At 40.9% G+C, this 288,358-nt stretch overlaps 2 protein-coding genes across 17 annotated transcripts; both read right to left on the bottom strand.

Moving 5' to 3' along the window:
* Positions 1-46,279: 46,279 nt before the first annotated feature.
* On the bottom strand, positions 46,280-93,086 carry AEBP2 (AE binding protein 2). 4 transcript variants are annotated; one of them, XM_050986267.1, is made up of 9 exons: positions 92,669-93,086; positions 70,837-71,044; positions 67,710-67,817; positions 60,121-60,307; positions 55,166-55,290; positions 52,367-52,434; positions 50,048-50,161; positions 48,413-48,439; positions 46,280-47,979 (listed from the first exon to the last, which is right to left on the bottom strand). In XM_050986267.1, the coding sequence occupies exons 1-9, from the start codon at positions 92,692-92,694 to the stop codon at positions 47,877-47,879; spliced, it is 966 nt and encodes a 321-aa protein (XP_050842224.1). In that variant the 5' UTR covers positions 92,695-93,086; the 3' UTR covers positions 46,280-47,876. The 4 variants fall into 4 exon arrangements, with proteins under 4 accessions (XP_050842224.1, XP_050842216.1, XP_050842221.1 ...); XM_050986259.1 differs by lacking the exon at positions 92,669-93,086 and adding an exon at positions 88,380-89,145 and having other exon boundaries at positions 46,282-47,979; XM_050986264.1 differs by lacking the exons at positions 46,280-47,979; positions 92,669-93,086 and adding exons at positions 49,724-49,790; positions 88,380-89,145 and having other exon boundaries at positions 48,325-48,439.
* A 14,142-nt stretch (positions 93,087-107,228) lies between these two features.
* PLEKHA5 (pleckstrin homology domain containing A5) lies at positions 107,229-269,751 on the bottom strand. Of its 13 annotated transcripts, XM_050970204.1 has the most exons (30): positions 269,617-269,751; positions 269,389-269,465; positions 266,519-266,576; positions 174,168-174,251; positions 173,103-173,223; positions 166,627-166,731; positions 163,363-163,435; positions 158,790-158,890; positions 157,368-157,483; positions 151,952-152,419; positions 145,442-145,904; positions 142,074-142,157; positions 139,355-139,474; positions 138,591-138,644; positions 134,471-134,551; positions 128,040-128,102; positions 127,390-127,470; positions 127,106-127,255; positions 125,603-125,704; positions 124,243-124,354; positions 123,961-124,007; positions 122,987-123,175; positions 122,354-122,471; positions 119,933-120,048; positions 118,169-118,378; positions 114,689-114,847; positions 113,202-113,323; positions 112,284-112,429; positions 111,097-111,181; positions 107,229-108,118 (listed from the first exon to the last, which is right to left on the bottom strand). In XM_050970204.1, the coding sequence occupies exons 1-30, from the start codon at positions 269,703-269,705 to the stop codon at positions 108,100-108,102; spliced, it is 3,813 nt and encodes a 1,270-aa protein (XP_050826161.1). In that variant the 5' UTR covers positions 269,706-269,751; the 3' UTR covers positions 107,229-108,099. The 13 variants fall into 13 exon arrangements, with proteins under 13 accessions (XP_050826161.1, XP_050826162.1, XP_050826153.1 ...); XM_050970205.1 differs by lacking the exon at positions 122,987-123,175; XM_050970196.1 differs by lacking the exons at positions 122,987-123,175; positions 134,471-134,551; positions 138,591-138,644 and having other exon boundaries at positions 111,077-111,181; positions 112,284-112,432.
* Positions 269,752-288,358: the final 18,607 nt, after the last annotated feature.

The following is a 288,358-nucleotide window of genomic DNA, read 5'->3' as shown; positions in this document are numbered from 1 at the left end:
CATTTAAAAACTCTGCATTGTACAGGGACAGGGGCAGAAACAGGCTTTTGAGAACTGACACTTCTGGGCAGAAATGTCAGTTGGTTGTGCTCCAAAAAATATTGTAACACTTAAATATCTGCCTTGAAATGACGCCTTGGGTTTAGCTTTGATATTTTTCAGGTTCTGTGCTGCTTTAGTGTGTGGGTCTGGATTCATATTATGGGATGGTGAGCTCTGTGCACAGAGCAGGGAGACAAAACAATTCCTGCTCCAGCTGGGCACCAAGGACAAATGATCCCAATCTCAGCCCAGGAGCACAAACCCCGTGGGCTGGAGAGAGAAAAACAAGCAGGGTGGGAGTGCCTGGGCTAAAGCTGGGCTGGGACAATGAACTGCAAGGTGGGAATGGAGCAGAGCTGATCCCAGGGAGAGACCCCGTGCCCGGCCGGGCATTTTGGGGCCATTTTGGGTCATCTTGGGTGAAGCCCTGGCTGGGCTCTGGTGCTGCCCAAGCTGGATCCATGGAGGAGATCCTTGGAATCAATCCCTGCTTTATTCTGGGACTCTGCCCAGCCTCTGTTCCAGGGCAGCCTTCTCAAGGCATCAGAAAGAGCTCGGTAAAGACAGAGAAGGTGACATTTTTAAAAGTTTACCTAAATGACACAGACCTATCATTGTCCAGCACAGTCTTTGGATAACTGAAAAATTTGCATTTTAAAAAAATTTTTTTTGCACAAAACCATATTTAGATCTGTCCTACATATTTAAATTAACTGCTGAGTTACTCCAGTAAGACAAGCTCAAAAGAAGAGTATCTAAAATACAGGCTGTAGACTCAGCCTTCCTTTCCTTCCTAATTTCTGCTGCCATTTGATTTCCTCAGTAGCCAGGCTTGTCAGGTACTTTCTCTCTGTTCCACATCTTGCCCATAAATTTATTTCATAGGCACATTTTTCTCTCCTGTGCTCAGTTTAACAAGAATCAAACACATTTTATCAAAAATGGATAAACTATAACCAAAAACAAGAGGCCAAAAAAATCCTCCCTTAATCTCTCATTGATTCTCAGCAATTTCATGTTCCAGAAATGAAAATTTCTGGAAAAAAAATTTTATTCATCCAGCACAAAGCACAACATTCCTCATCTGTGTATGTCTGTGAATCCACACATACTTTTATGAAAATTAAAGGCAGCCCCACCATCTCAACTAAGTAGAAAAAATGTTTCAGAAACTTAGAGATTCTTTTGCAAATAATTCTGGTCTCTGAATGAAAGCTTCTTTTTTTCACCCATATCTAGGTGTTAGTGGTTCCCATAACAACTTTTTGTCAGCTTTCCAGCAGGTCTTTGAATTGAAGTTTACATTTGTTATTATTCAAAGATCAGTTTTAGTATTTGATGAACCCTTAACAGAGGCTGTTTAAGAGCTGATTTTGACAAAACTGTCACATGCCTTCAGACAAAAGGAAAAACCAACCCAGCAATGACAACTGATGCAAACATACATTTGTTATCTTGCAGCCTCAGTAGGCTCATCAGAACACATCACTCAAACACAGTAAGGGGAGAAAAACTTGGAAGAAAATCTTCCAAGAGAGAGATGTGGCAACTTGAGCCACAGCAATTAAAATTAAAACTGCTGCAGTTTCCCTGGTTTGTAGTCAAAAGCCTGTGGATACCTTGGGTCTCCTCTTGGGCCACAAAATTCACTTTGATTCCCCAAGCTCACAAATGGCTGGCTCATGAAAGTACCTCAGCTTTCAATTCAATGGAGAACAAATATAAATACAGAAAAAGCTTCTGTGCAGGATTATGGAGCATTCAACATGGGCAAAGAATTCTGCAGCTTCACTCTTTATATGAGAGAACATTTTTTTTATTTTCTGCAGAAGGTGGTCGGGAGAAATGTGTTACCATAAGGCATCTTCAGCTTCCAAAAGTGATGGCTGGAAAAAGAGTCCTGCCATGTCAGAAAAGGGGAGATATTCCTGGAGGAAAAGTGCAAGCCAACACCTGAAATTCTCAGGAGAGGCCAAGCCTGATCCCTGTTCAGGTGCATCCCTTCTCATGACAGACAGGGGGGTATCCCAGAGAGCAGCTGAGCCTGGGGCTTGGGGGACAGGGTGGGTTCAGATTTTGGGGGGTTTTTTGGTTGGGTTTTTTTGTGTGGATTTTTTTGTCGTTGTTGTTTTGAAGTGGAACAATTGAAGTGATGTGCAATTCAGATTGGCTTGAATAAAAACATGACCCTGTAAAGCATTTAAAACTGGCAAGCAGGCTGGGGTGAGCATTCAGGCAGCACAGCTGGGTGCCTGAAAAGGGAGACTCCAATCAGCAGTGATTGCACATGGATAAATCCTGTGAAGATGGGGGGGGGGGGGGGGGAGGAAAGAATACTGGCAATTTTCTATCCTGCTTAGAACAGAGAAATAAAAACCTTGTGCAGACCTCAGGGAGAACAGTAACATTTAGAGATTCAAACTCGAAAAGGGAAAATATTTCCCCTTATGTTTGGTGCTAGACTTCTCTCAAGAAGCATTTGGACACATGAGCAGGAGAAAGGAATGAAAGCCCATTTGGGAAAGCCTCAGATTGTGCCCAACTGTGCACAGCTGTGACTCTGCACTCAGCTATGCACTGTCTCCCTCAGCCAAACCTCTTCTTCAAACTGAACATCAACACCAAGCAATACAAAGCCAGCCCCAAGTGGAGAGTTTCAAATTTTCTAAAACCCCAAATAACAGGAGTTTCAAACCCAAAATAACAGCAAGCATTGCCACAGGACAATCCCATTTGCTCTGTGTGCATTAGACACACAACTTGAGGCACACAGACAAAGGGCTCTGATCACACAAGAAGGACAAGACAGCAGCTCCTCCAGCCAGAACCATCCACACAGGTCTTAGAGGGCATTAAAAATGTGGTTAGCATTATTCAGTTTAATTTAATTGCTTTAATAACTTTAATTAATAACTTCAATTCCTGTCCCCTGGGAAGCAGAGAGGAAGAGAGCATTGTCCAGCTAATCCAGTGCCTCAGTGCATCAGAGTGTGTCCCTTCCTAGGGTCAGGGTCTGGGGGGAGATTTCATTGCCTGCCTGGAGCTGCCCTTAGGCTGTTTGCAGGAAAATCCTTACCTTTAGTGCCAGCAGGCTCAGGGAATGCAGGAGTTTCCTTCAATCCAAAGGCAGGACACAACTGCAGCAGCTCTGAGGGTCCTCCCTGCTGCCTTTGCCAGAGATGTTCTTCCATCTTTCTCTGGGAAAGATTTCCATCTTTATCAGAACCCACGATGTGCTGCTTCCTCTGTTGTCTCCACTGCCCTTGCAGCCAAGCCAAGGTTTTTCCCAAATCCTCAGAACACCTTGGTGCTGTTATTCACATTTGGGGGCCCAAGCAGAGGCCAAGTTTTGGTCATTTTTCAGTGCCTCACCAGGGAGTCAGACCATTTGGCTTTGTAAGCCAGGAGTAAAAGAGCTCAGTGAGCTATCCCAGCACCACAAGGGGGAAGGAAATTGAATTCAACTCCCTCAGCCATCATTTCTCCTGCTGAAAATATCCAAATCTAATTGCAGGCAGGTGGTGACATACTGCAGGGTTTGATTCTCTTCTCCTCTCAGGTGAGCATTGCACTGAGGTTTTGTGGCTTTCTCTGAGGGACACCAATTTTTTCTCCTTCTTTGGAGAAACTCACTGTCCAGCAAACAGCATCAAAGGAAGAGCCCCATCCTCTGCAGAGCTGCCTCTCAGTAAGATCCTGGCCAGGAATATTTGAAATAGTTCTGTAGCAAAGAAAAGGTCACTGTTGTAGATAATTGATTGCTGATTTTGGTGTCATTATACTGATTTTAAATGTCATGCAGTGAACCAGTAACTGGCTATTGAGTTCCCCTCTGCACTGTACACAGACATCAAGGGAATCTTGCTCCTTTCTCTAACAGGAAAAGGGATTTTTTGAGTCTGTTTCAGCTCTTTATCCAACATGACATATACATTGCATATAAATTATAAATCTTCTTTTATTTGCATGTATATACCATATTTTTATAAGTCAGATCTATCATATATTGCATTACATGAGGTGCTCAAAGGTGCTGGGATCTGGACAAGAAAATGATTAGAGACAGAAGCAGAGGATGGGTCTGTAGCAGGAGACACTTCAATTTGTAAGAGTTTTTGGGTTTCTACCTATGCCCAAGGTGCCATCTCTTGGCTTTTCTATTTATTCAGACTGGCAAAGCTATAAAACCCTGCTCCCATAAGCATCCCATCTTTGTGAGATGACAAAAACAAGGTTAAAAAATAAAAACATCAAACCTTCCCAAGCTGTCTCCTGAGAAACAAAACCCAGACTGCCCAGGGCAAGGAGTCAGCTTGGAGCATCTCAAAGAGCAGAGCTGCAGCAGTGCTGCAGGATGCACAGCTCCACAACTCTGAGCACTTCATTTTCCCTCAGACAGCAAACCTGAGCACAGAGGGGCAGCACTGAACCCCCCTGGAGAATTTAAAGCAGAGCAAGAGGTCACACTGCACCCCTGGGGGAGCAGAGCTCTGGGCAAACTCTTGAAGAGCTCTGACAAAAACAGGCAGAGAAGAAATGGGATATTGGGAAAGAAAGTCATCTGTCCAGTCACTGCAGCAATGCAGTCATAAAATGGAGGAAAACGTGTTTTCTGATAACTCTTGCATTTATACTCAGTCCTGTTGTCTGAAGTTATTTTTCAAAGTTAATTTCTATGCCTGGTTTTTTTCTGGGCCTTGAATGCCCACCAAAACTAAACCTAAGCCATCATTAATGGCATTGGTTTTTGTTGGACTCCCCAACACTCTGTCTTTAATGTGGGGAGCTGAATTTCACATAACCAATCCCAGCTGCTGCTCTCTCTCTGACAGCCCCAGTGATGGTGTCCAGCTGAGGTTATTCCAGCATTATCCCAACTGATTCTTCCTTTTGGTTTTGCAGATTTTGTTACCAGCACTGGTGCAAAGCCACCTGCCTCAGCTGGAGACCAAACACCCCTCACATCTATTTCAGTCACAGCTTTTCTCTACTCTGTGTGCATTGCCCCTCTAATGCCCTTTTCACTTCCCCCACCACCAGCATAAATTTCTCTATTTTTTGGGTAACTCACCCCCTTGATATTTGCATTCAGCCTTTTCCACTCTTTCACAGCAAAGGAGGGACATTCAAACAGCCCCTCCTGCCTGACCAGGGTGGCAAGAGCCCACTCCAAGCATTTCTGTGATCTGGCTTAGTAAAGTTATGGAAAAGTTTTGTTCTGTGCCTTATCCATGGGGAGGAAAAAAGAAAAAATCTCTTTTTAAAAGTAACAGAGCACAAAAAATGTGAGATTGATGGGATTGCTGTCTTGCATTTCTTCATTTGCCATCTCAGAACAGACAGTCCCAAATCTTCCAGTGACACCAAGGGGCCTTTGTGCCACCATGGCAGGGAAATAAATGTCAGATATTTGAAAGTCAGACATTGGCAGATCTTTGGAAGATGAAAAGAAGGCAGTGTTGGGTGAAAAGTGAAGGTGCAGGTTCACATTTCAAACGGTGGGACACTGCCACACTGGATTTTACTACAAAAACAACTTCTATAAACTATCCCAAGGAGAATTTTTGCTCTTTTCTGCAGCCAGGGGAGTAGTTCAGTCCCACATATCCACAGAAATTATCTGGGGGAGAGGAGATGCTTCCCCAAGAGCCAAAGAAGAGAAATTCTTCCCCAAAACATCTTTCAGCCCTGGCCCCTTGCCATGTGACCAGCACTAAATCACAGCTTTAAGCAGATTTGTAGGAACCATTTTTCTCAGAAAGTTTTAAGTTGTTCAGTCAAATACTTTCAGTTAAAAGACTTTTCCAAGTGAAGTTTAGGCTTTCCAATCGATGCTGGGGAGGAGTAGTAGAGAGAGAAGTGTAGACCTGCTACAGAAAAATACACATTGCATCCCAAGCTGGAAATCTCTCTTGATAACATGTTGTAGTTCAGGACCTTATTTTTGTTCACACTGTCTCAACTGGGCTCCTCAAACAGATTCTATCTAACTATGCAAAGATTTTGCAATTTTTGTTATGAAATCTGTCCAGGCAGACTGGGAACAAAAGAAAACTGATCTACAACTTCCAGCAGTTCCTTTCTGCAGTGGTTTCAAACCAAATTATTTATTCCATGGGCAAACCTGTTCAGTTATTTCAAAAAAGACATTTTTTTCACTTTACCTTCTGTAAAAGGCAATGACTTGCTATTAAAGCCAAAAGAAAAGGATTTGCAGATCAGTTTGTCCCACAGATGTTCAGCTGAAATCCAGGTGAGTTAAACTCACAAAGATTTTTAAAGCAAAGTGCTAAAGGCAGTCTACCCCAGTCCAGCCTAAGTTAATAATGTGTTTTTAATTAATTTACTCTTCCCTTTGCCTTAGTTCAAGGGTCCAAGCTAATCATCTACACAAAGGTGCTTATCACAAGGAGCATCCATAATTCCAGGTATTTGTGTTTTACAGCTGAGATCCTTGTAAGGATGGGCAGAAGGACAGGAAGCTACTTACACTGAAAATGTGAGTTTACAAAAGGGTTTTTGTTGTTTGGGAGGGGCAGGGCTGTTTGGGATTTTTTTTAGCTCATCCACATCTACTAAGCTGCTGTGGTATTTCAGAGTTAATATTTTCAACATTGGCTGACAAACTCCACAGAGGTCTTTGAGTCTTTAAACTCATTTTATAATTTAGAACATTAGAAATGTTTGCTCTCTACTTTTCAACAAAACCACTACATTTGATAAATATGGACCAAATACTTTCCTGTCACAAAACATCAACTAAACCTGAATATTCAGATTTTAAAGATGCAAGTCTTTAAGATGCAAATCTTTCATCCATTAAAAACAACCAACTTTAAAATAAAAATAAATTTGGTTGTGGAATATAAAACCTTTTCACAGAACTGTGTTTAAAGTTCCTCTAGAGAAAATATTTTCCCTACCTGCAATTTTGCTTTGATTTCACAAGGTTCCTGCAGCCATGTATTGAAGCATGCACAATTAACATATGGAAGGTCTCAGAACATATTACCACACATTCTAAATATAATCCCTCCTCGAGTATGATGTCACCTGAAACTAATTCAGGCCCCTCACAGCAAGCTTGCACTTTGAGCTCACACCAAACTGGCCATGGGTGTCCAATCTGTCCCCAGCTCCTGCCTCTCCTCTGTCCTGGACACATTCTGAAAAACACTTTTGCTGGGATTTTTCTCCTGAGAAGCTGAGAAGCCTCAGAGGAAAAGAAAAACAATGATTATCTGCTGCTGTGGGATGCAACAGGAACATCTGTGGTTGGTCTCATGTGGTTGTTTTTAATTAATGGCCAATCCCAGCCCAGCTGTCTCAGACTCTCTGGTCACTCACAAGATTTTATCATCATTCCTTTTTATTCCTTGCCAGCCTTCTGATGAAATCCTCTCTTCTATTCTTTTAGTGTAGTTCTAATATATCATTTCATTTTAATATAATATATATCAGAAAATACTAAATCAGCCTTCTGAAACATGGAGTCAGGATTCTCATCCCTTCAAACACCACCACACCTCCTCCAAAGGCTCAGGGGAGCCTCAGGGTCACCTCCTGTGCCACCCCTCTGCCCAGGGCACAGAGCCCAGGTGGCCCTGCCAGGTGACATTCCCCAGCCAGGGTTTGCTGTCCCCTGTGGGGTGGGGACAGTTCAGGCACAGCCCCCAAATCCAGCAGAGAAATGTCACCTCCTCCAGCTGACTCCTCTTCCTCCTCCTGTCTGTAACTCACAGTTCTGGGGTTTGGGAAGTTTTAGATCAGAGAGCAGGCTGGTTTGGGCCAGAACCCACAGCCTGAATGCTTGGCTTGCTCCTGACCACAGGCACAGATTACCTTGAGCAAAATCAGCCTGATGATTATGGCACCAAGCTCAGTTATTTCCTCTGCTACCAGTTCTGCTGGCAATAACAGCAGCTGCTGAGCACTTGACACTTTCAAAAAGCAATTGTCCTTATTAAGTAAATAAATATCAAGTGAGGAACTTATCTTTGGGGACTCTTTTTTTGTAAACCTTGGCCTTCCTCTGGCTGCTTTTGTTTTTCAAGCTAAATGAATTACAAGTATTATCCCACTGTTAATATCTACACCACTGGATGCCAGCATCAACAGATTCCATTGACAAGCTGAGCTTGGGCTTCCCCCCTCCCTCTATCCAATGTGCCAGTGCTTTAAAAATGTCCCCAGGAAATTGGAATTACCCACTCCAAATGGAGCTGCTGTAAACTTCCCTCTGTGTGGCAGATAATTAGTTCTGGGCATCTCCTCCGTCATGCCTGGGGGCATTTTCTGCACCTAAAATTCCAGAAGAAGTGTTTGTCAGTGCAGGATCTCAGCAAGAGCCATGCCAGGAGCAGTAACAAGGCTGCTGCCAGCCCCACAGCTCTCCTTCATTCAGAGCAATCCTGGGTGTTTTCAGCAGAGCTCTTTTCTCTGAACACATTTCTCTTCCCACAAATGAGGGCTTTGGAAAGCTCAGCCTTGATAAACAAAACCCAGACCCCCCTCTAAAAGCACATGGAAGAAATGTTAACCCATCTCTAAAGCTTTTCCCACTCATTCTCAAAAATATAAATGAACATGGTAGTTTTATTACAGCACCTGTTTTTTTTTTTTTTTAATTTCTTACCTCTTCCCATTGCAGCAGGCAGCAATAAATAGAGCACAAGAACAGCTTTTTGCTTCTTATGCATGGAAGGATATTAATTTTTAAAGCTTTTTTGCACAACCAGATAAGGCTTGACTTAAAATAAACTCAGTGTTATCCAGCCCAAGTTAACCCTCTTGTGATGGGGGCTATAGGAGCTCCATTATTTTATAACACCACAGCATCACTGAAAATAAACTGTACCATAACTTTCTGATGTTGCACTCAGACACTGCCAAGGTTTAAAAAAACCCCAGACACATATTTTATATCAGAAATTAAGATTCAGCTGTTTAGAGATGCCAGCAAAGGCACCTCCATAGCCACAGGGCTCCATCCTGTGAGGCACCATAGACACCAGGACACAGCTTTTATCCCACCCAGGTGACACTCTGAAGTTACACAGGAGAAAGTTTTGGAGCTAGAACACATAACTGTGATTTTACAGACAAAAAAATTCACATATGGATCACCAACTAAAAGTAGAAGCTTTAAACCTGGATGATTAGACACAACTATCTGTATCTGGACATTAATCCAAAACTTGGGAAAATCCAGCACCAGTTCTTCACCTAAAAATGAATCCAGGTGCCACTGGAAGAGATTCAGTGACTTTCTCAATGTGCCAGACTTTGTCTGGGGTTGAAAGAGGAATGCTGGCAATATTTTGTGCTTGTGACACGAGCACAAAGTCATTTCTGCTCCCTGCAGTGAGTTTATTAGGGGGTTTTGTGCTCAGACAAAGGTTCTTTAGCCTTTTACTAACAGCTCTTAAAACTCCTTTGCTTTGCTGTTCACAACTTCTATTCAGCATGAGTGGATGGAAAATAAACTGATTTACAATTGGAACTGTTGGCAGGAAGCAAATCTATATTTTATTGCTCTAATCCATTTTAGGCTGCACTGGAAGCAACCTAATCCACCTTTCACCTGCAAATCCCAACCTGGGGACTCCCACAGCAGCCAAGGATGCTTAGAAGAGGTGTTCTAACAAGGCAGGGGTTTTGTTGGAGCTGGTTGTTCCCCAGGAACAGACTTGTTAATGGAAAATGTGAAAAAACTCCTCCACTGCTCTGCATGGGGGTCATACATCTACAAGAGATCAAATGAAAAAAAAAAACCCAACCACACTCATGTCAGTTTAAAAAGCTAAATTTAAGATAAATTAAATCTGAAATGGGGGGAGAAAAATTCAAACAAAAAAGCCTTGAAATAGAAGATCAGGCAGAAGATACCACACTGAAGACAAGGCAAAAGCAGAACCACAGAGACAGAGGGAATCCTTCAGTACTAAGAAATTTTACTGAGTCTAAACATTGCCAATCTCTACAACAATTGAAGAAATAAAATAAATAAAAATAGGTGAAGAAGCCCAGAATGAAAATCAGGCCACACACTTTAAAAAGAATATCCAGATCAGTTATCTCCAGTAAATCATTTCTCATGTTATAGGGAGCCACAATGGAGAGCTAGCAGAGTGTTCTCATGGAATGCTGTCAGAACTGTTCTCCCAACAATGTTTATGACATGCAATTAGCCATGAAGTCAAGGAGACACTCAATCTATAGTCCCAAACCACAACACACTGTCTGGAACCAAATGTCAGATGGAGAGATTGGTGGGAGTCCGGGCTGGCTTTAAAGGCTCATCTTGGCAAGAGGGAAGCACAGAAGGAAGGCCCCTATTGTTCTGGTTTATTGAACTTTTTAGCACTGATGCTTGAAATGTCTCAGAAGAGACTCACAAGAATAGCAAGAGGAAAGGAAAAAGGGCCAGTTTGCTGCAGCTGAAGGGTTTTTCCATAAAAGGCAGAAAGAGGTGTAAGAGGATGGGTTGGTGCTGCCACCAAAGACATGAAAAGAAGTGACAAACATCTAAGCCAAAGGAGCAAAAAAATAAGGTAGAAGCTGAGGAATAGTTGTTTAAACTCGATATTAACTTTGGAAGGAAATCCTGCAGCTTGTTGAGGGACTTGGAGCTTGGCACAGGCAAGCTGGGATCAATTTCCACAGTTCCTGAGCCCACAGAAGGCTCCTGAACAAGCCTGAAACAGGACTCTGCTGCCCCAGCCTGCTCTGCAGCTGTCCAGGCACACAGTGCTCACTGGAAACCTTGGCACAGAGCTTTTCTGGGAGCCACAGAAGGGAACTGAAAACAGACGCTGAAATTCTTCTTTTCTCTTTTTTTTTTTTTTTAATAATATTTGTTACTTTGGATTCAGGTTCAGTGAGAAGAGCAACAAGCAGAAATCAAGTTTCAAGGAAACAGCCTGAACTGGGGAGAAAATACAACCCAGCTTCCAAAGAAACTATATCAACAACCTTTCTGTTTCATATATTTGGATGGATTTCACTGAGAGCTGGAGCAGAAAGGCATTCTTCAAAAGCCTTAACCCAATTCTCTCCAAATTTGGTCAAAAAAAGGTTCTTTAATTGAATCACATTCAAAGGGAAAAAAAAGGAAATAGAAAAAAAAAAACCCATAAACTCAATTACCACCAGCACACATTTCAAAGTCAGCTATCTAGGCTGCATGTTTAGTTTTTCATTTTGCAGCACAGTGGTATTTGCACCATCAAAGCCAGAATCAACAGTGGCGGTTGTTGGTTGGGTTTTCTCCTTCTCTTCCTCCCTCCCCTAAAAACGGGGTCTGGTCAAGGCTGTGCTGGTCCAAGCCTGCAGTCAGGCTGTGGCTCAGTCTGTGAGTCCATCCCCAAGGGTACAAGGAAGGGATGAGGGGCACTGGGGGAGCTGGAATTGCAAACTGAGCCCCAGAGAAGGCTGCAGGGAGCAGAGCAGGGGCTGTGCAGGGAGCTCCATGCCAGGGGCACAGGCAGGGCTGGCTCCTGCCCAGGGACAGGGACAGGGACAGGGACAGGGCAGGAAGGCTGTGCATCTCCCAGGGGCAGCAATCCATGGCACACATCCTGCTCAGCCCAGCAGGATCCTGTCACCACGGGATCAGGGCTCAGAGTGGGGCTGGGCTCTCTGATCCAGTCTCCTCTCTGGCTGACAGTGCTGCCCTTCAGGGGCTCCAAAGATGCAAGTCCCAGGCTCCTTTGATTTGCAAAGCTGTAAATGCTTGCTCTAATCTCAGCTTGTTTGAAAAATAAGCATATTTCCATCCCCAGTCTATCTTCTATCTTTCAAAATAATCTTGACAACACACACTGCCTGATAGAGTTGAAAGTGTCATAAATGTTTTTTTACAATCGAGTTATTTTCACAGTCAGGACAAACAACTCCTCAGAGCTGACCTCAGAGATCTCTCCCAAGTTTTTTAAAGGATCTCTGTTCAGTTCAGCTGTGAGGAATAGCTCTGCCCTGGCTGCCAGGGCCAACAGCAATTGCTCACAGCTGTAACAACTCCAGTGTGCAAGCAGTGTGAAAGCAAACCACTAATCCCAGGCCAGGGCTGTGGACTGAAAGCAGGGCATGGAGGGAACCTTGCAGGAGTCTCATTCCTCTGAAGAAAGTACTAATAACTTAACTGGGCCCACAGGAGCCAAAGAAAAGAAAGCTCTGGTCACAGCTCCTGCTGCTTCTCTGCTGTCTCCAAGTCACAGGCAAGCCCCCCACGCCCTGCAGCCAGCAGCACTCCTGCCTGGAGCAGTGCCAAGGACTCTGCCTGCTCCTGCTGAAAGGTGTGGATGCCACCAGGATGAAAAGAAAAACCACCTCTAACAAATAATCTCTTTTACCTCTGCAGCTTTTCTGCTAATCAGCACTCGAGCAGTGGCACTGCTGCTTGTCAGAGCCCCTGTCCTTCCCAGCCAGGACTGCCAGGGCAGCAAGGAGTGACAGGATTGTTTCTGGGGCTGATCATGAAAACACATTCACAGAGTGAAGCACGTGCAGAGGAACCCATAAAGAGAACAACTGGTGCTCCAATTTTCCACTTTTCAAAGATGAGCTTTAAAAATTGACCCTGCCCCAGACTGTGGACCTACCAAAACTCAGACAGTTTCTTGAATTAACCAGAAGATGAACTATTATTGCCTTTTCCTTGTTTCTGAATCTTCATGCCATTAACAGATTAGCAGATTTATGTGCAAATCAGGTTAATTTTTTCAAGTGCAAACCCACCTTGCTCTTACAGTGTAGCACAAAGAGCAGCCCTGACTTTCAGCACCAGCACACACACTGAGGGAACAGCTCATCTGTGAAAGGGTAAAAATCATGACAACAGCTAAAAAACCCCCTCAGGCAGGAATTTCTCTACAGGATGGGAGGTATGTTTTCCTCTGTGACATCTTGCATCTACTGCAGTTATAGGATTCTTCCAGAAAATTATTTTACTCACCCATCAAACCCCTTCCATTTACCTCTGCACACAAGGAGAGCAAAACTAATCCTCTGAATCAAGCTGCCCACCCACACCCCACCAGCACAGAGGATTTCACTCTGTGCCTTCAAGTAGCAAATCATTTGTTCCATAACCCAAACCCCACACTTGCACTGCTTACAGTAAATCAGTTTTTGATATTTATTTATTTGGTGATTACATTATCCCTGCGTGCTCTTACCTGCAGTGACAGTCTGCCAGAGCTCTTTTTGTTTGCAACCATTATTTTGTTTGCAATAGGGGAGAACTGAAGAGCTGCTCTAATAGAGAAAAGAACAATAAAAACAGCCTCTGTCCTAAAGATTTCCCAGGTCCAAGTAATTTGCCCAGTCCTCCCTTTGTGTTTATTTTTTGCCACTGATGAAACCCATTTATTTTACCCTTTTCAGATACTCAAATTTTTGTGTTTTCCACTATAGTTCCCTTTTTCTCTAGAAATGTATCTTTTGTGTATTGACCAGACAAGGTCCCTGTGTCCCCTTCCTTCAAAACTGTCAGAAATATATAAAATTAAGGTCTCTAAACCACTTACCTTAGCTCAGTAACTGGCAACAGCAATCAAGGCATGTCCTTCAGGAAGGATGGAAACCCTTAATCTCATCCCTTTTAAATCCATTAATGGTTTCAAATATTTCCCCAAATATTGCCCTCACTTCTGTGTTGGTAGAGAATGCCAGTCATGGCTGTATTTGCACTCTTGCATGGTGCTCTCAAGAAGGAGTGAGCAGGATGGGAGGGAGATTTTGCCAGGAGATGTAGTGGTGGGACATGGGGAATGGTTTAAACTGACAGGAAGCAGGTTTAGATTGGATATTAGGAAGAAATTCTTCCCTGTGAGGCCCTGGCACAGGTGCCCAGAGCAGCTGTGGCTGCCCCTGGATCCCTGGCAGTGCCCAGGGCCAGGTTGGACATTGGGGCATGGATCACCTGGGACACTGGGAGGTGTCCCTGCCATGGCAGGGGGATGGAACTGAATGATCTTCAAGGTCCTTTTCATCCCAAAGCATTCTGTCATTCTATGATTCATTCCATAATTCTGGAACAGTTCAGAGCTCCTATCAGACCTTCAGACCACCAACAACTCATTTACTATAACACGAGAGCCAAGAGACCAGGTACCAGATTTTCCCATTGTTCTGAAAGACAAGATTTGGTGAGGTGTGTGAAGCCACCAATTAGTTGGTAATTGCCAGCAGAGCAATATACCAGAGCTATCTGTCTCACAATGGAGAAATTCCAGCCTTACCTCGTCAGGATGCTCAGAATTCAGTATGAGCAGCAATTATGATGCACAAAAGAAAAGAAAGCCATCTCCCACACAGCACGTGGGGTCAGAACTCTTCTGTTTCAGGTGGCTCTGTTACAGGGAATCCTCAAAGATCCCTGATGACTCAGTCTTTAGGAGTGTTTGAAAAATTCCTGCCAATTAAAAGAAATGCAGAGGTACAGAGATATCTTGGGGCAGAACACACAGGGGACCCAGGCACAGTGAAGGGCTGTCCTCTCAGTCCTTGTTTATTAATTACTTGCATTTACAGGCCATTATCCACCTGCATGACTAATTAATCCATGGGGAAGGGAGAAGAAAACTCCACAGAGCAGCCAAGGAAAGGTTGAGGTTTCTGAGAGACACTCATGTGTGAGCAGGGCTCTGGGAGTGCTTCAGAGATCCTCAATTAGAAGGCTGTTCAGATGAGCACTGAGTCCCAGAAGGAGGTGAGCTGATGGGATTGGAAGTGCAAGGCAGGCACTTCACACCTCTCAGGGACACGAGGGTGAGGTGCAGGGACTGGGACTGACAGCATCACCCAAAAGGTGAAAGCACAAACAGCATCAAACTCTGGCAGTCCTGGGTGTGGCTGCAGTCCCTGGGCACCTTTGGAAGTATCAGGGATGAAAGACAAACCTCTGCACCTTGAGAGAGCCTCCATCAAAGGTCCAAGCACAGATGATGACTGACTTCCTCCTGTGAAGAGAATCTTAAAAAGAAACCAGAAAAAGAGAGAGAAAACAGCCAAAGGGCTTGCAGGATAAGCTGTGTGGATTTATCTGACCTTTATAAAAGCAAAGATCAATAGGCCTGAGAGAACTTCACAAAAATGAAGGTGGAATCTCCCTCAGATCTCAAGAACAGTAGAATGGGAAAACAGTGCAAAAAACTGTCCTAGTGCTGTCAGCAAAAGCTGCCACCTGTGGGAAGCCCCATCCCGAGCACAGGGTGCCTTTTGTGCTTCTGCCACCTTAAATCCGTGAGTGTCCCTGGCTGGTGACGTGTTTAGCACCACACTAAAATATGCTCCTTGTCACAAGTTTCCTGCTGTTCTGGTTTGCCTTCTGAGGGATCCTGACACAGAAGCCCTGCAGAACTTGCCTGAGAGCAGGTTGTGATGAGAAGGCATCTCACACACTGCTGACAAAACAGCCTCAGACAGATGTCCCCAGCTGTTCCACTGATCATCCCAGGAGTCCTGAGTGCCCGACTCGGGCTGGCACCACGAGAAGGCACTGCCTGTGCTGGAGTGCCAGCTGTGTTTAGTGTAACCCAGAGACAAACATGATTTGTTGGAGCTCAGGGAGTTCAGCAGCCTTCCAGGAGCTGCACAGGTAGATTTTCTAATAAAAACATTATCGCCTAATCGACCTCCAACATTTTTAAAGTGCAGGATGAGCACTCTGACACCAAATGCCTCAAGGATGTGTTTACCCCACAGAGAGCACCAAGGGTGGATCTGCCTGGTTCCCTCAAGCCCTGCAGTCAGGCACAGGAGCAAAAAAACATGTTAAAAAAAAGCTTTTGCAGGAGCTTGAAGTCTTCCCTCTGCTTTTCTTGGACATGGCCAAGGTCTATACAGGTGTATGCCAGATGGGCATGGCTGCACTGCTTGTGTTGACAAGCACAATATTTCCAGGAGTTTTCTTGTTTGTCTTGGACACCCTTCTAGAAAATGCCTAAGATTTCTGCCATGGACTTCGTTAAATTCTGGAAAATTTTAAGCTTCCCTGTAGCAGCCAGGAGAAGATGAGAACGTTGCAGCTGGGGCTGGATGTTGTTCTGCTGGGGCTGGAGGTTTTTCTCCATTCTGTCAGAGAGCTGGGGCTGGAGAAACAGAGCTGTGTGAGGGGGTTTAATGCACCCTCAGAGAGTGAAGAGCTGTTCTCTGCAGGCACTGGGCACAGCTGGCTGTGGGGCTGGCAGGGAGCAGTGAGAGGCGGTGGAAACTCAGCCAGGACCAGAAACACCATGAGCTGCATGAGGCAGCACACAGAAATTGAGATGAGCTCCTGTGCTGCTCTTGCTGCAACCTCTGGGCTCTTTTCTGCAAGCTGAGCTGCAGGGAGAGAAAATTCTGGCAAAAGGAAAGCCAAAAGGGTCAGGCTTGTGAACGTCTCCTCCATTCACAAGCAGGAGAGCCATAATTTTTTTGTGATGTGCTGGGACCACCAGCCTGAAGTCAATTCTCCCCAGTCCAAGAGCCCTTTTGTTCCAGTTCTGCTCTGCCTTGCTGGTTTATTTCTGGGCATCTCCAGACACACAAATGAAGTGCAAGGTATTAAATTCAGCATTCCTTATCCTTCTTGGTCCAGGTTTGGTGGCAGATCTCAGGAGTAACATCCAGTCCAGCCTTCACAGCTGGCTCTATTCCCCAGACACCTTGCACTAGTTTGGGAGTTCTTTGTGCCTCATATTCTGCCAAAAAAACATACACAAAAATAGATGTAGGGGCAAACAATCTGAATAAAAACTAAAACCCCAGAGCTCTGGAGCAGCATGGAGATTGATTTGCTCTAGAGGAAAGTGGCACAGGAAGGAAGGTGCTGTGTACCAGACCAGAGCTCCTTCCCTGCAGCAGGAGACAAGCCTGATCTTGCAGTGACCCTTCTGTCTCCTCCCATACCTGCCAGAAGCCACCCACATCTTTAACACACAATTTTTTAAGCTCCATTGTCCCAGATGAGCATCATTTGCCTGGCCTCATCACTGAGCTAAGGAGAGCCTTGCTGGCAGAAGTGAGGATCCTTAACCAGCAAACTGAAGTTATTTTAAAGGTTCTCTTCAGAATCCATCAAATTTCCTGGCAAAATGTCATCCTTGCCTCTCAGCAGGGCACTGAGAGTGTTCACAGCTGAGCAGCATTGTTCTATACATGAAACAGTTGGTTTATTGAAACCACAGAGAAAAAAGCTTCTACTTACACATTTAATCTTCAGTTCTCAGGATATCAGAGATGCCTGGAATAGAATTTAGCTCTCACTGTGGATATATTTTAAAAGACACACCAAGAATCTCTGTAAATGTAGATAACTGTGTGTTTGGCAACTTTAAAATTCAGTGTATCAGATAGCACTGTTCATAAAGAAGAATTCACCAAGTTTCTCCACACTGAGCCTTTGTTCTGGTGTCCCAGAGAACATTTCTGATTAGCACCTCTGGATGCCTTCTAGGTTCCTTGCTCTCTCTGGCATTATTTGGCCATTACTCAGTTACTTAAGACTTTAAAAGCAGCCACTCTTTCTCAACAGTTTTCCAACCTCTTCTCTTAAGCATTCCTTCCAACCTAAGGGGCTGCTGACAGCTGCTGAATCCCTGCATTTCTTAGAAATTTATTGTAGCAGTTTGCAGTTTTCAGATCTCCTCCTGCTCTTTTAAAAGTCCTAAAACTTTCAAATGCATTTATTAAAATGGAATCCTGACACTCAGTGATTCACTTTAAAGTGCAGATTTCCCAAAAACAAATCCTCAGCTGCCAAATCCAGCCCTGCCTTAGCCAGCCTCTGACGTTTTCATGAGGAGGTGACTGCCAAGATATGTAAATTGAGTCATTTTATTCTGTCTTTGTCTTCTAGAGTTCAGATTCTGATTTCCCACTAAATTCATTTGTAGGAAAAAAAAAAAAAAAAAGAAAAAATAGAGATGACCAACTCCCTTTTTGTTTAGATGGTTCCCTTGTGTTTACTTGTTCCTGACTGAGCTGTCCCATCAAAGACACTCACCAACCACATGCAATTATTGCAGTATCCCATTATCAAACCACCTCATGGCTCAGGGGATATCTGTGAGCTTCCTCATCACAAACTCACCAGCAATGCCATTCACTGGGGGTGAGAGAATGCATTTCATCTGGATGCTGGCAATGGAGCAGCTGTTGAAGCAGATAATCAGGAGTAGCCTCAGACCTCAGTGCTGTTTTCCTTGGCACATGACACTGCTCAGTGCTCCTCAGTGGACTGTGGTAGAAGATGCTAAAGAAAACCTGAGTGTACAACTGGCTTCCTCTCCTTCTGCTTGATGGCTGCTCTGGTGCCTGTGCAGGGATTCTCACAGGAGAAATCTGTGCAATTTATGCTCTGCCAGGCTGAAACTCTGGTCAATTCCTCTTTGGAAGTTTGTGCAATGCCACACGAGTATTTACCACAGCTCACTTTGGTACATTTTGGTAACATCTGTTTAACCACAGACCCCTCCTGGGCCTTGGCTTCTCTTCAGTCAGTGATTTTGTCACACATTTTGTCTTCAGATGCTTCTGTCCTTCACAGTTGCCTGGTCTTCAGGCACAGCCTTCTCACATGCACGAGTTCTGCTTCTCTTCTGCTCTTGGACTCTTCTCCTCTTCCTCTGTCATTGTCCTGGAGGAAAAACACACAGGCAGCACCACCTGAAGGCTTTGGACTCCTCCCCTGCATCCAGCCTTTCCTTGCCCCCCCCTTGGTGAACATTCCAGCTCCCACAGCCTCCACAGGGGGATTTTTCCAGAGGTGTGGCAGGAATACCACTGTCCCCAACGGCAGCAGCTTCACCTTCAGAGCTGCTTTGTCCTTGTGCTTCCTCCCAGCTCATCTTCCATCCTCACAGCCCTGTCCCTGCAACAGCACAGCCCACCTGAGACCCAGCCAGGGACTCTGCCCCACAGCAGCACCTCGTAACCACAGCTCAGAGGGGGTTTGGCAATCCTGATTTTATTGGGCAGGCACCCACAAGGCTCAGACAGCTCTCCTGAGGCACCTGAGCTCCAGGACAGCTCCTTGGAACCCACCTCCTTCCAAGAAAACTCAAATACTCCCATTCCTCTTGCAGGTTTTTCCTACTCTCCAAGAGGGGAGCATTTTTTCTCCCTCCTCTCTTCTCTTTCAGATCCATATTCCATCAAGGTTTTTCCCTTCTGTTAAGAAAAGAGATTTTTCTAATGCTATTTTCACTGAAGTTTACTGGGTAAAATTACTTACCCAGAGTCCCACAAATCATTTGGAAAGCTAAACATACTGATAAAATATGTACATTGAACATGAACATTGCCTACCTGCAAAACTTTGAGATACCTGCAAATAACCTGCTTGCACTGCCTTCTTGGGAAAAAAAGCAAAATATGCTGGTTTATCTTTAGAGCATCTTAATTTTATCCCTTGCAAGTCTCATGAAAAATTAACACATCTGGTATTTTCCTTGTTATCTTAGAATATCTGAATTTTCCAGGAGTTTTCAACTTAAAGTAGCTTGTGCAATATTCAGCCATGACTTAGTGCCTTCTCCAAAAGCTCTTTGAAAAAGCACAGCACATTGTCAGAGCCCAGAGGTGACATGGAAAGCTGAGCCCTGTGTTCAGAGATGTCTGGAGCACTCAGAGACAGCAGTTCTCACCCACCTGAGCAGCTCAGGCACGTTTGCACTGCTCCTGGGCTCAGCACCTGGTGCCAGACAGGAATTTCATCTGTGTCAAATTGCAATTGCTCCTTGCTGTGTGAATTCCATTGCAGTCACTGTGTGAATTCCATTGCAATCATTGCAATCACTGTGTGAATTCCATTGCAATCATTGCAATCCCTGTGTGAATTCCATTGCAATCATTGCAATCACTGCGTGAATTCCATTGCAGTCACTGTGTGAATTTCATTGCAATCATTGCAATCACAGTGTGAATTTCATTGCAATCACTGTGTGAATTCCATTGCAACCATTGCAATCACTGTGTGAATTTCATTGCAATCATTGCAATCCCTGTGTGAATTCCATTGCAATCATTGCAATCACTGTGTGAATTTCATTGCAATCATTGCAATCCCTGTGTGAATTCCATTGCAATCATTGCAATCCCTGTGTGAATTCCATTGCAATCATTGCAATCCCTGTGTGAATTTCATTGCAATCATTGCAATCACTGCGTGAATTTCATTGCAATCGTTGCAGTCACTGTGTGAATTCCATTGCAATCATTGCAATCACTGCGTGAATTTCATTGCAATCATTGCAATCACTGTGTGAATTTCATTGCAATCGTCGCAATCACTGTGTGAATTCCATTGCAATCATTGCAATCACTGCGTGAATTCCATTGCAATCATTGCAATCACTGTGTGAATTTCATTGCAGTCACTCTGCACTTTAACCTCTGTGGTGAGCTGAGAGATGCAGTTTCTGCTGAAAACTGGTTGTGGTTTGACAACAGCTGTCATTTCTGATGCCCTGGTTGTGTCTGGAAGGAGACATCCAGCTGAGAATCACCCAGGCCAACATCTGAGTCTCCTCCACTGGACCTGCAAGCAATGAGAGCCCTGTTGTTGATCTGAATAGCTTTCTGCTGAGAAATTGGGTAAGGCTGGGTCAGGGAGTGGCAGGACATTGGCAGAGGTGAGAGAAAACTGTTTTTCAAGGAATGATTGCTCCTGAGAGCACCAGCCCAGACCACCAGCAGAGCCCACATGACAAGGACAGCTGCCAGGCACAAGGATGCTGAACGAGCCTCTGGGATGAGGTCAGGCAGGGCAGAGCATGCAGGTCCATTCCTTGTTTTCCAAAGGGCTGTTGGGATCTCTAAAGCTTTCCAGACAACAGCCAAAAAATTCATTTTGCTAATCCTGCTGTCCTGCTCCCCAGCCCCATCATTCCTAAGGGTTTTTCAGGTCAGCTCCCACAGCCAAGGTATTTTTCTGTGGTGAAAGGATGGGCAGGACATCACACTTACCCCAGAACCTGTAGTTCTCCACACTCTGCAGCCCACAGCCCAAGAAAAGGAGCAGACACTGGGTCAGCACCAGGAGTCCTTCTGCCAGTGGGGTTCAGGGGGAAGAGAAGAGCAGAGGGAAACATTGCCCAGGTTCCTCTCCAGCAGGTTCATGTGGTGTTCCAACAGCCTGGTTAAAGCAGCTCCCACAGCCCACCCTGAGCTCCTCTTTGCTCTTCTGTGGCCCAGGAGACAGAATTCACAGCCTGTGAGTTATCACAGCCAGGGCTTGTCAGGGTTTTTGTGACACCTGGCCTGTCAGGTTGGACACACACTTTTTTCATTGTTTCTAATTTTCTCTGATCTTGGGCTGCCTGGAACTTTGGTTTTATTTTATTTTTATTTTTCTCTTGCTTATTACAGGATCATTCTGCTATGGAGCTGACTGGTGAGTGAGGTTTTTCCAGGCTCTACAGCACAGGGCTGTAAATTCTCAGTGCCCTTGCCACCCCTGTTGCTGCTCCAGCCTAACACCAGGAAGCCAAGTTGCACCAAAGCCATTCTGCTTTGCTCCTCTTTTCCTTGCTTTCACACCTGGCAGTGCTGAATTTCCCCTGCTCCTGCCTCACACCTGGATTTAGAGCCTTGGGGTGAATATTTACACTCCTTCAGAAAAAGCAGAAATGTGTATTTTTGTTTACTTTCACCCAAGAGTGCCCAGCCTCCTCTCTCACTGGGACACTGCCTTCTGTCCATTGCTTGTTCTGCATTCCCTTTTCCCCATTTGCCCACTGCCAACCTATTCCTGACCTGTGCATCATCACCACCCTCAGCTGAAAAAGAGAAAAGATTTGCTTGAATTCATTGAATTGGGAGCTGCACCAAAAATAACTGGATTGAAGAGCTGGCAGTGGAAGCAGCCCCTTAGCAGTGCCTAACAAGTGCTGCTGCTGCAAGATGTCTGTATTAATTGATTCAGGTTTGAGGAGAGCCAGGGAGCTCCATCCCACGTGCAGCAGAGGGGCAGCTCAGGTTTGAGGAATAAACCTGAAACAGTTTTATGGAAAAAGCCAGTTAAGAGATACAGCAAAAATTTACTGTCAAATCTCTGTCTGGGAAATAACCCCACCCCACATCCACGGTTTTGTCTCCATTTTTGCATTAAATGTCAAGCAAGGGGAGTAAAATTAAAGTAAAAATCGTCTCTCTGTACACTTTGTACTCACTTTTCCCTGCTGATACACTGAATTATGGGATGGGTGGGAGATGCTGTCTCTGCTTCACACACAGCTTGGTGAGCTGGTTTCCAGGGCAGCCCCTGCAGTGGGCTTGAAGATGCAAGAGTCAGGAACAGCTTTGGCTCATCACCTTCAGATGCTGCTTGCTCAACACCATCCTTTGCCACAAATTAAAACAAAAGCAGCCCATGGAAGATGCTGGGTGCTGACAAAGAGAGCAGAGGATGAAATCCCACTTCCACTCTGTGATTCCTCGATCATCAAGCCGGTCAGGGTTACACCTAATAAAGTACTTCAGGAAAAAGTCAAGCACTGTGATCCCATTTTTCCTGCTGCACAGCTCCCCAGTGCACATCCCTGTTTTCCAAGGGCAGGAGCAGGGTCCCTGGAGAAAGGTGGTTACTGATATGGGAAAGGAATCACTGGAAATTGTGATTTTCATATCTGCAGAGGCTCAGGGCTGGGGCAGAACCCTTCTGCTAGTGCCTCAAAGCAGGGGTGGGAAGAATCCAGCAAAAGAAAGCACATTGTAAGAGTTCACTCAGGAGCAAGATGAGATTCAAAAAGCTCCAGCACAACCCTGGAGGGCCACAAGCCACTCTAAATGAATTAAATTATTTAGAAAGGTCTTAAAAAAAAATCCCAAACTGTAATGACACATTTACAGGGAAGATATATCCTATAAAATCTGAAAGCAGAAAGACATAAATTTGGGGATGGGGACAATTATCCACTCGTAAATGTGGAAATAATAGCAGCCCTCTGTCCAGTGGGCAATAAAACACATTATGGAGCAAGGCAGCAAGAGGGACTTGTTTGACCAGGGGAGTGAAGGAGATGAATGAAAAGGTCACTAGGTATGAACAGAAACATCTGAGCACCCTGAGGCTTTCACAATTGGTTAACCAAACAGAGATGCTGGAAGAATGGATACTGGAGAAAACAAGGGCAGAGAAATGGAGAGAGAAAATACAGTGACTGAGTAATTCTCCTTAAACACAAAAGACCAGAGGCAGGGTAGTAAAATTAAAGTAAATATTAGTTTACTTAAAGTAAAGTAAAACAAGGCACATGTACTTACAAAATTGTCTCACACAAATTACAGGGAAGCTGGTTGGGTTGTTTTTTATGTAAAGATTTAACTCACATGCTCACTCCTTATGCAAAATAAAAAAAAGGTGTGCACAGAGGCAGGGGAAGGGGGTGTTGTACAGCTCTAAATCCCATAAAAACAGACATCAGTGCTGTGCTTCTCGTGGCTGGGCCAGCAGCAAACACATCTGAGGGAGCCAAGCCCCGTGCCTGGGCCCTGCACGTGTGCTGTGCTGGGGGAGATGTCATGTAGAGCACAGATAACTCCTCTGATGTGGCATTTGCTGGGGCAGCCAGGCAATGCTCTGTGCACAGCAAACCAAGGAACCGTGCAAAACCCACAGCTCGCTGCTCTCTGCTTCCCTGAGGCTGAATCAACTTTCTTTTTCTTTTTTAATGCAGTATTTAGCTCTTGGAGCCATTCATGTTTCTCCCTCTGTTGTTTTTCCCCAGCTGCTCTCCCATTTATGAATTTGTGCTGTATCTGAATGGTGGCTGCAATCCATTCATGCACTCTGCATTCATGGGGGTGCAGAAAAGACAGGCACATCCCTGGAGCCACAGCTCCAACAGAGGTGGCCTTGGCTCCCTGAAGGAGTGCAGAGCCAGCCTTCCAGCCCTGGCTCCCTCAGAGACAGCCTCCCACAAAAGCCTCCTGGCTGGGGCTGCCATCCTCTAACTCCTGGATTTGCAGGGAAATGCCTCAGCAAATGATGAAGGCAGGAATGATGGATCTGACTCCATGTGCTCAGAAGGCCAATATATCATATTTCATATCATATATCCTATATCATATATCATATTTCATATCATATATCCTATATCATATATCCTATATCATATATCCTATATCATATATCCTATATCATATATCCTATATCATATATCCTATATCATATATCCTATATCCTATTTCATATTTTATATCATATTTTATATCATATCATATCAATCATATCATATCATAGAATGCTATACTATACTAGAGAACACAGAAAGGATACAGACAGAATGCTAAAAGATAACAATGAAAACTTCTGACTCTCTCCAGAGCCCTGACCCAGCTTGGCCCTGGTTGGCCAAAGAGTGAAAACAACTCCCAGCAGAATGCACTGGAACAATCACCTGGGGGTGAACAATCTCCAAACACATTCCACATGAGCACAACAACGAGAAACAAATGAGTTAAGAATTGTTTTCCTTTTCTCTGAGGTCTCAGCTTCCCAGGAGAAAACTCCTGGGGGAAGGGATTTTTCCAGAGAGTGTGAATGGCACAGAACTCACCAAGGGAAGCACCATGGGCAGAATTCCCAGTCCCTGGCTGTGCCATGCCTGGCTTTGGGCAGGAAACTGAAGCTCCCTGAGTGGTACCTTTGTGCTGGCCATGCTGCACTGCCCCTGCTCCCTCCAGCTCTCTGCTAGACACAGCTTTCCAGCTCTCCTGCCAGGAGTAAAGGTTTGTGATGAGATGTTCTGGTTTTTTTTCCCTACAAACATTCTGTATTTCAATGACTTTAAGACTGAAATTGAGACTAAAAAAAAAAAAAAAAACCTCAATTTTTGGCTGGACAAATTTAAGATTTTATAACAGCATGGTGCTGCCTTTCAATTGCTTTTCTCATCATAGCAGACTCTTGTTTATGGTTTGAAGTGCATAGTCACAAAACAGAGTGGGGCAGGCAAACACCACTCTTGGATTTAGGAAGTTTTCCTGACTTGAATGCCACTTTGTTTCTTACTTAAATATGTACATACAGAGGCCTCTGGAGCTTTTTAAAGGATATTATCTACGGCCACACACATACAGAGATGCTTGAATACAATGTTTTTAAATGTTTGCTTACCAGGTGGTCTTATTTTCTCTCTGTCTCAAGAAACAAGGCAGATGTACATACAAAATTGTCTCACATAAATTATAGTGAAGTTGCTTGGGTTTTTTATGTAAGGAATTAGCTCACATGCTCGCTCCTTATGCAAAAAAAAAAAAAATAGGTGTGCACATATCAAAGATTTCCAAGATGAGCATCCTATAGGAAAACACTGCATCTGGGAAGCAGCAGAAAACAGAACAGACCAAACATCTGCTTGGTTTGTTCTTTTTTTTTTAAATTAGGATAATTTTCCAGTGCAGCAGCCATGCATTTACCTGGTTACTTTGACTCTCAGAACAAGAGCTCTGCACCTGCACAGTAACTCAGTGAATTCTCCCTTGCCAGCAGCTCCAAGCCCTGCTGGTGGCTGTTCCAGGACACAGGTTCTGTGAAATCCCATTTGAAATCAGGTGGGTCAGAGCAGGGAGAAGTCAGGGCTCTCTGCTCTCATCTGCAAGGGCACAGCCATTGTTCACAAGGGGCAGGTGAAATTTAGGTTGAAAACATGAATAATTTGTGTGCCAATAGGACTTCAGAGTTTTGCAGCAACACTGATGAAATGAAAAGCAATTGGGCTTTGCACAGGACAGACCCTCAAGCACAGACAGGCCTCTGCAGTAACAAAACCTTCCTGTCTCTAGAAGTTGGTTTGGTTTGCTCTCTTTCCTAACTGCTGACTGGAGGCCTTGACAACACAACAAACCTTGACTTCATTCTGAAGGTTCAGCATGTCAAATAACAATAACCAGAAAAACGAAATTGCTCAGAAGAAAAATCCCATTTCTGTTGTTTGGCACCAATTATTCACCATGTGAATTACTCTGGAAAGCCTTTAAGCTCAAAACCCAGAATGTTCATCAGTATCTGTGAAATTATTTCACAGGTAGCAATTATTTGTCTTGAGATAAAGTTGAACCAGTGGTTTCCTCCCCCAGTGAAGCCCAGAAACTTTTTTGTCCTGACATTCATGAGAAGTAACCTACACCTAAAATGGAATGAAAGACAGGAAAACAAAGCACACAACATGAGATTAGGGCATTGAGATCAGTGGGGACAGAAGAGGAAGAGCCTGCAGAATGAACTTGGATTGAAAACCCCAAAATTCTCATTAGGTGGAGAGGAACAGCTACTAAAACTGATTTAAGCATGGAACCCAACAGAAAGACACAACTTCTGTACCCACAGACAGAAAAACAGAAGGTTATGCACCATCCATGTTATGGCTCAGAAATAAGAACCCATCTCCTTTCTGGTGCCTTTAAAAGAAAATATTTAAAAAACAACACCTAAAGCTCCACTTCAAGAGATTTTTGCCAGCAGATCCAGATTCTTTGGGGAATTCTCTAGAATTCTCTAGAATTCTCAAGCAATTGAGATGTGGGGAAGTGCATGAACATAAAAGCTCCATCTGGGCAATATTTATCAAAGGAGGGGGATCCTCAGTTGCCCACACACTGTTGCACCCATTAATGTTCTGTTTACAACATGTAATATCAAATTATTCACAGATGTTTTAATAATTGGCTGACAAGCCTATATAACAAACTCTGTTTCTATAAACTTGCAGGATATGCTAGATCACCACTTTAACAGTTTTTTAAAGGAAAGCTGAACAGCAACTCTGATCTCTAATTTGCACAAACAAATCATAAAACTACTAAAAGGATTATAGTTTTAGACACCATGGTTTCAAATGGAATCCAAGACTGAACTCCAGGGTTTGGGTTTCTACTTCCCAAATGCTAAGAACTCATTTTTTCCCCATGTTGTCTGAAACAAGCAGATTTTTCCTGCCTTCAAACAAGGCTCAGAGGAGAAGAGATGGATTAAATGTTGACTGAAACACTTAAGGTCCTCCAGGAAGAAACACAAATGCCAGGTGCTGACCTAAGGTTCCAAAAGCCTGTAACCAGCACACAATAAAAGTGAAATATTTCAAAGTCTCCTACCCTTTGACAGATGTTGCAATCATGTTGTTTCATTTTTCTGGTTTCAACACTCACATTCTTGTCCTTTGGACATTCCTCATCTTAAGCTCATGCTTCTCTCTGCTGTTTGCAGCAGGTCTCCAAGGCAACCACGGGGTTGGGCAAATAGTTTCACTTTGTGCAAGATAATAGGTAATTCAAAACATCTACTTTTTCAAAGCAAACTGAAGTCATCTACACATCAAACACTGCAGCTGATGAAGAGTCCAAGAAAAACCAATCAACGTGGCCAGTTAGACAACAACAACTCAATCCCAAAGTGCTGCAGCTCCCATCAGCTCCCAGGGTCAGGGCTGACACTCAGGGGCGTGTAAGGCACAGCCTGCTGCCAAACATCCACCCACTGCAGGGCAGGGGGAGGAAAAGCCTGATGAACTGGGGGGTCATTGCCAGAGGATACACAGATGATGTGGGTGAAATTCATTTCAGCCCAAAGAGCCCTTCTGGCACCTACCAACCCAGCAGGTGCTGCTCACCCAGGCTCCAGGAGGGTCTGAGACAGAGGAAAACCACTCAGACAAAGCCCATGATGATGAACAGCCATCACCCCACTGCTCTGAAGGGGGGCCCTGCTTTCCCCTCAACTCAAATCAAAAAGCAAGGGCTTTATCCTGCTGAGACTGGGGCACTTGGCAAGCTCCCTAAGACACAGACATGCCCTGAGCTGGGCACACTGAGGTTAATTCCCCCACCTGAAAAAGGGATCTGCCTGCTGTCCTTTAGGATGCAGAGGAAATTGCACTGATCAAACTCCACTGCCTGCACTCCTGTCTGCCAGGAGAGGAGCAGCTCTGCTTCAACATTTCCTGTTATTCTGCAATTGCCAGGAGATCAGAAAGCAGAACTGGACCAAGGCTCTCAGGGACTTAACAAATGAACCCTTCAAGGGCTGATGTACTGCAGAGAGACCTGAAACAAGAGCACGGAGCTGGGCCAGGCTCAGCAGGAAGGCTGGGAGCAGGAATGTGCTGCCAGGGCTGTGACCCATCTGCTGGGGCAGCCCCTTGAGGACTGCAAAGGGTGCTGATGGCACCACCCAGCCCAGAGCATCCCTCAGACATTCCAGGGCTGGGACCCATCCACAGGGTTTGGATTTACAGTCCTGACAAAGCTTTGCTGACCACCTCCTCTGCTTTGTGGCTGTGACTGTGCAGCCAGCACTGCTGCCCTGAGCCCCTCTGCACAGACTGTGGGAAGGAAAGGGATGGTTTGTTAAAAAATAATAAAAAGTTCAAATTGATTGACATGTTTTGCTTGGACCAAGGGGGTGTTTGCTCAGCCTCACACCCTGCAGGCCCAGGTACCCCCACAGTTCTGCAGGCAGATTTTCCTCACTTGGCAGAGGAGCCTGGAGCACAGCCCCACAGCACAAATCCTCTCTGGAACAGAACTGCCCAAACCAGTGCCCCTTCAAAGCTTTGCACGTGCTCTTGGACAGCTCAGGACTCCATCCTGCAAGCTCCTCTCCCCCACTGGAACTGGCTTCCATCCCAGACCAAGCAGCATCAGGCCCATGACATTTTCTCCCCTCTCAGCATTTCCCTGCCTTCTGTGTACTCAGGTGTTACCAATTTCTAGCTCAGCTGGTGACTGTGCTGGAAGCTGAGACAGTGATCCCAGAAACATCTGAGAAACAGGATAACAGCAGCTTTGCAGGCCAGCTCCAACCATCTAAGTAAATCCTGTGGACCCCATAAAAGATGCTATTTTCTCTGAACTCCAGTAGTCTGAAATCAAAATACACGGTGCCCCAAGTGCTTGCAGAGTAAAGAAAGGTCACTCAGCTTGGCAGCAGTGACACTGAGAGCCCAGCCAGACAGATGTCACCACCAGTGTTTGTCCCTCACCTCGGGGGAGCCCAGAATCTGTGCAGAACTCTTGTCCATCACGTGGCAAACTCATGTCCTCCTCTGCCTCCTCCTCCCACCAAAGAGGCACCGAGGGTGCAGCCTGACTCTTCTCTCATTAAACTTCCCTGTGCTTGGAAGTGCAGGAGCAGGGGCAGGTTCTGGGTTCTGGCAGAAACTTCTGTTACCTTGTGGTAAATGGTGATGGTTTGAGAAGGGGCACAGAGCCCCCAGAGTCAGGGGAACCCTGCACAGTGAAGTGCAGGTGGAAGATGCAGTCGTGGATGGATTATCTGATCCAGCAGCATGGATTGCTTCATCCCACAGAGATGCTCAACACCTCATTGTACTCACCTGACACCAGCCCTTCCCAGGACACCAAGAGCACCACCCAAGTCTGATGGAGAGAGTTTCACACACCACCTTGAATGCTGAGTTCCCAAAATATTTGGGCAGTGAGAGCAGACAGGGTTTGAGAGGCTGCACAGCAGAACTGGCTGAGGAGCTGCACTTCAGCTGGGGCACACAGAACACCACAGAAGTGCTCAAGAGCTTGCACAAGCTTTCCAGTTGGTGTCCCATAAATCTGGAGCACATCAGGGCCACAAAAGCCAACCCCACTGTGGACATCAGCAGCGCTGAGGTGTCACATTCAGTGCCACAAGGAACAGCACCAGGTTGTGCTCACACCATTGCATTAAGGAGGCAGTTTGGGAGAGAAGAACCAGACCAAGTCCAAGCTCTACTGCTATTCCCAAGTCCTGAAGCCTGAAAAGCAGGTGGATTAATAAGACAAAACCAGATTGTCACAGTCACAGTGGGTAGCACTAATTTACATTACGGCTGTAATGGGAATAAACCATCTTTAGCTGGTTTTCTTCTGGTTCCCATTGTGCAGTTCCCTCAGAGCACAGAACAAACATCAGCTTATTGCAGATTCCTGGGGACACTTCCAAACCTTGGGCTAAGCAGGGTGGTTCCTTTTGCTCAGGTCTGGACAATTCCTGCAGACTCCTGGAGAGCCAAGGTCTGAGTGTGAATTATTTCCTCCTCACTCACTGGTTTTCCTTCAGGAAGGTATCAGGTGAATGAACAGAGAAGGAGCTGTGGCAGGTGAGAGAATTGTCTTCTCAACTCACACAGCACCTGAGTCACAAGCAGGTGAGAACAAAAATTCATCTCATTTAGTCTCCCACTGTAAAATGCTGCCAACCACCTGCTCCTGTAGCTGCAGAGAGACACTTTGCTATAACAATTTTGCTCTCTGATAAATTGTAGCTGTGTCATTGTGAAATATATGAATTTCCTGGAAGCTCAGAGTTAAAAAACATTCCTGAGGATATGTGACATGAAACCACCCCTGTATCTCCAGTCAGACAGACACATGTATGAATTTAAATAAATATGTTCAGTATGTATAGAAGCTCCTGCTGTGCAATCTCCCTCTGAAATGAAGGAAAACAGCCAGGTTTGAGGAAAACAACGTCAAAAAGCAGAGAGAAAGGAACCAGACTCCTCCAGAGCATGGGGAAACAGAGTAGTCAGGTACAAATTCTACATCCTCTTGCCCTGGGAAGGAGAACAGTCCTGCTCCCAAACCAGCTCTGGCATGGGCTCCTCACCCATCCCAACTGAGCACGCTGCCTTTGGGAAGGGGCAGCAGGCTGGGAGCAACAGGAGAGACAGAGAGGATGAGGAGCCACTCCTCCGTGGGGAAGGGAGAGGTAAAACCCTTTATTTCTTTTTACAGAAACATTTCAATCCTCCTGGGGGCAGCACCTGGCAGGGCTGTGAGCAGGGCCCCCAAGCCATTCCACAAGGGAAGCACCTCATCCATCCCACCACGGAGGCTCCCAGAGGTTCCCTCTGCTCCCAGAATTGTTCCTCCATCCTCTGCTGTCCTTAATCCTCCACAACCCTTCCCCTACAAGCCCAGATGTTATCAGGGGACGATTTTTGGTGACAAAGCTCAGGTGCCATGAAATGCCAGGCACTGCAGCATGACCCAGGTGGGTTTCAGCCCTTGTCACAGAAGGAGCAAAGTCTCCTACAGGATCTGCACTGCCTTTATGCAAATACCCTGCAGAGGAGAAAATGGCAATATTTAGGTGGGTGGTTGCTCCCCAGATGGCTTCTGCAGCCACAGTTGGAGTCATTATTCATTTGAGCTTCTTACAAATATTTTCCTTTTCTCCAGACACTGCAGCAGCACAAACAGGAACAGGTGAGCTTGGTTTTGGAGCAGGGAATGAACATTCAAACTTCTCTCTACCCTGGGAGATGGTACCTAATGAATGGAGTGCTTTGTTTGGGATCTCACTCTCTGTACCCCTGTTTCCCTGCAGAACTTGGAATTAAAAAACAAACAAACAAAACAAACAAAAACCCCCCAACCCCCAAAAAACAAACAAGATACAAAACAAAAAACAAACAACAAAACCAACCAAATAAAATTCATGAGAAGCTTGAGGAAGAAACAAAGAGCAGCAGAAGAGAAACTCAGACTCTCCAGCTTGTTGTCAAGACTGCTGGGGTCAAAAGGAAAGGTCTCAAATCCTGACCAGAAGCACAGGGAGACAAAAGCACTCCAAAGGAGGTCAGTATTCAGAAGACCACAGCCCAACACTGCTGCAGGAAGGGGGGTCCTGCCCACCTACACCAATTTCTACTTGAACAACTGTTTTTCTTGAAAAGCCTCTTTTGTGCATCTGAAGAATGGAATTATTGGCATGTCCTGTTAGAATGAAACAGAGGTATCATTGTCATGGAGATGCTTTTTAAAAAAATAATAATTCCTAGACTGAAAGAAAAACAACTGGAGTCACAGCTGGATCAAGAGCAACCAAAGCTCTTGGAGCTGCATCCACTATAGCTGGGGGTGAAGTGAAATTAACTTCCCATTCCACAGAGCCCTGGCAATCTCCTGGGAGCCACACTCACCTCCAAAGCTATAAATAAATCAATAAACAAATAAATAAATAAAAGCAGCAAGCCCAGACCTCCCACACCATCGTATTTGACAGAACAGTCCACACTTGGGTGGCCCAATTTGTAAACCAGCCTTATTTTTGGGACAGCAGAAAGCAGTAAATCATGCTCATGAAACCTGGAGATAGCTCCCAAAAAGACAGGAAAAAGAAACAGAGTGAAAAGAGGTGCAGTACTCAAGAAGGAAGGAGCTGAATGAAAGAAGACATTTAAATTTAAATTTGCTCTGGGCAAAGGGGCATAGCCCAGTGCATTTTGATTCTTTTTGGCACTTTACCTTCTATTTTTTGAAAGATCCAAGCCTACAATAATATTGGCCAGGACATTCTCCTGCTCCCCCACTTGAGAATCTCAATTACTGCAGATCTGCAAGTGCCAAACACCTGGCACACTCTGGGAAAGAGAGACATTTCCTGCTGACAGAGTTCCAAAAAGTGGCTGTGGCTGAGAGGAGTGCCACAGGCTGCAGGGATGCTGATCCTGCTCCTCAGGCTGCAGGCAGGGCTCATCACAGTGATTTCATCATCACCACTGGAACAAGGGCTTGCAGCCCTCCCTGGAACCACCCACACCTGCCACAGGACAGCCCAAAATCAGAGATTCCCAAGAAATGGAAGAACAAACACTGACACCCAGGGAACTCTGCCTGTGGTTCCATGCAATTCCCCAGCACACAGGCAGGTCCTAAACACTCAGTTCTCTGCTGATGTCCCACGTGTAACTGGTGATACATTTAAAAATCAATAAATCATCAGGAATGAAAATGGCACCACCCTTCTTTTGAGCCTGCTTACAGAGCTCCCTGGAGCACATTTCTCTCTGCAGGGCTAGAGGCTCACCTCCCACTGCCACAGCCAAAAACTGCAACATCACAGAACAAATCCTAACCCAGAGCACTGCAGGAGGTGGATTAAGTCACTCAGATAAAACAGGAACAACTGATTTAATGTTCAGACCTTGACTTGCAAATTCAGCTGGATTTATGAGAGCAGCCCTTAGGGTTACATGGAGCTCATCTCTCACATGAACTCACTGAGACTGAATGCCAATTACACCTTTCCTGCTCTGGAATAAACCCTGTCTGCTTGTCATTGCAATTGCTTTCAGCTGCTCCAACTCATCAGAGAGAGAACTCTGGAGGATTTCATTTCCATCTCCCCCAGGCACACAATCCTGTGGAGATCCTGCTGTCCCACAGGTGCTGGCCTGCCCTAAAGCCTCATTGCAGATTAGGTCTCAAGTGCCTATGAGAAAATCCTCTCCTCCACACAAATTCCCAAAAAAACCCCACCTGGTTACAAATAATAAAATTACATCCTTCAAAAGCTTACATAAAACATCACTAATGGAGCTGCACAGAAAAAAAAATATATAAAAATCAACTTCTGGTACTCCACCAGAAAAATAAGTACTTTCTCTCCAAGACATCACATCATGCCATCCTCTTAATTCAAAAACATTCATCTTGCTCCTTTTTACAGAACAATGGCTTCACACTTTGGAAAATAGAGAAATGGGGAAAACCATGGACTCTGAGCAGTGAGGATTGCACCTAGGCTGGGGCTGAGCAGTCTGACACACAACTGCAGCTTGGGGCTCTCTGAAAGCAGCTCAGCAGGCACAGGAGAGAGGAAAACTCCAGGAAATGAGGTTTTCATGGCAAGAGGATTCACAACAAATCAGGCAGCTGTGGACATCCAATGCTGAAAAAGCTGTGTTACACTGTTAGCTTTAATTTGATCATATTTAGGAACACACCTATTCCAACAGCACTCTGTAGTATGTAAGATGTCTACACTAAACTACAGTCTTAAAAAAAAACCCAAACCAAAAAATAAATTAAAAAATGCAAAAAACCCAATAAAAATTTTTAAAAAACAACAACAACAACAAAAAACCAACAAAAAAATTAAAAAACCCAAACAAACCCACATCTTCTTAATAAGAATTCATAAATAAGAATTATGAATAAATAAGAAATATGAAAAGTCAAACATAGAAAATTTGGTTTTCCTTTGTAGCACAGCTGACTCTCCTGCATTGTGTCATTTTCAACCTTTTTTTTTAAAATTTCTCATTGATTTTCTGAATTTGTCCCCACATCAAAGTGCTGAAAAGACACTGATAAGCACAGCACATATATTCTGTATTGATAATAGATATATGCTTAATATTGTATGTAAATAAATACAGAACAGCCTGTTCTCTATTCTATCAACCATATTCTATTACCCAGTGAGGCTAAAGAGACCCATACCTGTAACTGCTAGCAGTTTTAAGGATTTATGGCTGTATGGAAATCCCAGCAGTATACAGCACATCTGATATTCAGTAAAATAACACCTAATGTCACCTCACTGAGGGGATGATGAAACCCAGCTACCTGAAAACACTCTGCTCAGTTCAGCTCTTGATTTTAAAGAAGCTGATGTGACATCCAGCTACTCCAGTCTCACACTTTCCAGGCACTGTTCTGCACCAGCTCCTCATGTTTTGCCCACAGTAAAAGCAGCAGTTGGAGCTTGGTGCTTGCCACAAGGTGAGGTGACAAAATCCCAGCTGGATGCCTGAATTCCCTGCAGCAGGATTAAAGTGTTTGCACCTTCCAAACCTGTCAGGTACCTGCTGATTCCCCAGCTTCTGGGTCTCAGCCTGGGCCCTCCCAGAGGCTCCCCTGTCTGGGGAGACCCTCCTGGAGTGGTTCTGTGTCAGCAAAGACAGACACACTGGATCTTTTTGGTCTTCAGCTTCTTGTTCATTGTTATCTTATCTAAAGTTTTACACACTGTCCACACCAGGCTCAGCACCCTGGAAAAGCACCACAAAAATGCCCAACAATCTCTTGTTCCAAGGTCTCTTACAGCTAAACTCTCCAATTCAGAGCTGACACCTGGATTATTTTCCCTTTTAACCCAATAATGATCCCACAGAGCTGCAATGGGGACTTTCCTGCCCAATTACAAAATGCCACCCAAACCCATGGAGAAGGAGGAAGAAGAAGCATTGAAGAAGAAACCCAGGACAGCACCCTGTGCCCTCCATCCTCTAAAAATCCCAAACCCTCAATTTCTCACCCAGTGACACATCTACACTGCTCTCTATAATCTGTTTCACACTTCTGTGGGTTCCAGTCTATTCTAGAGTTTAGAAAATTTTCTCCATGGATGAGGGTCAGAGTCAGTGCTGCACCCCAGAGCAGACAGAGGAACATTCCCAGTTCCCTGGGTTCCCACACAAACCCACTCACCCTGTGCCTCCTTCTGAGAGCCTAGCCACAAAGAAAAGCTGTGTGCTGTGCTTTCAGAGCAATCAATAAGGCAGGAATCACCAGGAGGGAGGGACAGACATTTCTCACACAGCAGCATGCTGGAGTGCAGCTTCTCTTTTGCAGCCTGGCTTCAAACCTTATTTGACCTTGTGGTTTGTTGTACTACAGGCAGATGCAATTTCCAGTGCCTCATGTTTTATTGCTGCCTTACAAGCAGGAGCAGCCTGCTGGCCATTACTACATGTACTCTTACTCATGCATGAGAGCCTGCTGTCTCTCATTTCCACACACACTCCAGGCTAAGCCTAGTTAATCTATCACTATCTCAGGGCTGCAAAACAAAGCCTGAGCTGAAAAATAAAAAAACCTTACAGAACTTTTTCCTTTCACGTAATCATCTCAAAGGCAGCTGCCTGATAAAACAGGCGTAGCACAGTGAATACTTTGTTAATTTAGAAATTCTAGCCCAGCTAAGTCCAGCATCAGCCCCAGACATGCTGTACTCTCTGCTGCTAAAACAGGACTTCCCGATAACTTGTGTTTACTGAAGGACTTGCTTAATGCATCAGCCCCTGGGTTTCTCATGGAACCTTGCTAATAATAGTGAACAGGTCCAGAAGACTGGAGTCATTTGGGGTCGTTTATCTAGCAGCGTTAAACAGACCAGGAATGCAGCAAAAGCAGCAATCATGCCAGAACCCAGAGGTTCATGCAGAGGTAACTAAGAGTCCCCTGACGAGCAGGACAAACGAGGCATTAACAGCAGGACAAGTTGCCTTTCTAATGTGGTTTTTGGGCATGTTTCCTCCTCAGTGATGGTGAGGGGGAATTTCTCTAAGAGATTTCCTTGGCCTTTAAACCTTTACTGTTTCCTCCTTTAAATGTGTTCTTTTTACAAAAAATCTACACATCCAAACAAGACATCCAATATAGTTCGGTGTCATACATTAGAGCTACAGACTGACTTTACACTGAGAAAAACAGAGCCTGGCTGCATAACCAGCACAAAGGGATCTGTATCTTTATCCCAGCCACTTCCCAGTCTGGCATCATGTCCTTTCCCTTCTCAGATGTCCTTTTCCTCCTGGCTGAGGAAAAGCCCTGATGCCACTGCAGAAAATCAACGGCACATCGAATTACAGGAATACACAGGAATATCCACAGGAATTCACACCTTGCACCAGTGTAAGACCTTGGGAAAATTCACTCTTTTAGACCCAGATACATTGACAAAAGAAGTCCATCTTCAGGGACTACCTGTCCAACAGATTCACCCCAGAGCACCCAGATGATTACACATGAATTCCCTCAGGTAGGATTAGGTTAACCTGAACAGTAAAGACAGTTGCTCTCATGTACACAGCAGATAGACTTGGAAAAAACCCTAAGTTTCTCTAGTCACTTCTTGATAAAACTCATTTGAACAGTGAGCAAAAATACCCTTTCCTTTGTAGAAGACTTGAGATAAAATGGATTTTCTTTAATCAAATATTTTAGAAAATAGAGGGAGGAAATCTGTGTATGCTAATCAATAGAAATAAAAATTATCAAATGTAGACCACCAGAACAATATCCAAGTGAGGGTCTCAATTTACTTTTTACATAGATTTCTGAACTGTGCATCAACTCAAACCCCCACACCACGCTTCTGTAGCATTTCAACACCTGTTAAGTGTGTGTGGCTACTTTTCTGTAACATTTTTCAAAAGCAGCAGGGAGTCTGATTGTTATAGCGTAACACTTGTGCTGGCACAGAACAGAAGCTGGAAAACACACTTTGATATTCAGTGTTGATCAGCAGAAGTTTCAAGCAGTTTTGAAGGAGGTTGCAAGAAACATATTCTTTCACTCCTCCTTTCTGCCCGTTCTCAGTTGGTGATGGCAAATTCAGGACCAAATCCCATCAGCTTTGGAAAACGTGCTTAGGTGAGGTGTCCCTGTGTTTGCCAACACCAGGAAAAGGTACACACCGACTGCTGATGCCTCAGGTTTTAGCTTTTCTATGTTTCACATTCTGTGCTGCTTTAGTGTGTGGGTCTGGGCTCATATTATGGGATGGTGAGCTCTGTGCCCAGAGCAGGGAGACAAAACAATTCCTGCTCCAGCTGGGCACCAAGGACAAATGATCCCAATCTCAGCCCAGGAGCACAAACCCCGTGGGCTGGAGAGAGAAAAACAAGCAGGGTGGGAGTGCCTGGGCTAAAGCTGGGCTGGGACAATGAACTGCAAGGTGGGAATGGAGCAGAGCTGATCCCAGGGAGAGACCCCGTGCCCGGCCGGGCATTTTGGGGCCATTTTGGGTCATCTTGGGGGCAGCCCTGGCTGGGCTCTGGTGCTGCCCAAGGTGGATCCATGGAGGAGATCCTTGGAATAAATCCCTGCTTTATTCTGGAACTCTGTCTATTCTCTGTTCTAGGGCAGCCTGCACAAGGCATCAGTGCCAGGGAGTGCATTAAGCCCTGCAGTAACAGAACACAGGGCTTTGCCTCCAAAGCCCTGGTGCTCACTGGTGTCCTGGGAAGTTCCAGCACAGCTGGCCCCAGAGGGAGGGAGTCAGAGGAAGCACAGAGAACTGCAGCTGCAGGGCAAAAATGGAAAACTGGGGAGTAGATGTTGAATCATGACAACCCACACAGAAGAAATTGCTGGACACTAACAGAGGGTGCATGTGAAATGATTTTTCTGTTCTACCCCTGTAGGGGATACAATATAAACCATTTGTTGTTATTATATTGCAAATGTTCCATATTGCTAGAGTTTGGTACCTCCTTGATGTTTCTGTAGGCAGCTCCTCCAAGCACTGACTCTTCCATCTTGTCCCAGCAGCCAACTGACTCCAGCTCCCTCTCCACCCACCAATCCTCTCTTTTATATCACTCTTCTTATTGCCTACAGCTGTGGCCTGTTAAAGCCAGGCCTGTTCCTAAGCTCTAATAATGGGCTCAGCTGCAACTCCTTAGGGGTAAGAGTGCTCTCTATACCACCTTTAATTTCTTATATTGTATCCCCCTACATATCCCCACCCCGGATTTGTCCTGAAAAGCCTCCAGATAAGGAGGATGTTTAAGCACTGGAAATCTAACAGAGGTCAGAATAGAAGCAAACTGGCAATGCCACAGCACCTTTCATGCTTTTCCCCTGTGAACCATTTGTTCCTTTCCTGTCAAAAAAACCCCAAACCAACCAACCTAAAAAGCCCCAAACCAAACCCAAATCGGCTCAGCTTCTTTTGTGGTATGACCACAAAAAGCTCCCAAACTGAAGCCAACTGATTTTCAAAAGAGGAAAGAGGAAGAAAGTGCACACAAGAACAGAAGGATATGTTGACTTTTGGATTTATACTTTTAAAATACACAATCACTCAAAATGCACATCATCTGTCTCACTGACAGCTAAAACTTTGCCCCTTGTTATAAAAGAAACTGATGAAGTGCAGATGGCAGCTTGTGTATTGAGTTGGCTGCTTCATAAACTGTAATTATGGTGGATATGAAATGGTTCACCTCATCCATTTGGAATAAAAAATGGGATTATCACTTGGCAATTTTTTTTCTTTATAGGACTGCAAAATATCTTGCCTGTCGCTACTCTTTGGCATGGCTCGAGTATAACAATGAAATACAAAAGAATGCAGAGTTCAGATTATCTTTTATTTACAGAAGTGATAAATTAACCACTGGAAAGATAAAACCTGCCCAAGAAATCATTTCTCCTCACTGACCTCATGCTTAGGCACTGCTTGGAATGGAATCAGCTTTGGAAAAAGTTATCCATAATTGAAAACAAATGGTGACCATGCACAAAAAAGATAGAGCAATAACTGACTTGTAATTTCAAGAGTTTCCTAAGCTCCATGGAAGCCTGAACCTTCCCTAAATATACAGCCAGAACCTGGTGACATACTCACCACCACCTGCCAGATCACTGTCATGTGTACAGCATGACAACCAGTGGATTTGTTTGTGAAAAGAAATAACAGCAAAGACGTGCTCCTTTTAGCTGTGCAAACCACAAAACAACAGATCTCACTGTAAAGTTGACAGAAACACACAAAGGACCATGGAACACACATTGTTATGAATCAAATCACTCCTTACATGCGCTGACCTTTGGCTTTGTGGTACACAGGCAATCTGGGACTTTGTTACTCAGCATTTGTGAACTCACATTCAGGAGGCACTTCAGGGATCAACCTGAAATAGGACCCAAGTTATAGAATTCAAAAATTATGAGGTGATGCCACTGCTGCTGGGGGCAGAGAGGAAATCCACATGGAAAGTAAATGCACCTTCCACTTCGACAAAGATGCTGATTAGAAAGCTGTAGATAAAGAAAAAACAACTTGCACCACAGATTACAAACAAGACAATCTGATTTCTTCTGCAACTTCTGCTGAGCACCTTGCCAATACCAAAAAAACCCTCAAAACCACATGGATCACTTGAGAAAAACTTACTTTGCACAAATACAAAAAAAAAATTCTATCACTGCAAAAAATCCCCCAGAACATCTCAGTCCAGTTTTCAACTGTGACTCATTTACCCCTATCCCACGATTTCTAGATTTATAATCACCCCTTGCCTTTCACATGTCCCATTCTGGACAGCTACTGAGTTGAACAACAACAGGGAATTTCACTCAACAAATTCTTCTATAGATGAGAAGTTTGCCAACCCTCCCCACGAAGACCCCAACAAACAAATGTCCCCTCCCCATCAAACCAATAACTGGAGCTGCAGGCAGACAAAAGAGGCTGTGCAAAAAACCTTCCTCTTCCCACCTTCCCCTTGCAAGTCCTTGCAATAGTGAGAGTTATGTCTAGATTGAGGGGTTGCCTGTGTTTCACACTCATCTGCCATTAATCTCATGTATTTTTACCTTCATTGTTGTCCAGAAACTGGGAAGCATCACCCCACTGCACAGTGTACTGAGGTCTACCTGAAAGTGCAAAGAGCCCAAGAGTGACCAGGAGTGCATCAAAAACTTGGCAGTGACATTACTGGAATCCCTGGAAAGCCACAGAGGGTGGTGACAACCTGGCCACTTTCCAGGCAACTGCTCAATGACACAATGAGAGCACCAGCCAGAGGGTTTGGGATGAGAGAAGGCTCAGGGATGCAGTTCCTGGGTGAGATGTGGGGCACAGCTTATCCACTGCTGTGTCCTTCCTCTGGTAGCCATGCAAGACAGTTTTTGAGGTCAGCTTGAACTTCAGGCTTTAAGCAGAAGCAAGAGAGACACTGCACATCACAGAAACAGGGAATAGGGGCTGGAAAAGATCTCCAAGATCCAAGTGCCAACACAGAGGTGCCTTGTTCATCACTAAACCATGCCCCCAGTAATACATCCATGGTTTTGGAACACTTCCAGGGATGGTGGCTCACCCACTTCCCTGGGCATGCCAACAGCTCTGTGCTCACTGCATCAGCCTGCACCACTCATGCAGCAATGCAACAACTCCCTTCCTCACTGGGAACACAAGCACATCCCAGCAGCTCTCACTCACTGAAGGATAAAGGTTATGTAGGTCACTGCTACAAAACAGCAGATGCCATTAGAGACCTCAGACCAACCAAGAAACACAGCAGAAAGCAAACCAACTAACACCACTTTTTGGGAAAAGGTTTTTTTTTTTTTTAAGAGTTCTACAAATACTACTAGACAATTCTAAAGGCAACTGCAGCTGTGAGTTTTGGAAGCTTGCTTTAATCCTGCCTTGTACATGGTTACCCATCTTACAGGCAAAAAATTTATTTTCCTGTGAAAGGATTACTCAGACACAGAAGAAACCATGGTTCTGATTCCAGCAGCATTTTTCACAAAGTGGATAGTGATCTGAAAAGCTCTGCAATTTACAGGAACATAAAAGTTGTTTGGTTTGGGTCTGTTTGTTTTTAGCTCATGCTGAAATTGCCCAATGTTTCATTTCAGGAGGGAAAAAAACCCAACCAGCAATAATCCGATTACCTAAACAACTGTATTTGATATGCAACCTACTTGAACAAAAAATACAGAATTCCTGCCATGCCCCTTTAAGGAAAATAATCAGGCAGTGAAATGTGCAATCTTGGGCATCACTGGCAAAGAAAAAGTAATCAGAGAAGAAAGTGCCCAAGCACCATAATTACCCAGACAGGTTTTACAAAATGTGATAATGTTCAATCTTTTCAGTACTTGGGTAATAACAGAACTTCTTTCAAGAATTTTCAGTCTTGGGAGTCAGTTTTATTAAAAGAGAAGGCAGTTTCTCTTCTCCTCTGCAACATCTGAGAGACACAGACCAACCAGAAAAGCAGTGAGGAGAGCTGTAGTTAATTAACACATCCTGCATCAAGAAACCAAACTGCACCCAAGGAGGCTGGTTTAGAAAAGCCAAACACCTTCAGCAGCCTCAGCACCAAGGGATATATTAATTTCTGCACAGTTTAGTGTGGTAGGCTGCTGCCACCTCTTGGTTACAGACCACTGTGAAACTGGATTTGATCCTGAAACACAGACACAGTGGAAATGAACTGTGACGTGTGGGATCTGAGCACCTGGGAGAGCAGTGGGGTGGAACAGGAACATCATTTGTACTTGCTGTAAACTGCACAGTGTGTGGCTGCTTGTCTTGGTATTTACTTGATATTTACTGTCTTCGAGCTTAAGATATCTTTGAATCCTCTACTGCTGAAATCAGCTCCCACTGGAATGCATGTAATAGTTATTAAATGATGAAATACCTTCCAAGATTAACAAATATAAAAGCCAAGAAAAAAAAAAAAAAAGGGTACAAGGAGATAAATACATCAGTAACTACTGTGAGCAGTTTGTACAGCTTACAGTAATTACCCAGATGAGGCATCAGCCAAGGCAAGCTTTTGTTTGCATCTTTCCTCCACAACAATTCACTTTTGAACAACAACAAAAAAAATGCAGCTTATTTCAAGACAGAGGCCACATTTTATCCACAAACCAGCTCTCTGAAATTTTTATAACATACACACATTTATCTGCATCTGCCCATTTTAAAAGCTATCTGTAACTAGTTGATGAGATGTAAACCACACAAAACTACACCAGCATGGATTTCACCTGCAGAGCCTATGGGACACCTCCAGCAGCAAATCCTCACAGCTCATGAGCAAAGTCTGTCCCCACTCTGAGCTCTGACCACACGAATCTTCAGTCTCCACATCAATTGCAAACTCCCAACAACTGCAGAGGAACAGCTAGAATAAAACTACCAGATGAGCACAGGACCATTAGAAAACCTTCAGGTCTATCTTCAGATCTCTCTTAAGGCCACAGAACCCCACCAAATGTTCCTTGGCTGAGGCAGCACAGGTGTCTGGGCAGCGAGGACACAGAATCCATGCACGGCTGCACAGCACAATGAAAAGGCAGCAACACCACGTGATGGCTCTGAGGACAGAGGCAGAGGAAAAATTTTAATAAGTAATTACACATGAACTTGCTCACTGTCAGCAGAATGTCTCCTGACATCCTCTTCTGCTTTCCTACCTCCTCACTTGTATAAAAAGAAAGAATCCAGCTGCAGGCAACTGCTAATTAAATACTTGGGCTTTCAGCTACAGTTGCTGTATGCACACATCTGCTCTGCAATAAACAGTTTTAAGTGTAATTGACTTATTTTCCATGCTCTAGGAGAGAATATTTATGGCAAGAAGAAAGAACAAGCAAGCAGGGTCCAAGCCCCTGCCTCATTTTCACTAGGAAGTAAAAGCTGCAAAGTGTTTAAAATTGGAACTGTTTAAAATGCTTTTATTGCTTAGGGGCAGTCTTGAATCTCACATTCCAAGGCTTTGCTCCCAAAACAATACATTTACTAATTTTTTGGCCTTGGAATTATGTAAATCCAAACATATACTTCAGTGCCTAGACACGTTTAAGTGGCTCATGTTGAGCATTTTGGCTTAAAGGAATCACGAGCAACATCGTGTTCCATTCCCCCTGATTTCACAATCTGGGTTTCAGACAGGAGATGTGAACAGAGGTAGACAAGTCAAATATCCATAACAATGTCCTCCTAAAATCAACAAGGCATTGGTCAGACTCCATGTGTCTGTGCAAATCCCACCGAGCCACAGGAGCACAGACATGACATTTCATGGATGAAACAAACCAAAAAACACAGCCGGGCAATGACAGTGACAAAAAGGAGATCTCGGAGTCTGCATGGGGCATTCAATTTCTAGCCCTAGATCCTGGTTTTGGCTGGAATGGAGTTCATTTTCTTCCTAGCAGCTGGTACAGTGCTGTTTGGGATTTGGGATGACAAATGTGCTGGTATCACACTGATTTTTTACTTTTTGCTGAGCAGAGCTTACACTCAGTCAAGGACAGGTCAGCTCATGCTGTGGGGTGCCCACGACAGAACCAGGGCAGCTGACCCAACTGGCCACAGGGGCATTCCTTCATCATTTCACAAGGTCTCCAAGTTCATCTTCTTCTCCAAGTCTCACCCTCTGAGGCAGTCAGGAGCCCTTGATTAGTCAGAAGGGCTACTGACTGTCTCAAACCAGAGGCAGTTCTTCATAGTAAATCATTGTGGGGATCTCTCATCCTCCACTGAGGCTACACAAACAGGCAAAACAGCAAGGATATTAAAATCTGACAATTCTTTTGAACAGCATCCAGACAGGACTAAAATCTCCTGCACACAAGCCAAGCCAAGGGGATGTTATCAGCAATTATCTCTCATTTGGGAAGAAATAAACAGATTTATCATATTACTTAGTATTTGTTGCTTTACTGCTGAGGAGGATTTACTACACTTCAAAGGGCCAGTTTCAGAATTAGGAAAAACAAAGAATGTAGCATCAATCACAGCACAATAATCTTCACAAACAACTGCAGGACTTGAATTTATCCAGAACTGGCTGACAACCAACAGCCCACTTCTTGTTTGTAATCAGCACTGTTTCATTCATACTCTTAGAACTACACTTCCTTACTCCACTGTAAGTTAAATTATGACATCAGACACATCCTGATTTTAACTCTTCTCTAGGTAAGAGTTAGAGGTAAGTGCGTGGATGTATGTGGGAGAGAAGGGGAAATGAGCCTTAAATTTCCAGACTACAGTTCATTCCAGTCTAGAGCTGAGCACAGTAGCACGAATTCTCACAGCAGCATCTCCTTCTTCCCTTCTTCACCCAGGTCTGCAGCCAGGATAACACTGACTCCTGCCCTGGGTCACTCTATGGGGACAGCTCAGCACCAGCAGCCCTGGGAATAACAAGTAATTCCCAGTCCTGCCATCACCCCTGAGAGGGCAGCAAGCTGCTATACTGCAGAACTGGTACCTTTTTTTATGTCATTTCAGAAATTACAAATTAAATTCCTTTGAGGTTTTGTGTTGCTCACAGCAGTAGTGCAGGTGGTGCCCATCTCCCCCTCCCCCAAAACACAATACAGAATTTTTAATAAAAGTTGATTCTGCAAAGTTTTCCAGAATATTCTTTGCTTGGAATAAACAAACATCAATGGCTGAAAGAAGCCATACATTCAGCTGCTTTTTTAAAATGCCAACTTTCCTATTATAGGATTTTTTCTGTTGTACCTGTCATACATTATTACAAGAGGAATACTTAGGGTAGGTTCACTCACAAATTTAAAATGTCAAGGCAGAAAAGCATTAAGTGAGAGTAAACCATCAATTTCAGGCTGAAGTATTAAACAAGACCAGTCTTCTGCACTAATTAATTCATACATAGTACTGAAAAGCTGAAGGGTACAGAAATCAACCACTTGAATTTCGATTATTAAACACAATGCATGTTTGAACACAATTCACCTGTTTGTTCCAAATGAAGCTAGTCCAGAATTAATGTGCAATTCAATTTGAAATTCAATTTTATATCATTACTTCATGGACTACAGAGGAAAAATATAGTGCAACCTATTGCAACTTTGGCCAAAATCTGAAAGACCCACAGTAATTTGAGAAAATTCTATTCAAAGTAAGTGTAGGAAAAATACCAATTTGTTTCTGCTCTGTGTTTAATAAACTGATTATTAAGGTGCAAATAGAGTAAGATCTAGTATGAAACAATCAGCTGTGTGCTATGCCCAAATGCCAGCCAGTTTTCCCAGACAGGAATTTCCCTCCACTTAACAGGCAGAGCTGGTCTTCGAGCCCAAACCCAATCCCTCACTCAAAAATCCTCTTCTTCCATTTCAGAAATCTGTACAAGTCAAGCCAACTCATTCCAAAAGAATGGAGTTTGAACACAGATATTTGTGTGCACTGCAACTCCTGAAAATGTGACTTTCAAGGAGCTGACATTTCTCTACAAAGAAAATAAACACTCAGGCTGGGAGAGAATGCAATCTGTAAATGTCTGGAAAATGTTCTTGAGAAAGACAGGGAGAAACCTTTAAATGTTACATCCCAAAACAAAGCACATGGAATTACTTAAAAGGGGAGAGGCCAATTATTTCAGAAACACTTTTCAGGAGTAAGAATAAGATTATTTCCAGAAGAAAAACATGATCAGTGCCCCCCAGCACACAGTGGCAGTTCCACCTACCTGGTGTTCCAGCACAAGTGAAATCTACCCAGGGACACACAAAAACCTGCAGCAGAGCTTTAGAGAACACACTGGCATTTGGAACAAAACACCACCAAGTAATTCCAAAATTTGTAGAATGCAAATGACTTTCAAGCAGAAATAGTTTTAGCAATTCACTTCCATAACTACAAGGCAAACACCAGCCAAATGTCCACTTACCTTCTGACTATTATGGAAAGTTTAATTAGCTCTAGAGTATCCATTTCTCCACAGATGTTTGTTATTTAAACTGATTTTTCCTCCCAAAGCAGAAACTGCCATGAGAACACCAGGTAATATTTTCTCAAACCCAGGGGAAGTCACATTTTACATGAACACCACATTACTTGAATCCATCAATTCCCCCTTCTGTAAAGGTGTGTGTTACAACTTACAGAGAACACAGAATCATTTTTATATTTGTTTTTGAAAACTCCATTGAAATTGTACAATTTTCACGCTTATGAGGTTTGTTTGCTTTGTTTTATTAGAAAAAATACTCAGGCAAGGTCTACAATCATCTGTCAATTATAAATGACTTACAAGAAACTCATGAAGCAATAAAATTAAAAAAATACAAATACAAACTATATCTGAAACACTTCTATTTGGCAATTTTATAACAAATTAAAAAAAAAAAGAAACAAAGATTATGGATTACTTTATAGGTACAGAAAAAGCAGTAGGTGAAGTGCTCAAGCAAAAAAAAAAAAAAAAAAAAAACAAAACACTGCATTTCTTCCAAAAATAAAGTCACATCACTACAGATTTTATGAATAATACCCTTATTAAACAACCATTCCAGAACATCTTATATTAGTGGTGCTTTTAATCTGCACTTCATATCCTTGATAAGATTATTTTTTTGTGTATATAAGTAACATTTTTAACCCACTGGAGCTAAGCAAGACTCGTGTCAGTACCAATGCAGAACGCATTTGTATTACATTAGGATATGCTCACTTCTGCAACCAAAGGGTTACTTTAAGTCTTAATCTATTTAATAAAAATTTAGTGTAAAAACTGCTGGTTATTAGTTTCACTGTAGTAAATTCCTCCCCAATAAGGAGGACTAACTCTGCAGTTTGACTGCATATATCCATACAAATTTTACATATTAGTTCCTTCCGACAGCGAGGAAAAAACTAATTTTGTGTTCACTATTAGAAAGGAGTGCCATGAATTAATTATGGGTACTATTCATCCCTCTAAGATTTCTGGGAAGGATGTTCAATGTATTTTTGTTCTTACAACAGATACTAACAGTAGTATATAGTCCCTTAGGTATGTAAAAGAAGGTTTTTTTACTGTTAAGGAAGGTGCTTTTTTTAAACAATTCTTCTGGCAGCACTAGTGAATTACAATATCCTTCAATATTATTTCTACCGTAATATATACATTTTAACTTTCATGCCTCTAGAAAAACATCTACAGTACATTTCATAATATAAAAATATATTACAAATCTGCTGAAATATTTACAAGCAATGTCCTATTATCTATATGCAACATTTTTGTCTCCATACAAAGACTAACAGGTTAGACGCATCTCTATTTGTCAGTTAAAAAAAATCCACGGCTCCTTGCTTATTAAGCAAGAAAATGATTTTACTTTCCTTTTCAAAGCCAACTTTGGTGCATAAAGGATTGAATTTCTAGATTAATTTTTTTTTTAAAAAATACCATTTTCTTTACATCTAGAAAACATTAGGCCAAATAAAGTATACTTTACAAGTGAATGGGGATCCTAGAGGGTCAAAAAAGCAAAATAAATCACCAGTAACACTGACTGCTTACACTGAGGTTTCCCAAACCCCTCCACTGCTACAGATCACACCAAAGCAGACCTGATGAACACACTACACTACTCCTGCAAAGGGGTCAGACAGACTGCAACACTCTGAACATCCTGCCACCTTACTATATGTATTCAGAGTTGACTGGAAAAGACAAGCATTCCATCAACATTTGTTTCAACACCATAATCCAACATATTTTAGGGAGCTGCAAAAGGACACAAGATCACAAATGACGAATGATTACTATCCACCATACTCAAAGGGCAACAGGATCATCCCTTGGTAGCTGTTCTATTGTCTGGCATGTGTTAGGTTCAGTTAACACTGACAGGAAGCCCAATAGCTTGTTAACAGTTCTCCTGGGAATCGGGAGGAAATGGTGATGGTTACTTTTTCTTTTCATCAAATATAGACTACTGTATTCACTAAAGAAAAAAGCAGCTTAAAGAAGCAAGCATGCAAAGCCTTTTAGTTGTTCCACTAAGTTGCCAGAAGAGTGTTTGCTCAGTCTCCCACTGTACCATTCCATGAAAATGTGGATATACAGTAATATATTAATATATTCCACGGAAGCATCAACTTCATTCACAGAATGTTTACACTAAGCATAAATATTTCTCTTAAAAAAAAAAAAAAAAAAAGAAACCAAAAGGAAAAAAAAAAAAAAAAAAAAAAAAAAAAAAAAAAAGAAAAAAAAAAAAAGATGGGATTTGACTAATGTGCAACTTTATTTCTAAATCCATTGTCAGTGACTAAGACTGCAGGTGTCCCCACCACTTGCTTGGTTTTTACCTCTTCAACCTCTTCTGGGGCATTGTTCTGTAAAAGAAGATGGTACAGCTTTACATTAAGACCCTGTGATGTATACACTGGTCAGCTGAATGCACTATGAAATCATGACTACACAAAGTCTACTTTCATTTGGTTAAAACCAAGAGCCACTCCAGATGATCTCACTAAAGTGTACATCTCAGATAATTATTTCAAACTTTCTATTAAAGCAGGTATTTTAGCATGACACTGAATTTCCTTAACTACTCTTTCCTCTTGAAAAGAAGTTTTAGTTTTAAAGTTTGGTTTTTAAATTTACATCATTAAGCTCCCTCAGCTGCTCCCAAAAGCTCATTTCAATCACAGACTGATCCATACTGCTAAAAATGGAGCACAACATTACATGTGGGGACCTTAATTTTACGTGGGAGAGACAGAAAGGTCTGCTAATTTTTCTCCAAGGACTTAATCCAAAGATCATTCCATTTTTATTTTAAAAGGCTATTTTTTTCTTTTCAAGGCAAACTAATTTATCAAGCTCAGCAAAGGTAATCAATATAAAATTTTAACACCTCAATTAGATTCTAAAAGTCACTGTGTTGAGCAGTTTGAAAACACACAATCCAATCTCACCATAACATTTTTATGAGTTTACCATTAATAGCAATGATTCATAGGCTAAGGTAAGTACTTAAAACACCCTTCCAAAGATAGCAAATACAGTAGGATTGGTTTTCATATCATAAAGCAAGTTTTCATTAATTTGATTAGTGAAATACACTGAGTATTAAAGGTGAACTGAAAGGCTTATTGCACTGAAAGACCTGAGATTAGTGTTTGATTTACTCCTTGAGACTCTTGGTCACTGGATGTTAAGGAAGAAACATTGAAATACTGAACTTCTGTTGTGACAAATTTTCGTTCCAAAAGCAATTTTCATGGATTTTTAATATAAACACATATGGATCTATGGATGCTCAACATTTCAGAATGAATTAAGCATTTCAGATTACCTTTAAAAACTGTACACACAGAACTGTGGGTACTGACAATCATGGGAGAGCAGTAATAAAGGGGTGGGGGGGAGAATCAGGAAATTATTAGAAACCAGATGGATTAGAAGCCAATCTGAGGGCCTAAAAACAGAAATGTGAAAGTAGCTTAAAGACAAGTAAGATGAATTGTTCCCTTTTGTCCCCCTATAAAGAATCTTGTCATAAAAAATAACAGTACTTGAACACAAGTACAAGTTTCAAGGTAATACTGCATGTATTACAGCTGAATATAATATGGAAAGATAAATTTGGACTTTAAAAAAATTGGTATACAAACCAGTATGTGATCTTAACAGAAGTGATCTTTCAGGATTCCACTGTATGTACCTCCTTTACTAGAATTTCTGTACACCAAGCACAAAAAAGTAAAATACACTTGGTAAATACACACATTCCCCGTTTCTCAGTCACTAGAGTTTAGTTCAAGAAGTAATTCTGAAATAACTTAAGACCTCAGAACTTAACTCCTGGACGTGTACAGTGCCAAGGCTCCCTGATCTGGTGTATCATACATTAGCAATCCTGATTTTCCAACGTCAAAAAGTTAAGTGAGGCTTAAGATTACATTCAAGTAAAGAAAGTTGCAAAATGAAGATGTTACCTGTAAATGTTTGGGTCCAGAAGCAAGGCAGTATCTTTTGGTAGTTTTGATAAATGAACTACTTTAGTTTTTAACTGATGTCGTTCACTTTCATTTACCCACACATCAGGCAGACTATGAACAAATAAATAAAATAAAAATATTCAAAAAAGATCAACTGTTTTTCTCACCATAACATTATGTGGTAAACTAGTACAGATGAAGCAAATTTCACATTTCCCTGGTTAAAAAGCATCTACACCAGAGTGAGGAAAGGCAGCCAATCTTTACACATACTCTGAAGTTTTTTCAGTTTGAAAAGACACTGAAGAGAATTTAGATCATTCCAGAAGTATATTCCAAGTGTACAATGATACCGGCACTGCATTCTCCACTGTAACAATTTAATGTAAAAATGGGTAACAGAAAACACAACCAGACCTTTGAAAATAATTTATTTCACTGGCAGCAATTCTTTGATTCTGTTCAATTAAAGGACAGGATACACTGCAGGCACTGAGCTTTGAGTTACACTCATTTCCTTGCTCCAAGCTCAAAGGTTTCAAAGATAAAATGTTCCAACTTTGCTGAAGTTAATTGTTTGATTATCCTCTTTGAGTTTTTGGTGGGGTTTTAAAAATTTTCTGCATGTCCTAGAAGCCAGAGGTTAACTTCAGGTTGGGGGAGGAGTTTGTAATTAAGGTGTCTAAGTCTTTGAAATGGGTTTCAAATTGAGAAGCCCAATACTAAAAACTAATTTTAGTGGCTCTTTCTCTGCAAAGCCAAATTTCACAGACTTTTGAAAATTATTTCACTGAATCTGCATTTTGCAAAGATTTCACTTTGCGTGAAAGTTAGCTGCAACTCAAATTCAACTTTTTTGGGTAATTCAAAACATGAAATGAAACCCAGAACCTCTAACCCAGCAGGAAAAGGAGTTTCTCCAATTAAACCTTTCAGATGAAGGAGGAAGAAAAAATTAAAAACAACAGGGCAGTGGGGGAGGGAGAACAACTCAGCAGGCAATCCATTTATTCAGTAAGTCTCATGGATCTTGAAAGGTGGAAAAACATCATGGAAGTTTTTGAAATAAAGCCAAAAATCAGTTTTTGGACAACCAACATTGGGAATACATTTTCAGTGAGCAACATGCTCAAGATACAAAGAGCAAAAAAGAAAACTTTTCACATGCAGAGATTTGAAATATACAGAAAGACAACAAGTCAGTAAGCTGATTTTTTTGTTTTAAATAAATTCCTGCTCTTAATAAAAACCAAAACCAACAGAACAACCCCAACCCTCCCAGCCCACTAGAAGTTATTTCCCTCTTGGAGAGGAAACGACTTCAAGACTTGTATTTATTTTTCCTGACAAAACCTGAACCTTTTGGGCATCCTGGAGAAGCTGGGCAGTTTCTCAGGAGGACTCAGTGCAAAGTTCAATCACCACTGCCAGCTCCATGGGGAAGGCTGCTGAGCAGCTCAGGGGAGTGGGCAGGAACACTCTGAGCGCATTTCACTGACGTGTGAGTGCCCTGACAGGGGAACACAGACTGATGGTGTGTGCCAGGACACCTGGGCATCTCCTCTGCTTCCATGCAATCATCAAGATGAACTGAATACTGAGTCATTTAAAGCCACATCGTTCAGTGCCTGAAACACCCACTCTACCCAACCCATCTAACCCAATCAAGATGCAGCAAACAGCAATATACAACACGTTTTTCCTCTGACCTGACAAACCAAAACTAAATTCCATTGGGAATGTCTTAACATGACTGAACAAGCTCTCTCCAATGCAGAAATTCTAATACCAAATTCACCTGCATGAGCAAAAAATTCATTTGACTCTGAATTTAAAAAATAATTTCTCTTTTATTTATTTTTCATGTTCCCAGTGTTGCATACTTCTTAAAGCTTATCTTACAATAAAATTACCTGTCTTTATCTGTAAAATAATATCATCTGCATTCATTTTAATAAGAAAAATTTCAGAATGCTGTTAGATCTAATACTACCATCTGCCCTAAAAGGAATCCAAAACCTGCCTATTTTATAAGAATATTTTAGCTTCTGTCTCTCATGACGAATTGAAACTTGTAACAAAATGCATTAAAAATACAGATGGAAATTTAACTGAACTGGTATTAGAACCCAAAGACTTGAAAGCAAAAATCAATAAACTCATTGTTTAATAATTTCTAAACTTTTAAATTACTTTTTGAAAAGCATTTTAAAAATATTAACTTTAACACAAATACTCTAAGGCACAAAATAACAGTTCATTGATCCCACTGTGAATCCTTCCCCATCTAAAATGCATCACTAGCAATATACTCACATGTCCTCTGGTGTCCAATGAAGCAAGAGTTTTATTTTGCCAGAATCTTCTTTTCTTTTAGCTATTACCTGAAATAATTACAAAACCATAATTAAAACAAATTTACAGATTTTTTTTCCTCAAAAGTTGTTGTTCTTCATGTCCTACTAGACATTCATAGAAAGCAAGATATTATACTCCTTGAAAGTTGTGTGTCTGCAATAAATAAGAAGACTTAAAACTGTTTTGCAAAGAACTTAAGTCCATTTAGGTTTTTAAGTGAAAACCACAGTTCAGCCAGAAGATGTCCACTTAATCCAGTTTTATTTGGAAATATTCTTAATACACTCTCTACATTTCCTGCACTGTCCCAGAAACAAAATGGAAATTCCAAGCAAACGTGCATCAAAGTGGTCTCAAATCAGACACGGAGTTCTGCTGACCTCTTCTGGAAAAAGAAACCAATTTCACACTGTAAAATGTGTGCATTGCAGGCATCTCACTGGATTCATTTCCTGCCTTACAAGGTTTCAATGTATTAAAATGGAACTAGTTAAGATACATGTGGCCACTGACCTGAAATACCTGAAAAAGCTAAAGCCAGAGAACAGTTCAGTGTTTAAATGTTCTAGAGAATTAATTCAAGCCACTTCAAAAGTTGGAGGTGGCATGACAGGGTGACCTATAAGTTACATTTTTCAATCAGTGTAATATTGGTTCCTTAGTTTAAGTAGACATGCTTGGCATGTCTACTTAATTAGATTAAGTAGACAATTAATTAATTAATTAATTCAGAGAATTAAAATAGAAAGAATTTTACTCAATTAAAAAAAAAAAAGGAAGCAGAAAAAACCCATCATAATCAGGTCAAAGGTGTATTCTGTACAGCAAGCACATTTCTTCAGAAAGGTTTTATTAATAACTGCATTCCAAATCTCTCCATATCTACAAAGAAAAGGTTGTGTTACAAAAGTATACCTAACTGAAAGGATGTGCCTTCTGAGAGAACATGAAAGGTATCTACAGTGACTGCTCAGAAATTCCTCATACTAGAATATCTAGTATAATCTATTGTGCTGACATTATTCTTCTGCTGAGTAAAACAATAAAGCCACATCATTTATGTCTGTTTTCAGACAGCATGGCAACTTCATCTTCCTATTTTTCAAATTAATGTGTCTGTTAATTACACATTTTTTCTTCATCTGAGGGTGGACCACACAAACTTATTATGGCATTTAGTCAGTCACCATTCAGATCTCATGTCCTAATTCCTTTAAGAGATGCAAAATGAGTGTTTGCATCTGAGGTTAGCTCAGTGTAACACTCACAAAACAGCTCCTTGCCTACCTTTTCTTTTTAAAGCTGATTTTAGGCTAAGTCTCACCAACAAAGCTGATGTCCAGCACAAGCCAGCACCACAAAATACAGCAGCCAGGTGCAGCACGGGGCTGGAAGCCCAGAGCAGCTCTCCCACAACTGAGGTCTAAGCAATTCCAGATCTAATCAACCTCCCACCATCTCAAGTGACACATGCACAGATGAGCTACAAAGATTTTCACCACTTCCTTCAAGTTCATGGGAAGCAGTTCTAGAGCAGATTCCTCTCTCTAATTCCACCTCCTTATGAATTATTCCAACAGCCAGAGCTGTTCTTCCACAACTGAGCAGACTGCCTGCATCACCTTTCAGATTAAAGCAAGCTGTGAATTGGAGAATTTGCTTTTCTCACAGCACTGTAAAATCCATGTTGGCCAGGGAAACCAGGATGAGATTGAAATACAGTAACAGCTAAGCCACCTGTAATCTCCACTTGCAGCTGGTGCACAATGTACATAAAGTTCAGCAGAAATAATTTGGAAAAGATCTCCAATACAGGCCACAGGTATTTAGAACAATCATCACTCTTGCAGAACAAGGTGAAATAAGCTTCATGCATACAAAATCATCTTTTATTTATGGAAAGAGACTGGTAGTTCAAGAGTTTGAATCCCATACCAAGATTAAGCTGCAGCTGAAGACATGTCAGCCAGCGCTGCTTGTCTGGACAATTCTACCAATTTAAAACCATCCCTCCCCATTTTGTCCCATCTCTTACTTCTTTTCTTCAGCCAAGTATCCACTTTCACACGCCCTCATTTCCCAACATGCTTAAGAAAACCTGAGGTTATTCAACCTTTTTTAACTTCTGATCCTTCTACCCCAATTCAGTATTTTATCCCTGGTTTAAACTCTTCTAAATTAATACTGACGTCTTCCCTATCCAAACACAAGTTCTCCACTTGGTTCGTGCCTCCTTCCAGCAATTCCCCAATATTTTGGTGGTAAGTTTATTGAAATAAAAAATGGGGATGGGAAAAAATTAATTCAGGATTTTCTTTAAAATTGGAGGGGAAAAGGGAATAAACACATATTTCAGATCAGCATCTTTACATATTCAATTATACACCAAAAATACTGCTTGTGATAAATGCCCACTGTCACTCATGACCATGGAAATGCCATCTGAACTGTGTTCTTATTTAGAAGACAGAACCAATTTTCTTCTGCAACACAAAATTGCTGTTAGACATTCCCCAAATGGATCAGACAGGAAATGTTGCAATCCACTCAATCTGTGAGCCAGAACAACTACCACCAACACCTCTGAAAAGTGCATTTCCTAACAACAGTGGACAGCTCCACAATACCAAAGAGCCACTGTTGCTTATTTCTGATTAAATGTCTACAGGAAAAAGAGGAAAACAGAAATATTTCTTAAAGATTGGATTTTTTTAGACACACAGGTAAACAAATAGAATTCATCATATCAATACTTACAGTACTATGAAATACAACACTGTGGCCTTTTCCTAAACTTTCTATATGTGCTGAGAGGTTAAAGCAGATGGCTCGATGTCTTATAGCATCCAGTGTTTGTGCATCAAAGAAGTCATGAGGTCTTGCTGGAAAAAAGGAAAAGAGATCCTTAGTGTTCAACACACTGAAAGCATCCAGACACATTCAAGCATGTAAATAGGTCTGAAGTGTCATTAGTAAATCATTTATCCTTCTGGCAGCAGCACTACCTTGTCAGAGAACAGCAAACATCGTTTTTATTGAGAGGGAGAAATTATTCCTAGAGAAGCACAATTCAAGTTTGCTCAAAACACACTCCCTGTGGATGAAACAGCCATTTCCAAAACTGCAACCACATCCACTCATTTCAGTTTCAATAATGCTGAATAGTCAGGTGAAAAACTCCACACTATTACACATTTCTATGCACAAGTTGTCATTCCGTGTTCTTGGACTATTAGCGAACATTTCCTACCCAAGAAGCACATATTGCCTTCAATTTATAATGAGGAAAGCACAACTAAAACCCATCTGAGATTTTACAACCAGTATAAAAGCAGTAGGCATTACAAAAACCTTTTCCTTTTAGAAAAGGATTTTTATAGTTAAATGTTTCCTGAACAATAGATTATTGAATTTTGATTTAGGGTGTAAAAGCAAGTCCATCAATTCTACATTAAAAGTACTTACACTAAAAAATAATTGCTATTAAGAACATATTTGCATGGTATTAGAAATGTTTCACAGAAAAGTTTTAAGATATACCATATAAAACTATAACTACATTACATTAGCAGAAAAGTTGGATTGAAAATATTCACATTTTTAAGCCTTACTTGAGAGCAGCAATTTACTAAATAACACACTGAAATTAAAACTAAGAATAGGAACTGGTATTACATTATCAACTATGAATTACCCTGAAATCTGCACAAACAGTGATTCAAACTTTTGCTGTCTTCCTTTAAAACAGCTCCTATATTCCTGTATCCAGTACAAATTGGAGCTAGCACTTGCTGCACTCCTGGGGCTGACTGTTGCAAGCATTCATCTGCACATTCTGTTCTGTGCCTGCTCCATCCCAGCTGGACACTGCCAATTAGGCAAACATCTCCCTGCAATCAGTTCTCACTCTAAGTGGCAATGCAGGACCCCAGCTCGTGCTGCAGGTGCTCAGTGATGCAAGCATATAAATATTTGATAAATAAATCTGAGGGGAGAAAGGAGGGAGGTTGGAAAGAAGGAAAAAAAAAAAAACCAACAAATTTTTGCTTTCAGATTTATGCAACAAACTGCTCCAGGATTTACAGTGGAAAACATTCAGCAGACTGAGAAGAACAGACAGAATTTTTCAAAAGTGTGTGAATTATTTAAATTATTCTTAAGTTCTAGAATTTTCTATGCATCTTTACCCCAAAATGACTTGGAGGAAATGGATTTAAGCATCTTCCTTCGTGCTTATAATGCAAGTTCCAAGCACACCTCAGTTCCTTAAGTCAAATTACATCATCACATCAGTACCCCACCAAATGAAAACCAAGCCCTACAGAAGTAACAGAGCCTTACAGCAAATTTCATGAACAGAAAGCTTCTTTATCTCTTATCTCTGCTGTGAGCTTGATTATCATGCTTGTTAATAACTACAGTGTCATCTTTGCAATGAAAAAGCAGGTGACAACATTGTAGTCAAAGCACAGCAATACTGTGACCTATTTTAGAGGTGCACACTTGCCATATATCTGGTTCTAAAAGCCCCTCTGCATGAGTGAGAACATGAAAAAAGGCCACCCAGAAGAGAAGGCAACCCATGGACTCTAATCCTGAATTATTCTACATCGAAATTTCTAAGACAAATAAGATCTCCACAGCACCATGAATGTGACCAGTTAAAAGGGTACCACCAGTAAAACAAGCTTTTATAACAAAAGGCTGATTTTCAAACTTAGAAAAATAAAAACATAGGACCAAAGAAAAGTAAAACACTTTAAAAGGGCAAGATCTTAAAAAAAAAACAATTAAGTAAAAGTAGAAAATCTCTTTAAAAAGCATCAGTTAGAAGATTGCAGTCTCATCACATATAGCCACAGCAAAGTCTCCTTTTTCATGATACATTCTCTCACAAAAAGGTGTTACCTTTATCTATTAAGAGAGGAAGCAAATGTATAAATTTGCTGCACTTAAACTATTAAGAATTTATACAAGAGGGTGCTTCAGTAACAGCATGTATCAGCCCTTAATTGTCAATAAATATTTAGTAATCCACTTACATCTTTAAAAAAAGCCAGGGTCTAATAAAACTATGAGGTAGAAATAACATACTGACAACATTTTTTTTTTCAGAGACAAATTGTTTTGTGCTGAAAAACTGCCAGCTTTTGTCAAATTATTATCTGCAAGTGATTTAAACAGACTGTCCACTATTAAATGGCATTTTGTTTTACATCCATCTCATCAAGTCCTTGTAAGAGAAGAGAACTTGCAGAGAATCTGGTTCCATCTTTCCTTTTGGGCACTCAGAAATATCTAAATATAAATCCTTAGGTATTTAGCTTTATATACTCTAAACTGAAAATACTTAATGATGTTAATTGTGTTATTTTGGCTTCTTGAATAAGGGTTTTGCCTTCCCCCATGCTTCTTGTAAAGACAAGACACACAAACTTGCACACTTCATTCTTTAACTAAAACCAAGCTAAGAAACAAAGAGAAACAAGATTGTACCAGCCCTTTGTCACCTTCAGTTCACCAACAGCAATCCACACAAAGTTTGAAAGGAAAGCTGCCAATACTCAGCATTTTCAGAAAATGCCATCAACTTTGGATCCATTTCTGGGTCACACACCCTCTGGAGAAATACATTACAGTAGTCAGTTCCCAATTCAGTTAGAGATGATTTCTGCCCCAAGGCAAAAGTCTACAGCCAGCATTGCATTTGTCTCGAGAGGCAAGAAGATAAGAAATTGCTCAAGCAGCTGTCATTTTTCTTCCTGTGCAACACTTGATCAAGACAGCAGACCATTCAAATACTGCAGTCTGCTCTTTAACATTCCCACAATATTTATTATTTCCATTTTTTGCCATAAATTCATTCATAACTTCTGCAGCAAATTCTTATTACAACTAAAGCGTATTAACAGGTGATTTGAAGTTTTAATTATGAAGCTCTGATTTGAAATTTGTAAGTCAAATAATATGATGTTTATAAATTACTAATAAAATGCCTACCTGAAAAACTACTTCTGCATATAGTGGGGTAAAAATTAATTAAGATGCATCAAATCAGCCACCTAACAAAGTCAATATGGAGAATCAAGCTAACATGCAACTCAGGAACTCCTGAAAATGAGAATTTTCAAGTGACCAGTCTCAGATCTTTATATTTTGGGTGACAGTCAACAAATCATGATGATCCTTTAGGAATCTGCAATTATCTCAAGATGTCTCTCTCATTACATCTAAGATTCACAAAGATAGTGCAAGGTGAGCCCATAACCCTTCACTGATCAGCCTTCCCTTCTGCAACCTTCTCATTTACCCAGATTTCCACAGTGAAAGGGAAAGCTCTTTGAAAATCCCATTCTGAAAAGGACAGAAACAATTTTCCAATTTCTTTAAATGCTTTTAAGATGTGTTTCACAATACATTTTGCTCATATATATTTTAAGAATAATAAGAATTTTTAAGGAAACTTTTCAGAATTCCAGAGGATAATGTAACTTCCCAGGACATGCTTGTCTGCATGCAAGGCAGAAACATGACCACTGCTTCATAAATTTCCTTAAAACACAGGTGAGGTATTAAGAATAAATCACAATCATGGGCTAAAGAGTAATCACCTAAAACCACCAGTATGTGAATCCATTGCTGCAGTACCATTTGAATAACTGGAAACTGTATTTCTTCTCAGGGAGAGAAAGATGGATACAGTTACAGGTTCTGCTACAGAAGAGCTTTGGAGATAAAACTGTGGAATAAAACCTAAAAAAAGCTACCTTGTGCTACTTTCTAATACTGCAAGATGGATTTTGCCCCATCAGTAAAAACACATGTAGTTTTTTCTTCAGCTGTTGACATACCAGCAGAAAAAATGTCAAGGGGTTTTTTAATGTCTGTTCTAAAATGCAGGGGGCAGAGTAACACTTTAATATTAGCAAATGGTCAGTTTGGTACTGGAGAGCTGCATCCAAAGCAATTATAACCCAAAGTAAAATATTTCAACAGTTGCCTAATCCTTCCTAACTATTCCTGTAGATTAGAATCTCTGTAGAAATTTGATATTTTATTAGTCTAATGCTAGGACAACTCAGGAATCAAACTACCAGATCCAAATGGACTAGAAGAGGCGCTGGGTAAGTTGTGATTTCTTGCTAGAGGAAACAGTTCTCACTTTAAATGACAAATCACACCTCTCAGCACATTGGTTCATATAAAATTAATGAACATTAACTATGTGGAGATAGATTAAAAAAACATAGCAAGTCAATTCTGCCCAAAATTAGATCTTGGTTATGCTCATAAAACTGTCATTAACATAATGAAATGTTGTGCTCAAAAAAGAGTTTATATAACATGCATTTATCTCTAATTTATATGAATCTGCAATCTCTGTCTGAACTTCAGATCTCATTAGCATTAAACAGAACCCTTTCCAACAGTAATAGAGTCAGTAAACAAAAAGCAACTCTGAAATGAAAAGCTTCTTTCAATTGGCAACTCCAATTGTTGCTTACAGGAAACTGATCTTTCTTCCTTGACACACAGAGATTTACCCTGAAAAGGAACACAAACAGAATCTGGAATTGTTTTCTTCCCATCACAAGGAATGTGATGGGAAGAAACCCAACTCTACCAGATTGAAATCTGCAGAGAAACCACCAGAGTGAGGAGGAACTTTCACTCCAAGACAAACCTTTCCAGAACTGCTGTGAAACACTTACGTAGTGATCGCCGTCTCTTGTTCTTCAATTTTCTTCTTTTATTCATTCCAGCTTTAGATGGAGATTCCTCTTTGGCCTTTGGCTGGCTGGCAACTTTAGAAGAGTTCTGCTGGCTGAAGTGTGTGGGCACATGACGGGCAAGTCCTCCCTGAGATGCAAAGCTGGCATTGCACCCACCAACTACACACTAGTGACAAAAAAGAGAACAACTGCATCAGTGCCTGTGTGGCACAGGAGCTTCAGGAACTTCCAACACACTAAAGCAAAACCAAATTCTTAATGACCATGCACTTCTTAAAAAGAAAAAACAAAACATATTCTGAAATAGAATTGTTTGAAGTTTTTAACTCTCAATAATTATTTCGTGGTACAATACTTTCATGCCATTCTGTATTTTATATTGTATAGCATTAAAATAATCTCAAACAATGCACTGGCAAACTGTCCTCTTCATGGACCAACATTCCCGTGCCTTTCCAAACACTGTTACTGTTTCAACAGCTCTCCAATGCTCTCCATCTCTAACAGTAACGTCCTCCTTTCTTGTGACAAGGCAGAAGTAACAAATCCATCCTTACCCACAGGAAATTTGAAACAGCTTAAGGCTCTGTGTAAAAGCTGTAAAAAGTCAATGAACAGCTGCCTTACAGCTCTGTCTAAAACTTACTTCAGTAAAGCAGCAGTAACAATTATTTATACATTCATTTTGAGGTGCTGCTATCACTTCAGGAGCATTTAAGGTAGTTCTCATTTAAAGGAAATGTCCTCTCTCAACAGAAAAATAAGATCCAACAATAATCAAGTTGAAACATACAAACAATGACAGCAGCAACTAAGCTTGTACTGGCTACAATTATTGGTATTTTTATAAGTATCTGATTCATATTCACAATTATTTCACTTGCAAAAGAACTATTTAAATTATACCACTGGAGAGGGAAGCACAACCCTTTTCTATTGTGCTCTGAGCTTACATGGGTAATAGAAAAGTAATTTTAGAATATGCATTTCATCACTGGCTGCAATTAGTTGTGAATCCATATGATTGATTTTTCTTCTTGATTGGAAGACAAGAAAACAGCTTTAGAACTCCACATGTCCCACTTTTTGCCCCTAAATCCCAACTGTGTTGTTTTCTTACAGTGGTTGCAGAACTGAGAAGTCCAATTCTGCCTCAGACTTAGCAAGTGGTTTTCCATGATCAGCAGTAAAATACAGTGCCCACAAAGGGGCAAACTGCTTAATACTTGCTATAGGACTAAAAATATGTACACAGATTTCAAGACAGTAACAGGCAAAAAATGAAAGTTCTTCAATTTCTTTTTTTTTTTTTTTTTTTTTTTGTGAATTTGTTGTGGTTTTTTTTAAAGGGAAGAATTCTTAGAGGGAGCTAGAGGAATTTCACTAAGTACTGAACTAACTCAAATGTAAAATTCCCTGACGAAAAGCTTGAGGAACCTTCACACTGTATCTGTTCCTCCCTGTCTCCCCCACTAAAAAGCATCTTAAGAATTGTGAAGATTTCTACCAAAATCTCCCCTATGCCTTTTAACCTTGCCCTAAGATTTCCCATGTTCAAACAACAGCAATATTGTCTACTTAGAGTGGCTTCCAATGGAAGCAATCCCAGCACACCTGTGAGTCCAACACACTCTGGATGCTGATCTCACTACAACAACTCCAACACAACTTTCCTTACTTTACATTCAAACTGAACATTAAAATTTACACTTGCAGAATCATTGGGTGGTTTGGGTTGGAAGGGTCCTTTAAAAGTCATTCAGTTCCAAGACCCTGCTGTGGGTAAGGCCAGCATCCACTAAATTAGGCTGCTAAACCCCTCAAGCTGACCTTGAACCCAAACCACTTGTTTTTATGAAAGATGATTTAACTCACAATCAACAGATACCTCTACAATGCATGTGTGCATCAGTTTAAACATTTTCTGCTCTCCTTTTTTTTTTTGTCCTTGAAATACCTGTCTTGCCCATAAAAGCAGCTTTACAAAACTAAGCTAGAAAATCTAAATTTAGGATTAACTTTCACTAATGTGCTCCTGACTTCAGATTCCAGCTCTTTCTGATCATACAAACACTGTCAGGGGAAAAAAAAAAAAAAAAAGCTCAAAACCAGCCCATATATTGAAATTCAGTCACACTGAGAAACTGAAATTTTACTTTTACTAAAGCCTCCTAGAGGTCAAAAATAACCTAAAGCCTTGGTACAGTGCATGCATTACCATATTCCAAGTTAAATATGGTATCAAAAAGGCAATGCCTTTGGGAAAAAAGCACAAACTATGTGTCAGGCACTTCTCTAAAACTTTTCAAACCATAATTGTACTTCTTGTCAGGTGGGAAACATTGTTTTATGACAAACTGAGGTTGACTCATGATGTCATAACTTTTTTCTTGTCATGTACAGAGCAAACAATCCCAAATATTCTATATGGATTATCTACAGAAGCTATTGCTAACTTTTCTTGTTCTACTCAAGTTTTACTTTCAAAATCCCTAAACCAACATCCTTAGATCCTCAATATCTGCTCCTTGCAACCAGAAATTGTCTTTTTCCACAAAGTGTATTAATAGTCTACAGCCACAGTACAAAATATTTGCAAAAATTAACACATTCAGATTTTGTGTACTTTGAGACTACCTGATCATGTCTTCAAATAATCAACAGCTGATAAATCAAAGATGACAGAGAATGCCTTTGCAGTAGACAGGAAACAGTAGAAGAGGAGAATGAAAAAATCTTACCTGTTTGTTCTTTTTTTTTCTCTAAAATAATATATCCAGCAATCCGTTACTAATGGGTAAAGTCTCTTCTCTCCAAAGATAAAGGAGCAGTTCAGGCTGTCACTTCAGGATCTCTGGACGGTAAGTCACACCAAATCAGCTTCCCACCAGATAATTGTATAGCTCTAGAGGCCTTCTAATAAATCAAACTCAACTATTATGCACAACTTTGAACCAATCTTTTCATTTTTCCCCCAAAACCTAAACCTCAAAAATTTGCACTGAATTTGAAATACAACAGATTGGGTCCGGATTGGTGGATATGTTACTTCAAGAGAAAGGAAGTAAACATGTAAGAAGTTTAATTTCTCCAGTGTACCCATACCCACCATTATTAATGGGCAGTAATGACCAATGACTTTAACAAACAGGATATAAAAGTATCTAGCAATGCAGGTTTTTGTTCTAAATTCAAAAGAACCAAATCTCCTATTTGGGTTACTGAATGTGTAATTTTTTCTAGTAAATCTAACAGAAATAATCTGGATAAACTTTCTTGTTGTGTCAACATCTGAGTGTTTGGGCAGAGTGCCTTTACATTTTACATCTGCAATGCTCTAATGGACAGAAAATATTCTGTCAAGAGAGTAACAGACATGAATTGCCAATGAAGGCTGGAGCTGCTCACCTGTGTTTGCTACATTTCACCAAGCATTACTCTACTGAGAGCATGCAGTCACCCCTTCATGAATTCTGGAAGTTACAGGGAGTAACCAAACTTCATTTTTAATGCTACTTTCCTCCCCCATTTTAAGGGGAAGCCTGCAATGAACCTGTGCACTACCATTAGTTGTCACTAGAAACATTTACCCCACAGGAGCAAACCTTGCATGCCTGCTCCTGAACATGAAGAGCACATCCACTGGAACCCATGGGGGGAAGCATCTGCTAGCACTCCCACATGCATCCTTCGATCCATTTAGGTTGGGAGAGACCTTTGAGATCATCAACCCCACTCCTAATGCTACATGCAATTATTATTACTTTATTATTTTTACTTTATTTTTATTTTATGCAATCATTTTGCAAAAAGTCTCCCACTATTTTGTGCTCATCTACCATTTGTCCTTTCATTGTGCTCAACATCTAAGAGCTCATTTGATGTGTCTTCAAGTAACCTTCAGTGCCAAGTAACACTTGATGAATTTAATTTTGCCCCTGCACACCAGAAACCATGCTGGAAAATGCAGGATGTCACAACTCCTTTAACTATTCCAATACTTCTAACAGCCAAGTTTAGGACAGGGAAGATGGAATATCTTATTATTCACTTCTTTTCAAGTTGCCAAGGGCACTTTGTTGAAAGTAGGATGTTTTTGACTCAGCAGATTATTCTTTTACATCCTGTCTGTAAGGTCTGAGAGCCAAGCTGCTGAACCCTCAACAGGGCCAGCCCTGCCTGCTGATGATAATCCACAATATTCCACTGGTTTCTAAGAAGCTGCAGAATTGTGCAGTAAGAGATCTAAAAAAGAATAATGTTGAAGGCTTTCTCTCTCAACTCTGTCTGTAAAATCATACACAAAGATGAGCACACTAAATGTCTTTGGAGAGAATACCTATATTTAATGAATATCTACAATGGCAAAAAAAATGGAAAGGACTGGCTAAAATCAGACTGGGAAGGAAGTGACTCAGAGAGGAGCTGGATGTACACTACCAAGATAGTGCCCCACAGAAAAAAGGAGGTAGCATAACAACAGTCTCAAAAATAGGTATCCATAAGGAAATTTACCTTTTCTGTGACACAGGTACTGCTATATTCATGATGAGAGGGACAGACTAAGCCACACAACCAGGAAAAAAAAGGATAAACTCATGAAAATATGAACCATTTTGCTTTTGCAATTGACAAGTGGGTTCATTTCTGTGACAAATGAACTGCACAGTCACATGGCTGACAGGAATGAATGGAAAGGGCAGGTAAAACCCACAAACACCTTCCAAGAGGAAAGCAGAACAGCTCAGTTAGAGCTGAATGGAGCTTTTAGTCAAAGGACAACTCCATGTGTATCACAAAAAGAGAGAATTAAACCCAAAATGTACAACTACATAAAATGAGCCCATTAGCAAGCAAAAGAGGAGCTGGGCAGGGATAAATCCTTCTATGCAAAAGAGTTTTGTTTGAGACAGTCCTCAATGCTTTTCACTACATTTCTCTCTTCACTAGAAATGTATGAATATATCAATCTGTGATATACTTATTACTCTCTTCTGGTCACTGCTTGATCTATCTTTCCAAAAATAAGAATTCCAATTTTACAGTTGTCATGTTCCTAGCTAAGATTATTTGGTTTTCTTTTAAACATTCTAAATAGCATTTTTTCAGGCAACGGCACAGAGCTGTGCTATTTCCACTGCTGCTTCTTACAGCTTTCCTCAAAAATCCCAACATTATTTTTTAACTAAAACACTGAATGGCTTCTTTCTGCAAGTTTTCTAAAATGACAGATTCCTTCCTTTTATGTTAGGATTCAAGTATACATACCTCATGAGGCAACTAAAGTTTCATTTGCAATTTAGGTTTTGGGAGATATTTTGTCTGCAGTAATTATCAAGAACAGGTCTCTAAACCAACTCTGACTTCAAAAAAATCTGGCTTTCCCTGAAAGGTGAGCAATTAAGATTTATGAGACATGCTAAATGCACAAAATGGACACACTGGCTCCACTTTTGACTGGCTGCCACAAAACAATTAATAAAAGGCTGTTCTTGGACTGGTCAAGACTAATATCCAACACTTCAAGTGTTTTTTGTCTCAGAGAGTAGGTTTCTAAAGTTAGCATAAAAAAAAAAAAAAAGCAGCAGCAAATGAAGGAAGGGAGCCAGTTAATTAATAGATTGCCATCACAGACACTCACATACTTGGCTACCTCATGTGAGCCCTGAAGCTTATTTCAGCATAAATGACAGGGGAACAAAAGATGTTACAAAATTCTACTCAGACCACAATTATCCTCCATTCAAAGCTCCCAGGAACAGATTGAGAAATACAGGGAGAAAAAACAAACAGAGGGACTCCAGACAACAGTACAGAAAAATGCTGCAGTGACACACATTGAGCCAGGATGATTAACTACTGCAACCCTCCAGAGTTTTGTTCTCTCCCTCAGTAGGACCAGAAAGGACAGAAAATCAGATTGAACACAAGATGATTATTATCAAAAACAATTGTGGACAATTTTAGGGCTCTAGCTGTAACCAGCCAAAAAAACTAGGGTGTCACCTGCCTTTGCTAGGTAAGGCTGCCACTCAGAAGTACTACTGGTGCTCCTGAGCTGTGCCCACCTCTTCAACCCAATGTCTCTACAAATTACTTTCTTTGATCTAGACCAAATAAGAACACAGATTAAGCTATTAAAAGATTTTTATCCAAGAACAAAGCTTGCCATTATACTTTGAGGTAGACAAAATATTTCATTCCAAAATAGAGAAAACCTAAGCTACAAGTTTCCTCTGGAACTGGTGGTTGCTTTCTTTACTACTACTATTGCTACTACTACCACTATTATTATTATTAATAATAATCAGAGATTAGGATTTAAGATTGGATTAATTCCTGGAACAACAATATCTGCAAACTTGCAGGGATCTATGATTCTTATGCTATCCTTCCAAGAAACTCATTCCTTCAAAAATAGGGTATCTTAAAAGTCATTTTCCTGTGGGTACTTTGAGTCAGAAATTTTCAGTCTAAACTACACAGTTCAGTGTGGAAAAAAATCTGTTTGGTAAAAAAATCTTTTTCACATGCAATGCGAAAAAGATTCACTATTTTTACTCTCTTGGTTTTGAGTTTAATTTAGTTTTGTTTTCTGTCATAACTGTTATTAAAACCCATATAGAAAATGTAACTACAGAAAGAAACCCCTGTAACAGAAAAGTATTTTTAGTAATAAAGCTGCCTTAAAATAATTTTTTTTACAAAGTGGAAGATATTACCTGAGGAGAAAGAGAAGAGAGGAAAGACAGGGACTAAAACTTGGTGAGGTTAGGGGTGGGAGACAAGGAGGCATAAATTGCTACCTGAACTCAAAAAAACCCCAAATCCTATTTCATTTTCATATCCTACATGGAAGAACTTCAGTCTGAAGTAGTGTGGGTGGGACTTACCATCAAGTGATCCAGGATTGACAGCTATGAACTGCCCCAACTGTATCCATAAGAGGATGAAGCAACTCATTAATAACGGATTGGTGGATATGGGAATGAGAAACACTACTATACCTAGAATTGCAGGTACAGATTAAGGGGAGAAAGAAAGAGAAAGTTAGAAAATACTGTGCAGGAAATACAGTCAGGTCAATGGTCCTGCATTCCTGACTTCCTTATTCTGTTCAGAGAATGAACCATCAACAGTCACTGCCAGTGCTTCTACTGAGTTTAACAAAAGCAGCTCTCTCTCACTCAAGCAGGAATGGTCACCATCAGCCATGATCCAAAACTCAGTGTGGAAGTGTAAAGTGTGAGAGAAAATACCTCACTGGTACAGTGTAAGCAGCTCAACCTCAAATGCACAAAGCCCCTGAACTTCAGCACTATTGACTTTTACACTCCCTGCCATTCATAGATTAAAAGAAACAGGGACAGAGAAGCAATAAGAGTTTCTTCATCTGCTTTTGTAAAAGAACAGGACCTTTGGGCACTATTACTGCAAAGAAGAAAGTTCAGCTCACTTTTCTTCAGCTCAATCCAGTGATGGTATTTTTCAACTGACACATTGTATTAAGAAAAATAAAGAGAATTTTTCTAAAAATGAGAGATAATGTATGTTACAACGAGCCTTACCTTGAAAGGTTTGTCCCCACTGTGTGTCAGCATATGCCTCTGCAACCAACTTTGACTTGTTGAAGGTGTATTATATACTTTGCAACCTTTCCACAAGCAAACAAACACCTAATAGAGTAAAAATGTGGTAAGTTTACACAAGTCAGAGAGAATAGCAAAGAAAAAGCACATTAACAAAGAAGGCTGGTTTTACAACCTCTCACAACACTTCAAAGAATTCTGAACAACGACCATTTATTTTGAAACACACTTCTCATATCTCACCAAGGAAAACATAATTACAACCCCAAGTATTCAAGAAGAACAGGTCACTGGAAGAAAATACCAACAGACAGATGCTCCTGCAGATAAACACAATCAAGAGCAACAGGGTCTGCTGCACTTGTGTTTGCACTCAGTATCTGTATCCACCAGATATGAAGACAGAACATTTTTAAATGAAAAATTTGCATTTTCTAAGTAGTAGTTATAGAAATAAAATAATTTACTCTCATAAGCAATTAATTTTATTTCTTGAGCATGAAAAAGTAAAAACTTTTAATTGCAATGCAGTCTATATACTGGAGTTTTGTATTCTGGAATACCAGATACTTCTAGTTAGGGCCTTACATTCAATTCCTGATGAAGGAAGCTACCAATTCTCATAGGATTCAAAATCTATGGCTGTTTTGTGATTTCAGTGTACAGAACAATCACGTGCACAATAGTGCATTAAGGGGAGCAGAACTCACTCATGCTGCTTTTCTCTCTCCTCTCATTGTGTTTATCTGTAACTGAGGGAATAAAAAAGCTCAATGAACTTGCCTTTCATTAGAATTTCCTCAACAGGTCTGTGGGTGAAGGGAGGTAAAGCCCTAATTTGTCACAGCAAAAGAAAGTTCCCAGGAACAGCACTGTTCATAACACAGGTTTTCAGAAATGCAGGAAACTAATTGGATTTCAGTTTCTTGTTCTCTTTTGGAGAATAAAACCCCCTCAAACCTTCAAAAGATTTTATTTTCCAAATGAAAAAGCAGCCACAGGAGTTCTACGTTCTTGCTGTACAATAGATCCATAACCCAGCTTTAGTGAGACAAAGCTGGAAACCCCTCAGTGGCTGGGACTGATCCAGACCCACTGACACAAGGCCCAAGCCCCTGAACCTTTGGGGTCTGCCACTCCACAGTTTTTGAGATCCCCTCAAAGCCACAGAACTGGAATTTCTGAGTTTTCTGGCTCTGCAGCAGTTCATGAGCGTGCTGGCATTTCCAGCAGCACCTGCAGACTGCAGGGCACTGGCAAAGGTGTCACTGGAACCTACAGGTGGGGGAAATACAAGGACCTGGGTTTGCAGCCACAAGCCAGAAGTCTACACAAGGCTTCTTGGGAACCCCTGTCAAAAAGCTGAACTCAAAATATTTCTGAAATAACATTTTTCAAAAGCAAAACTGTTTTGCCAAAAAGCTTCCCAGGCTCTTCATGGATGTATCTGGTTTGGACTGGGGCCATGACCTCGGTGTTAGCTGCAAAAGTACATTTGACCATGCAAAGATGGTTATCCTATTCCTTTCCATTTTTAATAAGCAATTACTTAACCCCCATTTTTCTTCACATTTAGAGCCACTGCAGTTAAGTAAGGTCTGAAATGCCATCAAAAGCAGGAGACAATTTCCAACACGCTTGAACACCTCACCGGCAGGTGGCAGACAAATCCCTGAAACAAACCCACCAGGATAAATCCCCCTTCCACAGCCCTGCCTTGGAACTTCCCAAAACATTAACTCCACCAGGGGCATTCAAATGTGAACTCAATGCAACACTTATTAGACACCTTGTGCTTCCAACAACCTCCTCTTTCAAATAGACAAATACAGTCCAGTATTTTCTAAATAAAAATATCCACGAATCACGTCACATGAAATGTAAGTGACGAGAAAGAAAATACAGGAAAAAAACCCACCAAAATCTACAAAATCTTCCAGCCCCTTTTGAAGAAATGTAAAGGTTGGGATAACAAAGATCCAAACACACCTTATTCATTTATTTCATTGTTTCATGCAGGTGTCATGTAACCCCTTTACACACCTCTGGACAGAACTCAGAAATCATCTCATGGGTGGCTAAAAAGCCACTACACTGGATGGATGATTCTCCACAGATACTGGACTGAAAAAAGCCATCAAATATGAAGCTTAAAAGTTCAATCATGCCAAAAAATATTATCTAAATACAGCCAGAGTCACAGCTGTCTCGGTGACATATTTACATAATCAATTATTTAAAGTAATGCAAATTAGCATTTTATTTAAGTTTCTTATTCACTGAAGATAAAGTGCAACAGCCTAACATTTTCCTTCTGAAGAACTGACAGGGCAAAAAGTCAAAAGATAACAACTATTCTACTTTGAGAACTGATATTATCTCTCCCAGAAACTGAAGAGCTGCAACACACAGTGCCTAAAGCAGGCAGATTGCTTGTGCTGGATGTAAAGGTAGTTTACATGATATATTCTAGACATCAGAGGTAATTTGGGAGCTTGAAGATGGGAGGTAGTTAAGTACAAAGTTGAAATTAGTCTACTAGAAGATGTTTTTAAACATGAAAATTGAGACCAATTATCATTTGACCAGGGATTAGACTGGAATTTACATGTTTATATATGCAACTCAATTTAAAAAAAAAAATTAGATGCAATTATATAAAAGGCAAACTTGCCATCATTATTACACACAGAGCTGTTTTGTTAAGACTTTGTATATTTGAGTCAGTCTTACATCTCCCCTACTGTACAATCTGGATGGATTTTACCTGCAGTGAGACTCTTTTGGTTACAGTAATTAAGATGTGACTTCACCTGAGCTCACATGCAGGAACACGTACACCGAGTTTTAAGAAAATGAATTCCAAGTGTAAGCACTTCAAGACACACCAGCAGCTTCAGGATGTTGAGAAAACAACACACTATCAAAACCCTGGAAGTATCCAATAATTTATTGAAAAGAACTGACTACATTCTTAAAGTTAAGGCCACTAACTTTGCTGTCACAACCTAGAAAAAAGGAATTCTGAAACACAAAACTTGGTGCTGTCATTCAAGAGCAAAATACTGGCAAATGAGAAAGAAGAAAAGCCAAAGGTAACACCAACCCCTCCTCGCTGCCCATCCACGTGTATGGAGCGAATGTGATCGGCCAGGTCCGGGCTGGAGCTGAAGCAGGCGTGGCAGTGATCCCAGCAGCAGTTATAGGCAATGCTCTTGGCAGAGGAGGCAGCAACTCCCTGGCCATTCATCATCACTGGCGTGGAACGCCCACTGGAAATTGTGCTGTCTACATCCATGATAGTGCTGCTTATGCTGCAAGACAAAAAAACCCCAGAACTAAATCAAAGTTTGTATTTGTTGCATGTTAACAGAGTGATAGTGCTGCTTATGCTGCAAGACAAAAAAACCCCAAAACTAAATCAAAGTTTGTATTTGTTACATGTTAACAGAGTGATAGTGCTGCTTATGCTGCAAGATGAAAAAATAATCCCAAAACTAAATCAAAGTTTGCATTTGTTAGATGTTAACAGAGCAAATATAAACTGTAGCACTTTTGTACTGCCTACATCCATGATAGTGCTGCTTAAACTGCAAGACAAAACTGTGCTGTCTACATCCATGATAGTGCTGCTCATGTTGCAAGACAAAAAAAAAATCCCAAAACTAAATCAAAGTTTGTATCTGTTGGATGTTAACAGAGTGATAGTGCTGCTTATGCTGCAAGACAAAATTGTGCTGCCCATGTCCATGATAGTGCTGCTTATGTTGCAAGACAAAAAAAATAATCCCAAAACTAAATCAAAGTTTGTATTTGTTGCATGTTAACAGAGCAAATCCAAACTGTAGCTCTTTTGTTTCAGATATATTTAGACAGGTTGGAAAGCAAACCTTGCACAAATTTATTATTTATTGTGGTCCACTACTTTATTAATAAATGTACAGTTAGGAACCAGCTACTATTATCAACAGTGTAACTTCTTCTGGATACTGGGAACAAAAGGGAGGAGTGGAAAAGCTTGAATATATTGAGTCCAGCATCCCCTGCCAACACTAGAGCCTCAAAAAGAATACAGCACTTCGGTTCTACCCAGGGTTTAAGGCACTCCCACATGGCCCAGCACAGTGTCCCTCATGTGCATGGTCTAAACTGTTTGTTTTGGTTTTGCAGAACGTTTCCAGAGAAGCCAGAACCAGCAGAGGAAATCTGCGGCCAGCAGGGGTCACTTCCATCAGCCTTTCTGCTCTGTACCTCGCCAGATACAGACAGGCATCAAACAGACCAGAATAAACTTGCAGAGATCATGTTCTTTCCCTATATAAGCAACAAGTATGGAGATGGATGTTCCTCCTCACTAAATACCTACTGATAACACCTTTTTTTATCTTGGTTGTCTGCTCAGTTGCCATGAGGGCCTTTAAGTTTTTCTCTTCCACAAAGCCACAGCATCACACAAGAGCTCATTTTTGACAGAACCTCAGACCAGGTGGTCAAATTTGCTTCAATGGGAACGAGTGTGATCAGCCTGCCTGTGGTCCTGTCCAGTGGAGTTGCTAATGGGTGTGTTCAAAGGCTGGCATTTCTGCTACCTCTGAACAATTTTCTCAATGGCTGACTAAGCTTTTTCTGGGGAAGGGGGGAAGTTTCCCAACATCTCATCAGAATTTCCAGTGCTGCAACTTCTGTCTCTTGTCTCTCATCCTTGGCAGCTGCAGGGTTGAGATGACTCTGCCTCCTCCATTGTTTAACCTCCCTATCAGAACACAGAAAAACCCTGCCCTCCTCCTCCCAAAACTGAAGGAACACATGCACTCAAGCCTCTCCGTGCTCTGGATTTGCTTCAGCACCCCAACCACCTTGGAGAGCCTCCACCAGATCCTCCTAGTACAAGTGGGACATGTTAAACCATTCTGCTTTTAAGGCACAGGTGCTGTTCCTCATTTTTACCATCACTGTTTACATGCCCAGTATTTTTCTATTACACACTGAGATGAATGAAAGAAAAATCACCATTAGTCAAAATCTGGAGATCCCATTTTGCTCCTCTGCTGTAAGAGTCTCTACCAGTGATTTCTCACATTATCTGTATCTTTCTGTCACTACAATGCTAGCAGGTTTTTTTCTGTGACAGACTTTAAAATTATCACAGATATTTGCTTTATTTAGATTTCCCATTCTCACTCACCATGTAGATTCCACTGCTTTTATCAATAAAAGTGACTTGCCTTAGTCTAAATAACAGATTCCCTTTAGCAATGCTCCGAGTTATAAATTTTAGTTTTAACTAGTCTGAGTAATTTGGTTTCATGAACACTTATCTCAAGAGATACCAGCAACATAACTAATCCCAACCACAGAACCCTTAAAAATCATATTCCAGCTCCATCTGTTATTAAATCTGACCAACTATTTCAAGCCTTTGTCTTCCAAGTTAAAAAGAAAGTTTCAGATACCTTTTCAACACCTTTTGCTTTAATGAAGGTATATCAAATATGTAGTTCCTAAATGCTACACCAACACCACACGCCTTTCTTCCACCCCTCCCAATTTCAAACAAGGTCTAATTATTTAGAAGGCATAGCTCCTGTCCGTGGAAGTCATACAGGCTATTTGCTGCTACACAGAAAATTCCCATGTGTCCATTATTTTTACTTTCTTCCCTTTTCTACACCCTGAATACACAGAGCTTTCCATGATCCCTCCCCAGTAATCTTGATTCTTTTTATGGCATGCAACCTCCCAACCTGCCACTAGCAAGAAAAAAGTATTCCACTGGCCCTGAGCTAAAGCTCCCAGCCCCAAGAGCATTAAGAGCCACTAACTACAGGCACCGGAACAGCATTTTAGGATCCCTGTACAAAATTGTCAGAAGCTTTATCTCCAAAACCTGTTGCAAGTAATCCTCATTTTTCCACTGTGCCAGGCTCACAATAGATGCAATTATGGGACTGACATCTTCTCCTTCCTCAACTGACACCTAGGCCAAGAAACAATACCAAAACTAAAGCCTGTAAAACTGCACTGTGAAAGCAAAATTTACCCAGCGTAACAGAAAAATTGCATAATTAATTACAGTTAATTGTGCCACCACCTCAGCTCCCCCTCAGTTTAAGCTATCCAAATGCAGCTTTCTCAAAAGCACACTTGGAAGCAGGTTTGGACACAGAGAGTGGCACAGAGCCCAACCACTTCTGCCACAGACAGCGCTGTTACACGGATCAGTGCTCCCGACAGGAAGCTGCTCAGCCAAGGATGGCAAAGCACTGCACACACAGCACCCGTGCAACAGCTGCCTCACACCAGCTCAGCTCCATAAATAACCCTGCCTTTCCCACAGCTGAAAGGTACAAAAGGAAACTGCTTCCCAAACACTTTCAAGGAGGAGTTCAAGCTTCAAAGCTATTTCCAGTCTGTATGGGTTTCTACACCCACAGCCAGCATCAGGGCTGCTCTCACACACCCCACAAACACTACAAGCACATTTCTGACTGAGGGGATGTGTGGTGCTGCTGACCACAGGCAGAGTATGAAGGGTATTCAACAGCTCCCTGGGTTTACAGTCTGGTCTCAAGTGGGAAAGCAATGAGGAAACATAACCCTGAACAAGTTCTGTGAAAGCATTTTGGGGCAGGGGAGAAGTGCACCCTCACACAGGTGTGTGTGTGTGGTTTCTCCGTACCACAGGCATGAAATCCACTTAATTCCTCTAAGAAGAGATAAAAAAACCCTGAAAATTATCAACCAAAAGCATGACAGTTTAGTTCACATGGCCAGTGCAGTGCAACATTGACACAAAATCACAGGTCTCCAATTTTACAGCCTAAGGAATGCAAAGCTTAGGCTTTGTGGTTTTTTATTAGCTATCTACCTTCTTCTGGAGAAAAAACATGTAAAATTCAACTGATCCCAGCAAAAGCTATCATAAAGTGGGGTTATTAATGACATAAGAAACTAGTAACAAGCTAATTTAGCTATTACTGTTTAAATGTTTGCTGGGTTCAGGCTTAATAGCCTAAGTGTTTGCTAAGGGCTAACAGATTAACTCGGTATCAACATTTTGTATCAGAGGAACTGGAATAAAAAAAGGCTGCCCACAGCACTTAAGCCAAGTAGTAGAATATAGAATTTGGAAACTGAGAAAAAAGTGCTACACTGAACTATGATTCTATAAGCTATTCAAAATCCTGTCTAAAAATGGGAAAATATAGAACTCTAATCCAGTTGAGCAATAACAGCTTAATATTTAAGACAAACTGCCCTTCTTCCTTCTAGAAACTCACCGCCCTGGCACATTCCTTCTCTAGTAACAATCTGTGAAATAAAAATGTAACATACATTTTTTTTGGTTCCTCTTCCCTGCCTCCAGAACCAGTGTATTTCAGGTGATCAGGTGCCTGCCAGTACTAAAAAATCTAGAATTAGTTTCTGCCTCACTTAGCAAGTTCTGTGCCTCACTAAAGAAGTACAGACTGCAAAAAGAATCTGTGAAAGACCAGTGCCCAGCACAGCTCAAGCATGTGTAGTTTTCTCTGGTCTTTCTTACACTGAGAAAATATCAGGAAGCTTTTCAGAGAATAGTCTGAAGTGTATGTAACATCAAAGACACTGACTTGGGCGGTCTCTTGACCTGCCCATTTCGAGATGAAGCAGAAAGATAAGTTTTACAGTCAGAGCTGTGGCTGCTACTGAGTCTCTGAAGATTTAACTGCAACACTGTGTCTGTTAGAGCACGCCAATTCACCCACTTTTTTGTTTCTCAGAATTTCACAAAGGGCGTGAGGACAGGACACACAAGCAAATAAGATGTGGGCACAAACACGCAGCCCAAGATGGGCTTGGACTACAGAAAAAGTGTGTGCACCTTTCGTTCTATGACTGGGGCTTTTCAAGCCAATACAACTTTCTGTCTGCTTGGGATGATCTCACAGAGGGAGAGGTTCCTTTAAAAAGGGAAGATAGTAATGGAAATTACACCCTTCTGCTTTCTCACACCAAATCCATAAAGCCTACAAGTAGGAAGATAATAATGTGCATAAGAGGAGAAAACAAAGTAAGAAAAACACAGACATCTTGGTAATAGAACAGAGACACTGAAACAGATTTTTAGCTAAGTTAAAGCAAGTTTCTCTGCCTTTTGCTAAGTCCCTTTCTGTCAGGCAGGGGATCTGTTTGAAGCCTGCCTGCCACTATCAAAGCAGAATGACACGAGCAGAACTGAGGCGCTTGTGGCATTCCCCTCCTGCCAGTGACAGACAGGTCTGGGTTTGCTCCCAAGCTGTAGGCAGGCTCCAGCTCCATTGTAATGGATCTATAGACCATGGCCTGATGAAGAACATTAGACATTTGAGTTTCAGAGAGTTCAGCTCAGGGGTCATCCCAAACAATAGAGCATCAAAAACAGTCACTGCTGGAGAGAGCCTGCATACACAATAGCAGTTTTTAAGAAGCTCCATTCAAAAGGCTGACTAATTACTAAAATTTAGAACTGTTACAGCAAGCACAAGATGATCTTCGAGCTTATGTTGTCCCTATTTTCAACCTAATCGAGCACCTGAATCAACTTGATGTAAAAATCACAGGTCTAGAGGCAGGAACTGAATGCCTTTCTGAAACGCATTACTAAACCCACACCTCATTTCACCAAGTCTGCAAACACTGGCAGGGCCTGCCAAACGCAGCAAGGTAGAACTGAAAACACAGAATCTTCTCAGAGGGGTCAGACATTTTTCTCTCCTCCTACAAATTTTCCCTCTACCAAGAGATCAACAGCTTTGAAACAATACTGACATTTAAAATGTGTTCATTAAGCAAAACCATGCAAGTTTAAATAGAGGAATCATTACCTCAAAGGCATTGTTTCAGGTCTTATTTTTACCTGTACTTATTTTACCTGTGGCTAGAAATAATACCATCTTCATTATCAAGAAGATGAAGGTATTTTTAGCAGCACTTTCATGTTAAAAGGTTAGTGCTTACACAATTAAATGCATCTAGCTGGTTACTTCAGTTCAAACTCTATTTAAAACAATCCTGAAACAAAAAATAACACCTAAAAACTTGTAAGAAGCTGCTAGTAATCTTCACTTCACAGAAAACAAAAAGCATTTTTCAAGCACTTTAAATTCGGGATTATTCTGTTCCTTTAAGGATCTGAGCAAAATTAAGCCACTGTGGGAGTTTTGTAAAAGTGGATATTTTCTATAAAGAAAAAAACGAAATCCAAATTATTCACAATTTAAAATGTACAATTTTTAAACTACACATTATACACATGGGTCCTAATTTTTGTGTACATTTAAATGTGAATAAAAATATAATGAGACTATGATTTAATGTATTAAATAAAATGGTATACTGCCCATCACTGCTGACACACACATGGCTCTCCAAGGAGATTGTTTTTCTCACTACTGCAAGTAACTCCTTCTATTGAATTTAATGAATGAAATGCCCAAAATTTATTCTTTCCCTGATTTTATTAATCTTTCAGAACAACAGAGAGTAAGAGTTGAGAAGGAATATCACCAAAAAACCTGAAAGAACAGCAAAGTAATTTTAGTTTTAGTTTCCACCAAGTCCCATTAGCAACCATCCACTTGAAGCGAGAGCAGAGCCAGGCACTGAACACATGCACAAAAGCCCAATCAATTTGCTATTATACTTTTAATGTCTGCTAAACATACTCCCTGTAGACCTTAACTGAAGTAACCTTCCCTGAGGCGAAATGCAGCCCTAACAGATGGGCCTTACACCGCGGCCCCGAGGGTCAACGAGCCGATCAACAGGAGCTCATTTGGGGCACAGCACCTCCACCAGAGCCGCTCCCAGCGCCCACATGGTCCCTGCACCAGGTGACCAAAGGACCCAGCTGAATTCAGCTGACACCAAACGATCCTGACAGATTCTATACGGAAAAACCTCGTCTTGGAAAGCATCAAATTAAAAATGAACAGCAATTGCAGCGAGCACACACTGCAGAGTGGCTGAAAGCAACACTGCTGAGCAGCCCTCCAGCTGCACACTCCACTACTGCAAGTGTAGAGAACAGTTTCTTCTGAAATACACTGATAACCCAGCCATGAAACATCACACCAGCAGATTGCCTCCGAAACCAAATGCTACAAACCTCACTGGAAATAAGTAAACAGGTTAAGGATTAAAAACACAAACAAAAATAAATACCCTGCTAGTTTCTCTCTCTTTTACTAGTCAGTGAAATACTCTGTCATTTCCTCTTACAGCTGCAGCTACATTGGTTCAATCCACGAGGGAAGCTCAAGAAAGAAAACTGAACTGTTACAGTCAGATAAAACACCCTCCGAATAATGGGAACTGTGAATGCCAGTCAGTCCCATCTCACAGAAACTTCAAGGGTTAAAACCTAGAATAGAAATCAACAGAAAAGCTTTTACCACCTGCAAGGCTAAATCACAACTAGGTACTAATCCCAAAAGAAAACAAACAGCACCAACTGCAATCATTCAATTACAAACACCGAGTCAAAACAGAAACATTGAAAGAAAATAATAATGACATGCTTAGCGACATCCCCCAGCACCTCATTATTTTCATTTCACTAAGAAAAGTCAAGAGTGAAAACAAAAACTTCACAATTTTACCGACTACTCCTGTTACTTTCCAAGATAAGAGGTGGAAAATTGTGGTGTACAGCTCTGGCCAAAGGACAAGTTCCACAAAAACAGCAGCTTTTCAACACCACCAAATTCAAAGCAATTTGTGCTCACTACTTCCTAATGCAATCAAAGATCCAGTAAAGATAAATCCTCACAAAACCTCAAAATTATCTAATTATTAACCCTCAGCTCCCATCCTTGAGAGGAGGATTTTTCACCTGTCCCATTTTAAAATATCTCCATCAATTCCAAACAGAGGAGCCACAGGTACAACAAATTAAATTAGTAACATTAGATTTTTGACTCCTAAACAAAAGCAGAGGAAGAATAAATTCCTACGTTTTTGTAGTAAGATTTAATGTTTTGCTGACACTCAATGAGTATTAAGCAAATAATGCCAATGTCTTTGTGAGGCTACTGTCAGAACACCTGCACGGGGGTACCAGTACACAATAAAATGTTCATGGCAATTAGACACAGGTGGCCAAGGAGATTTCGGTTCATCTTTTGGCTGTATGTTCTCCAAATAATCATGCCAATTTAAAAGTAAGAATAAAACAGAGCTCCCAAAACATGAGCAATCACCATGAGCCAGCAACAGAGCAGGAAAGTTTGAGATTTGCCTTGTCCTTTTTTTTGTTGCTCTGCCCATCTTTGGCAAATTTGGTATTTTATGGTGCATCTAGATTGGTAACAGATAAATTCCTCCTACTAAATTTCAGTAATTTATCAATTTAATTCCCTAAACCAAACATTTATGTTTCACAAGCAGGAGTTTGTCTTACTTTAATGGATGTAGTTTGATTGTGGCATGAAAACACCATAATGCTTTAGAGCTCTTACAGTTCCTTTTCACTTAACAGCAGCCAGCCCAGAGAGAATCTTCAAAGGAGACAGAAAGCAACTCCAGCTACCTGCATATCTAAGGGGTTTTTCTGGCTGATTTTGCTGAGAAAACCATTTAAATTTAAACCTTTATATACAAAGTATCCAAAATAATTTCATGACTGATAATGATCATTTGCTCAGTTCAGGAAAACCTACCACCAATAACAGAAAAAATGGTGTATGTGGATAAACCACCATGGAAAAAAAGAAACAAACCAACAGAGCAAAGAGAGAATGCAGAGCACTAAATGGCTGCCAAAGAGAAAGATTACTCAGGTGGCAGCAAGAAATCAGAATACCTGGATCAAAAAAATAAACCAGGACTGCATGAAGTGAAAGTCCAGTGCTGTGTTTCCAAGGCAGAACCTTCTCTTGGCACATGACACCCACAAAGACCCCTGGCAGACAGACAGACAGACAGACAGACCTGACTCCACAGCTCTTCACAGGCAAAGCAGGGTGGGCAAAAATAAGCAAAAGCAACATTAGACAACATAAAGAAAAAAAGACCTTCACTTCCAGGGCTGCATGAGTGAAGAAAGCACCCACTCACCTGGAAGCACTTGTGCTTCTGAGCCACGTAAGCATTTTTCTGGAAATCAAACCTATCAAATCTGTGTTTTACACTGATTATGTTATTCTAACAAAAACTTCTCAAAATGAACAGGCTCAAAGAGTGCTCATAAATCAATCTTCAAAACAAGACTGCAAAATTCTTTATTAAATATAGGTATTGTTATATGACTACTGAGCAAGCAACACAGCAGAAAATAAAATAGTCAAGGGAAAGAAATCTATACAGCATGGCAAGTGGTAACACTCAAAACTTGTTTTTAAATTCTTTTTGAAGCAGCAGCTTATTCTAGAGTAAAGCTACGTCTAGATAAGGTATAAACACCTAGAAAAGGGAACACTGCAAACACTTCAGCCTGATAATATAAAACCAGGGAAGACAGGAAAGCTCTTAGAGAAATTGAAGGAACTTAAAATAACAAACATGCACAGGAAACAAAACAAGACTGAGAAAGTGTGTTATGATTCACCACCTCTAGAGCTGTTTCCACTCTCCTGGATCACTTAATTTGATTATTTAGATTGTTATTCCTAGAATATTTGAGCTCATAATACTTGCATAACACAAACCCAGGGCATCACAGGATTTGTAGCACACAGAGAAACTGGAAATACAAGGAGGAAATTTGGAATGCCAAAATATCCAAGGAGCAGTGCAAAAATAGAGCAAGTTAAACATATGTGCCTTGTGATATGACAGCACAAAGATGACATTCTTCAAAAGGATTACACAAATCAAGAAACTGTACTCGATTCTGCCTTAAAGATACAAATAAAACTGCCTTTCATTTCTGGGAACCATGTTATCTCCAAGTCGATAATCTCCCTGAAAAGTTAGAGAACAGCAACAAGTGGTTCACAATTTTCAGTCGTTACTGATAAAGGAGTGTGTTTAGTAGCACAGCTTAGGAGAAGCAGAGAAAAAGAGAAAAACACTCACTAAAGAACCACCAGAAATAATTTATTCTTTTAACAGCTTCCCACTTTAAGAACCACAATCACTATGAAGTTGTCTAATCAGCATTGGGAGATAACAGCCTTCAGGAGTGGTGTCAAGGAAATTTCATCTGCTGTAGGCATTACCCTTCCATTCTCCCAACCTCAGGATATCCCCTCTCACCCCAGAACACAGAAAACAAATGGAACATAAAATGACCAAAGAAAGATGCAAACTCATAGAGAAGATCTAAAAAGTTTCAGTTATCATCATGTTAAATTCAACTTAAAACAGAAAAAAATACACAGCTAGGATAGCGTTGTACAAAGTAGCAGCCTTGTCTATTTCTACCTCAGTGAATACTTGTTCCTTCAAGTGTTAACCATGCATCAAAAGCAAAGAAACCAGCAAAGTACAGCTCCACTAACTGGCTTCATTCATAACAAAAAGGTCATAAATGAAGGTTTGACTCCTGTTCTGTGGGACACTGAATTAACTTCTACTTGTACCAGCTGTCTAAGCTGTAACTTAGCATTCAAATCAACCTAAGGAAGTCTACTTACAGGCATGCCAAAAGGAATTTTATTTCAAAGGAAAAACAAATATTTATATTTCTTTGTTTGCACATATCAAAAATATTTTCTTTGCATTTTTAAGATTTTTTTTTTCATTTGGAACCTAAGTCATTACTACAGCACAATAAACTAAAATGCTCAAAATAAGGACTGTACTGCAATTTAACAGGGGAGCTAGTAGTTTATACAAAAGGCTACATGGAATGACATTAATAGTAAGTGGAAATTCTTTATGCTAGGTTCTTATTTAGGCATATTTAATAAATCATAATACCACTGTATGAGCCAACAATAAGTGTTTGACAAGTCTCAACTCAAACCACCAAGGTGCAGTTTTCTCCCTCTGACATTAAACAAGATGTTTGAATTACAGCATTCCTATATGGTGCACCAGGATGACAACAGGACTTTCAGAATCATAAATCTTTTGCTTTTCTCTATCAAATATCTTGGCATATACCTTAAGTAACCTCTATCAAATAAAGAAAGTATTCATTAAACATTAGCAACAGAAGTTCAGCAAAATTTATTTAAGAATGTAAATTCTAGTATAAAGAAGAAAATTAGATATGGGAAAAGAAATCCCAGGTCTTTCTTGCTTTACATTTTACCATTCTTAAGGGGGGAAAAAAAGTACTTCAGCATCTCGAAAGGCTTCAAAATTTTTCCCTGGTTCTTTGTTGGTTTTGAATGCTGCAAAACCACAATTGTAATCACTATCTCTGAGTATCACAAAACCAATGATAAGCAGCCAGCACAACATGGAATATTTGTATTTCATTTTCTAAAACAAATATTTTTTGAACAATCCCAGACAGAAAGCATACAGTTACAAAAAAGAATCAGTTACATGGATAGACAGCCAAAGAAATCTCTACCTCGGGAAATCTTACAAAATTTCCACTTTGTATTTCTGCAAGTCATGACATCGTAATTTTTTAACAGCAGCATGGAGAGTGGATAAAACTCACTGTTCATAAAAAGAAGTTCCTCACCCTCTTCTGCTCTGTCTCCTGCACAACTTCACTGGAGATTATATTCCCACCTGTCTCAGTGACTCCCTGCAATTACTTGGCTACTTTACAGCAGAGACCAATTTTTCACTTTCTTTGGGTTAAGTTCTCTTTTTTCCCCTCAGGCTATTAGACATATCTCATTCCCTCTCATCCCAGAAGTTTCCTGTGTGCATCTCACATTCTCCCCTTGCCAGAAAACCTCCATTCCTGTCTTGAAAGCTCCATCTGCTTTTCATCTCTCTGCTCTGCTGTGCACCACTTTCCCAGCCAACACCAGACTGCACTACAACCACCCAAGGCAAGGGGTTCTAGGTGGATTTCCACACTGCTGACTTCCACACCAGCTCCCTGTGCTGCTCATTCCCCCACGGTTCCTCTCCAGCTGGGCAGGGGTTTTAAAACCATATGTAAATATATGAAAGGCACTAAAAAGCTGTGGAAAGATCTGAGCACGAGTGGTATGGTAGAACATTTCCACTGCATCATCCAAGAGTTGGTGGTTTTATCTGTGACCAGCTCCAGCAATGTGATGTCACATCTCTGCCAAACAGCTGTTCAGGCTGCCTGTGACGCCCTGTTTAACTTCACTGGAAATGAAACGTGGAAAGCAAAAAAAAAAAAAAAGGGGAGAAAAAGGAAAAACCAAGACAGTTTTTTTCCATTACTGCCTAGGAAATTCCCTGAAAAAACCCATCTATTAAACCTTGTATTTGGAAGTTACCAGACTTGATGATGTCACAAAGCTAACACAAAATGCACACAGACCGGTGTGGACGTTCAAATCCTACATAAAAGCAAAACTAATTCTGTCTTACACTGAATAGGAAAATGTTTTTCTCAAATTCTATGAAGTATATTTACATCTTACTACAATAACTATAACAGCTCATTATACCAAGCTCTTTCATCTAGTTCACAAAAAGACCTCATGTTAACCACTCAATTATACCAACCAACAGCTTTAGTAATAAAGATACTCACCATACAAAATATCTGGGCTGTTTTGTCTACCCATCAAAAGCTATTTTCTCCCGTGCCAGAAAGGCCTGAACATAACCATTACAGAAACAAGGGGTTTATTTTGCAATTTGAAAGCAAATAACTACAGCAACAATAAATGCAGTTAGAAATACTGCAAATACCATTTTCAGCAGAATTTCTGAAACTCGGGTAAACTTCTGTATAGCTCACTGGGACATGGCAATATTACACACATGAAAACAAAAATTTAACGACTTAACCACCTTGCCATAAGTGCTAATGAATGATTCTTCACTTCCTGCATAGGAACAAGTGAGACTATGCAGCAAAGAGAGGCCTGAAGCACTTTTTAATCTGGTCACATGGATCCATGAAACACACCTATTAGTACCACATGTCCTCAGGATTGTATTTCAAATTTACTGTTCTGCCTTCAGAAATGTCACTCATACAACTGGCATGCCACTGCCAAATCAATCTTGAAAGTTCTTCACTTTTAAGATTTTAAAAGATAGACAAAATAAAGACTAGAATCAAAACCAGTATTTTTAAATCAGAACACATCTTAAAGGTTGACAAAGCCTTCATTTAACATGAGATTTAAAAAACCTCAGACTAGAGCCTGGAATTTTCATGTCTAAACCTCTTTTCTTTCAATCCATTAGTTCCACACTGTCATTTCACTCAGTAAAATGAAAAAACATCACAATCTGAAGCACAGAAAACTTTACTACCGAAAAACTTATCTGAAATGTGTTTTCCAAACTGCTCATCTATTAAATAGGAACAGAATAATAACATTCCTGGAAGTATTTTGCAAGTCTTATGTGGTTAAGAACACAAACTGTCATTGAGTATTATTGAGTACTCCTTGAGTCAGGGCTTCTCAATAAATGACTCGATGGTGAATAACAAAAAACATGAAAAGGTTATCCCCCTCCCAAAAAAAAAAAAACGGAAAAAGGAAAAAAAAAAAAAAGAAGAAGAAGAAAATAAAGCCTTAAAGTTTCATGTAAATTGCCTTTGAGATGGACATTATTTAGTGCTAAGCCTGGGGGAAAGATTACCTACAGAGGAGCAAAGACAACCTGTTACACTTGGCCGAGGAGCACACCGATCAGCACTCCCAGCTCAGCAGCAGAGCAGCTGATCCTGCAGCTTAATGCACCTTTTGCACGCTCCCTGCCCAGCCAGGAGGAGGAGGGAGCAAAGGATAAACTGCTAAGATGGGTAAAGATAATGTAAGAATAGTAAACCAGGGGTAACTTCTAGGACAAGACAAATTCACAAGGGTGAACAAAAAAGCTCTTCATACAGATTTAGTATTTGAATTTCTGCTCAACAACTTCAAACTGCAAGACCTACCACTGCTTTCAAAATCAAACAAAATCTGATGATGAAACTATTTCAGATTTAAATATATTTCCATAATAAGTGTTCCAGTAAACAATATTTAAATTATTTCAGTAAACTGCTTGTAAGAAAATATCATAATTCAGCAGTAACAACAGCAGGGAGCTGCAGATGCATCTCCACCACACTCAGCTCAGCTGGTTTATACCCATGCATTTGCTTAGGTCCAGCCTCAGTGTTTCTAGTTAACTGAAGCATTATTTTTGTTTTTTGAGTCCTGTCAAATGTTTCTCAGCATTGCAGCAAGACCAGCAGTGCCAGAGGACTCTGGAGGAACACATCCATCCTTTCAGCACAGGTCTCAAGTTGGGGAAAGCACAAGAAAATGAGCAGCATTCACGTGCTGATAATAGTCTTTGTTCCAACTGTAAATCCAGAGGATCACTAGGCTTGAATGCGGACTATTATTACTCAGCCAGCTGATCTGAGCTTGCTCACAAAAGTCACAGACAAACTCCTGCACAGCAGTGGGAACTTAGCACAATTCCCAGGGAAAAAATGAAACTACAACAGATCACGGAGATACCTGCAAGTCCCAGAGTTACTGCACTGAACTCTCCTGCTGAGCTGAAAATGCCACCTTGGTTATTTATCCCAGGTGTCAGTCTGGGCTTTGCTTTTTCCTTTCAGGGTTTTCTGGGAGGGAATGTTGTAGCAAAGTACAAAGTCTATCTGTGTGCATGGAAATGGAGGGTTAAAATTCACCTTAAATTTCAGGGCATCAGTAGTCACCTCTATATTTTTTTCTCGTGTTGTTTAAACACTGACCAATTTCCTACAAGTTATTTCTTTCTGTCAGCAGATACTCATAAAACACAATAAAATGTTAAAAACAAAAGCTGTTGAGCAGTAGCTCTATTTTGACCATATGCAAGATTTTCCTCTTCATCTGCTTCATTTGTATTTGACATCACTAAAGCAAAAATCAGAGATAACACAACGTGGAGAACGATAAAGAACATGCACAAGGAAATGGGAATTTGATCACTCACAGAATTCAGGCCCTCTTACCACACCCTTTAATTCATTCAAATTTTCTAAAGAGGAAGCAAGAAAAAAAATCCCAAGCCCAGGGGCATGATCTGAATGTTACCAAACCTGCTGACAGCAGGAGAGCCTTTACCCAGTACACTCTCCTACCAGCTTCCTGGGCTAAACCCAGGGTCTGAAAAGTCAAGCCTGTTAGTTCCATCTCTTCCCTTTTCTCTCCACTCCCTCCCCAGGGAATCTTACTTCACACCACACTGAGTGTGAAGTCAGACACCGAGTTCCTCAGGACTTGGGAGACACAGGGAGTCAGCAAAGGTCATGAAGTACTGTACAATAAACTACCCCATATAAAACAACACTTCATAGACAAAATACTGTTCTCTAATAGTCACAGAACTTAACATTTTAATTCAGAGGTGATCAAATCAACGAATTATTTATTCTTTCAGGATTTCAATATATTAAATCAAAACTGTTTCCAGCTCTTCCTTGGTATTTCACTATTCCAATTTACACACTCTAACTCTTCAGCACATCCCTACCTTTTGCAACACTGCTTGCCTGTGTGATCATCTGAAAGGCACAGGATTATGTTGTGGCTGCCTTCCAAGCAGCAGCAATCATTTGGATCACAATGTCAAGGCAGCAACTTGCTGGACTATATGTGACAAAAATAATAAAGCATTCTAACATGCTGCAGCAAAGAGTGCATACCAAACGAAATTTTCCAACTCCAGGGATAACAAATGGCACTCTTGGTAGCATTGCTCTTCTCCCACCAACTTAACAAACAGGCCTTGGAATTACAGCACAAAATGCACTCTCAACACCCCAAGTTTTCATCCTGGCAGGTCAAAAGAAAACTTTGCAAAGATTAAAAACAAGGCACAGTCCTCATTTAAACCACTAAACACAAAGAGTCCCACTCCTGGGGGTAAAGGGAAGGAGCAAGGAGACACACACGTGGATTTAACCACTTACAGCAAGAGGACCACGAGAACAATGACAGAGAAAGAAAGTAGCAACCAGCTCTGGAGGGCACAGGGCAAGGCACAATGACGCTACTTCCAGAAAACCCCTGCAAGTTATTTCTGTTATTCCCTCAGCCCCGACAGACACTTGGATAAGATCAGGATTAGATTCAGACTTTCACTCTTTGAGAAACAAGAAACTGTTATCTTAAAGATCCTGTATGTACCTGGTGCTTTTCCAGAAGTCTACTCCCATACTTAGTCAATTGCATGTAAAATCTCAGCCTTTGAAAAAAACGGAAAACAAACAAAACCTACAAACAAACCCAAACATCCACACCCCCTTTCCACTCGCATAAGTTTAGAAGAAAGAAAACGAGATTTCTAGGAGTCTCAAAAGTCTGATGGAAAGACCCAAATTTTTTCTGTCTTCTTAAGACTTTTAGGCCAATTACATGGTTTTGGGGAACTGACTCACGAGGGGTTTGCTGGGCTGGTTTTAATCTTCGAGGTTAGGTCTAGTCATGCCCCATTTTCATTCTGAAATATGGGTACTTGTACAGTTACGAAGATTTTGATCTAACATATATTCAAAGTACATTTCTGGACCAAACCACATAATTCTCCACACTTAACAGTGAAACTATCTTAAGAAAATACAAACAAAATTCTAATTGTTACTTAACTGTAACTCTAGCAGGGAAGTCAGATACTTTTTCTGCTGAACATATAGAAAAATCGTACGGGTTTCTTAAACTATTTGAAAGGACTAATTAGCAAGGGGCACACAGCACTTTCACACTGTTTTTACGTCCTTTTTCCATCCTATTTTCAGTTTTTGAAGTAAACTGTTGCATACAACATCCAGGAGAGCTACTACATAAGCCATGTTCTTTGAAATGCTCGACTCAGTAGGCTGAAACAGATCTGAATGGTCGAAATCAACCATGTGTGAGAATTCAGCTGTGCCTTTTCACCAGAACCGAGCTAGAATCTTGGTAAAATGAAATGTGTACCTTTAACATACAAAAGCTCAAGAACTCATCCTAACAGATTCTGAAATTCACAATTACAGAACTCATTCAAAGACGACTCTGAGCTTCACTTCACACCGTGCACGATTATTACTTATGCACACGTAATGCAGGAAAGGCTGGTCTCCTTTTTATTTCAGCTAACTCGGGGTTTTTTTTCCCCCCCTCATGTTTTAAGAGGCTTTCACTCGGTTTTCTCCGTCTAGAGCAGAGACCCTGTTGCGGGCGCAGGTAAAACCGCATCCAGAGATGCATTTCCCATCCCGAAGCTTCAGTACACCCCACCTGCGCTTCGCCGCAAGACACAGCCCTGAAGAACCCCGAAAGCACCATCTGAGAAAAATCCGCAGCTTCCGAGGAAAGAGGCCCCGGAGGAGGAGGCGGCAGCGCCCGGCGGGGCCGCTCGGGGCTCTCACGGATCGGCGGCGACGGCCGGGGAGCGCCCCCTCCTCCGCGGCCAGGGCCGGGCAGCCGGGGGCCCGAGGAGCAGGGGCGGGGGCCCGGCACAAGTTGGCCGGAGAAACCTGTGGCTGCCGTGACAGCCCCGCGGCCGGGAGCGGGGCGGCGCCCGGGCAGCAGGGGCTGCCGAGGCGGGGACGCGGCCGGGCAGGGCCCCCGGGACGCACCGGACACTGACCTGTCCTCCGAGTCCATGCGGCTCAGGGGCTCCCCGTCCGAGGACATCTCCAGGCTGCCCCGCCGGCCCCCCGACGTGGCGCTGCCGCAGCTGCTGCCGCCGCCCGTGCCGGGGCCGGTGCCGTATCCCTCGTCGCCGCCGCTGGACACGCTGCTGGAGCTGCTGCCGCCCCCGCCGCCGCCGCGGCCCGGCCCGTCCTCCTGGCTGCCCCGGGGGCCCTTGGGCTCCTCCTTGGCGTCGGCCTCGCTGCCGCCGCCGGGGCTCGGCGAGCGGGTCTCGTCGCTGCAGCAGCCGCTGCTCGTGCTGCTGCTGCTGCTGCCCACCAGGCTGCTCTCCTCCTCCTCGCCGCCCTCCTCCTCCTCTTCCTCCTCCTCATCCTCGTCCTCCCCGTCCCCGGCCTGGCTGGCGCTCTCCGGGCTCGGCTCCGACATGCTCTCCGCCTCGCCGTTCAGCAGCAGCAGCGGCTCCGGCTCCGCCGCGGCCGAGGACGAAGGCGGCGGCGGCGGCGGCGACAACGAGGAGGATCCAGCCCCACCGGCGGCCGCCACCTCCGCCGCCACCTCCGCCTCCTCCTCCTCCTCGGCGGGCGCCGCCTGCCCGGGAAGGGGCCGCTGGGGCTCCGCCATGTCGCTGCAGCGAGCGGCCGCCATGGCGCCTGCGAGTCGCTGCCGCGCGCGCGGGGCCTGCCGCGGGCGTGCGCACGGCGGGGGCGTGCGCGCGCGGCCCCGTGCGCGCCCGCGCGGCCGGTGCGCGCTGCCGCCGCCGCCGCCCGCGCGCGCCCCCCCCTCCTTCCTTCGCTCTCCTCGCGCACCCGCACCGCCGGGGAGGGGCGGGGCGGGGCCGGGCCCGGCTCGTGCCGCCGCCGCCGCACGCGCTACGGAGCGCGCCGGGGGACAAACAACGCGGGGAGGGCGGAGCGGCGGCGGCGGCAGCCACCGCCCCCGGCGCGAAGGGGCGGTGGCGGGCGAGCGACCGGATCCCGGCTGGAGTCTGCCGGGCATCCCATCGTGAATCCCTCAGGGATCCCGGCTGGAATCTCCCGGGAATCCCGGTTCGAATGCCCCGGGCATCCCGGCGCCTCGCTGGAATGGCGTGATTCCAGCCCGCGGCTCCATGGATAGCGGGGAATGCCGCGGGACGCGCCGGGAGCCCGGAACGAAGAGCTCCCGGTTCCCCCGCCTCGCTCCAAGACAAATCCCGGCTGCACCAGTGTCCCACAGCGGGGCAGGGACATTCCCGGCTGGCGCTGGTGAAGGAGCAGAGCCGGAGTAGGGTGGCCGCGGCGGAGGGCGGGGCAGGCAGGGCTCCGGTGGCACCGGGCACGGCAGGTCCCCTCAGGGCCATGGGGGCATCCCCTCACGGGCATTGCGGGCCCCCTCAGGGCCATGGGGGCATCCCCTCACGGGCATTGCGGGCCCCCTCAGGGCCATGGGAACATCCCCTCACGGTCACGGCGGGTCCTTGCCCCACGGGCACGGCGGTGGGAAAGGGGACAGGGAGAAGGGGACACGGAACGGGGGAAGCGAGGCTCCTCGGGGAGAGCTGAGGAGCCAGCCGGGCAGGAGTGCCGCAGCACGGCTCGGCCGAGGCAGGAAGGAGACGGGAAAAGGGTTCCAGCGCCGCTGGAAAAGGAGTGAAAAACACCACGCTGTGCAGGGAGGAGAGAAAATGAACCAGAGCAAACTGGCCTGAAACCTCTCTTGGCAGAGGAGAGGATTCCCGGCTCCTGGGGGAAAAGATCTGTGACCTAAGAGGACGGTGAAATATCACAGGATGGTTTGGATTGGAAGGAACCTTAAAGATAATCTCATTCCAAACCCCTGCCTTGGGCAGGGACACCTTCCACCAGACCAGGTAGCTCAGAGCCCCATCCAGCCTGGTCTTGGACACTTCCAGGGATCCAGGGGCAGCCACAGCTGCTCTGGGCACCCTGTGCCAGGGCATCACCACCCTCACAGGGAAGGATTTCTCCCTAATACCCAATCTAAACCTATGGATGTATAAAAGGGGAAAGGTGAAATCTCAGCAGGATGACTGTCAATCACATAGAAGCTTTCAGAGCAGAGTTTGAAAATTAAGGTCATTTAATGAGCATGAAAAATGGGATAAAGTTTACTATAAAGTACATAGGATGGAGACTTGCAGTAGAACAGAAAGGTAGAATCTGAATACAGAGATATAATCAGGTAGTTTGACAAATTATTGGAGAGATGAGAAGGGTAGTTGAAAGCTATTGAATCAAAGGTAAATAAACCAAAGGTAAAATGCTATTCTTTGTCCATTTTAAATATCCTTCATCTGTCAGTCTTTAGCCAATGCTTACAGGGCTTGCCACATTTAATGCAAAAATCATGAAGCCGTAGTAGCGAAGTTTAAAAACAAACACAGAACCACAGCTCAGTCCAGAAAAGCCTTGTGCCTTCTGCACATGAGGAAGAACATCACCAGCTCAAGTTACAGCAGGCATATCTGGCATGTCCACAGAGATCCTGGATTCCAGGAGAAGCTAACTGCGTAGGATTAAAATCTGGAGAAGGTGCTCCGAGGACCTGCATTTGCATAGCTGGTGATGGCTCCCAGCCCATCAACAGATGTAGCTGTGAGCAGCAACAAGAACAAGCTGCGGTGTAGCAGCCAAAATAGAGAGCCAGAGCGCTGAAACAGCAACAGGGGGTTGGGGACTCAACATTGGATTAGTCTTTGAAAACAAACCAATAACATATTTAGCCCGCAGAGGAGCATAAGCAAATTTTGGAAACCAACAGCAATGAAAAAGTGATGATAATTCCTCAGATTTCTAGATGCCAGCCTCAGCTAGAAAGTAGAAATACTAAGAATGCTTAAAAAGAAAAAAATCCAGAGGGGGGGAAAAAGACAAGTACAGCTGCAATGTTGCTTCTCATCTGTGCAAGATGTGCATTGCAGGTCTCCTAACTCCTCCGAAACAGTCACCAAACCCTGATTTTCTGTACCGTGTTCTGCCTTTCCTGCTGGTAACAGTGCGTGCTGTGCTTTGCTCCCCGCGGAGGAAGGCGTGGGGCTCCGGGTGCGTGTTGCAGTCACTGGTCTAATCAAGCACCAAGTGTGACGTTTCAAAAACACCCCAGCCTTTGATTCAGAAACGGCGGTAGCTGAAATAATTCCTATTATTCCTGGTCTCCACAACCCACTGATGCCCTCCTGCAGTTCTGTGCTGCAGCAAAGGACAGAATCAGGGAGGTATCGAGTCATGAGAAACCAAAAATACATGAAAAGCTTCGGTAAAAAACACCTTTCACAAACGATGAATATGAGATAAAGGGGAGAAAAGTCATCACAAAGAACTCTGTGTACCCCGATGTCAGTTGTCCTGATCGGCTCCGCTGTGTGCTCAAATGTCTTTTTTCCCCCAGGTCTCTCTGGGTTTCTCGAGGTGCTGTGCGCACGCAAAGGCTCCTTGTGTTTGGCACTGAAAGCGAGCAGGGTGATTCGACCTCCCACTTTCCGCTCTCCTAAGCAGGGCGGTAGAGACGCCAGCTCGTTAGGTAATCTGTGTATTCAGAGAGGGTCAGGGAAGGAAACCTCGGGACTTTTCTATTGCCTGATGGAAATCGCTTGGCATTTAAGCAAGCGCTCAGTACCAACGGGGTCACTGCTGCAGCAGAGGCAGGCATCAAAAAAAAGCTCCCTGGTAATCTCTCGGTGTCCTGCTCTCAGGTTTTCAAACACACGAAATTCCGCGTCCAGGCTCGGCCCTTGAATGCTGTAATAAAGTCCTAATCAAGTGCAAGCAGCAGTGATTATTGCTCGCTGAGCTTTCTCTGTACAAACCCACACAGCTTACCGAAGCTGGATTTCCTTTTTTCCCAAGGTTTTTTGACTTTTCAAACCTCTTGAAAGAGATCTGTCAGAGAACAGGTGATTCCACAACTTGCAAAAGCATCTAAATCATTTACATGTGAATGCTGTGATAAAAGCTCAAAGGAGGAGTTAGGAAATCCTTTCTTGTTAGGAAATCCTTTGGAGAAAAAACACATCGTTCACTTGGGTGGATGTTACTCCGTCCTTCACACAAAGGGTTTCTGATGGGCTTGGTATGATCACCTTACAACGATGATTTCAAGCTCAGACATTAGTGTTGAGGAATCAACAAAGCACAAAATAATAAAATACATTTTAAAAAGCTGGTAGATAAAGCAGGAGAAGCCTGCTCACAGGCAAAAGATTCCAAGCAGGACCATTAGTTCAAGAACAAACAACTTGAAGACACAGCAGAGCAGGGAGAAGAAATGAAGATTTTATTCTCTTACCTTAGGAACACCAGGGTGCAGGGCATTCACACTGACAGCAGGATCAGTAACAAGCACACTCCAGAGAAGTATTTCTTCTTTTCTTGATTCACAGCAATTTTGCTGTTTTGTGGGGTTTTCTTGAAGGACACTTGGGTGAGATCACCAGAAGATGTATGTAAGGCAAGTTTCTTCAGGTTTTTCCCCTAACTTTGATCAGCATGATACTACAATTTTATACAGTATACAAGCAAAACACTTCAATACAGCAAGAAAGGCCCATGAAGAGAGAAGAAAAATTAAATAGGCCTGAGGTACAGGAAAGGTGACATCCAATCTTCCCCTTGCTGGGACAGCAGGAGAGATTTTGTAAAGCCCAGCATCTGCTCCCTGAGCTCCCTTCTCCAACCCCTGCCTCCCCATGCACGTCTTAAGCAGTGCAGGAAATTCCTGCTGCCTGCACCTCATGACTCACCTTGCTCAGCATCCTGCCTACTCAGCAGCCTCTGGAAACTGCACCTTCCCTTCTTTCTGCCCCACCCTTCCCCATCCCAATTCGAGGGCTGGAGGAAGAGGCTGCCATCTGTCATTGCTTCAAGTGAGCAGCGCTGGGTTCTCACCCTTCCCTTCAGACCGGGCTGAAATTGCCTTGTGATGCATTGCAATTCTGACCCCACCCTCTCCTGCAGCACCCAGTTAATTCTCCCTTTAAACTCAGCTTCCATGCTCTTTTCTTTTTAAAGCTGCCTTTAATCTTTGTCTGTGCTGTCTACTTAGAAACCATGACTGAGAAACTACAAGCCACGCTTAGGCTGGGCCAACCAGAAGAAGGCTGCAGGGAATGCATGTTGGGAAAGGTTCCTCTTCCCTCCCCAGGAGTGTTGAGCCCTCTCTGGGATTGTCACTGACTTTGAAAAACATTTTGCAGCAAAATGAATTCTTGATACTGCTTGGGACCTTCTTCCTGCTCTGCTCTGCCCCTGCTTTGTGTCACATTGATCTGCTGCCTCTTCTCTGGTGCCAGCACAGCTGTCCCTGAAAATCCTGCCATGATCTAGACCAGGGAACTGCTTTTAGTGGTAACTAGGAGGGAAAAAAATTAAAATGGCATTCTGTTCCTGTTAGGTCATGAAGTTTCAGAAAACTCCAGACAGCTCAGTCAAATGTAACTCTCTGGAGATGGGGAAAAGAGGATCAAAAAAGTTAAAAACTTGCTAAGGTGACATGAAGAACCAGGGGTTACTTCAGGGATGGAAAACCCCATTCTGTCATTCTGGAGCTCATCCAAAAGCTCATCCTAACATTCATTCTATTTGCATTTGTGGTGAACTCCAGGCAGCCCAGTGGAGATGAGGGCATCTCTGCTTTAAGCCATCTGTAAACACCAACAGTGAGAGGAAGGCCATGTTCCATAGATATCCTGGTGTATTTGAAAGGATTCAGATACCTTACAAGTAGATAAAACCTCTAAAATGCACACTGATGCTCAATTTGTTGTCAAGTTATACTGAAGGAAAACAGGAAATGCAAAACAATAAGCCTGAAAATTTCTTGTAAATGAAAGGTTAAAAAGCTGTGAGTTCAAGGCATTAGGAGACCTTGTGATATGGTTCATGATGTGCTCTACAGGTTGCTGCAAAACCTGAAATATAAGCACAGAATTTCACGTAGGTACTATTCAGCTGTGATATCCTGTTAGTTATTATAGATACCACCGAGAATGAACTCGGAATTTGCTTCAGAAACAAAAGCTGCTCTCAGAACATTTGCACTGGTATAGCTGAATATTAATCCTGTCACTCCATGCCTCAGTTTTTGTGACTTCCAGGGACTTGCATAAGTACATGCTAAAGGTGCATTGTGCTTTTCTTTGAAACTATTGTGGAAGTTTTTCAAGTGGAAAATTTAAATAACTGATGCAATGTATCATATGAACAAGTGAAACAGTAATATATGTGGGACTGTACAAGCAAACAGAGCATCTTTTCTCTGTCATCAGTATTGTCAATATTTTTATTTATGACTAAAAAATCTACATAAATTATCAGAAATACTTTCTTTTCCTCCCAAAGTTTGCTAAATCTCCTTGTGTACATTTTCTTTTTGGCACAGTTTGCTCTTTTTCAGTAAAGGCAGCCAAAATTCTTAAGTCTCAGAAGAATCAACATCCTTAAATGCTCTAATTTAGATTCATTTTAGCCAGAGATAATTAAAATATTTGCTTCCAGATTACAGAGTCTTTACATGCTGTTAATTTGGGGAATTGGTTTTCTCAACATTCTTATGCAAAACAGAGCTGGATTCCAGCCTTAAATGAAGGTGTGTGCCTGAGCACATGTAGAAGGTTGTCACCAGGATGTTTATTTATTTTCTGCAGGTCACTTGCTGCAGAACCTCACAGTAAAACCAGGGGAGGCCATCCCAACTGAGGGGGCAATTCAAGCACATTAGGCAGTAAATCCCATTTTTCCCTAAAAATATGGATGTGAAGTCAGGAGCAGAGTCTTTTTTGTACACATGGAAATTCTTTTCAAAAACCATAAAAAGCAATCAAGATCTTGCATGTTGCAAAACCGGTGTGTAACCATTACAACCAAACAGAAATGCATAATTAATTGAATGCTAATTAAATACAAATCACAGCTTGGAAGGAGTACAAGTTTACAACAGCTTTTCCTTGTTCTAAGATTACTTTAAAACTCCCCTTCTTCAATTCGTAGTTGTAAGCAGAATATGGGTTTTCCATAGAAGAGTTTTAGGTTTCTTTAAATTATGTTCCATAAAATTTAAACAAAAATCCCCTTGAAGAAATCTAGTTATAAAATTTATGTGCTTTTTTTTTTTTTTCTTGACAGAATCTCCTATCCTTCCAAGATCAAACCCTTGTGAACCCATGTCCTTCCAAACAAAGTTCTCAGCTTCCCAGAACATGCTGTGGTGGGCCCAGCAAGGGGCCCTGAAGATAATTAAGGGAGTGGAGCATGTCAGATGAGGAGCAGCTGAGAGAGCTGGGACTGTTCAGCCCCAAAAAGTGAAGGCTCAGGGGGATCTTATCAAGGTATAAATATCTGAGAGGGGAAGTAAAGAAATGGAGCCAGACTTAGTGGTGTCTGGTAAGGGCAAGAGTCAATGGTCACAAACTGAGATGCAGAACATTAATCCTATTTAAATGTAAGAAGAAACTTTTTCACTTTCAAGCAGTGGGAAAGACTGCCCAGAGAGGTTGTGGCATTGCTGTTTGTGAAGTTATTCAAACCACATCTGGACATGGTCCTGAGCAGCCTGTTCCAGCTGTTGCTGCTTGGAGTGGGGGATTGGACTCTGTGATGTCCTGAGGTGCCTTCCATTTCTTGAGATATTAATCCCAAGTTACACAGAGACACAGGCTTTGCTAAATCTGCAAAGCCAGTATTTTTCTGGGTTCCCAAATATCACCATATACCCTGGCTTTGCCCCAGCCTGACGTGGGGATGAAATCATAATTGACACCACTCCTGCCTTGCAGCATGCTTTGTAAAGATGGGGAGGGAGTCCTGGTGGAGCCAGGACAGCTGAGTTGGGCTGTGTGACTGGGACTAAGCCCTGAGTCCCTGCAGGCAGGTCTGGATGCAGCCTGGATGGCTCCATTCAGAAATCCCAAACTGGCCAAATTTAGGGTCCTGCTACATCCCCTGAGATTAGAAATGACAAGCAAGTGAGATTACATGTTTTCCATGATTGCCAGATCTTGGCAGGCTAGAGACTTAAGGGAAAGAGGTTATGCTAGAGGGGCATTTATCACACACTCTGGCCAGCCTTGGGTAAGATACTGTCTTGGAGAAGGTGTCTAAGTCCAGGTTTCCCAAAACCTTAACAGCTGGACAATTCATCTTCTCTCCCCACTGCTCTGCTTATGCTACAAGGAAAATGCATGTAATGGGAAGTTTATCAAACAGCTGGATATGTACAGAATTAATTTATGTAAATAGAATTTATTATTTGGTAGGCCTGAACACAAGCAAACACGTGAATTTCAGAAAAGTTCCGAATTGCATCCAAAGATGTGAATTGCCATTATTAGGGCATTCACTGAACAGAGAAGTCATACTCAAATTAATCAAAACTAATTTAACAATTACAAAACCAGCAGGATGACTTCATTGTCGTTTGCCACTAATGACAAATGTTTATTACAGATAGTGTATTTGTCTTCTGAGCTATTAAAACCCTGTTTGCTATTCATAACTCCTCAAACCTTTCCTGTAAGATGAAGGATCCATCATGTTCATAGAAAATAAGCCAAGCTTGTAGAAGTACAGCACCCCTCCCTATTCTCAATCAATCAAATCTGAGAGAGAGAGAGGGAGACTGATGAGAACAACCTACTTTTCTGTGCGTGGCATTCACTGAATGTGAAAAGGGGTTTCAGCAGGACCGAGAAAGTAGCTGTTGTCATGACAGCACCGGGAAGCCCAGGGACTGAAAAGATCTTCATCAGCTCACTGCAGCAATGCTGTGCCAAAGGAACTGTGCTGCCTGTCTGCAGGCTGACAACAGAGCCAGGGGAATGCCTGCTTGTCAAACCTCCGTGGTTTTACTCTGCAAACTTCCCCACTCCTGGCCTCTGAAGCTTCAATAAAGTTGCAATCTGGCAAAAATGGTTCTCTCCTGCCCCCCTCCTTCTCGTTCCATATTCCCCATGCTTTCTGTTTTTCTCTCTGGTTTAACAAGGACAGCACCCAGTCTTCGTCCACTCCCTTTCTCCACAAAAATGCCATGCTGAAGGCAACAGGAGCCTGTAAAAAACCCCAAACACCAGCTCATTCCTCAGTCCAGCTCCATCGATGTCATGCCTGCCACTCCTGCATCCTCAGTGCAAGGGGCAGCGTGTCTGTGTGCTCTGCTGCTCGCCTGGCAGCTCTGCGGCAAGCGGCTGAAGATTTCTGTGGCAGGATCTGCTCCTTGGGGTCATACCCTTGGCAGGGGTGGAGTGTTACCTGCTCAGCTCTGGCCACTCCAAGTCAATGCATTGCCTTTCACACTGAGTTAGGCAGCCTGCTGTCTGTGCTCACTGTAATCACCACCAGCACCAGTTTTGGGACACCTGCCAGACTGTTCTATTCCCAGTGGAGTTTTATTTTACAGAAAAAACTAAAAATGGTTGCTGCATAGGTGAGATCCTCATAATTCAGACAAGGAAAGAGAAAGTAAGGTCTTTTTGGCTGTGCATAGATTGATTGGGTTCTGGTGTTCTTTATTTGAAGCAGTGGGAAATGAGAATATTTGGAAACTTGTGTTTTGGCCCCACTGGTTATCACTGATGGAATGAAAACTGAGATTGAGGGCTTTACACCCAATCCTGCAACAGCCACCTTTATTGCAAACAAAATGCTCAGAGATATGTGCTCTCAGGGGAATTTTACAGGCTTTGTCGGAAACTTTGGCATCTCTGGTATTGATTGCAAAATTTGCATTGACCTCAGTGGGGCCAGACTATCAAACTCAGCCTGAGCGCTGGGCAACTAAGGAGTTTGGAGGAACTCACAGCAAATCCTGATATCTTGATATCATTAATGGCTGCCAGGAGGTGGGGACTTGGCCCCTACTGCACAGGAGAGCCCAAGTTGCACTGTGTTCAGAATTTCACCCTCCATCAGTCAGCATTTCAATAGTTCAGAGGTTCACTCTCTCAGGAAGCCTGGAATACGTGGCAGAATTGGGAGAGGTAGATCCTAAATTAGCTCAGTGCACCGTGGATGCACTGCACATCCTGTAATAGGCAAAACAGTGATTCCCCTCTCCAGAACTCTATTCCCAGCTCAGCTGCTCCCAGATTTTCCAAACAGCTGACTGCATAGGGGTGGGAAAAGCATTGTAGCATGTTGTTCTGCAGAAATGTATGCATCTTGGTTAGGATATGCTTAAGAGAGTCTCGTTCCCAAGAGACTCTCTGAGGTGCAGTGGTTTGTCCTTGAACCCCTCCATGAAAGCTGCTGTTCAACCCACACATGGGTTTTCTCAGCAGGGACAGGCTTGACTTTTAGTGACATAATGCTTTTGAGTCTAGTCAGTCTTTTAAAACTGGGTTTTTTTTTCAGTCAAGGTGAACATCATGTGCTTCATGATTTTTGCCTACATGCAACCCAATTCAAGAAACAAATACTATCCTAACAAATATTACCCTAATTTCTAGGCAGATCAGTGCCCCAAAACAACCTCATATAATTCTGAAGTGCAGTATGAAAAGGGACTCTATATATTCTTGGCAAGCTGTTGCTATAGGGGCATACTGTCAGCAGCAGCTTGGCTTTACATTGCATTGAACTGGATAATTTATCAGAACCATCATCTTTGCAGTTGGATTTCTGTCTGGGTTTGGCAATGCTAAGCATTTGTTTCATCTTGGTGGAAAGGGAATTTGGCTATTTAAAACCTGGAAAATAAGGAGACTTTTCAGAGCAAGGTGGAAAAGAGCTGATTTTAAATGTGGTGAATCTTACAGTCCATGCCTACATAAAACTGGGCTCTCTTAAATTGAGGAAGCTATTTGATTTAGGTTGTGCTAGTGCATAAGAGGTACAACAAAGAGGGATGTATTATAAAGTGTAACTCAGGCACTGAAAGCATTAAGGTATCAGCTCTGCAGAGAGCCATGACCTACTTCTGCCTTGTTTCTTCCAAGGAAAATCCTTTGGCACCACTTCAGGCCATGGTTTCTGTTCTCCCTGCTATCTTGAGGACCTGATCTTACACAAAAGTGCCTCAGACACGTTGACATCCCAGTTTCTCAAGCCCAAGTTTCATGTAGAGAGGAAGCAAAGCAGCCAATTTAAAATGGGACTTTACAGAAAAAAAACCCCAAACATTCTCCTCACCATCCTCAATAAAACATAAATTAAGTGCTGGACCAATGTCCATGAACCACTTGTGTTTCAGATTTCTTGTAACAGTACATATTTTGAGGGTCTTTCGGATATTAATACAGTCAGATCTTGGGACTCTCTTATATTGCAGTAAGTGATCTCAGTCCACCACCTGCACTGCACTATGGTAACTCCTTCTGGCACAGGGCATGCATATTTCATTTCCATGACATGCAGCATTTTCTCATCAGCTGATGTTCTACAGCAAAACCTCAACAACTCAGTTTATATCACGCTTAACAAAGTATGACAAAATAAATGCTGGTTTAAAAGCCAGATAAATATTGAAACACGAAGCATTTGAAAGCTACTCCCCTCCTCCCTGATCTAATTACACTATTAATAAGCAACATGCAGAATTTCATCTGAGATGTAGGAACCACAAGAGATCAGATTCTCACACAAATTCTCTCCTGTATCATAATGGTTGCAGTGTGAGTGCGTTTAACTTTAAATCATGCAATGTGTGCACCTGAAACCAAACAGGCTGTTCCCATCTGGGCCCAGATCTGCTGCATCGACACTAATTCTGTTGCCCTGCTTATGTGCAAGTGCAGGTTAGGCCAAGAACACATTTTCTCTGTTTTGCAGTAATTTGTCTTGCAATTTCAGTGTAATTCCATTGTCCCCTTTTCATCTTTAATTGTGGCTGTGCATCATTAAACAGCATCACGATATTTAAAAGTCACTTGGTCTCTCCATTTGGTGAAGCACCCCCATTTTATGGGCAAAGGAAGGCTCTGAGATGTGGCTGCAACCTTGCAAAGAAACCTGTTTATGCAAAGTCCTGTGGAGAACTTTCGTTTAGGTTAAAGGATCAAGTCCTTAACATTTGAAAATGCACAATAAACACACAACACTGCATCATTGAGTAGCAAGGTTAATAAAAATACAGCCTGGCATTAACATTAAAAAAGCTCTAAATTTTTTCTTCACAGGTAATTAGTTCACACAATGAAATAATCTCCTTTCTTATCCTGGAAACACATGCATAAAACAGCTCAGATAACATCATTTACATACAGGCTGCTGCATCCGCATGTTAATGTCTGGCAGTGAAAAGTTCAGACAAGTTTGTAATCCCCGATTTCCTGCGCGTGCTCGGCACCCAGATTCCCAGGAGGAAGGGAGAGGGATGCTAAATATTCCTGAGCTGGCAGCTCAGCTGCAGCCTGCCACAGCTTGCACTTACGGAGTTTCTCAGAGCACGGGGGTTGAGAAATCTCCAGACACTCCTGGAGATTTTTTTTTTAACTCATCTTGGTATTTGTTCCTTTTGTCAGTCACTTCTGGCCATGGCCATCACCCTGAGCCTATTGTGCTGCCGCCGCTGGCTTTGTCCGCCTCGCTCCATCGCGTGGTACCGCACCGATCTGCATTCCCATTTAAAGCACTATCATGTCACCCATCAGCGATCGCTCGCTTTCATCCCCCAAAACTCCCACACAATGGCAACCACGCCGAGAGCACAAAGGGCCGGGCAGAGGGGGAAAGGGAGGGAAAGAAGCAGCAGCAGCAGCTGCAGCCGGGCTAACTTTGCTCTGCCGGGGTCCTTCTGGGTGAGCTCTTGAACTTGGGCTGATGGCATCCGTGCCCTTCATCTCCTGCTTCCCCTCTAGCACAGCCTCTGTGCCCAGGGCAGGCGCTGGAAGGAAGCTCGGGAGCTCCTGCAACCGGGCCAACAGGTAACGAGGGTGTTTTTGCAGCCGTGCCCTCGGCCAGCTGCAGGAGAAAGGGAGGGAAAGGCTCCTCCTGCAGGGACACTGATGGCCAGCAGCGATCAGCAGGATTGGTGTTTACAAAACACCCATCCAGCCTGCTGGGCAGCCCGGATCCACAATCTACAAAACAACAACAACCTCAACAACTCAGTTTATATCACAACTACAACCTCAACAACTCAGTTTATATCACGCTTAACAAAGTATGACAAAATAAATGCTTGTTTAAAAGCCAGATAAATATTGAAACACGAAGCATTTGAAAGCTACTCCCCTCCTCCCTGATCTAATTACACTATTAATAAGCAACATGCAGAATTTCATCTGAGATGTAGGAACCACAAGAGATCAGATTCTCACACAAATTCTCTCCTGTATCATAATGGTTGCAGTGTGAGTGCGTCTAACTTTAAATCATGCAATGTGTGCACATTGCAATCTGCAGCTCCTGCAGTTGTTGGAGGCAGCCATCCACTGAAGCGCACAGCAATCCCCTTGCTGCGTTCGGAGATGCAGGAACAGCACCCAAGGGTTTGGGAATCGAGGGACAATCCGCAGCGCTAAAGCTTTACGAGGATTCACTCCGAACATTGGCATCCCCTTAAGAGTTCGGAGCCACCAGCTGTAGAGATCTTAGAATTCACACACCGCCTCTGCTTAATTGCCTGAAAATGTTGTGAAAGTCAGGGATTCCGTCTGCAGGTGAAATAACTGCGCTGCTCCAGCCTGGGAACAGCCAGCCAGGGGAGGATGGATGGGAAGCACTCCTGTGAAACAGACTCGGCTCAAAGCAAGGCTTTAGAGCCCCACTTCTTACAAACATGACCCAGCTGTGCTCCTTGGGGTCCACAAGATTTTAATGAGGCAAAAATGATCAAAATGTCACGACCTCTGTTCTCCCTTGTCCTAAACTCTGGATGATGGAAATGAAGTGGAGCTTAGCTAGGTTATATTTAGCTGATCACACAGAATGGAATAGCTTTAAGATCATGAAATAAAAGTTTTAAAATAAAAACCTGTGAGGTCAGAGTAGTTATACCCCCAAATCAGCTTATATAAGCAAGTGTGGTTTTCCCAGGGTTGTAGTCCATGAATATTAACCAATTCCTCTTCACTAAGGCAATCTCCTAAACGGCTGAGGCTGGTTGGTTAATTTGTAGCTGCTACCTTGTAAATAGTGGCCAGGATTTCACACATTATCCAAGCACTTTGTCTTTATTAACAATATTTATTATTTGTAGGCACAATATACTAGAAGCAGTAGTTACAAAAAATTACGGGTCTGTTGGCACAGGCTAAGAAAACAGCCAGGAATGTTATTCAAAGGTGATTTTGGTTTCCAGGCAATTTCCCTGCTCACAAAATGACACCTCTAGCTAGACCTGACTCCTACAAGCTGGCTTCCTTGTAGTACCAGCATGTGCAAACTCTCTGAGACGTTCTCCAAGAAGCCAAAAACCAAACACAAAATAACATCAGGAAACATTAATCAGAAAGTTCAGCTGTCTTTTTTCCCCTCTGTCTAGATATGAGCACTTCAGTGTATAAAAAGAATAAACCCAACAGCCATTAACAGCTGTTTCCTAGACTGGTGGATGAGCATACCAAAAAAGAAAAAAAAAAAAAAAAAAAACCCATTTGTGTTTAAAGCTAAAACATCTGAAACAGCCTCCATGTTCTTGCTGACTTGGGAATTTACCAAAAGAAAGTTGCACAGTATGAAGCACTCAACTTACATGTGTAATCAAGTGTCAAGACTCACCAGAAATTCCCATTGTAAAGCGGTGATTTATGAGTTGAGTTGCTGAATTTTTGCAGTCTTTTCCCTCCCTCAATTGCTTTGAAATGTACTGTCAATTAATGACAATTTTCTCAAATAAATTATTAGGTATTTGTTTATGTATCTACTAATTATTTTATTTATAGTAAGGTGACCATTACTTAGGAAAAAGTTTAATAATAAAATAACGGAGATTTCAAGGAGGAAAATAAAGGAGATTTACATGCAAGTTTCTTGGGAATCTTGGGTGTCTCTCATTATGTGCTTTGAGTCAATCTTTCAGGATGATAAGCACCTGCAGATTTCCACCACTCCAAACAAGAAACTGATTGCCTGGGTTCAGCTGCTCCTGCAGGGACAGAGAGCTGGGGTGTGGATAAGGCAGTTTTTCTCCAGATAAGGAATGCAGAATATTTTACAAATTGGGCTGGAATGGATTTAAAGATGCAGAGGGGAGTCCAGTCACTTCACTGTGACACAGAGCAGGTAACAACAGATCAGGATGAGGCATTTTCCTCAAAGTTTTCATTGAGCAAAACTCGAGGCTGTAAGTAAATCTTCCTTGTTCTACAGATAAAGTTAAACATGCCAAGTCTGCTTTTTTTTTTTTTTCTTTTTTAAAACAGTTCTCATTTCACCTTCAAAAGAGCAAGAGAGTTTTTCCATTTTTAGTCTGAAATACTTTGAAGTATTCCCGTTCCACAGAACAGGGATCTGGATAGTATTTGACAAAAAGAAAAAAATTAATTCCTTATTTTCATTTTGGTTTCAGTAATAAAGAAGTTAATGATCCCACATCTGGTTTTGTCCAGATATACTCTACAGCAGCCCACTGGAAAGAGCACTGTTTGCTTCCAGCTTTACTTTTATCCCAAACAGAACCTAATCCAGCCTCAAGAAGTGTTCTTAGCACATCCCTAGCCAGACTGCCACACCAGGCAATGAGCAACCTCTGTGCTGATGTCGCTTACCCAGAGCTGCAATCAAGAGCTGCTCGCAGTTCCACCACAGCAGCCAGGTAATATTTAGACAGACCTTAAAAACATTTTCTTTGGCACACCACAGAATGAAGAAACACCACAAAAAAAGCACCAAAATCTTCATTCCACAAGTAATGTTTGAATGCTGACACATCTGGAACAGCTGGGTAACAAGTTGTGCATGTCAAGTTCAGAAAGCAGCTGCTTCCAGCCTTCATTTTGGATCAGGCATTTGCTTGCAGCCCCCAGTATATTCTGTTTTATTTTGTAGCAGCTTCTCAGTGTTCCCATATGGACCAGCCAAACAGCTCCTAGGATATACCAGCAAGCATTTAAAATGTTCTTTAGAAGAAATGAAGGCCAGATGTTGCTTTGTTATCTCCATGTGCATCCTTAAAAAAGTCAGATGAAGTTGTTTCAGATATATTACCAGTGCCAGGAACAGGCAATTTGTTTATTGGCCATTTAAATGTCAGCTTTCTAAAGGCCACAAAATAACATTTTAACTTAGGATTCAAACTGATAGAAGACCAAATATCTACCCTAGAATAACTTTAGAAAATAATTATAGCACAATCCAGGATCACAGGGACAGAATAGTACTGTGTAGAAAAGACATGATGAGCCATTTCTGAGATCTGAATGAGCACTACTTACGGTTTATTAGAAAAGGAAAAATAAAACCCCTCCACCTTATCCTTAAAATATAATGCAAAGTCTGAGGTAAGACTTATCCAACAGCACCACCGATTAAAGGTCTTCTATTCTGCTGCTTTGCTCACCCAGGGTACAACTTAATTCACAAGCCTAAGTCCTAGAGAATTTAATAACTAACTCTGTTCCTGACAGTGTAATTCATTAATGTTTTTCATGTATGCACTCCTGCTACATCCAGTGGATCCAATGGGGTGGATAAGAATTCTGTCACAGACTGTCCAGTTAATGTGATTTAGATTGAAAGGTGCAAGTTGTTTTTTTTTTTTTTTTAAATTTATCTCCTGAAATAGAACCTTATTGGATTCATTTTATGATGCATATTTCTGAGGAAATGTGAAGAACTTTTCCACCTCAGTGATAAGATAAACAAGGTTTGGGTTTCAGCTGCCTGGTGAGGTCTTTCCCTTTGAGCCAGTCCACAACATACAAAAACTGCCAAGACACCAACTGTAACTTTTTGAGTAATGTCACTTTATTAAGGGACTTTAAAGATTCACATTCTCTAGTAGCCTTGGAACAATGCAAATGGTGAACAAAAGACAAAAATAGATGTAATTGGTTCTGAAAAGCATGAACATCTGTAGAGAATGTGCTGCATTATTCCTAAGGACTCCTGCTTTTGAAAAAAAAGCACCTTCCATATATACAAGTGTCAGTGCAATAGCCAATAAAGCAATCAGTCAGAAATATAAAAATATCCTAGGTACAAACTTAAAATAGATGTTTGAAGGCTGACCATATCAGTATTCTGATATTTCTATATCTCAGGAGTACGATCACTGGATGAGTTATTCTGATGAGGTAAGAAACAGCAGATGCTCTGTGATAACACAAAGCCATACATTTATTATTCTTTTTTTCCATAAGACAAAAAAAATAGAGCACCCAATGAAACTCCAAGTCTTTGCAGCAAGTGCCCACAGGAAGTGAAATTATACTTTATGATCATTACTACATTCCTGCATCATTCACCTTTGCTGTCTTTGCCAACAGTTCTATCAGCAAAACTTGCCCAGCTCCATTATAAACTGCATGTTCCTTGCAGTTATACCAAACCAACAACTGCTTTAGACACAGGCAGCATCTATAAATGTCCAAAAATCACTTAGTCATTCTTTCCTTTATTGGTTGCAATTCTTTTCTTGGCAGCAGAAAGAGATTGCAAAACCTGACAGCAAACAGCTCTCTCGAGGAGGGTTAGGGAGAGAACAGGGTGTGTCCTGCCTGCTCTGCCTCAGGTGTTCCACTGAACACTTAAGCCTTGCTTGGTTGTGCAATAAAATCACATTTCTCTTCTTTGCTCTGTCTTGGGGATGGAAGGATGCACTAATTTGGGGTTGCTGTTCCAAAACATAGAGGGTGATGTAACTTTTCAGCTCGATGCTGCCTGCTTGCATCACCATTCATCTTTCCTTCAGCCACCTCTTCCCCTGTGACCCCTCCAGGCTCTGCTGCTGAATTCTGATCCCTGTTTTTTTTTACTTTTCAGAGAAAATGGCAGAGCAACAGGAAGCCAGAAAACACACTCTGTATCTCTGTGGCAAAGAGCACCAGGAAGAACTGGCAGCAGAGCTGGGAGTGCCAGAAGAATCCAACAAACACAAACTCCTTCTTGGGGAGAATGGTAAAGTCATTTCAAAGTGTGAGACAGAATCAGGCACTCCTCTATGGAAAAGCACAATGAATTCTACAGCTTCTAGAACAGCAATATTAACTGGATCAGGATATGATTTGTATGATTAAAAAAAAGCACAACAGGAGCTGGCAGCTGCCTTCCTGTGAAACTTGCCTTACCACTTATGGCACACACATGCACTGAAGCACACAGCAGTTGCCTGAACCTGCAAAAGATTCCTTAGCTTTACATCCTAAGACTCAAAAGCTTTCCCTGAAATATTTTTGTTTCTCTTAGTTCCTTTCTAACCCTCTTTTGTCTCGGGCAATTCAGGCAGCTGTGCGAGACGGAACAGCAGAGCTGGGAACATCTGTAGTGTGACAACACTTGACAGATTATTTCAGGTTTTCTTTCAGTTTCTGGAAGATGCTATGCAGATGCCAAAGCCTCCAGGAATCATCACACTTCTCTCCTTAACCCCAGTGAACCTGGCAATCAGCGTTTGCAAATATTGAATTCCTGCTCACCACACCCCACTAAGACAGGCTATTGCCTCCCGTGTAAACAGGCAGGGAATGGAGGAGCAGAATGACTAAGTGATTATTCCAGTACCACAACACAAGTCTGGGAGAGCCAGGAGCTGAACCTGTATTTCTTGCATCTCAGTCTCAGGTTGTCTGTTTTGTTCTGTGTTGCAGCCTTAATTCTTTCCTGAAGAGGAAGACTGGGATCTCTCAAGAGTCTGTCACTGCTACTCTGGTTGACAGGTGATGTTGCCAGTGGGGTAGGAATTGTTGCATTCCCCACATCAAAAGGTGGAACACAGTGTGACATCTGTTTGCTGGAAGAAATACTAACCATACAAGTCCTTAAGAACATCAACATTTATTTAATATGATATAAAAGAAATGGGATATGAACATTCGTATTTGAACAATAATAAGTGGCTTCTTATACTTACATCATATGTGCTCATTGTATAATATATACACAATGAACATAATTACATTTGTACACAAACTAAGTACTGGATTGAAAACCTGCTTATTGCTGTACACACCCCAACCCCACCAAGGAAAAGCCCAGTACCTCAAAATACCTACACTCCATTTTAGTCAAGAGAAAGGAACCACTAACATTAATGTCTATGTTGACAGAAGTGTGGCAGTAACTGCTGACATTGCAACCTGACCAAGAAATCATTACAGCAGAAACAGGACATCTCTTACTAAGCAATAATAAAAATGGCACATTTTAAATATATCTATATGTATATATATATTTAAAAATTTTACAAATAAATTGTTAAAACAATAAATTGTAATGTTGAAAAAGTGTAAAACAAGGTTTAGTGGTGATATGTAAAATTAACCGAGTTATGCATCTAAAAGAAGCAAAAAAAAGTAAACTTATATGATCCATCATTAAAAGAACATTAAATTCTGAAGAAGAGCAAATAAAGTTTTGACTGTAGGCTGCACATGAAGAAGAGCCTTTGTTTTATGTGCACAGAAATCGTAGCAGCAAGCTGGTATCAGGAGAACAATCTGAAGGTTGTTGAGTGTACACGTGGGCCATTTAAAGCTCTCTTGGAATAAACATTTTCCAGGAAGTGATAAAACGATGCTCTGTGGCCAAAAGCATCAGAACTATGAATTTCATAGATTTAAAATATACTGTACAATATCTTCTCATATTTTCATAGGTCAGGTCCATACATCTCAGGCATGAATTGTTTCAACAGAAGCCGTTAGTGCTGGAAGACAGACACAGATTGAGTTACTCTACTTTAGCAACAGAATATCATCCAAAGAACTCAGGGGATTAAACACAGCAAAGAACTCCTGACCTCAACCTAGCAAGGTAGGTGCAGAACATAATAAAACATCCTAGAAATCAGTTGTTTCCAAAATCTGTTTTCCTGATGAATAATACTGCTGTCAAGATATTTCAGCAGAAAGAAGCAAAGCCAAGATTTTTTTTTCCAAATTTACACTACTTTGAATGAAAGTCTGTTTACTCTGAGAGTTTTATCCTGTTACATACAGTAACAGTGACCTCCAAATGCTCTACACCTAAACCCAGCAATAACAGCAAAGATCCCAACTAGTCTAAGAAATGCAAGGCACATTTTGAAGAGGGATGCAGAATTACTGAGTTGCTACACCAGTGGTGTAGTTCAGATGCTCTACCCAGAGCTTGCTGTATTCTGGTAATTGCTGCAAGGACTTCTGTAAATAAATTTTAACAGTTCATTGGTAAAAATGTTCCTGAGCTTTGAACCCAGGTGCTGTATAAAATTTCATTATCCCCTCATTACTCAGTGCAAATGCAATGCTTAAAATCCAGCAGGGCTGGTGGTACACACAGAGGTTTGTCTCTGCAGAATAAGGGCTGTGACAAAAAAGGGACCTTGTGTTCAGGGGCTTCTCCTTAGTCCAACAATATCCTGTGCCACCAATTTCCTATGGCAAATTCCCCTGGCATCGTGCCAAGAGTATCATTTTTCCAATTGACTGTAAAAGCCAAATACAGGTATTACCTCTTCATTCCCTGAAATCCACTAGACATTTTCCAGATGTTGACAGAAAAATTTGGTTGCATACAACCCGGGCTGATCCTACAGCCTGGAAGTTCCCTTTGCCACTTAAGACTTCCTGAAAATGAGGGAAGCTGAACTGCTGTGTGTTAAAAGATGTGCCAGAATCCTTCAGCAAAGCATTGGAATACTGGAACCACAGCCCCAGGAGGTAGAGGGCAGTAAGCACTGGGCTCCATCCATCTCCTCTGCATGCTAAGCCCAGCTCAGGGCACAAATTTGTTTTGGAACTCCAAGGAAAAAACCAACAGAGGCATCAGGTGCAGCCCTGAGGAATGCAGGTGCAGCCAGCTGAGAGCTCTCCCCAGCTCAATCCACACACTGCACAGCCACAGGGATGTGGCTCAAGTTCTGGGATCCTCTCTCCATCAGGGACAGGGACTGACAAGAGCCATTGCAGATGGACCATTCTGTCAGAAAATTAAAGCAATTAAAGCAATTAAAGCCTCTTCAGGGGCTTTTGAGGGCAGAGGTATCTGCTTCACCTGCAGAACTGGCTGTGGGGATACACCTCACCAAGGGGGGGCCAAGCCTTTTCCTACTAATTCCTATTTTATTTAGCATAAATCCTGAAGGAAATGAATTTGCTGATCTGATCATCTGAGCTGAGAGCAGCTTAATGCAACTGGTGGCAGATTTCTGGTTGCTCCCCCTTCCTGGCAGGTGCCCTGTGCCTACAGACAGAACCCAGCAGGGCAGTCTCACTTTCATGGCTGACCCAAACCTCAGCTGATGGGGGCAATGTTTGTCCTACTTAAAAAGGAGATGCATCATAAATGTGTGTATATTTATACAGTATATATATTTACGAATATAAAAAATTATGTATAAATATATATAAAAATTTATAAATATATTTATATTTATACAGTGAACATGAAAAGCATAAACACAAATCAGTATTTCCAGAAAGAAAGCCTCACTCATTTTTTTTTTAAACAGTTCTGTAATAAACATTTTGAATAAAAGTACAAAAATTCAAACTAAATCTAATCATGGCAGACCACACCCATCAGGAAGGCAGGAGCAGTGTCAGGACTGAATGTGGCATTTTCTACTTTCTCCAAAGAAAAAATATTTTAATAATATTTTAATGATTTTTCTTTTTTTTTAAAGCAGTATAAATAGTTTCTTGCCCTTAGTTCATATTAGAAAGGTCTCTGTGATGACTAATACATCTAAATTTGCTAAAATAAAACCTTGGCAATTGAGACTGAGACAGGAAATTTTAAAAAATGCATTTTTAGATCTCCTCATGATAAACGACTGAAAATGTCTCAATTTTAAATTGTTCTTGATTTTAAAGCTTTCTTAAGTTACATTTAACATTGGCACTGAAGCAAAGCTCATTCTTTTAGCAGAGAGCTTATTTAAACAGACACTTCCTGACAACAAAGAAATGTGGATTGATTTACAGGCTGGTGAAGTGCTGAAGCATTCACACTGATATCCTGCTAAATTTGTTAAACACTTGCCCAAACAAACACACCCTTTGTATTTCCACTGCCATTCATTCAGTGGGTGCCACCACAGGTAGGAAATGTAAATCTAGCCCAACTCTTGCTTTCTAACTTGTTTTCTAGGAGCAATCACCCACTAGGGCAGGAAAGAGCAGCTGTGTAGAGCTTTCTCTATAGAAAGAAAGAAAAAAACGTTTTGTCATTGTTGTTTCTATGTCTCAAGCCATGAATTCTTCAGGCCTTTACCCATTCCCTCCTGGGCATCCCCAGCTCTGAGCTCTGGCTGCCCATTCTGCCATGGCTGGAGCATCAAGGCTCATCTGCAGCTGGGCAGTGAAGCTGCCTGAACTCCCTGGACTGGAGCAGCTCAGGCTGTCATTTCCAAGGCTGTTACCCTGCCAGCTGTGGAGAACACGCCTGAGAAACCAATCAGCCCTTGATAAACCAATGAACCCTTTCTCTTTGTAGCTGGACAGAGAATGCACTCCTTGCAAGCAAATCAATACACAAATTTATTTGTTTTCTGGCTCATTTCTGTCCAACACTGCAGGTAACCCTGTCTTGCTGAGTATCAGATGTTTCTCCCAAAAATACCAGCACAGAAATAACCTGGAGGAATATTAGGAAGAGGAGAGGTGGGAAAGCAAGCACCTACTTGTCTGTAACTATACACACATGAAATGGGATCCCTCTGTCAGCTGGGGCTGGCTGGATGGAGCTGGTGACAAGGACGATTCTGGTGAGGAAGGCAAACTTTTCACTGCCAGTCATACAGCAAAAGAAAGAAGAGTACAAGTTACAGAAGCCATAATAAAGGTCAGCTTGAGAAAGCACCATTTCAGGCCCTAGCAAATACAGGCAGAAACAAATGAAAGCTACACAAGGTTTAAAATCTGATCAGCACAAAAAGCACAGCTCTAAGGGAGAGCACAGCTCATCCTTAATCAGGCTTAGAAATAACAAGCAGAACAGCAAACACAGCAATGCTGATGTTTTATGTTGCCAAGAAAGAGAAGGGGGGGAAAAAAGTAAAACTGGAGTAGTTGGGATAGGCCCAGAGGCACCTCCATCTCCCAGCTCAGATGAAGGAAGCTTTCTCATTCTGCTGAGCAGCGCAAAATGCACAGACAAGTTCTGGTTTTGATTACCAAGTCACAGGAAGGATTGCTGACTGCACTACAAAGGTCCAGATCACCTTTTATATCCATAAGTTGAACCATTTGGCTCACTTAACCATTCCCATCAGCAAATCATGTCTTGAATTCTCTCTTCTCCCTTCCTCCTTCCCTACTCACTCCCTTTTTTCTCTTCTTTGCACCCAGTTTTGCTTTATTTCACTCTTCTCTTCTTGCAGAAGAGGCCACCACCACTCCCTGTACCAGGCAGGTGCTGTTTTCTCTTTTCTTCATCTTTCTTACTCCTCAAAACATGGCCAAACTGGGGTCTTTTACTTGTTAGTTTAAAATATTGGAAACTGTCAATAATTCCACAATTCTGGGCATATCCAAGGTCACTCAGCAGCATTTTTACTCAATGGTAAAAATCTACACACATCCAGGACTGAGATGAAAAAGGAAGGATTTGCTCCAACCAACAACTACAGCATGACTCAATTTCTGGCAACAGTTATTTAAATCCCTGAATAAGCAAATATAAAATCTATATTAAAACCTCAAAAATGGAGTTTCTGTAGGTGTCCACTGGGGAAACTATTTTTCTGTGCATTATAAAACTGTGCACTTCACTAGCTCAGCATTTTCAACTCACAAGGGCTCCAGAGCATCAAAAGACACAATGAAAATGAAATAAAATTTAACATATGTACTGGGTAAGTTGTGCTTCAGTCAAACTCTTTTCCATACCTGCTGCTGCCTGATTTCCTTTTGAAGACTGTGCTGCTAATTCAAATGAAGACACAATTCCTTCTTGTTCTTGAACACTGAGGATTTCACTTTCTTCTGAGCTGCTTTTGGGTTTGTGGTTTGCAACTGTGGTCACACTCTGCAAGCTGCTTTAAAAGAGCACAGCATTTAGAACCTGCTCTAACTAATTTCAGGTGTTAACCACTAAGTAGAGGAGCTATAATTTAATTTTCTCCTGTTAACAGAAAAAACAGTTGCAACTTGCAAGTCGGGGTAGCACAAATTAAGCAGGCATTTTGAAATCCTTCTACTTTGTGTAGTCACACTTTTTAAAAAGCACCTGGGATTTAATTCCCTTCCTTTCTGCACTCCTGCAGTTTCCTACTGCTGCAGGGTCCTGTGACAAGTTATGACCTAGTGAGAACTCCCTTAGGACCTGCAGGGCAAAGCCAGGAATTGTGAGGGAGAAATATCCAATATATCATATCCCTCTAATGCTGCAACCCTGCAAAGCAGTGAGGTAAAAAATGAAGCAGGAGATGGAGAATAAGATCTTGAGTTTGCTGCTGAATGAATCAGCAATAGAGAGCATGCTATGGGAGCCCTGCTGGAGGGCTCATATTAAACTGATACAAAGCTTGAGGTGACATTATTAAACACATCTTGGAGGCCAAGACAAGGATTATGAATGCATTCTGGTTATGACTGGGAAAATAAACATTGCTTCACCCTCCAAGTCATCAGCTCTGACTGAACCCCTGCAGCATCAAGCCCCTCACTAGATTTCCCTCTATATAAACCTCTCAAAGCCATATAAATAAACCTTTTCAGTATTTATGGCATTTGTTTGGTCCATTCAGCTAATAAATACAGCATGCAAGCTTAAAATAGCCTCTGAACATCTTGTTTGATTTTTACCTTATATCACCATCATGTGTTTCTTCCAATTTATTTTTCTTTTCTGCTTTCTCTTCATTACTCCCTTCTTTTGAGTCAGATACAACATGTGCATCTGATAAAAGATCATCAGTTTTTGACAGCTATAAAAAAATTGAAATCATGAAACAAAAAGCTGTAACACACACTAAGTGGCAGATAAGAAATACAGCACCAGGAAACAGTTTTATTAACAGACAAATTTTGCCATCATGTATACTTAGTAACTCAGAATTACATAACTTAAGAAATTTTTATCAATACCATGCAGGTTAATAGAGTTATCCTAAAACTTCTACCAGAGGCCAGGGGCAGGCTTTGCCTTAATAACTTCCAGAACTTCTCTGAACTCTTTGGATTGCAGCCTGCCTGTTTCTTCATGCTATCCCTCTCTTCATGATGCAAACAAAAATTCCAGATGCTGCAACATTTTGCTGATAAGACTGAATGCTGCTCTTAAGGTCTGATGACAATTTGAGTGCATTACATCATTTTCCTTTTGAAATATTTGCATATTTAACAAAGCAACAGTCTCTCAATAAGGAAGCGTTTCTAATGGATAACTTAGAAATTAGTTGTTTGATTTTATACCATTCTCCATCAGATATATATATATATATATATACACACACACACATATATATATATACACATATATATATATACATATACACACACACATATATAAATATAAAATAGGAAAACAAAAGGATTATTAAACAAAAGAATTATTAACTGAGGAATATGGATATAGAAAAAGGAAACAAACCTCTACACAATACTTAAAAAAAATTAAACTATAAAGAGGATATGATTATGTAGAAGCAACTCTGTAATCCATTTTTCACTCAGTCTGGTTTTGCTGAGTGTTGAGGGCACTTCAGTACCAGAAACACCCAGGTAATTCCCTGCCAAGTGTGTTTCAAACTATTGCAAGGCAGAAATCCAAGCAGTGAAAAACACCTACAAGTACAGGCACTGCCTAGTTCCACGTGCCATTTGTTGTGTCAGCTTTACTCTGCTCCCCATAAACCATCTGATGCACTACAGCCAACCAAACAAAAATTCAGGGACATTAATGGCTGTCAAAAATCCCACTGGGGCAGCCTAAGCAATGAATATGTCCATGATTATTATTTAAAGACCACATACAAGAAAATTCAATGTCTCAGCTACAGACAGATCCCACTGAATTTTGTGATTCTCTATAGAATATTGTATTTTCAACAGGAAGTCTTTATCTTCCAAGCAAAAGGAACTGGCTCACTCTCCCATCCTCTGGTGTGTGTGTCTCAAAATAGTTTGTTACTGCAAGCCAAGCTGATGAGCAGTTTAATAAGGAATAGTTCTGTACCTCTTTAGCAAAACTTGAATTATGTTCTTGAAGAGTTTAATAAGGAATAGTTCTGTATACTTTAGAAAAACTTGAATTATTTTCTTGAAGAGTTTAATAAGGAATAGGTCTGTACCTCTTTAGCAAAACTTGAATTATGTTCTGGATCTCCATCGTTTTTGAGTTGTGCTATTTCTTCTCCAGGACTTCCATTATTTTGTTTCAAATTATTTTCTCTACTGGAGCCCTCGAACTCCTTCATGTTGGCAGATCCTGTCTCATCCTTTTTGCGATTCTGAGGAATAGAATTGGTACATGGACACATTGTTACAAAAGTTATCACAGTTCTGAGCCTCCTGCTGCCCTCTGACTGATTAAAAAGGAAATACTTGGAAAAACTTTAGGCACAGATGGCAATAAGGGAAATGGAAATCATTAGGAACTCGAAATATTCTCATTTTTGTACCTTTCAAAACAGTTCAGCCTAACATTTGTCTGCAGGATTATTGTGCTTTCTGCCCCACCTTCCTCTCCAGCATTTCAATGTCACCCTTATGTTCTGAAATTTCATTCCTATTTAGCTCAGTCTCAAATCAGCTCAGCAGCATTCTTACTGGCACTCAGAAGCACTGCTCTTTTTATAAAATAGCTTTTTCTGGTTTAAGAACAAAAACCGATCAAAATCTGCTTTCAGCACAAAATTCCCAGTGCACCTGCATGCTCTTCCTCCAATTATCCTGGGTACCCTCCAAGCCTGTGGTGTGAACTGATTCAACAGAGGACAGCACAGTATCTGATCATGGCAGAGGATATTAATTATTTCTTTATAAAAATATTAATCCACTGTGCAGAGAATGAGCTGATACAAAAACTCTGAGGAAGGATGGCAGAGGTGACTCAGGACTGTGAGCTGATGCTGGCAGAGCTGGAGGGAGGCTCATCTGAGAGGAGCCAGGGAAGCAGTAAATCTGCAAGCTGAACTCCTGTGATCTAACACATGCACCCTGTTAGGAGGAAATTCCACCCAGGTCAGTTCATAAATCAGGGTCTGCTCTCCTGAATTAAAGCGTGCACCCCTTATCATCTGCTCGTCCCAGCAACACTTGTGAAGCAACTTCCTTCTGGATTATGGTAATCACTTCAAAACTACACTGCAGGCCATTTATAAAATCCTCTTCCCCCTCCAATTCTTAAATAACCAAACCCCAGTCAAACAGACTTCCAGCAGTCAATGCCATTGCATCATTTTTCTAAAAATCAATAGACATAAAAACAATGCTGTTAGAAATAAAAGCTATTACTCAGCATAATGCCTCATCCTGGGGCTTTTAGCCAAACAGCATTCTGGAAGAGTTCAAGTTATGGTAGAAAAAGTGACTTTGTAATGTGGACTGTTAGCTAAATATTCAATTCAGAGATCTTCTCACTTATTTTACACATTTCTTCTCATCCCCAGAGGTCTCATTTCAGAGAGGAGACTGAGGATCATGGTGCAATGAACAGAATTCCTCTGAATTCTGGCCCCACTCTGCTGCCCAGATGTGACACACAGGACTGCAGCTCCCTCCCCCTGAGGTATGGAATGACACCACAGGGAAGAGGCAAAGTCTAAACTTCTCTTTTCAGTAAAAAATACTGAAAGAAACATCTGCAAAGCTTTGCTTGGCACGACCTCTTCCAGAGAAAGGCAGTGTTAATCCCAGAAATATTTGCAGGAACTCCCTTCACTTGTAGCATTCCTGATGTCAGCCCAAATGCAGATGCTCTATTGCAAAGGCTAAACTGGAATTCAGAGTCTTCTGGGGATGCCAAAGCCTTGAAGAAAAAGTAACTTTTGTACAGCTCTGTAGCAGCTTAGCATGCTGAGAGAGGGAAAAAACCAAGCCAAAATGCAAAGCTGGAACATCTTTGGAAATACCTGATCTCCTGACATTGCAATATATTTAATCTGCTTTTGGAAAATCAGATGTTTAAATGCCTACAAAACAAAACAAAACAAAAAAAAGGCATTTCCATGCCAGCAGAAAAGCAAATAATAGTAATAAAAAAAAGGCCAGTAAACAGTGTGGTCTGAAGAAAAAAGTATTCTAGAAGATTAAAAACCCAAAGAAAACAAAAACCAACCAAAAATCACTTCCATTAAGCTACTGGAAAAGTAAACTAATTTAAAATATCTAGAAAGCAGTAGACTGCCTAATATCTGCTATCCTATATCTGAGTTTGTGGGTTTTATTTGATTGTTAGGGGGTTTTCTAGATATATATTCAAATAATAGTTCCTGGTTAATGACAAGTAGCTGTTTCTTCCTCTTCTCTCCATCTTTTACCCATGAATAAACTTTTTAGGCAAATAAACAAGTTTAAAAATGGTGAAAATAAAAGTGTGGGTTCTATTTTAATGCATTTATGGGCTCAAGCACCACAGCAGAAGAGCACCTCTTAGGAGCTCTGATCATAAATATCCATTCCTACCTAAAAATGGTGCAGATGTCTGAGTGTATCACAGGCAGAAAAAGCAGCACTGACTCCATTTCAACACCAATGGAGTCACAATTCCCCCTGATCTTGTTTGCAGTCCCAAACCTTGCAATTTCACCTTGTTTGCTGAATTTCACCAGAACAGCCCACCCTGTTCCCAAACACCATCAAATGGTTGTGGATTTCAGCTCTTTGCTTCCCAAAAAGGCAAAGAAGTGGCTTCCACCATCAGGTGTGAGCACAAAGGTTGTGCTTTGGAGTCTGTGAATCTACAATGAGTCTCAAGAAAAGAGAAATGCTGACTGAGAAATGCCATGGAATAGGGCAGAGATTGGTGAGAAATGGAGCTAGAAACGAGTTCCCAAGGATGGCCTTGCAAACCAGACTGGATACTTTGGAGAAACAGAACAGTGAAAGATGCAGTGTGGAGGGACCCACGAGGGGAATTTGAGATGATTGGCTTTAAGGCATTTACAGCATGGTGTGGCTAAAGCTGATAGACCAAGAAACATTTATAATGTCTTGGAATTAGGAAAGAGTTGGCTTCTAATTGTGATGGAATTAATTATAACATCTGTGTTGTCTCACCCTTCTCATGAGACTGAAAATGGAATAAAAGCTTTTACAAGGCCTCTCAGTTGTCCCATCTCTGGGTCAGAAAAAGGTATTTTTTGACAAACTGGTGTTCCCGTGTCAGGAACAGATAATTTGGCTGAACTGTCTGACCTGTGGGATAGCCCTGAGGTCATTCCTGTAAAGTGTTGCTCTTTGCCTCCCAAAAAGGCAAAGAAGTGGCTTCCAGCATTAGGGGTGAGCATGAAGGTTGTCCTTTTGAGTTTGTGACTCCAATGAGTCTCAAGAAATGAGACAAATGCTGGCTTAGAGATGCCATGGAATAGGGCAGAGATTGGTGAGAAATGGAGCTAGAAACAAGTTCCCAAGGATGGCCTTGCAAACCAGGCTGGATACTTTGGAGAAACAGAACATGAAAGATGCAGTGTGGAGGGACCCACGAGGGGAATTTGAGATTTGGCTTTAAGGCATTTACAGCATGGTGTGGCCAAAGCTGATAGACCAAGAAACACTTATAATGTCTTGTAAATTAGGAAACAGCTGGGTTTAGATCACCTCAGACCCACCTGGGCCAGTCTGAGTGGATTATCCCTGACATAGGACAAGCTCTGGGAGGGAGACTGCTCTGAAACTCCAATAATGTTGAGTCCTTTCCTCTTCTCTCTCAGACAAGCCTGTTGGTGCCTCTTTATTCTTTCCATCTGCTCCTCCACTGTCATTCGAGGCCTTGAGCCTTCTGCAAGGCACAGCTGCTCCACTGCACTCCTTGGTCTTTCCTTAAATGCAAGAAAAAAAAAAAATAATATATATTTTCCACCAAAAACTAAGATTTCACACTGGTAACTTACCAGAAGAGATCACCTAATGATTTACTAAAGAGGAGGAAAATAGTGGACAAATAATGTATGTGAAAAAAAACCAGTACAAAACCCAATTATCAATAAATGAACACTGAAATGCAAAATGAAAGGAAGGAATAATTTGCTCTTCTGAACAATAACATTACCATCACCAACAATAAACATCAGGAGAATGGGCAGGTGCTCTCTGAGCCACCCTCTCCAGCTGGAACAATTCACCAGGCATTATAAAACTGGCAAACACGAGATATTTGACTTAGAAATAAACATAATTGAAATTTAATGATCCAGGACATTTATACCAGTTGATTTAATAGTAATTTCTGCATTTTTATTTCAAGAAAAACTACAGCTGGGCATCATTTAACTGAGAGTGCAGGCTGCAACAAAGTGAATTTACTACCACTTAAAAATCTTTAATTCTAAGCATTGCATTTTTCCCAAAATAACACCCATTTACCTCATCTCTTCTTGAAATTCACTGCTTTTCAGGCAGATTTTTACTTTTTGTAACAGTGATTTTTAGTTCTTTTTTTCATTTTTCTTTTGGTAAAGATAATGAAAATAACTTCAACCTTTTGGCGTAACTACCAAATTTAAAAATGTATCATTTAATCCAGTATATAATCCTTCTATAACAGAGATATTTCTTTCTTTCCTTCCTTCTTTTTTTTTTTATTTTGTAAAGATAATGAAAATAACTTCAACTTTTGGCATAACTCCCAAACTTAAACATGTATAATTTAATCTAGTATATAATGCTCCTACAACAGTGATTTTTATTTCTTTCTTTCATTATTTTTTTTTTGTAAAGATAATGAAAAAAACTTCAACTTTTGGAGTAACTCCCAAACTTAAACATGTATAATTTAATCCAGTATATAATGCTTCTATAACAGAGATCTTCCTTTCCTTTCCTTTCCTTTCCTTTCCTTTCCTTTCCTTTCCTTTCCTTTCCTTCCTTTCCTTTCCTTTCCTTTCCTTTCCTTTCCTTTCCTTTCCTTTCCTTTCCTTTCCTTTCCTTTCCTTTCCTTTCCTTTCCTTTCCTTTCCTTTCCTTTCCTTTCCTTTCCTTTCCTTTCCTTCCTTTCCTTTCCTTTCCTTTCCTTTCCTTTCCTTTCCTTTCCTTTCCTTTCCTTCCTTTCCTTTCCTTTCCTTTCCTTTCCTTTCCTTTCCTTTCCTTTCCTTTCCTTTCCTTTCCTTTCCTTTCCTTTCCTTTCCTTTCCTTTCCTTTCCTTTCCTTTCCTTTCCTTCCTTTTTTTAAAGATAATGAAAATAACTTCAACTTTTGGAGTAACCCCCAAACTTAAACATGTATAATTTAATCGAGTATATAATGCTCCTGTAACAGTGATTTTTATTTCTTTCATTTTTCTTTTGGTAAAGATAATGAAAATAACTTCAGCCTTTTGGAGCAACTACCAAACTTAGAAATGAACACATCCAGCACTCCAAGATGATGTTCAAGTACCGTTCTTAGATCTATCTTCTTGTTCTTCCTCAGGGTGACATAGGATGCTATTGTTGAGGACTCTGGCGTTGGGGATTTGGTTCTGGGTGGTACAACTCCCACAGGGAAATGTGAGCCTGCAAAACAGCAAAGCAACATGCTGAGGGCTGTGCCAAACCCTGCCAGAAGTGGTGATCTGTCTCCTAGAAAAGGCACTCTGTCAGCCTTGGGAGCCCTTCTGCAGAGGGCAGATTCAAAGGGATGCAGAGATGGAAAGGGAGGAGGCAGCTCCTGGCTGGGCTCTGTGTGTGCACACCATGGTGATGTCTGTGTGTGAAGGAAACCACCCTGAGCCTGCTCAGCTGGGAGAGAAAACAGGAGCTGGGGATGTTCTGCTGTAGAGCAGCAGTTTGGGTCTCCTTTGGAGATAAAAAAGGATAAAGCACAGCAGAATTCCATTTTCTTATGTACCAGTGGGTCACTAATACTCCTCTGCTCTCATATTTGACACGTTCCCATTTCCCTTTAATTGCTGATGTCTGAAAAGAGAGGGAAGTGGCTGCCATGGGAAGTGTTCACTACTGCAACCACAGTGCACAACCACTAGAAAAACCTTTGCAAGTTTCCTCTGAAAATATTTATTTTTAGAACCACCCTCAATCAGAAACTACCATCATTGAGGTAGAACTTTAAACAGCAAGGTAGAAAAAACTCAGAGACCAGCTGCCTTTCAGTTTTTTTCCTCAACAGCTTAAAAACTTAAGACAGAATAGCAGAAAAATGTTTCCTGTGGTGGCTTCCAGACTCTAACAGAACTGAAACAATCAGAAATGGTCCCATTTCCCTACTGCACTGGGATTGCTATGGTGAGTGAATGCCCAGAACAAGAAATGTCTGTTAGAAAATTCATCTGCTCACATGATAAAGCACAGCTATGGCAAACCACACCCTGGAGGGAGTTCTGGAATATACACAGCCTCTCACTGCTTGCTGCCACTGCAGCTCTTCTGTTCCACACCTCTAAACATTATTTCCTCCAAGATAATAATTATTTATTATTATCTTGGAGGAATTTGCACTATTGCTTTCCCTGACTGAGAGCTGTTCTTCTACAAATGGACAGAATAAAATAATTTCTGTCTTTGAGACAAAGCAGATTAGGGTGCTTAAAAAGTGTTGGGTTTCTTTACATAGTGTAGATTTCTCACTTTGTCTTTATCATTACTTCACCTCTTGACATAAATTACTGTGAATAAACAGAAACATCACAGGTCAATGAAACCCAGGCATGCTGTCAGAAAGACAAGTTTCCCAATTTAGGTCATTGATGATTAGCAAATCTCAGGATAAATATTCCATTTTCTGCCACCAAATTAACAGCAATTTAATTATGTGCCTTAACACTGTAACTCAGCAAATACCCCAGAGAGTCTGAATTGACAAATTGTGTGCCAAGTGCAAGCTTAATTATATCACAGGGCCATTCACATAGTTTATACCCAAACTGTATGCTAACCTTAGTTTCAAAAACCTCTATGACCATTCTGATGAAACAATATCTTTGTATAATCATAAATCTTGGTGAAATCCTGTTACCATTGCATCAGCCTGCTCTGGAAATGCTCAAAGCACCAAAGGAGAAGGCAGTGATCCTGCTGCCACTGGCAACATCAATCCTTGGGGTAAAAAAATAAATAGCAAAGTTTAGGTAGTTTTCCTCAAAGCTCTCAATATGGTTTTTGGGAGGTGCTAAAGCTGAGCTTTTTCCTGAAGTCACCTTTAACCAACTATTCTGTGTGTTTTAACAAACAGAATTGAGAAGCACTTCCTGGTAAAAGACTCTACCGAGCAATTAGTGGCTTTTCTGGGAGCTAGATGAAGAGAAGAATCTAAAGCATTTAGCAACTGCAAAGACCTTTATTGTCTGTACACTCCAAGGTCACGATCATTATTCCTATTATATCAGGGGACAGAAGGCAATTCAACAATTACAAGATTAAAAAAAAAAAGAAAAAGACATTGTTTCCCTGCCTTATGAGAGCCTGAAAATTCTGTGGTGCTGCCTTTTTGGACGTTCCAGGGACACAACATCGGGAGCTTGATTCAAAAACTGAGTAATTGTTCAAGGGCAAGAACATAAAATGGGTAATTGTTCAAGGGAATGGTGTGTGGGGAATGTGAGTGATGTGATTAGACATGGTGTCAATAAGGATTTCAGGCTTGTTGCTGAGTGTAATGTTTGATTTTTCTGCGGTGTAATTGACTGAAATTTCTCTCGTCATATAATTGAATCATTATTTTATGGTGGAAGCTGTTCCATCAAACTGAGAAATGGACAGGCTGCAAAGGCACAAACCATCAGGCAGCTGCTACAGCACAGCTGAGCTCTGCACTCCTTGTGAGAAAGCTGAAAGGTTGCAAACACCGTGCCTGGGGACAAACCTTTAGCAGAAGATTCTGATTCTGAAACTGGTTCTGTTTTTTCTTCACCATTAGACTCATCCACTTCTGCTACTGTAGTTAACTCGGGTTCACTCTTATAAAGCCTATAATCAGGACCCTGAGGAACAGCAAGGGAGCAGGTAAATAAACAGGCACTTTGCCACAAGTATTTATGTCTTAAGACTCAAACCAATTCTTTTGTGGTGACTCTGCTCTCACTTGAAGACAGTGTTCCATCCTTCAAGTGGCATGGCAGAAGTGTTTTCTGGTAGCTAATTTGAGTAACAACATGTGCAGACAATCAGAAAAAATTGCCCTAAAAAGGCAGAGTTGTGGGGTTTTTTAATGATCTTCTGGAAACAAATTGGTATAAGCTTCAAAAGCTGAGCCCAGAGTTTTCTAAGGAACTAGTGAGGGGAAGAATCTAAATTTATGACATTTAAGTCTTAAGACATTTTCTATATGCACAGAACAGATGACAGGAGAATGTGAAGAGCAAATGATGCAGCTCTAAACAAAACCAAAGAAAAGTGAAACCATAAGACAGAAGTAGCCAGATGAGAGAACAAAAACGGTGGCTGTGCAAAGGAGGGAGGATGCTTCAAGAACAACGTGGCAGTTCAAGCCACTTACACAGTAAGATCCATTTCTCTGATATCCTTGAACTTGGTACATCTTCTTTTCTTCTGTCAGATGTACTGGGCCCCTGCTATAACAGAGCAAGGAGCTGCTATCACTGGGCAGAGGGGGGATTATGGGAGGATGCTCTGTAAAGTCATAGGACCGAGGGAGTGGAGGACGAGGTGGGACTACTTCCTCTTCCTAAAGATTGTAGAATAGTCACCTTATTTAGACATGAGCACCTGGTACAGTTATTTATCACTTAAAAAAGAAAAATATATCACCATGGCTACAGCAGCTATAGATTTTGCAGTTAAAGGGACAACGTCACATTGAACAAAAAGGGAAAAAATAAATGTAACACCTGCACGTTCTGTTGGACAGGCACAAACTCTCTAAATCGTGCTTTGAAAAATTAAATCCATTTTCTTTTGAAAGATTTTTACATAAATGAGACTTTTAGAAAGTTCTGTAAGCCAGATGGATTTATACTGCACACACTTTAGATAACCATGACAATGTCCCTTTAAAACTGTAACTTCCAGCCAGATTTTCAGAGGAACTGAACATTTGGGAGCTCCCACAGTCTCAGCTCTTCTTGTGGGTGCTCTGGCCATCTGAGAACCAGGCTCAAGATCTGAATAAACATATAAAGCAATGTATTTCTTCCCATGAAAAGTGTGGTGGGTAAAAAAACATATCCACAAATCAGGGTTTGTATTTCTATGTTAGGAGCCTAGGGAGAGGAAAAGGTAAGAAATGGAAAAGAGAAACACACCAGTGAGAATACAGAGACAGTACAAATGAGTTAGAATCACTAGTGGAGCTATCAGGCTATAAAACTAGTTCATAATATGGTGTTTTTACAGAAAAATACTGAATACATCCTTCAGACATCCTTAAAATAGTCACAGCAACACTTGTTTTTCTCATAGCCACATTACAACTTCCACAATGCTAAAATAGTAAATATGCTAAAACCATACCTCATTTTTATATTTAATAGAAGAAAATGTCCTTGATACCATGATGCCTGTTTGGGGGAAGGTGTGGGAAAAAAGAAAGAGAAAAATGGTTTTCAATAAACAGCTTTAAAATATGAACTCTAACCTGCTGCTATCAACCAAACACACCAAGCATCAACTTAAAGAAGTATTTGCTTTGTTTTTATTCTTAGCCATTGTGCCATTTGTTCAAACACACAAAAGCAATGATGAAGCTTTTATTTAAAACATTTATATGATCCAATTTCATTCCCTATTGCTCACCTGCCTCAGAAGAGCTTCTTTGCTGTTTATGTTTAAGTAAACCCTCCATGACATCCTGAATTCTCCAGAGTTCCTTCTGAATCTGAGCACGTTGTATCCCTGCTGATTCAGTCTGCCAGCAAATAAACAGCACATCACCAAACTTAAAAATGCATCATTGAACCCAGGATATAATGCTTCTGTAACATGATTTTTATTTCTTTCATTTTTTTTTAAAGATAATGAAAATAACTTCAATTTTTGGAGTAACTCCCCAACTTTAAAATGTATAATTGAATCCAGGATATAATGCTCCTATAACAGTGATTTTTATTTATTTCTCTTTTTTTTTTTTACTTTGTAAAGATAATGAAAAAAACTTCAACTTTTGGACTAACTACCAAACTTAAAAATGAACACGTTCAATGCTCAATACATTGCAAATGGAAAAAAAAAAGGGAAAACCTTTCTCTCTCTTTAGACTACACTGCAAATTCTTTCACAGTGAAGGAAAATAAAATGCAGTAATGAGAGACCCTCTTCCATAAAGCATTAAAATATTGTCTGGAACAAAAGATAAAAGACTGACTCATTTCATAATGCCTCAGTCAATTTGAGAGCAATCTGCTAACTCAAACTTCACTTCAAGAACAGAATTTCATCTGTGGTCTCCAAAGAAAATCCAGGCAGGCTTTGCACAGGAGAGCCCCAAGCAGCCAAGGAAAAGGAACCAAAACAGGTGGAGAGGAACCCAGTGCTTGAATATAAATGTATTTACATGCACACTGTGCACCAGTCAATGCAGATTTTCCAGATTTTGGGCTTCTTTGCAATCTCTTTTGTAGCTGCACAGAAAATGAACCCCTGGAGCAAAGATCCTGCAGTGCAGAGCACACCCATGTGCCCAGCCCAGGTATCTGTGCACACCTGCAGGTCCATCTCTCTGTGAGAATTCAGGAATTCAGCACCTGAGCACTAAAACCCACAGCAGAACCCTTGGTTTGTAAGGCCTGAAGCAACACCTACAGCATTTCCTGTAAAAACTCCTTCTGATAAAATGATTTAATTTTACAATATTCAGCAAAATGGAAGGATTTGTGTGCAGATGCATTATGACTGTCAGAGCAACTGAGGCCTGAAAAAGACCCCCTGTTTCAAACCTGCTCCCTGAAACAAATAAAAGAAGCTTCCAGACAAAGGAATATCAGTGTTAAAATGTGAAAAAAAAAAGAGGAAAACCTGAAGACTTCTTCAGAACTTACAAAAAGTAGAAAAAGAAATTAAAAGTTTGTGAGTTGGTTCACCTTTTTTTCATTTGTACAGTTTTAAAAGTCACAGAAAGCCCAAGTGAATTGAGTGGACTTTAGGATGTTTGGCACACCTGAATTTCTCCAAGCCGATCGAGCTGCTCCTGCATGTGGTTCCTTGTTACAGTTACATCATACTCCAATTTATCATATTCTCTCCAAGCTCTTTCCAGCTCCTAAGTAAATAACAAATGTAAAGAATTATGGATGCAGTTCAATTAAAAAAAAAAGTTTTTTTTTTTCCTTTTTCCAGTGGCATGAAACTTCAGGAAGTAACACATAAATAGACACCAGCAATAAATAAATAGAGACATCATTTAGAGAATGCAATGCTTAAACAGCTTTTTGATTTCCTAATGACACTGAGTGAAATTCAAACCAACAGCATTTTGAAAATTCAAACAGCACTAACAAAAAAAACAGGCAAGGGCAAATTCTTCAGAAAATGCCTTTATAGTCAGCAGGCATGTGGATCTTAAGCTGTCTTTCCAGCGAGGCAGAAAAGCCACAAAAATGGATGCAAATTTGTCTCTTTTATCACCAGAAGACACGTGTGGGAGTGCACAGCATGTGTGTGCACAGGCAGTGCATGATGCAGGGAAAATGCAACTCATCCAGCCCTGCTGCAAGGCTGCCAACACACCTCTGCTCTACACACCTGCAGCTGCAAACACCACAAGGAAAAGGTGACCAAAAAAATAAAAATCATTCTTCTTTGAGGTCAGCCCCACTGTCTCACTTTGGCAAGCCTACATCAAGCAATTTACTCATTTAGAATAAATTGGAAAGTTAATGAGGGAAAGTGTGTCTGGAGGATTTCCTTTCCCCTGGTTCCCTTTGCTGTGTCCAACCCTCAGACTACAACCAGGATTTCAGGGCTGACATCTTGCCAGGCTTTACCACAGCCACCCCCTGGACTCTGACACCTTTTTGGAAATATCTGTAAGGCAAAAATTATTCACTGTCATCACAAAGTAGAAAAGGACAGTAAACAGCAATTTCCTCCCTATCCTTTTTCTTTTTTAAAAAAAGTCTTTTGGATGTGAATAATTTGAAAGATCTTTTAAATGTAATAGCCCAATATTAGAGAGAGACTCTGGCAGTCCTGCAGCTGCTTTTGCTTAAAATAAGTGGAATACAGTTTGTGCTTGACACTATTTTGCCATCAAGTGAAATAGCTTATTTGAATTATTTGCTATCAATTTCTGTTAGCAATTTTTTGATAACAAAGAAATAGTTATCTTCTGTTATCAATTTCTCATCTTTCAAAGATGATAATTACCACACCAATTAAGGCAGTATACACACATTCCTGGTCAGAAAAACCAATAAAATTAGAGAAAGATGACGATGAATCATCTTTCACTGCAATGAAATAATCATGGGTTATTTCACTCAATGAATGCAGGGAAAACATCACTTTCCATCCACCTCTGACAAAAACACAAGCAAGTAAAAACAACTGAGTTTCTGCTGGAATGCAGCTAAAAAAACCAAGCAAAACCAAAGCAATTAGGAATAGGAACATGATAATTTCACACTTGATGAGGTTTTGGTGGAAAGGCCGTGGTACTTACTGCAGTGGCTCGGGACACCTCCCGACAGGTGCTGAGCAGCCCATTCTGCAAATCATCCCTCTGCAGGACCACATTCTGTATGGCTGCTGGGTTATCTGCATTCATCTCTATCTCCTGACTTGCTGAGAGCAGAGCTTGCTCAAGCGTGTACTATTGTAATAAAGAGAATTATTTTTAATGCGCTGCATCGTTGGGCTGATTTTCCTTTTATTTCAGCTATCAATGTTCTGATAATAGGCATGTAAAATAACATCCACTTTAGGTAATAAATACAATTGTCCTACTTTCTCCTTGTGTAGCTGTTGAAGCTTCTCCTCCAGTGCTTGCACGACTTTATCCTGTTCACATAAACGGCTAAGCTTAGCCTAGGGTAGAACAGAAAATTACCACAATTAGCATTTTGTTAGTTGCATCTTCAGTAATCAAAATCTAACTTCATCAAATCATTACATGGAGCTATAGAAAATATTAAAATAAGAATTCTACAATTATGCAGGCATCAGTCTTGCATTTTCAAATGACTTAAGAAATCCTCCTAAGAAACTATGAAGTGCTATTACAGCTTGAAGCAGCATGGCTCAAAACATGTAATTTATGATTCTACAGCTAAATCTTTACAACTTAATAATAGGTATTAGATTCTATTTTCATTTACATATTGCTTAGTATTACAAAATTACAAAGATTTTCTACATTCCCAGTCTGTCCCGTGGTTTCTCAGCTGATTGTACCAAACAGTTAAAATTTCAGCCTAAAATGTAATCTTTCCTGCAAGGGAGAAGCTTATTACAGAGACATGTCCCTCTATATCATGATACAATTTCTGTTGGCAATCACGTGGGGTTTCAAACCCAAAAGCCAAGAGGAAAATTATTATCAAAAGAAAGAGACAAATACCAACATTTACAGGGAAGAAGGAATACAAGTGACTTACATCAATGTCCAGCTCTTCAGTTCTATATTTGTATAGAGTACCCCTACATTCTTCTTGTGTTAACTATAAGGAAGAATAATATTGCCATAAAACAACTTAGTTGGACTGTGAAAATGAAAACTACTGTTCAGCTTAAGAGTTTTAACACAGAAATCAGCTTTTGCTTGAAAGGTAAACCTGCCACATTGAACAATACATATTTAGCCAATATACATTAATGAGGGGAACTAAATGAATGTCAAGCAGACTGCCAGCAGAGCTGCAGTAAATTAACAGGCTGTTTCTAATGCAAACTGCAGTTTCAAAGATGTACAACTCAACCAAACATGGATTATGGAGGAAGATGACATTGCCAGAGCACATCTAAATAATGATGCATCATTGTGCTTAAGTTTTGTCATATGAATTCTAAACAGAGGGGCTCATTCTGCTCTGAATTCACCATTTCTAGGCTCACTAAGGTCAGGTGTTTCACCAGCAGGGTGATCTGAGGTGAAGCCAAAACCAGAGCAGAACGACCCAAGTTTACAACATTTATGTCAATATTTTGTTAGAGATACGTCCAATAAGTGCCACCACTTTTCATACTGATTTTTCATATGGATTTCCTACTTTTCCTAGGATTTCCCCATCTCCAACAGAGCATCACCAGAAATGCCACAAATGGAAGTTTTTCTGTTTTATCTTTGGACCTAGGCAAACTTGTCTCCTTGTGCTAGTCAGGATGCAAAGTACCTCAAACTATTTCCATACAGCCCCTCACAAAAACTTCTTAACTTTTTCAACCTGTTACTGACCAGGAACAAGATTTTAAAATATTTTACAAGAGAAAAGGCATCTCCCCACTTTAGAGTGAACTGTCACACACAGCAACTACTTAATATCCTATACAGCAAGGAAGGACATAACACTATCAACCTTCATATTCCAATTAATTAAAAAGCATTGTGTGCACAGAGTCCCAGTTAGGTAATTGTCACTTAATAGTACAAGGAAGACTACTGAGACACAAGTCCATGTTAAGGGACACTTTTAAATAAAAGGACTAGGGAAGGGTTCATGAGACAAGCATTCCAAACACAAAATAAACCTTCAACACACTAAAGTGTTTCATTTCACAATATAATGTCCACATACCTCATGCAAATGTACCTGGTGACAATTGAGAAGTATGAATGGTGTATTAAAAACACAGAATAATAACTTTCTTTGAAATGGACATTTCATGAAAATGAATGTTGGAATATGAAAAAAGCCACAGCACTTTTGCACCTCATGAATGTCACACAAATTAAGATAGCTACTTAAATTCCCACTATTGCAGAGTTGTGTTGTTTGACTGTTGATTTTATCACAATGAGAGAAAATGAGGAATGGAAATATTTAAATAAAACTCATAAACATGGCCAAATGTCTTTAACTTACAGAGGAAACCTAGTTATATTTCACAACAGGAAGATTTTACAGAAGGAAGATTATCCCCTATTAGATAAATACACCTTGCCAAGTCACTGCTCAGCATTTCATGTGGCTTGGCTGGAAAAATATATTGCTTTTTCAAGCCAGTATTTTTTTTACTTTTGTAAAAAGAAAGACATTTATTTTTTTGTCATTTCAACCTCAATTATAGCCGAGTTTAAAACAGTTTGCCAATTCAGCACCCCTACCCCTCAGTACCTCCTGAAAGGAATACATTTTAAGTATTCAGACAAAGAAAACAGTTTTTCAAGGAACACTATAGCTGTGCCAATTCTCCTTATTAAAATCCTGTCACACTTTTCAAGCTGCTGCCCACTTCTTGCTTCAGTCAGCAGCACCAGCTCCACACAACAGGCACTGCTGGGGAGCCACCTCACCCTAACATTTCCACTGCAACATTCTGCCCAGGCTTAGCACAAAAACTGCCCCAAATAATGTGAATAACTGAATCCTGAATCCCTGACAAAAGCAGCTCCAACTCTCCCAGCCCATCAGGGAATGTGCAGGGGGCCAGAGATGCGGGATGCGATCGCGACCTGGAGGGACAGGGGAGATGTGGCAGGAGAAACCCAATGGCACACCTCAGGAAAGGTCAACAGCCTCAGAACCCTGGGAAACAACAGCCTCCCAACCCTGGGAAACAACAGCCTCAGATCCCTGGGAAAGAACAGCCTCAGATCCCTGGGAAACAGCAGCCTCCCAACCCTGGGAAACAACAGCCTCCCAACCCTGGGAAACAACAGCCTCAGATCCCTGGGAAACAACAAACAGCCTCAGATCCCTGGGAAACAACAGCCTCAGAACCCTGGGAAACAACAGCCTCAGATCCCTGGGAAACAACAGCCTCCCAACCCTGGGAAACAACAGCCTCAGATCCCTGGGAAACAACAGCCTCAGATCCCTGGGAAACAACAGCCTCCCAACCCTGGGAAACAACAGCCTCCCAACCCTGGGAAACAACAGCCTCAGATCCCTGGGAAAGAACAGGCTCAGAACCCTGGGAAACAGCAGCCTCAGATCCCTGGGAAACAACAGCCTCAGATCCCTGGGAAACAACAGCCATCCCGAACGCCCTGGGAAACAACAGCCTCAACCCGGAAACAAGCCTCAGACCTGGGAAGGAGGAAACAACAGCCTCCCAACCCTGGGAAACAACAGCCTCAGATCCCTGGGAAAACAGCACCAACGGAAACACAGCCTCAGACCCTGGGAAACAACAGCCTCCAAACCCTGGGAAACAACAGCCTCAGATCCTGGGAACAACACCTCAGACCTGGGAAACAACGCCTCGAACCTGGGAAACAACAGCCTCAGAACCCTGGGAAACAACAGCCTCAGAACCCTGGGAAACAACAGCCTCAGAACCCTGGGAAACAACAGGCTACCAACCCTGCAGGATGCATTATTGGAGCTGCAGTGACCAAGTTACCAAAATGTCCTTGGAGCCACCTTCCACCAAGGCCTTTCTTGCCAGGTGGCTCCTGCAGAGGCTGTGCCAGGGCAGGAACTCCGGAGCAAGAGTGCCATCTACTGAACCCGGGACAGGAGCTGCTGCTGGCCTCCCTCTGCCTCCACATCTGCCTGCTCTAACACACCAAATCCACTCCTCCTAACACCAAAAACCTCCCAGTGCTGAGGGAGCAGCACCCTGAGAGCTAGGAACAGAACTCAGCATTTTTCAAAGGCAAGCTGCACATGCAGAGTTTGGCCAGATGTGTTATCTTGTCTGGGAAAAAGCAAAATTGCTTTAACTGAACCTCCCTCTTGGCTTAGGAGTCGTTTGTCATCATCTGTACAGTCCCGACCTCTGCCACACACCAGCAGCAGATTTCCAGAGAGGGAGAGACCCCCTGTGCTGGACACCCTGGGACACAAGTGGCTGAACTATTTAAATACCTGATATTAAAAACATTAAAGTGACAGCATCATGACTCTGTAAGCCATTTTCATATTCCACCAACTGTTTTAATTCAATGAATATCCTGGAGGATGTTTCACACCCCAAAAGCATGCTATGCACCTCTGCAGGATGCTGCACTTGGGAAATTAAACCAGGACAAGCTAGGACATTTTGTTGTTGAGCACAAGATTAAAATCAAGACTTGCCAGAGGCTCTTTTGTTCACTTCTTGCTTTTTTAAATCCTTCTTGGGCAAATGGGCATTTAGCCCCATTAAGCAAGGTTCTCCTCTAATTTTAATTCTGTGACCTAAAACACTTCAAATACAAATTGAAAATACAACATTTTTAGCTCAAACACCATCACCTTGTGCTCATAACACAACCTGAAACATCTCAAAATTTAACACGTACAACAATTTTGTGTATGCAGCTCCTATAACAATAATAACAAGCCATATGCAAAACTCCCCTATCCTCACAGGAACAAAATACTCAGGAGCCATTTTTCTGTGTTTTTAACGTAATAAGAACAATTCTCCATGGCAAGACCTGGATGTTAGCTTGCTGCAGTCAGATTTTAATTTTTCCTCCTTAAGGGAACTCACACATCTAAGAAGAATTGAGGAAAATTTTGCTTTTTAAAGTCAGTCTGTACTGCTTTAGAGAAAAAGACTGGAGAACAAGATTAACATTCTTCATCTGGTATTAGAAAGAAGCCAAAAACCCCAAACCAAGGTAGAAATGGGTCTAATCTATAAAAACCCTTTTTTTCTTGTCTGTACATATGGAATAATTTCCATGGCCTGTACTTGTGAATTTATAGCACAGTCTGCAGAGCAGACTGATGCAAGTCAAGTGATTTAAATAACTCTGAAGATGTAACAAATCACAAGCAAAAGTGCCTTATAAATAACACATTTGAAATAGCAGAGGTTCTTGCTGTTTTACTAAAGAACCATTAATCATTACAAAAAGGAAGCAAGACAAATTAAATACAAACTTTTCTTGCTTTCCTTTGCTTAACTCTGAATGAGCTCAGACCTAAAACTGAACTGAATTAAATGAAGCTGAGAAAGATCCTTTTCTTTATCCACAGGAATGGCTGCAGTCATCACAAACTATTTTAGCATCCTGACAACCAAACAAGTTTCAGTCACTTGCACAGAGGCTTCTCCCAGTTATTTACATGTCTTTAAAACTGCAGCAAGAAAGATGACTGCTAAACCAATTTATTTCATTTAAATAGGAAATAATACGTTGTTTAGACTTTAAATAAAGTTGCCAGAATTTTAAAGGGTTTGGTTTTGCATTACAGAAGTTTAGAATACTATTTAGACAGTGAAATTTTGAGTGCATTTTAAGCCTCAGCAGAAAGTCAGTAAATACAACACCTCACACAGGAAACTTTATCCATTGTGTGACTTTATCCATGCTGTGACTCCTCAGCTAAGGCAGCTTCTGCAGAAGCCTTCAGCATGTCACAAACCCTCTGACCTGAAGAGACCACATCTCCAGGGGCAACAGGTTACCCAGTCCCCAGGACCTGTTAGAGTCACTGCTTCTCTGCCAAAAAAGGTGTTTATTCAGTGTCAGATGTGCCTGCAAGGTGAGGGCAGACACTGCAGCTGGCAGCAGAGCCTGGCCAGGGCAGCACTTGGGAATTTATTGGCATCCCAAAGGCAGGAGCAGATTAGCCCAGGCACAGCTAACCCAAACATGTCTATTTAATATTTTATTTTCCCTTGACACATCGAAAACACCTCTCCTCATTATATACCCATTGATTTATTTGCCTTACATCCTCTATCACAAAAAATTGACTTGCTTTAAAAAAATTCTAACAGTCAGGCTCCTTAAAAAAATTACAACAAACCCCTAAAATTTCATTTAGGGCTCCAGGGCACCTTACTTCTCTCATTCCCCTCCAAATATTCCAATTCCCCTCCAGGTTCCAAGTTAAAGCTCCTCTTTTGCATGTAGGAGCACAAATTGTATGGTCATGGAATCAGTCACTCACATCCCAGCTTCCTTTGGAAAGCTGAGATTTTTTTTGGCAGCATTTCTGGATCAGAAGCAAACTTACGATGTGGGGTTGACTTCTTAAAAAAAATGAAATATTTGATTAAGCTGCAGCATTTTTTAGAAACCTGGCAGTAATAAACATCTGTTTTACATGGCAGAACATCTCCTTTTCTTCAAACTGTGCAACCTTTATGCATAATTTTGGCTCACAAGGGCAAAAACGTAAATGCAGGGGAACTGGCCAGATATTCCCTCGTGAGAACAACACCTTCATTGTGGCTGAGGCAAGAAACTTCTCAAACACCCCCTGCCATGACAGGGGCTCAGCCCCAGCACCAATGGAGAGGGATTGGCCATGCTCATAAGTTAGTGCAGGTCTCAACTCCCAGACAATATTTCCATTCACATTTCTGATTCTTCTTCCATCTTACCATTGCCAACCAGCCCCAGACACTCTGTAAGTGTGCACTGTAAAGTCTGCTGTGACTTTATGAACAGACACTGCCTTTTGGATTTACAGGCCCCAGATCAAAGTAATTTTTGATCCTTTCTTTCTTCAGTGGCTAAAGGCTCGGTAGGTGCAAACAAAAAACTTGTAAATCCACTCCTAGAACGAAACAGAGTTGCCAGAAATGACCAGGTAAACACCGCTCACATGCTTTTGTAGTGGTCAAAAGAAAGAAGCACCTTTGAACACTAATTGCAGAGAATCATGCTAGGACAAATGTTGGAAGCTCATTGGAAGTTTCATGAGTTTTACTGGACACCTGCAGAAAGCACCAGCTGACTGAATAGTCCAGACAGAGAGGAGTTACTCAGGAGTGTACACTGAATAGTGAACAACGAAAAGGCAGCGGAAGCCATGCCAACGATACTGCAGCGCTTCGGAAGCATGGATGGCTCGTGGGTTTCCAAAGCAAAGGAGAGAAACACCAATGTCATGGATAAATCTGAGGGACAACCAAAACTGTCACTAAGGAAAATTCTGGCAGATGATAAAGCAATTTCATTCACTCTCCAAGACCTTACTTGATGGTACAGTTGCGGTCTTAGCGCCGAGTTCTCAATCATAGTGTGAACCATGGTGATTAAAGGTTCATTCTCTTTCATCTATTTCAAATCAGGAGGAGCATACAGCAAACATCAGTTTACAGCATGGCTAGATTTGAAAGACGACACTGTAAAATACAGCCTCTACTTTAATTCTTTCTAATAATGCAGTAGATTACATTTTAACCCATGCTTTTTATATATTCCATCATTCAGTAATACCAACATCTGAAAAGTTTAATAATATCAAACAAATATATCAAAAGCAACGTAAATGCTCAACACCAATGTCATATTTGTTCACCAACACTCTCCCTTTTCAAAAATAAAAAAGCTTAAAACAAGTTTGGCTTTGCATGGTATTGAAATGAAAAGGATTATTGGGTTTTGCAGCAGGAACACTCAAAAAACCTTTAACAGAAACCCTTTTAAATTATAGATTTGATAACTCAGTGTACATTAAAAAGATATAAGCATTCCCAGCCTGTGAACAGACTCATGTCCCCGTATCACAAAATCCCTTTATATACTGCACTGATTTATATCCTTTGGAGCTTTGAATCATTGCCTGGGTGCATTTATCCACCCCCATACACAGGAGTGAAACTATTTTGGAACTGGCCAGATATTTTCTATAATGATTAGTATTTACTGCTAAGCATGAAAATGTTAAAATCAGGTATTTTATTGCACATTGCATACATTTAGGGTTTCAGAAAAGTGGGCAACACAGGAAAAAAGTATGGGATTTTGGTCTTAAAAAGGAGACTTTCCTAACAATAAGGGGAGAACGATGAAAACAGGTGGTTTTCTTCTCCAAAAGAAAACTGAAAAGTCATTTGATGCACAATTCTCCTCCTATTTTTGTCGGAAACTTCAGGACCTGTTGGAAACTTTAGCAATACCTGCTTCAGGCATGGCTACACAAAGTGTGTGAAGGAGCATTCACATCTTTCACTTTGTATTTATATGCACTCTCCATGAATTTACACAGCAAGGTTTTCTTTCATAGATGGAAATGCAACAGAATGAGTTTCTGATGCCTTCTAGTATTTCTTGCCCAAAATTATTTAGGAAAAATCTAACTTTTACATTTGGAGGGGTACTTTTTTTCATCTTATTTTTTCTTGTTGTAGATTGAGGACCTTTTTGTTGTTGTTGTTGTTGTTTTTTATCCACTGCAAAGTCTGATCAGCTGGAAAGTTACTCAGCCAATAACAGGTACCTTAAGAAACTTAGGATGCTCTGTTTGTTCAAGGCAGGGAAAAACCCCTAAACAAGCAGCCCCCAGAATTTACTCCACCATCTCCAGTACATGTAATCAGAAAACCAGAACTGACACAAGAAGTTGTTCTCCCTCTACATTAAAATTTTGTCCAGAGAGTGGGTGCATTCCAGAGAATGGGGATACTAAAAGAGATCTCAATAAGGAGAGCAACAATAAGGCCCAAAGCCAAGCAATCACATACAGCCAACTGATAAATTAATTAAAGAAAAAAATATTTGAGCCTCAGAGAAATTTATTAGGAATACACAGGTTTGTATGCATTTCTATTATCAGGATTTCAACCACTTCATATCCTCTACCTAACACCTTTCTACAATATTTCAAATTTTTCTTTTCTGACCAGCAACAGACAGTGCCAGAATTAATTTCTGTTGAACTCTTCCAAGTTTGTTTAAACCCAGATTAGAAAACAAGCAATGTGTATTTGCTCAAAAGACATTTTGAAGTAATGTTTGGTCTTCTACAAGCTCCAACTTTGATTTACAGGAGTTCTTCCAACACTTTTACTACTACAGAATCTCTCCCCCAGCTCTGCAAACCTTGAGCCAGCAGAGTGGTTCAGAAAGAAAAAGGTTCTGGACAACCATTTATTTGGCCCTAAGACATGGAGGAAATCCTATTGCTGGGTATCTGTGGGCCAAGTCTGAAAGGCTTTTTTTCCCTCCCTCTGAACTCCAACAACAACAACAAAAACTCTGAAAGCATAATGCAAAACCATTAGAAAGTGTAAGGTGAGAATTTCTGAGCATGGCCAAAGGAAACAGCAGCACAAAAACAAAGCATGATTTCAAAAGGTGACTGAATATTCTTGATTCTTGACAAGAAAACCACCTAATCAGCAGCCAGCTTATTGCAGCAGAATCTAAGTTACCTCCCCTACACGTGAATTTTAGTCTGCCTGAAAAGTCACCTGTGTGGCTTTGTAACAAATTTATTATTTATTGTGGTGTACAGTGCTGAGCCCTTTGTGACCAAGAAGGTGAGAGTTGAGGATACAGGGACTGGAGTCCCATCTCTGACACTATTTACAGAGATTAAACACAAGTGGAAATGCCTAATTTAAGTACACAGGACATTTAAAATCCAGAGAGGGTAAGGGATTATGCAGGCTGGTTACAGATGCTGGTAACAAGGAGCAAAGGCCTCAATTACACTGAAAGAAATTTTGATTTTTTTAAATGCTTTTAACATAAAGGGAAATTGGTATTTGGCAAAGTAATGAAAAGCTATAAATGTGATATCACCCCTAGAAGCAGTGGTACTCAAGCAGAAAGATTTCAGGGGGATTTATTTCCTACAGGTAGATGACATTATTATTAAACAAGAGAAATGAGTATTCCAACTTGCTCTTCCATTATTTTGTGATTAAGATTTTAGACTTGATTTCTAAGTTGTCCTGATTCCTTGCATCTCTGGTATGGCACAACTGTAAGACTTACACACTTTCCTAAAATAATGCTTACCACATCACATTTCTAAATTTTATCTGGTGCAAGTGAAAGGAAAATGATTTTTACTATTTTGCATCTTGTACACAGACAATTCCCCCCATCACACTCACAAGCTTGGCTAACCAAGCCAAACCAACAATTTTACACTTCACATTGACAGTTATCCTTTCCTGACAATGAATCACACTGTTGAAGACAGAATCACTCCCTTATTCCAAAACATTATAGACTGGAAATATTTGAGTTGGGATGAAATATTTGGGTCTAATTTAGCAAGCAGTGTGTCCCTACTGTTTGGGACCTGCTGCAGCCCCTTAAATAAAACAATACAGAGATGTTTGGAAAGGCATTGCCATCAAACTGAATTGGTCACAATTCCCACCCTGTTTTCAGGAGGTAATAGCAAAATAAAGTCAACCAAGCCCACGTGAGAGTGTGCATTGTGTGTGTCTGTGCACAGCTGAATAACTCACTGAAACCCCTGCAGAGGAACCTATAAAAGTTCTAACAGCTGGTTTTAAGTGTAAGGCTCAAAAGTTTCAATAAAAGACATAATAAATATAAAAGATTCTTACAAAAAGCCATTTTTATCTTTTTAACCAATGGTCATCCCATTGCTTATTTTAGTTCTAAGCACTTATGACTGTCTTTTTTAACTGCTAGAAAAAAAATAATCCACTTCAAAACTTCTCAAACACAACTTGTACAGAAATCCCATCTGGTCATGCAACAAGGCCACAGAGAGAGGAATTGCAATTCTTCACTTGGCAGTCAATTATCTTCATGAAGGCCTGTACCCTTGTGAAGAACTGAACCCTCACTCCATAAGATACCAGAATTGGAAAGAACTAAAATCTTATTTTTATATAAATCCCTCAGAATGAACTGAGAAAAATGAGAAAAGGAGCCATGTTATGATTTGTTTAAAATATTTCTTCATGTTTGACCTCCTCTTCAATTAATGTCCTGTAGAAACATCTAACTCTTTTTAATTTGAAAAACCAAAATTCTCAGAAGTACCCATTATTTATAAATTGCATGTGTGTCATATGAGCTTGGAAACATATTAGGACTGGTTAAAGAAGGTAAAATGCTACAGTTAGTGTTATTTATGAAAAGGAAATTAGAACAGAAAAATGAATTGGTGATTGCTACTGTTTTCTGACAAATTTTAAATTGAGGGATTCTTTTTCCCCATGAGAGCTCAAATTTGTGATCAACTGAAATATTCTATGCTGTGGGCATCATCCAACTTCACAGAAAGCACTGAAAATCCTTCTCCCCAAATATTTCCAGCTTTGATAGGAGCAGGCAAAAAACATTAAGAAATATAAACACACAAGTAAATTGCAAATCCCACCTGGTGATCCAAATATATGGCATTCCTTTGAAGGTGATGTGAAAGAATCTCATTCTAGCAGGCAGCAGTCAGAGGGGAAAAGGAAAGGGACAGAAGGTGCAGAATGCATGAAAAGAGCTTGAAAGGATGTCAACTAGACAGTGATAGACAGTTCTGTTTTATGGAGAAACACAATGCTGTTCTTAACAGCCTTTTTAGTGAACTGTTAACAAGTTTTGAGCCCCAAACAGAAATGATGAAAGTTTGCTACGACTCACACCAGGAACCACCACATTTCATTCTGGTTTACACATCAAACACAGAAAGCTCATGGCAATGTCCACTGCACAGGCAGCTATGAACCCTTTGATAAATCCATGTTTTAAACAGGTCCTGCTTTTTGTACAGATATCACAAACAAGATGGAATCTGATTGGAGGCTGCATAAGCAGCAGATCAATCTCAATTATTTTGAATACAAAATGATAGATGAAAACCACTTCATTTTAAACCTGAATGTCCTGGGATGACTTGATGATGCTTTTGCCTGTTTAGCCCAGAACTCCAGCGAGCCACAAGGCACTTTAAAACATTCCCAGGTGATTCTGACTCTGCTTCTTTCAAGCACTCAAACCTCAAAGGGTTGATAGCGGAGCGCCACGCACACACAGGATTAATCCCACTCTCACAGGAGCCAGGGAACTTTTGCACAGGGCAGACTTGGGTTAATGAATGGCTGTGGGTTAGTGAGGATGGAGCAGGACACACATTGCTGGATGGCTGACCTTTGGGCTGCTGGCCTCAAGCTTTAGCTGCATGAGCTGTGCTAGTGTGTGCTCCCGGATACTACTCAGCTCCGCCTGCTGCCGTCTCAGCTTTATGAGCAGCAGGGTCAGCTCCTCCGGCTGAGGGAGTGCAGTGTGAGAAGCCAAAGAGCAGAGAAAAGGTTAATTGGTACCCCAAACAACACCTCAGTAAAATAAGGCACGCCTCATAAAAGGTTTGCTTCTAAAAAAGCAAAGTGAGGTGCACCGTCAGAGAGCCTTGCAGGAACTCTGGCAGTGGTACAGCACAAGAGAAAACATTTTCACCCAACTGAACTCTTCCAAATATAAAATGAAGGGTTAAGCCTTTGACTGCTCAAACCAGCAAATGCCATAAAAGTCAAACATTCTGTATTAAGGAGAAAAATAATTGAGGATTTTGCAGTCCTCAGTTTTCCTGACGTGCATATCCAATTGGTGATATTGAATAAAGTCAGGGGGAGACAATTCCAGCCCTCAGGATGCTGTTACCTGGATGTGGGCAGCCATTTGAGCTTGGTGGAAGAATCAAAACATGCCCTCAAGGAAATGTAGTTTTAAAAGTAATTAATCAGATAATTATTTAAAAAAATTCTTCAAACGTACGTGTCAAAATTGAGAGGAAAAAATGATGACAATCCCATGGTTACTGAACTACCTCAGAAATAATCACCTTCCATAAAATGTATCTGAACAAGCATGACAAAAATAATTTTCCATCCCATCTTTCTGAGGCCTGCAGTTATTTTATTGCTTAACTTTTATGACTAAGCTGTACTATACAGCCTTAGGAAGGGATGAAGAAGAGCATTTAAGACTAATTATAGATTATATGTATCATGGAAATAAAGTCCACCACAAATGGGTATTTTTCTGGTAATTCCACACAGATTAGCTCAGGTCAGTTTGGGAAATTCTACCTGAACCATCCCTGGGAACCATTTCTATTGGCAAGTTTTCCAAAGAAAACAAACCACTGAGAACATCAAGGACTTTTGTAACGTTCCTGTTTGCTTCTGTTTCTTACACTTCTCCAGAAGTCAGCCTTACAAGAGGTTAAATATTCATCCAGCACTTTCATTTTCTCACAAGCCCTGGGAGTTAAACAAAGCCAAACACAAAAAGCTCCTAAACCCCTGCTTGCCCTCTCCCACAGCCACAGAACTTCCCCAAAGCAAAGAAGTAAAGAGCTCCAGAGAACCCCACGTTAAAAATGCTGAAAGTGAATATCAGTTTCTCAGAATAAAGAGGGAAAATCCCTGGGAAGCAGCATGGCACCAGCACTTCTGGGAGTTCAGAACAGAGGAGCCCACAAGAGGGAGCAAGGGATTTCCACATGGCTTCAGCTGGAAAAACCATTTGCTTTTGAGGGAACACCAACACCAAACCCAAACTGTCTAATGGCAGTTTTCCTTCTTTCAGCTCTCCTTCAACACCTGGATTTGAAATACTGAATTCCAGAGGGCAAATGTAAGAATCTAGACTGTTATACAAGGTGTTTTGGAGTTCTCACCAAAAACAGGCAACAGTGCTTTCAGTCTGGAAAGTAACATCCACTCAAAGCACAAGGAATCTCATTTTTAGCAATATGAGAACAAAAAGTGGCATCTTCAAGCCAAAGGAGCAATGATCCACTTTTTCAAGATCAAAACTCCTTTTGGTGCATTCTGAGAAAGCCCAATTTTAGTGCATTAGGAATAACTTATTTCATGGCACTCCAACCCAAACTTTTTCTCCCCAGAGGAACTCTTAGAACAGAACTCCTACTCCTCTCTAGACATTCATAAAGTTGCTGCAGGTGCTGTGCATTTGATGCAGGTCTTGCAACAACCATAACCCAAACTTTTCTCAGGGCTACCTCCAGGTTTGCTCCTCTGGCCCTGCACTGCTCTGGATTTCTGCTTGGTTTCCTGGACCTGCTTGTCCCTCTGGAGATCAGAACCCAAGAAATGTCTGGAAGGCTCCAGCTGCCAAAGGCCAACCCCAAAAGTCACTGAAGGTGCCAAAAACCTGTGCTGGGAAGTGCAGGAAACAGGGCTCCAGGCACTGGAAGGACTGGCTGCCCACAGTATGACCCAAAAAAAACCCCAAAAAGACAAAAGAAAAAATCGATTTTCTTAGTTCCTAACTCTCTCAATCGGTATTTTCAGCTGGACAGAGAGATGACAAAAAAAGGAGACAAAAACTGGTGAAGAAGTGACATAAATTTAGGGCAATTTTCTGGCTGAGAGTCATGCTTCAATGGGGAAAGTGGGGAGTATTCACCAGCATCACTTTGATGAAATATCTTCAGTGAGAATTTCAGCTCTACCACAGTTCAGTGTCACTAAGGACATCCTTTCATAAACCACTCTTTTACATTTCCAAAAAAGCCAGACTTTACTTCTAGGATTTTCTAAATAATTAATGGAGAAATTAGTGTTCTGTGATGTAGTCTACCCTCTCCCAGGAATTCCAGCAATGTATCAACAATGATTAAAAAATAATAAATGTGTAATTCCCAAGGAAAACCTTGACTCAGCAGCTACACAATATCCTTAAAATTCTGTGGAATCACAGAGTACTTTTCCCCCTGATAATTTAAATAAAAGTTACATTTAAAGCAAGCTTTGACTAGAATAAAATTTCAATGTTGCCTCTTCATACTTAAAGGATTATTCTTTAAAAAATCCCTGATGTACCAAATAAAAATCCAACTCACTGTTTTGCCTTGGAGGCTCTGAGGAGTAACAGGCTGTAAACTCAGACCTGCTGGCATCGACCTTCTGTCGGGCACAAAGACATGCTGCACAAAAAAAAAATAGCACAATTATTTCTAAAGACACAAAAACTTTAAATGCTAACACAAAAAGTCAAGCCAACTTCCCCCTCATGAAAATTTGCTATGATTTGTGCCAGTCATGCTCCCTGCTGATTTACTACCTAGGTTACTCCAGTCTCTAAATTTTAGAAATACCCCAAATTTTATATTTAATTAACAGTTCTCCATCATTACTGTTGCTGTACTGACAGAGTGCTGACCACAAATCACATTTATTTCTGAGAGAGACTCCCACTACAGTTCTATTTCCAAGGCACAAGCAATATAACCAGTAACATTCCCCAACGTGGGTGTTTATCACTTAAATGTACATTATTATCACTTAAGTGCATGTTAAATAAATGAAGACATTAGCTAAGGAAATTGAAAAATATTAAATATTCACAAATATGAAATGTTTTGTAGCAATTCTAAAGGAATCCTGGAACACAACAGACAGTTTTAGCACAAAAAGGTCCACAGCCATGGCAAGATACCTTAGGAAAGTACATCTACAATGATTTGTGATTAAAAAAAATAAAATTGAGGACTTATTTCCTTTACCAGTGTTCCAAAGGGAACTCATAGGACACAGTTCATTTAAGGACAGCTGAACAACAGCAATTTGGGGAGGTAGTCTTTTTCTGTCTTGCTGTACTCTCAAAATATTAGGGGCAGATTGCTAGATAAAGTAAATTCTGTGGGTGTAGTGCAGCATTCTCAGGGCTGCAGATGTCATTTCTATTTCAAGAATAATAGGGAAGGTCTTGGAATAGTAAGGAAAGACACAACAGGACAGAAAAAATGTTGATGTGAAAAGAAATAAGAAAGAAGATTTTCAAGTTGCAGAGTGACTACTTTGGAATAGGCAATGCCAATTAAACACATAAAAGCAGGCAATTCAAAACCACGTGCTGTAAAAAATAGAAAGTTTTGGCATCTGCTCATGATGTTCTCATTCCTGAATTCTCAAACCATGTCTCCAGTGACTTCTCAAACCCAAAGAGTCACACACAATGGGATTCCTGCCAATGGGCACATTGTGGATATGAACACAATTACTCTGTGTTTGCCAGGTGCTGCAATACCACCCTTGCCTCATCCTTTGAGGTGAGAAAGGATCAGGAGAACAAAACCAAAAACCACAACAAAACCCCAGCTCTTCTTTCTGGGTCCTTTTCCCTTGGGAAGCAGCCTGGGCATGCTGAGTGACCTGACTGAGGCAGACAATGCAGCTTGTCCTGAGGCACACAGCCCCAGCTTGATAAATGCACACATGGCTTGGGCTCCTGGGCTCTGCTGGAAGAGACCTCCAGTTCCACTCACAGAAACATCCCTCTCTCCTCCTGGGGGGCTTGTCCTTTCTTCAGCAGCCTTTCCTTTAAAGTGAGTGTCCACTTTCCTACAGAATTGCTGGATGGCTAAAAAGACTTCCTTCATCTTTCCAGCTCCAACACACGAGGCAGCTCCTGCAAGCTCAGCCTTGTTCTCTAACCTCTGAGTTTAGCTAAGTGGACATTAGTCTCCTTCCTCTCTTGTACACAATAAAGAGTATTTGAGCTGTTTTATGTCCTTCTCTGGATATTCTTTCTAACTCATCACCTCTGAACAAGTTTTAAAAAGGTAAAAAATCCAAGCAGGAATTGTGTAAATGTGAGAGTCCAGCCTGGCAGGATAACATTACAGTCTTGTAGCACATGGAGAAAATATATTGGTGACAAAAACTGATCTTCATGTGGGTAAATGCTCCAGCCTGTAACAACTGACATATTATGAGGAACACTGCTTTAACTTATCATGGCAGAAGAATTACAGAATATTGATAAATTCCAGACCTTTCTGTTTGGATGGCTATCTGTGCAGAAAAGCAGTACTGTATATGACAAATATTGGCTATACAGCTCTGGAGAGGAAAATCCATCCCACCTCTCAACTTGAGATAGTGCTTAATGGACATGGATGGGACTGAGATCAGGAGAGACACAGCATGGCATTTTCAAATCACTGTCAAAGAGGGGTTTCAGGAGGATTTTGAGAACCTAGAAACAGAAAGCCAACCTTTGAAAGCCACTGAAAAACCTAAGATGTCTATGTAGATGGGGTTTAGATGTTAAATTTACCCTACTGATTTCAAACAATCAATCTTCTAATTACCCACCTCTTAAAGACAGGGGTGTTTTTAAAGTTAATGCTGAAAGCTGGTTGTGTAACTCATTAAATACAAACCAAAGAGCAGGAAAAACTCAAGGGAAACAGAAGGTTTGTATAAAAGATACTCAATACTAAATAAAAGACTAGCAAAAAGTGTTCAACAAGGAATAAAAACTCAGGAAGCAAAACATGGCTGACAGGACAAGTAATACACACCCTGCAGCACTGACCCATTGATATTTCTCAGATATGTGGGAAACATTGATTACTAAATTTCCAGAGCAGTTGAGACATAAAGGATGCCAAAACAAAATTACTCCTTTGGTGATAGAGGTCTAAAAACTTAAAATCCAACACCTGATAGTCAACTCTAAGTTGTTTAAATTGCTTTAAGTTGTAGTTATAGATTTTTTCTTTCCCTGAATTAAAAAAAAAAAATCCAAGGATAAAGTTTTTAGGAAAATGCTCAGGAGCATTTTTGATCCAACTGAAGGAGTAACTTTTATTTAATTATTTCCAATCTGTTAAAACCCATGGTAACCCAAGCATGCTGGACATAGCAGAGCATCACATATGGCACCCAACTTCTCAATTCTTCACGTCTCCCTCTCAGTGGTCAAGCACTAAGGCTGTGTGCACTCAGACTGATCTTCAGTGATCTCCCTAGGAGCTCAAAGGCATAAAAAGAACAATACACTACATTTGCTGCTGGAGCCCAAGGCAGCCAAACTTGCTGCTTTCTGTCCTTCAACAACATCTGTAAAGAAACCTGGGATTTTGAGTCCTCTTGGCGCTAGAAAGGAGTTAAGAGCTCTGTACATGCATGAGGTATTCTGAATAATTTGCCTCCTTATTTTTTTGAGAGGAAACATATTATCATGGGCACTAATATCAGGACATGTTTTCATCTTCTAGAGTTTTAAAAACATACATTTTTACTACCCTTAGATTTTTCCCTCCTTTTTAAAACCAAACCTTTCTCCGCAAAACCAGCGATGTAACAATCTCCGTTAGAGTAAACATACTCCAGTACAACACGAGTTTTCCAGTGATCAGATACATTCTACTGAAGAGTCCTGCAGATGAGAGTTTAGAATATCAAATGAAGCTTTTTTTACCTTGGTGTGATGCGTCCTGTGCCTGCGGTCGATGGTGACATCTCCCCTCTGCACTGGCGACGACACCTCCGAGCGGTACGTCCGCTGCGGGGAGTATCCCTGGAAAGCCGCGATGGAGCCGTGCGAGGGGGACGTGGGGATGGAGTGCATGGTCTGATCAGAGATGTTGATCATGGTCTTTGGGCTGCTCAGGGTGCTGTGCCTGCTCAGAGTGCTCTGCTTGTTGTAGAACTGGCGCTGCTGCCACTCGTAGAGCTGCCACATGGTGTCGTCGCGCATGGAGCGCCGCTTGTCCTCGGCGCTGGCGGGTCCCACGGCTCGGTCGTAGGGAGCCACGCTGCAGAGGCTTTCTGGACGTGTCTTGCTGTTCCTTGGCAGTGTCCTGTACCCCTCTGGGTAGCGGGGCAGCACCTGAGCTCGATGGCTTGGCATGTTCCTCGGCAGCGTCTGGTAGGAGATGATGCTGGAACACAAGTTTCCTTTCGTTAGCGTTAATTTTATGGCAAGCGGAAATTGTTCGCTGTGGGTTGGGTTTATCCAGCTCTCACCTTTTATAATACTTTGAATGCCATTTAAAAAAAATCTCAAGAAATTCAAAGCAACAGTTGAAGAATCAATGATTCTGACTGAATGCACCGTAGCAGCCAGAAGTGGATGCTTTCTCTCTGGTTAGCTCTTGCTGATATAATCCATATTTCACCGTTTTACCAGTTTGCCACCTAGCACCCTGCTGGACTGGCAAACTTGATTTCAAGGTTTGATTAAATCTTGGAACTTGTCTATATGTTGGATAGGTAAAGTTTTTAAACCTTTGAAGTTCTACACTGTTTCCACATGCTTTCCATATTTCCATTTGAAATGTTCACTTTTTTCAAAAGCGAAAAAAAATCCTGTTTCCCTAAGAAAATCTTGAGCAATTACTACAGACATTTAAAAAAAAAAAGATTCTTTTAACAGCAGTCCATGGGAAAACTGCAGTAATTGTCTGAAGAAATTATATTTTGTAATTGTCAAGGACAAGCCATTCCATATCAGCCATTCAAGTGAAACAAAGAGCAATACATGTCTTTGTTTGATAATAATATTTTATTGCTTTTCAACTCAGATATGAATTCCTTATTTACTTATTTTTTTGCCCCATTAAAAGTTTGGAGTTCTACAGTCATTTATTTAGCAACTTTTAGCATTAGCTGAAATAATAAAAAATTTTCTATACCAAGGATTGATGCATGCCTAAGTATGACAAAGCACTTCTTGTTAATTTATTTCAGAGGACAAAATCTAGGTCATAAACATTGATTTATTCCTCCCTTATCTAAAATGCAAATGAGCTCCTCTTAAAGCCTTTTGCTACAGAGCATGCATATGATTGATGCTTGCTTAAAGACAACAAAACCAGCCTCAAATTGGACCTGATTCAGCCATGAGAGGGCAGCAGCTTCCAGCTGCACCCCACACTAATCTGAATTAAAATCCCTGCACCATGAGCACCGGAACCTGGAGATGGTTTTGAATTACTTCAGTGCCACAAAAAAACCCATTAAATAAATTATGTAGATCAAATGGCAAGATAAACCAGCATGATGCATGTGAGATACTTATGGAACAACTCTCAGGGAAATTGATGATGGAGAAACCCTCTTTTCTGAAAATAGTTAAGCTGAGTATTTACGATCACCTGCAACATTCTGAAGATGAAAACTGCTATAAAGAGCTTTATGTACAAAATCTGCTACAGTTTCTGAAGCTTTTCAAGAATTACTGAAGAATTATTCCCACTTGGTATTGGACAGCTTCCCATTCTTGCAAAAAAATTACAAAAAGGGAAAAGGGATTCCAAGTCCTAGTCTTTGTTGCCAAATCTGCTTAAATACCTCCAAATTTCTTTAGAAACATACCATTAATGATAAGGCTTTGGTCATCTCCATATTTAAAACCAAACAAACAGGATGCTTTTGAACTCCATTTCCAACTTTCAAAATAGAATTGTAGCTATATCCCATAACAGCTAGAGTAAGGCCTGACATCTTCATGAATATATTTAGTAGCAAGACACACCTCACTCGCTGAAGTTCCTCACACATTTTATTCATTAAATGGGCAGTGTAATCCTGTTGGCACCTTTAAATATCCTGAACTTGCAAAAAAAGCTGCCTGAAGTTCTTACTGTGCAAAGACATCAATTTAAAATTTGCATGCAATTACTTATATTCTGGAACATTTAGAAAGATAACATAATCTATATTCAAGTGGTAAACCATGAAAACTGTAAAAAGCTCAACCACCTCAATATTAAGCCTTGTTGTACATAATTTGATAAAATTAAAACAGATTCACCCAAGTCCTGTTGATAGTTGCAAAAATGTCATTCCAGTTAAACCCAAAACCCAACCCCAGACAGAACTGCAGCTTCCAGCTGCCCTGCACACAAGGGGAGGCTGCTGCAAGCTGGGCCTGAGGTTGCAAAATATTTCTGCAGCTGCCATCATAAACAGATCCATATAATTGCTCCCATATGAGAAGGAGTCTTCCACATGTGTTTACAGACACCTTGAGAGGTTGTCTCTGAGGTAGCAAGAGTGGTTCTGGTGTCTGAGCTGGACTGTTTGGGTGTCTTAGTTTGGAAATGCAAGATGTGGCTGGGGGTGTGAATTCTGCTGCCATCTGTCAGAGGTGCGGCAGCTATTTCTGTTCATGGGGCAGTTTGCTTTCTCTCCCACAGCCAATCCTCACTCTGGGAAATATCTTCTGTTCATGGGCCATTAATTATTGATTAACTTCAGTTAATGAGCCAGGGAGTGTCCCTGCAGGGCTGATCAAATCCCACCATCCCATGGGGAGATGCTCTGCCCAGGGGAGGAGCCAAGCATTCCTCCCTGGATCCAATCTGCCCTGGGAACAGCCCAGCAGCCTTTGCCCCCTGCATTCCCAGAGGAGCAGCTTTCTGCTGCCCTGCATTCCCAGAGGGAGAGCAGGCCCATCTCCAGCAGCCCTGGAGCTGCAGAGGAAAACTCCCCCCTTGGGCAGGATCCCTGCTCCAGCAGAACCACAGCTGGCACTGCAGGAGGGCTGAGCCCCCCTGGGATGGGACTGTGCCACCACCCTGAGTCCCCCTGGGATGGGACTGTGCCACCACCCTGGGATGGGACTGTGCCACCACCCTGAGCCCCCCTGGGATGGGACTGTGCCACCACCCTGGGATGGGACTGTGCCACCACCCTGAGCCCCCCTGGGATGGGACTGTGCCCCCACCCTGACACACAGGGGGCCAGGGCCTGTCTGACTCTGTCAATCTTTTTTTTTTTTTTTTTTTTTTTTTGTACTATTGCATTTGTATTTTAATTTTCCTAGTAAAGAACTGTTATTCCTATTCTCACATCTTTCCCTGAGAGCCCCTTAATTTCAAAATTATACTAATTCAGAGGGAGGGGGTTTACATTTTCCATTTCAAGGGAGGCTCCTGCCTTCCTCAGCACACACCTGGCTTTTCAAACCAATACATTGGGAAAGCAACTTTGCTGCTGGGCCCCTTAGGGGCTCAGTGCTGTAATATTGTGAATATCCTCAGACTGAAACCCTAAAACAGCCCCTCATCCTAATGAACACAAATACCAGCTGGCCCCAAATACAGAACTTCCACCCAAGAATCAAGCAAGGGTGGCAGAGTGAAGATGGAAGCCTGGTGTTTTATTGCAGGCATTTATTATTTTGGATCAATCTCAGATAGGCAAGGCAGAGAGACAGGCTCACATCCTGGGGTAGCAGCAACAAAAAACATCCCTTAGCACCAAACTACCTTTAGGTATTTTTTCACATTTGAGAAAGAGCACTCAAGTGAACCACTTTTATGAAAAACATTTTTTTTCATAACTGACTAGTGCAAAATTAAATAAAATGATACTGAAATGGAATGTGGATAATTTTTATTCAAACCACATTAATTTCTGGTTTTAAAAAGGTTTGCCTTCCTTAAGGCAGCAGTTTATTCACGTGGCTTTTGCCAAACTCAGTGTCTAGATCCATGGAAACAACAGATAACAGCTTCAAGAATTCAAATCTACACTGCTGTCATTCTGATTACTTTTTTAGGCAATCAAACTACTGAGGGGTCAGCCTGTTCCTCTAAAAAAATTAGTAGCTGTAGAGTGAACCTTTCTCATTCTATACTGAGGACAGCTAAGAGCTCCTTTTTTTTTCTATCATTTTTCTATCATTCTATCTATCTAGTCATTTAATTAAACATCTTTGGTGACATTTTAGCATTAGTCCCAATTTTTTTTGCAGTCTGACACACCAGAGATACTCAGTTGGGTCCTCCATGATTTCTGTAATGCAGACAACAATAATATAGATGCACTGGAAAGCAGCTTGGTGGAGAGTCAGCAACTTTCCCCCATTAAGTAAAGACTAGTTTTTTCAAAAATTCTAGTTATGAGTTTTACAGGTCTTAAAAAGCCTTAGGATCCTCTCACCCCAACCTTGAGATTTACAACAAACCAGAGCTTTTTTCCTACTCTCATTCACCAGCTTTGATTCTACTTAAATTTCTGTCTCCAGCCAGAAACTGGCAACCTGAACAAAAATAAAATTTTAAATTTAAATGAAGCCCCATTTAAAAGACATCACTATATACATTAGAAATGTGGATCATTATTCAAGGCTGTTTCCATGCAAAGCAAAAAAGATAGCTCAAGGCAAATTCTCCTTCAGTTTGCTACTTTAATGTAGAACTCCATTTGAAAGCATTTATATTATCCCCCTTATCCAGGCAAACAAGTGTTCCCTATCCTCAAGAATAAAATATTGTTAATTAGTAACATATTGTTAATAGCACTTCCCTCTATTTGATTCCCACTATGAAACCAGGTTCAGGGTTTTTATACTTGTTCAGAACTGAAAAACAGCACAGCTATTCTAGTTTCTTCTGTTTGGTTGCAAGTTTTAAAGTCCAATTAAAAAAATTAACTGCATCAAAGAGCCTTCTGAGTTCTCATTCTGCAAGTCTGAATAATAAGATAAATGTCAGGGTGTGCAAGTCCCTGTCTGTATACAAGTTCAAACTTGATCAAACTACTTATGATTAGTATTTCATGAACCACCACATGAACAGTTCCTAATTACATGTAATGAAAGGCTAAAAGGAGTGAGGAAATGTTCAACTTTGGCAAGTGGAAGCCAAGTTCATGGAAACGTTTCAAGATTTTGCAAAAACCAAGAAGCTCCCAGGTACATATCTCGAAATTTGTGGGGGAAACACATTTTCTGAACTTGGTTTACCTTAAGCTCTGCTCTGCCATCCATCTATACACAAAATCCTTAATTTCCAGCCCTTCAAAGTATCTCCTGTGATAGCATCTCCTATCAAATGTAATATTAAAATCTTTTGCATTTTCCTGCTGGAGCTGCTTGTCTAAGGCAGCCTGGAAGCAACATCCCTACTCTTCTGTCAGACAGAGAAATTGCTATTGGCATGACATTCAATATTGCCAATCATTCACACATAATTTTAAAGCTTCATGAATAAGCACTAGAGCTCAATATTGTAACTGGCTGATAGCTAATTTCATGAGAAGAGAAGCTTTAAGCATCAAGTTAGATTCTCTGTTTTATTTTTAGATAAATCTTCTCTCCCTCTCTTCATTTAAAGCTGGTTTGAAGTTTAAAAGCTCCCAGGAAGATTTTTATTTAAAGAATTTCAAATAAAATGTTATTACAAGAATTTGTGAGCAAAAAATGCAGAAAAGAGGGCAATTTCAAGAACAGATTTTTATGACTGATAACATATTTTCCCTGCTAGGACAGGGAAATTTCTAACACCCAAAAAGGGTTTCCAGCCATTTTTATTTATTGAGTTATTAATATACTTTATTAAAAATAATAATTATTCAAATGCTAATAAAAGAAACTTCCATACATCTGTTCTGAGAAGTCCTCAAATGCAGAAGAGAGGGCAATTTCAAGAAAAGATTTTAAGAAAAAAAAGAATTTTTGTGAGTGATGACATCTCCTCCTTGCTAGGGCAGGGAAATGCCTGACACCCAAAAAGGGTTTATGGCCATTTTAATTTATTATTAATATACTTTAGTTTGTTAATAACCATTCAAATGCTAATAAAAGAAACTTCCATAAATCTGTTCTGAGAAGTCCTCAAATGCAGAAGAGAGGGCAATTTCAAGAACAGATTTTAAGAGAAAAAAGAATTTTTGTGAGTGTTTGGATTACACCTTCTCCCTGCTAGGACAGGGAAATGCCTAACACCCAAAAAAGGGTTTATGGCCAGGTTTAAGGGTTTATAAGGGTTGATTTATTATTAATATACTTTAGTTTATTAATAACCATTCAATTCTAATAAAAGAAACTTTCATACATCTGTCCTGAGAAGTCACCCAGGCATTTCTCAGAGAATGAAGAACGCGATTAGATAACACAGATCCAGAACCAAAGAAACTCACCAGGTTACAAATGTATTATCTCCTAGAAAGTCTAAAAATAAAATCAGCCAGTACTCACCCTCTTGTTTCCTCCTCCTGTCCTTTCCCCCTCTGGATTTTAATCCACTGCTCCAGCTGCAGCATGGAGTTGGTTCTCTGCATGACGCGCTCGGAGTCGGCGTGCGCCGGCAGCGCGTTGTGGTGGGCTCCATCCCCAGCATCCGCCAGCACAGCTCCCAGGGATTTACTCTCAGATCCATTCAGATGGACAGGCCTGAAGTGCCCACCTGGAATGGTGCTTATGGGCAAAGTCCTGTACTCGGATCCCAAAGGGTTCAGCTTCACACTGTTAATCTTGGTTAACGGCCTGTCCTGCCCGACTTTCTGGAATCCGTATTTTTCAGCTTCCAAAGCTTTCTTCTCCTCGTTTTTGTTCACTTCTCTGTTCTTCTGGTTGTTCTGTGCCTCTGGCTTAATTAGCACCCGATGGTTTGAAATGTTATTTACCTCTCGAGGTGATGTATTTTCAACAGTGAACTTCTCTATTCTGCAAAGGAACATATGACAAGTTAGAATACCAAAAAAACGTTCCTTACAAATAGCAATAAAAACCTGGAAATTATTTCAGTGAACCCCTGACCACATATTTTACAACCATATCTTGACTTTGAGAGAAGGATCAGGACATTTTCACAATAATCAAGGAGAGTTTGGGGGGTTTGTGTCTGTTGTTTTGGTGTTCTTTTTCTTTTGTTTTTAATTTTGTTTGGGGATTGGTGGTAGTGCTTGATTGGTTTGGTTTTTGGTTGGTTGATTTAGGGTTTTTCTGGTTGGCAAGTGCGAGTATTGTTTTCTTCTACACTTTTCTCTTTATTTGCTGCTTTAAAAACAATTATAACATGAGGTAATTTATTAAAAATTCAACAGTCAACTAACCCCCTAGAAAACATGTGCACAACAGAAAATAAAGCCAGAGAATGAAGAGTGGATGTTCAGCTCCTGGAGGGCTGAAAATTCAAAGGGTGAAAATATTCAGTGGCTCTCCAAGAGCTACAGCCTCCAAATGTCAACAGCCCGAAATTCAGATGGTTTTCAAAGTCAGCTTGTGATTCACAACACGGCTGAATTTAGCATATAATGAGCTCCTTTCAAGACAGCAAATGACTTTTCATGGTCACTGGTGCCAATTGGGTTTCTCTGGTGTGTTATCACTTTGGCTGGCACACATTGTGCAGAAAATGACTGTGGCTTTTTCTAATTTCAAGGGGGAAAATAGCTGCTGACTTGAGGAACTGTACCACAGAAATAATGATATTTTTGGAATTGCTACTGCTTTACAGTATTTACACAAGTACTCAGTGTGTGTAGTTCTATTAGTGATCTTCTTTTTAAAACTTCAAAATGTCAAGAGGCTCTATCTTTTGCCATTCTGGGAGGACCTGAATTTCAATTCCAGCTCAAAAAGTGACTTTTGGGTTTAGCTCACTAGAAAAATAAACCCACCACTATAAAATGTTTTGCTCTGCATTTTTTGGTATGGGAGGAAAGCAGAGGAAGAGATGTAATTTCTTAAGATTACATCTCTGTATAAAACCAAACTAAGAACAACACTTTATTTTAAGAGGATGTCAAATTAACTTTTCGTTTTGTTCTGCATATTTTTTTAAAAAAATGCATTATTCTTCTTTATAACTGCACCCAGTTCAAGTGTCTGGAAAAAGCCCATCACACACACAACTTACCAGGAGCACAAGAAGACTGACTACACACACAGCTCTAAGTATTGCTGCTTACCCCATTGTAAAAAAAGCCGTTTATTTTTCCCCCCAAGATCTTAAATGGTTCCCAAGACCAAACATTTGTGCCTAGGTTCCTTTTCAAGGTGATGGAAAAGAAAAGGATCACGTCCTCATTCCCACCTCAAAACTGCACTACCCAGTGTTCTATCAGCAACCAAAGGAATTTCCCAACAGGAATGTGAACTAAAAATTCCATTTCCCACAATTATTAACTACAAAAGGGTGTTAAGATTTCAGTTTTCAGCCAGCACTCTGGAGTTAACAAATGAATATAAAGATTGCCTTGCAAATAATCCTGAATGTGGGCAGTAATATTTGCAGCGTGTCTTAATAGCACCACCTACCCCATTATATAAGATAAAACTTAAAAAAACCTTAAAAATTTATTTAAATCTTTCTCAGGTGGCTTTAGAGCAGAGGAAAAGGTGGAAAATCCGTGGTGGAGACACTCGTAAGTGGCAAACTCAAGCTCTGGCACTGTGTTGAGTTCACACTCTCATACTTTCCACTGTGTTTTAACTGAAAACCAGCAACTCCCAAAATGACAGAATTGTTTTTCCATGCTGCATCCCTCATTACTATGGTTCTACAGAGCCAAACATTTACATTTTACACTCCTTGGGATGGTGTAGAGGCTGCAGGACTGACATTCCAACAGCCTGCTGGGCTCTCTCAACATTTTGGTGAAACCACACCAGCCAAGTCTGAGTGAGCAGGGGATTCTCTTTCCACACTGAAGGATCCATATGGGAAAAAATTATCAGGAACAAATGCAAGAAACATAAATCCATATGTATATTTGGCTCCATATTTATAGCTAGCTCTCAAAGATGAATTCAACAAAGCTGGCAGGCTGTTTGAGGATGGGACAGGGATAGAGGAAGAGAATGAGCACTGAACATGGGTCTTTCAGCATATGCTGAATGCAATTTCTATATTTCTGCCACCCAAAAGGAATCATATGTACAATATGCAGTACAGGAGAAGCACTATTTTATGCTGGTTTATATAAAGAAATAATTCTGAAAGGGTTGGAGGGGGGGAGCATGTGATGAATGATCAGATGGACAGGAGGGCTGTGAGTTAACAAAGCAAGGCAGAGGCATCTGAAGAGGAAAAGCCATCTTTTCCAAGCACACTGACGTCAGCCAGCCCCCACTGTGGATGCTCTGTGCTAACAAGTGCTTTTTTGGCAGCCTGGCTTATGCTGTTCAGGGAAAGTAACTGCCCCAGGAGGGAAAAAAGCCATCTTTTCTTAGTACATGCTGCATCACCGAGGAGAAACAAAGGCTGCAGCACACAGGCTAACCCTGAAAGGACAGAAAATGGCACTCAAAGCTGGGAGAGCAGAGATCAGCATTTAGGGTAAAATGGTGAATCACTGTGTTGGTGGACACACCATCTGCAAGCACCCAGAGAGGGGGTTTGAGATCGTATTTTGAGTCATAAGCTTCAACAGCTCCTCACTGACTGAAGTGCTTGGTTTCATTATTTTAATAGGCCTCTCAGTACATTATTAAACTTGAATGTACTAGCTAGGTGAAATCAAAACTGTTTAGAAAGGAGTAATTACAGTTCAGCCAATAGGGCCAAATACTGTTTGTCCTTCCCTGCAGCTAAACATCAGAAGGGAACATTTCTGCAGCAAATAAAGACCAGTTCTAAGAGAAAAGGGTCCATTTTTACTTTCTCACTTCAGGATCTCATTTGTGGTTTACGTGGTTAAAACTATGTGTGGAAAACAGGAGTAGTTTATAAAAAACCTGGCAACACCCCTTCCCTCCCACCAACTAAATGTTTTAAATATTCCTTTTATCTTTATCCTCTCCAAGGAACTCACATCTGCAGAAAAACAGACACAAAAAATGTGCTAAATGATTTAAAAGATTTGGTTTAACAGTCTGTTGGATTTGATTTCCAGAGTACCATGAGCAGTGAAGTAGCTTCTAGGTTTCAAGAATCACACTGTAAAAATCTCTTGATTTATCACTGGCATTTTATATGAACAGGCAATTAAATGTGGCCCAACATTAATTTACATGTTTAATTCAAGGAAGCAAGTTCTTAATTACTCATTTATTGTATTGCAAGTATCCAGTCTGTTAGAAAGCTGTACTCAGTGCAATGTCAGAACCTCTAAAAAACCAGAACTCAGTAACAAGAGCACTGCCAAACTGGACTGAACCAAAACCATTTATGCTTAAGCTCCAGCTATGCCAAACTTCAGGTTACTTGGAGATGAGGTAATAAGACACTTAATACTTAACAGATTTTTACAGGGAAGGAACAGTATTTCTTCTACATAAGATCATATCCTGCTATGTTTCATTTGAAGAACTTAAGAAACAGCCAAAAGATGGATTCTTTACAAAACAGATGTCTTAAGGATTTTCTTCCTTATTATAGCAAACAGATTTGAAATTCTTTGGGACTTGGTCTTGAAATCTATTTTCTCTGAAGTAATTATTTCAAGGCTACCAACAAAGTTCTCAAAGAGGTCACATCTACTTCTGTTTCATTCTGAGGTTTCTTGCCTGAATCAAAACAAGATGGTGTTATATAAGTTGCTTTTCTGACAACTCTTTGGCTGCTGGCAAGTCTGTTCTGCCTGTGATAGCCAAGTAGATATTCACAGTATTGCAAACATCAAATGAAGGTCATTTCAGCAGTTCAGAAAAAGATTGAGAATGACCCCCTTCAGTTTTATTTTCCTCTACCAAGTGTTTACACAATTGATATGTGATTTTTGGTTGAAGTGAAGTGGGTTTGATTTGGTTTAATAATTCCTCCATATGTAAATTACCATTGTATCTGCGATACAAACCAGATTTTTCAGATAAAGTTTATCACTACCAAACTTCTCTGGAACCTGTGTCCATGAGATTTTTCTATTATTTTTTAAACTCAGAGCTCCTCAGCACTGCTGACTTTATTTAGCTCCAGGGTAGCAGGAACTAAGGGAATGGAGAACAGATCAAGTGACAGCAGCCATCAGCAATAACTTCTGTGCTGTCAATAACAAGGAGCCTTTAAACTTTCAATTGATGAGGTTTCCATTACAGATGCCAAGGAGCTGACCCTAGGGACCACATTCTGAGAGCAAATGACTCTCACTGGAGAGACAGCAGCAGACAGGGCTCAGTCTCTGAGAGCACAAAGCTTCTGGTGATAATTTGCTTTTCACTGTCAACACACGGGCACAGCAAGGTGAGGCTCCAGATCAGGTAAGCATAAATCTGGTGACAGCTTAATGATGAACAAGAATGGCTCCCCACAGGTTGCCCACAGGTACAAGTGGTTAATTTAGCCACAAACTCCAGCTGTGCATTTGAGCACTGTGACAGCTTTAAGCTGAAGGCTGCCACCAGTTGAGCTGCTGCTGCTATTCAGTCAGGAGGGCAGGGAAGTCAAACATGCCTGCACACAGAATTTGTCATTGCACTTCTGATGCCACTGGCTGAAGGGATAGTTCAGTTTTTTTTCTCCTAGCTCTTGACAATCAATATTCAGAACAGAACTTGGATTATTTTTGCTACTTCAAAATTTTATCCAGCACTGTCCAGTTAGTAATGGGTCTTCAATGTAAGGAGAAATCACTTCAGCCAATTTACATCCTATTTTAGTCTTTCACTAAACAAATCAAACTAAACAAGAGAAAGCAATACACTGCCCCACTGTTTGGTCAATCCACACTACCTTTTCACAGGCTCTGTTTGCACAAGTGCTGCATCTATCATGGCTTTCATCCACAACTCCATTTCCTTCCCTGTATCTGTGCAGAAATAATAGGTCCTCATGTTTGGATGAGCTGCCTGATTGGAAATGACATGGTCATTGCAATAAAGATGTAAGAGTCTGTAAAAGAAGAGAGGCAGATATTGTTACTGCATATTCACTCTGATGCTTTCTCTGAGAAGATTTCTTCAGATAATATGCTCAGAAAAAAAAAACAAATCAAAAGGAACACTACAGTGTTTTAGTCACTGCATTCATGTTTTCAAAATAACTGCCTGTAATTTTCAATCATAGCTGCTTCTTCATTAATACATTAAACAAAAAGCCCTTAAATTTCTTCAATCTACTAAACATGATATTGAGCATTCATTAATGTAGATTAATATAATTCTTATAAATAAGATTTTAGCATAGATTTTGGCAGTCTGAATGATACAGTAAGTTTTAATTTGTACTTACCATAGTAAATAAATGATGTCTTGGTTAGGAGACCAAACAAAGCACCAAAAGGAGCTCATAAAACAACAATAAAAAAAAAGTCAGGACAAAATGCTTAGTAAAGTAATTTATATCATGATTTAAGATTGTCATGAAACACTTCTAAGAGCAATTAATGTAATATTGTGACTTAAGTGATAATAAATTCTTATTTTTATTTATGTGCAAAGATACTTTGTATTAAATAACAAATGCACTTTCATTAGTGGGATAAATTCAGCTGCAGATGATGGTTTATAATTCTAAATTATAATTCACCACACAGGATTTAAGACCCCTGAAAAAAATAAATCCTGCTAGTAAGTGATATCCATCCATTTCCTCATTCTAGTAACTCTGTCTATATTTACATCAGGCTAAGCACTTGAAACTTTTGCTACTCTATTATGCCAAAACCAGCCCCAAAAGCTGTTTGTCAGTCAATTCAAATGCTAATAAAATAAACTTCCACAGATCTGTTCTGAGAAGTCCTCAAATTCAGAAGAGAGGGCAATTTCAAGAGCAGACTTTAGGAAGAAAAAGGATTTTATGAGTGATGACACCTTCTCCCTGCTAGGATAGGGAAATTTCTGACACCCTAAAAGGGTTTATGGCCATTTTTATTTATTATTAATATACTTTAGTTTATTAATAACCATTCAAATTCTAACAAAAGCCACTTGGATCCATCTGTCCTGAGAAGTCACCCAGGCATTTCTTACAGAGAACAAAGAATGCAATTCTATAACACAGATCTAGAAGTAAAGAAACTAACCAGGGTACAAATGTATTATTTACTAGGTATTATTTACTAATTTGCTATGAACAGCTCTGTGAAATGAGCTTTTGAGACCAGGCTCTTGTGCTTTCAGACACAGAATGAGATGGCAAAGCTGCTCTCCTCACCTTGAAGGCGAATTTGCGGTTGATGTGGTCCTCAGCAGACAGCACAGATATCTGGAAACTAGGCAGGAGGATGCTCCCCAGGATTCCTTCCTCCTTCTCATCTGGGGATGCACACTGGCATTAGGAAATGGCCCTTGGGCACACAACACCTGCACTCTGACACTTCATCCAACTCCTCCAGCCACACCCGGGCACGAGCAGGGAGTTTGGGTCAGAGAATGCATCGTGAACCAGAAATCCAGACTAACTGTGAGGAGCAGGTGCAAGTCAAGCCCCTAATTCAGTGACAAAGAACCAGAATTGTCAGAACCCAGGACATCCCTCTGGCTGCCCTGGATGGCTCGAGCCCCTGGCAAGGAGCTCAGAGACCTTGGCACAAAGCTAAAGACACTCTTGCCTTTGATTTTAGCCCATGGAAAAAATTACCAACTTTGTGTGAAGATTTACAAGCCACAAGAGTTTAAGCAGAATGATAGTCACAAGGTGGAAAAGTAGAATTTTGGGGTTTTTAGAGTGGGGGTTCAGAAGCCAAGATGGGGGATCTGGGTGTGCCTTGTTCTTACTCTTTCTTCTCCTTGTCCTCCATCTTCTGGGTGATGGTGGCACTGTTGGATTGGTTTAGAGTAGAGACAGACTGTCTAACATAGGTGATTTGGATTGGGAAATTATTGTGAATAAAGCACAGGTAGTTTTTGGTATAAAAAGCCAACCCCACCCCAAGGGCAGGGACTGAGCCACAGCCCGACCTGCTGGACAGAGCTCAGCAGGGCAGAGAAGGAATGTCATAGATAAGAGAAAATAAACAGCCTTGAGAACCAGAGCTGAGGAATCCTGACTCCTTCTTCAATTGCTGGGCTGGGAAAGAGACTTTCTGACACGCTGGGGTCATCCTGAGACAGAGCAGCACACATCTCCTGCCTGCTCACTGAAAACACCTCTGACAGCACAAGTGCTTAAAACACTGCTCGTGACTGCTGGCATTTTAGAGAGAATGTGCACATTCCTCTTCTGATCTCAGACATATTGGGCTACAAAATCCCCATTATAATATTTATTTAGAATTATCATTATAATTCTCACAAAGAGTTTACTCTCAATTACATTCCATTTGTAAAGATTCCACACGTTTCAGATAATTTGTAAAAAAAAAGCTCTCCCCCAAAACAAATACCCTTTTCCCAGAGCCTTGTTTTACATAAAATTTTAGATCAACAGATCATAATAAAATAATTGACATTTTAATTGAAATCCACAACCAGCTTTTAAATCCAATTAGATTTTAATAAAGGAATAATTGGATGCAATTCATAATGTCTGTCTTAATTGTATTTCATGAGCAGAATTTCCACTCACAATCACCATCTCAGAGACTGTCCCCCATAACACTTCTCTTAGTTGAAGACAGTGCCCACAAAAAATCCATGAAATTAAGATGAAAACAGGCATTGCAAAATTTCAATGAAAAATTAACAGTTCCAATTAAAATACACTTAAGCAGCATGCCAGGACTATTGCTTGTGTGTGGACTTTAAAATCTTTTCCAGGTTCTCATTTACTCCTAGATTTTGAAAAGCCAGAACCCCCATTTAAGTTAATTATATGGGGAAAGTTGTGCCCAGCCACTTGAGTATCCCATGACAGATTAGATGTAAAACCTGTGCTTTTTGGGACAGCTGTTTAATTGCAGAGCTGAGCATAAATTCATTCCTATGATAAGGCAGAAAAGAAATGGAGTGGATTTACTGCCAGGAACTCAGCAGTACTTTTAAATATGACTGAAACCATCCCACCTTCCCTTCAAACACTGACTCCTTGCCACAAAAATGTGCCCTGTCCCCAAACACATACTAGGCAAAGATTGGGGTTTACTTTATTTGGAATTCTGGGGGAAAGTTCTCTTTTCCTAGATCATATTTTGACTCATGACTGAGCAAATCCCCCGTGAGTGCCACAGAACAGCATTCAGTATTTTTGTTCCACTGAACAGCTGCATGTCTGGAGCACTTTGGTCTTTGTTAAATACATGCTGCCACATTCCAGCTCCAGATTTTAAAAATCTGTTCCCAATCAGGTTTGCTTTTATCTACACATCCCACTGCCCCATATTCTCTTTACTTGTGTGCAGTGTATGAACAGTACACAAGAAAAGCAGCAGATCTTCTGTCCAGTCCTAAGAACTTTGATTTGTGCCAACAACAACCTTCCAATATGAAAGTGGAAATTCCTTCCCCTTCTGCCTTGGGAGAACAGAAAGGGAGTATTCTCTAAGCTGTGAGAAAATACTGTGACATGATTTGTTTTTTCATCTATAAACTGGATTTCAGCTGCTGACACTGTAACACAATTCTGGAAATTTAGTAAGATTTACTAATAAAACCAAAGAAACCCCACAACCACAAACAGGTCTGTGGCTCCATCTGGGAGCAAGTGCACGACCCTCCCTTTCCTATTTTTTCAATGCCTGAGAACTAACAGAAACATAAAAGGGTTTACACTAAAAACTTTATATTTTATCAGCCACTTCTATTACATTTTGGACTATCACTGCACACATTTAATTCCAGTTTAACAGTTTTAGCTACTTTCTAGTGAGTGATAGATAAGAGCTACATTTATCACATCAACAATTTAGATTATTCTGCTTGTATTTCAGAATGTTGAGCCATGTAGAAAATAAAAAGATTATAGAGCTATTTATATTTTATTTGTTGTTGGTTTTGCTTATTGCTTCCTTTTGTTTTATTCTGACAAACTTCCTGTGCAGTGCTTAAATTCAATTTAATCTGTTCTTAAGGCAGCTATAATGTAGCACTTTCTTTACAACTTTTTGAAGAAGGGGCCTGAAGAGGTGTTTAAAATAAGCCTGTAAAAAGCACAGAGTATGTAATGACCACTTAGGAAAGCACAGTGTATCTGTATCAGTCAGTTGATGCCTTCCACAACTGGAATTTCAGCCTGATTTTTTACTCAGCAGGGGTTTATCCAACTCTGTGCACCACTTGGTGTAGAGAGACAAAGCCTAATGATCACATTTGAATAATTCAGAATTTAACTAAACCAGTTGCAAACAGAGCTTTTGTTTCAGACCTGATTTGTCTTTGCTTGGCTCCGTGCTGCACTTTCAGAGAACACCATTTGAAATTCATCAGTCTCTGCCTTCAGCATCACCAGCATCAGCACCAGTCCTACCAATCCCGAAGTTTCATCCCAAACTGGAGCCCTTGGTTACCCTCACCCACAGTTAAGGCTGCAGGTGACCCTGTTTACATTCCTCTGTTTTGCCATGCTCCACAATCCTCCTCACTCTCAGCCTCCTTTAAACTGAAATGCACACCTTCAACTGAAATGTACACCTTCAACTGAAATGTACACCTTCAACTGAAATGTACACCTTAAACTAAACTAAAATGTACACCTTAAACTGAAATGTACACCTTAAACTAAACTGAAATGTACACCTTCAACTGAAATGTACACCTTCAACTAAAATGTACACCTTAAACTAAACTAAAATGTATACCTTCAACTAAACTAAAATGTACACCTTCAACTGAAATGTACACCTTCAACTGAAATGTACACCTTCAACTGAAATGTACACCTTCAACTGAAATGTACACCTTCAACTGAAATGTACACCTTCAACTAAACTGAAATGTACACCTTAAACTGAAATGTACACCTTCAACTGAAATGTACACCTTCAACTAAACTGAAATGTACACCTTAAACTGAAATGTACACCTTAAACTAAACTGAAATGTACACCTTCAACTGAAATGTACACCTTCAACTAAAATGCACACCTTAAACTAAACTAAAATGTACACCTTAAACTAAAATGTACACCTTCAACTGAAATGTACCCTTTATTTCAGGATTGTCCACGTTCCCCTGTGCCCAAGTCCCACTTGTTTCTGGAGGAGCTCTACAGTTCATAACCTGCAGGGCTGAAGGGATCACTGACCCACCTAACTCCAGACTAAAATGAGAAGCAGCTCATTTTTCCCATGTAAAGCAAAGTCTGTTCTAGCTACAGGAGGTCACTAACAGATTCTTTTGTTCCAAATACAGCAGAGACTTCTACTCATATGGAATTGGACAATGTTCCATTTTCTAAGTGTTCATGAACACTGATTAGAGTTCCCAAAGGCAAATATATCCTCTTTATCATTCTAAAGGCAGAGTTTCAGCTCCCCTGCACTTTATCCCTTCCCTATCCCCAGTTCAGCTACTTAACTCACATAAAAATCAGATTTAACCTGACATATTTAGTTTCTAGCAACAGAAGCTGTGAGAAAAACTACAACCCAGAATTTAGTAACTAACAGAGGTGGCTGTGAATGGGCTTGCCCTTTGAGCACAGCCTGGCAGGCAGGAAGCAATTATGTGAAACTGGTAATTAAGAAAGAAAAAAATAAATAAATAAGAGGAGCAGGGGAGCAGGCCTGGATAGTGACAGCTGTACAACTATTTTAATCCATTAAGTTAAGCAGCAGCTTATTTCTTACATCTGACTGGTGTGAAAAAATTTATCTTCTCCCAGCAAAACTAGTAAAGCGGCTGAACTTACCTCTGTAGTAGAAGAGACACAGATCTGAGAGCACAAACCAGCGCTTCTTCCACAGCTTCATCCCAGTGCTGTCCTGCAGGAATCACAGGGGCCAAGTCAGAAAACACACACTGGGGACAGCTCTGGCTCCCAGCACAAACCAGGCACTGCACAGCTGCTGGAACCCTGGATGCTGAGAAATTCAGATTTCTGTGCTGCCAGGCACTGACCCCCAGGAGAACACTGCATTGATCTCAGGCTGTGGAGAAGCTTCCAGAATGGAATGACAGAATTGGGATTGTGGGTGTGGAGTTGGGATAGAAGTGTGTGATATCACAGGGGGGAAACTCAGAGTTTAAGGGTTTAGAATGTAGTAATATATATAATGCAAGATGGAGGTTTTAGGGTGGAGGTTGGTCCTTCTTCTTCTCCTTCTCCATGGGTTTGGGAAGTTTTGTGTAATTGGATAAAAAAGTCCCCATTGTGGTCGTGGGTGGTTGGGTATTGGGTTAAAAGTGAAAATAGTTTAGGTGTCATTTCTCAGTTGAACATTTTATCCCTAAAAGGCCTTGTAGAGAGAGATGGGGCTCCATTTTCAGTTTGTTAGAGTGAAGTGCTGCAGAACTCAGGGTTTGTGAGACTGGGACATAGATAAGAGCTAATAAACATCTGAGTCCCAACAAGAAATTCTGTCTCACAATTTAATCCTGACCCTGGCAAAAGAAGATAAAAACTCGACACACAACTGTGCTGTGTGTGCTGCCAGCTCCACTTCTTGGCTGTCTGAAGTATCTGACTTCTCATCCTGAGCTGTCACTGCAAACAAAGGCTGTGACCCAGGGATCCTGAGGTGAACAGGGAGTCATGGAATGGTTGGGGTGGGAAAAGGCCAATTAGCTCCTTGAGTCCAGCTGATACCCAGCACTGCCAAGTCCCCCACTAAACCATGTCCCCAAGTGCCACATTAACACATCTAATTACACCTTCAGGGTTGGTGACCTGACCACTTCCCAGTGGTCAGGTCACCAACCAGTTCCAAATGCTTGACAACCCGTCTGGTGAAGAACTTTTTCCCAATATTCAACCTAAAACTTGAGGGTAATTTCCTTTTGTCTTGTCACTTGTCACCTGGGAGAAGAGACCAGCCCCCACCTCACTACAACCTCCTCTTTGGCAGCTTAGAGAGTAGGGAGGGCCTCTCTGAGCCTTCTTTTCTCCAGGCATGCTAGAGATTCCAATCTACAGTTTAACTAATTAAAAAACCACCAAAAACCCAAAACCTACACTTTTTTTTTCTCTTAAAGAGCAAGATAACACTTCAGGTACATCCTCCTTTGTTTTCTGAAGGAACTCCCTGTTGAACTTTTGTCTTCTATTACCACTCATATATCTAGAGCAAATTTCTTTCCCAAATAGTTTATTCCTACAGCAATTGAATTTTCTTTTATGCCTATGACCAATTTACACCACACAACTCAGAATGAGAGGCTGCCACCACTGCTGCAGTGTAAATAAGGCAGAGCACTGCAGCACACACATCCTGGCAGAATCAGATTTAATAAATATGTTAATCTGTTCCAAGAAGAAAAGCATGTGTGAATTAGAAATATTCTTGTAGTAAATAGGTTCTGTGACAATGAAGAAGAAATCTCTAATGAAAAACTGTGGGGTGGGTTTGTTTTTGGCTTAAGGCTGCAGGTGTTCCTGTTTGCATTCCTCTGTTTTGCCATGCTGCACAATCCTCTTCACTCTCAGCCTCCTTTGAACTAAAATGTTTTAAGTTTTAACCATTTAAACTAAAATGGTTTAAAAAAAAAATCCAGCCCAACAAAGGTCAAGATGATTTTTAGCTTTATATTTCAAGCTCTGCTCCTTTTGGGGTGGGAGAAATGAGTTGAAAGAAAGAATAAACCAAGCATTAGCCAGGAAACATTATTCTGTGACCCTGTCCACGACTTTCCATGATTCTGTGACCCTGCCCACGACTTTCCATGATTCTGTGACCCTGCCCATGACTTTCCATGATTCTGTGACCCTGCCCACGACTTTCCATGATTCTGTGACCCTGCCCACGACATTCCATGATTCTGTGACCCTGCCCATGACTTTCCATGATTCTGTGACCCTGCCCATGACATTCCATGATTCTGTGACCCTGCCCATGACATTCCAGGATTCTGTGACCCTGCCCATGACATTCCAGGATTCTGTGACCCTGCCCATGACATTCCAGGATTCTGTGACCCTGCCCATGACATTCCAGGATTCTGTGACCCTGCCCGTGACATTCCATGATTCTGTGGCCCTGCTCTAGAGGAGCCTGGCTAATTGTGTTAGATTATCATGAGGTCCCTTCCATCCAAGACAACTGTGTGATTTTGTTCCCCAAAAACCAACAACAAAATCCCCTTTGTGAGAATTTTTTACTCTCAGCATTCACATCTCAGAATTCTCTTCACTCTCAGAGTAGAGGCCACAGGATTGTCTAAACCTGGGAAAATCTTTCACTAAACAGACACTTCTAGATCTTATTATCTGAGCAGTTTTTAAAAACTGACTCATCACCAGCACTCAGAAATCCAGGCAGGTCATTCCAGTCTATCTGAGTAGGCACAGTAAATGACAAGGTAGATCAAAATTACATACACACATTTGTCTCAGCTGAGTTTAAATTATGAGTTCTCAAAGGCTCTTGGTGGATTGTAAAAAAAGATTTGTAATATCAACCAGAACAGCAAATTTACAGCAGGCTAGAACACTGTCCCAATATTAATAAGCACTTCAGATAAATTCACACTCCATGGGAAAACCTAAAATAATCTCTGGTTTTAACAGGAATTATCTTTGAATTAAGGAAATGGACATACCTATGTGAAATATATGAAGAAATGGCTCCAAGTTAGTATTTTTTATTGAAAATATTACTTGTAGAAAAAAGAAAAAGATACATAGTCTAACAAAAGAAACTTAAACCCCCCAATCTTCTGGGTCATACACCTTTGGTCACATCATCTACATACCTGAAATTAAATCAGCTATTTATTAACAACATCTGCTCAGATCTTTTAGAGAGAATCATGTATATTTATACAATCTATCAATGTTCTTTACTTGTCTGATGTCCTTATCTGTATCAGACTGATATCCAGCAAGGAGTTATTGAATTGAAGAACCCAGTTTAGAGCTTCATTCTGCTATTGGTATCACTGTATTTTATAGAAATTGTTCTCTTTTGTACCACACAGGAGAGGAGAAAAAAGCAGGGGGTGAGGAGGATCTGAGTACCTGTTTGTAGAGCCAGCCTCTTCTGACAACTGGTGCATTAGGATTTCTCTTTATGGAGTTGGATCTCTTCCCAAAATTATGAACCTTCTTTGAAGATCGTGATGTCTAAATTGAATTGAACACGTTATAGAAAGCATGACATCAATCACTGTACAAAAATCAAAATGCTTTTCTTTCCTCTAGGATCTTTTTCTTGTATGTGCCCCTCTTGGGGACTGCAGAACACAAAGTCTATTCTTTTTTTAGATAAATAATTACTACAATGGTTCTGCTGGTTTCAGCATTTCTTTCTTTTCTTCTGCAGAGAATATAAAGATAAATCCCAAGACAAGTACTAAGAGATGTTTGGGGTTTTTTTTAAACAATAAAAACCCAACCAAATACATATCTGACCTTCTTCTAAGGTGGGTAGAATGCCTACTGAGCAAGTAAACTCAGAGAACTATTATTAATTATGAAAAACCACATCACCTGGGCAAGAAATCCCACTCTTTCCTGCTTCCAACACTGAACTAACACATGAAAATTTTTTCAGATTCCAACAAGATATAATTCCCCCTTTCCTAAAATAAATCCATTTTTTTGTGTTCCTTCTTTGTTCTGTGATCTCTTCGTTGGTTTAAATATTCATTATTTTACTTGCTTGCACTTAAGTCTACTTAGAAAGCTTTCCATGGAACTCCAGGGCTCATATCAGCTCTTATACTTTTTTACAATTTTGCAATGATCACCTATGATTAAGGGAAGAGGGAAAATAAAACATTTTAGATTTCATCTTTCTACTTGAACAACCACAAGAAATTGGAAAAGGCACAAAGAAACCTGCAGTGCTTTGCCAATTCACACTTCATTCTTCTCAGCCTACACTTAGAAAGTTTGCTCTGCAACTAAAGAACATTTACTTGTGTTTTAAATCCTGTAAGAATTCAGACACCATGAGACACAGCAAATACACTCCTGTGCAGAAGAAATCAAGTTCAAGTGAGTTTTTAAAGCTGCATTTCAAATCCAGCATTTGGATTGAGACAATATGATAATCCTGTGTTTCAGCCTCCCTCTCTCTGCTGCTGGGACTAATCATGAGGTTATGCAAAATTCCTAAAGGAGGAAAGCTTGACAACTACTCAGGTTTTGCTGCAAATGAGGTGTGGGGTTTCTCTATGGAAATTCTCTCAACACTCATCACAGAACTAAGCTGGGTTTTACTCATGCTTCAGAGAGAATCCCACAGTAGCTGAAAAATCATAAAATGAGAACTTGATCTAAAATTATGCACAGCTTTTGTCAATGATGCCATTAACTGAAAAATACAACACTGCTTGGCAAAAAAAAAAAAAAATAACATTACAAAAGCAATGTGTGCTTGCCTAGAGCCTACAACACAAAATCCATGTTATATTTCTTTTTGGCAAAAATCATAAGGGAATATAAAAACAATCAGAGTGCTTTTAATTTCCCTTGGAGATACAGAAAAGCAAGCAACTGAAAACCTAATTAGGAATAAAAGTAAAAATCTTCCACATTTTCTTCTGAACAATTCTATCAGTGCAAAATGGACCGAGATTTCTAAGAAGCCAAGAGAATGATGACAGCCAGCTGGGAAAAAGGAATACATGACAAAGAACATTTAAAAAATGCAGTGATAAAGTGAACTACAGCTCTCTGTTAACCTGGATGGCTGCTGTACTGGCACATCACACAAAAGCTGTGCCAACACTTTGATCAGAAATAATTTCTAATACTCACACCTACTCTAATATTAGCTACCAAAGGTTCAGAACCTCTCCAGAGTGCTCCAGAATTCCTACACTTGTAAAAATAGCTAATGCATTGAGGCTGCTTCTGAAGACAACCAAGCACTTGTGTCAAGCCTCACAAATTCAGATAATTTAGACAGCTGCCTCTAAGGTAGGCTGATAAAAACCCATATTGACTCCAATTTCCCTGAGCTAACAGCAGAGTTTTAATGGGTTACATCCTACCAACTGTGAATACAAACTCCCTTCAATTAAATGCAGCATCACAAGTGCTTTCTAATTTTAGTTAATCCAGAGAACACTTCAGATGACTTGTAATTAGCCTGCCACATAAAGAGAATAACTTCACAACAAACTCTGAACCTTCAGACAATGAGTATTTTGGGACATTGAAACACTGTAGGTGAGTGTATGGACTGATTATGGCTTCTCAGACTTTGGATCACCTCCTCCTTTTGTTATGGATGGATCCCTGGCCATCTCTGGTCTCTCATTCATAACTAATTATCTCAAACTGTGACAGGGAAAAAAAATAAAAATAAAAGAACTGAAGGGTTCAGGTACTTTTTACCCCACAGCACAAAAATAACAACAACAAAAATACAGAACATATTGCCCAGCTCCAGCTTGTGCAGAAGAGAAAGAGAGGAGGGTGAAGAATGATCCAACCACTCATCACCTGCTGGAAGGTGCAGAAGGTAACAGAGCAAGCAGAGCCCCCCCTGGAACCACCTGATCCATTCCAAGGCACAGAACTCAGATGTCTCCAGAATCAGATCCTGTGGGAAGAGCCCTGCACAAACCCAGTGCTGAGAAAGAAGCCAGGATGTCCAGCCAGTGATGTTCACTGCTTTCCAAAAGTGAAAGAACACCCAGCAGGATTTCAAACTCTGGACAACAGAGCAGTCAGCATCTGGGGCTTCTCTCCCTGCAAGTGGCTTCTCTCTCTGCTTAGGTGGTAGGAAAACACAGGGTTTATGTGAGGCTTCCTTCCCAGTTTCAGGATTAGCACAAAAGTCACTAATTAACATTAAATTTACTGCATGTAAGTTTAAAAAACACAGATTGAGAACCTTGCTAATGAGGAAATTTTCTGTGTGTAAACTCAGAGAGTACAAATCTGTATCTTTGTTACTTTTAACTTCTGTTTAAAAATATGTTTCTGGTGTTCAAGGCTCCCATTATCTTCCAAACCACAAAACAACAGGATGCTGCTTTCTGGATTTTGAAGGCAAACTGCAATGCTGCAGTTTTCCATGAGCTGAGTGGGTTTCTGCCTCAGCATCTGAGCTTGGAGCAGGAGGCTGCTCTGGAAGCAAACCTCCCCAGCATTCACTCCTAGTGTGCTTTGGTTTGCATAATAAAGCAAACTGGATTCCATTTAGGCAGGACTAAAATATAAGAGGCACAAGGAGCACTGCTGGGCTGGTCTGAACATAAATCATAGAACACAGTGCAGACAGCTCTGAGCACCAGGAGTGCCCTTCCCAGCCCTCCTGTTCACTGGGCTGTTTGCTAATGAATGTTAATAATAAATAACAATAATTTTCATTTCTGTTAATCAGAAATTTCCAGCTAACCTGGATCCTGAGCAGACCTGTATGGCTACACCTACACCAGCCATTCCAAGCTGGAAATACCTATTGAAAAGCTGATTAATATTTGTGAGCACTGGGAAACATCCCAGCTGTACTGGAGGAGCTGTCCTGGGCTAATATTGCACACCACTTTCTGTGAGAAAAATGTCTTCACCTTATTCTGCTGATAATCAGGACAGCAATGAAGAGCACAGATCTGAACTGTGGAGGGTGTCTGGAAATGTGACTGACTTTACACATTAAAAAGCAATTTATGACACATAATCCTGTTTGTCTAGGTAGTGATTTTAACAGCAGGGAGAAAAATAAGATTTAAAAAAAAAAAAAAAACAACTACAAAAACAATTTCTTCATGCCACAGAGAGATGAAAATAAATACTTCTGTAGCAATCTGCAGCCTGTGGGTATTCACAGCCAGGGTCTGTGCTAGTGCCTTCATGTCTGGAAATACACTCCAAGCTACAGGAGACAAGCAGCACTTATCAGAGCTGTAATTTGTTATTTGGCCCCCCTCATGTATACAGTGAGAAAGGAAGATTAGAATTGGGACTTTTACTGGGCAGGAACTGATTTGTGCCTCACCTCACATTAGTCTGATCAGCAACAGCAACAGACTCCAGGGAGTCTTTCTGACAGAAAATAGAAACTTTAAGTTCCATGTCTATCAGGGATCAATTCACATTAATGCAAGGTAAACTTTCTCCTGTACCTCTTCACTGTCTGAAACTTCAGTTGTACCCTAAATTTTTTTTTTCCATTCCTCATTACAGTCTGATATCAGGTGTGGTCATGAGTTATGTCTGAAAACAAAAACCACCTCAGAAAATTGGTTTGGCAACCACACGAAGCATCCTTCTCTTCTCTAATGAATTCTCTGAAACTTCCCTCACCAACATTTTATTCCTGTTTTCATGGGCTACAATACACAAAACTATGATTACATTAATATAATACTGCATATATATATATATATATATATAAACACATATAATATTTATAATTATATAAATATTATATTATTTTATATGTAATTATATATATTATACATATTACATTTTATTTATATATATATATATACACACCCACTATATATAGATATAATATATATATATATATATATATATATATATATCTCCACACAATCTACATTTTATATCCACTACAAACTACATTTTATAGTCAAAAGTTAAGAATTTCAGGCTTTACTGTTTGAAGACATGAGTAGAAAAAAGAGAAGAAAATCAGTTTTGTATCCAGGTACAACCCATGGGCCATATCTATAGTTATCTTTAGAAAGGGCTCAACTCTTCATCCTTGAAGAGCTGCCAGAAAAGGCAGACTGATATTAGCTGTGGTTCTACGTTCCCCAAAATTCACCTCCCCAAAACCAACCCTTTTCAAATGGTGTTGCACTAATTCAGACAAATGCACATCTGAAAAGTGATGTACAGTAATTACACATGCAGCCACAATAATCATATTAATACTTTAAGTGCATTTAAATAACTAGAACAGGAGGAATGAGAAGCAGAACAATCTATTTTTTCAAAATGTTATTTTCACAGGAAACTGAAGTGTCATTAATCAATGAAAGTAGAAGAAATCACATTAACTGGGCCATAGAAATCTCAATTTCCTTCTCGAGGACTATGCAACAAACACTAGGCTAAAGGGCATTTTCAACTTCTCTTCTGAAAGAGAAGTGAAAAAAATGTCAGACACATGCTCCTAAATTGTAATTAATTTTGCATATTTGAGCTGAGATTGCTTCCTAGAAAATGAATTTGGAGAGAACTAGCTCTCAATAATGTAGTTATTGCATTCTACATCACTGCTATGACTCTGACAAGAAATTACCTGGGGTTTTTTGTTTGCTTGGTTGTTTTAGGGCTCAGCTGGTTTTGAGTTTGTTTTTTACTCTTGTTGTTTGGGGGTTTTCTAGTTTGTTCTATTTTAAACTGGTTTTCCTGCATGGACTTAAACATGATCATATGAAAGTTGAGATGGATTTTGTTACTGTTCATTATACATCTGTGACTCTCTATTTTTCCCCCCAGCAACATTAATAGATTCAGACACTTTTCTGATTAAATAACAGTTTTCTAACGTAGGTCAAGGATTCTGCCTGTCTCATGAGACATTTAAAACAACAAAAAAATTTCCAAAATGCACTGGAAGGATCCTTGCAATGTTTCTTACCACATGGTAAGTCCATTATTTCAGTCCAAGTTTCTGCCATTAAGGAATCTGCTCAGCTAGAACACATTCCAAAGTTTTATTTTTTCCCTTGCAGGCTGGATTAATTTGCTGAAAAAGCACTTCTCAGGGTTAACATTTTCAAAGACCAGTTAAAGTACAGGGCTTTTCCCCTTGTTTGACTGTTAACTACTGGCTAGAAGAAATGACAGCCCTTGTCTGTCATCACTGATCAAAGCTGTTTTTTCATGGTCTCCTAGAAAACTTAAGGCACTTCTTAATTTTGCAGCAAGTGCACTTCTCTCTCAGGAAAGCTGAAAATTAAAAAAAATTTTAAAAATGCACACAATAGGCTCATCAGCTTTATCCAATAAAACTAAAAGTTGGTAAGAACATCTGGGCATTCCTTAACCTCCTGAGAAACTGGGGGAATGGAGAAGTAAAACATAAATTAAGGTGATCCTGGGATTCTCCCAAACATTTAGCAGGAATTTTTCTAGGAAGGACTTCTGCTTCTGGCCCAGTGTCACCTGCTGTTCAGCACAGAGTCACCTCCCACCCCTCTCACAACTACCTCTTGCTCACAATCCCAACTCTCTGTGTTTTAGCCGGACACATCCAGGGAATTGTTTGTGATGGAGCACTGGGGGTCACTCAGACACTCAGGGTTTTGCTGTTCCCACAGATCAGAAAGGTCAGTTTAAGCCACAAGATCTGAGACACCTGATAAAAATTACAGCTACAGTGACAATTTGTGTGAGACACCTCAATTTCCAAATTCAACCTGGAAGGAGTCAAGTGCCCTAAAAAATATGCAAGCTTTGATTCTCTTTTTCAGTGGAACACTAACACACAGCACTGCCTGGCAGCTTGGGGAATAACTGAATTACTTGAGTTCTAATTCATTTGGGACATAAAGACTTACTCTGCCCACAGGGCTCATTGGATGAGCAGCATAATCTGATGCCAGATTATAGTTAGTTGCTTCACATATCATGCTTACAGGTCGCTCCTTCTTTTCTTCAGATGACATTGCTGCAGCAGTCCTGAAAATAGAATATGTAATAGCACTGGAACATGCTGAGTGTGCAGACTGCTCATAAAAAGCACCCCTAGATGTAGCCTTGCACAGCCTGTGTCCTACTTTTCCAATGTGAAAGCAGTTCACACTTCACTGCAGAGTTACCTGCACTGTGTTTTCAACTCCAACCTGGAACAGATGAATTTCAAGCTGTTGTTTAAAACCAGAATTTCTCTCTTAGAGCCAGGTGTTGGTGGGAGGGAAAAAGACAGGAATGAGTGTGAGATGGACATGGGAAGAAATGCTCTCCAAAGGCCCCCTCTGGCTTTGCCCCCCTTTCACACTGTGAAATGTGGCCAGTTCTGGTGGTTTTCACTGGAGCCACCATGGAATGTGTTACAGCAAGGGTGGTGGGGAGGACACCCAGAACCCCCACAAAATCCTGAGCTCAGGCACGAGCTCCATGCAGACCTTCTTGTATTGTTGTGCATTCTACAAAACTAATGCACAGACAGCAAATCTGAGTTATTATCCAGTGATTCAGAAAGTGCCCCAACTGGCCAAGGAAATAATCAATTGAGGAGAAACTATCACACAAAACATTATAGATTAACAGCTTGGGGTTGTCCCTAAGAGATTGTAAAATTTATCCCTTTCTGGGAGTTTATTTGATTGTTATGTAATATCTAGGCTGTTTACTAAAATTACAGAAGCGACAAGAGGATATTCATACAGTGCATAAATGTGATGCATTTCTATCACACAACTAATTTCAGCTATGTTTTCTATCTTAACAATTAGCATAAAATATTTATCACTGCTTTCAAGTGATTTAAACAAGTCAAACTATCTACATGTTGATCTGACTTGGAAAAAAATAAATATTGCCACTAGGAATCACTGAATCTTACTTCATTATTAATGGGCTTTAAGACCTGTGTTTTATAGAGTGAAGCAGAAGGCACTTACTGCTCATTCACAACAAAAATGCAGTTGTCCTGTGAAGGCTGTCCTGTCACTGGATGTTTGCAGGTCACTTTTCGTTCATTATGACTGTGAAAGAGAGAGAAAGAAAAGTATTAGGCAATAGCTTTTGATTTTCCAGCTCAATTTTGTAAATCCAGTACATCAAATGTATCAGTTCAGTGAAAACAAGTAAGAATATTTCATTATGGCATGTAACAAAAGTGCACACACTCACAAATCCATATATATATATATATATATATATATTTACACAAAGAGAAAGGATGAGAACTGAAGATGATTACTGAAGAATCTTCATTGGCACTGGGTTAGCAACCACCCTGCATTTAAAAACCAATAAAAGTGGTTATAATAATAAAAGTGAGAGGTTTTAAGTTAATATATGAACAGAGATAATTCACTTCAGCTATGACTTTATGTATTCAGTAACAGGGTTTCAGCTGGACAGGGACAAGTTGAACATGAGACAGATACAACTGCTCTGTAAGGATGAAACACTACTGTAAAAGCAACTGTCTTCATCCTCAGTTTAAAATATCTAGTTTAGATATTTATAATAGTTAAAAATATCCTGGAGTAAGAGTGAGGAGCTGCAATCACAGCTCTACTTTTGCAGGTGATTTTTTAATTCAGGGTGCTGCTCAGAAGTGTCTTCCAGGGGCTGGGAGGGTGAGTTTCATCCCCAGCAGCACAAAACTGCTCCCTTTGCATTATCTCATTCCCCTGAACTGCAGGTCCTGAGAGATCACAGCAGCTCCCACAGCTTGGAAGGAATTGCCCAAATTCAACAACTTTCAGTGGCTCTCACACAGGGAAGAAATGTCTGGGCTTGAGTGCTCCAGTCCCTGAAGGGAAGAGGAGAAAGGCAGGGCTGGTTCTGGGCTCCTCAGAGCAAGAAGGACAAGGAACTGCTGGGGAGGGTTCAGCACAGGGCTGTGAGGATGAGGAGGGGACTGGAGCATCTCTCCTGGGAGAAAGGCTGGGAGAGCTGGGCCTGTTTAGCCTGGAGAAAAGATGATGGAGAGGGTGTCACTGTTAGGTTAGATGTGAAATACACACACAATCAGGGTTTAAGGAAAAAAGTTTTTTGTTCTGCATGTTCTCCAGCTTATTTACTTTTAATAAAGCATGATTTTAAGTCATTAATTACATTACAATAACTTATTATATTTATTGGTGCAAACCAATTAGTGTTAATACAATTGGAAAATTTTATAGCAATTTAATAAGGCACATATACACATTTATTTATGTACATAGTTTAGCTTATGAAAATGTTAATTTATCTTTTCTAATCTGTTTCCATGCTGATGGCCTTGTCTTCTTCCTTACTATAAATACACTCAAAAATCACCCATTGTTATTTCTTCTATTAACTCAGCTTTGCTTACAAGCCAGCTGTCAAACCCCTCCATAAGAGGGATCCTATCAGGGCACCCAGTGTCTGAAGGGTGAGTGACAAGAGCACAGGGCCAGGGCAGGGGGCACAAACTGAAACACCCCCAGCTCCCCCTGAGCGTGGGCAACAAGCACTGAGCACTGAACAGGCTGCCCAGAGAGGCTGGGGAAACTCCTCTGGGGAGATTCCAAACCTGCCTGGCCACCAGCTGTGTGTCCTGCTCTAGGTGAGCCTGCTTCAACAGTGTTGGAATAGAACATCTCCAAAGTGACTTCATCCTTAACACCTACTTCTTTCACTGCCTATACATTTAACCAGCTGAACTTTCAAGCACTTTGCAGCACAGCTCATCTCATGAATGTTTCCACCCTTCCTGCTTCATAAAACCAGCCTGAATTAACAAGACTATCTTAATATTCTCCACTTTAAATGGAGAATATCCATCTCAGACCATCACAATTTGCAATTATAGAGCATTATTGATTAAAAGGTGCCTCCAAACAAAAGCCTAATAAAAAAAATCTACACTACTTTCATGGTGAATGAATGGAAAAACCTTCATAAACCTAGATGAGAAAGCCCAATTCTCTGCACTTCCTCTACTGGGATTTTACAAACCAACTAATGCCTAAATGGAGAGACCATGTTACAGAGCTTGATGATGAGCTGGCAAGTGCCAGTGCTTTATCTTTGCTCTGAGTTCAGCAGATTGCTAAGTTTAGCCCCTGAAGGAGCCGTTGTTGCAGAAATGGATCAATTACAAGCAGGAGACAGGAAAGAGACACTGGAGGACAGTCTGTGCCATTCCCAATTGCCCTGGTCATACAGTGCCTCTCAAGGAAATCAGCCCAGACTAAAGAAAATTTGGGTTCAAAACAAACATCCCTGAGAAAGCATCCAGGTTTCTTTGGTTGGGTTGGGGTTTTTTGCGTGTTTTTGGTGGTAGTGTTTTATTTTTGTAATAATTATTTTTGTTGTGTTTTGGTTTGTTTTGTTGGTTTTTTTTTTGTTGTTAGTCCTCTTTTTTTCCCCATCCAAAACCCTTTCCCCCCCTCTGACATTACAAAAACTCTCACACCTAAGTGAAAAAAAAACCAACCCAACAAACTATGGAGAAGAGCTGTCCAAAACACTTTGGCTTCTTGCTCTCATGAAACCTTGACAGGTGACTGCCAGCTGCATCCATAAAGGTGGAAATAAGTGGATCAGGACTTCTGCTCAGGGGCCAGAAATGCTCAGGTCCACCCCAAGAGAGGCACATGCCATGTTCTGTGTGAGTGCACATCACTGATGATACAGCAGAGGCCACACCCAAGGGCTGCAGTGGGGAATCCACACAAAACCAGGGGGGAGAGAAGGGAGAGGGCAGAAAAGTGAGGGGAGAGCAGAGGAAGCAATACTCGAGAACATTTTGCTTCAGGTTTGAGTCATACATCAAGCTAGCATTCCAAAAGCACCAAAAAGTCCTTGAACAAAACACAGTTTTCCCCACTGGTCACACAGATGTTGAGGTGTATGGGAGGTAGTTGAGATGACATAAAAAAGGCAGAAAACATATCACAGACATGAACCGTGCTCCTGAGGATTGTCCTTCTACACCTGAATAGCCACTTCCTTCTAGAAGGGTAAAGCAAAGGGAAAATTGTCTTTTTTTCCCTTCAAGGCAAAGGGAAAACAGTTTTTATTCCCTTTCTGCTTAGACCCAAGTGAAATCTCATGGGTGAACACTGGAAATTCAGCTTGTGCAACTAAGAGTGATGACTGTAAATATGTCTAACTGGATGAGCAGATTTTAAATACTTCCATTTGAAAGCTTTCTCATTACTCATCTAATTAATGCATTTTTGGCAGTAATTTACCTGCTGTTGTGACAAGGCTCCTCAAAATACTTGTGCAAGGTGTAGTGAAGCTTGATAATTATTGTCATAACCCTCCCACATAACAGTAGGTTAAGGCATTTGTTTTAAACTCTATCTTGCAGAGCACAGAGAGTTTTATTCAAACCAAGCTACAGTTTGATATTCACCATTTTCAACATCCAATTTAGACAGCTGTTCAGTTATCCATAAATTCCTGACTACACACACACACACACTTAGAATTTCATTTATTACACTACAATAATCTATAAATCATCAATAAATCTCAGGGGAAATAAAGCAAAAACCTAATTTTTTTTTACTGAGAGTTCTAATTTCAACTTCATACCAAGTCCAATGTGTAATTGAGAGTTTCAACCCTGCATATTTATGAGTCTGTACTTTATTGTGTGGAAAGAGAATCATGCACTTTGACACAACCAGCTAGAAGCCAGTGTGTTACTTTTCACTTACACAGAGGTACATCCTCTTCCTTCTCCTTCCAGCTGTTCCCATCTTTTGAGAACACAGGACACCCACACACAAAGTCTTCTGCACTTTTTCTGAAGGCCTTAACTGACCTTTACTATTTTAGGATCTTGAATTAATGGCATGCTAAACACTAGGGGCAAAGGAAAAACTTCCCTGTGTATTTCATTAATATTCATGAGCATTTTCCAGACTTGGTATGTGGCACAAATTATTCCTCATTGATATTTGCTACTGGAATGTGCTGGGCTCCAGAAATCTACACTAAGATGACGTGAGAGAAGCAATTCCATGCAAAATAAACCATAGTTCTTGCATGTATCAAGATAATATTCTGTGCTTGACTCCAGCAGTGGTTTTATACCTGCCATGAAAGAATCAAAACCAAACTAAAGCAAACCAACCATAAATGTGAAAACAAACAACCCTGACCACACCAAAATAGCCTCACATGGGTAGGAGGTCCATTTTTACATATCTCAGTGCAAGACAACTGCTACCAACCTAACAGCACCAACTTAACTTGACCCCTTTTCTCCAGAATTTTGAAACTTCTCCTTTCCAATCCTTCCCTCTGAAAGCTGCAAGCTTTGGCATCATTTATAAGGTAGCTTAGTTCTGGCACATGGACAAACCCCCAGAGCAAAAGGATTTGTCCTGTTCAGGTCAGAAATGACAGCAACCTTGAATTTGTCTCAGGTTATTTGCCTTCTTATCTACTCTCTCTCTCCTTCCCATCCTTTGAGACTCTTAATCTCTTTAGAAGACAGGATTATTTGACTTATTTTCCAGACATGTTCAAAAAAACAAACTCTGTTGTGCAGTTTTAATCTACTCACTAAATGTACAGTCAACAGCAATCTTTTTGTTGGTGTAATTTGATCCAAGGACTACTGGAAGAAAAAAAAAAGCCCTCAAATATATCATTCAGAGATATTATTCTGTTTGTAAGCAGCTGAGCACATCATTCCAAGTGCAGAGTTTGCCAACACAAGTCCTACACAAGCAGGTTTTTTTGGTTTTCTATCACTGCTGACCCAAAATGCTGTGCACCAATGTTTTGTCCTAACACACCTTACAAAAGTCAGCCAAATCAAAACTCTGATCAGTTTTGCTATTTTGAAGTCCCTATCATCTCTGTCAGTATATTGCATAGGAAATTCACTCAGATAACTGCAGCTGGGATGGAAAAGGAGATATGTAATCCAGTTGTACACTGAAAATGAAGGGTTAGACCTCTCTTCCTCTGGAACAAACCAGCTCACTCAAAGTGGCAACAAAGATCAAAGGACCAGGGTGGAAACAGCTGGTTTGGGGTCTCTCCATTGAATGATTTGGTGGAGCTCCCTGTCCTCTTAAAAAAAAAAGAGCTGGGCCAGAACCTCCAAAGACACATCTGGTTTTCTCCCACTCAAATTGAAGCTAGATGCCACTTCAAAGCTTCTCTCATGCCCTTTCTTTGCAGCCTTTATTTATGTGTTCCCCAGTGCTAAGGACTTCTCATTTGCTTCTTGTCAATGTGGCCATCAAAGCCAAGGCTGGATACAAACAAAATCCCAAGCCAGGACACAACTTTTAAGAGACCTCCAGGTCTTTAATTTAGGAACACTGTTCCTTTTGAGAAATGAGCACTGGAGAACACATTTCAGAAGAATGCTACACCAAATATCTGCTTCCTAAAGTTCATTCCTAACATTTATTCTAGGTCTTAACATTCACAGGCTGGCAATCTAATCTCTATCACGGATACACACAATTCCTATATAGCACAAATATGCTGAGAGATAGTTCTTGTGAGAAGCATTTTTATGCATGTTTCATGATAAAATACTTGAAAAGATGACAAATACGGTAAGAAGACCAAGATTACCAGAGCAACAGAGCCATTCTCTCTGCACTCATGCTGAATTTCTGATATTCAAAGGTAAGGTTCAACTGGAAACAAACATAAGACAAGTCTAGGGCAGATTTGTTGGGCTTCTGTGAATGAAACCCTTCATTCCTCACCTGGGCTGGGGGGGTTGAATCAAATCAGCCATTTCTACCTTGTGTGCTTGCTCTGCAGCACAAAAATGTCTCATTTCTAACAGCAATAAATGCAGTTATACTTACCTAACCAAGAGCTGTCTGAACTTGGAAAAAAAAATTAAGTAAATGCAGTCCCTACACAGCAGCAAGCAAGGATGTGGTCTGTGGCTGTGCTGCCACTTCTATTTCACTGAATCTGTAATGCCACATTTTACAGCAAACAGCAAATGCAAGCACTTTTCTGCCAGTGCTGTCATACCCTAGAATTACAGGAGCCTTTTTTCAATTAAGGTTTTCTAACAACAAGTTGGGAAAGGGGCTGCATGGTTCCACAGGGAAACAGCTGAGGGTGGTAACCAAACATCAGGGAGCCCCAGGAAAAGTGGGAATGAAGAGACAGCCAGTCCCAGAGTGCTGACAGACCTGTAACACACCCCAAACTCTGCTGAGAACAGAGTGTTTGTGACCCTCTGTGTGTGCACACGCTTTTGGGAAGGTGCAGACAAAATTCTACTCATTTTCCTGGCAGACAATGTAACACCTAAACTGCAGCTCCTGCTGCCACCATTTTCCTGGGCTGCTCTGAGTTTATTTTTTCAGGCAACCTGCCAGCTCTGTAAACTTTCCTTTTAAGTCCTCCTCAGCTATAGTTAGAGCAGCTTTGGTATCTTTGCTGCTGCTGTAGTGAAAAGCATCTGGACATTTCTATACAACTGACTGTACTGCAGCTTTTATTTTTATTTTTCAAAAGATTAAGCACTGCTGTCCCAAAATTGTAAGCCTGCCTTTCAAGGGGACTATTCTAAACCCACACTCATCCAGTGAAAATATTCATATGAAAACAGCCTTTTCTCACTTGAGCAGATATGATTAACATACTCTCATGATATATTTCCAACATAAATTTAAGCTTACGTAAACAAGAGCAAACATTTAAAAAACCCCCAAAAACTCTTTCAGAATACTAGGATGAAATACTTGCTAAATCAGCATGCACTCTATTACAGATTGAGAAGGTTTTGATAAAAACCTCCTCTTTCTAATCAAGCACTCCATTGTCAGAAAAAGTTACTGTTTGCAGGGTTCCCAGAACTTCGTGAGAGGCATCTTTCATTCTGTAGGTCACAGATTTGGCAATCTGTAAAATACTGAGGCTCAGTAAGGGCCACAGAGCCATTGTGGTAATTAGTGAGATGCACCCACCATGTGCCATCAATTTATGCAACATTTCATTACATTTTCAGCCCTGGGCACAGGGTCTAATACAGTACCCTGAGAGCAGCACTGCAGACGAACAAAATGTTCAATTCTGCAAGCATGACTCCGTAGTAACAATGACTAACACCCTGCCTGCTATCTGAGGTTAAGTTTGGGAGAATACTGAAGGGGGCTTTACAAGGCAGACCTGAACTCCAAGGATCCTTCAGTGGTTAACTCCCTGGAGAGATTCCAAGATTAAGAGTAACAATTTGAAGTGAAACCCCAGCATGTGTTTTCTGAGAACTAGGGTCTGGAGCAGCAAGGTGGTTTGAGGAGTCTGAGGTGGTTTGAGGAGCAGAAGCACCACTGGATTCTCCAGTCTGGCTTCTGCTGCCTCTCTTCCTGCTGATGACAGGACACTCATCATCATCATCATCATCATCATCATACCCTCCTCTCCTCACCCTGTCGAGGCCATACCTGCAGTGCTCTGGGCTCCTCAGGACAAAAGAGATGGAGGGGATCCAGTGAGGCTTTGGGGATGGGGAGGGACTGGAGCATCCCTCAGGAGGAAAAGCTGAGGGAGCTGGGGCTGCTCAGCCCTGAGAAGGGACCCCATCCCTGTCTGTCCCTGTCTTCAGAGGGGGCTCAGAGCAGGGACTGTGAGGCCCAGCAAGGGTGGGACAAGAGAAATGGGCAGGAACTGACACCCAGGTTCCACCTGAACCAAGGAAGAGCTTCCACCCTGTGAGCTGTGCAGACCAGGATTGCCCAGGGAGGTTATCTGCCTCTCTGGAGATGTTCCAGAACCATCTGCACACAATGTGTGCCTTCAGAGGGGGCTCAGAGCAGGGACTGTGAGGCCCAACAATGGTGGGACAAGAATTCCTGGGCAGGAACTGACGCCCAGGTTCCACCTGAACCAAGGAAGGCTTCCACCCTGTGAGCTGTGCAGACCAGAACTGCCCAGGGAGGTTATCTGCCTCTCTGCAGAACTTCCAGAACCATCTGCACACAATGTGTGCCTTCAGAGGGGGCTCAGAGCAGGGACTGTGAGGCCCAACAATGGTGGGACAAGAGAATGGGCAGGAACTGACGCCCAGGTTCCACCTGAACACGATGAAGAACTTCCACCCTGTGAGCTGTGCAGACCAGGATTGCCCAGAGAAGTCATCTGCCTCTCTGGAGATGTTCCAGAACCATCTGGACACAATGTGTGCCTTCAGAGGGGGCTCAGAGCAGGGACTGTGAGGCCCAGCAAGGGTGGGACAAGAGAAATGGGCAGGAACTGACGCCCAGGTTCCACCTGAACCAAGGAAGAGCTTCCACCCTGTGAGCTGTGCAGACCAGGATTGCCCAGGGAGGTTATCTGCCTCTCTGGAGATGTTCCAGAACCACCTAGACACACTACTGTGCCTTCAGAGGGGGCTCAGAGCAGGGACTGTGAAGCCCAGCAAGGGTGGGACAAGAGAAATGGGCAGGAACTGACGCCCAGGTTCCACCTGAACACGATGAAGAACTTCTACTCTGTGAGCTGTGCAGACCAGGATTGCCCAGAGAAGTCATCTGCCTCTCTGGAGATGTTCCAGAACCATCTGCACACACTGCTGTGCCCTGTGCTCTGGGGTGAGCTCCAGATGCCCACGGTGGTGCCTTCCAGCCTGACAGCAGATGTCTGATCAGCTGATGGTTTCCAAAATCTTTCTTCCCTGGTGCAGGAGGGACACTGCAGCCTCTCCTGAAGAGGTAGAGAGGGTAGAACAAGTAAAAGCTGACTTGTAGAGAGGGCAACAAAAGGCCACATTCAATTAAAAAAAAACCCAAAAACAACCAACTAAAAAAACCCCACAAACAAACCAAACAAACAAACATGCCCCCAAAACAAAAAGCCCAAACAAAAAAAAAACCAACAACTTTGTTCCAAAACAAAGAAAAAGCTGTGTTTGCTGCTGGGGTTTGACCACTCAGACTGGCACACTAATAATTGGGACATTTCATTAATAGGGGTTAATTAGAAACCACTAATTGGTGTTTTCTTACATATACAATATTAGAGATTTTCAGAACAAGAAATGAACCTGACTTGAATTTACAAGGGACAAATGACACAGATGGCATGAGCACAACTGTACAACACCACCAGAAGAAATCCATCACACCAAGTAAATTAGAGATAATTGAGATAATTGAGCTTAGTCACCCCCTCCACAACTACAAGCATCAAATTCAGTAAAAAAAACTTTTAGCAAATGCTTTTACAGCTACAGAGCAACTTTTACTGTTTTCAAAGCTCACTAGACAGAAAATTACCTTCACCACACACCACTGAGCTCACTTGTGCAAGCCTTGGCCTATTTCATTTGTTAAAAGCCAAAGTGAGATGAGCTCTTGGGCAAGCTTTAGAAAGAGAAGTAGGAATTCAAAAGGCAGTTCTGACTTTTGCTTCCATTTCACTGTATGAAAATTAGAGATATTTTACAAGAGAAAGCAACTTTAATAGCAATTCCTCTTAGCAATTTTAACATGTTTTCTTAATAATTGTATTTTGAAAAAAAAGCTAAAAATACTTCTAAGAAAAGTGAATGCAGACAATTTAAGCAGTGTAAGACCTATTGATGTGGAATCAATTGTACATTTGTTCAACAAACTCCTCCTACAGAACTCCTCCTACAGTGCAAAAAAGTAAAGCTCCTGAATTTATTGAGTTACAAATCCCACAGATCCATAAAAACAGAAAATATGTATAATTTCAGTGAATTACTACCTCAAATTCAACAGCAGGATATCATCAGACATTTGTAAAACCACAGTGTTGCTTTGCAAATCTGGGATCGAAACACCAATATTCATTAACAGTAGTTAAATACCTGATTTATCTTAAGTTTTCTATCTTTGGTGACATTTTTCTCTTATCTGGTACTATTTATTATTACTCAGGTTTGTTTGCTTTTTGGGTGGTTTTTTTTTGTTTGTTTGTATGAATGGTGGGTTGCTTTGGTTTTGTTTTTGCACTTTTTAAGATTGTGTAAATCACAGCAATCCTTGAATCATCTCAGCCAAGGTTATACAGAAGTGTAACAGCAGTGCACTGTCCCCAGACAGCCACACAACTTCCATTTCTTGATCACTTCAGATACCTGGGAATTGGCAAAGTCACCACACAGCCACACCTCTGGTAAACAGCCATTTTTACCATTTTTATCAAATAAAACCACATTTCTATCAGTAACTCAGCAGAAGGTCTGAAAGAAAACCACGTTTATGCAGCACTTCCATCAGAATACACCAGGTCACAACCAGAGCCTTCCTAAGTCTGCTGAGAGAGAAAAATGGTCTGGCAAACTTCTGCCAAGCCACTGCCATCTGGGAAATGATGAGAAATCTTTCTTTTAGCAATCTGAGAGAAGAAAGCAGCTGAAATGCTGCTGCACCCAGTTGTCCATCAGTTGTGACTGTGGTACCTATTCAGACACATCCTGTATTTCAAGCTGTCCCTCCCAAGAGATCCCACTTTGCAAGAAATAAGCACTGAGGCTGAAATTTATAAAAATAATTCTTTTATAAATGAACAGTCATCACTAAGGCTTTAATCACTGGCCTTCTTAAAGCCATTGTGAGGATTTAATTGAATAATCTTGGTGGCCCACTGATAGAGCATATGCAAATTCATGCAGCAGGCCCCAGAGGATAATTAATTGAAGCTTACACCATGTGTGGGCCTGCATTCAGCTCAGACAAAAGGCTACAAACTCCATTAAAAACATTCATTGCCTGTGACGTGAAGTTCAAGCCCAGGGACACACGGGGTGGCACTGAGCTGGAACACTGAACGTGTCACTTGTCATCCCCAAGGTCCCAGCTGAGCCTCCCTGAGCTCTCCTTTCTTTCAGTTCCTTTGGGTGCAGCTTCAGGAGCTGAATCATCTCAGAAAAATAACAATATTTGTGCCTTGGAATAGCAGCAAGTGGTTCTACAAGTCTCCAAAAGATTAAAATGTCAGCGACAAATAAAATGGGTTTGGGATTTGTTTGGCACCACAAGCAGATCAGAAATTATCCCAGGATTTTCTTGGAATCCTCACATCCTTTAAAATAGACCCTGCACTGTTTTCTTGGAACATCCACACCTAATGCTCATCTGCTCCTCAGTCAGACTGACCAGCCTGGTGCAGACAGAATGGATTTTAATTTAGAGGTGGGGACACCAGTCAGGCTCATGGAGAAACTTTGAGAACTGACCTGACTGCAGAGAGGCCACATATCCCCTCTTTTATTTTATTTTAAACTCATCATTGCCTATTGTTCCTCTTGCTAACTTCAAGTATTTGTAAAAAGTAGGCAAGCACTGACTGCTTTTGAGGAAAAAAAATCCTGCTTTTCAGGAAAAGCATCCTTACACTGTCCATAGAACAACAGCAGAGAGTGTCAGACTTTGACGTGGTGCTCTCACAACTGAAAACACCAACACAAGTCCTTATCAGGCAGAGAATGTCAGCCCAGATGGACCCACCCCAATACAAAATATCCACAACAAAAGTTATTTTGAGAAAATGAATTCATTTTTAGAACCCGTCTACCTAACAAATAGCAAAAAAAAGCAAGTCAGCCTCAATACACTAAAAGATTAAATCCTATTTCCTTAAGTAATGTTCTAATTTCTTCCCACCTCAATGGCAAGTTTCTTATAAAAGAAATGAAAACCACAGTTTAGACAGATGGTTGAAGAGGCAGCAACACCAATACTCTCTATCAGGTAAGGAAGCAGAGCAGATGAAGAGTAACACTCTCTCTCTAATTAAAGCAATTTGGCCTTTTAAAATTAAGGACAAAAATCTGTGTAATGGGTAAACACAAATTAATTATTTAAAGTGCTATAATAAATACACTAAAAAAAAAAAACAAACCCCAAAAAATCAACAGATTTGCTTTTTAGAATGTGCTTCATGTCAGGTGTTTGAAAAGATGACTTGGCCAAAGTAAGTACAAGAAAAGCAGCACTTAGGTAGCAGGAGACATCATCATTCAATTTACCAGATGAGATTTTAGAACCCCATCTGATCAAGAGTTTATGTCTGCCACCCACTGCTTCTATGCAGACTGTCAATCACTTTGATGCCTGCTGGTCTCATAGAATCAAACTGTTGGCTCTAGAAGTTCAGAAATTTCCATTTGACAAAAAAGTATTTCTTGGCTGCCTCCCCTTGTATTTTCACATCCTCGATTTCAACACCTACACAGATTGATCTGCATTATCCTTTTACTTCATAAATGCAGAGGAACAACTACACTTTATTTACAGAGTGAACTGTCAGCACATTTGACAGCTCTGCAGGAAAAATACCCAGCAAAAAAAATTATACCTCAGTAGTCCCCTAGTTTGACATCTCACAACTGTATCCTTATCTCACAATACAACGGAAATAACAATTAATATTTATTAAAGACTTCTGCTGACCCAGCCACACATTCTGCTTCAGCAAATGGCACAGCAGGTTGTTCCTTGCAAGGTTAAATTGCAGCAGCAGAGAAAACTAGAGGACAACACCCCTTGAGCAGACAGGATGCCTCCAATGACCTTCCATTAAATCCATTCCTCGGTGACAGCCAGGATCTGGGAGCTGCTTTTCTTTCTCAGGTGGTTTTTTTCAAGCTCAGGGCACAGCAAAGTGACATGGAACTGGCTTTTTTCACAGCAGCTGACTATTGTGTAAGGACATCCTCAGCCTCAAGAAGGCAAAAGTGATTTTTTGCTGTGTTTTTAATGTGAGAGCAGTTCATCTGTATGTGACATTTTTAAGAGTGTAACTACATGGTAGTGAAAAACATCCTGGTGAAGGCTCAGTTCACTGAGAAACTCCTTCTGGGAAGTGAAAATCAGTTTATTTCATTTGTGCAGAGCAAGGGGTCAGGGAGAGAAGAACACTGGGATCACTCTCAATGTCAGTCATTTAATGGGATTTTAAAATGGAAAAGAAAACCACCCTCTGTATTGGGTGGGAACATCATTTTTATAGACTTCTTTAGGAACTTGTTTAAGTTTTTCTCCTGTTGAATCTGGCTTTGGAAACACTTTAAAAGGACTAGTAAAATCGTATCCAAAGAACTCAAATTAACTGCTGTTGACCATATGGAACATTACTCAATTCTCTTCTTACCAGGAGAAAACATGAACATAAGGAAGAGATTTTCAAGGCAGGGAATATTCATATGAAACCCAGAAGTGAAAACTCCTTCCCCCACCTTTTTTCTTTCTGGATTACACATTGTATCAGGAAAGCAGATTTTAGGCTACATTTCAAGACTATAAACCAGGGGATTTGTAAAGAAATATGTTTTTACAGTATCTCTCACCTTACATCCTCTTTGCAGAATCAGCAGCTTTAGAGATGTTCCAGATCTATAAAGAACTATGCTATGCAGAATTTTTACAGCTCTCCAGCTACTCAGTACAGCTCCACTTGTTATGTACCTTCTGACATTCAATTTTCTGTTTCAAGTTGCTGAATGGTTTTCTTCTGGCAAGCCAAATCTTGCATTTTTAATGGGGATCCAGCCTCTCTATGGGTGTACTCCCTTTCCTAACTCTAAAGTGTGGCAAGTTTTTTATTTTTAATTTATGGCCAGCAGGTTTGGAGTAGCACAATACTTTAGAATTGGCACAAAGAGGAAAAAAACCCAACACCCCTGGTCGTTCCTGGCTGAAAATACCAGTATTTATTTGTTTCTTTGCTTTAAACTCTTATTTTTGGTGCTCAGGGGAGCTCCAAGCACCACAGAGCTGATGGAACAGGAATCACAGACTGTGTTTAACTCTTGATCAGCCTGGTTTTGTCCCTCCTGCTCTGATGAAGGCGGCAATAAAATCTCTAGAACAGAGACCTGTATGGACAACAATGTTACCCTTTAATGGTGGACATCACAGTAAAAGAACCCTTGAAAGCAGAGCCTTTGAAGGTATTTTTGAATATTATTCTACTCCTATGCAATTTGCAGAAATTCAGAAAGCAATGAATTTTAACAGCAGAAGCCGGGAGGGTGAAAAAACTGATATCAGTTCACCAGGAATTTCTCATTCCACGTGAAGAGTGGGGACTAGAGCAAGTTCTGCATGTTGAAAACAAACTGTCCCTTGAAGAACTCCTGCCTGGAGTAGGAATTTAGGGAGTCTGAGCTTTCCCCATGCCTGCTGTTTATAGGGTTGCTGACACCCAACCCACTCCTGATCCATGCCTGCCTCAGGCAGGGCTCTGAGGATGCTCTGCCAATGACAAGTCAGCAAAAAACTTCTGCCACGGTCTCCTCTCTCCTCATGCCCTTTTCTGGAGATAATTAAGGCAAAACCACCCAAACTAAACAATCCAGCCTACTCTACGTATTTTAAAGGAACAGAAAATGCACAAGCCAAAATACATGTTGGTCAAACAACTTCAGATGAAATTTATTTTCACTTTTGCTTGGAGAGTTCCAACCCTGAAATGACTGGCACTAAAGTTTTAAACGATTTAATGCCAAGCTAAAAGCTTGATTTCATAGTATGTTATGTTATAAAAGCAAACTTGGCCTTCACAAAACAAGTGTTTTGCAAAAAAGAACATTCTAGGATGTGAAAACAGATCAATGTCTGAGGAAAATAAAAAAAAGTGAAGTTCAAGCAATGAATTCATCAGCTTTCCCAAAAGCAAGAATGAACAAGCAACAGTGCCTTGCCATGAATGTTGTTCATGTTTCTCCTCATTAGGCAGAAGGTATTTTGAGGTAAAGAATCTGTTCCATGATCATGGCTCTAAACTACTTCACTGCTCAGGTGAAATCAGAAATTTATCCCTTCCCCTCTCCACCTCCCAAAATAAACACCACACTTTGGGCTTTTGATTTTTTCTTCTCTGCATGACAGCTTTCACTTGTTTACTGCAGAAAATGTGAAAATATGGGTAGGTCAGGGAATCTGCAGATGACCCTGAGTGTTCACACAGGAGGGATCATATTATTTAGATAAAAGAGGAGTTTCAATACCAAAAGAAGCACATGTAACCCCCTTTCACCAGTAAAACAGGCAGACTGATACACCTGGCTCAGTTTAGAGGCAAAGCCAGAAGTTTCTTTCAGTCATGTAGTTCAGTGACACACAGATTTAAATATATCAATATATTCCTCTTCTAGCTTATGTCAGGTAGCCACACATCTAAATAAAGACATCCTTTAAGGTTTAAAAAACTTGATCATATTTAAACTGTATCCATTTCTCGTCTGAAAAAACAAAAAAAACAAAAAAACAACAAACCAACAACCTGAGTCCTGCAAGAAAATGGGAAACTTATGAGCTAGAATTTTCCAACTCCTATGGGTTGGAAAAAGTAACTGGAAAATTCCAGCTACCACCACACCAACTATGGCTCCATCCAGCTAACCAAGAAACCCAGAAAGTCTCATATTAGCAGCCATGATCAAGCAAACACATGCAGGAAGCATTTCTAGACCTATACTTAAGAAAGGCCCCTCATTCCATTCCCTCTTCTTTTCTGGAAAGAATTTAAGCACATTATTATGTGCTTAACTGATTAAGTTAAATGTAAAGCTGCATGGGGGTTTTTTTGCTAAAGAAAAGCAGCAAATTAGAAGTTCATGTACACTCCTAAATTCCTGTCAACAGAACAGCACAACAGCTATTTGTGCCATTCAAGCTCTACAATTCCAAACCTAAAATGCTACCAGCACTTCATTTTTGTGCACAGCCTCTGTATTTATTTCCATCTAATAGTACATTCAGCATACCAAAAAGCACAGCACACTTTAAGCATCTTTGAAGAGAGTTTGATATAACTGCCTATAAAAAACTATTATGGCTAAGCCCAAATCACACTTAAAAAAACCCAACAAAACAAACCAGTGATAAAACTTGCATTAAAATTTAACTTATCAAGCTTAAAGAGAAATATAAAAAAGGCACCAAGGTGGAAAGATAAGCATCTCACTAAAATGAAACATTAAAATTTATCTAAATTCAACATTAGAATTTATTTGGGAACTACAATGACACAGAAAATAGTTTTTCTATTCACGACAACAGAATTTAAAAAGCTTTTCCCAGAGCTCATTGTTTTTAGTTCTGGGTTGGGAGCCAAACCACCTACATGAAGAGTCAGAGCTACAAAGGAACTTCAGTGCCAACAGTCATCTTCCAAATCACGTAAATCATAAATATGACATCAATTCTGCATCTGCAATACATCACCAGCACACCACTGTGCCACAAGAACTGCCAGTTGCTGCATTAATGAAATTAATTAACCCCTAAGCACGGGTTCCTGGAAGCTGATGTATGACATCCACCCACAGCTCTGATTCAGACCATCCAAATTCAGCCTGGAATTATTTCCTGATGAAAATCAATACCTGAGATGAGCTGCAGTATTCCCCAGAATCTTCAAACATTTGAATAAGACATTTTTTTTTTGGCATGTATTCATCCATCAAGACTTGTCATCCTCAAAGGAACACCAAAAGAAAGCAAAACCAAAGTGACACAGCAAAACCCTGGGCTTCCCTTGCTAAATGCCTCTCTGGAGAGAACTGTGCTGTAATTTCCTAGCTATAAAATACAAAAACCTTCTCAAAACTGGAATCTGACAAGATTTCCAAGTGTCACAGCACTGCAGCACTTTTACAATTAGACTTTCAGCTGCCAGGGAGGAGAAAAGAAGATAGGCATTTTCTATTTCTCCTATGAAAACAGCTACCATGAAGTGAAAACTGAAGTGTTTTTCAGTTATTTAAATCCTAAGCTACAACCAGATCCTGTTTTGTGGGTTAGCTGGTGGTGTTTTTCTGAGATAATTTTTATGCTGACAGATTCTGCAGCTCATTAGATGACATCCCTACAGAAATAAGCACCCAGCTCTGCAGGTGATACACACACAGATATACACACTGACTGGAAATGTACCTGGCTTTCTGTTTTGTGCCCTCCACAAGCACCTACAACCCCCAAAATCACATTTGAAACCCGGCACCCAGTAGCACTGCCATATGAGCTGTGTGTTAAAATCAGGTACCTTACAAGTGTCTATTTGGAAAGCACTTCCCAGCATTGCAAGCTAATTTAAAAAAGCTCCAATTCCTGCTCCATTCAATCCCTAGGACATGATTTAGCAGACAAGCATGCCTAAATAAAAATCTTGGAAGTGAGACACAGTTAAGGGAAGTAATAAACACAACCTCTACCCACAATTAGGCTTCCAATTAAAATCTTAACTTGAACTCTAACAAAGCTGTGTTTTGCTTTGCATATATTGAGAGTTATTGAATTCTGGATTTAAAAAATATTTTAAAAAGAATATTTTGCCAAAGTGGGAGGAAATGCTTTATGTCTTAGGAAAAACAATCATTAAAATGTTTAATAATTACTCACCAGTCTCCAGAGACATGAATTCCTTAGCACGAGCTTGACACAGAAACAGGAGAACACCCTTAAGGATGAGAGGGATGACCCTTTTCTCTTGGAAGCTGTTTCCCAGTGAGAGCTGCACAGCCCTGACCCACAGGAAAAGCAACTTAGCTGTCAGGACTGCCAGACTCTGAGAAAGCTGATCCCAGAGTGATGTCACTTATTCCTGAAATGTTACTGCAGCTCCAAACTATTGACTCTCTCCTACCAATAAAATCTCATCCTCCAGATGATGGAACACAGAACATTTAACTACAGGATTTGAGTTTCAACAGGAGATAACAGCAGAGATTTTTTTTTTTTAACAGCATATCTTGAGCTTAGACAAACTATTACAGTCAGAAAAAAGTGAAAAAAAACCCAAAAACCAAACCACAAAACACAAAAAAGGCCCCAGATGTTACCTAGATGTGCTCTTCTAATTATTTCTAACTTGCAAGGATTTTCTTTCTGGCAGCAAAGTCAGAAAATACTCCATGAGATGAAGGGGAGGAGCAAAGACTGGCACCACAGCCCTGGGCATCTGCCTACAGAGCTCCAGTGGTCTCAGCCAGGTCACCTTTCTCCCTTCTCTGACTTCTTCCTGCCCCAAGGTGTGCCCCACAATGGAAGCTCAATCCTCAGGATTTTGGCCAGCTCCATGGGGAAACAATTTTTTTGGATGGAAAGAAAAAAAAAAATAATAATGAGCACACCCCATAATGCTTGTGTGCTAAAATCAGGAATGTTTTATACTGAAATAGATGTATCCAAACTACTAATGCAGCATGTGAAGCTATAAACACTGGGAAGAACACCACAAAGGAAAGAAATGATCACAACAGGCACTGCAGGAAATTTCTGTACAGGACAGAAAAACCAGGGACTAATATTCTAAAAATATAAAGCAAGAAGGAGATGAAGAACATGAATAAATTATTGGTGAATAAAATTCACTTTTGCAATAGTAAAAAGCAGAGCTGCCATTGAAGGGATGTCTGGGGTCTTCTACAAAATCCCAAATTTTAGACTAGAGTGCAGAGATTTCATATTAAACCCCTAAACATCAAATATCATCTTCATTAATATCTTCAAATTAGAGTCACACACATCTTTAAATATGACAGCCCACAGATTTCCAGCAGTCCTGAGCCAACACCATCCTAAATTAGAGCTGGTTAGGAACCACCAGGGCACTGTGTGGGCAAGCACCACCCTCAGTCAAGTGCACTGAGGGCAGTGCCAGCCCTTCTGCACAGAGCAGGCCTGGATTTTTGGACATTTATTGGTGAAAATATCTGAGCTATAAAGAGACAAGTCTCGCAGGAAAAAAAAAAAAAAAAAAAAAGCAAATTCACAAGATAAATCGCTGCTTTTTGAAAAATGATCCCAGACAGTTGGTGCAATTAAATATTTTTAATATTTAATTACAGGGTGAGAAATGCTAAGGAATGCAGAAAGTAACAAACTAGAGGGAACAGAGAAGCCTCCAAAGCAAAGAAATGGCAATTCAAGTTAGAACAACAGAAAACACTCCTCTGATAGCAATGGGAAAACACCCCCAAAGTGGCAGGCAGTCAGAAAAGGCTGTAAATGGGGATTGAAAGCTGAGTTATCCCTCAGTTTCCAGCATGAGCAGCATCAAAAGCAGAAGCTGGGGGCAGAATGGACCAGAAAGAAATGCAGGGTGTGAGCTGCCATGGAAGGAAGGGGTTAAAGAGAAGCAGCCAAGTGCCCAAGCAGTGCCCAGGACTCTCCTGCTCAGAGCTCAGGGCTGAGATCATCAAACCCTCCTGTGTCACAAAAAGGCTGGCTCCAAAACCCACAAGTGCTAAACCCCGAAGACAAGTGACCTATTTTGAAACAATTTCACCTGTCACACTCAGAACAGCAAAAATCTGGAGTGCAAAACCTGTGAAATGCTGTTTTCCGAGAAAGTATGGAGTGAGAGACTTGAGCCAAGTACCAACAATGCAGAAATGAGTTGGAAAATGTGAGACTTTTACCATCAGTCTGTAGTGATGCACAGCCATACACTGTATTTTAAAATGTGACTGGAGGGATTAATAAATTCAAGTTCTATTAATCTGATATTTTTTAATTAATTTTTTCAGACTTAAATAAATAGAAATCACCATGGGTGGACTAAAACTGTGGGATTCAAAATTGTGGGATTCAAAATTGTGGGATTCAAAATTGTGGTATTATACAGGCTTGTATTAAGTGTCCAATATTAGAGACTGTGCCTCCTTTTCTTGCTTGGCACATTTAATTCACAACACTGATCCTTGAAACGAAGGTAGCAATCTTCTCCTCCTCTTTTTGATAGCATATGATAAGTTTTATAGAAGTAATTAATCTCCTGTTAGTTCTGGGGCATTAAAGCCTCTCTTTGTAAGAGCTGTGCTATTTCCAGAAGAATCTAAATTTCATTAACAGCCTCCAGCCCTGAGTTCAGTGTTAAGACTTGATGAAGCATTAGCACATGACATTGGAAGACAAAGATCCACCAGTTCTGAGAGACAGAAGCTTGCCAGAATGGAAGGGCTGATATTAGAGAAAATATTTAATTACATCAACTTTCTGGGTTTGTCCAGTTTTGAATTTCATTTAAAAATTAGCTATTTCTGAAGGCCTTCAAACTCAGATTGCAGTCAGTGCTGAAGCACCATAATTTTCAGCAGAGCTTAACTTCCTAAAAATACAAGACAGCTAAGACTAATCCTAAGAGTCTAAATCAGAGCAGTACAAGAGGACAGACTTTGTCACTGTTGAACTAGAGAGTTATGGACTGTTCCACTTCACATAATTTGCTGTTTTCAAGAAGAAAAATTTTGGTTTTTTTCAGCCAAACCAATACAAAGAAAAAACAACATAATTGAGCCCAAGGGGCAGGAGAAAATAAAATTGCTCTGGGCACATATGTATAGACAAGCACATGGCAATCTTCCCTGTATTTTCCACAGAATTCAGAGGTTTATGTCTAAGTTACTAAGACCTTTACTAAGTTATTTTATTAAGGTTTTTAGATATTTGATTTTAGATATTTGATATTTTATTTGAACATGCTTCTGATTAGTTCAAGAGGCTGCCTTATGGACAGTCATATAGATGCTATAATGTACAAGAACCTTAGGTCAAAAAGATGTCACACAGGAGTGAGGCTTGTGCAGAAATGTCAGATGAAGAAGACTCTTGGGGGCCATCAAGTTCAACCTCAGAGGTAAATCCAATGCCAGATCAGACTGCAAAGGCCCGTGTCCAGATGAGTTTCAAAAATCTTCAAGAAAGACCTGGAGTCATTCTCTGCTCAAGAGGCTTGGGTTTTTTGCTACTATTCTTATTTTAATCTGTTAGAATGTGCTTTAGTGCAGTTTCTGACCATTGCTCTTGTTACAGTTCTGGAGAGAGTCTGTCTCATTTACAAAGTCCATGTAGTTAATGAAGGCTGCAGTTAAGCCCCTGCTTTTGTCATCTCTTCAGCCTAAACACATTTATCTCCTTCAACACATTCATCTCCTTCAGCCTCTTGAGCAGAGAATGATTCCAAGTCTTCCTTGAAGAGTTTTGAAACTCAGCTGCACAAGGGCCTTTGCAGTCTGATCTGGCACTGGATTTATCTCTGAGGTTGAACTTGATGGCCACCAAGAGTCTTCTTCATCTGACATTTCTGCATGAGCCTCACTGCTGGTGAGGAACTGACTTGCTGACCAGTGACAAAATAGTTCCACCACCCCAGCAGCAGCTCCAGGAAAGACTCACTGCAAACAGCCACTGAAATAAAACTTCAAACTATTTATTGCTTATAGTGCAGCCAATTCCTCACCATCCATCCCATCCACACCCCACGCTCAGACACAAAGGTACCACATGAAGACACATCAAAAGCCTTGCTGAATTTATGTGGTTTCCAGTGCTTTCCCCCCAGCTGCAGAGGCAGCCACTGTAGGAGGCAGCCAGGATGGTCAGGAAAGATTTTTCCTTGATATATCCAAGCTGGCTGTTTCCAATTACCTTCCACTCTTCCACATGCCTAGGAACAGTTTAAACGAGAACTTGCTCTTTAATATTCTCAGGGAAAGAGGTGAGGCTGACCAGTGTTTAATTCCCTGGATTCCCTTTCTTGCCTTTTTAATTTTTTTTTATTAATTTTTATTTTTGAACACAGCAATCTTTGTCTACTTGCAGCCATTTTATCAACTTGCATGTTGATAAAAATCCCTCTCATAGTGACATTTATCAGCTCACTCAGCACCCTCAGCTGTTTATGCTCCTCCTAGAATAAGAATCCATGGCTGTTTCAAGCATCAGTCAAAAAATAATTTTAAAGTGAATATTATATTAAAAAAAAAAAAAACAACAACAAAACACAACAAAAAGCAACCTAGGAGGAGTAAGGGCCTTAAGGCAGCTTATATCTGTAAAAACAACAAAAAAAAATAGAAGAGGTGGAACAACAAATGACCCCATAGGAAACACACCACTGGTCCAGGATCTGCTGGGAGCTGCTACCTGATATTTCCTCTGCATCCACAACCCTGCTGTAAATCTCTCTACTGAGGGCACTGAAGTGTCACCCAACCATTTCTTTAAGCTTGCTCTGCTTAATTTAAGCTCTACACACCATGAGCAAAAACGATAATGAATTTGAAAGCAGGAATTTTGACTGCTTGCTGTTGACAGTACAGACAGAAGTTGTTTTCCCAAAGGGAAAGCCCAACCTTGGCTTGCAACTGGAATGCCTTGTTCTGTCCCAAAGATCAAAGAATTTAAAGACAGGTAATGGAACCTGCATGCAGTATGAACATTACCAGTCCAGCAACCTCAGCAGGCAAGGCAAGCCCTCAACAGCCCATCCCATGGGGCACTTTTTCCCAATTACATGACACACAAAGACACTGACAGAGAACCTTGAATGAGCTTGGGAATAACCATGCAGCATTTAGAGCTGCAGTCATTCCAGAATAACATGTTTATAGTTTATACACAGCCTTTGATTCTGTGCATTGAAAATGAAAAGATGCAAGGTGAGTATTTCCTCCTTCCCAATGCTTCCAGAGGAAGGGAACAGCATTTTTAGATTTACTGCTGAAAGACCAAGATTAAAGGAAATGTCTGGTTAAAGAATGCATTCATTTTACAAACATACCTTTTATTAAAGCAAACTGCCCTCTCCTGCTGCAGGAGTTGCCATTAGGCAACAGCTGAAACAAAAATGTTCCAGGGAATTTTAGTGCCAGGGAATTTCAGCCCACTGCTGAACACCAGTCAGGACCTTCACTCAATCACAGAAAGGTTTGGGTTGGAAAGGACTTTAAAGATCCTCTGGTTCCACCCCCCTGCCATGGGCAGGGACACCTTCCACCATCCCAGGATGCTCCAAGCCCTGCCCAACCTATTAAATTTCAGGGATGAAGCATTTACAGCTTCTCTGGGCAGCCTGTGGCAGTGCCTCACCAGCCTCACAGTAAGGAATTTCTTCCTCATCCCCAACTAAAGCTGCCTTTTTCAGTTTAAAACCACCACCCCCACCCTGTCACTAGCAGCCTGTGCAAGTTCCTCTCCCTCCTTTTTCCAAGCCCCCTTGGCTCCTTCCCTTGCTTCTCTAAAATGCACCCCATGTTTAACCCAGGATGCAACTCTTCAGGAAGGAGCAATCACAAAACCTGATTATTCAGAGATTTTATTGGCTGGAAAACAGATTTTCAAGCATGTGCCAGACATGAAGGACCCAGAGTCTCCCACAACTCATCATTAGGGCCTGAATCTTCTGAGATGGAAGACAGACACTTACTCCATTCCCTGAAGCCTGTGACAGTCTTCTGCTCCCCCCAGTGGCAAAAACCCAAATATAATCCACAAGGAGGCCACTGAAGCAGCATCACACACTCACACAGCACTGTTCTCAGAGGTTCTTCAAACCCAACATTTCCAGTATGCAAAGGATTTTTGTTCTACAAAAAATTAAACAACAGTCTAAATCCACATTTATCTTGATTTGTGCAAAAAAAAAAAGCTTTTGGAATTGATAAATATAAAGCAGTTGAAAATAAATCTATAATCCTAAAGCTGACAGCAATTTTCTTGGGTTATGATAAAGGAAAAAATAATTTAAAAATAAAAATATTTTTCATACAAGCATTAGTAGCAATCTTCTGTTTAAAAAAAAGTCACAGGAAGCTGCTGCCACAAAGGCATCACCTGCCTACTCTTAGCAGCCTTCTGATGTTTTCTTTCTCTTAAGCTTCAAAAAGTTTTTACAAAGTGAGCATAATAAGAATACTATTTCATGAAAGATAAACCAAGAGATTAAAAAAAATTCTGACAGTGTAATTTGAGGATATATATCTTAAATACAGTAAACACTTTTCTATATTCAGAGACTGACTGCAAATTGACGTTATTTGAAAAAAATTTTGGCTTATTTTAGTGGTACCTGTGACTCCTTACCTTCAGTAAAGAGTGGTAAGAAAAGAACCCCAGGGATTTTTTTTATTTCATGCACTAAATGAGGTGGTGAGCCACTGACCCCACATTTGAAGGTCCAAAACATGAACACAAGACTTTAAACACTGTATGTAAGAAAATTAGTTATTGAATTTCAAGTTAAACTGAACCCACTGCACAAATATACAACTTGATAAAGTTACCCCAAAACTTAATTCTAAAATTTACAAAAGCCCAAAAGCTTTCCAGCATAGATATGGAAAATCACCTGCAGGCTGTGCTGCTTTGAAATATATTTGGGCAGTTTGCCTTATCTCTCCCACAGCCAATCCTCCCTCCAAGAGATCTCTGCTGTCCATGGGCCATTAATTATTGATTAACTTCAGTTAATGAGCCAGGGAGTGTCCCTGCAGGGCTGATCAAATCCCACCATCCCATGGGAGATGCTCTGCCCAGGGGAGGAGCCAAGCATTCCTACCTGGATCCAATCTGCCCTGGGAACAGCCCAGCAGCCTTTGCCCCCTGCATTCCCAGAGGAGCAGCTTTCTGCTGCCCTGCATTCCCAGAGGGAGAGCAGGCCCATCTCCAGCAGCCCTGGAGCTGCAGAGGAAAACTCCCCCCTTGGGCAGGATCCCTGCTCCAGCAGAGCCACAGCTGGCACTGCAGGAGGGCTGAGCCCCCCTGGGATGGGACTGTGCCACCACCCTGAGCCCCCCTGGGATGGGACTGTGCCACCACCCTGAGCCCCCTGGGATGGGACTGTGCCACCACCCTGAGCCATCCTGGGATGGGGCTGTGCCACCACCCTGAGCCACAGAGGGTCAGCTCCTGCTCTGACTCTGGCAGGGTTGGTTTGTTTTACTGCATTTTTATTTTAGTTTTATTTTTTTTCTAATAAAGAACTGTCATTCCTGCTCCCATTTCTTTGCCTGAGAGCCCCTTAATTTCAAAATTATAACTCAGAGGGAGGATTTTTACATTTTCCATTTCAAGGGAGGTTCCTGCCTTCCTTAGCAGACCCCTGGCTTTCCATACCAAGCCATGCTGATCTCAGCATCACCACAAGCTGCACTGAAGCCAGCAAGGCAAGGTTTGCACCAGGATCTTTCATTACATCCATGGACAGTGCTGGAAATGGGTGACCAGCAAAGAGCTATTGCTCAGACTTAAAGGCAGCACTGCTCTGAGTCAGGAGAGCTGACACCTTGCTGAGTTGAAATTAAGTGTGTCCATCACACCAACAGGAGGACAAGGAGGTTTTACACTCCAGTAAAGGGAGCAAGACTCGTTCATTTCATTCCATATTATTCCTCCTCTTCCTCTCTCCCTAAAAAGGAAAGTGCTAAATTGGTGGGATTGGCTGAAGTGGTCCAGAGAATTAAGTGCTTTAAAACCACTGAGTTCATGAGTTTTAAGACCTAAGAGCTTTTTAAATTTCATTTCCATGCTTGTCTTTCAAATGTATTTTGCAGACTTTCCCTGAAGATTAAGATGACAATGTGACAAGCAGCTTTCTAAGGATTTTTCTCCACTGTCTTTTAATGATTCTGCAAATGTTTATGCCAGTGCACAGCAGTTGCTTAGCTTCACTGGCATGGTTTCTATAAGAACATTCCAGTCAGGTTAGGTTAGTCATTTTGATATCTCAAAAAAAAAAAAATCAGGATATCAAATGTTCACTACTTGAGCTTGAGAAGACACATTTCCCCCAAGAATTACAACACGACTCACATTACAAACAGTTCAGCTCTCTGCAGAATGGATTCTGATGATCCACATCTATTGGATGCTGCCTGTCAGAAAACATGAATTCAATGTTTGGACAGAAACAGAGTTACTGATAACCATCTCCAGTGTCATAAAGGACTCCATACACTCTGAAAAAACTTCTGGTCAGAAGTTATAAGCTTCCCTATTCTACACATTGGGGTAGTTGTTTCTAACAGAGATGACATGCCAAAGTTATTTATCAGTAACTTTAAACCTGTAAATTATAATTTCTGCCTCTAGAGCAAGGACTGTGATGTCAACAGAATCAGCAAAGGAATCCACTGTCTTCAACTCATTTCTTTTATAGATAAAGAGCAACAGGGTCTTACTGATTATTACTCCTTATTACTGTAATTCTTCATTTTAAAAGGTTTCTTCTATTTTCATTCCCTGCAGAGAAGTGGAAGTATATTCAGCAATCAGTGTCTACAATTTTATCAGTAAGAATGGAACTGGTGTGTGCATGAGGTGTCCCAAGGTAAGACTAAAGAAAGTGCAGATGATTTGCAGACACTGAAATGCTTTTTTCAGTGAAAAAGGTCCACTGGTTCAGTGTTCAAATTGTAAACTCTTCCTCAATGCCACAGGGATATCAGAGCTTTGCAGGGAACCAGCTGGAAAACATTTTAAAACTATTGAAAGCATTTTTCTCCTAATATTTTCCAAGGAAACAGCTGTGCCATTTTCATTTCATCTTTTATATAAAACTATGGAGGTAACAAGAGACAAAAAAATTGAGTCTGGGAAGCTAAAGAACTTTCTGGATCAGGAAATCTAGAAGTGTTAGAGGAATTACAACATGGTTCTGGTTAGTGTAAAGCAGGGGCTAAACTTATGTACAGGTATGGACACACCCCAGCACTCACATGACCCTGACATTTCTGAGCTTCTCTTCTCTTGGCTGTACTATGACTTCTCCACAGATCTCTGCCTTTGTTCCAGCTTTCCATGGATGCAGAATCTTTCCTAAATTTTTGTGTGAAAATGGAGAAGGGGAATGCAGTCAGAGACTCTCAATATCACTTCAACACAGTTGTCAGAAAATGACATGTTACCACTCTACTAGACATGTCACTGTAACATAAAATGAAGAAATTAAATAAATCTAATTCTGTTGAAGTCCCACACTGATTAATACATTTAATAGTGCTGTCTTAACAAAATTGAAACTGTTCTTACTTGGTTCCAGCACTGACAAGGTAATGAAATAAAAAATTCAATCAAGTGGATGAAATTATCAATCTGAATCTGTCCTGTGAGTGTGAATCATTACAGGACACAACAAGACAAGAACATCTTGGTGCTCAGGGCCCTGAGCTGATGAATTCGGGACCTTAAACCTCCTGTGTTACAGGGCAGTGCCACGGTAAGGTGCCAGAACAGAATTTCTCAATGGAATAATGCCAAGCTGGTAGCTAAGATAGTGAAACCAGCCCAGCCTCATGAGCAAGAAGTTCCTCTGGGCCATTTGGCTTTTCTCCCTCTGGGGCCAGGTGCAGCTTTGCACTGACATGCATCTGAGGTATTTGACTGACAGGCATCATCAAGCTATTGCACCAGGGATGTGCCCTTTGGCTTCACCAGGCTTCCTCTGTGACCTGCTTAAGGAAACCTCAGTTCCCATTCCCAGTTTGTACTATCGTGATATAAAATACTCCCCACCATTAAAACAGCTAAATACAACTGCACAGCCACATACAACTAAACAACAGCTAAATACAACAGAATAATGTTAATTAAACCTCAGTTCCCATTCCAAATTTGTACTCCCCACCATTAAAACAGAAAAATACAACTAAACAGCTAAATACAACTAAAACAGCAGTTAAACACAACAGCTTAATGTTAATTAAACCTCTGTTTCCATTCCAAATTTGTAGTGTCATTATATAAAATACTCCCCACCACTGCAATACTCCCAACAGCTAAATGCAACAGCTAAATGCAACAGCTAAATGCAACAGCTAAATGCAACAGCTAAATGCAAATTCTGCACCTGGAAGGTTGTGGGGAACATTCCCAACCTATTTCTGATCATGGAGGCAGCTGGAAATTGAGTTCAGCTGCTCCTGCAGGAAGCACACCACAGGCAGAAGCAGCCTGTACTTGGACAGCATTAAAGAACTCACTTTGACAGCCTCAGTTTGAGGGCCACTAAGGATATCTGTCTGTCTTTGCTCATAGAGAGCACAAATGCACTGGGCAGAGTGGGCAGGAGCAGATGGCATTACCAAAAGTGGTGGTGTTTAAGTCATGCCTTTCGTTCTCTGCTGTGACAACCTTGATGGCTTGGGCTATTTTCTCCAGGAGGCAAAAAACTTAAAAATCATCCCATTTCTCAGAACAGTAAAAAAAATTTCTAACACAGATTTCCCAGGCAAGATACAATGTCTCACATCAGACAAATTTCTATTGAGTAAAATTGTTAAGGCTTGTATTGATATCCTGTGTTTTAATGAGCTCTGAAAACCTTTTTGTACTTCTTGCTTCACGGTGCATTTTTTCCCCTCCAACACCCCCATCATGAACCCATCCTGTCAAAAAGAACTGTCCATTTAAAACAATGCAATAAATCCATTTTGCTGGTTTTGTTTTTATGGGTCACACTTAAAGGGACCTCCAGACTCCACACAGCAAATCCTGTTCCATGAAAACACTGCAGGTCCTTCCACTAAAGATGTTACTCAGTGTTGTCTCCAAACACAACATTTTCACTGATTAAAAGGTTTTTATTCAGTTGCCCATATGGTAATGTTCATGTAAATGACAGATTTTCCACCAATGGGGTGGTGTTATGATTCCTATATAATTGCCTGGGAAAAATCCCTGTACACATTATTTTATATTTATTATGGCAAAAGAGGCAAAGGGACCATCCGAAATATAAAGACAGCCAAATTTGGGAATAAACTTTAAAGACTGAAAATACTGAAATTCTGATTAGGTTAATAATATCCACATAAACAGGGAAGTATAAAACATGGAAACCTTTTGATATTTGAGGCAAGATATAAATTAATTTGATTTTTTGGGCAAGATATAAATTGCACTCAAGTCCCTTCAAGTGGCCTGAAGTACATCATAATTAACATTTCCTTCCTTTCTTCCTCAATGGTCACACTTTGAAACAGCATCAAGTTTTGTTTGGCTTGGAAAAAATGAAGTCACTGTGTGGTACATGCCTCCATTAAACTCAGATTAGCTTAAGGAAATTCCAGTTTTCTTACAGCCACTGACATGTTTAAACACTGTCCTGAAATGTGCATAAGACTGAATATCCTGAAAACATGGAAACATCCATAAACATAAGGGAAGTGATGTTGGACTGAAAACACACTGGAAAAATTCAAGCTCGTGTCTCAATTTGAGAAACATTCCTGGGTTTTTTTTCTTTTGGTTTTTCCCTTTTTCTCTTCCCTGTGTTCTTGGGGGGGGGGGAATAGAAATTATGATCAACAAAAAGAAATTTTTTACTGACTCTTGGTCATCTTTTAAGAAATTTTAAGTTTCAAACAACCCCTCTAGACAAAATTATTTTCTAAATTTTCATTGACAGATATTCCCAATAAATATCTATTCACCACTGAACTGCAATGATCTAGTCTATTCATGGCAAAAATCTGCCAAAATTCACAGCTCTGTGTTTAATACCCATTTTAAACCTCAGTGTACTGAAAAAGAAGACAATTTTTAGCTCATTCAGCAAGGACTTAGCCAGCTCATTATTTCCACTCTCTAGGTACAAAAAAAAAAAAAAAAAAAAAAGGCCAAAATTATTTTAAAATAAAGTGAAAAAGGAAAATATTTGGGATTGTGTTAACAGACCCATTTCTCAAATATACCAGACACTTAGAGAAAGAACTAATCATGCCTTCTTTACTTTTCCATAAAATCTTAGCCTCAATTATACATGGCTTACATTAGAGCCAATTATTTAAAATGAGAACCGGGGTACATTTTCTTTTTCACTTGGAAAAGTAAATTTAGCTCATGCTTGTGAAACACAGCTCCACTCCTTCCTCCACTTCATGAAAAAAAACACAACACAAAAACTAAAAAATGGCAATATCAGATTGCAGCAAACTGTCTGAAATAGGTCAAGATCTGCTGCAGAATGCTGGCAAGGTTTCAGACACAATCTTCAGCCTAAAATTGTCACAGGCTCTCCATCCTCTCCATCTGGCACACCAACTGAGAGGGTGCAATTGTCAGCAGTAGTAAAATCTCTTCTTTGGAGCACAGTGGGAATGGAAAAAGGCTGAGCCTTCACTGCCCAAAAGATTTAATAATTCCAAACACAGCTGGCAGGCAGCTGAAGGGATACATAGACAAGTTCCCCCTTCACCCCACATCCTTAACTGATTTTTTCCCCCTGGGCAAACAATTCTATTTGTGAACATTCAAGCAAAAAGTTTAAATAAACATTATTTCAGCAGTGGGGCTCCCTCCAAAGGACTAAAGCCACCACCACGTTCTCACTGCTCTCCTGGTGAAAGTGTGCCACAGAAGTCAGTGACTTTTTATTCATGTGTAAAAAAAAAAAACAAACCATTATTTTTTCATCCTCTTCAAAAAATAACTCAACAGGTTGAATGACATGCCTTAAGTTTTCAGTCACATGAGTGAGTTCCTCAAGCTCCTTCCAGATTCTAAAAATCAGAACACCTACATGGCACAATCCTAGGGACTTAAACCTTTCACCCTGCTATTTTAGTGCCAGTTACAATAGACTGATCCACTATAAAATACAAGAAAGTCCTATTGATGGCTGACATGTCTAAATGACTGAATAATAACATTCCTTAGCATGGAAAAACATCATTTTATTCAATTTCAGTCCTCAATTCTGTGCAATTTAAATGCATTTTGAATAATCTTGTTCAGCCAGCAGTCCTTACCTGCACTCACCTCCCTCTCTGCATGTTCTCTGTGTATATTTAAAAATATATCTATATATAGATATATTTAAAATATATCTATATATTTAAAATAGATAGATATATATTTAAAATATATAGATATATTTTAAAAATATATAGATATATTTTTAAAATATAGATATATTTAAAATATATAGATATATATTTAAAATATTAGATATATTTTAAAATATCTATATTTATGCACACACACATCTAGAAATATAAAGAAACCAACAAACCCAGCACAGAGTAAAACTGCAGCAAAACAAAATCAATATATTGCTGTCAACTTTCTGAGTTACCCCTTTATTCACAACCCTCATTAAGATATAAACACAGGGCAGATTTTATTTCTTTTTTTCCCCACAAGCTGCCCATGACCCAAAGTGGACTTGCATTTTCAATAAAATGGGTACAGACAAGAGAAGCTCTGCAGAGGAGAGTATCTTACCTACAAAACTCAGCTAACCTTTGCAACAGCAATGGAAGAATTCAGCTTTTTGGAAAACTAACCAGAGTCAGCACTTACTTCAAAGGAAAGAATAAATATTATCCTGAAGAGTGAAACAGACACCATCAAGGTTATAAAAATAGCTTGTGATGTTTAACACTTGCAAATTTCTGCTTTCCTTTAGACCAAAAGCTTTCTTTTACAAAACCTGTGAAATAAAACTTCCTGAGAGGTTTGGAGTTCTCTAGGATTGCTGTTTGTCCAGAAATTGCTCCATGGTAAATCTGAGTAATTTGATATTACCCTGCAGATCTCTGTGAGACACAGCTCAAGGCACCTGAAGGCACCACCACTATCACACAACATCTTCCAGCTATGAGTGAAAACTCATATTAGAAATAACTAATAATTAGAAATAATAACTAATATTAGAAATATCGAATAATGCTTTGAAGGTAATGAGTTAATGTAACAAGTGAATGTTGGTTTTGGTTTTTTTTTTTTTTTGAGGTTGGGATTGAAAGTTTTGAGATGATATTAAGTGTTTAGACTTACATGTTTATTTTTTTAATCTATGTTACAGTCTCACAAGCAGTGAGTTTTGTAGTATTTTACTAACAAGTTACAAAATGGTTAACCACCTTTTTTTATAAGGACTTTTAGGGCTAAACCATCTAATTAAGATATGACACAAATTATTTTTGTTCTTAACTTATTAACTAAACTCTTGAAGTTGGCAATGTGGACTTTCTGTTTAATTATAAAATACTACTTAAACATATGAAGAAGTAAGTGAAGAAGAAGGACTAGCTTCTGCTTCAAAGCTTTTATCTTGTTTTTTATACATTACTACATTCTAAAACCCCAAACTCCAAGATTTTTACTGTGTGACATTACACACTTGTAATCAAAGCAGATCCTCTTTATCTTAGGGTTATCAATTAATTTTGGGATGTTTCTGCATTACACACTTGTAATCAAAGCAGATCCTCTTTATCTTAGGGTTATCAATCAATTTGGGAAGATTTCTCCATTACACACTTGTAATCAAAGCAGATCCTCTTTATCTTAGGGTAATCAATTAATTTGGGAAGGTTTCTCCATCACACATTGTAATCAAAGCAGATCCTCTTTATCTTAGGGTAATCAATTAATTTGGGAAGGTTTCTCCATTACACACTTGTAATCAAAGCAGATCCTCTTTATCTTAGGGTTATCAATCAATTTGGGAAGGTTTCTCCATTACACACTTGTAATCAAAGCAGATCCTCTTCATCTTAGGGTTATCAATTAATTTTGGAAGGTTTCTCCATTACACACTTGTAATCAAAGCAGATCCTCTTTATCTTAGGGTAATCAATTAATTTTGGGAGGTTTCTCCATGGCCTCAGGTCAAGTGCAGAGCTCTCTTAGGGGTCAGAGCCTCAAGGTCTAAATTCTCAGCACCCAGGGCTCCAGCAGCAGCAGAGATGGATTTTGCTCAGCACAGGTCTGCAGTTCCCCCTGGCTGCCTCTCTCCCATCATCTGTCAGAGCAGCAATCCAGAATCCCATCCTGGCAGCCCAGGCCCAGCTTTGCTGATGGGTTATGACAGCCCTCTGCCACCATGAGGCCTCAATTAAATGCATTATCCTCAGGCTTTAGCAAAAATCTTAACTGCTGCACCCATTTGGATCATTTTCCCTGGAAACCCCACATTAGGGGGTCAGGCAAACTCATGTTCAAGCGCTCAAGATTCACAGCTCACCCTCCCTCCCCTCCCTCTCCCAGCCAGGAGTGGCAGAGTGGTGATGAAGCTTAAGGGCTTATTGATCCTGCTCCTATAAATCAGGTCAGCTGGAATCATAACAGGGCTGTGTTTGGCAAGAGCCTCTTTGTCAGACTCAGCAAATTCACTGGAGCAGCTTTTCCCTTTGTAATTCAAATCTTTTCTCCAAAAGACTGAAGAGTATATCCACAATCACAACAGTTTGATAAGGGCTCTCCACTTGGAAAAACGAGCTCCCCTCCCAAGCACTAAATATTTGTCACTGTGTCAGTATTAAGAGCTCCAGTGTCATTCCAGTGATCACCTGTGTCACACCAAAACCTTAAAACACACATGAAGTTCAGCCAGAATATTAAATCATCTTTATTCACCCACAGGTAAGTGAAACCAGGAAACAACTTATTTTTTTTGGCAATGGAAGTGGGTGGTGTCAGTTTATCAATTCACTCCCTGCTTCTTACAACCCCAATTTAGAGGTTTTAAAAATATATTGTCAACTGATTTTTTTTTGCTGGAGGTTAAATGCCTTGCATTAAAGAATTTAAAAGTTATAATTTGCAGATGTTTTTGGAGGAAAACAAGATTTTAAATCAAGTGCAAGAAGTAAGCCCTGATAATACTTTGAATCATAAATCCTGCCTTCCCCACAGTTAATTAGAAGTTAATTAAATCCTAAGCCCTATCAAGCATTCACCTTAACTACTACAAAGACTGTAAATTTGTTCAGAAATTGCCACTATATTTTACCAAGGTGCCAAATCTCAGCTGTAACAAAGAACTAGGAGACACCTTTTCCTATTCCTTAGTTGGTTAAAGAAGGAAATACATGCAGCAAAACTGACATGACAACACCTAACGTACCCTGTTGAATTTGTCTTGAAATCAAGTACTGTCAATATCTTTCAGCATTGTCTTAAATAATCCTCTTTTGCAAGACTACTCAAGCTCCCTCTAAAATATGAGATGCACAAAATAATCCAGGTTTTAAACCAAAATTGGTTTAAAAGAACATAATGAAAAATGACTGAGAAGTGATGGTTGAAGAACTGTTGCTATATTTAGAATAGTTAGCTAATTTGAAGTCAGAGGAAAAAAAGAATTATGCCCATTTTTCTGCCCAGCCCAGCATTCCTGTTCAAAAAGCAATTCTTCTGCAGCACAGAAATTAATACCCATATTATTTCACTGAAGTGAAGCACGGCAGAGCCATTTCAAACAGATCCCATCATCAGAGCAGAGAGCCAAGTGTGGAGCTGAGTTTTATCCGAGCTATCTAAAGGCATCAGAAAGGAAAAGAGATGAATATCAACTCACCAAAAGCAGCAAGGCTTGTCTCACATCTCCACTTGCCAGTTCCAAGAGGAATCCTACGAGCACTGATGGAAGGATGACAAAAGGACATGCTGCGCTCTCCTTGAGTGGCAGCTCTTCTCACAGGCAGCCCAGACACACGCTGCAAAACCTCAAACGGTGGGGACCTGAGAGAGCATGCTCAGTGCCTAATTTAAAATGGCCTGATGCTTCATCTCAGCAGGAGATGGCCTACTTCCAAACAATTTCACTACTTGAAGTCAAATCTAAAAATCGTTAATTGGAATACGCAAAACTCAGCCACCAACAGCACTGATTTTTTTTTTCTCCCCCCCCCCCCTTTCTCTTTTTTGTTTTAAATCTGGGCTGATGCACAGATAATTATTAGCACTACTTCCCTGAAGGGCATCCTGAGGCTTAAACACCATCATCATGTGCTTCACTGTAATTACATGATGCCACTGCAATAGATTGAAACCTTTTTCAGGCTAGGATAAGGTTTGAACACTCAGCAGCACAATTCATAAATCAGCCAAAGACAACAGCTCTGCTGAATAGTGTCCACATTGATTTAGGAATTAGCCAACCTGCTGATTTCTAGGCAGGTTTTTAAATTATTTATTAATTTAATTCTTTTTTTTAGGGTGAGGGAGGCAGGACAAAAGGCTTGGGAACTGTCTAACAAGTGGCTGCTTGAGAACAGTCTAGCAAATGATTTATGCTCCAGAGCCATTTACCTCCACTTAAAGTCTCTTTATACATAAAGGAACCACTTAGCTTCTTAATGAAACAATTTATTTGGATATCAGAAGACAGGTTATTCACATGCAAAAATCCTGTGAAGCAGATATTCAAACCTGTTCCCCTCAGGAGATGAACACCTTTTAATACACCCACAGACAAGTGGAACAGAAGCCTTCCGTGTTTTGGTTTCCTCTATCTCGCAATCCTCTTTCCATATTTATTGTATATTCATTTTTTCAAATGAATACACCAAGTTTTCCTCCTCTTGTGAGGAGAAAAAAGCTGTGCCCCAGGCACTTCTGGTTTTTTAAACTGCTTTCCTATTTATCATTCAAGCTGAAAGCAGAGCCAGGCAGGCTAATTTTAAATGCTGCATTTTAAAGATGCTGTATGAAAGAGCACAGCCCTGCTCCTGGTCTGTACCTGAGCATAGAGAAAGATTTGGAATAAACTCTACCATCAAATCCTCCACTCCAGGATGGTGGATATTGGTGAATACAATGGTTGGCAGAGAAGCAGGACATTACTCTTAAGCTTCACTGATGTTTACAATAATTTAAAAATTGGATTTTCCCATCTATCCAAAAATGCTCAGATTTACTGTGAGGATCTGCAACTTCCCACACAGAGTTTAGAAGTTTAAGACACTCACTCTGCACTCCAGTGCTTTAAAAATCTTCTTTGCTAAGGTAATTATTTGAACATTAATCCGTGCCCCTTTCCTTTGAATTCACCCAAAATGAGAGGAAGTATTTCCACTTCAGCAATTCCTTCCAGCCCTAAACCCAAAAGTCAAGGTGCACAACAGAGCTGAGGCACAGCTGAGCCTGATTTCAGAAACACACCCAAACATCCCAGCCCATCTCCCAGACACACTATAAAAAGTTGTTTATTTATAGTCATGTAGCACTTTTTGATTTGATACTATTGATTTTTAATCACAAAATACCTTGGCAGTTAATGTTCTTACACCAAAACACACAAAAAGATTCCTTGCTACAATACTTGTCCACATTGCAAAACTCAGATGAATTCTGCAGTCTACCATTAAATGATGAAAAGCCATCTTCTTGAATAGAATTTCACTATTTATTTGCCAGCTAGTGGGCACTTTAAAGAAACAAGTGAAACAAGTACTAAATCATATTTTCACACTTTTCCCTAAGTTTTTTATTCATTTGTCATCTTTTTTCCCATCATTTGCTTTGTTATTGCTCTCTGAACTTCCATGCAGATTCAGACTGGTAAATCAAAATTTTATTTTATTTTTTAAAATTATTTTTATTTCTGATTTTTATTTTTAAAATGCAAGGTGCCATGGACATAAGAGCTGCCTCCTGAATGAGAAATGTTTTCATCCAGGCTTGCTCTAGCTTAGTCCAGAAAAGAAAATAAATAAATGCTACTGAAGAAAGTATTACTTGTACAAATCCACAGCTACCTAACCAGTAGTCTGCAGTTTCTACATGTAGAAAATGAGGAAGGGGAAAAAGAAGCTGCTAATAAATCCCATTAAAATTGAAATAAACTTTGTTCCCTTGTTTCAAGTTCATTCCCCTTCTCTTCCCAAAATCCCATCAAGCTGAGCAGAAGTTACAAGAATTTTCTTTGAGTGAAACAACAGTTTACAAGTTGAAAAGGTCTGCTCTAAAGTTAAATTTCTGTGGGTATATTCTCCCCCAAAAGACAAATTTTCATGGAAAAAAACCAAACCAAAACCCTCTGCACTTCCTGGACAAGGGCCCAACTTTACAGAAGCAGAAGGAAATTTCAGGAGAATTTTTTTTTCTGTTGATGAATCTTTATTTTATTGTTTTAATGGCCTACAAATTGCAGCCACAATAATGAAATGCAAGGGGGTTACGAGCAGCACATAAAGCCAAAATAATTTGATTTCACAACTAATGCAGAACAGTTGCAAAGCACACTCTTGCTGACCTTGAAAGGGTTCCTTTACAAGGACATAAATTTGAGTTTCAAGATCTTGATAAGGAAGTTTTATAGTAACTGAGAGTCAATTTGCCAATCTGCCATCTAATAAACATGTCCTGAAAGAAAAAAAGTAATTGAATTAATACATAAGTAGTTAAATGTAGCCTGTACACAGGACTTGTAAGAAAATAATTCTTCTGAACATGACAAAGCTGGGATTAAAATCAAACGGCCCTGGAAGCTGAAACATTTTTCTAGAGTTCCTGCACTGATATCCAAACCAAACCACACTAAAATCATGCCAGACCACTGTGTTCCAGAGAGAGTGAGCCCCAGAGTGCTGCAGGAACACAAGGTAAGCTGGAAAAGGTTTAATGACTGAAAACTGGTGGTGGGGTTTTTTTCCTTTCTTTTCATGTATTTAACAAGAAATCAGGTGGTAAATACTTGAAACATCTTTCTCAGCAACAGCTTCACAAAGGCTCACACACAAACAGCCCTGATCCCCTGCTCTTTTAATAAGATGGGTGTTCAGTTGAATATTGAAGTTAATTTTTAGTCTCAGTGTCCAACTCACCACTCTTTCACAATGCAATATGATGCACTTTTAGGGTTACAACAAGGCTTTCTATGGATTTTATTAAGAGCCTTGACTTCTGGAATTGGTTTTTTTAACTAAACATGATAAATTCTTCAGTAAATTATATGCAGCTGAGTTCCACGAGACTTTCTGGCATCCTAAAAAGAATTCCACAAGGATGTCTCTTACACAGGAGCTCTTTCAGCTCTCCTCTCAGCCTTGGCATGATGTCACAAGCAGCTTTCCTGAGTTTGGTCACTAGCAGCAATACCTCAAGATGTCTCAAACAGAGATCTGTTAAGAACTCTTCCATTTCTATAGAAAGCTACATTCCCCAGGAATGTGTAGCAATTGAAAATCTGTTTGCCATTATGTTATTATATCTTATCTATCAGCTGACCTGTTCAAGTGGAAAGAACATTTTTCAAACAAAATGAGGTAAAAGGATATATCTGTGTCTAGACAACCACAGGGGGAAAATTACATGTGCAGAGTTCAAAAGATGAGTATTTTGTTCCCATTTTTATAATATAATTTACATTGGTGTTTCTAGTCACAGTTTTGTCTGTGCTACATTTTTTCAGTGTTTCTGTTGTGTAAGGTATATTCCCCCCTTTTTTGTTATTTTCTAATTATTTTTTCACCTCAAATGTGGTTTACAGCTTTTCCTTCCATCCCAAGTCATTTTTGCCATCTTTAACATTCTTTTCTCATCTTTTCCCTGTTAACCCATGGCCTGATGTCTTCAATACTGAGAAAAATCAAATAGATATTGACTCTCTCATGGGGCAAACAGATCCAAAGGACTCACAGAGTACAGGTACATTTAGTACAGCAGCTGCCAAGTGCCTTGGATTTTATTCCTTAAATTACTGCAACGTCCTGATAACTCTGATTCTTTACAGTCTTTCACTCTCCAAATGCCCACAATTAGACTGAATTGTCAACTGAATTGAGCATTCCCATTTCTGTTGTCATTTCATTTCTAAAGATAGGTTTGTGCTCCAGATACAACACTTTGTGCTCATGCTCTTGAAGAAGTAAAATGGAAAAACAAGGTTTATATCTGCTGTTCACAGCTTATAAAAGCAGGCTGCCTGTTGGTCTTGAATAAATGACCATAATGATTCATCTGGAAAATTGTATCAGACAATGTGCCAGAACATATAAAACTGCCACTGCAGCCCACACTGTGAGTGCTGGTTCCCAAGTTTAAATATATATATATTTATATTATAGAGTGTCAGAGACTAAGACCAGGTCTGAACTGAGCACCTTGCAATAAATCCAAGCTCCAGCTGTGCCCATCCCCAAGACAAGCTCCAACTACCCAGCCAAAGCTCTGCCTATCCTCAGAGACAATTCCCTTCACCCACCATTCTCTTAATACATTTGCTTGTCTTTTAAAAATAATCCAAAATGACTAAAAATAGTCTTTAGATTAAGAAACACATTCAGTGTGGGGAAGAGAACAGTCCCTGACAAAGGAACTGCACTTGCTCAGGTAAAATTGTTGCTGTCTCTAAAATTCAATCTGTTAGTGACGTTCCTTTTTGTTGATTCCCAGAATTGCTAAAAAGAAATCTAGTAAAAAATTCCATATATGAGTAAGTTTACTTTTGCTGCAAGACTGATGGCCTCAGGAATCCAGTCTGAATCCTTCTTCGTGCCCAATGCAATTAATTTTTCTACAAAACGTTGCTACTGCAAGAGCTGCACAAGTCAAAGAAAATGTTTTAGGGCAGCATCACCATTGAGCTGGTCAGCTGAGAACACATCCTTCTGCTCCAGCTGACATCAACCAAAGCAGCATAAAACATTTTCCAGTGTTTGATGCAACACAGAAGTGAAACAACACTTCAAATAAAGTTTCATCAAAAAAATCCAAGTTTCAACCATGAAATACAAGTTTCTGTGTAAGAAACATTGAAGCTCAGCAGCTCTTTTGCGCTCCAAGACCTACGCACATTTTCAAATCCTTATTCAGTAATTGTCACAAAGCACAAATCCCTTTTATTAACTGATCAATTCAGAGTTAAAACTGCTGTGATCCCATCTGGAAAATATCTCAGTTCTCCTCTCAGAGTAACTTTCCAGTCAGCCAAAGCTCTTTGCAACATCCTTCAACTCATTCTGAATTGCAGCTACATGTGTGCTCATTAAGCTGCTTCTTTCTATTAATGGCAGGAACTGTAGTAAAAATATCCTTTTGTAGAGTTACCAGTTTATAAAAACAAACAGAATGAATTTAAAATTAACTCCTTAGAAGAACTTGCTATTCTGACAACTTGCTGACTGTGTAGAGAGAGAATTACAACATGAACCAATCTGAACAAGCACAAGATCTCTGCCTCATCTCCCAAGTCTCTCAATATGCAAAAATTAAGTTGATTAAATGCTTGCAGTGAAAGAGAGGAGGAAAAACTCTACTGCATTAGAGAAAATGTAATGTACTGCAAGGGAAATGTGAATAACACTCAAAATTAATTAAAGCAAGATACAGATCAGCATCACTAAATAGCAAAGTGAGAGAAGCTTACCAAAACAAAGAAAAATTCTCAAAGTGCTCAAATGGAAAAAGGAATATGAAAAAGTTCAACAAAAACTCCGAGGTTAAAAAATAAATACATTGCAGGCTGTGAGGAGTTACTTGCAAAAGTGTAGAGAGCAAAAAGGAGAGACAGGCCCATATCTCAAACCTAATACAGCTCATCTTTCAAACTTCTCAATCTGAAAACTTTTCAACCAAAAAAAAAAATTAAAAAATAAATAACATTCACAACAGCTTTGGAAAATGAATGCTATAGTTCAGAGAACTACCAGGTAAAACAACAACAAAAAAAACCATAAACCAAACAAGTGAACAAATAAATGAGCAAAAAATCTGGTTTTCCTTAAAGCACCTTATAATGTCCCTTGTTAAAGTTCCTGAAAGAAACTAAGGTGCCAGAGGTTATGGGATGGCAGTGGGCTCACAGCAGTGAAAGGTCACCAATTAATAAACCTGCAGGGAGCTGAGCTCACAAATTCACCCAGATTCCCAAGAGGGAGTGAACACACAAGTTAAACTTTATCACAATCCCAGGAGCAAGGTGCCATTCACAAGAAGGGCCCAGCTGAAAGAGTTCCACAGGATTAGAAACACAGGCAGTAAAATAGCAAATGGCATTTAACAGTGGCAGTGTCCCATGGTACAAATGAAAAAACCACCTCTGTATTTTCTGTATTTGACACAAGAGCAGGCAGGGACAGCACAAGAGGGAATGGGAATGGCTGCCAGCTGGAAGAGTGTGGAGTTACATCAGATATTGGAAAGAATTCTTCACTCCAGGGTGGTGAGACACTGGAACAAGTTAGCCAAGAGAAGCTTTGGACATCCCATCCCTGGAAGTGTTCAAGGGCAGGTTGGACAGGGCTTTGAACAACCTGGTCATGTGGTGTCACCCTGATTTTTGAAGTTTTTCTAAGCTTTTTGATGGTTACAGTCTTGAAACAAACTCTTTCACACACTTCATGTAAATAACTTATTGAGTTCTTAAACAACTTATGGTTGTATTCTTTTATAGGAGAAGAAAAATTTGATGGACTGATGGTTTGTCCGGTGTCATTGGAGAGGGGGCACTGCCACCCTCCAATCCCCTGTCACTTTTAGAAATCTATAAATGTTGGAGTCAGAAATGAAAATTCTCTTTTTGCCTTAGAAGAGCTGCATGTCCACGTTGTGTTATTCTGTGTCCTACAGTGACAGTGTGGAAGGTGTCCCTGCCCATGGCAGGAGGGTGAGGAGCAAGATGATCTTTAAAGCCCCTTCCAACCCAAACCATTCCATGATTCCACAATACTCAGAGGGCTTTGAGATGACATTTTCTAGCATGGACCAAAACCTTAGCATTATAAGAGATACTGTTTGACAGCCTGGCCATCCCAGAGAACTCACAGCAAGTTCTGTGTGCACCCATGGAACACCAGGGAGCTTTGGTTAGCTCTTGAAACAGCTCGTGGAGAGTTGGTGTGGGGTCAGGGGTTGTAGCCATGATATTTTCTGAAAAATCCTTTCCTTAGGATTTTTTCTCCTGAGAAGCTGAGAGGCCTCAGGAACAAATGTAAACAATTCTTATCTGCTGCTGTGGGATGCAGCAGGTGGATCTGGGATTGGTCTCATCTGGTTGTTTCTAATTAATGGCCAATCCCAGTCCAGCTGTCCAGACTGTCTCAGTCAGTCCCAAACCTTTGCTATCATTCTTTTTCTATTCTTAGCCAGCCTTTTGATGAAATCCTCTCTTTTAGTATAGTTTTAATATAATATATATCATAAAATAATAAATCAGCCTTCTGAACATGGAATCAACTTTCTCATCTTTTCCCTCATCCTGGGACCCCTGTGACCACTGTCACAAGGGGTGAGTACAGACACCCACCAGGTGCAGTTAACACAAAGATATGAAGTCACTGATGTCACCAGAAGTCACTGAACCACAGACAGCTGGTGGCCAGGAATTCTTGTGCAGGTTCTCCAAAAAACCTCAGAAACAAATCCTCACCTCTGGCAAATGCAGCAAACCCCAGGCAATGCACAGCTCAAGAAACCATGAAGAGAGCCCATGTCCAACTGCTGCAGACCCTTCCTCCCACATTTGGTGTTTTTCTCAGCTAAAGTGAAGCCCAGTAGCAATGATGATACAGCATTAATTTATTAGAAACTAGGGTCTTGTCTTTTCAAATTTCAAGGTAACTTCTAACAATTTTTTTTATTCCCCTGGCTTCTTCACCTTTTCAACAAGGTAGGGCCTGATCCACCCACCTGTGGCGCAGAGTTGATTTTCACTTCAAATTGCTCAAGCTTGCCAAATAAGAACATCTCCCTCCAGCAGGCCAGAGCTTTCCCCACTGTTCCCTATTTCCCTGGAATTTGATGCAGCATGGATTGTGGGAGGGAGAGCAGAGTAATTCTCAAGCCACAGACACTGAAAGATTATGAAACCAGTGAACAGGATAATTAAACTCTGAACAATCCACAGCTAATTTGCAGTTGAACTTCCCTCCACAACACAGGTCTGTAATTATAAATTTCCATCAGATGCTTGATATGAGTCCTTGTCAGGGGGTTTTCACAGGCAGGTGCCTGAAACAGGCACACTGTTTATTATACTTGGAGAACAAAATTCACCAGCCACGGTGTAGCTGTTTAATTTTGTTGTCAGCTGGATCCAGCAGAGTGGATTAGCCCCTAAGAGCTCAGGCTTTCCTTCTGCCCAAGCTGCCACCAGCTCAGCACTGCCCTCCCCAAGAAGTCCACGTCAGACAGCAACCTCCTAAAGCTGCTGAAAGCAAATCTAATCACAGTGACAGCTCAAATGAAACCAGCACAGATGAAAATCATCACATTCTGGCTTTCCCTTTGGTTAAAATAAGATTTTACTGATGTAATGAGCTTTACACTCTTCTCAATAGGAAAAAGCCTTCCTACATCAATAAGAACTGGAGGGAGCAACACTTGAAATGCTTTTTTAATTGACTTTTGTTTTCAGGATAACAGCCCAGGGATAAAGCTTCATTAGCACTCCAATATTTTATGTCCTTCAAAAAGTACACAATTTATTCTCAGGATACCATTCTAACATGATTCACAGGAAATAAACTAAAAACAAAACCACAAGGAAAGCTACAATTCCATTGGATTTCCATGACTAATAAAAGTCTCTTCAGTTTTGAATCCTTCAGTCCAAAATTTTTTAAGGTAGTATACAACAGGAATATTTTGCAAGGTGATTATATTTGCTTAGAATTCTCATCTTTAAAATTACTACCACTGGCATGCAGGCATGGGTATTTACAGTACCTTTAAGAACAGAAAAATAAATACTGGAGCTTTGACCTCCTGTAAGTAAAAAACTCATTATCATCCAAAGAACTTGAGAAAGAAAAACCAAGGGAAATTTGAGAGGTAAAGTGCATGGTATATTACATGCTGGAACCAAACTACAAAAACCCAGTTAGTCCAAAAAGAAAAGAAAAAAATTAATGAGCAAGATAGCCAAAATGGGTTCCTTCAATGCAAGCCAGAGGCAATTCATTCACAGCTTCACTTCTTCTTTCAAGCAGCCTCTGATGGGTTTTTCTTAAGGCTAAGGTATTACTTAGAAATATACACACACAAACTGAAATACAAGCAGTCACAAAGCAGCATTGAAAGTGAAAATTAAAAAAAAATGTCTGGACATCCTACTTGAAAACCATAGAAATAAAAAAAAGATCAAATGCTTTATTCTACACTGATTATTACATGAGAACATGATTACTTTATTCCTCTGCTGTGGAGATGAGAAGAAAAAAAATCAAAATTTGCTTGTGTTTCCAAAGTGCTGCTGATTCTGCACCTTTTAAGCCATTTATGACCCAAGATTTCAAAGCCAACTGCTCGAAATGCACAAAAAACTCCTGAACAATTGCATAAATTCAAATAAAATAAGAAAATATGACTTTAGTCTTAACTGAAATGAAAAGAAAATTATATAAAAAGACTGAATTACTTTCAGTGATAGTCTGAGAAACAGAAGCTTGTACAGTGCAAGTTCAGGCACACCACGAGTGTGCAAACAGCAGAACTGGACACAACCTGGAAATGAGGTTGTTCCAACTTGTCCACAGGTTTCTCTGGCCAACAGCAGCTCTGCCTACTGCAGTGAAGTCTGCAATAGATAAATACACAAGGAAGTTTGCAATGTGCAGTTTTAGTCACTGATTTCAGAGACAGAAGTCCCCCTGTTTGTTTAACCTACAGAATTCATCATGCACACAGCAAACCCTCCTGGACCATCTTTCTGTCATGTGCTGCTGCAAAATTCTCAGGCAACCATCTCCACCACACAAATAAAAGTTTAACATTTTTATCACATTAACTCCTCCATCTAAAGAAAAAAAAAAATCTCTGTTGTTTTAAGTGCTTTTAAACAATTTATGTAGAGCTACAGATCCCCATGCAATATCCTATGCTACACTTCAAACATATCAAATTATATCTGAAAAGCCTTGAAACAATAATCTAATTTACTCTGTATATAAACATGGAGTAGTGTAGAATAATAATGAAAGAGCATTAATTATGGATTAATACTCTTTCTTGGTAAATCCTTAGCTGTTAAGACTATAATGCTGATGTTACAATATTAGCAAAATGAATCACTGTGCTCTCAGCTGAGCCGTGCCAACAGAGCTGAAACAGGCTGGCAGCATCCTGCCCCTGGAGAAAAAGAAGAATTTGTTTTATTTCCTTACCAAAGGGTGTCTCACACCTACCAAATCTTGTACTTGCAAGGGCTAATGAGACAGCAGTGTGAACTAACCCCCAGCTATTAACTGAGGATTATTAATTGAGCATTAATGGGTTTTTTATTTGTCCACCTACACCAGGGCAGCTCCTGAGGCACACACCTGCAGCTTCCAGCTCCAAGGAAGTCACACCACAGCCCATCAGGATTTACAGGGTTGCACAGCAGGGCTGGAAGATTCACTGATATCTTTCCCCTCTTGGGAATAATTCATTAATGTGTGCAAAGCAAACAAACAAAACACAACTCCTGTCCAGAACTCCCCACTCAGGGGCTGAAATTCACTCATCTGCTCAGAACTGAAGTCTGACAGAAAGAAAAAAGTGCTTTTCCAAAAAGTTTCAATTAATGTGCCAAAACCCTAATCCCTCTCTCTATACCAGGTGTGCTCAGACTTGTGTTATTTTTTTAAGATTAAATCAGCCTAAATAAGATACTCACAGTGTTCTTATTGCACCAAAACATCAAAATAATCTAACAGCAGTATTAAAAAACTTAACTCTGTTTTAAGTTTTAAAACAACTGATCCTATTAAATGTATTTAGGGCAAAATACTCCCATATTCTGAAAGGAACTTTTTGTTCTGGCTAGTATTATTCAGTGTATTACTAAATAATTTCTGTTAAATGCAGGAGTTGCAGGGTTTGTTTGTTACTTTTTGTTACTTGGTTTCTTGTTGGTTTTTTTTTTTTTTTAATAGCTGGTTAATATTCAGAGAAATCCTTTACTTACGTGCTCCCAGATTTTAGAATTGTAATTTCCTTTAGGTTTATAATGGGAGGTGTAAAAGCAAAATAAAGATCAATCTCCACAAGCAATAATCGAGTACTCCACTGCCAAGCCGTGTAAATAAGAATCATCCAAAGAGCACATTCTGATAAAAAAATGCTCCCAAAAGCCTGTTAGAAACAGCAGTGCCTGAATTGCACACATCCAGGTGTTTCTGTGCCATTATTGTGTGAGCAGTCAAAATTCCACCACCACTTCCCATTTCCAAGGTGATAATAATGTCCCAAGTGCACTAAAAAGAATACACTGAAGAACTTCTAACTGCCTTGTTTTTCTTTTTTCCAGGGGTATTTTGATTCTTTATGTTACATTGTGGCATGGTACTTTTTGCCTTTTCTTTTTAATCTCTTTAGGCAAACTGTTTCAGATTTTTGTGGGCTTGAGAAATGACTTGTGCAAGTTGACTGACAGGCATTTGAATTTCCTGTTGAAGTTACCTTTGATGATTATCACATTTATTCCTTCTGGATATGAATTTTAAACCCTCTATTTTTATTTTAAAGACAATATTGAGCATTTCTGCTCTTTTAAGCCTTGGTTGAAGCTCCTCAAACATGAAGTGTCAGCATTTATGCCTGCCTGTAACATGCATTTCCTCCAAAGCTTCTGATTTTATTAACTCAAAAGCAGCATTAACCCTCATATTCTATCCAGGTTTTAAAGTTTGGAAGCAACTTTAGGAAGATGAGCTGACTTCTACCCTGGTACCCTCTCACAAAAGCAGCTTTCTGCTTTTGAGCTATACACAGAATATTTATGGCTGTTCTGGGATGAGCACAACAGGCAACAGGTCCATTCTAAGAATCCTTCCCCAACTCCCTTTCACTCTTGTAAACATTAAGAAATTCTACTTAGATGCCAACTTCCTTCCCCAGAATTCTTACCAGTAACCCAGAACAAGCCATATTGAAGTGATTCAGACATGCATAACCTAAACAGTTGGAAGAACGGTTTTATTCATGATGGTAAGTACAAAGCAATTATTAATTGGATGAAGTACATCTGAGAATAATTACACATAAACTAGACCTCTTTGGCACTGCAGTACTTGGCATGGCTTTTGCAACCTCAAGTCACTTCACCTGGAAAATCTTATTTTTGTGCCAAGGAGTCAAATATATCCTGCATTAATATTTTAATGTGGAACACACATAGCTTATTCACTGAAAGGAGTAACTTGATCTGCACTGTAAGCTAATATATAAATGCAACTTAAAAAAAATAAATTAACAACACTCCACCAAATAAAAACTAAATCCCATCCAAATATTTAGCCTGTCCCGAAAAAAATGAAGCTCATAATGTAAGAGAGTCTACATTTATTAAAATGAGCCCCAAATATTCTTTCAAAATAAAAAAAAAAACCATTTGGCTTGAACAGCAAGAGCAGGAAGGTTTCCACAGAAATGGGTCTTACCCTAGGCAAAAGCCTTTTAAGTAGTAAAAGGTAATTTTCTTCAGGTAAAAGGTAAATTTCTTCTGAAAAAAAAAAACCCAAACCCCCCAAACAGTCTCACATTTGTTTGTTTGTTTTAGACTTCATCTCAAGTTTCAAAGCTGCTGAGAAAGGACTGCTGTGGTTTATCGCCCTAAACCCTTTAGATAAATTTTTATACAAAGAACAGAATTCATCTTCAGAGCATGGAAAATATAAAGAATAATTTTCCTGGAGAAAAATACTTCTTTTTTTCCTCTGGGCTATCTACTCAGGACTGGGACAGAAAGGAGGGAGAGGCAAAGAGAGCAAGAATGGATTAAAGAACCACAAATTTCTGCTCCCAGCGATAACAGAATTACTTTGAAATCTACCTTGGAAATCTTTGATCATTACAAAAGTCACTCTTCCTTCCTCTGAATCAATGATTGTTTTAATCCCACTGATATACTTGTAACCCACCAGTGCCTTCAAGACACACAAGGATTTGGTCAGTCCCAGCAGATTTACAGCCCAAAAATGCAGTGAGTGAGAGATTTCACTACAAAAGTGCCACATTATTTACCATTCACAGCACAGCTATGATGAAGTTCTTCCATAAAGGCTAATTTCTTTACCAGTCAGGGAATTACATATTCTTTAGGAGATTTTCCATCTATATTCTGATGATCTTTAAGTGTCTCATATGATTGGCAAAAAAATATGCAAATGTTTTTGTTAACAGGAAGAACACGACAAACAGATTTTAACTGCATTTTCAATATGTTCCTTGAATTGGTTTGGACACAAAAGTCAACACTTCCATAATGCAATGAACTATTTCCATTCCCTCCCCAACATTCAATCATTTCAAGGACATAAAAAGCAACATTTTAAAATATTTGGACACTTCCCTCCCCTTTAGATATATACACACTAACTAGTTGAAAGCACAGTTACCCAATGAAGCCCAGCATGCTTTTTTTTCCCCCCAAAGGAACGATGAAAACACCAAATATTGCAATTTTCTTTACCCTTAACATACCTACTTTCACCACACCATCCTCATTTGTGTGGTAATCCACATCCTACCCCAACACTGCTTTTTTGTCCTCTTAGGCCAAAGTAAAATGTTAGACCTGCCATCAGCTGTGCTCTTGTAGCAAGTTTGCAAAGAGGAAGAAATACTGAGAGCTTGAAAGAAAGCCTGAAAACTCCACCTTGAATCATCTCTGCTATTGAGGCAAGACAAGATTTTTTCCTAGAATAATCCTAGTCTTTATGTTCACATTCAATTTAATGAATCTTTAATGCACTATAATTAGTTTTTAATGCAGTGTGCTACAGGTGTAGTCTGTATTTACAGTCTGTGCATATTGCATCCAGTATTTAGATCTGCACAACACAGAAGCATCACCTCTTACTCAGAGGCTGAGCTACTCAATCTCCCCTGAGAAACTCCACACCACCAGGAAAAAGAAAAAGAAAATCCACTCCTTAGCCAAGGTGCCCAGCATAAACCAAGTCCCAAAAGGTTCTGCAGTGCTTGCTCCAAGTCTGGGAGAAAGCTGACAAAAATCTCCCTCCCTTGCCCACAAACCAAGTGAACCCAGCTCCTCCTGGGATGGGCAGGAGAACAGGCAGTAAATGCTGCCATCTACCAGAAATTCAGGATTTTTCTATTGCAGCTGGCAGTAGGAAAGCAGGGGAGCTGCTGGGTAAATACAGCAGCCAGCTCTTATCCAGTCATCATCTTTCAAACATAAAAGCCACTAAATAAAACCCACAAGGCAAAAGACCTTTCAGAAAGTGGAACCGGGTCCAAGTATGGAAAGCAAACATGTAAAGCCACAATTCAGCAGGCCAAGAAAAATTGCCTCTGGCACATGGCACAAAAATCAAACACAGGCTTGCTCCAAACAGAAAAATTCTCTTAGAATCTTAAGGAGAGGTTTGATCTGAAGAGGCAGAAAGAGCACTCAAGACAGGCAGAACCACAGTAAAATTCCCAGCCACAATTTTGTCACTGGAAAAACCAAGTTCCCCTTGGAAGCACTGAAGAGTTTCTTTATAGGCAAGAGAGTTATAAAGTGTCCCACAGCAATGTCACTCCAGGAGTTTCATTTTAGAGAAGTGGTAAGTGAACTGCAATAAAACCACCTGGTTAAATTATTTATTTAATTATTTTAAGGAATCGATTTAATTATTCTAAGGAAATAAGGAAAAAAATTAGTAGTATGACACAATGGCTGCACTTTGCATATAAACTGATATTTTTATCAGAAGAATGTGGGGATCCTGTCTGCTCTTCACTTCCCCACTCTTTTCCAATTTCAGCCTCTGTATTGGGTGGTTATCAGGTATTAAGAACATCATTATCAGGTATTCAGAGAAGAACACAATTAATAGAAATTTTAATGCACAGAGTATACTGTGAAAAAACTGGTGTCACCTCTGTAGGGGAAAGCCTCACCTTGCACTTTGATTGTAATGGAATCATATTAATCAGAGCCACATGGTTAAAAAATGTGATTTTTTTTTTAAAGTTCTTCATTCAGTAATGAAACAAAACCTGAGCCCTGTGTATGTATGGGTAGGAATATGCAGAATATGAGACCCATTATACTGAAGATATTCATAAGCTCTCTGAAAAAGCAAGTGAAGGGCACAGGAATAACTTGCACTTGATAGAAAATTATTCAGGACAGGGAAATTTGATTGAAGAGGGATTTCTGCTGAGAAAAGCCACAATAGCCTGTGCCTGAGATACAAGATAGCAACTGAAAAGGGGGTGCATTAATTGAAAAGGACTCTTACAGGAAACAGCCAAAGATCAGGCTTGGATGAGGTGCTGCCTCTCAGAAAAGGGCTGGAGACTCTTTTCAAATTTCAAAAAGCATCAGCCTAGAGGCAGAAAAAAAAATAAAATAAAAAGGTGGAACAGCAGCCAGCCCTCCCCATGGAACTCCAGGGGCATGGAGATCCAGCCTTGTGCAGGGACAGCAGGGAACAAGGAGAGCCTCCAGGAGCCAGGGTGGTTCAACTGGGCTGGGGCTCAGAGAATGGGGAGGGGGCACACAGAGAGCCAAGGTGGAGCAGTACTGGGAAGTGACACTGAAACTCCTCCTGCACAGGAAGCACTCATCATTTCTCCAGTGGGAATAGTGGCTTCACTGAAAAGCAAGTTCTGTTCATCAAAAGAAACAAATGGAACAAATTCTTTCTCTCCCATCACGAAGTATTCTGGAGAGAAAAAAAAAAACCCAAACACATGCATATGCAGAATAAAAGTACTAAAATACCACCCCCCATGCTTTGGTGCAGCATTTTTAGTTACACCCACACACCCAATGGATACTCTATTTTTATAAATTCTTTCCTAAAGGTCTCCACATTCATCTCACAGAGGTCTCTTTGGTCTGTCTGCCTAGCACAACCCTTCTGAGGTTATCCTCCAGATGACCACTGATTAAAACAAAAAACAAAAGCAACCCTCCATTTACTAGACAATTAAAATTGAGCTATAAAATTCAACCACTTGGACAAAATGTCCCAAAGGCAGCTTTAATGTTGTTTTTTTTCCATAGGAACATTGGTATCAGTGTAATAATAAAATAAAACACTTTAGATTACAATAAAATCCTACCCTGAATATGCACTTAGGGAATGCACTGGAATTGTTTTGAAACTAGTATATAATCCTTTATGAGAACAAACTGATGCTTGTGGGGCTTTTCTCCCCTTCACTTATTAAAAAATAATATCTTTAATCAATATTAATGTCAGAGCATAGAACCTGCACTCCCAGTTAACTGGTTTATTAACAAATAAAAAAAAATCTATTACTCCCAACAAGAATATTTTCACACTCCATCACAAATTTAATTACTAATGGCACTTCAGGCATCATACCAGATTTCAGGCCTAACCCTTTTATCCTTACATCACAGCAAGGTTAACACTATAACTCAGGTGAACTGACTTCACCTTCCTTCAAGAATTTTGCCAGCAATCACAAAAAGCAACTCTTGAGTGCTAAAGCACTAAAAAGCTCATTATTTGTTTTCCAGGCAGCCTGTTCAGCCACTGCTACACCTGTATTTTTAAGAAACACACCATTAACTCCCAGAAGACAAAATTAATTCCTCTGCAGGAGCACTTACTTGTAAAACCTTGGTAACCAGAAGAAAAACTGAAAATAAAAAAATTTGGCTCCCCAAAGAAAACCCTTGGTTTAGCACACAAAGGGAGGCAGATTGCTAAAGGTGACAGTAAATTACATTATACTGGTTCCAGCCTTTAATAACCACTGAATAGACACCACACAACACAGCTGCTCTGACACCTGACACCACTGCACACACACAGCCCAGCAGCTGCCTCAGTTTTAGCTTAGAAAATCCCTTTCTGGGCCCAGAAACCAAGTGGTGTTTTGATTTGGGCACCACACATGATACAGGAAAACTCAGTCAAGGACTAGGACCTTACCAGCCATATAAGCATAAAATAAAACCTCTTACTTCAAAGAGATTTGCATTCATAGAGGGGAAAAGCAAGCCAAAAATGCAGACAATATGCAACAGGATGTACCTGATGAATTACCACTGGAAAGCTAACAAATCCATCCTGGAATAATATGCATTTGTAAAGTCTTTCAGAATGCATCAAAAAAAAACCCCAAAAAATAAAATAAAAAAAACCAAAACCAAATATCCCAAGGCTGAACAAACACCAATTCAAAAATCAGTGTGAAAGTTTAACACATGCCCAAAGTGACATCATCATTTCAGAATAAAAACAAAAATGCTCATGCACAGCATGTTCTTAGCCAATAAATCTAGGCTACAGCTAATATTTGAATGCTTTCATCACATGTTTAATAAACAAAACAACCATCTGAATATGTGTTAACACCATGACTGCAACCACAGACTGCAATTGTAATCTGTCCCACCAAGGCTTTTGAAACTATCAGGAGCCTTCTCCCCTTTATACTCTTTTTATTTCCCAGCTCCAGATTCAGAGCATTAGTACTTGTCCCAGCTACCAGACAGAGAAAAGCAATTGCTCTCACTTTGCTGTAGCTGTTGGTGCATTTCTGGAGGTCCATTCCCCTCCAGCCTCTTCCCCTGCAGGATACATAATCTCTCCTTACAGGCTGTGTTTCCCTGGTTTTGGTTATTTCAGTTTGCACTGGCTGGATGTGATTTCACCAGTGTACCCATACACTTCCAACCCTTTCCCTATTTTCAAATATTTTACAGAATATTTGATGTGACTGTTGAAGAAAGTGGAAATGTGCATATTCTGCAATCCTCTACTGCCTTTAGCAGGGGCCTCATTCACCCTAACCAGGTTTCCACTCTAACAAACACACCTGGATTTCCCAAGCCAGGATTCCTAGCATGGATGAAACCACCAGCATTGCTCATCCTCAACAGGCACACTTCATATCTTCCATATTGAAGGATTTGGGGTATTTTTAGTTCATCTCTATGGCTGAGGATGCACTCTCACAATAAAACAGATCAACTGCAGAGCAAGATCCAGTTACCAGTTCCATCCAGGATGACCAATCCTGGGGTGAGAGAATACAAGAACAGGATTGGCCTCCAGCAAGGACAGAAGAACTAACAAATTCTTATAATAAAAGGACTGCATTGCTGACAGGGAAATCAAGGTGCTTTTGTAAGCCAGTTAATTACATGTGGCCTTCAAAGGGATCTTGCAGCAAGGAAATCTTACAGGGCAGAGTTTTACAGAGGAGTCTCATGTTGATCTTAGAATAACACCAACACACAAAGCAAACATGTCACTACAGTGTTTCCACCTTGGGAATACACCTTCCTTTAGTACAGAAATGCCTACTCTACTACAAGCCCCAAAAATCTGCCTCAGTTTCCTCCCAAAGCAACAACCATTGCATATGAGCATTCAAAAGAGTCTCTTCATCTGCACCACTTAAGTCACAGCTCCAATTCTTCCCTTGATGAGACAAATAGGGTGTTTTTTGAGGTTCCTTCCTTGCTGATTTCTGAGAATGAAGAAACATGCAGCAGGAGCAGAACTCCAAAGGAGCCACCATGAGGATTGAGCACAGGATGGACTGGGAAGGATCCACACCCAAATGGGCTTCCAACTTCTGTACAGAAGTATTGTTTCATAACTGTGGCATCAAAAACATTATTTGGATTGAATATCTAATTATATTTATTTCTTTACTCATCCTGTGTATCTTTTTAATAGGAACTTACTTTGATTACAGATTTTCATACCAGATAATTTCCCCCATATAACTACAGTCAATCCCAGACTAAGTAACTGTAATGAGCACTAAATAAATTAAGCTTTTCCAATATTAATTTGTATTTTTGGAAAAGAGCTACAGGGGTACTGATCCAACTTGGACATTGTACCAATGCATCAGTATGGGAAAAAAAATTAATTTTGGAACAAAAAGGAAGAGAACAGTTTGCCCATGGAGAGAGTAATAATATAGGATCAATTTACACATTAATGAATAAATTATTAGTAACATAATAATGCAATTTCCTTAAATGATGAGCTACTTCCTCTTTACTGCAGTATTTTACAGCTTATCTATGTATACTTGCATATTTATGTGAGTGCTTCACAATCCCAGAATACAGGGCAAAATTAGACATGGAAATCTTCAGTACCAATCCCTGGAGCCCTCAGAGAGCCTTTGCTGCCAGAAGCTCTTCAGACAGGGCTGCTTTTAATGGGACTGGAATATCAATTGACTGGAAGCCAGCTTCTACCAAGGTTGAGCAGAGAAGTCAATTTCCAGGATGCTCCTAAGAATGGCAGAGGAGCAGCTTCAGCAAAGAAGCAGTCTGAGAAGCCTTCCAAAGGACAACAGTATGGCCCTGCTGGAGTTTAAACAACCTGAAAGCTTTTGTGCCCTTCTCCTGCCTGACATGCCAGGCAGGGAGAGCAAGAGAAGAATAAAGTGGGTATAAAAGGAGAAGAATGGGTTTTGTGCCAGACTACACGAGTTGCAAACCTGGCCTTGCCACTAATTCCAAGCTGAGGCACCAAATCTCATAACAAGAATGCACAGAGTCTCAGAGGAGGAGATCAAGTATGAAAAAATGATCCAGTAGTTATAAAGAAATAAGCTGGAGGAAACTTGGAAGAGCTCCAGCAAGCCATAGAAGCAGTTCAAAGCACTACCAAAGACAATTCACTCAATGCCAGTCCTTCCTCTCAGCTGGAACAAAGATCAAGCTCACCAACTCCCAATTAGTTCAGACTGCATTAGACTGTCAGAACACTTTGGGGCTACCCTAGCCAAACTAACCAATTATTGCATTCTTCAAAGACCTTTCCCTGATTTAGAGACTTCCTTGTCCAGGTTTCCTCTACCAATACTCCATCAGATATTAAATACTTGTTTTTATATATATATATATCCTGTAAGAGTCACTTTATAGTAACATGGATTCCCATTTCCATTCTGGTTTTCTCCGCTTTTTCTTCTTAATTCTCACTTTTCATCGCAGATCTCCACAACTTAACTTTAATTTCCCCAAGTTAGGGCATCCCTTTTTTTGGGTCAGACAAACTCTTGCATTAATTTGCCTCTTCTTACTTCACTTCCTTTTAGAGCAGGTTCAGTCCTCTTGATACCACCCTAACATTAAAAATTCAGAATCCAAACAACCTCTACAGGTTCTTTGCAAAGGAAATAAAGGTTAGAATTGAATACTTCATTTTAAAGCCTCTTCCTCGGAGTACATCCAGAACTGCCTCTCGTTTCACACAGATCAAGGCTATTACTCCTCTCACTCTTCATGAGAGATCCTGATTACTACAGACTGGAGAAATGGAACTCCTTCCATAATCACCACCCCCCACCCCCTTCCTGACACTAAAGTGGGACCTCAAAACCAACAAACAAAAACCAACCTAAGTCAGGTACAAGGTCTGACTTCACATGGAATGAATCCGAGGTGACAGCCTAAAGGCACTTGGTAGCAGCTTCCTCAAGGCATCATTTTTATTTCAAAAGCCAGTCTGAACACACTTAGGAAATGTGGGAACAGGCTCTTGTCTACACAAAGTTACACAGGAGGGCCACAGGGATCTAAAGGGCAGATGAAAACCTGGAGCTGATGGTGACTCTGATGCTGATGTGAAGAGATCCCTCCCCTCCTGCCCTGAAAATTCTGCATGATTTTAAAGCAGCAACACAACCACACACTGCACTAAACACTGTAGGTTTTTTTGGGGAAGAATATCCAATCATGAGGGTGTTACAGACTCAGCTGTTAGGACACTGAGATCCACGCTTCCCAGCTGATGGGATTTAACATCCTAGCTGACATTTCTTTAGGTAAAATCTGCTGCTTTAAGGGGGTGTCAGTCTGGTAGCAACTCAAAATCTCCAAGTTTTAGGTTATGTTTCATCACTGATACCTGCTGGTGAGGAGGAACAAGAGACAAACTGAAAAATGCTCATTGTAAGCAGCTCTTTGAATAAAACAGCACCTTTTGGAAGAGCCTGGTATTTGACTAGAGAAGCTACATGAAAGAGATGATTTAATTTACAGTTTTACTGTGCAAGACACAAAGCAATCTTGCTAAAAGCTACGGAAGGATTTAGAATGGAGCAGGACAGAACACACAATTTCAGATTGTAATGAAGGAGCTGCTAAATGGTCTTAGAACTCTGAGCTTCACCAGAACAGCAGCAGCACAGAAGAGCCTTGCACTCCCTTGCCTAAATCTGGCACAATAGAGGTAACACACATGAAACTATAAAAATGTAGGAATTACCAGTGAGGAACTGCAGAGGGAATTTTGAGGTGAAAGCAGAGCAGAGACAGTGGGAAGAAAGTTTCAAAAACATGTCAAGTTCCATCTTTCTCTCAGATTTAACCACGTTTGGTGTGTAAGCAAAGCCTTTAAAAAGTCAGCCCAGGAATCACTACACCACAGTGTAAGCATCAACACAGGCACCCCTTCTGAAATAATTCCTACAAGATTAAATCCCTTAGGAATTCTGACTCCAAACACTATCCCATTTCCAAAAACAACTGGAGTGTTGTTGATGTGGAGGTTCCAGCAGGATTTGCTGGCAGGCAAATCACCTCAAACCCATCCCACTGCTCAGCCATGTCCAGCACACTTGCTGGCTTACATCACCTTAACTGAGCAAAAAACAACTTAACTTGTGCTGACTGCTGACAGACAGAATGACTAATCTGAAGGCACATTTCAAAAACTGACCTGCTGTCTGAAGTGATGTGATTTATTCCTGACTCTGAAAAGCAGGACAGAGCTCCTGAGCTGGTGGAGCTGAGCAGCAGAAGGTAAATTCTGGTTCTCATCACAGCCTGCTGCAGGGATGGGACAGGCTCAGAAAGGCATCCTTCACAAACCAGCTTCCACTACTGCTTTTCTGCCTGCTCCCCAACGTGGAGATGTAAAATATGCCAACTTTTATGGCCTGGTTTTGAGAGGAAATTGTGTAAAACCTTGCTGGAATGCCCAGAGCTTTCTAGCAAGAGTAAATAACCCCACACTGCCCTGCTGTCCTGAGCTGCAGCTGAATTTCAGCCCTGCCCATCGGGTAGCTTTGAGTTGCAGAATGCTGCTTTGACCAGGTCATCTTTTAGTGTTCAGAAGATCTCTGTCCTGCTATGCCTCAGCCTGAAATAATGGCATTCACAACATCAATAAGCTATATTTAGTTTGTTCTGTTTATATTTAGTTTGTTGTGTTTTCAGTGACTAATTAGAAAAGTAAGATGCTTGTTGCTTACAAGCCAAAAAAACCCCAACCAAAAACCAAAATAATCCAAAAAACCACCCAAGGCAACCTTTTTTTACTCCTAGAAAAACAGGTTATTTTACTTTTCTGCTGATGGTTCCCTAAGAATCAGAATGAACCCAAAATAAAGACTTTTAACCTACAAGCTGCAGTGGTTTTTTTCAGCAGATACCTTGAATTTCTGAGCTATAGAGCAGCAGTCCAAACCCAAATTAACTCTGAACATGGCCATGTTGAGTTAACTGACATGTTTGGTTCACAGAGCAGTGATCATTTGAATAAACATGATGCAAGCTCTTTAAAGAAGCCAGTGCTGCAATCTGAAGTTTACATTATGCAATTTGTATTAATTGGCCTGTTCACTGTACAGGAAGATTCCACCAGCTGCAATCTTTGTGTGACTGCAGCAAAGGAGCAGATTTCAACTCTATTTTTTAAAAATTGAATGTTATGCCTTTAAAATAGAAAGTATTTTTATGGAAAAAAAATATGAAAACCAATAACTTCCTGCAGTTATTTCCTGAGAAACACATTTTACTGATTTTTTATATGCAACAAAGCTAAAGAGTCAGAGAGAAATGCTCAGTACTGGAACTCTTTAAATGCAATTCAATACAAATTCATTTACAGCCAGTTTCTACACTGCCAGTTTGGGATTATTACTACTTATGTATCAAAGTCATGCACCACTTTGGAGGCTTTTGCAAACCTTTGCTGCTTGCAAGAACAAGATAAAATGATTAGTAACCCATAGAATCCTTCATTATTTTTATCTTGTTAAAAAATCAAGGGTGTCATGCAAGAAGAACATATGGAAGGTGCTCATTTGAAACGGAGAGAGGCAGGAAAAAGGAAAAGTAACTGCAGGGAGGGAGCCGTAGTGCAGCTCAGGTCCACATGGGGGACCCAAGGCTAACACTTCAACAGCTCTGGCACTGAAAATCACCGGGACATCACAGCTCTGCGAGGTCTTTAAAGCCTTCCCAAAGTGGCACATCCAGGGAAATCATCTTTTAGATCAGGCAGGAGTAAGGATTAAAGGCATGCAAGCAGAGAGGATGGAAGGGAGGAGGAGGATGAGCACCCACCAAGGGACAGGACAAGTGGGGACTGACCCAATATCTGACAAACCCAACTTGACATTTCTTCCTTGAATTTCTTCCTTGACTCATGGCCCCCCGCACTGGGGGACAGTCTTTAGTGTTGTGAAGTTGTGCATTAAAAACCTCCAAGAGGCCAAAACAGCCAGGCCCCAAACATTCTAGAACACTGAGGAATTTCCTTGGCACTTCTTCACTGGTTGTCACGTTGAATATTCCAAAATAATTCCTCATTGCTTCTCCCCAGAGCCATTTCCTTCTCAAATAGTGACTACTTAAAAGCAAAGGCAATACCCCAAAAGCATTTTAATAGCCAAGAAAACGACTCCAAGTTGCAGCACCATGGCAACTCCAAGTTGCTATGCATTTTAAGTTTATCACTTCTTTTGAATTTCCATTTATAACAAACCAGAGTTGTTCAACACCCAAACACACTGACAGCCCAACCCTGCAAACAAGGACATGTTCAAGTGTGATTCTCCAGTAGTCAACAAACAAAACAGGGAAAAAGTGAATAAAAAGTGTTTTCTTGGCAAGAATAAATACTGAAATAATGAGGGATGGGGTGACCCTCATAAATTGCTTATTGCTTTAACAACTAATAACATTCTTGCAAGTCTCTTCAGGAGGGGGTCACAGGGAGTGAGTGGGCTCAAGAGAGGTAAGGAAATGTGAGAAATCCTCACAGTGTGGATGGGAAGCCACAGCAGGATAAACAAGGATATAAAATAGAGATGAACACCTGGCAGGAACATCCAAGCTTTAAAAAAAATTAAAGTATTCACCACGTGGTTGCAGAATGTCTTTACATTTCCATTTCCAATTACCTTCCAAGTCTGAAGTGTTCAAATCTGCACATGCAATACATCTGAAGATGAACATCAGAAACACAAACTAAGGTGCCTTTTTTTTTTTTTAAAGAGAGAACAATTTTTCATGAAAATAGTAAATTTCTAAAAGCCACAGAATCCACAGTGATCAATTTCCTGCATGCTTTAGGCAAGAAGAGATCTCAATAATTGGAATCTTTCTCAACAAACTCTTCACATTTAAGCACTTCCAGACCTGTTCTAATTCCTGTGCAGAACAAAAAAAGAAAAATATCCCCAATACCAATGCAGCTTAGATTCAGTTCTTAGGATTGTGTGCCTTAACTGCATCTTCAGCAAAAGAGGTTTTTTGGTTGTTTTTTTCCAAACAGAATTGTTATTTTTAAGCTTTCCTATGTTTTGGAGTTCTGATGAGATCAAAATACTGCTCCTATCAGAAGAGGCACTGAATCCAAATGTTTACAGGGAAAACTTAAACACAGAGGAATTGCAGAGCACACAGTACAAGCAAAGCTTGGGTGCAAATGCAGTATTTGGGCTATAATGTACAAGTTTCCTTCTGGATTTATTTCAGTCCAGTTCCTGTACTGAGAAAGTTGAAACCACAACTAATTATTTTTTGTTACAAGGTTATTGGTTTGGTTTTTTTTCTAATTAAGAAATTATACTTAAGTTATTTTCACATTTAATTTAACACCTAATTTTTCAAAGACCACACTGCAGACTTTATTTAATGACAAAATAGTACTTAAACTTATGGAAAAAAAAGTAAAAGAAAGGAAATCAAAATAACTTATTTCTACCTTAAAACTTCTATTTTGTTTCATATTTATTACAATATCCTTAAACTTTAAACTCAAAGTTTTTACTTTGTAATATTAAACACTTCTAACTATACACGAGTAATTTTAGTCTTATTAGCTAATTTTAGAAACCCATTCCATAGCTTTAAGTTAAATTTAATGCTCTTTAAAGAGTTAAAATTTGCATAAAAAGTTTAAAATTCTCAACATTTAAAACTCCAATACAGAACCTTTTTCTCATTTACAAAATTGAAAGGCTCAAATAAATATTTTCTACTGTGAAGCACAGCAGAAGTCCATAGATATTATGGATTATACATACTATGAACATCACATATTTATATATATATATATATATATATATATATATAATATTATATATTTTTATATAACTATATTATTAATCTATTTCAGCATTATCTATTTCAGCAGTTTGCTTCATAATAAAATGAGAAAAAATTTGAGATATTTCATATTTTTGTTCTGTGTTTTTACAGCTGACTGTGCTATAACAGTAACTTTTGCTATTGAAGTTGCAGTTAAAACTAATGTTGGCAGTCTATGCACTTAACAGATAGATAATAGATTACTTTTCCATTTCTATGTGAAATATTTTGCTTTGTGAAAACGGTTCATAGATATTATGGACTATACCACGAACATCATATTTTTATATATAATATGATGTTTTTCGGTATAATTCTATATTAATTTTTTCAGAATTATATATTTCAGCAATTTGCTTCATAATAAAATGAAAAAAATACAAGATATTTCATATTTTTGTTCTGTATTTTTGCAGCTGACTGTGATATAATGGTAACTTTTGCTATTGAAGTTGCAGTTAAAACTAATGCTGGCAGTCTTTATGGGCTTAAATCAAAGACAGATAGTGGATTACTTTTCCATTTCTATATGAAATATTCAAATAAAGCAAATATATCCAGCAAGAGGTTGTGTAAAATTTATCCATTATGGATATTAAGTGTTTAATGCAATAATTGTGTAACTGCAGTGCACCCTGTGAGAGTGACCATCTTTGCTGAAAAGGCCCCAGGATCCACTAGCACAGGAAAGGGATGAAAAGTAGCCCTTCATGGAAATTTTTAATGGTCTGCAAGGTAAATGTTAAAAAAAATTAAGAATTTTTACTCTGCTGCTTTAATTGGCATTTCCAAGCTGGGAGATTTCTGAGCAGAAAGCAGCACAAGGATTACATCATGGAAGGCACTCTACAAATCCAAGGACTGTCAGATTGTTTTAAAGGAAAGAAGAATTAAAAGATTCACTAACTGAAAGCAGGCACGTCACAAAACATTCAAAATCCTGAGCAGTCACAATCCATGAAAACTTTTGAACAGCTGGGGAAACAAGCAGGGAAATTCATCAGAAACTGATTCCATTTTTTTGACCATTGTCCATTTCCTGCTGATAAATAAGCAACAGCCCCTTTTAAAACCCTGAGGGCAATTAAAAGATCCTAACGAGCACATTTTACAGGAATTGACCACAGAACAGAACTTTAAAAGCAAAACCTTTGGTGCCAAGGCCATGACACATTTCAGGTTTGGTTCTGCTTTCAAACACACCTGAGGAGCTACAGATTCCTGCCATAGGTTATCCCCTGAAAAGGGAAATTTCTGCTGCTCTTCCTGCTTCACTGGCTCTGCTGGCTGCCAGAGCTGAGCTGTAATTCCACATCTTCTGGAGGAATGGTCTGTGGAAGCAAGGCTGGATCTGCGGGAGCTCAGGGATGCTCAGCACAGAAATCTCCCCAGTTTCCAACAGAGGGAGCTGGCCAGACTGGCACTGCAGTCTTGAGAGTCTCAAAATAAAACTCAGAGCTAAACCAACCACATGGAAGAACTTATTCTCACCTCTGCAGGAAGCAGAATTTAAACATGCCAGCAGCCAGGCTATATAAAAATGGGGAAAATGTCACATTAGTTCTTAAAAAAAACTCACAAAAAAACCTCAAACAAACAAACAAGCAAAAAATAATTCCAGAATATCTTAAGACAAATAAGTAGCAAGATGTTTAGTTTTATTTGAGGAATTTCAGCTGAATATGATTACTTTAAAAAACTAAAAAACTAAAAATCTGGAATCTTTTCCATTTAATAGGCTGCTTACAGGTCATGAACAGACCAGAGAGGGCATCCTGATAGCCCAGTGGGCAGCTGAAAATCAGCTGACAATGACTGCAATAATCTGAAAACTAGGCTTTATTAAATGGATTCTTAAGGTGTAACCATGACTGCAAGACAAAAAAAAAAAACCCCCCCAAAAAAAAACCCCACAAAAAACCCAACAAAAAAAACAACAAAAAACCCAAAACAAATTAAAAAAACCCAAACCAAAACAAAAAAAAAAAAAAACCACAAAAAAACCCACAAAAAAAAAAAAAAAAAAAAAAAAAAAAAAAAAAAAAAAAACACCAAAAAAACCCCCCAAACTCAAAACCCAAAAGAAATCCCCCAAAAAACCAGGAAAAAAAAAGTTTAAAAGATTTTTTTGTTTTTCCCCCTGGGTTTAAAAAGCTGCTAAAAATCCAGAGCACTGCTAAATCTTCTCCTTTTCTGTAACTGCATAAGAAACCACGATAGCGAATTATTCCTTGTCACAAGTGTGAATGTCAAGCTGTGACCATCCTGACTCCGGACAGTTGGTGAAAGAAGCCTTTGATGTGGATTTAAATTAAAAGGGCTCTTCCTCTTGCCCCCAAGGTGCAGTAAAATTCAAATGCAGACCTCGGTATTCTGGCTTCATTTATAAATTACTTTTTGACTGACAGAAGACTTCCAAGAGATTCTCTTTAAAGTAGATGGGAAGATAAGAAGGTGGCTGTTAATCACATCCATAACATGCACATTGCAGCTCCCAGCCTCAAAATTACCAGGATTTTATATTTTTAGCCCTTGAAATTCTTGCAGAAGCAAAATTATGTTGCTAACATTTCTCAGAAGAAAAAAAGCGAGACACTTCAGTATTTTCACATGTGAGAGCTACTTGAATTAAGGGCTGATAAGGATCTGTAACTAATTGATTAAGATGCCAGTTGATATCTACTGAAGATAAAATACAAATGAGCCAAGTCCTCTCATATATTATATACACAATTCATGCCTGTCTACTTTGGGAAAAAAAATGGAAATATCAGTTTTATCAGGTCACTTGAGGTTATGAGAAGAATTCCAAACACACTTCTGTGCATCCCTTCCCCCAGAATATCCAGAAATTGATAACTGAGAGCTCTGTTACACTCTGGCACCACAAGAACTAAGGCACATTGAAATATCTGCTAATTTGTGAACTGCAAGCTATAGATTCTCTTTATGATGTGCTGTAAAGAACAGGAGCATCTCTTGCTGCATTTTATTTCCTAAGAGAATGACACAAAAATACCTTTGCTAGAAGTGGAGAAGTAAAGGAGCCTCTCAACTTCTAAGCAAGGAAACCTCTTAAACCACTGTAAAAAGCTAAGTCTGTCTGAAAGGAGACTCATTAAGGGACCAGCTCAGCTCCCAAATCTTGCAAGTTTCCAGTCATTAATCCCCTGCATTGGTTCTTTACACTGATTTATGTAACACAGACAGTGCAGTCCATTTTCTGCCATATTCAGATTGGAGACTCCCTTCAGAACAGTTCAAGGATGCATCTCTGCCACCTGAAGCACCTCCTCACCCAGAAAAATGACTTCAAATAGCTCTGAACTACCTTCCACTCTTGACAGCTACTCAACTTCATTATTTCAGAAGTTCTGATGTTCTTATCATTGCTACTGGTGGATTCTAAGCACCAAAACTCTTGGAAGATGCTTGACTCTGCCCAGGCAACAAATCCAAAATCTCAAAATGCTTACTGCTGAACAACTTTTATTAGCACTGTATTGAGTCATTCCTTCTGCTCTTGCTCCTTCCTTTTCTTAGTTTTGCTGTTTTCATTTATTTTAATTTATGAGTTGTAATGCAATAAATTCAACTTAATTTTTGGTGGGTACCAATGTGATCCACCATTTTCCATGTTAAAAATCAACACACACTCACATTCCTGAAAGTACTTCCTGCCTTGAGGGATTTTTGTTCTGCCTGACTGTTGAACCTTCTTCCTAAAAGATTAAACTTTAATCTCTCTAACCCAAATTCATTTAAATATTTTGGTCTGAGAATTAGAAATCTCAGTTACACAAAGCTGTGTTTATGCAGTCCTACAGTTCTCACTTGCTCCTTCTTTCACACTGGCATAACAGTTTCTCAACAAAGCAAAAAACTCCTCTCCAGCATTAAAATTTGTGCAATCCTAAATTATTTTAAAAGAGAAAAAAAATATAAAAAAAAAGAAGAAGAAAAGAAAATCCTTAAGAACTTCACAGCAGTCACCCTGGGGCCTAAAACAAGTTTTTCTTGTTGACCACACCAACCATAAAGTTCAGGGTTTAGCATGGAAGAACACACTCCAATTAAGCAGTGGTGCACAGAAAGGATGTTTACCTTTTCCTTCTGTGCTAGACCTTGCTCATTTATAATCAAGGTAAGATAATTAATTGCCAAGGCTCCTCCACCCCAGCATTACTCATGTTTTAAGCAAGAAGTGGAACAAAACAGTGCAAAGCTTAGGAGACAGGGTGTTTAAATCAAAGAACACAAACAGCTAAGCCAGCATTTTATTGCTGTTACCTGTTTGACTACACTTGAAAGACAAGGTCCTAAACTGGTTGTAAATTGTTGTAAACTCTAAGTTCATCACCTGCACCACCAGCCAGGAGAGCTCCAATCACATGGACCACGTTGTGCAATACACTTAATAAATTTAATACAAATCTCAACCCCACGTTCAGCACAGCTTCATTGGGTCACCTCTGATAGCCTGAGAGCAATAAATGAACTTTGCTGATCAATGTCCTCCACTGTTCCACGTGGTGCTGGTAAAAAGGATTCACAAAAAAAGCAACTGAGTGCTTTTCATGCTCCCCAAGAGGAGGCTTCCATGTTTGAGCAAATGCTCCCCAAAAGGGATGCTGAGCACCTGGGGAAGAAGTTTTACAGGCACTTGCCTTTTCATGATGTCAGATGAGAAAGGTACTGAAGTTTTGGACACAGGATTGCTCAGTTTTGAGAGGGGTCTAAGAAAAATATTTGGTGGATCTTTCTGATAAAACATCCAGATGCCATAAAAAACAGAGAGAGGAAAAGAGTACAAGATAGCTCTCTGAAGATCAAAAAAATTAGGCACTTTCACACACTGCCACAACAGACATAATAACAGGACTGCTTCTGCCATGGATGAAAAGTCTTGCTTTATGCTTTGAAGCATATCATTAGTCTAAAATACAGGTGTTTATTCCACTTCATTTCAACCTGTCTGCCTTATGAGAGAAAAGGTGAGGGCTACAGTTTAACATCTGGGTCACTTCAACAAGAAGCTTGAGGTCTGTTTGTCTTCTGCTTCTATGAGTCAAAAAAACAATCCCTGTCCTAAATTCCCAAATTACTCTTGCTGAGAGTTCTGAACTCCTACCCTGGCAATTAGTGCCCTCCTTAAGCAGCCAAGCTGCAAAGTTAGGAGTCATCTCTACTTAAGCAAACCCAAACCAGTGCAGTCAGAACTGGATCACTCCTTTAGGACAGGGAGAGCATTCCCACCAGGAACAGGTGGAACAATCTCATTTTACAGTCTCAGTGTCTAGAAGGAAGGCTCTGAGCCCATCATGCCTCAATAGCCCTGCATCATTTACAGTGCCAGTGGTTCCTTGTCCTGTGCTAAACTCCTGCAGTTTTCTCCCTAAATAACATTTCTAACAGAAGAGCTTGAATGCCCAAAAATAACCCACCAAAAGGAACAGCCACCCCCTAAGCCCCACAACAAATGTACCCTGATTTTACTTCCAAAATCACTGTCAGAGAAATTAGCATGAGTTAGATAAAAGATCAAAGCTTCTCCTGGAAGGTGACACAACTGCAGCCATGACTCACATTCCTTCTGTTTCTGAAAGGAACAGGTTTGACCAAGTGAAGAAGCTGCAGACTCAGCATGTAGGGTGTTCTCAAAATCCTGCTCCAGAAATGAGCTGCTTACAGTGTCATTGTTACTCCTGCAAACAGTTTGTCTTGTCCAGATGAAACCATGGCAGTCAAACTGAATATCCCCAGGGTCTTCTTAGACTTATTTCCCCCTACATTATTCACAGCAGTTACTGCCATGATGGGGCAGGCAGCTGGGGCTTGGCCATGCACCCTAAAAGTCTCAATTTCCTCCAGTCTATTCCTCATTGTACAACTTCTACTTCTGCTTCCACATTTTTTCCAGACACATGAACTAAAATTAACTGCAGCGATGAGCTCACCAACACAGACTCACTGAAGGAGGTGCCCAAAGTTCATGCTTGCTCTATTTTCTGGAGGCTGGAAAACTCCACACTTTGGAAAGCATCTGGTTAAGGCAGCCTCCTCTCTGCTCTACCAGGGAATGGCAGAAATTCAGGACACGTTAAAGATGTGAAAGCACAGTGGAAATCTCTGACAGCCACCAAACTGGAAATACTTGCACACAACACAGAACTATGCAGCAATGCTGCTTTGCTCTGGAGCTAGAACAGAAACATGCCAGAGATGAAAAACAAACAATCTGCAAACCTTTTCATGCTCCAGAAAATTCAGTCAGGAAAGATTTCTTGATTAAGTAGTGGGTTCTCTAGCGTATCACACAGAAATTAATTTCTCAACTTCTCCATAATATTTTTTCCCCACACAGAATAAATGCTTCTATCTGTTTACACAAAACCTTGTAGGGATTAATCATGTTTGAGCTCCAACCCACAGCGGGCACGTTTGAAATGACTTACAGCAGATAAATGCCATTATAAACATGTAACAAATGCATCCCTTCACTGGAGCCCTGTGAGCTGGGCTTCCTCTGGGCTGAAAACCAAGGCTGAGGACAGCACCATTAAATCAACATTCTCACAGTGCTCTCAAGCTGACACAGGTGACAACAGCTACAAGAGAAACTGGGGTTTTAAATACAGTGGCAAGAGGGAAGATGCACAAGGAAAACAGAGGCAATGAGAAAACCAAGGTGTCCTGGGGTAGCTGTACCCACACTTGTTGCTTTTCTCCCACATAAAGAGGAAAAGCTGTTTTTTCTCTGAGGTGATCTGCATTTGCCCAAGGAAAGTTCCACTAATTGATGCTTCCAGAGAGGGCACAAACCCAGTCAACCCAAAAAAAGTGACCTCAACTGAGTTACAAGCCTGTGTGTGACCACAGCCACAAGCCCAAAGCTTCTCCCCACAATTATTTCTTGTACTGATGGAATGAGATCAGGAAATTCATCTAATAGCATGAAAAGACAGTAAAAATGAAAAAAAAAACCTGAACTCCCAGAATAAGTGCATTTGTTATCAAGCTTCCATAACAGATCCTCTAGTACAAACAAGAAAATAAAGATGAGTCCATCAGCACACATTTTCTACAGAAGTCCATGCTCCTCTTCCCATTTTGGACTGCCACTTAGCAGAGGGAACTGTTACATTTTTTAACTCGATTTGAAGTATAAATTCAACTGGGATTACTTCTAACACACATTGCAACACACTCAAACCACCAAAAACACCCTCAGTAGTGCAAGTACCAACACCAGGCTCCCCAAATTTAAGGAAGTTCTGCCTCTTTTTACCATATTTACAGGCAACAGTCATAGCTACACGACATCAATTAAAACTAAATACAAAAAATAAGACTGCACTGGTTTCTAGACTTCTAGGTCTTTTCAAAAGAGAAGAAAGAAAAGAAAAAGAGAAGCACCTATGTATCACATAAAAAAATTAAAATAAAATCATGTTATGGAGAGATGTTTAGTACCTAAAATCCTATACACACCTAAGATTTCATTACCTACAGTTTGTTTGAAGGTAGTGCAGCAACAAACAGTCAATTCAAATAATAACTATATAAAGGGAGATTATATCTGCACTGTTAGAGTGCTTGGAGCCCTACTCTTATTAACATTGCTGAATTCAATTTATTTTACACACACAGCAAACCAGAAACATCTAGGCAAGCATTGTGCCTATAACAATTGTAAGAAAATATTCAACTGCCACTGAATTCAAAACAGAACAAAAACCAACAATAACAAAAATAAAAAACTTCTTTGATTTATGCTTTATCAAATCAAACTTAGTTTGTGTGGTAACACCCAGAAAAGCTGTCACACCCAATTATCCTCCAATTTAATTTTAAATGATTTAGCATCAAATACCTCATGGACAAGCACATATAAAAGAACAAAACCACATTACAAGTTTAGAAAACCCCAGAACATAAAAGAACAAACTTTAAGTTCTTTTGCTGTCCACAAGGAAAAAAAAACAACAACAGGAACCCAACAGAAACACCATCTCCTCATCATCCATGGGACTGGAAGTGTTCAAAAAGCAAAAGAGATTTTCCTTTCTCTTACAGAGTAAAATTCCAGTGGACCAAACCAGAAAGGAGACAGCTCACAACACTGCCCTGCAGCCTCACTGAGTATTTGTATTTGTGCACCACAGAGCTCTCCCAGGAAGGTGCCCAAGTGCTGGATTGTTTTGGTTGGCTGCTGCTGGTTTTAGACAATTTAAAGACAATACCAAGCTCCCTCTGCTGTTCTGTTTATTCCTGAGATGTCAGTAAAGCACAGGCTCAGGAAAAATGCCTTGTCCTAGACAGATCTGCATCCTAAAAGAAGAGAGAATTTGATTACTAAGACTTATTTCAACTTTTTAAAAATAAATTGCAAAGTGCTACATTCCAAATTCAATGCAGTATAGAGATTTTCCTTAATAGTAATTGTAGCACTTAGCACTTCCAACCAAAATATACAAACTAATAGGAGGTAAAAATAACCCTTGCTACAAAAAGTATAAATAAAATCTATAAACACAAATATTAAACATAAATAATGTAACACAAATAATAAGAATGAAACATAAATAACATATTTGATCTAAATAAAATCTGTAAATATAATAAACCCCACTAAAAACAATAAACAAAGTAAAAGCATTGTAAATTTCTCCTTCACAGTTCACCACGTTCAAGACAAGCTGGTGCCTTAACCCACTTCCATTAAGTTGTATTCTGCGTTTCAAATACTGATCTTTCATGATATCCACTCAGATATCTATATATATATAAATATATATAGATATATTTTTTAAGGGGGTCTTGAAGCATTCTCTTAACACCCCAGCAAACTCCAGCACTGCAAATAAAGTCAAGCTGCAGCTTTTGTGAGGAGCCTGGGCTTCCTCCCAGCATTCATCCCAATCCAGAGTCAGCTCTGAAATAATTTTGAGTTAAGCACCTCAGTCTGAGCTTCAGTTCCTTCCCAGGGACACACAGCCAAGATTTTAAAGTTTACATTCAAGGTGGGTCTTGATTTATTTTTACTTCAGGGGGACCAAACTGAACATCACCTTTCACAGGTACTGGGATCCACAGAGGTGCCCAGTTTTCACCATTACTGAGCAAACTGCAATTTCAGAGACATTTCCAACTCTCTGCAACCTACAAGTGTATTGGCAGCCAAAAAAGCACCCAAAAACCCAACCTCCTCTCCCCCTGGTATCACTGACCTCTCAGCTACATCTTTGCTTAGTGCTCATCCTTCCACACCTCAGCCACAAACTGATGCCCATGGGGAAAAAAAAAAGTAATATTACCCTTACAAAGAGCCACTGGTTCAGTGACAAAGCATCACCCCCATGATTTAGGCTGGGAGACACCTCTGGAGCTGATTTATTCTGACCCCATGCTCCAAGCAGGAACAGCCTCAAACCCAGCTCAGGTTAATTAGAACCTTGTGCAGTCAACTTTCAACAATCTTCAAAGACAGAGACCCCACGGCCTTTCTGGTCAAGAGCTGATGTGAAGCAGGTCACAGATTATGCTCCTCTCAAGGATAATTACATTTCTTTATCATCAAGAGCTGGCAAAAGCCCCTGCCATTGCTGACAAAATGATATCTGCTGTGTCAAACAGCCCTGGAAGAGTTAGCAGCAGCAGCAGCTGTCAATTCCCAATAACAGAGTTCCTGCACTGAAAACTGTTTCTGACAGTATTTTTCAAAGCAAAACCACTCCCTGAAGTCATCTTGCCAAAACTGACAAAACTCTGGCTATTCAGTCAGAAATTCTCCCTCTCTTTCTAGGCACAGAGGTCCATCCATTTACTGCTGTGCTGTGATACCAGGTGGATCAAATACAGAAAATGTTTTCTGCCTTCAAACCCAGCAGACACATCAAACAATCCATGGAGAAAAACCAGTGCTTACAACCAAGTCAGCTAAATTAATCACTTTGCCCTTAATTTATTAATGTGATGAATGACTTGCTAAATCACTTCTGAACTCGACTTCTTTGGTTTGGGGTTTTTGTTTTGTTTAGTTTTAATCAATTATAGTAACAAGCCAAAGACAAGCTAAAGATTCAAATTCCCCCAGGAACTTGTAGCCAAGGTAAACATTCCTTTTGCCATTATTTTCTATTTGGTGCTTCCCTCCTTGATTGAAAAACAAACCTTTACCTGCTCAGTCAGCTTGGCACTCATTCTCTCATGTTAACTTCAATGGTTTAGTCTCTAGATATGATCTAGAAGTCCAAGAGAGGACCTGAATTTCTGATATTGAAACTGGCAGAAAGAACCACACTAATAATCAGAGGTTTGTTCCATATGCATACAAACACACGTGACAGCCAAAAGCAAACCTGCAGTAGCTTTCCTCCAGTCCCAAAGTCACTTTAAAAAGTTCCCAAAAGTTTAGACTTGTACCTATAGTTGTACCCCACAGGTTTTACACTCAGTTCAGAGAGTTCTAGTTATTTAAGATCACACAACACACACTTCTAAACCAGAGCAGGTAATTCCACAGTTCTGATGAATTCCTGGGAGTTCAGGTACTTTTTAACCTGACTCATCTCCCATTTCAGCTCTACCCAACATTATTTTTCCAACTTCTGTGAACAGACAGGCAAGTTGTTCAACTTAATCAACAATATTCAGTTTTGCTGGGTTCTAAAGTTTCTGCTGATTTTGGAGGCAGCCATGAAAGCAGACTTCAAAGAAGATCTTCACATCTTTTATTGAAATCTTTATTTCAATATGCCTCTTATGCTAGAAATAGCACCTACTTACTGTTTTAGTTAATCAAAGAAAGCTTTAGGTATAAATAGAAACACAAGTGAACTGCAGGGAAATACTGAGCTGGCATTACTTAAGTATGCACATAAAAACACTGTATAAAAACTAAAAGCAAATCTACATGTCAGATTCCCCCCCCCATATAGCAGTACCAGGCAATGTGATATTTAGTGAGAAACATTTCAGCATTAACAAACCCTCTGAAGGCAGATGGAGCCCATGGCAGCACCAAAGTCTTTTCCCTGAACAGCTGAAGCTGTCTGAGGAGCTGGTATTTGCAGCAGCTCTTTGGCAAAGTGGCACAGGTTCACTCCACTCCTATCTCACTGTGCATTAGTCCTACCATGGACACAGTTTCTGCTGGATCAGACTTGCCCTGTGGCTGCATGGCTGCAAAAATTATGGTAAGAGAGGAAAGACTTCATGACCACAGGAAAAGGGATCTGTGGCACTGATGATTTTTATAGTTCCAAGCCAATCTAAGATGAACCAATCCTGGCAAAGTGCTCCAAAGGTACCATGAAAACACCAGCAAATAAAAACCCCTGAACACTTTTCTCCTTGGAGTGAGCCATGCACTTGGAGCTTCTGACAGTATTTTTCAAAGCACAACCTTTTCCTGAAGCCATCTTGCCAAAACTGACAAAACTTTGGCTATTCAGTCAGAAATTCTCCCTCTCTTTCTAGGCACAGAGGTCCATCTATTTACTGCTGTGCTGTGATACCAGGTGGATCAAATACAGAAAATGTTTTCTGCCTTCAAACCCAGCAGACACATCAAACAATCCATGGAGAAAAACCAGTGCTTACAACCAAGTCAGCTCAATGAATGGTCTTTTCCCTTATTTTATTAATGTGATGTTTGAGCTTGGCAAACCCACATCCCCTCTGTGGAATTCTCTCTGCAGCTGGGATTGCTCAGCCTGGAGAAGAGCAGGCTCAGGTGCCACCTAACTGTGTCCTTCCAGGGCATGAAGGGAGCCTGCAGGAAAGATGGAGAGGGATTATTTATTATTTCTAAGGGTCTGCAGGGACTTCAAACTGACAGAGGGTGGGTTTAGATTGGATTTTAGGAAGAAATTCTTCATTGTGAGGTTGGTGAGGCCCTGGCACAGGGCCCCATCTCTGGGAATGTCCAAGGCCAGGTTAGATGGGGCTCTGAGCAACCTGGACAGTGGAAGGTGTCCCTGCCATGGATGATCTTTAAGGTCCCCCCCAAGCCAAGCCATTCTACAATACAAAACTGTACAGCAGAGCCTGAAGAAGATCCATTGTCATCTTTTCCCTATTCTGCTGACATTCTTTATCCTGTCAGCCTCCATCCACCACTGCTTCCAGCCTGCTCAAAAATTGCACATCAAACACTGGCAGAGAGCAAATGCTACTTTGATAAATGCAGCCTTTGACATAACTTCCAAGTTCTGTCAAATTCCTCATCTTGTTTCCTGTATTCCAATTTCTTCAGCTAATACAAAGAGCTCTCCAAGAATTAGGTCCCGAGAGTTTTCTGTAGAGAATGAAAATCAGAAAGCTGCACCCCAAAATTGTTGATGTGGACATGCCACTACATTAGATTAGGTGCAAGCAATTATGTGAGCTAAAAAGCTTGCACAGAAAACATAAATTATTTTTAGGTAAAAAGAGATTTCAAGTGTCATTATTGTATGCAGAAGAATTTTAAAGTAAGTGCATAGAAAGCTGTTGTAGTCCCTCTAGAGTGGGCTCCATTTTCCATTTAGACTCACTTCTGGAACACTGGAGATTTTTATTTTATTTTTTTTTTCAAAGTTCTGTTCGTGCTCTTGCTGTCAGCAACCTGGCTTAAAAAGCAGCAGGCAGTGCCAAGACACTGGTTGCTGACTTCTCTGCCAAACAATTCTTCTATTGTTTCTCAGGATTTAAACTGACTTCTTTTTGGATAAAGGAGTAGTCACAAACCAGTCCAAATTAAAGAGCCTGAAAATTGGGAAAGCATGGCAAGATCTTTATCAGGATTTGGAAACTCACTCAACTATTCTTTAGTTTTATTTCCTTATTCTCTCTTATGGATAACCACGCAAAAAAAAAGCCACCAAATGCCTTTAAAAGCTTTGCAGAATACCTGGTAGGATTTAATTCAGGCACTGTTGGTGGAAGCTTCACAACCTAATTTCTGGTGATGCACAACTGAAATGAACAAACTTGATTTAAAAAGTGTTAGTTTCCAATACTGTTGTTACTCAGTTCTCCCTTGTTTACTAGATCACATGAGAACCCAGGTTTCCAGTGCTAGTAGAGAACTTATTCCTGATCTTGCTCCTCCCAGCCCAAATGAGAAATCATCAAAAGCACATAAATCCCTCAGCAGGAATCCAGCTGCTGCTACACTAAGCTGCTCTCACCAGCTAAATTCTTTTTATAGCATTTTCTTCGTATTTTAAAGATATTCCAGTGGCACATCCAGCAAATTTAGGAATTGATTCCCATCCTTTGAGTGTTCAACTCTATCCCCATAAATGCAGTTTAACAGCAAAACCCATCATTTGTGTCAGAGCAATAATCTGTATTTCCACTCCTCCAAACATCTAAAAAGGAACATCACCACAGGTTTTCTGTTCAGTTTGATAGCATGAGATAATACTGAGCCCAAAACACCAAACCTTTCACAGAACCTTCTAACAGAGTTCTTGTCCTCCAATCTCTTTTGGAGTTGTGTTTATACAACCTACAGGGATTTGCTATTGGCAATACTCAGGGAAGTATTTGGCTTTCAGATTTTATGAATATGCAACTCTATATCCTGACATTATTGTCCTTGAAAAACAGAAATTCATGATCAGAGTTGATCAACATTGAGATCCATATGTGAAAAAGCTTCTGGATTCATTACTCAAATGAATTCAGTTTCACTAGTTAAAAGGAAAAAAAAACCCAAATCCTCATCACTTTAGAGAAAACTGTTGTCTAAATTATGATTGAACCTCTACTACATTTGTATCCCACTTGTTACATTATCCAAACAATTTATTTCTTGAGAGAATAACACAGAAAAGGTAGTTACTGCCTAATAATCCAAGTCCTGAGCTAGAGCTGAACCAAAATCATTCCTCATATGCCCATGTGCTTTGATAGAACAGATCTTTTGGGGAGAAAGGTAGAAAGAAAGAGAAGATTTTCTTTTCAAGTAAGTAAATATTTCATCATTAGACTGCTGTAAGCATCTTACTCTACCCTCCCCAAGCTTGTATCATCTAAATTAATCTCCTACTATCTCTAAAATGATCTCATAGGATTTCTGAAAGCAGGTACAAGTTTAATACTTCAAATCCATTTATAATCTGAAAAACAATTCAGCTTTCAAATCTCTTTGCCAGGTTCCAACTCCCTCACCCAAACCCCTTTGTGCAAAAAGCCAATTACACCAGCCTGAATCAATACTCAGCCAGCAGACAGCATCTAATGATTTCATAACTTTTATGTTTCTCTCATTAAATCTCTGTGCCTAGGAAAGCTTCAGTAGGAAGATCAGTAAGAGTTTCATGTTTACATAGTTTATTTTCCAAACAAACCAAAGCCCAAACATCACTATAAGCAAACTGTTAAGTCTTGCCATGCAGCCATGCTTTGTGCACACACAGCACCCATCAAAGCTTTAGTGATAAGATACAGTCAGAGATACTCTGCAAGAGTCAAATAATTAAAAGAACATTCCTCCCATTGACTCCTGGCCAATTAAAGCGTATTCCCTGGTGATGAATGCTGCTCTCCAGAGCTGCTGGAGCAGGCTGGAGCCACCCAGCAGGGCTGGGATCAGCAGCAAACACCTGGCACAGGTGGGATGCACAGGGATGCTTTGTGTGGTTTCTAGGACAGAGGAGGAAATGATCAATTTGACTCCATGTTCTTAGAGGGTTGATGTATTATTATATTATAGAATGCTAAACTAAAACTGTACTAAAGAACAGAGCAATGATACAGACAGAAGGCTAAAAGATAACAATGAAAAACTCATGACTCTGTTTTCTAGAGTCCAACACAGCTTGACTGGGATTGGTCATTAAGTTAAAACAATTCCCATGGGGGATAAACAATTTCCAAACACATTCTAAAGCAGCAAAACACATGAGAAACAAATCAGATCATTATTGTTTTCATTTTTCTCTGAGGCTTCTCAGCTTCCCAGGAGAAAATACTGGGCAAAGAGATTTTTCCAGAAAATATGACAGTGACAGCTTTGGCCATTCCAGGATTCACAAGTGGGCTACCAAAGGAAAGGAGTGAGCACAGGCTTCCATGGCTGCATGTGGACACACTTCCCAGGTGTTTTCAGCCACTTTCCTGAGTGACAGGCATTTCTTCCAGACCTTTGGAACACCAACCCAAGGGCCAGCTCTCCTTGATTTGTGATTCCTCCTGGGAGTTCTCTTACTGGAATATAAATCTGTTCCTCACTTGTCCTTCTACCATTCCTAACTTTGGAGACTTGCACTCCCAGCCCCAGTGAGATATTCCAGGCATTCCCCAAATCTCAGAGCTCTTCCATCTTAGAGCACCCCTGTCAAACCCCTCCATGGCTCCAGCTCCATTACATCACTTTCCTGTTAAACCAGTGCCACTTCAGCACAGAACTCTGCTCCTATTTCTAGACATGCTGAACTGGAACAATATTATTTCAGATGTCAGGCCTTTGAAAATTCCCCTTTTCCAGCTGCAATTTGATTTTAAGAAGTCTGTTTTCTCTGCACTGTGGATGAAGGCCACAGCTTCTGCTTCTCCTCCTAAATAAAAGGGATAAAATATAATCCAAATATCAATAGATTACATTTTTTTCCTCTCCTGAGGGCATGCAATTCTGTCAATTCATAAGCTTAGCATCATGAAGATATCAATCGAATTTGAGCAAGAGATGCTGCCTTTCAAATAGGAAAAGGAAATCTTGGTAAAAAGAGGCAGAAATCCTGGCATGAAAAGGTCAGTGAAAAGCAGTGGTGCTGTGACAAAAAAGAACACACCTAAAAATCAAAAAGAATTATCTCCTTTATACTTTCCAAATTAAATTATTAAACCCCCACTCTCCCAAGCAGCTTAGGGCTCTCTAAGCACTAGAAATACCAATAAGGCAATAATTGATATAGCTGCATGTAAAGTGGTTTTTTTTAAATGCATGCAGAGTTTCCTTGCTCAAACCACAAGAATATCCATTCAAAAAGCAACATTTGCTCCCAGTTTATTTTAGCAAAGTGGAAATAAAAGATTCAATTAAGATACTGGCTCAAAAGGAGACAAAGAGGAAAAAACAACCAAACAAACAACTTATTCAACTCTGGAAAGTCATCACTAAAATTTAGGGCCTGGTGGCTCCATAAGCTGAAGTGATAAAATAGCATCTATTATCTGCAGATTGTCTTTGGAGAGGTTCAAATCACATCAGGGAACAACAACAACAACCCAAAAAAAACCCCCCAAAAACCCAAAAATAAACAAATAAACAATAAACAAATAAAAAAGCAAGCTGCTATTTAACTCCAAGTTAAAATTTAATTTTAGTGCCCACTTCACAAAAATCTGCACCACAATTCACAAGAGTTGGGAGATATTTGAAAATCTCTGGAAGTCTGAAAGAACGTGGAGCTTGTACTCCTCTGTACTGGGTGTTACTGCTGAATTCAGAATTCACCTTGACACACTTAAAGTGAGAGGGCAGCTTTCTTCCTGGTTATCTTAAATAAGAAACAGATTGTTATATTTTTTAAAATTTATTATTTAAAGAAACCAGGGGTAAAATCTGCAAGCAAAGGGATTTTAATGTTCCAGTTGGTACCTAAAGAATGAACACTCCATGTCAGCTAAAAAGAGGAAAACCTTGAACCAGTATTAACAGTACACAGATGTGCTTTTTTTGGTTTTTAGTTTAATTGTGAAAAGTTCCTCTCCCCAGGCAAATGAAAAAAAAATAAAAAGAAAATGAATTAAGCACTCAAAATGACCAAGTATACAAAGAGGAAAAAACATTTACCAAAAGAAATTCTCTATACAATGCCATTACACATTGCGTAATTTTTTTTTAATGCTGACTACCTATACAGGGGAACCAAGAATATATTTTAATTGGCCTCTAACTTTATATTCTTCCACCTATTCATCTTGCACCACAAAGAAAACCTTTAATCTGTTTTTGTGGCAAAACGATCTCCGACAAGCAGATGGTTAATTTTGGTTAGATATTAAAAAATCCTTTAAAAGGGAGAGCTGAGCCACGTGAAATATTTAACATTTACCACTTCAGCTGCCTCCCAACAGGTTCCAAAGATCCATCAACTCTTGATGAATTCACACTCCTCAGCTCATCTGCTGCCAAGCCAGGTCACATCCTGAACACACTGCTGCTCTCCTCACTCAAAGGAAGCAGCTCCTGGATGGAAATTCCTGTCCTCATTTCATTGAAGGTCTCATTCATCACTCTCTCCTCAGCTGCCAGGACTGCACATCAATCCTGCTCCTGAGCATTTGGAGAAACAATCCTTCTTGCAAATATTTTCTTTGCTCCAATAAAGTTTTATTTTGAAGAAATGTGTCCATTCAGAGGGATGGACACAGAGCTTCACAGAATATTTACATCCCCACAGCTGCTGAGGCACATCAGCTCTTACTCTGTACCATTATCTTCTTTTGGGATTGCACCTCCTCAGCTTTTCATGAGTCAGTTTTCCCCAAATTATTACTCTGGCCATTACCACACCAGGTGAATCACAAAGCAGGAACATTGGAAGGGGAGTACAGCAAATTACTGAAAACAAAATCCCAGCTTCAAAGACCATTTCACACACAATATTTATATATTCTTCTTTACTATGCCTTGAGCAGATAAATATATATTTATTAAATACCCAAGTATAGCTTACAAACTAGCAATGGTCTTGTATCATTTTTTGGTGGTCAAAAGAATCACCAAAACAGCAATCAGAAATAGATCAAAGAATATCACCACAGAGCTCTAGAGCTAACATTTCCATGGTATTTTGTGCAAAACATGGTCTAAAGAGCATGAAAAGCTGAGATGCTTTGAAAAGTGAACAAACATGAGCAGTGGTTTTGTATACACAAATTAAAAAAAAAACCCATTTAAAAACACAGCCAACCCAAGCTGCTAAATGATGGAAAAGTATTATGAAATTACATTCTTCTTCATTCCCACCTCTTTATTGGAGTGCTAAGAATGTACCATTATGTGGAATTTAGTCAAGCAATTTCTTTTTTTTTGGTCTTACCATTTCAATACATAACTTGGAAAGCAACCAGTGAAACAGCACAATTTATCTCTAAAAATAAGACCAGAGATTTTAGAGGCTCTTGATTATGTTTTCCTTACAAGGATCCTTTACAGAAAAGTATAAGTTTCAGTTTAGAGCCCTGATAATTAGTGCCTGTGGGAATAAAGCAAATTATTTTTTCCACAGCAACATAATTTCCTGTAACTTTAATTTTTACATGATTATATTCCAGTGGTTGCTCAGACATAAGATTTTACTGTCTACAGTGTGATCAGGATTTGAAACAATTATCTCTGTTCAGTTTAATCTCCCCCATCCAAAAAAAAGAAGATTTATAGTTATTAAAAACTGTGTATGAAGAAAGAGCAGTTGCCAATAAGCTCCAAACATAATTTTAGGGCTGCTAACGAATTCCTCTGCTTTTGGATTCAATTATTTAAGGTGACAAAATCTAAGAGATGCCACCTGTAGTGCAGCTGGAGCAGAGGTGCTGCAGCTGCCTTCCTGCAGATGAGAACTTACTCCCAAAACTCAGAATCCATCTGCAGTGACTGGGGAAAGCTCAGTGCCCAGAAAAGGGGTGCAGGGAAATGCTGAAATGCAGATGCCAGAGCTGCCAGGGGTTTGCAGAGAGGCAACACTGCAGGGGTGATGTGAAAAATGCCCATTTTACGACTGGCTTTTGGCAAATATTCAAATGAACATTAAATGTGTTGTGTTAGAAAGTGATGCTGCATTAATTCTCTTAAGCAGTGTGTTAAATATAGTTTTAGGTTATAACAAAATGTTAAAATAGAAACTGTGCTATGTAGGAAACTTTTTTGTGAAGAAAGGACTCACATTGAGATAGCAGCCACAGGACACCTGAATCTTTCAGAGAAACAGAATTTATTGCTCCATTATCAGGAGAAAGGAACTTCTCAGGATTCAGAGAAAGGAGCTGACACTGCCCAGACAGAATCCTGTGTTTGAATGGAATTGATGCATCCTGGATGAGATACATGAATATTCAACAGGCTGTTGCTTTTAAGGGTTAATCCTCTGTTAACTGTGTCCTTTTTCACACTTTTGCTGCCCAGAAAAGGTACCCAGACTGTCCATAGCTCTTTGTTTCTATTGTCTCATGTTGCCCTAATTCAAATTGTCCAAATTATTATTACTCTACTTGTATTACTACTTTTATAACCATTTTATTACTATTAAACTTTTAAAATTTTAAAAACAAGTGACTGGTGTTTTTCACAGGTGACACTCCAAAATCACCCCCAGGTGGCTCAGGGCACGCTGAGCAAACCTCTGCTGTTCTCAGAGTGGTTTATTCTCACTCAGCAATGGGATGAAAGTGTCCTACAGGGCACAGAGCTGTGCAGAAGACAGCAGATGCACCCACCCTTTCCTACTGAAATAAAACCCAAATATCAGCACTTCTTTCCAGGTCTTACTGATGCACAGGGATGCTATGTTTAATCATCACACCTCATGAGCAGGAATCATCAAACACCTCAAAAAAAGCTTCTAAAACCACCAGTGTTCCACTGGATTGAAAAAAAGAAACCCAAACAAACCCTACATTCCCTTGTAGACATCTCAGCCAGAAATATTGGATCTTTCCCAAAATAAATGCTGGGGTTACAGAATTGGAGCAGGAAAATCAGTGATGCCATGAGGAGTCAATGGACATTGTGTCCTTCACTCAGGCAGCTCCAGAACCCAAACCAGACCAATCCAGAGGCTGACCTGAGGCACTCATTGGTGTTTAAAACACCCTTCATCCCTGACTTTAGAAATTCAACAGCATTGCTGCGAAGTGGTGTAAAAAACAAACAGTGAAACCTCACAAATCTCAGCTAGTCACATGCCAGACTTACTGCAATCCTGCTGATGAAATTCCCATCAATTTCAAATGGAATTACTATTACACCATGACATAAACAACAACAAAAACCCCACACATACATTCTGTTATTAAGTAAAAAAACCTGCATTTTATTTTAAAAGAATAGAACTGATGGATGAGCTGTTCCTACTCCTTCACAACCTGAGTTTTTTACTTGAATATTTTAAGGAATGGCCTACCAGCACACAGGTGTTTTCTCTATAAAAATGAAAAGCATAAAGGTATGAAATGTTCATCTCTCAAGTAAATTATTTCTAGTAGAAAATGCTGTCCAATGGCACAAAACTAAGTATTAATAGAGCTGTTCAATGTTTTTTAGTGCTATTCTTGAAAGAGAGTTTTACACTCCACAATACATTCATCTTTGCTTCAGAATGATTATTTCATAATGTATTCATTTGAACTTAACATTACTTTGCTTACATGACAGCTACTAATGCTGTTCATTTTAAAATCTGTTTTATTCTCTGTTCAGCACTGGAGTTTGTCATCAATACCTCTAATAGTTATTTTCAATACCCACTTTAATCCACTGGGAAAATCAAAGTGTAGCATTCAATAACCAAATATTCCTTCATCTGAGCACCACGAAGTCTCTGAAACTTCACCAGGAACATAACAAAAACATTGTGAAGCAGTAGGGACTTATCTAAGGACCACAACACTATTTATCTCCTCACAAAACTAAAACAGCTTTGATTTTTAAAGAAAGCAAACATTCCCTGACCACAAGCTGGATTTTTCTGTTGTCATTTCACAGTGACATTACCATGACATCTTAAGGGACCCAGAGAAAGAATTGGTCTTGCCATGGCGTGGCCGCCAGAAAATACCAAAGAACAACTCAACTCCTGGCTTGTCTGTGAACATTCAGAGGTTATTTGCTTCTAATTTCATCAATTAGGTGGATTCTTCCCCAAACTAACAGCCAGCCTTTCACAGACAACAGTCTGAAAGACAGATAGAGCTAAAATATTTCAATTTACTGACAACAGCCCTTACACAGCAAAACCCCCTGGAGTCCAGCTGGTAATCTCTGCTTCCCCTCCTGGTAAAACGAGAACTTCTGGTCCCTAGCAGCACACAGATGCAAGCAATTCAAACCATCACATGGCAAATTAAAGAGCATCACTGGGCTGAAGGGATCACAGGGAGCAATTCTCCCTCAATAGCATGGCCTGCAGGTTGTTTGAAGCACAGGAGAAAGTCATCAAGAGCAATTTGTCTTTGCTGTGCCATGTGAGTTTACCCCAGCCCATTCTCTGTCAGGCAGAAAGGGAGGAGTGAAGGAGGTGAGGGGAAACATGGAGGAAGAGATGGGCTGAAGATTTTATTTGCAATTTACAGCACATTAGTTGAACGTTTGAGTGTCACTGTATTAAATATGTTGCAGGTGAGCATGCACACAGATTCACCTTTTCCTCATTTATAGAAATAAACCAAATAATCTAATCCATCACTGTACAGAGAGAGTTTTCTAAACATATCTGTATAGAAATGATTTCTACTAATAGTATTTAGAAAAAACATTATTTAGAAATAATTACCACAATGCTAGTGAGTAGTCCCTAGTGCACATTCTTTCATGTTAGGGGGAAAAAAAAAAGTAAGCTTAATTAAAGCAAAAAAAATAAAAATTAAAAAATCTGTAAAGCTTAATATATAATTCAAAGTCTTGACTTTTCAACATTTAGCAGTGTATCCTGAGCAGGTTTTAATTTTGACTGAATAGCAGCAAATCCTGCTGGGTTCATTTCGGGCTGCAGGCATTTGATACTGCACTGACCTCGCAGTATTTACATTCCCCTTAGGAAAATCTGGCATGCAGTCCAACTGGGGAAGATCATGTCTGACACTCCTTGAGCTACCAGTGCTAGAAGCAAGCAGAGTAACACTGAAAATAGTAGGGTGAACAATAAGGGCATGCATACAGAAATAAAATAAAAAGGAAGAGAAAGAGAAGGTCAAACAGCAGCAGAAGAGAAGAACTGAGGAGACAAAGAGTTGGAGACAGTAGTTTTTCTGATATAAATAAATCCCTATTCTTTTTTTTTCCCAAGCCAGTGGTGCAGAGAGGCTTTTAGACTACTAAAAAACCAAATTACTTCAGCTCAAGGAAAAGAAACTGATCAGAAGACTTGAAATATTTGCCTCTGATCAAAACAAATTAACAGCTGCCAACTGCAGCTTTGTCTGCATTGCATTTGATTTTTTTGTTGTGGTTGACATATCTATGTCAAATTTGGACAGAAAAAACCCCAAACCATAAAATCCTCCACAAACTCTGCTTTGACCATTCCCTCTACACTCCTAATAGAGACACTTGGTGAACCCAGCTGTTAAATCAAATCCAAAGCCTATTCACCTCCATTCATTACAATTCAGGTCCCCACTGCTGCAAAGAAATTAGGTAGGAATACAAGAGCCAATTTTCCACAAATTCTACTTCAATTTTTCTTAGCCCCGTCTTCAAACGAGTGAAACATTTTGTTTGTTCTTTACAGATTCACTCTGCCAGCAACATAATCTCCTGTACACCAGGCCTGGTGAAAGTGTATGAGACACACAGGTTCTGAAACAGTGCCAGACTCATTTCTTCACCCCCTTGAAAAAATAAATAAAAGCCTCAAGTTACCAGAAGAAAACCCTGTTTACAATTGTGCAAGGCGGTTTTTCAAGGAAAATAATAAAAGCAAGAACTCTTGTCTAAGCTAATGATTGCAATACCTGACAATAACCATGGTGCCTTCAATCCTCATTAAAAGTTTGAGAAGTCTCTGTCTGCACTAATGACTTAAAAACAGCATCACTGAAAGTCAGAAAGAAAAAAACAACTCCATTACCGAGCAAAAGACTTCCTCCCCCTCTTCTTTAAGACCTGATAATTCCAACTCCTCAGCCTGATGCAATCTTTGCTTAAATCATCACACCAAAACCCACTTAGAGCCTAATAGGACGGCAGCACTTTAATCACCAGACTCTTTTCTACTTATGTCTCACTTCTTTTCAGCAACTAAATAGGAAGATTTTCAAGGAACTTACATATCTGAACTCCAAAGTGTTTTGAGGCAGCAGGCACCCAAACAAAAGATTCTAATGAACAGGATAAAACACTGGCATTTGAATTGCTGAATTTGATAGCGCTTTTTGTTGTTTTGAACCGCAAAACGAGCAATCAGAGGCACCAGAAATCCCGAATTTCTGGTTAGGCAGGTTTGGCACTCTCACCTGAAGCTGGATGAAAACCACAGGGTGAGCTCAAGTCTGAAGCACACTGCAGAGTGTCTAGCTTAGAATGCAAGAATAAGGAGCACTTCAGGAAAAGGGGCAGATTTTTACTGTATTTTGAAAGTGAAGTGAAATGCAAATATTCCAGGTAACAAACTTGGGAGTGGGTGGTCTGCAGAAGAGGCATAAAGAACAATGTGCTCTGTATATGTATGTGAGTATATATATATATGTAAGAAATAAACACTAGTGGTAACAGGAAGACCAAAAGAATAACCTTTCATTAAATTTGCATTTAAACAGATATCACTTTACCATTCTACCAGTCATCACTCATCTAAGTAATTCTAAAATGCCACCTTTTATGCCCTTTACTATGTACTGTGCAACATATTCAGCTAGAAAAGTAGGCAAATTTAATGGTTGTGTTGTCAATTTATCTGCTCTTAAGAACAAAAAGCTTTCCTTAAACCCTCCTCTTTGTGGCAATCACTACAGAGAAAGTTTCAATCTGGGAAACTCTTAAATTCAGTTTACAGGAAAAAAACCCTGTCATTTAGTTATTGCATTGTCAGACAGACAGGAGCTGCAGATAAAGAAATACGAGGCTCAGAAGAGAGGAAATAAAACACCTTTGGCAGCAGGGTTGGCACAGTTCTCACCCTGCTTCCTTCCACAGCACTCCAAGGCAAGGTTGATGAAGAGACCTTGCAGATTGCAGGACTGTCAGCTCATTTCTACCTGGAGCTGAGCAAAAGGAGAGGCACAGGCAGGAGCCAAGGCTGCCTGGCAGGGATCAGGACATCCCTGCAGCACCCAGGGATGGGTGTGGAACCAGGTCAGAAACCCCAACCCAGGGCTTTTTACAGACCACAAACTCCAAACACATAGCCCAGGATTCACCATTGCTGAGGGTAAATGTTTAGGCTCCCAAACTCTTCTAGTTCACAGAAATTCACAGAAATTCACAGAAATTCACAGAAATTCACAGAATAACCAGGTTGGAAGAGACCTCCAAGATCATCGAGTCCAACCCAGCCCCAACACCTTAACCAAACTCTGGCACCCAGTGCCACATCCAGGCTTTGTTAAACACACCCAGGGATGGGGACTCCACCACCTCCCTGGGCAGACCATTCCAGAATTTTATCACTCTTTCAGTGAAATACTTTTTCCTGATATCCAACCTCAATTTCCCTTGGTGCAGCTCAAGACCTTGTCCTCTGTTCTGCCAATACTGCCTGGAGAAAGAGCCCAGCCCAGCTGAGCACAGGCACCTTGCAGGGAGTTGAAAGGTGTAAGTCATGTAATAAGGGCACCCCTGAGTCTCCTTTTCTCCAGGCTGAGCACCCCGGGCCCCAAAAAAAAAAAAAAGTTAACATTTGTGTGCTTTAACAACCGAAAATACTTCAATGTTTCAGACCAGGTAAGCAACTGATACCCACATCAAGCAGAGAAGATCTGAGTTTGTACCACAAGAGAGATTTCAGATCAGAACAGATGATATGAATATCTAATGAGGTTTAGCTTGCATCATTCTTCTGATTAAAATTCATCATTAAAATGAACACTTGCTCTTACGACACTCACAGCTCAAACATTCGTTGTTGTTTGCAACTTCTTTTTCAACCTTTGCATCAAACCTTACAAAATATTTCAACCTCAGAGTTTTATATTCATCTAGAGGATTTTCCTTGTTCATCAAAAAATACAAAAGTAACCCCAAGAAATGGTGTGAACAACATCTAAAATCCACAACAAAACTCTCCCCAACCACAGACTTAGCTAAGAGGAAACTAAGTTCCCCTTTTAGGCATTTAGTAAATCAGATTAAAAGGTTTTCTTCTTCACCAAAAGCATTTCAGAGCACCATGTGTTTATTCTTGTTGCTCACAAAATTTTATTGCCAAGAGAGATTCCCGTCCTTTTTGTAAGCCAAGTTCATTGAAAAAAATTTTAAAAGATTATACATCACATGTTTTAACTCATCTCAAAAATAGATCCTCAGAAATTATAAATGTTACAGGCATTGGTCAGCAGCTGCATAATCTGCAGGATTTAATAAAAAAATATGGAATAAAAAAAAAAATCCAGAATGACAGAATTTTGCTAGTAGTACAGCTCAGAACAAAATCCAAAGCTGTATTTTTGCAGGATTTGTGCAATTACAGCATCCTGCTTATTCAGTGAGTAGTAAACATGATAAAAGCTTCCAGGAAATACTGGAATGGAAAGATGGCATTTGAAATTGGAACTTTCACCAGGCATTTTGCTTTCAAACACCTTTTCTTACTAGGACCTCTCTTGCCCACTGAAACATTTCCAGTTAATAAAGCACAAAATTTGTTTTTAAAGCACTTGTTTCTATTAAACATAATTTCTAATAGATTCTGGAAGAAGAAGAAGCCAGGAGCCAATTTCAAAGGTTAGGTTGCTTGGCAATTTACCTTTCCCTACAAATAATTGTTCTTACTAAATCACAGTGGAGAAAGCCGTGAAGAACTAAGTTTGAGGAGCCTCCTGAATAAGCAGAAATCTTTTTCATTGTCTAGATGAAGCTTCAACACAATCACAGGCCACACAGGCATTCCCAATACTGTCTTAAAAGCCTTTTTACCCCCCACCCCACAATTTCAAACAAGTATTCAATTCAAATTTCATAGGTGTGGAGCAGAAAGATGCAACTTCACAACCAACCAGACCTTCCTGTCCTGGCCAGCACTGGGAAGCAGAGTTTCACTGGAGAGCCTCTGCAGTCCAGTTCCCATCCCCAAATTTCCACTCCTGGTGGTGGCTCCTCATGCAGCTTCTTCCCCCCTCACCATCACTGTCAGAGAACCCCTTCCCCTCAAGCAAATGCAAGAGAGCTGCAAGCTGTGGTTATCTCACACATCCCAAAGCAAGAAGGCAAGGGAGGAGAGAGGGAGAGGAGGGGAAGGAGTTTAAATTTAGGTATTTACTTACTGAAACACAGCAAAGAACACACATGCAGGCACCACTGCTGGCAGAAATCCCAGCAGTCAGGGCTGTGGAGCTTTGCTTCCAGCAAGGATTTCTTTGCCTGGAGCTCCACAGGAGCCTTCTCTGCCTCTCACAGGAGCAAAGTGAGGAGTGCTCTGCACTGCCAGCCCCAGTGTATCTCAGCTTTAATGCAAGGGTAATTCATTAGAATAGGAGCTGGGGGAACATAAACATGTGCAGGAAAAACAGGCTTGGTGCAACACCACAACACACACCAGGGTTGATCAGCACACCAAAACTCTGTCAGACCACAGGGATAAAAAAAAAAAAAAAAAAAAAAGTGGGTGCAACTCCTTTAAAGCAAAAGCAGGACATAAAAGGCACCAGGTGGAATTTGGACCTGTGAAAGTTCTAACAAATACAGGTGTATTGTATAACAATAGAGGTGAGGTGCTTTTGGAAGTGTCCCTCAGTTCCAGGTGCTGCAGGACAGGGGTACCAAGATGGGGAGAAGAAAAAGAACCTGTGAAGCACCCAGAAACAACAGGAAGATGAAACAGCCCCAAAACCATTCTAAAGAAGTCACATCAATTTTTTTTTTTTTGCAAAGGGGAGAGTGTTTTGGGAAAAAAATGTAGCACTGTATTTATTAAACATTGCAGCAACCACCTACATGAAAGTTTGGATTGACGAGCATTTCCTTTGCTTTTTGCCATGCTTCACACGTGGTGAATACCAAAAATGAAAGAGCATGTAAGAATTTATTTACTGTAATAAATCTAGAGCATATCCACTTTATCTGCTATTAGTACTTAACCACCAAAAGAGACCAAAGCTAGGGAAAAGATCTTTCCACTTCACAAACAAGGTTCTAAAGCTGGAGGCCAATTTACTGATTTGGTCACAAATATCAAAAAAGTTTAAGTGTCTTCAATATTTTTCGCAAGGACGTCAATATTTCATGTAACTACTTATGTATAGGTATTTTTGTGGTTGTAAATAATCATTCATTAATTCTTACAAGTCTTGAAAAACTTGGTAATGATTAAAAGAAAAAAATCAGTCAGCTCCCTCACGCTTTCAAGTCTTTCTCAGTGAAACTGAAGCATTTAAGGTATTGCCCAATTTAGAAACACAGTTCAGGAAAGAGACAGCTCAAAATATCAACCCCAGACGTCACAGGCAAAAAGAGCCTTTGGAAGCACAGCAATTCCTAACACTCCCATTTGATATTCCACTCTAAAACAGATTCTAAGCCAGGGCTAATGGGCCCTCCCAGACCTGCACACGAGTCAGACAACTTGTTTGTGCAGGGTGAACTTTTGCCACCCTTCCCTCTGGGAGAAATCCCATTAAGTTTGCTCCTAGGAAATCAGCTCCCACTCCTTTTCCTGACTGCTCCTCTCTGCCTGCAAGTGCTCCCACCCTTTCAGCCTTCTCCTGCAGCCCTGTCCTTCCCCATCCAACCCAGCAGAAGCTGCTTTTTTGGATGCAGTCCCACCTCTGCTCTGACCCACACCCATTTCTTCCTGTGCCTAGAATCCTTCCACCTCCACAGCCAGCTTCAGCTCTGAGGTATTTTTGGTTCTTGGAATATTTCAGTGGAAGAAAGAAGCAAATGTTCAAACAGATAATAAATGTGCAGGCATTCCCCCCAAAAAAAGGTTCTCCTTATCTGAACAGCTCTGCTCACTACAAAAGGCACAGGGTAGCTTGTAGCTAACTCCCAGTTTACCCCTGCACCATTATTTGACCTACAGGTCTCACCATGTGAGAAAAAGAATTCAGTTTATTCTTCATTTTAGTAAAATAAAGGTTAGAGGTAACAAGAAAAAAAACCTGAATTTCTGGGAGGAATACTGCAGTTGTTAGTCTTGGAGAAAAACAGTTTGATCTCTTAGTATTTTTCTCAAATTGCATTTTTCCTTTCAAGAAAGGGCTTTTCTGCAAACACCACTGGTTGTTCTTTGATTTTTCTGGAGGAAGTCTCAGCTGAATGGGAAAGGATCTTTAGAATGCACATAAAAGACAGAGGTTCAAATGAAAGCTGAATTCTCAATGAGCACAGGTTTATTTTAGTAAACAATACAAACTCGGAGCTGAATGAGATCTTATCCCTTTTAATCACTTAATACATTTTTCTTGCCTTCCCAATTTTCAAGCTACATGTCTAAAATAAACAGACCTGCACTGACAAAAAAGTCTCTATAAAATCACACAAAACCTCTATTTGATGCAACAGTGAACTCACTTTGGCTTTGGCCAGGCTTTGCCAATGCCTTGATTCAACCAGCAACAGGCAAAAACTGTTCTGATGAGCACAGAAAAAGGTAAACTTCAAGAGAAAACCCCAAAAATGAAACTTCAACCCTCTTAATTCTTTGAGTTTTTAAGAACTTTTGCAGTCAGCTTTTGTACTGCCCAAAAAGTGTCAGTCTTACAGCAAAGTTAAGAAAAATCAAATTTTAGCATCCAAACAGCTTATCTAATAGGACTTCTGTAGAAACCAATTGCAAAATTGCACAAATATCATCTTTGGATTGATTTTTAGATCAACCTTATTTCATAAATTAATAATTTAAATAATATACCATTGTTTGAAAAGAAAATATTTCAAAAATTTAACATATATTTAGAACTACTGCAGTGAGAACCAAAAATGCAAGAGAAGTAAGCAAATGCCTGAGTTTAGATCACTGGGTTTAGATCATTTTAACCAAGGATAAGGGTTTCCCAAACACATCCATAAATGCACACACACATTCATGTGATTTTATGGTCCTCAAACCCAGTGCTTTGGTGTCTAAAGATTATGAAGCCATCCTAAAAAAGTCCTAAAAACATCAAGCTGGAAATTCTCAATGATCTTACCAGGTGAGGCCCGTGAGCAGGTGTATTTTCTCTACTGAGAAATGTCACCATGGGATTTTCCCGTGGGGTCCTTTTCCTCAGGCACTTCTAAATAACAGAAATAACTGAAGCTTCCCATCCTACTGCCCAGCTTAGATGTGTTTTGGGGAGAAAGCCCTTAACTTTCCAGAGTGCACAATGCACTCAGCACAAGTAACCAGTCCAGTGAAGGACCCTAAGCAGGACAAAATAAAAATAGCAAGTTTGCTGCTGTTTTCAAACCTCAGGAGTTTTGCTTCATTATACAGAAGATTCAATGCTTAACTGACAATAACAAATGTTGTAATTGAATATTGAATAGTAATTGAATGTTATCAGTCCTATATTCTGGGTACAAGTTTGGTTGTATAAATACCAAGCCAAGCATTATTTCAGCAAGGTTTACTGCTGGAATTCTCACCAAGTGCCAATGAAGGGATGTAAAGTAAATAAATCCAGATTTCTCACCCTGAAAGAGACAAAACCCCCAAACAATGTAACCACTCTCCTGAGCACACACAAGGTATCCTGGCATTGCACATTCTTTAACTCCAAATAGCAATGACACCTTTTGTGATCCAGGTTTACCAGAGGTGAGGAGGATGTGGGGAAATCATTCTGTCATTAGCAAATATTCTACTGCTCAAAAACCCCACAAAAAATAACATGCCCAAAAGGTCCAAGTCCTAGCTAGCATCAACTTACTCTGACAACCCTACACCAGCAGAAAACCACAGTATGCAATGGGAACAACTCCTTATCTGCCCCTGTTTTAGTGTATCTTTCCACTTTAAAACTAGAACAAATTCAATGCCACGGGAGAGGAAAAAAAATGTGTAAAAAAGTCATGTTGGTATTTACTTATTCTGAAACCGAGTGCACACATCCCAAGAAAAATACAGTGTCCTTTAAAAAGAATCACATTTCAGTGCAGTCTGCATACTGAGTCATTTGTTTGAAATGCCAGTGCAAGGAATGTTAAGATTTAGCTGACGATTATCTCCTCGACATTATCCCAATTTGATTATACAGTGTTTACTACATCAAAGCCAAAAAAAAGCACAGTAATAGATTCAGCAACACACCCACTTGGAACACTGAAGACCTATTATTAAAGAACCAGAAGAATAATTTTCAAAAGGTTTTTATTTTCAAACACAGTCTAGCATAAGATCTTACCATAAAGGAAGGTTGTTAAACATTTCTATTCAACCCACAGATTTGAAGCTGTGCCTCAGAAGTTAGGTCAAATTATTTATGTGATCAGGAAACTTGACTGCCCTTCTTGTCTGACTTTGACTGGACACAGGAATCCAGCAGACAGGTTTCAGAGGCTGAAGCACCAAAAGCATGACATTAACATTCATTTCCTTGTACCTCATATGGAACATAAAGCAGTATGTTTCTTTCAGACCTAACCACAAACAAGCTTTCAAATATTTACAGTTTTGCCATGGTTTTATTACGCTGGAATTGACATAACAAACGCTAATATTCAGCAAATCAGTAGACACCAACGAGCAGGTTATGGTTAAAAATCCACTCGTGGGGGTGTTTGCATGGCAGGAGGTCACAACAGCCCATGCTGTTTGCCCCTCATGCAGAAGCCCCACAGTAGTTAAAACTCAGACAACCAGAATTATTGTAATCAACACATCACCCCGAGCTGCAGCGCCTAGGATTAGAAGACAGTGATTATAACGTTGTCTAGTTAGCTCTCACATCCTCTCCAGCACCAGCAGGGCTGAATGTGAGACAGCTTTAAAAGGAGAAGCTATCACTGGGCAGGAATTCAAATTCAGCCTGAGACTCCACACAACAAACCAGTATTTAACTAAGGATGCCAAACTGGTCAGACCACGTGAACCTTTCAGCAGGCCTGACAGCACCAGCCCTGCTATCCTCCTACAGCTGTCAAATCCCAGAAAAGTGTCTGTGCAACGTGTTTTCAAAGACAGCACAACTTCCAAACACAAACTGAGCTATTTGGGGCTGGCTATCAGCAAAACAATCAGCTCCATGGGCATCCTCACAGTTATGGTAACACCTTGAACACAAGATCTTGGAAGGACAAGGGTACACAAACAACCTAGCACTCAGTAAGTCTGTCCAGAAGAGCTCTACAACAGCTGTTCACACACTTGTGTATTCCAGGACCACTCAAGTTGCTATTTTCCAGTTACTACAGCTGGCCAACACACTGTTCATAAGCTTATTCTACAAGAAAAGGTTCCATCTCAAAGTCTGGAAGGATTTTTTTTTTCACATTGTACACACACACAAACACAGCTTTCTTTAATTCTCACTTGTCTTCATTTAACAATCTGCAAGAACTCCAGAGGTAGAATTCTCAATGGATCCCTGTCCTCAGCCTGGTGTATTTCTTGTCAATTTCTACTCAGAACTGCAAGAAGGCAGAACAGAACAGAAAAACAAACATTCTGCTGATCAACAAACAATCTGCCCTCCTAGACACCACAGCACCTACTCTGGTCAGATTTTTGGGAGCATTATGCTTCAATATATATTTTTAAATTTTGTTTAGGACCAAATCAAACACACTCATATAAAATAAACCATGAAGCACACAGATAACATCCACCTTACACTGTCTACAAGGCATCTTACACAGAGCAGCAACCTTGTGCTCAACACAACACAGAAAAAACCGACCTGCAGCCTATAAACTGTCTCTAACCTTCACTCATAAAAGTTATCACACTAATGACATTTTTAATTTAAAGCCAGCAACCAAACACACAGTGCAGTGAGCAAAAACTCCTGAATGAACTGAGAAAAGCCTGTGAATTGTTAAACAGAGGAAAAAGATGCAAATTAACCAAATATACATAGGTGCCACTTAAAAATTTTCCAGGTGAGGACGGTCTAACTATCTGGAGAGGAAAGCTTGTAAGAAGTTTGTACAGATCCAACCCTCTGGACTGCTATACAACAACTTGATTTTCATGTCTCTCATCCAAAAAGACAATACACACAGCAAGGCTACCACAGTGAACGTGCTCCTCAAAACATACTAAAACCAGAACAAAACAAAACAAAGAAAGGAAATCAATGCTAAAAGCAGGAGGTCTGCAAAGAAAATGGCCAACTTAAACCTTCAGTGTGGCTTTAAACCATGTAATTAGAGAACAGGGCTGAAATCAAGACTCTTCTCCCAGTGATCAAGTAAGATCTTGCCTTTGTGAAAGCATTAATGGCACAAGAGGGTACACACAAGCAAACAGACAAATTCAAGGTTTTCTTGGCTTGCAAAGATATTTGTTGCTAGATGGTCACATTCACAGCAGAAACTGCACTTGAATCTGCATCATCAAACAGCTTTAATTAGGACAAACAGTCAAGAAATTGTTTTAGCTGTGCAGAATTCAGTAAACAAAGGACTACATACCCCATGACAAATTTAAATGCTCCTTTTGGATTTACAGCACAACACTGAAGTTCAGTATGGAAAGCATTCAGAATTACAGCAACGTTTAGACAAACTCATTGAAAATTTTAGTATTGTGACAAACATTCAACTTACTTTACATAATATCTTGCACCTTCAAAAGTATAGGCTTCCTCCCAACCTGTGGGTAAGTCTGGAAAACAAGCAGCAAAACATTGAAATTACCTTCTGAAATGAGAAATGCTGCTAGCCATCCTGGTCTACTCCCTAACACCAAGGCAGTTAAAACACTGGGTCTGATTGCTCATGTTGAAACCTTCAGTCCCAAAAACAAGGATTTCAGAACAGACTCACCAGACTGCCTCACTGTGAATTCTGTAAGCCAAGAGAAGCTGCACACCTGAAAACCTGATTGGGGTTTCTGGTTCTCACACAATAACAAGGATGGTTTAACATTCCTTCCTTTGCCCAGAACTCAGGGTCATCCCCAGATCTCCCTGCCTTGAACTTCAGCAGCATCAGCTCACCTGGCAGGCAGAGATCTGAACAAAAACCCATCTAACTGAGCTACAGGCAAGCACAAGCTCCTTAAGAGGCACGGTATCAACTGCACCCCAGAGCATTAGCATTGTATCAGCATAATTCCACCTCTGTTGTGACTAACAAGTGCTCCTGCAGTGTTCACAACTCCGTTGCATTTTACATGAAAATAGTTTTCCATGTAAATCTAGAGCAGGATGTGGGTGCATCTCTTCATTTCTATTGCCACTCTTAAGAGTCAGGAGTCCAGATATTAAAAAATCCCATACCATTAATGGTCAAAATTGCAGTTTCCTGGTGTGATGGGAAGCTCTGGAGATGTTTGGCACCTTAAAAGTTTGCCCCCATTGACAAAATTAATAATTTATATGTAGCACTCTCTCATTGAATTATAAAAACAAGAATGCATTTCCTAAAGAAAAAAAAAAATCAGGCTGGGTTATGTGGTGGTTTTTATCCTCCTCATTACTTATTTGCTCTGGCTGCTTTTTTTCTTCACTCCCATCTTTCTGCAGAACAAAAAAAATCAAGGTGTCTTTTGATAACAGCACGGGGCAAAGTACAGCAAACAGGAAGTCTCTCCAGCAGAAGGATTTATGGCTGCTCTAAGAACTTTGCAAAAAATACCCTTCCAGTGCTGAATAGCTCAAAAAATAAAAAGCACTTCAATCCATAATGGAGGGCAAAGCTCTCCTCACCGTCTAGAACATGCCTCACAGAATTATTTAACAGAGAGCTTTACAATAATATACATCTCCAAAAGAAGTGCCATTCACTCAAAAATTATTTCTTAAGAGAAGATGTATTCTGAATGTATTTTGACTAGGTTCCAGAACAGTGGTCAGAGCAAAGGAAGAGATAAACCCCAGAATAATTGTTTGATTATATCTGTGTATGGAGAGATTTATTAACATACACATGAATGAGGAAAACTCCAGGAACAGATTTTGGTTTCAGACACTCTGGTATCTGATTGATGAACTATGGTCAGTGTATCCAAGGTCATGCCTCAGCCTTGTGTTCAAAAGCAAGTTTAATTTACCTGATGATAACTCTGCTCTGTTACACACAATACTCCAGACACCCAAAAGCAAACTGCATTTCCTTTGGAAGGCACTTAACAGCAGAAACAAATGAGACACTTGGAAAATTACTGGGAAATCATCATCAGTCAACAGGGACAGTGGGAATAGTTTAAAAAAAGAATTAATACTCAGCTAATGCCGGTGTTGAACAAGAAAAGCACTTCACACACATCTGCCCCCATGCATGCTGCTGTAGATGAAGGCCACTTTCTCAATCTGAGCACTGAGAGCAGAAGCAAGAGGAGCCTGATAGCAATCAGTAGTTCCATTTCCCAGCATTAAATGACTTCTTACAAACAACAGAACCTTCGCTGCAAATCAAACTGCAGGGTTCTAATAGCCAGAAACCTGTGGTTTTTAAACTATTCCCAACTCGAAAACAAGGGAAAAAAAAAAAAAAAGAAAGAAAAGAAAGGCTGCCCACAGTTTTCTAAAAGGCAGTTTCTGATTCCTTAATGCATAAGTATTAACCAAACATAAAAAGCAAATAATCTGATACAGACCAATTCACTTGCAGATTATTTCCCCGTGATTATCCAAGTGCTTATACACATAAAAACAACTGCACGTATTACTACACTCCACCACCTCCCAGCGGCATATGCAGCCTGCGTGCAGCTCCAGCAGTCAGGAGTTTGGCTCCGGGTCTCCGGAGTGTCTGCTGTAAATCCTCCTCCTCCAGCACCTCCTGCTGATACTTCTCCAGAGTGGAACAAACAGCAGAAGCAAAGACTTGATTCCACCCTCCTCCCTTCCAAGTTATTTCTAATGTTTCAAGCCCTTTTTCCTCCTACCTATTCCACCTCTCTCAGTCACTTGGAAACCACACAGACTCTCAGCCTAGATGGAAGCGCAGGGAGAAAAAAGGGTTTCTAGGTGACTAGCGAAATCAGCCCCTACATTTCGAGTACACCTATTGTGGTTAAATCTAGGCACTGCTGGAAATAGAAATACGATGAGTGGTTTCGTGCTAAACCGGGGAAGGATGCTATGCAGGTGGATAACCGGGGTAGCCAGCGAGGAGCAGGAGAGGAACGAGGCGGTCTCTAATGGTAACTACACAGGCTCGCAGGGGTGATACAAGGCAACGGAGAGAAAGCGGAGACAGATACATTACACAGGCACAACTCGGGGGCAGGGGGAGAGAGAAGGCGCCTGAAGAAGCTGGCCAGCAGGCTGGGCATGCAGGACTGCACGGCGACCGCAGCGCTGCTCGCCCCGGGGGGAACAACTGCGAGAAGTGCGGGCAAAGCGCGACCGGGACCTGTCCCGGGGGGCTGCGGGGCTCCGCGGGGACCCCGGGCTGAGCCCGCCCGGGGCAGGGGCAGGGGTGGGCGGCCGAGCCGGGGGCTCCGGGCAGGGCTCCGGGCAGGGTCCTACCTGCGCTGCGGCGGTGCCCGGTGATCACGGCCTCGCCGGTGAGCGGGTGCAGCCAGGTCGTGCTCTTCGCCTCTTCGCTGCGGGGACGGACAGACGGACCGAGTCAGGCAGGCGCAGCCCCGCCGCCCCCTGCTCCCCCCCCTCCCCTCCTCTCCTCTCCTCTCCTTCCCTTCCCCGCACGCCCCTCCCGGCCGACCCCGCTCCCCTCCTGGCCGGCCCCGCGCTCACTTGATGAAGAAGACGCGGCCGCCCTGGCTGATCCCGTAACTCCAGCTGCCGGGCAGCGCCCGCAGCCGCTCGGCGCTCAGCTCCGCCATGGCCGAGCCGCCGCAGCCGGGGAGAGCCGGGCAGAGCCGAGGGGAGCGCGGGCGGGGGGGCGGCGCGGGCACGAGCGGCGAGCGCGTCCCCGCCGCCGCCGCCAACACCTTGGGGAGGGGAGGGCGCAGCGCCCGCCCCGCCCCGCCGCGGGGGCGCGCGGGCCGCGGGGGCGCGCCCGGCCGGCGGGGGCGGGTTCCGGCGGGCGGGGATGGAGGGAGCGCCGTGAGACGGCCGGGGCCGTCCCGCGGGGACGGGGGCGGGATCCGATGTGCAGCGACCGTGCCGCGGGCGGGGAGGCACGGACCGAGCGAGGCGGCCGCGCCCGGCCGGAGCGCGGCTCCGAGATCGCTCGGTCCGGCCCTCCCATCGCTCTCCCGGCCTCGCGATCGCTCTCCCGGCCCCGCTCGTTCGCCCTGGCCCCGCTATCGTTCGCCCCGCAGCGCTACGAACTCCCAAATGCTCGGTTCCGCCGCTGGCAGCCCCTGATCGCGCCCGTAAGGACAAAGGAAATTGAAAGTTTTGTCCTATTTCCTCCCCCGGTGAACGCGCTCTTCTCACACCCTCCGCTTCGGGCGTTTTTGGAATTGCTTGTGTACAAGAAATCTGTAATTTCTTTCTGATTTCTTAGTCCTCAAAGTATAAAGGGATGACGTGTTACTCCCCTTCGTGCAAGGCGGGGTGCCCGTGCTTTGTGCCCCTATTCCAGAGGTCTGGGATGTGGCATGGAAGCGTGTTTCAGTGTTCAGGGAGGTGGCAGTAATCCAGGGAGAATCGCCGGCTGCAGAAATGACTCTGTGCCAGTGTGTTTAGTTTAATTCACGTGAGCAATCCGATTGCATTTATGCACAGCCATCCACCCCTTCGATTTAAGTTACACATGACAAATGTCAATTTCTAAAGCTGTGCCGTGGCCATGATATTTCTAAGAGAGCCTTGCCTTGCAAAACCACTTTCTGAGTAAGCACTGGAGCTGGGAAGTCTCGCAGCATTCCCGTGTCCACAAAACGTTTGTAATTCACAGCTGACAGGCAGCTTTGTCCCCTCTCCCATTCTGAACACCTCGGGAAAAATAAAATTGGACAGACGAGATGTTTTGTGGTTTGGTCCCCATGGTGCCATGTGGTCAAAACTTTAAGTCCCTGTTGTTCCACACAAGATATTCCAGACACCAAGAGCAATGAATGTGAGAAGATCTGGAGTTATCTTTAAGTAACTGGATGCAAGATAAGAATTCCTCCCTGTCCAGCAATACCTTTCATTTCCACTCAGCACTGACAGCACCTGGGATTTATGGACTACCAGAGGAACAGCACTCTGGGGAAAACACACAAGTCTTTCTCTAAACAGTTCCCTTCTCTCCTAAGAGCAAGAGCCCTTCGATGGTGAATAAAGTGAGTGATGGCTCTTCCTGTGAGGGGCTGTGGGAAGCTGCCTGGCAACAGCAGGGGGGGAATTGTGTGCATTTTGGGCTCCTGAGGTGGGAGTGGTCATGTCCTAATATTTCCCCACGCAGCCTAAGTAAAGCACAGAGCAAGTGCTCTTAATCCCCAGAACACTGGATACCTTCCACCATGCAGAATCTTTTTTTTTTTTCCCTAGCAGAGAAGTGCATGCAGAATCTCTTTTTTTTTTTCCCTAGCAGAGAAGTGCATGCAGACTTATATTGGCCTAGATCCATAAATTAGGTGTTTAGGTAGAACTTAGGTGCATAAATCCTGCCCAATCCCAGTATGTGCTTTGCCAAATGGTTTCTTTAGGCAACTAAGTTCTGCCAGTCCCTTGCTTTGCAGCCTTTTGCTGCTTTGCTTGCGCTTAGAATTGCTGTCATCTTGGTAAAACCAGCATCATGGTACTTAAAATATGCCCAAACCTGGCTGAATTCTCAGACAAGGCATTGTTGCCCCAAATGCCAAGGAGGCTGGATAGTTCAGACCACACCTAAGAAAGACAAGTTTTGTTTCTGAATAACTCCCAGCAAACAGGCTGGCAGCAGAGTCACCACCACGAGCACTACAGGGAACCCTTCAGCCTCAAGGATGAAGGGTGTTCAAAACCATGCCACTCTCTTCCCAGGAAAATGCTTTTTGCTCCGAGCTACGAGCTGTTCTGAAGCTGAGACTATTCCATGAGGATGCTGAAGGTGTTCCTCCTCCCCCTCACATTCATTTGGAAATATAATTGTTGGGCTGCAGGGTGGTGGCATGACTTGCTGGGCTCATGAACAGGAAGCTCAGGCAGGGAGTGATGGAAGACCTTGGTTCTGCTTCACTCAGGGACATTGAATTCAGGGACTCAGGTGCTTTATGTTAAGTAGCCATCAAATAAAATGTATATTTAGATGCTCACCCTGCCAGGTGCTATGCACCCTGAACTCCCAGTGATTTCTGGGGGCCCAGAGTTTTACCATTTTTTTGGAATAAAGGGTGTGAGGGAAACCACATCTGCATCACTTGTGCAGGCTGGTGCTGGCAGTTTTTCTTTCTGCAGGCTGCTCTGTGTTCCACAGTTAAAACTTTTGCTTCAAAGTTGGTCTAAAAGTTTGATCAAATCACACCTGGAGTGTTTTGCAAGGTTCAGTAATGGTACACATTTTCTACAGTCAGATAAGTGCATGAATGCTCTTAAAAGAGGGACTCAGGAACAACATTTAGGGAAAAAAAAGGTTTATCACTAAGGGGAGTAAAACTCTTCTTTGAAAGGAGTTTATATCACCATAAAAACCACTTGCATAATTCAAGACAGTGCATGTTGTACCTTTCACATCATTCTTTTTTACTATAAAAATGAATTAATGATTCCAAATGTGAAACTGGTCAGTGTGATTTATAAAGCTCAGAGAAACCCATCACAGTGCTCCCATCTGGCCAATGATTTTTTAATTTTTTTCCCCCAGAAGAGTTGAAGGCAGACTGTTGGAGTGGTGGCCACCATTGGCACAGCTCTCTCTGCTCTCTGCATGTATGGCCTTATTTATCTGCTGCTCCTGTCACTGATGGGAAGAGGCTGTGGGGCAGGATGTTAATCTGAGAGACAGAGCCCTCCCATCAGGACATTGGCCCCCAGCACTGGGAGCTTGGGATGAACTAAAAACCCAGCTCCACTGAGATTTTTCATGGGAAAAATTCAATTTCTCCATACTGACCCAAGCTTCTTCCCTTCCTCTTTCACCTCCACATGACAAAACCTTTCCTAGCAACTCCCTCAGGGCCAGGGAGTACCGAGGGAGAAGTAAGACTATTGATGTTTTAAGAAAATAATTTTGGCTCAGTAATGTATTCATAATCAAAATACTTAAAATTCCTGGGGCAAAGGAACCCTGCCCACAAAACAATGAGTCCCTTTAAATGAGATTAATTAAAAACAGCATTGAGAGAACAGGCATTGAATAGGACTCAGAGAATTCCATCCACACCTCTCCCAACAGGTATGAGGTGACAACAAAGATGATGAGCCAGTAAAAAAGGGCTGGACTCTAAGCATAGCATCTGACAAAGCCTCTGGAGCAGGGAGTGGGCTGCAGTCAGAGAATCACACAACACCCTGAGCTGGAAGAGACCCACAAGAATCATCAAAGCCCAACTCCTGGCCTTGCACAGAAAGCCTGAGGGACTTTTCCAAACCTTTCTTAAGCTCTGTCGGGCTTGGTGCCATGGCCACTTCTCTGGGGAGCCTGTTCCAGTGCCCAGCCACCCTGTGGGTGGAACACCTTTTCCTGATTCCCAGCCTAACCCTCCCCTGGTGCAACTGCAGGCCAGTCCCTTGGGTCCTGCCACTGGTCATGGAGTGAAGAGATCAGTGCCTGACCCTCCTCTGCCTCATGAAGATGTTGTGACTGCAGTGAGGTCTCCCCTCAGTCTCCTCCAGGCTGAACAGACCCAGTGCCCTCAGCTGCTTCTCACACGGTTCCCCTGGATGCCCTTCACCCTCCTCGTGCCCTCCTTTGGACACTCTCTGCCAGCTCAATGTCTTTTTTACACTGTGACCCCCAGAACTGCCCCCAGCACTCAAGGTGAGGCTGCCCCACCAGAGCAGAGGGGACAGTCCCCTCCCTTGCCTGGTGATGCTGTGCCTGGTGTCCCCAGGTCAGGGATGTCCCTCCTGGCTGCCAGGGCACTGCTGCCTCATGTCCAACCTGCCTTCCACCAGCACCCCCAGGTCCCTTTCCATGGCACTGCTCTCCAGTTATCTATTGGTAGGTGTTTATTTACTATTCAATATTTATCTGTTGTTAGATGTTTGCTATTGTTAGTTATTTGCTATTGTTAGATACTTATCTGTTATTGAATACCTGTTATTAGTAGATGTTTAGAATAGAGACTCAACAAGGTAAAGGCCTTTCCAAGCCTCTAAACGGGGAAATGATGCCTTGAGTTTTAGCTCTCATATTTTTCAGATTCTGTGCTGACTTGGTGTGTAGCTCTGAGCTTCATCTCTAATGTCAGTAGGTTCTCTTCACAGCTTAGTTACACAAAACAATTCTTTTCCTGCTTGAGAACTAAGGACAATTGTTACAAGCTTCAGGCCCAAAAAGCTTAAATAACAGTGAATTGAAGAGAGAAAAACAAGCAGGGTGGGAGTGCCTGGGCTAAAGCTGGGCTGGGACAATGAACTGCAAGGTGGGAATGGAGCAGAGCTGATCCCAGGGAGAGACCCCGTGCCCGGCCGGGCATTTTGGGGCCATTTTGGGTCATCTTGGGGGCAGCCCTGGCTGGGCTCTGGTGCTGCCCAAGGTGCATCCATGGAGGAGATCCTTGGAATCAATCCCTGCTTTATTCTGGAACTCTGTCTTGTCTCTGTTCCAGGTCAGCCTTCTCAAGGCATCAGTTCCAGACCCCAGTCTGTCCCTACAGCCAGGCCTGCCCCATCCCAGTGCAGACACTTCACTAAAGCCTCTCCACAGAACTGTGTTCATCACAATTGATTCTGTGTCTTCTGTCAACATGAATCAAATTGGATGAGGTTATTTCACGGAGTCTGTGACTTTACATCTTTTATGTTGTTTAACTTGTGAGACAATAGAACCCTTGAGAAGTGAAGAAAGAGCATTGCTGGAGGTGCAGTTTTATATTACACACTCTCATCAGGGAGCTGCTTCTGAAGGGTGGGTTCCTTTTTACCCCATCCCTAAACATTGTTTTTTCTTGCCTTTGTACCACCTTGCAGTGTGCAAACCCAGAGCCCTGGGAATATTTCTGTCTGCTCTGGGGTGCCCTGACCCCCAGGGCAGCACTGACTCTGACCCTCACTCATGGAGAAAGTGTCCCAGACTTCAAGATAGACTGGAACCCACAAAAGTGTGCAATAGATTATAGAGAGCAGTGCAGGTGTGTCACTGGGTGAGAAATTGAGGGTTTGGGGTTTTTAGTGTGTTGTGGATGGAAGTAAGATGGAGGGCACAGGGTGTCATCCTGGGCTTCTTCTTCATGCTTCTTCTTCCTCCTTCTTCTTGTGTTTGCTGATCTGATAGAACATAAATCACAAACCCTCTCAAATAATTAGTTTCCTATCAGATCAATAAGCTGATCTAACACGTCCTGAGGTCACTTGATAAGTAGATCCAACACACGGGGTGAGAAGAGAAGAACCACTCCTTTAGGCTACATTCCTCCATGAGGAGGGGGGAAAAATCAACAAACCCACTAATTGACATTCTCTGGAGTCAGGATATCTCCCTACAGATGAAAGAAGCAATTAGCCTGGGTCAGAGGAAATAAGAAAGAGGAAAAAAGCAGTTGAACACAGCCTCTGCAGACAGCTCTGCTGGTGGAATGGAACCTCTGCTTTGCTCCAGATAGAGAGCCTGACACCCATCCAGGGTTTGCATTTGGTAGCTCTGGGGGCTGGAAGATTTTTGGGGGGTCATTGGTACCAGTGGCACAGGATCCTCTTCTGGGTTAGTGCAAAGCATCAGTGTGACTGAGCAAGCACTGGGTCATTAGCCTGCCTGCCATCAGCACCAGATATCCTCACACACTGTGAGATACACAGCCAAAGCCTGTGCATGCTCAGGCAGTAGAAACAGAGCGGTATCTTACAGCTTAATAAGTTTTGCAATCTGTTCTTGACAGGAAAAGCAGTTGTTCTCATTTCAAAACTATTTTTTTTTATCTGCAATTAATGATTTCCAGGTCTAGCTGTGCTCTGTAGGATTTTTGTTTCCTTCATGGCAGTGAATCCTAATATGAGGCCATTTTCTTTGAAACATCCAGTCAGACTAACACAAAACAAACTCTAAAGCCAAAGTGTGAGATTTGCTTTTCCCTGGCAGACAACACCAGAAAAGCAAAAGGGCTTATTATTCTCTGAACCAGCATCATCTTGCCAGAATCATTTTGCCCATTCAGTGCAGTTTTTGAACAGAGAACAATTTTTATTTGCAAGCCTCACTCACTCATGGTCCATGCCATGTGTGTACCATGATGACTCTTCCAGCCTGAAATGATGGGTGCCGTATTTGGGACCTTCTGGTTTCTTTTACTGATCATAGGATATTCAGTGTGTCAAAAAGGATTGAAGATGCTACTTTTCAAGGTGAACAGCTACTTTTCTGGAGCATTCTCTTCTTCCTTTTCACACCATTTCACAGCCTTCTTGCTTAGGAAGCCCCCAAACCTCATAACCATGGTTGCCTGTGACTTTCACACAGCATTAAAAAATGATATTTTAAAATCATGTTTTTTGCCAGGATTAGTTTAAAATAGTATTAAGAAAGAAAGAATTTGTGAGGGAAACACAGTGATCTCAATATCCTACTTTTCCTCTCACTGGCAGTTGCTAACTACATTTGACTTAAACCAGGGTCTTTCATCTTTCAAACAGCCCTCTCATTTGAATCATCTAGAAGGAAATCATACACAGTACAACACAAATAAATTCCCTGTCTCACAGCTGGCTTCTCTGTTTCACAGATCTCTTCAGGATCTGGTAGACTTCAGCATCTGCTTTTCTTCACCCAGTTATCTTCACTGCTGCTGTCCAGTTGCACAAAACCCTGCTCTTTTTCAGACTGTAGGAGACAAAGAACCTTTCTCTGCTCTGGATGAAGCAGAAGATGACCTGAGTTCCTCCCAAGAATTGCCTTTGTTTGTTCAGTAATTGCTTGAACAAATAGGAATGAGCTTCATGTGGAATATCTGGAAGGGCTTCACCTGTGGTTTGCATTATGTGAGATATTCAGGGCCCTGTGGCTGAGAGGGCTTTATTTATGTGGGCTTTTATGTGGCTTTTTTCATACCTTTCCTCACATGCATTCCTTCCCCCCTTCCCCTTTTTTTTTTCCCAATGGGGCTAGTAGGAATTTGCAGTATGTTTGTATTTAATACCAACTCTATAATGAATTTTAAGCAATTCCCATTAAACTTTCAGCAACTGACAGTTTTTTTCCAGAGCAGGGTGAGATAACACTGCATTTCACCCTTGAGATTTGACTAGGCACCCTTGTTGCAATCTGGATGACATTTTCCATAAAATCATCATGTTGTGGGTACCTTGGCCATGAAGTGCTTTAAGTGATCCTATTTTTGCCAGCCATTTAACATCTTAATCAAATCATGGGCCATTTTCTGTAATTACCACAGCTGGTGTAATACGTGTGTCAGTCTTTATGGACTAGACATAAGATTACCAGTGATGTTCTTTAATGGTGCTACAGCAGAACAACAAGAAAAGTAATCTATTTTTAGCCTGTAATTTTCCCAGCATCATAAGCAAATCCAAGCCATATCTTAGCTTGTTGATCTAAAATTCCCTTGACTATATTTAGATATGGGCTGGTATCTGTTTCAAGGCTTGTTTTGCTGTTAACAGCACTCACCTTTTATCATCTTAGCAGGTTCTTTCTGGCCTGGTCTATTTATTAGAAATTCTGTTCTTATTTTGTTGTATTTTTGTGTACTTCAGCTTTTCTGTGCACATCTCTTTCATTTTATCTTCATGAGCTGCTGTTCTTCCATAGTTTCAGCTCTCCCCATGGGAGGTAAGGCTGACTTTTGTTCTTTCACATTTGTTCCCTTTACATCTGATTTACATTTTACTCACAGTAAGAGTATTTTGTTCACTGCATGACATGAGTTTTACCTACTCATGCTGAATAGTTATTTAACTGAAAAAAAAATAAAAGTTACTGAAACTTGGCTTGCAGAACTGTGTCCAGCTCAGACTCATTGAGTTCCAGGTGCTGGGGCTGGATTTTCCTGACAAAAGGAAAGTGTCTTCCAAGGCCTCACTTCAAACAGCAGTGGGCTAGTCAATATAGTCAATATAGTCAATATAGTCAGTATAGTCAATATAGTCAATATGGGCTATGGAGCAGCTCTTACTCTGATGTAGGGACCTGTATCCACTCACTGGAGTCACACCTTGAGCTGTTCTGGCTGCACTGGCTCTGTTAGCAGTGCTGGGATTCCTTCCCAGGCACGAGGAGAGACCTTGATTGATTTGGACACGTCCCACAAAGAACCTCCCTTACAGAGTATTTCTTTTAGACACAGCTCTAGTCACTCATGAGAAGCCTTTCCAAGATGTTTTTATTCTTGTGAATTTAACTGGGCATTTTCTCCCAATCAGTTCCTTCCATGAAGCTTCACTGGTTGATTGCAGTTTTTAGACTTCACCTCTGACTATTCAGACCTGTTCTGCTCCTTCATTTTGTGATGAGGTTCTGTAGCATCAGCTGGTTTCATTTTCAAAACTTGTAATCAGATCTAGCTCTGTTCTGCAGCCAGTTCTCAGTCTTTAGCCAGCTAAGGCTGTGTGCCTCTAGCAGCCCTTTTCTGAGGGTCTCTTGGTCCCCACAGTATTCTGATCTCAGATATGAATTTGAAAATTACATGTAAACAGTACTTCCAAACATTATAAATATCTGGAAAGATTTCCTCTTGGTTTCAGTTATACAGTGGCCACATCTCAAATGTTTCAGTCTTTCCAAGAGCACAGTATTTTCTCAAATCTCTATTTTCTCAAATCTCTATAGCACAGGATTTCTCATTTGCAATCTGGTGCTTCTGGTCCTGCAGTACTCAGAGTTACCTTAATTCATCTTGCTTTTCATCAGCCCTGTCTCCTTTTTAAAGAAAAATTGTGTTATTTTATTGAACCTACTTCAACCATATCCTCCATTTCAGGAGAATTTAATATGCTTTGAACTTTTTTTTTTTTTAGTTTCTCCTCCACAGTGTTCTCCCCTTACCACTCCTTCTGGTCTTTTATTTTTTTTCTCAGTGTCATCTTTTGTTTGTACTCTGCTGCATGATAAGTTGCATCAAAGAAAAAAACAGATTAGTGATAAAAAAGGCATCTCTCGTACAAAAAAAGGGTCATATATATATGTATATTTTTATATATATATATGTAAGTCACAAAGATACAAGAGTGGAAGGAATTTGTGAAGGAGAAACTAAAAATATTCCACTGAGCCAGATTCTGTCACCAAGTATCAGTGACAGCAGTTGCTGAGCTGGGGAGTGTTCCAGCCTCTCAGGCAATGGGTCACTTTGTTACAGCCAGAAACTCACTGTCACTGCCTTGCTCTCATCTCAGTGCTCATCTGGGCTTGGCTTTATGTTTGTGTAGCTCTGTCATCCTTTATATTTCCTCATAGCCTCTTGCCATTCAAATGGTTTCCAACCTTCATTTTTATTTTTGTGCATTTCTCTCCTCCAGGGGAGGCAGGAGCCCTGGGTGGCAGGATTGTATTAGCTGAGAACAAGGTTATCTTTCATTGAGCACTTAGAGGTTCACACATCACACACTGCAACTCCCTGCTTCAATATTGCTGGTCATGCATCTCTTTTTCCCCCCAGACATTTCCATTTGTCCCAGCTTGTAGCAAAGGCTAAGCCAGCTTGATTTGTAGGAGTTTCCTTTTATCCTTATGTTTTTAGTTTTATATTTTCTGTACTGAGGAATTTGCATCTCAAATTTTTAATACAGATTTCTGCATATGTAGAATTTCTTGTCTTTCCTAATCTAAACATGATTGTATGATTTTCTGTTTCCTTTCTGCCTTGTTCTGCTGCTCCCACCAGCTTTTATTTTCTCATTTTGCCTTCCTTTCCCAACTTCTTTTTTGTCTTCCTCTGAAATGAGCCATCCTGCCTTGAACCCTCCTTCCTCCTCGTTATCTTTGCCTTTCCTGGTGTTCCCCTTTAACTCAGCCTCTGCCTTCCTCATTTACACTTCTGCTCCTTCTCCAGAGGACAGGGACAGGTAAAAGCTGTGACAGGATCACCTGTCCCCTGTGCCTGGCTTCCCCCAAAGGCTGCATCTTCTCTCCAGGCCTGGCTGTGCACCTGTCCTCTCTTGTGATCATTTCTGCAGAACTCTGCTCCTCCAGCTGGTCCCCAGAGGACCCAGATTCGTGCTGTGAATAACGAGGCTTCCCTCCCTCCAGTCTGTTCTGACTATCACTTCTTTTTTTTCTCCCTGCCCACTCATTTTCTATGTTTAATGTCCATGTGACACCATTCTTCTCTCTCTTGTACTCAGCCTCCCCTTACAACTGGCTCCTGGCTTTCCATTTTTGCTTCCCAGAGCTGATGATTTCATTTTCTGCACTGAAATCTCTGCTCCTCTGCTAGATCAGCTGCTTTATTTCTCCAGATAAGCCCTGTTTGTTTTGCTTTCTTCATGACAGTTCAGCATGCTCATGTTAATTCCATCAGCCAAGCTACTGAGAACATTAAACATGTAACTTTTTTAATTTTTCAGAGAGGTCAAGGAGAAATGTGTCAGACTTGCAAGTTGAAGAGGTTAACTCCTCCTAAAACATCATGAAACAAACAAACAAACAAAAACAGGATACTATTGTCATACTAGGAAGAGTATAAGAAAATCTCTGTGAGATTTTCAGGCTGCTGGGAAAAGCTGGAAAGAAAGCAAGCAACACTCTGAAACAGAAAGAAATGAAGTAATCCTGAATCTTTGGAAATGACAGAGAAAGAAAACCAGAATTCCTCAGCAAGGGCAGGGGGAAGGGCTTTTCAATAACAAAGACAACTGCAGAGGGGATTGCAAAAGCTCAGACAAATGAAGCAACGCTGCTCAATCAAAAGCAGGAGTGAGCAGCAGCAGCCAGAGCCCCAAGGGCAGCAGAGGAGCTCCCTGCCACATGGCCACCCTGCTGGAGGAGTGGTGCAAACCCTCCTGGGTGGGTTAACCTGCCTGCTAAGGAGCCCCAAGGCTTAGCAGATGGGTGCCCCAGGGACAGTGCAATTGTCCCTTTATTAATGTCAGCAAAGGAGGAGGTTTGCAGAGGAAGGGATGTGCTTGATTTCTTCTTGGTGAGAGGCAGAGTTGGTGTCTAGCACCACTTGCAAAGATTGCCTGTTGCAACAGAAAAACAAGCAGAAGAAAGGATGTTTTTTTAACAAGAGTGGTTCAGTTGATGTGATTGTGAAAGAAAATGTTTTACCAGTCCAGCTATCCCAGGGAACAATTTCTTCTGTTTTGTTGACCAGCAGTGAAAAGATCATGTAAACCAGCAGTGCTGTTTATACCAGCAGCAGAAAATGCAACATTTTCAGTAATGCTAGGAGGTAAAAAATAAAAGTGAAAGAGATGAGAACATCAGATTTCCAGTGTAATAATAATTGTGGTGCAATAGAAATGCTTACAGCAGAATACCATGTAGGAGAGGGTGGGGTATAAATTGCATCCAGCGGAAGGAAGGAAGGAAGGAAGGAAGGAAGGAAGGAAGGAAGGAAGGAAGGAAGAAAGAAGGAAAGAAAGAAGGAAGAAGAAGGACAAGAAGGAAAGAAAGAAAGAAAGAAAGAACGAAAGAAAGAAAGAAAGAAAGAAAGAAGAAAGAAAGAAAGAAAGAAAGAAAGAAAGAAAGAAAGAAAGAAAGAAAGAAAGACGAAAGAAAGACAAGAAATGAAAGAAAGAAAGAAAAAGACAGGCAACTGTGGGGAACCACATTGAAGAGACATGCTAAAAAACAGCCAAAAAAAATAGCTGAGAATCCTAGAAACCACCCAAAGGGGGCTGAAATCAGGAGATGCTTCCATGTTCCCACAGGAGACAACACAGTGGGATAGACATCACTTTATTGTAGGAAAGGAAGTCTAAATGGCTGAAAGTTCAGATTGGTTCTGGAATGGTTGTTCAAGGGACAGGTGCTCCAAAAGGGTTCAAATATCTGAAAAGACTGTATTCATCCCCAGTAATTATAAAGCCATGTTCACCCAGTAAAGCTATGCTAGATGTTGATTGGCAGCTTGTTGATTGCTAAAACCACAATACTGAGGAAAAAAATGCACGTGGAAAAAATATAAAATTGGGTTTGGAGCAGTTGTCACTGGAAAAAAAAAAAAAACAAACAGCAACCTACCAACCAACAATGACAAAAGAAAAATAAAGGGAAACCCTCAGAACAAATAAAGCCCAAACCAACCTAAAACACCCAAGGCAGGTCTGTTGCAGTCCTGAAGGAGACCTGATTGGGTTTTGGACATGTGCTCTATTGCTGTACTGCAGATATAAGTTGTTACATCCAGTTCCTAGGGGAACTAGAGAAAGGAAAGAAAATGTTCCAAGAAAAATATGAGAAATGATCAGCTCCTTTTCCTGTGACTGCCAGCAATGAAAGAGTTTGATGTAGAAGATGAGCTTGGTTACGCTGGTGATGGAGGGGAATCTATAAATAAATGGATTTCACAGGTATACCCATGATTAGAAAAAAAGGAACAAAATACAATTGAGATAATTCACCACTTCCTTTGGTGTCACAGCCTTTCATTGCTTTTCACCATGAAGGCACTGTAGTTTTTCCAGGACAGGAAATGTGGGATCAGTACTGCTTAAGTAAAGCCCCAGCTCCTTGCACAGACCTCACAGAACACAGGTATGTTTGTGGGATGACATTCAGCCTGTCGTGTGCTTGTCAGGTGATTGTTACCCAAAGCCAAAACCCCAAAAAAGTGACATGAGGAACCTCTGGCAGGTACTTTCCTGCAGAAGCATCAGTGCTGACTGCAGCCCTGGTGTTTACATCCCACCCTGAAACATTTCTTCAGAAAGAATCAGCCTTGTGAGGACCAGGCTGCCAGCAGACAGGGAGCAAAAAGCTGAACAAAATGTATACAACATGGTCTAACAAGTCTGGGTCTAACAAGACAACCTTGCTTTGCTTAGAAGGAAACACAAAAGGAGAAAATCTGAAGAGGAAATGAGAAGTGGGTCAGTCCTTGAGATAAGCAGAATCATAAGAATTACTTTATTTATAATTTTATTTTGTTTCTTTGCAACAGGTTCGCTATGTGCCAAGACCTGTAGGGAATCTCAAATGAAAGTAATGCTTAATTTGTCCACCAAAAAGATCTATTCACTGTGTGCCTCAGCAGCTGAAGAAAACAGGGTGTCTTTGTAACATTTAACAACTGTGTTGAAGAAGTAACAGCAAATGAAGAGGAAAACCAGAAGCCTGTCATGTATTTCAAGCCCTGCAAACACACAAACAAACCCAACCCAGCATTCTGTCCCAGTGGAAATGAAAGTCTTACTAATGACACAAACTTTTGCACAGCTTGCTGAGTATTTGGTATGGTTTGTTTTTGTTGTTAAAAAAAAAAAAATACTCTCAATGCGTTTAGTGTAATCCAAAATTACACATAATCCAAGTGGCATAATCCAAAATCACTGAAGGAATTTCAGAGTACCAGAGTGCTGTTACTGCCTTTAGAGCTGAGCATTCCCAGGGAGGGCAGGCACAGGCACACGGGCTCTGTCAGGAGCTGCAGTTACGCAATAACACAACAGCAAAGAGCTTAAATCACAGAAAAAAAACAACCCAGCAAACAAAACCCGAGGCCTTTGCTGGCCTTACAGCAAGAACAGTCCCAGCAGCAGCTGGAACTGGGAGCAGTTAGGGATGCAGGGCTGGAAAAGCTTGCTGGAAGCTGGCACAAAGCTGGCTGGGGCTGGGGGAGCGAGCCAGCCCTGCCAGGTTGGCAGTGACCTCCCTCTCCCTGCCAAAGTGCTCGGCACAATTTTACCATCTCTGTGCTCTTGAAAGCAAGTGCTCTATGATTTCCACAAGGGATGCAGGTATAAATGAAGGGAGGAAAAATGCAGCAGGCAGGTGGATGGCCTTGACCACACAAACAGACTGTCACACAGCTATGAAATACAAGCTAAAGACAAAAAAAAAAACCACCTCTTTTCCCACCCTGCAGAGCCTCTTAATGGATTTCAGCAGTGAGTAGGCCACAAAGCTGTTTTTCTGAAATGGAAATGTTGTAGTTATTTCCTTCCCTAAATATACAAAGCAGGCAACAATGCTGAAAGAATTTCATCCATAAAGAAATTGAAATCAATATTGCAATGCATGGTATTGGTGAAGCCTTGATTTGGCTAAAAGCTCTTAATTTTCAGGATGGTGTTTGTGCTGCTGGCAGGGTGCTGCCCAGCAGGGATTCATCAGCAGGGAAAACAGATCTCTGGAGCTGGGCTCCTCTGTCCATAGCTAGTTACCAAAATAAATGGTCTGATTTTCAAGCTTGCCAGGAAGCAGCAGGTCCCAGGAGCACACCTGTGATGGAGAACAATTACACAGCAGATCAAAGCTAAAGCAGAATCACCACAGTCCCCTAAATTGCAGGGGAAACTGAGCCTTTAGTGCCAATTGGAATGTATCTTATGGCTTTGTGCTTTTCAGTCCCTGGGCTCCAGTCTGTGATCCACTGAGGAAGATGCTAACTCCAGAATCACCTGTTGGTGATCAACTTTGACAAAGTGGAGACCAAATCAGGGATTTTCCACCTGCCATTTCAGGTCCATTTTCTACAGCTGTGCCAAATCACCTACATGTCCAAATATCTTCTAACCCAGGACAATGTAATGAATTTCAAATCACTGTCTCTGGATGACTAACACAGGACAGTTTCAGAGACCTTAAACTCATTTAGATCAGCTTTCTGTGGAGAAAAGCACAGCATTTTGATATTCATGCCTTATGGCTGAAGTTTCCTTCCTTGTTGCAAGCATAAAATTAAAGGTCTGTCTTCAGAATTAAAATTAAAGGTCTGTTTGTCTGTCTGATATTTCCAGAGCTGCATGTTATATTTTCTAGGGCCAAGTGGCCAGAAGTGAAACCACCTTGGGCAGATGCTATTGACCCTAATTGGTGCCACTCAGGCAGAAAGAAGTGGCCCCAAAACACCACAATAAATCAGGATATTACAAATAATTTATTCACAAGTAAAGCCTCGGGCTCCTGTGCACTACAAACATTGATGTTTCAAGGCATAAATGAGAAAAAAATTGTGGCTAATAAATTCACTCCTGTTGAAAAATAAGTTTTTCTGTTTGGCTCAAGCAAATGCAGTTGGAAATGACTTACTGAACATCTAGAAAACAAACTCCAAATGCTTCATCTTTATCACACATCAGCAGCTACACAAATGGACCCAAATTCTAACCATGTCAGGATCACCAAGTGTCCAGTATCATTAGAGACTATGCATGTTGCTAGAAAAAAAATATTCATTAATATTTACCCCAGTAGAACCAAAAATCAATTTAACCTCAGAATAAAAAACCCACTGTTTGTTCTGACATGCCCGAAAAAAATGACTTTTTCCAGTTTCAGCTCCATCTGATCCAATATTGCTCTAATGTAGTGTTAGAAGCACATGTGTAGCTTTTTTAGAGCAAACTGTGCTAGTTAAATAGAATCATGGGAGGTTGTTCATAACAAAATTACGCAGTAGATCTCTTTCAGTCGAAGATCAAAGCAAAACAAAAAAACCCAAAAAACCCAGAACAACCCTCATTCTGTCCCATTTTTGTTACATATCAAGCTTAGCTCTCCTGTTCCACTATGGTTGTTCATCATGGCACGAGTGTGACTGGTTCAGGAGGAGCAGAAGTTAAAATGCTTGGTCTCAAATGCACCATGAGGGGCAGTGCCACTCATGTTGCAAGGGGCTGGGTTAGCCCTGCAGATCCCAGAATGCTGACCCCATCTGGCACCACTCAGCTGGATTTCCAGTGGGATTTAGGGCTGAGGAGCACTCAGGGTTCCTTCAGGGAGAGATCTGTCCGAGAACAACCTAGAATTTTCCCATGGAAATCCATGGGGTTATTACCATGAGCTTCTGACGTTTTTGGGGTGTTTCTCTTTAAATGTACATCTCTGGATGTAGGGCTGAGGCATGGCCTCATCCATCTGCCTTCCCATTCCTTGCACACTGTTCACACTGTCAGCTTCCCAGCTCTTGCAGAAGCATGACTCACATGGAAAAATTTTCCTTTTGGGAAACTCCACTTTGTTAGGTCTGGTATGAGCCGGATTCTTCTGACCATTCCAGCTCAAATATGAGGTCACCTTTGCTGAAAGACTTCAGCTTCTCTGATTCTCTGCCAGCTCCTCATGAAGGAAGCTCAGAGTTTCTCCAGGGAGCCTCAGCCACAGCCTTTGGCTTCTCTCTAATTCCTACACTTGGAACTTTGGTTTAGGGACTCTGCTGAGGTCCCTTTCACTGCCTTCTTCAGAGCAGTGTTCTTGGAGCTCAGCAGTGCCCCAGTCCTTGTCCCCACAGACCGAGTGGGACCAGCTGAGCCCCAGCTGAGGACCCTTCTCCCTGCCCTCTGGCACCTTTGGGTGAACTCCATAATGCCCATTCTCATCTCACTCAACCTTTACAAAACCCAGTGGTCAAATCCTCCACCCCAGGTCTGTGTTTCACATGCTCAGGTGATTGCTCAATGTTTGCACATCACAGATTTGGGTGTGAAACTTGCAGGCTGCCTGCAAAAGTCACCAAGTCCATTTGGCACATCCTTGTCCTCATGGAAATGTGTGCTGAGCAGAGGATTTAGAAAAACACACAGTGAAACAACCACTTCGAGGATAAAAGCTGATCTTGGAATTACCACCTATTTTATTTTAATGAACAACTGATTTTTAAACATGGTGAAAAATAGCATTCCCTGTTTATTTCATTATGTGTGCAGCCCCAAGTATTTGTTGCCCAAGGATCTTTGGGCAAGGGTCAAATATTCTTGAAAATATTCATTTCACTTAAAGTTCTTAATTTTTCCCCCCAGTTCTTATTCATTAGCACACTGGATGGAGCTTGGAGGAACCTGCTATGGTGGAGGATCTACCTGCCCATCCCTGCAGGGGTCTGGATGATCTTTAAAATCCCTTCCAACCCAGGCCATTCTGTGATTCTCTTTGTTAGACACAAAACCTTTCTCTGCTCTTGTGCCATCCAGTGTTTGTATTAAAAAAAAAAAAAAAAAGAAAAAAAAAAGTAGCCTTATGCATAAACTCTGCATTTCCAGAAAATCCAAATGGATTAAATTAATTCTCTCAAATGAGCTGAAAAACATTCATATTGATTTTAATATTAACTTAAAGAGGCCCAAATAAAAACTCCAGTGCTTGCAGAGGAATAATTTAGGAGGCCAAAATTTAGGAAACCACCATCAAAATACAGAAACACACTGACAAGACCCCCAGCAACCTCCCAATATAATATTTTGATACAATAAGCCAGCAGAGAGAGAGATGGGTCAGATTTTGCACTCCTTGTGCACATAACTCATAATGATATTTGCTTCCTGGCAGTGTTGCTTCACTGATACAGCCTGTAGCATATCAACAAGTGTTCTTAAAGAAATCAGGATCAGTTAAAAATGATTCATGAGCCTGAGGAAATGCTGCATTTGTAACAAACATTCAGAAATCTCTTCACATTTGCTGTTCTCACCTCCTGCTTACCAAGTAGCTTCTGGTTGGGTTTGCAGCATTCCCCGTGGAAATGGAAGTGCTGGTCCAGTCCCCCACCACACCTTTTATTTTTAGACACATCTATTTGGATCTGGTGACTAAGGCTTTTCTTTCCCAGTCAAACAAAGTGTTTTCCTACGTGATGACTACCCTGTATTTTTGCTTTCCCACTGCAAATCTTCGTGTGGACAGCAAATCCCTGTTCTCCTGTGCAGCATAGCAGGTGGAGTCTCTTTGAGTGATGATGCAGTGCTGACTTCCCTTTGCTGCCTCTCAGAGGAGAGCATGAGTTCCCCACCATGAGGATTTTAAAGGCAGATAACCACCATGACATAATTATCTCCCTGTAAAAGCAGTGGAGAATGAGCTTGAAGTGTGAATTAATTTCTTACTCATCAGCAGGTCCATGGAGCCTCTAAACCTGCACAGTTGCTGCTGAACACGTTGCACCAGGGAGCCACAGAAACCCCTGGTGGGGGAGTCTTGATTCCCTGAGCATTTCCACACTGCCATCAGTGTCAGGGCTGAGGAGGAGGTGTCAGAAAAGCAGATTTGAATTTTTTTTTGGTAACAAAACCAGCGAGGGGAGGCACGTCACAGGCCGGGGTAGGAAGTGTGGCTGTGACTGCTGAGCAGATCAGATCCTTGGAGTGTACTGAGCCTGTGACACAGCAACACTTCATTTCTGCAGCAGAAAGCACCCTCAAGTTATAATCTAATTAGAGCCATTTAGATTCATTTGCATGTTAGGGGGCATATTTTAGGGACAGGCTTCTTTGATCTTTAGAAAGCAGACGATGAATGGCCGTCCTTTGCCATATCTAAATCAGGTAACCTGAAGTTAATATGAACTGAGTTTCAGTGTGCCAGAATTTACATAGGGATGATTAACATTTCAAATGGAACAGGGCAAACACT

Source organism: Serinus canaria, chromosome 1A, assembly GCF_022539315.1.
Source record: "Serinus canaria isolate serCan28SL12 chromosome 1A, serCan2020, whole genome shotgun sequence".
Classification (NCBI taxonomy): Eukaryota; Metazoa; Chordata; class Aves; order Passeriformes; family Fringillidae; genus Serinus; species Serinus canaria.
Note: the sequence above shows the minus strand (reverse complement) of the source record. Positions and strands in the feature narration are given on the sequence as shown.

Excerpts from the sequence above, each read along its gene's own strand:
- AEBP2 (XM_050986259.1), bottom strand. The coding sequence starts at position 89,029 with ATGGCGGCCGCTCGCTGCAGCGACATGGCGGAGCCCCAGCGGCCCCTT. Across the intron at positions 71,045-88,379 it reads CGCATGGACTCGGAGGACAG|CATAAGCAGCACTATCATGG; the intron begins GTCAGTGTCCGG and ends TTTGTCTTGCAG. Across the intron at positions 60,308-67,709 it reads GTGGGGACAAACCTTTCAAG|TGTGTAGTTGGTGGGTGCAA; the intron begins GTAAGGCTCGTT and ends TTTTGTCACTAG.
- PLEKHA5 (XM_050970204.1), bottom strand. The coding sequence starts at position 269,705 with ATGGCGGAGCTGAGCGCCGAGCGGCTGCGGGCGCTGCCCGGCAGCTGG. Across the intron at positions 174,252-266,518 it reads GGTGCAAGATATTATGTAAA|TCATAATGAACGAAAAGTGA; the intron begins GTAAGTTGAATG and ends TCTCTTTCACAG. Across the intron at positions 111,182-112,283 it reads AGGAAATCAGGCAGCAGCAG|TGAAAAGTTTGCCTTCCTCA; the intron begins GTATGGAAAAGA and ends TATGACTGGCAG.